The following is a 288,358-nucleotide window of genomic DNA, read 5'->3' as shown; positions in this document are numbered from 1 at the left end:
GTCCTTTTTTCCTCTGTTAAACTCTCTGAAATAATTTTATAGTTCCTTGCTTCGTGTGTGTGTTTTTTAATTGGATAAACCCTAAGCAGCAAGAAGCAATAACCTGATGATGGTCATATAAAATAGAACTGAAATTGCTAAGGTGTTCTTTATATTTAAGTACACTACTTGAAGAACCCCTTCACACTAAACAAATTCATGTTGCCTATCCTTTTTATAAAAACAAATGGACATTTTTGTTGGGTGTAAGTAGGGGTGGGCGATATAAACGATATACGATAGAAACGATATAAATTTGGCCAACGATAGAGATTTTGACTGTATCGCTCTATCGCGATAGCGCATGTTGATGATGTCATCATGCTGCGCTTGTTTTGGTCTGAAGCATCGCAGCGGCTAAAACCATTATCATCTGCAAATTATGCCGGGCGACAGTCATAGCAAAGAGATGAAGCACTTTTGAAATATGGGGAAAGCCAAAAACTGTGCTTCCTCCACTTCCGTAACATTGATTCATTAATGTTGAATTCTCTCGCAGCTGCTCTATTCCCATGTTGTTGCAGTATATTAATGACTAACCTTGTATTGTGGATGGATTATCTCAGTTGTTCTCCTGACTGAAGTTTGGCCCGTGTATAGCATCCTGCTATGCGATTGCATTTGTCCCTAACCACCAGAATCCCTCACGTTAACTTTTATCGAGTGGAAAAAAGTTGGCATTCATCCTCCAGCTTCACTGTGCTAATGTTATGCTAACATAGCTGTGTTGCTAGCAATCACGTAGCACAACATTATATACCAGGTAGTCCAACTTCAGTAACCCTGCAAACGCCACTGCTGTTTAGTTTTCTGTCTTCATTTATGTTGGAAGTGATAGCAGAGCTGTACGTTTTAATTCGTTTCAAAACTCTCTGAGTCAGAACATGGTATGAAATGTTTAGTTGTAAACTAGCGAGCTAACTTCCTGTTACCTTCTAACTCCGTTAAATTTAATAAATTCTGTTTTCATGGATGCATGGATGTAAAACTTAATTGTTACACCCGATAAAGCAGAAACACTGATGATTTAATTAAAGATGAAAGAATTTAGACCGTTTTTAACTCTCAGTGTTTGTTTGACTTTGGGACCTGAAGTGGACGGAGTTTTGGACCCAGATTACTCCACGAAGCTCCTCACTACGGCAGCCGTTATGCTCTGACAATCCATTAAGCAGTGCGGCTTACCAAAGTTGTACTAAAACATTTTTTAACAGATTTCTGCACACCCAAATTGGTTCGAGGTCAGTAAGCACAACCAGAATTCATACTCTCGATTTTTGAGAAAATTAAAGGATTGATTTTAAGTGTGCCTTATAGTGCGGAAAATACGTTATACAGAACAAAGGAATATATCGCGATCTATATCGTTACCGCACGTGCTTCAAATTATATCGCGATATGAAATTTAGGCCATATCGCCCAGCCCTAGGTGTAAGGATCTGAATGAAGTGTGTGTACAGTAACACTTTACACTGTAAAGAAGAAAAGGAAACGATCAGCATTATCACTTGAGTGTCAGGGGAGGATTGTCTGGGAACTGAAGGCAGAAATGACAGAACAGTTACATGCCACAGCCAGTGGAGCTGCCAAACTGCAAGACTTAACACAGTAGGATTTAACTGTTGGCAACCTCAGCTCTCCTTCAAGGCAAAGGATTTCCTTGTTGTAAATGTTAAATCCAAAGGTTTGCAATGAGAAGTTATTCATGCATAAAACAGTGTCACACTGTTGGAATAATCTCATGTGCAGATTGTGTATATTTAAAATATGTATAAAGAGAGGTATGGAGAAATTCTTCATGTACAATGTATTTTTAAAAGTGTACTATAGGGGATGTTTGTTTATACATCACTTGGCATTTAATTATCAGTTATTATTAATCTCTGACTCTCCTCCCACCTCCCCTTCCCAACCTGTAGCGGCAGATGGCTGCCCCTCCCTGAGCCTTCAGGTTTCTTCCTGTTAAAAGGGGTTGTTTGATTGTTGGGGTTTTCTCTGTAATATTTTAGGGTCTTTACTAGGGATGGGTGCCGGTGGCACCGGTTCTGACATAAATGGTAGTAACCAGACCGAAAAGCAGCGCACATTTCGGTGCTTTATTTCGGTGCTTTTTTTTTCCCTGATGTGTCATAAACTTTGGATTCTAGCCAATAATTTTAACTTTGCAAGGATAGTAGGCGGGCCCAGGTACATTCGTTCTTTTAGAGCAGAGCTACAGATTACAAATGCCCAAGGCGAAGCGGTCAAAAGTCTGGCTGTACTTAACAGCAAAAGATGCAAACTCAGCAGCCTGCAACAAGTGCTTTAAGGTGATACTGTGCAAAGGAGGAAACACCTCGAATCTGATGAAACACCTGGCGACGCATAGTGTTTTTTTAAAAGCCCAGAAATGCACCGTATTTGATAGCTTGCTGCAAGACTGAGCACCGAGCACATCTACTGCGGGTGTGGTACCTGTTATCAGACCCGGAGTTAGCAACATCCCCCAAGAACCCGAAGAGGAGAGTCCTGGCCCCTAGCCCTGCCAGTGTAGCTGAAATGATGATGGATGGATGATGATAGTAGCAGCAGCCGTTCTTCTCTGCGTGAGTAGCTTAATGTTGTTCTTGTGTAATTTACGTTGAGTACGCTAACCACGTTATTAAATTAATGCATGTAAGGTGAACTCGCACACAGTCATAGTTACATGCGGCTGTCTTAGTAAGTAAGTAAGTAAGTAAACTTTATTTATTAAGCGCTTTTCACAAACAGACAATCACAAAGCGCTGTACACAAATATTAAAATAAACAAAATCAGTAGACATTATATGCAGTGTAAAAGATCAAATATAAATAATGTAAAAAAATAAAATAAAATATGTAGATCAACAGAAGGCTTGTTTGAACAGAGGAGTTTTTAACTGTTTTTTAAAAGAATCCACAGAGTCAAGCAAATGTAATTGTAGTGGTAAACTGTTCCACAGCCTTGGTGCAACAGACTGAAAGGCTCTGTCCCCTTTTGTCTTCAGTCGTGTACGGGGAACAACTAAGAGATTCTGAGTCTGCGAGCGGAGATGACGAGCAGCAGTGTATTTTATAAGAAGCTTGGATAAGTAATCTGGAGCCTGGCCATTTAGTGCTCTGTATGTTAAAACAAGAATTTTAAAGCGAATTCTAAACTCTATTGGGAGCCAATGTAAAGAATATAAGATGGGAGTGATGTGAACACACTTGGTAGAGCGAGTTAGTAGTCTGACTGCTGCGTTTTGTATTGTCTGAAGGCGAGAGAGAGATGATTTATCCAAGCTAGTAAAAAGGGAATTACAGTAATCTAAGCGTGATGACCCAAATGCATGAATGAGTTTTTCCAGTTCAGCTGAGGAAACCATATGTTGCAGTTTAGATATGTTTCTTAAATGATAGAAACAGGAACGAGACAAAGATTTTACATGAGAGTCAAGGCCCAAGGTCTTCTTGTTTGACGGCAGACACTACCTTCACCCTGGCCAAAAAAGCTAAAATGACCAAAGAAAAAGTGGAAAACAGCTAAACATGAGAAGTTTTTGGACAAAGTTTGTGTTCTCCTTTCTTTAAGCACCGGTTTGAGCACCGTTTAAGCACCGGCACCGTTTCAAAAGTACCGGTTTGGTACTGGTTTTCGGATAAAACCTAAATGATACCCATCCCTAGTCTTTACCTTAAAACATAAAGCACTGTGTTTAATTGAACTCACAAGGAATTGCTATCTTTAGCTTATATAGCAAAAAAAAAGGCTTTAGTTTTTTCAAAAACATAAACATGAAATGTTGGTTTTCAAGACCAACAGGTATTCCAGCTGAAATAAGTGGAGATTAAAAGAGAGCGGCAAATTTCTTCATCAAAAAGTCTTTATTCTGGATACTTTTTTGAATGCTTCTCTTCTGAAAGTAAGGCACATTAACCTCATGCCCAGTAGCTCCACGACAGAGCCTTTTTTTCTTTTTTCTTTTTTTTCTTTTTTTTTTTTTTTTTTGGCCTGTCCCGTTTGGCTCTTTTGCCATCAGAATTGTTGTCTAAAGGCAAAGAAAGATGCCCAATGGATTTACTTTACCAAACTGACCATCCCAGCCTTGCCGTAATGGTCCATTTGATTCACCTTTTATTGTTTATTTTATTTTCACTTAATGAATACGGGACAGACTTGACTGGGGGAAAGAAGGGGAGAAAGAAAGAGGGAAAGAGAAACAGCTGAGAAGAGGGACGGGGGAGAAGGGCAAAAGACAAAAACCAACAGAACGGGCAGAGAAAAAAAATGCATATATCAATCACCTGGATCACCTGCTGAGAAAGAAAAAAGAAAGCAAGCAGAAGAGAACAAGAGTAATAGAATAAACAACATCACAATGATATATGGGAATATGACAGTAAATACTAAATGTTAAACATTATTGTGCAGCACATAAGATCAACAGAACACAGTGTGCTTTGAGGTAGGAGCCAAAAAGGGTGTAGTTTGTGGGTGTGATCACCCGTGTGTACACCTGTGAGCATGGACGCGCTTGTTTTTTGTTTTTTTAAAAGGTTCCTTCATGTAATAATCTGCTAGAGGGTGTGGGGGGGGGCCACAGCCCCATCCTCCAGGGCGTGAAGCAGGTGTGGAGGAGATCAAAACTCCAGACATCCAGAGGCCCCCAGAACACAAGAGACCAAGGAAGACCAACAGAGGGGCAGCTGCGCCACTGTCCCGGAAAGAGCTGAGGAGAGTCCCAGATGAGGGCTCACTCAGCAGCCGCGGAGCAGAAGCCAGGGGGAGTTGCAGTGACGCGCCCGTGAGCTCCGCCGGCAGCCAGCTGCGCCTGAGTGACCGAAGCTCAGGCCGAGAGGCCGGGGGCACCCCACCTCCGAAGTGGCCCGAGCGAGCCCCAGGCTCCAGGCCCCGATAAGCAGCCGCCAATGAGTGAGCCGGTGTGAACCTGGACGCCCATCCCCAGACACAAAGAACCACCAACGCACCGATGTCTGAGGGGGTCCGCCACTGGCAGGGGAAGTGGTGGTAGGGGGAGATAGGCCTCCAAACCTTGGAGGGCCTGAGATGTCCCCAGAGAGGTGGCGCCTGACACCCAACCTGACATATAGACACAGACATACAGGCACACACAGATACAAACATCCATTCCCACCCTCATGCTCTCATATGCACTTACTCCACACTCAACCAACGTGGAGACAGACATAAAGAGACGTTGTACACACGATCACACTCCCCAAGCGTACTCTACAAACCGGGTCTAGGTGCCCCCGCCCCTGGAGGGGGGAACTGCACCCAGACCCAGGTGGTGTTTCCCTTTTCCCTGCGGTGGGGGGAGGCAGACCGCCCCGACTCCGCAGCAGCAGGAAGGCTCCACACTCCAGACCGCAGTCGGACGGCCAACTCCTCCTCCTAGTCCTAGCCCCCCTGCTCCAGCAGGTTGCAGAGAACGGGGGTGAGAGAAGACTCCGAACCTCCCTCCACCCGCTCATTGTAATGTTGATGCATGTGTGTTCTAAGGTGCATTTAAAACCCAGGAGGGCTTGGAGCTACCTGCCAGAGAGCAGCAGGTAAGCGCATGGTCCCTCCTGCTAGCCCTCAATGTCTACGTGTATTTAAAATTGAGAGGTGGGCAACGATGCCAGGGGTGGGGTGTACACCCTGATGGTACTTTGGACTCCGTGTATCGTGCCCACCCCCAAGATCCTATATGTATGTGTAATGAGAGTGTGAGTAATGTGAATGTCTAAGTTGTGGGATAAAATTGAGGCAGAGGCAGCCAGAAGGGGACGGGGGGGGGGGGGGGGGGGGGGGGGGTAGCCTCCTCTGCACCCTGGTGACATACCCCTACTCCAAGGCCCTGCATGTGTGGGTGGTTGTGGTGGAGCGGGAAGAGGGAGGCAGCTGGAGATGGGGAGGGAAGGAAGGGAGGGGCAAGTGACCCCTCCCTGGGGCCAGCTCCCCCGCTGACCCCAGTAGGCACCCCCATACTCCGCGACCCGCCAGGGAAAGGGGGCCCAGGCCCATCCAGACCGGGCCCAGTGCAGCAGCGCCGCCCGGCCCCACAGAGCCCGGGACAGTCCACCCAACCCCACCACAGAGAAAACTGCACCCACCCCACCATCCATTCATCTTCCAGACTACATAAGACAATAAACACCCAGGCTGAGATCTTCCTCCACCTCTCCTGTATCTCCCCCTCCTGCAGAGGGAGCTCCTGAGGAGAGGAAAGCTCCTGCAAGATGTGACAATCTTCCCCACCAGTTGAAGAGCTCCCCAGGTGGCTCGACGCACCGGCGGCACCCTGCTCCAGGGCTGGGCCCCCATGCACCCACCCGCCCACAACCCCGGCAACACACCAACCAGGACCCAAGCCCCCGAGGCCCGGTCCGGGTCCCAGCCCAGAGACGGAGCGCCCCCAGAACCTCACGCCCATCCCGGACCCACCCAGGGGCAGCCAGGCTACAGAGCCTTTTTTTCAAGGCCACTGAGCTGCTTCATAGTTAGGCAGGACAGTAAGAGCTTCTCTCAGAGCAATCTGAGCTGTTCTTTAGTGTTTCATCTTTCAAAATCCTGCAGCCTTTCTACTTTACAAAACAGTGTTTTTTTTACCCTTTCACCCTTGATTTTAACCCAGATTGCAGGCCAACCTGAGCTAGCAGGATGTTTTCTGTGGCATCAACCTACTGTAAGAGGATTTCACACCACCTCCTCCCACCACAACTCTTCATATTCATGAAGCTGATGTGAGGAAGCAGTTTAAGAGTCTGAATGCTCGAAAAGCTCCCGGCCCAGACGGTGTGTCTCCTGCCACCCTCAGACACTGTGCAAACGAGCTGGCCCCAGTGTTTTCTGGCATTTTCAACTCCTCACTGCAGGCATGTCATGTGCCTGCCTGCTTCAAGTCCTCTACCATAATCCCTGTCCCCAAGAAACCTAGGATCACTGGACTAAATGACTACAGACCCGTGGCTCTGACATCTGTGGTCATGAAGTCATTTGAGCGGCTGGTTCTCTCCCATCTCAAGACCCTCACGGCCCCCCTCCTGGACCCCCTGCAGTTTGCATACAGAGCCAACAGGTCTGTAGATGACGCCATCAACATGGCCCTACACTTCATCCTGCAGCATCTGGACTCCCCAGGAACCTACGCCAGGATCCTGTTTGTGGACTTCAGCTCTGCCTTCAACACCATCCTTCCAGACCATCTCCAAGGCAAGCTTTCCCAGATGAATGTGCCTGATCCCATCTGCCGGTGGATCACTGACTTCCTGACGGACAGGAAGCAGCATGTGAGGCTGGGAAAGAATGTCTCGGACTCCCGGACCATCAGCACCGGCTCCCCTCAGGGCTGTGTTCTTTCTCCTCTGCTCTTCTCCCTGTACACCAACTGCTGCACCTCCACCCACCAGTCTGTCAAGCTAATAAAGTTTGCAGATGACACCACCGTTATTGGGCTCATCTCGGACGGGGATGAGTCTGCCTACAGGAGGGAGGTTGAACGTCTGGTGTCTTGGTGCAGCCACAACAACCTGGTGCTGAATGCCCAGAAGACAGTGGAGATTATTGTGGACTTCAGGAAGCACACAGCCCCACTCCCCCCCATCATCCTGACTGACACCCCCATCACCTCTGTGGACTCATTCCGCTTCCTGGGTACCACCATCACCCAGGACCTGAAGTGGGAGCCCACCATCACCTCCGTCATCAAGAAAGCCCAGCAGAGGATGTACTTCCTGAGGCAGCTGAAGAAATTCAACCTGCCAACATGGACGATGATGCAATTCTACACTGCAATCATCGAGTCCATCCTCACCTCCTCCATCACCGTGTGGTACGCTGGAGCCACTATCAGGGACAAACAGAGACTGCAGCGTGTTGTGCGCTCTGCTGAGAAGGTGATTGGCTGCAGACTCCCATCTTTGCAGGACCTGTACACCTCCAGGACACTGCGGCGTGCAGCTCGGATCTCAGCTGACCCTTCTCACCCTGGACACAGTCTGTTTGACCTGCTCCCCTCAGGCAGGAGGCTCCGGTCCATTCGCACCAGAACCTCTCGCCACAAGAACAGTTTCTTCCCCTCTGCTGTCGGACTCATGAACAATAACCGTATGACTGTTCCCACCACTAACACATGACCCTACGCTGTGTTCACTGCATCATTCCATGTTTGGCACTGATCACCACCTGCACTCATGTATATATCTTTCTACGTAGCACTTTTAATTCTTATTCTCATGTATATATCTCATGTATATCTCATGCATATATCTTTCTACGTAGCACTTTTAATTCTTATTCTTACTTTTATTTTTTCATGTCTACTTAATCGCAATTTATGACAGTATGTTTGCACTGAAGCACCGCAGCAATTTCCTAATGTTGTAAACCTGCTCAACATTTGGCAAATAAAACCCTTTCTGATTCTGATTCTGATTCTGTACTAGATTATTCACATTAAAATTGCAAAGGAAAAAAGGGCATTTCTATTGTACTGACAAGATATCCATTGGTTTTATGTGAAAACTTGAAACTGAGGCTTAAATTAGCTTTAACCTGTGTAGGTTTAAACAGAATCCACAATGTGTTTGGGCTGGCTTTTTATAACCAATCAAAACTCTCCATCATCTATGCCTGCTTACACCCCCAAATAGTATGAGTCAACTGCAGCACCTAACACACAGCTGCTCTCCTAAATCTGCATTAAGAGCACTAGCAACCGCATCTCTATGTGACTTCCTAGTGGTCTGTTTGAGTCTGCTGACTCACAGCTGCAGAGCTAGTAGAGCTGCAGGAATGTGGAGGACAAATAAAAAGTACGGCAGACTTTTATTCTATTTTTAATGAAAGAAAAACGTCTATGACTGATTAGGATCTTCAGCAGCTGTTTTCAGCGCTTTGTGCTACAGAATTGCAAACAAAGAAAAGATGGAAAAATGATCTCCTACTATTCTTCAGCACGACAGGAGAGCATGTGTATTAATATGTTAACAGGAAAAGTAAAGGTTCCTACTTTAGATGGATCAAGAAGCACCTGAAGGACTAAATGGCCACACTATAACAATGTAAAATCATAAACACTAATCTACGTTATAGTCATGGAGGGCTGGAGCCTTATACAGATCACACTAGGAAAGATGTGCAGAGCACCCTGATCAGGACTCCAGTCCATCTCAAATTTACCAGAAAGACAGACACTCACATTGAGACCTTCTGCAATTTTTTTCCCTTTATTAGACTCAACTGAACTAATATGCGTGTGTTTGCACTGTGGGAGGAAACCAGAGCACCACAGACTAAGAACAAATCAGGTCAACACAGAAAGACCTCAGATGGACCAAGCTGCAGCATCTGGGACTCAGCTCATCTATGTGTCACTGGATCTCCAACTTCCTACCTGGCAGACCACAGGCAGTAAGGATGGGCGGACATGTCTAAGCCTCCACCACTCTCAGCACTGGAGCCCCCCAGGGATGTGTTCTGAGCCCCCTGCTGTACTCTCTGTACACATATGACTGCGTGGCCACTACCAGCTCCACCACCATCATCAAGTTTGCTGACGACACCGTCGTGGTGGGCCTGATCTCTGATAACAACGAGACGGCCTGAAGGAGATTAGGAATCTGGAGAACTGGTGCCAGAGGAACAACCTCCTTCTAAACGTCAGTAAGACAAAGGAGCTGATAGTGGACTTCAGCACTAAGCAGGAGAGGAACTATCAGACCCCTGTCATCCACGAGTGCCCAGTGGAGAGAGTGGACAGCTTCAAATACCTCGGAGTTCACATCACGCAGGACCTGTCATGGTCCTGTCACATCAACACCGTGGTGAAAAAGGCCCGTCAGAGTCTCTACCACCTCAGACGCTTGAGAAACTTCCAACTGCCCTCCAAGGTGCTCAGGAACTTTTTCTCGTGCACCATAGAGAGCATCCTGACGGGAAACATCTTAACCTGGTTCGGGAACAGCACCATGCAGGACAGACGAGCTCTACAGAGGGTTGTGCGGTCAGCTGAGCGCACCATCTGCTCCGAGCTCCCTGACCTGCACTCAGTCTACAGCAGGCGGTGCTGGACCAAGGCCAGGAAGATCGTGAAGGACCTCAGCCATCCCAACAACGGACTGTTCTCTCTGCTGAGGTCAGGAAAGCGATTCCGCTCCCTGAAGACCAACACAGAGAGACTGAGGAGGAGCTTCTTCCCGCAGGCGATACGGTCTCTCAATCACACCACCACACAGTACTGACCCACACATACAGTTCTTACACACACACCGGACATTCTGGACATTGTTTTCACTTCATCACTTAAATCACTTTAAGCATATTTGCACTGCACAAGACATAATGTGGATTGCACAACACTGGACATTATATTCTTCATTTCCAGTTAATACTTGTACAGCTGCTGTTATTGTGTATATATATATTTATATTTCTTCATACATTCTTATATAGTTCTATACTGTGTATTGTGTATTTTGTTGTACAGTTATCTTATTTTAAACTTTAATTTATATATTTTATCTTATTCTTTCCCAGTTAAATTTACCCTTCATTCTAAATTGTGTTGTACAGTTATTTCATTTTTAACCTTAATTTATATTTTATTCCTTCCTAGTTAAATTGACCCTTTTTAATTTTTCACATTTATTTCCTATCTTATTCATAGCCTTTTTTTTTAGGTCACGAGCAGTTGTCTAAGCAATTCACTGCATATCGTACTGTGTATGACTGTGTACGTGACAAATAAAATTTGAATTTGAATTTGATGACTAGAAGGTTTAAACCCAAAAGCTTCTAGCTGTGAGATGACACTTCAAGCCACTCTATCAACTTTCCATAGAATTTTAAATATAATTTTCCTTAAAATTAACCGTGTAATGACTCATTGAAAAACTGGCAATTCCTGAAAGATAATTCACAAGGTGTTAGTGGCCCCAGTGAAGTAAAGGCAAGAATAAACAACTTTTAGAATTATACTTCACACTTAGATTTTTTTTTTTTAAATTATGCAATTGTTATCCACCCATCCACTTTCTTATGCTTTTCCAGTTCAGAAGTACACCCTGGCCAGTCTGTCATAGAGACAGACAAAAATTCACACCAACAGCCAGTTCACTAGTTATTCTAGCAAGTGTGTCTTTGGACTGTGAGAGGAAGCCAGAGTACCAGGAGGGAACCTACACAAGCCACATGGACACCATTCAAACTCCACAGAGAAAGGCTCCAGCTGGTCAGTGGATTCTTGCAGCAACGGTGCTAACCACTACACCCATGTAATTGCTAGTTCATTATATTTTGCAAAAGTACTAATTTCCACGGTGGTGTTTTGTTTGAACCCACCAGGTTCAAACAATCAATTTCTATCCAAATCTGGTGCCTGTGAGTTCAAAACTGGTCAGTATTTTTTTACTAATATTCATAACTAAGAAAAGATATTCAGAAATCTGCTCTCCCTGCTCTACCTAAAAGTGCCTGAAGAGCCTTTTATTATGGTTACCTTTTAATCCTCAAGTACACCTCAAGGCTTCCTGGATTCAAAGCAAGTTTAAGAGAGCATGCATCAAGTCTCTATCTTTTCTGTTGAAAACTAAAAAGAACTAAGACTTAATACCCAGGCCTATTCATTCTGCATAAAAAAAAAGGTCATTTGAAACTAATTTAACCTCATAGGACCTCTTGTCCACATATATGGACATCACATTTTGGGTTATTTAGACTAAAATACTTAATTTTGCTCTACATGAATATCCTCATATGTGGCTCTTATTTTTCTTAAAAACAAAAATAAGGTAAAAAAAAAAAAACAAAAAAAAAAACACAAATCTGGTAATTCTTTGTTTTTACATTCATCGGGCCCCAATATGCCCAAATATCAAAGAGAAATTAAAAATGCATGTCGTGGAAGAGTTCAGGTCTTAGGAGGTTAAGAGAAATAGAAACAGTGTTTACATGGTGCACTTCCAATTAAGAAATTGCAATCTATTGCTAGTGTAATCTGCAGAGCTGTTTAGCTGATAAACACTTTATTGGCGAAATATGTAGTTTAGTCAGACAACTTGTATTTGAAATGGCTGATTTTGAGTTTTACAGCAGCAGAATAGTTAGGACTTGGCATCTAGGCTCCCTACCTGCACACATGATACACATAGAAATTGGGAAGTGATAAGTTAACGTTCCCCTGGAGTCTACAGGTGAATGCTGGGATGGTGAAGGGTTTGAAACAGCAGGCAGGGATGTAGGGCAGCAGCACAGACATATCAGAGGAAGAGATGGGAAATTATGCAGCTTAAAGAAAAACTACCGTAGTAGGTTTGTGTCTATGACATGGGAAGATGTGGGGAATTAGCTTTGCTTAGACATGTGCAAACAGCAGTCATCAGGAAAGCTTATATGGAATTTAAATTTTTCAAATAAAAATGATAATAATAATAATAATAATAACATGATAGAACTGGCAGAGCTAAACCAACTGATCTTTCTTTTTGAAAATATACCCACAGGTCGTGTCCAAATTCATGGGCTGGATCCTCCTGAGGCCGTATTTGTAGACCGATTACGTCACAGCGACGCGCCAAAGGCTGTCCAAATTCGTAGACTCCTCTGAATGCAGCCGACAAATACGTCCTCCTTTTCCCCGAATTTGAAGGATGGGTCGGGTGTGGCCTTCGTGGCCCACCATATCCCAGAATTCATAGCGCGGCCCAGCCAAACTCCAGTTTCCAACAATGGAGGCCGCTACTAAGTTTTAAAATTACTCATACTAATCTTTCTGGGTCACAAAATAAACTTTTAACATATTTTCAGGGGAGAAAGTAGCTGTGCAAACATCAAATATCTGCTCGGTTTATCAAGATATCGCATATTTGCAAAAGTGCTTCGACATTTTCGGAGACGTCTGCTACCCACCAGCTCGATAGCTAGCCGGGAGCTCGAGGGTTACTGATGCGGCCGAGGACGGCACAACTCCCGGCACATCATTTTCAGATCACCGCAGACTTTCGCTGCTCAGGTTAAACGTAATATATAAGTCACTTAGACAACCTAAAAATGTTATTGTTGGGCTTTTTTCAGTGTTTTATTTGTTCGTGAGTAAATCGGTTTGGCTGAGATTAAAGTTATTAGATTAGATAAAATAAAACTTTATTAATCCCCCGGGTGGGTTCCTCCTTGGTTTTTACACAGCTGACTAAACGTCAAACAGAAAACTGATTAAACAGAAGTATGAGACAGTCGAGAATTTACGCCAGTGTCCTGTTATATTTTAGATAGCAAGGAGCAGACGGCTGAGTTTAATAAACTCCACCGAGACAGCGGTGACGCTAATCAGAAGGCTAGACCGTCCAATTTCACGGCCTACCCGACCTTCTGAGGACCCGGCCCACGTAGACCGCAAAGGCCAGGTCCTCAGGAGGATGCAGCCCATGAATTTGGACACGACCACAGTATCGAAATCCAACAGTGATGTCACCATAGCCTGATCACTGTTTATGCTGGTGCTAAGATACACTAAACTGGTGTTACATCAGTGCAGATTTGATAGTAGAACAAGTCAAAACAGGAAGCACGTGGATTACTGCGTTTGTTTGTTTTTTCAGCATTTTGTTCAATCTTTATTTATAAAGCATTTTTTCATACAAAAAAAAAAATCTAATCTTTCAACTTGTTACAAAGTCACCATCTCTCCATAATCTGAGAATCTTTGAGCTCTGTTACTGATGTAATATGGTCATACCTTCTAGAGGTGACCATACGCTGGTGGATGTACCTTATATGTCTGAGAAGTGAAGTCACTGTGGAACCTGCATTCTTGCCAATAACCTGCAGCAGGTCACCTCTGTGTTGACAGAAAGAAGCCCAGGCTGTCTATAAGCTACAAATGATCCTCGACTCTTCTAATCTGATCTCATTCCTTTAGTTTATAGTCTCAGTGACTACTGATGCCCGTGAGAAAACAAAAAGGATGGTATTTTAGAGTATGCTATAACGTGTGACCATCATTTTCCTTTCCCTGCATCCTCCAAAAATTCACATTTTTTCCAGCTTATCTTCCTGCCTGTTTTGCCACTAAGTTATAATGACAAATGTCCGGTGGAGTTATGCACAATACACCAAAACACTCATTAGCCCACATAGGGCTGGGCGATATATCGAGTTTTTTAAAAATATCGATATATTTTCATACAAGATATAAGATGTGACAATATCGTTTATATCGATATAGTCTATGTTACGTTATAATTATACGTGTGGAGCCGCAGGTTTGCCTCTCTTTCGTCCACTTTTGTCTCTACGCAACGTTACTCGGCCTCGCCTCTCCTTCACTGAACACAACTCCCCCTCCCCCATAGCTTCACCTGCAGGCAATGACAAGATGAAAGAGGAAAATCTCCGTTAGTGAGTTACCGCGGATCGCCCCGTGCATGGGGCTGGACAGTGTCAACGTGTTAGCGAGCTAACCGCGCTAACGAGCTAACCGCGCTAACGACATGCAGCCCGGAGGGGCTGCACGGCCTAAAATCCTTTCATTTTCTCAAAAATCGACAGCGCGCCTTATGTATGAATTCTGGTTGTGCTTACTGACCGCGAACCGATTTTATGTGGTACACAGCGCTCAGCAATCTGTCAAAAAATGTTTTAATATGACTTTGCTAAGCTACGGAGCTGCACCGCTTGATGGATTGTCGGAGGATTACGGCTACCGAGGAGGAGCCTCGCGGAGTGATACGTACTGTGCTTCAATGTAATATTACCATACTGTGTGTGTATAAGGACCACAAATGGCACCTGTTCAGAGACGTGGTGCAGCTGTGAAATCTGTCTCTTTGTTATTACGCTCAGCGTCTATTAGTTTACATTTTGACTGCACAATTATGAGCTTTTTGTTATGCACAAAAACAACATTGTTTTCTTTTATTTCTGGACCATGATTATTTAATAAATGCTGATAATTTATTTTTGAGTAATTTCTTCATGTACATCTACGCTGTATGTAAATAAAAGTGCCCGTGTGACATCTGGGACACAGTGTGACTAAGAACTCTCTTTTTGTTCTTAACTTAAAACTTTAAAAAAAATATCGAGATATATATCTTATATCGCCATCCAGCTAAAAAATATCGAGATATGAATTTTGGGTCATATTACCCAGCCCTAAGCCCACAGAATGTTTGCTTTTGATGGGTTTGAAAATCATACCTCTTTGGATTTCTAAATGCCATAGTTTACCTTACCAGTGTGATGCAAACCAAACCCAAAGGCGATTCAACAATCTTCAGACACACACACACACACACACATATATATATATATATATATATATTTACACACATGCTACAGGCTTCTTTTCCTGGCAAGGGAGTGCTCACTTAGCATAGCGACACAGTGCAAAGATTGGAAAGTCAGCAAGTGGGAAACTTGTGCTATGGAATGAGAGGACGTTTGATGTTAACAGAAAACTCTGTTCAGGCACTTTGCTGTTAAGACTGATTGGCACTCGAGAGATTGCATCGAATTAGATTCTATTTTAGGACAGATGGTTTCCACATAGTATTTATCTGAAGTGTGTATTTTGGCACTGTGTGTGTGTGTGTGTGTGTGTGTGTGTGTGTGTGTGTGTGCGGGCGGGCGGGCTGAGGGTGAATTTGTTTGTGTTGCACATGAGGGAGCATGCTCTCTTTCTCAAAAGACCTCACAGTTTAATGGAATTGTGTGCGGTGAATGTGAGACAAGACCAAGAAATGAGCCATAAGCAACCCCACGGGTGTCACTTTTCTTTTCACTGAGCTGTGTGTGGAGATGAGACCGAATATAAATGCGAAGTAGTGCTTTTGTGAAATGGCATTGAAGCGGGAGCCTGCTCATTTTCTATCAAAAGAAAGGAGGAGAAAAAAATCTATAGATATGTTCACAGTAAATAGGGTGTCACAATTGTGATATTCAAAAAAACCAACACAAATACATCAGATGCAGCATTGCACCTCCCGTCTCACAATGGGCACTGCTTTTTAATATAAAATATGGATAATGGAATTATTCTTCTGGGTAACACATGCAAGTTTGCAACCTTTCTGTGGTGTTCACAAGACCCGTGTTTATGGGTCTGATGGACACATCACAATTCTTGTGTTTTTAAATCAGTACAGCCATAGTAATATCTGTGAAAATATTTAACAGATGTTTACTTTATCCAAGTTTCAAGCAAACCAGCCCATGTTTGGTATTTACCTCTGCTAGAGCCATTTTATGAATAAAACTGTCTTTTTTGTGATAAAATGTAATAAAAAAAGAAAAGAAAAATCAATCACAACAAAGAGTGGAAAAAAGACTTGTTTATCTTGAACAAGTACGAATGAAGCGTTTTTGATCACTACTGGTGTTTACTTTGTTGAACTTAATTTAATATTGAACACGAATTCTCGTCTGTCGCAACTTCAGCTTCACTGAACAAATAGCAAATTCATGCCAGCCTATAAAACCCACGAGGGGAAGACGTCTTCTATACTTCTTGCGCTTCACGGGAGTATAGCCTTCTGTGTCTTCCTGTCTATCTTGGACACACACATTGCAGTACTTCTTTTTGTTGCTATTATATCAAGAACAAAGTTTAGATCAGAGAACATCTCGTGATGAGGACTGTTCTAGGTGATGTCTAGGATAAAAAAATAAAAAATCAGATCCAATCATGTCCAGTAAATACCTTTTTGTTTTGGCCCTGGTAGCACCACGTTGGCAGCGATGTGTACTAGCTCATTTTTTGGGCACGAAGCCCATTCACTTTCACCATTTTTTGTCATCCATATTTATACCCTTGCTAGTTGCTGACTGGCTTGTTTTGCTGACTAATGGTCAGTCTCAGTCTCTTCATCTTCAAACTCACTGCAAAATTCTGAAGTGATGGAGCTGCTATAGCTCCTGGTTGAGAAGGTGACCCATGTCCTGTCCAGTAAAGACAGTTGACTCAACTTCTGAAAACGCTGTGCAGGACCTTTTTGTCATCAGTGTAGAACCACACAGGTGATGCTATTTGTTATTTTTTTACTGCATAGAATACATAATGATAAAATGTATAGTGGTTCCTGTAAGACAGGAAAAAAAAAACCATACACGTGTAGCATGGTGGTCAGCACTGTTGCCTCAGAGCAAGAAAGTCCAGGGTTTGAATCAATGACTATCTACCCAGGACCTGTCTGCATGGAGGTTGCATGTTCTCCATGTGTCTGTATGGGATATCTCCGGGTATTCCAGCTTTCACCCACAGTCTAAAGATGCAGAGTTGTCAGGAGGTAGAATAGGTCATCTACTAATCAGAAGGTTGGTGGTTTGATTCTGGGTTGGCCCAGTCTGCATGCCTAAGTGCCCTTGGGCAAACTACTAAACCCAGAGTTTCTTTCTGGTGTATGAATATGTGTGAATATTAGATAGAACGCACTTAGGTGTATGTGAATGGGTGGGAAAATGGCGGATATTTTATAAAGTCATTTGAGTGTAGAGTAAGAGAAGTAGAGTTAATATAAGTAAAAAACAATTATACATTCTTCACAAAAAATAAGCCAGCGGCAGTCAATCTGAGTTTAACATGATCAAAAATGTATATTTTCTCTCTTGGAAAATATTGAAAACACCACTCAAAGATTAACAGAGTGGTCATATATGAAATTTCATCAAATTTTAAAAATGTGGGAAAAAATTCTAACTTTGTCACAAGTAAGTTTTGGAGTCAGCTGTAGCCACCAATCAAAGTACAAGGACCTAGAATAGAAAAAGCAGAGAGACACATTTTCCATTGACACTAGCTTTAATAGTAATACTTAATTATATTAATACAGTATATCTTCTAGTAGGGGGCTCAGCCACACTCATAGACTTGCTCCAGTGTTCAAGAACCTGTCAGTGAGACAATTATTCCTACACACCTACCTTTGATTGAAAGTAATGTGTTCATGCCCCCTTCTTTCCAGGTCATCTTTGGTGACAAAGAAAATCACAAACTGAAGTAGAAATATATCAGACAGGTCAAGGGGAGCATTGCTCACCACAAAATTAAATTACAAAATTGATTCAGACACCATCACAGAATATAACTCCCAAACTGGTGTGAATATCTCAAAGAAATATCTGTTGGAGTCTATGAGGGCTGATTTCTCATTTCAGAGGCAAATAACTGCAGGGACAATAGGTAATTGCAGCTTTGCTAATGGATTAATCAACACCTCTTTTGGGAGGCATTACTGTAAGGGAAGTGATGATGACTTGTTGTGAAATTAAACAGTCAACAACTGATTTCATCTCCAAGTGTTAAAAAAATCTCAGGAAGCTACAGTACACTGAATATGAACACCATTTTATAATGGTAAAGAATTAAATTATAATAATGATCCTGGCATTTCCCATAATGAAGTTGGTGAAGAGTCTGAAGCAAAACAAATCTGATGATAGAAAAAAAATACAACGCCTACACCATTATGAAAAGCCTTTTTTTATCATTGCTGTTTTCTATATCATAAAACAATGTTGAACTATGACATTACACAGGGAATTATGTGGAAAATAAAAGGCATACCATCTGTTTCTTAAATCTACCTACTGATTCAGCGGATAATAGCTTTCGAAATATTTTAACTATTGGAGGTTATCACTCTTAAAGCATTTGTGACTCACTGAATTGTGGAAATCTAATATTATTACAGAGTAAATACTCCTCATAATCCGCATAACAGTGAGAACCACAAAACTAAAAGGCTGTCACGACATTTAAGACAGGTCAGTCTTTCCTGAAATTTGGGAAAAGGATTAAAGAAAAAGAAGAAAAAAAGTTTTTGAAAGTTTCTTAAAGAGGAGTGTCAGAAACCATGAAAAGCAATGATAAAACACAGCTGTCATGATGACTGCCCAAGGAAAGAAAGACCAGGAGGTACCTCTGCTGCAGAGGTTAAGTTCTTTAGAGTTACCAGTCACAGAAATTGCCAATTAACGGCACCTCAGATAGAGCCCACATCAATGCTTCCCAGAGTTCAAATAACACTGAGTGTTAGGAGGAGACGGCGTGAATCCCACTTTCATGTTTGAACTGCTGCAGAGTAACCACTGCAGAAGGAGCCCCATAATAAGAAGAGAAGTGCTTGCACGAAGAAACAAATCAAATCAAATCAAATCACTTTTTATTGTCACATCACATGTGCAGGCACACTGGCACAGCACATGCGAGTGAAATTCTTGTGTGCGAGCCCCACAAGCAACAGAGATGTGCAAACACAACAACACAAACGAGCAAAATACAAGAATGGCCAACCTGAAACTAATAAATATATGTACAATATATAATAGTGTATGCATTTCTGGATGTGTATACTAAATATTTTCCTACGTGTGTGTGTGTGTGTGTGTGTGTGTGTGTGTGTGTGTGTGTGTGTGTGTGTGTGTGTATACACATTTTTACAAATTAAATAGTAAAAAAATAAAATAAAATAATAATAATAATAATAATAATAATAATAAAATATATAAAATATACAGAGTTGAATATGTGCAAAACAAGTGGCATTTATATACAGTGTGGAGTGCATAATGTTGAAGTTCCAGTAGTGAAGCTGAGGTGTCTATGACGTGTTCAGCAGTCTGATGGCCTGGTGGAAGAAGCTGTCTCTCAGTCTGCTGGTACGGGACCGGATGCTGCAGAACCTCCTTCCTGATGGAAGCAGTCTGAACAGTTTATGGCTGGGGTGACTGGAGTCCTTGATGATCCTCCCCGCTTTCCTCAGGCACCGCTTCCTGTAGATGTCTTGGAGGGAGGGAAGCTCACCTCCAATTATCCGTTCAGAGCACCGCACTACTCGCTGGAGAGCTTTGCAGTTGTAGGCGGTGCTGTTGCCATACCAGGTGGTGATGCATCCAGTGAGGATGCTCTCAATGGCACAGTGATAGAAGGTCCTGAGGATGCGGGGGCTCATGCCGAATCTTTTCAGTCTCCTGAGAAAGAAGAGGCGCTGCTGGGCCTTCTTCACTGTTTTGTTTGTGTGTACTGACCACGTAAGATCCTCAGCCAGGTGTACGCCAAGGAACCGGAAGCTGCTCACTCTCTCCACAGCAGCGCCGTTGATGGTGATGGGGGTGTGTACTTCTCTGCACCTCCGGAAGTCCACTATCAACTCCTTTGTCTTTGCGACGTTGAGGGTGAGATGGTTGTCTTGACACCAGTGGGTCAGGGCGCTGACCTCCTCCCTGTAAGCCGTCTCATCACCGTTGGTGATAAGACCCACCACTGTAGTGTCGTCCGCAAACTTCACAATGATGTTGGAGCTGTTAGTGGCTGTGCAGTCGTAGGTGTAGAGTGAGTACAGGAGAGGGCTCAGTACACACCCCTGTGGAGCACCAGTGTTCAGTGTGATGGGGGATGAGGTGATGCTGCCCAGTCTGACCACCTGGCGTCTGTCAGACAGGAAGCTAAGGATCCAGCTGCAGAGGGTGCTGCTCAGTCCTAGATCCTGCAGTTTCCTGTCCAGCTTCGAGGGAACGATGGTATTGAATGCTGAGCTGTAATCTACAAACAGCATCCTCACATACGTGTCTCTCTTCTCCAGGTGTGACAGGGCAGTGTGTAGTGTCAGGGCTATGGCATCATCAGTGGACCTGTTGTGGCGGTATGCAAACTGTAGAGGGTCCAGTGAGTCGGGTAGTGCAGAGCAGATGAAGTCCCTGACCAGCTTCTCGAAGCATTTGCTTACGATGGGGGTCAGGGCTACAGGTCGCCAGTCGTTCAATGAGGAGATGGTGGAGGATTTGGGTACAGGGACGATGGTGGCCATTTTGAAGCAGGCTGGGACTACAGACAGAGAGAGGGAAAGGTTGAAGATGTGTGTGAACACTCCAGCCAGCTGAGCCGCGCATGACCTGAGGACGCGGCCGGGAATCCCATCCGGACCAGTAGCTTTGCGTGCGTTCACCTTCCTGAAGCACTTCCGCACATCCTCCTCAGACACAGTGTGCGCACTGACGTCATCCGCGGTGCGCACACTGTCCGGTCTCATGGTGTTCGCTGTGTCGAATCTAGCGTAGAATACGTTTAGATCCTCACACAGAGAGGCCGTGGTCTGCGGTGTGCTGGTTTTCCCTCTAAAGTCTGTGATCGTGTTTAGTCCCTGCCACATACTCCGAGGGTTGTCAAACTGTTGCTCCACCCTGTCCCTGTACTCACGTTTGGCTGCTTTGATCGTCTTCCGGAGTTGGTAATGTGCGTGTTTGTAGTCCGATGTGTTCGCGGAGGCAAAGGCGGTGTTCCGTGCCGCCAGTGCCGCGCGAACATCTCCGTTAATCCAGGGTTTTTGATTTGGGAAGGATTTGACTGTTCTGGATGGGACGACATCTTCCACGCATTTCCTGATAAATCCACAGACTGAGTCTGTGTATTCATCACAAGGAATAGATATTAGACCAGTGGAAAGCTGGACTTTGATCTGATCTGTCCAAATTGGAGATGTTTGGTCTCACCCACTGTGTCTTTCTGAGATACAGAAAAGGTCAACAACAATATTTTTTTTTTCTTTTGAAGCATAGGGAAGGTGTCGGGATGGGCTTCCCAGATAGCAGACATATTATTGGCTGCTTTTCACCCTCACAATTGCAAATGCTGTGTAGGCCAGACTTGGCTTTAAAGTAATGAAGCTTGACACAAGTATTGTGTTTGCCAGGTGTGCCCTAAATGTCACGGCACGCTTGACATCTGGCCCATATAAAATGGACTGATGTAACCAGACTGCCTATGAGTCAACACTGTGTGTCACATCTAAATTGGCCCCATAGAAACCAGAATATTTGGGCCACGACTTTGCAAGTGACACTGCTGACAGTTAATTTAGAATTCAAGACGGCACTGCTTGATTTATACTTTCTGTCCTTGAATCCACTTTGGCGTGTATCATGGGTTAGTTAAGAACATTCTTCGCAATAACATTTCTTCACTTTTATATTTTGCAGTAATAACCCTCCAAAAATCTCCAAACATGCACTTGCTCCATTCAGTATGCAAAGTCACATTTATTCAGTGTGTCATTGTCTAGTAAATACTGCACATCTAGCAAAACCCGGATGATCACACATGAATAACAAATAGCGGTGTAATTGCACCCAACAACACTAGGTATCCATGGCATATCATCACTGAATGAAAATACGTACTAGGAACAAATTCTGGGCTCCTTCTGAAACATCTTTCCTCACTAAAATCTCTTGCTTTCTCACACAGGCGTGTACTGTGCGTTTAATCATCTGTTATATGACAATGTTTTTGCACTAATGTCTACAAATACAATACAGTGTTATTCCTGTGGATAAGGAGTGCCTGATGCTGTTTGCTCTTGCTTCAACAGAGGAAATTAAAGTATACAATCTAATAAAGAATCTAGTCAAACGAAGAAAGTCTGCCATCCAGTGCATCTGTCTCATTCTACCTTTGTGCTATCTAATAAAGACAAGGAGCAATGGCTTGGGAGCACAATTAAATGCACCATAATATTCTTCTAGAGGGAAAAGCAGAAAATAAAGTTTGCTGTGTGAATGACAGCACCTCTAATTTGTTATGAGCTATAGGCATAGAATACTTGGATATTTAGTTTTCATTGGCAGTGAACATTATTATGAATCAATTTGGTTGATTTGCTAGACTTGATGGCTTTATGTATTTTTACTTTTTATTATTCATGAAACAATTTGAAAGCCTCATAATGGGGATGAGTATAATGATGATGTTTAAAAGGGTATGTGATGTTTTCTCATACGTGGGACATTTTGGACTTAATTACACGTCTCAAAATGTCTCCTGTTTATATAATATTTTGACCTCAAAGACAATTACAGTTTGGTTAATGATTAAGACTGTCAACAAAACAGCAAAATGACTGCTAATAGCTTATTTAAAATTTGTATTATTTAATATCATGCTTCCAGCCATCCGTCCAGTTTTTTAACCCTCTGGGGTCCAGGGTATAATTGGCCGTTTTTGACTACTTTTGATTTTACCTCTATATTTCACCTTGTTTGGTATCATTATTTTCAGCACAACCTCAAATATCTGAAATTTGAGTTATTTTTTCATTTTGGTATACTATATTAGCACAGTTGATCTAAATTCAGACAAAAAATTCAAAACCCGAATAGAAAAAAGTTATATTTTCTACTGTAAAACCCACAAACATGTTTAACAAATCATTTTCATAACTTGAAATGCAAATAGAAATGGTACATTTCTAAAAATTATGCACAAGTTTTGCAAACAACAAAGTTATATGGTACTATTTACCTAAAAATGCAGCCAAGGCCTCAGGCGTTTTTTATATAACCATTTAAATCTATTTACAGAACAATCAGGTGTGCTGCATCAAATAAGAAGGCACACAAATTATTTGTGCCAGTCCAAAAAATGTAGTTTGTGTTCAGTATAAGACAGAGGAGAATGCATCAGGAATGCAGCAGGAGGTGCATCAGTCCAGTTTTCCATGTGGGAACAGCGTTTACACTGGAATCTGCCTTTGACGGCTTTTTTTGGAGAAAATGTGAGATTCAACTGAACTGAACTGAACTGAACTACTATCTGAGCAAGATGGCGCCGGTGTACGTGGCTTGCCGTCCTCAGCTATATCTGCTTCGCTGCTGCTTACCCTCTCTACGCTCTTTATGGACCTTGGCATTGTATTTTTTTATCCTTTTAGTTGTATGCGCATCTAATGGCTGTGCACTGATTACATACGACAGGCAAACACTTTTAAATCTAAGACTCTCTCATTCCTCTCGGCCTGATCCTTGCTGGAACCTGAGTGACGCCACCGCGCCCCGACCGGACCCTCCGACCGGCTTCCTCCATCGACCTATTCCGAATCTACACAAGAAACGCTATAGGAAACGCGGTAGAAGGAGCGGCCGTCGCGTTCGCTTCAGGCTCTACTTTAAAGCCAGAGCCACTGGCTACCCACATGCCAGCCTGGATATTTTATCTTCTTTCCCTCCTTCCCAGGAGCGCTCTGATGCTAAGTTGCTCACCCACTGTTGGATCTGCTTGGCCGACCACGAAGTCTACCCTGCGATTCCTGTGGCATGTTCTCCTGCTCGGGTTTGGATAACATCGCTCCGACGCGGCGTTTGCCGAAACAACCTAAGTGTCCTACGACGCACCACCCGTGGCGACTTAGCCCCTAGGATACGGATGGCATTGCTTAATGTCAGGTCGCTGGTCAATAAGACCTTTCTTCTAAATGACTTCATCTCCACTAATGGGATTGATGCCTTATTCCTGACTGAAACCTGGATTCGTCCTGGTGAGTTCATCCCTTTTACTGAACTTCTTCCGTCGGACTGTGTTGCTTTTAGCTCACCAAGGCTTACTGGTAGGGGTGGCGGCGTAGCCTCGGTTTTTAAGAATTCGTATGCAGTTCGGCAGCTACCCTCACCTACCTACTCTAGCTTTGAAGTCCAATTATTGGAGATGACTGCATCCACGACCACACTCTGCGTGGTGGTTTATCGACCGCCTAAATATAGCAAATATTTTATCATGGACTTTGCTGATCTCCTAGGCTCCGTTCTTTTTAAGTATGGTTGTGTCCTCATTGTCGGTGATTTTAACATACACACTTGCTGTAAGGATGACTCATTTGCTAAAGACTTCCTTGCCTTAACGGACTCTTTTAACCTGGCTCAGTGGGTTAATGACCCAACGCATGTTAAAGGACATACTTTGGACTTGGTTTTCTCATATGGTCTGGACATTTGTATCAAGGATATAAGTGACGCTGGGATCTCGGATCATTTCCCAGTTATATTTGATACTGGCTTATGCACTAATGAACTACATCCTGCGGCTCCCTTTCGCCCGCTACGTGTAATTAATGCTGAAGCGATGTCAAACTTCTCTATGTCTTTCTTGGATTCTGCATCTGTCACTCTCGACTGTTGTTCTTTTCACTCGGTTGATGACTGTGCTAATTCCTTCCTATCGCTGATTTCTTCAATCCTTGATACTGTTGCCCCCATTAAGATGAAGCGCCCTAGAACCTACTCTCAGTGTTGGCTTAATGACACTACGCGCGCCTTACGTCGCGTGTGTCGGCGCGCTGAGAGAAGGTGGAAAAAAGATAAACTTCAGGTTTCCCATGACATGCTACGGACTAGCCGCTTAAAATTCCAAAGTGCTGCTAAAACGGCCAAAGCGTCCTTCTTGTCCAAAATCATCCTGGACAATGACCATAACCCCCGTACCTTATTTAAAATTTTTAACTCTGTGGTTAACCCTTCTCCGGACATGCCTTTAATTCATTCTCAGGGTCTTTGTGAGCGATTTCAAACTCACTTTTTAAAAAAGGTCTCATCTCTTAAGTCCTCCCTTCCCCCTGCTTTATATCCTCTCCCCATTCCTGAGTGGATTTCAACTTTCCACCAGTTTGAGCCTGTGTCACTTTTGACTCTTAAGCGGCTAGTTGCTCAAATGAATAACACCAATACTGTGCTTGACATTCTTCCATCTTGTTTAGCTAAGGACTGTTTTGATGTAATCGGACCTAGTATCCTATTTCTTATGAACTTTTCCTTGCTCTCAGGCTGTGTTCCTTTGTCCTTTAAGCATGCTGTAGTCCACCCGATTCTTAAAAAAAGAAATTCTGACTGTTATGACCTTTCAAACTATAGACCGATCTCTAAGCTTTCGTTCTTGTCCAAGATCCTGGAGAGACTAGTTCTCTCCCAGCTCCAGGCGTACTTGGACACGAACAATATTGCTGAGAAATTTCAATCTGCCTTTAAGCCATTGCATAGCACTGAAACAGCATTGGTTAGAGTTCTTAATGATATTCTTGTAATCACTGATACTGGACGCTCTATGGTCCTAGTTTTACTGGACCTCTCTTCGGCCTTTGATATGGTAGACCATAACATTTTATTACTAAGACTTGAGCACACTGTGGGTATTAGAGGCACTGCCCTCGACTGGTTTAAATCATACCTCGCTGATAGATCCTTATCAGTTCACTTAGGCACCTTCTCCTCTTCCTCCGCTCCGGTCTGTTGTGGTGTGCCTCAAGGATCAGCTTTAGGCCCTATTCTCTTCTCATTGTATTTGCTCCCTCTAGGTGCAATCTTTGAAAAATACAATATCGCCTTCCACTGTTATGCCGATGACATACAGATTTATTTTGAACTTACTGACGACCTTGCTGTGTCCCTGCACTACTTTCAAGAATGCATGCGGGAGGTCAAAGAATGGTTCCCGAGTAATTCCCTTGTTTTAAATGATAAGAAGACTGAGATTGTGGTGTTCAACAGTAAAATCCCTCGTGCCCAACTCTGTGCTGCCCTGGGTTCCTTTGCTAGTTTTTCTTGTGACTATGTCAGTAACTCGGGTGTACTGCTGGATAGCTCGCTCAAACTCGATAAGCAAGTGTCTGCTGTAGTGAGATCTAGCTTCCACCAACTGCGCCTTATCTCTAAGGCTAGGCATTATATTCCGCATGAGGACCTGGAGAAGCTTATTCACGCTTTTGTGACCTCCAGGTTGGATTATTGTAACTCCTTGTACTATGGTCTTCCCTCTTCTCTTCTTCTTAGACTGCAAACAGTCCGGTAGCTTTACTTTGCGGTCAATCGCTACTGTCACGGTCCGCTGTGACGGACCGAGTGGAGAATGCGTGTAATGGACCCAGGTGCGTACATGAGTGAGCAGACGGGAGTGAGCTTTAACAGAAGGCGAACCTTTAATATGGCTGAAAACAAGGTGTACAAATACAGCAGGGATAACATGGCTAAACAGAAACCTGAACTGGGAACAAACGATGGTGAGGCTATGGCTTGGAAGACAACAGACCAGGCATGGAAACACGGAGGGTGGGAACACAGATGACGCGACGCAGACTGTATGAAACACAGAGACTAAATACACATGAGGGATGATCAGGGGAAGTGACCACACATGAGAACGCAGCTGACACACATGAACTTAACGACAGGACAGGAGGAGTAAAACTGAATACACTGACAGTGAATGCAGGCCTTCAAAGTAAAACAGGAAACATGAGACATGAACCGGGGAGACGTAGTACAGGGGGAGGTGACATAACTGACAGCATGAACTTGACGGTACAAGACACACAGACATAAACACACGAAGGGCAAGGGAGACGTAATGCAGGGGTGATATATACAAATGGCTGGACTACCTTAGAGAACCTAAACAAATAATAAACATCAAAATAGGCTAAGCATAACACACTGGGTCACACGACCCAGGACCATGACAGCTACTGCGAAAATATCCTCCAAAATCATGTCCAAAACTCGAAAACGGAAAGATCGCGTTAAGTTACAAAGAGCAGAAGGTGGGAACACTCACCACTGTTGTGTCATAAAAAATCTAATGATCAATTTTGACGTTTAAAGAGTTTAGATCGATCAGTTGTTTACATCACTCAACACAAGCAGAACTGCATTACTGCAGCAGAAGACACATCATCCACATTCAGAAGCACATCTCTGTATACTGACTGGTCTTATGATTTAAACAGGCAAATGTTCAGCATTCAAACTACAGGTGAAGAATAGTCAAACCAGATGTTTCCCGTTATGTCGATATCAGCTAGTCAAGTACACACCTACACAGCATGTTAACAAACCGTGAAAAAAGCCACACAAAAAATGAATGATTGTTGGTAAGGGTTTCTATACATTAGTATTTACAAAGGGTATGTTGTGACTTACCTTCAAAATTACAGTGGTCCCTCGCTAATAACGCGGTTCACCTTTCACCTCGCTGTTTCGCAGATTTTTTTAGTGCAAGTTTGCACGTTTTTTTTACATCACATTGTGTCCTGCGTCCTGATCGCTGCAGACGATCTCCTCCGTGACGTCTCTCCTGTACAGTACAGAATCGCTGCATCGATCGCTAGCAGTGTGACTCTGAAGTGCAGTACTGTATGTCCACGATGTCCATGAAACGTTTTGCATCGTCAAAAAATAAAATTGGCTACTTGATTTCACCTATTGCTGGTTATTTTTAGAACATAACACCCGCGATAAACGAGGGACAGCTGAGAAATATAACATTTGAATCCCTTTTCTCTTTTGCTCTGAGGCACGGGGAAAAAATATCGACAAGTCGATGAACATCATTTACAGATATATTGGGTAAATGCCCAAGACATCTATAGAAATGTAAATCGCCGCTTGATTCATTCATTTGCTTAACTTGTTTTGGACTGTAAACAGGGCGTGAATAGGACACCGGAAAAAAAGCTCCCCACAGGAGTTTCCGCACCGGAAGTAGCATATGCTAACGTGCACATAGTCAATTCAAAAACTGGTATATAGTTTGAAGTCCGCACTTTCAACCCAAGTTGAAATGGAGACTCTGACTTACTGCATCTTGTAGCTGTGTCGTCTTAAATTGGTCATGTGATTTTGACGCACCGGCGCGTCCGGCGACCCCAGAGGGTTAATGAGTTATTTAGGGTTGTTTGTGGGGGTGGAGTTTCATTTCAGCCACCATAGAGCAGGAACCAGGATTCACCCAGGACAGGTAAGAAGAAAAAAGTGTACAATTTAAGTATCACAGGTCCAACAACTGAAGAAACCATAATCTATTTCATGCTTCAGTTCAATTCAATTTTGTTTATATAGCACCAAACTACGATAACAGCTGCCTCAAGCTGCTTTACATTGTAAATTAAAGACCCTACAATAATACAGAGAAAACAGAGAAACCCCAACAATCAGATGATCCTGTATGAACAAATGCTTTAGTGACAGTGGGAAGGAAAAACTTCCATTTAACAGGAAGAAACCTTCAGCAGAACCAGAAGCAAGGTGTGGCAGCCATCTGATGAAGTGTTGGGAGTGTTACTTTTAAAATGTATTCCACTACAGATTACAGAATACATATTTAAATCTTAATATAAAATGAGTAACAGTAGGGTGGACATTAGGTAAGACTGCACGTTTTGCAGCAATCTTGTATTGAAAACTGTTCTGCGTGTATATAAAACAGGTCCGCGGCGCCGAACCGTAAAGGCGTAAAACCATAAAGGGACCTCTGGCTAATACGGGTGATCGTGGCTCAAAAGTTGGGAGTTCGCTTGTAATCGTAACGTTGCCGGTTCGAGCCCCGGCTTGGACAGTCTCGGTCGTTGGTGACTGTGGCTACAATGTAGCTTGCCATCCCCAGTGTGTGAATGTGTTTGTGAATGGGTGGATGACAGGTTGTGTAAAGCGCTTTGGGGTCCTTAGGGACTAGAAAAGCGCTATACAAATACAGGCCATTTACCATACGTCGGGTTTCGTGTTGGGCTCATAGCCGAAAACTAACTTTACTTTGTTGTCTGGGTCAACTTTACTAGCAAGAGACAGAGAGTTGAAAGGCTGCTCCAACAGAACTCATTGTTTTGGAGGAAAACACAAACACAGTGTACAGTTGAGTCTTGATAGCTTACTTACTAGTAACAATGGTGTTCTTGGTTTCAACGTAACTTTATTCTTTCATGAGTTATTTACAAGTTTCTGACCACTTATAAAATATGTTCAATGTGCTGCCCATCGTGTTGGATTGTCAATGCAACCCTCCTCTCCCACTCTTCACACACTGATAGCAACACCGCAGGAGAAATGCCAGCACAGGCATCCAGTATCCGTAGTTTCAGGTGCTGCACATCTCTAATCTTCACACCATAGACGATTGCCTCCAGATGACCCCAAAGATAAAAGTCTAAGGGGTCAGATCAGGAGACCTTGGGGGCCATTCAACTGGCCCATGACGACCAATCCACTTTCCAGGAAACTGTTCATCTAGGAATGCTTGGACCTGGCACCCATAATGTGGTGGTGCACCATCTTGCTGGAAAAACTCAGGAAACTCATGCTGCAGTAGCTGGAGTTTGTAAGGGTGCCATTCGTGAGTAGCTAATATCCGCCGAAGGGATGTTCGACTAATGCCACTCTCCAGTGACATGCGGCGAGTGCTACACTGTGGGCTCGTGCTGAATGAAGCTAGGACAGCCACTGATGTTTCTTCATTAGTGACAGTTTTCTTGCGTCCACATTTTGGCAAATTCAACACTGAACCAGTTTCACGAAACTTAGCAAGCAGTTTGCTAACTGTAGCATGGGAGATGGGTCGTCTCGTCAAGTGTTATCCAATCTGCTGCAATGACCCGGTTACTGTGTTAGATATCAACACAATTTCGATCCGTTCCTCACGTGTTAACCTCTTTGACATGTCAATGGCTGTGAACAAAGAGAAACTTGTAAATAACTCATGAAAGATTAACGTTACGTCGAAACCAAGCACACAATTGTTTTTCTTGTGACATAACCAATAAGTTTGATGTGTCACATGGCCCTCTTCCTAGGGCTGCTCGATTATGGCAAAAATGATAATCACGATTATTTTCACTGAAATTGAGATCTCGATTATTTGACGATATTTATTTAACCCTTTAAGACCTACTATAGAACCAAGTCCGCCAGAGCTTATATTATTTTTTTTACATGTTGTAGTGCCATTTGTGGGAGCATTTCAAGTTGCTATACAACTGTTATAGCCCAAATTTTAATAATATGTATGCATTAAGTCCATAGTAACTACATTAATTGCAAAAAAGTGCAATAAACTACAAAAAAATTGAAAATCGTTTTTGTTTTGTTTTTTTACATATATTTCTACTTGGAGAAATTTAAGAGGTTTATCCCTCAAAACTTTAAATACAAAAAAGTTGCAAAAAATAGTTTACAACAACAGGAAATTTATTTTGAGTGTCTTCATAGTTTTATTTATTTTTATATACTGCAGGAAAAACAAAAAAACTATCCTATGATGCAAATTTTCAAAGAAAACAGCAGGTGCATCAAAATAAACTATTTCCAGCAGTGCAATTCGAGTTCTAAGCATCCCAGAAACTATTCAGAAAAGTCAAACATGACCAGTATAGGCTTTTAAGGCCTACAAGTAAAAAACTACATTTTCCGCGAAAATGACGTCACTTCCGGTTTCGGCCAGGAAATGGCGGACATGTGATAGTTCGCGCTGACGTCTGTTTCACTGTGGGAAGTGTTACGAAAAGCTGATCGGATCGGCGAAGCGTGTTTCTGGAATATTATGTTTTTGTTCCTGCAAGCGCTTTTTATGCAATTTTTGCAAAGCTATATGTGGAAGGAAACCGTGACCGAGGACAAGCTGATGGCATAAGATGTAAGTACAACTCCTCTGGTTTCATATGCAGAACAAATTATTGCGCTAGCTTACGCGGTTCAGGTTCTACAGGGATTTAAAAATAGTTACACAAAACGGAGCGTGCTGCTCTGACCGGCTTTAAAGGGTTAACAATGACTTTAAAAAATAATATAAAATAGTGTGCAACACCACTGAAGTTTTTTTTTTACCTCTCTTTTCAGCCAACGGCAGTCACTCTCCTCTCCAAATAACTTCTGCTTAGCTTTCCGAGCTTCCCTCGGGTCCTCTTAATCAGCGGTCTCCATCCTTTTTTGCGCCACGGACCGGTTTATGCCCGACAATATTTTCACGGACCGGCCTTTAAGGTGTCGCGGATAAATGAGGGAGGGGCTAATAATCGGCTCAGTCATTTTTAATGATCGTTGAAAGCCCAGATCGTAATCGTGATTAAAATTCGATTAATTGAGCAGCCCTACCTCTTCCTATTGAAAAAAACAAAAGTTGTATCCAAGATGGTGGACTTCTAAATGGCCACCATGGTCACCACCCATCTTGAGGAGTTTGCCCCCTCACATATACTAATGTGCCACAAACAGGACTTTAATATCACCAACCATTCGGATTTTATTACGGTGTATCCATATAAATGGCCCACCCTGTACATGCTTTATCAAAAAGGAAAATTTTAGTCCTAATCTTAAAGATAAAGATAGTGTCTCTCTCCCAAATCCAAACTAGGAGCTGGTTCCATAGAAGAAGGGCCTGGAAGCTAAAGGCTCTGCCTTTACTCATAAATACTGTTGGAACCACGTGTAAGCCAATAATCTGAGAGCAAAGTGCATTTTTGGGGTGATACAGAACTATTTGATCTTTAAAACAAAATGCGACCTGATTATTCAAGACCCGGTACACTGTATGTGATGAGAAGGATTATAAATTTGATTCTGGATTTAACAGGGAGCCATCAAAAGAAGTCAGTATGGGCAAAATATGCTCTCTCTTTCTAGTCAGAACACAGACAGTGGAAAAATGTCAGTCCTAGTTTTACTGGATCTCAGTGCAGCATTTGATACAGTTGACCACAACATATTACTCAAACGACTGGAGAACTGGGCAGGTCTTTCAGGAACTGTACTAAACTGGTTCAAAACATACTTAGAAAACAGGAAATACTTTGTATCAATAGGTAACTTCACATCCGAGCAGACAAGTATCACATGTGGAGTTCCCCAAGGTTCCATCTTGGGACCCCCTCTGTTTAACATTTACATGCTCCCACTGGCACAGATTATAAAGAACAACAAAATAAACTACCACAGCTATGCAGATGACACACAAATATATATCACAATGTCACCAGGAGACCGAGGCCCTGTACAGGCTCTTGGTAAATGCATTAAGGAAATTAATGACTGGTTGTGCCACAATTTTCTCCAACTAAACAAAAACAAAACTGAAGTAATAGTCTTTGGCGCCAAAGAAAAACGATTACAGGTCACCAGAGAACTTCAATCTATACATCTAAAAACCACAAACCAAGCGAGAAATTTGGGTGTAGTGGTGGATGCAGACCTAAACTTAGAAAAACACATTAAGACAATAACAAAATCAGCTTACTATCACCTCAAGAATATTTCAAGGATAAAAGATCTGATGTCTCAACAGGACCTGGAAAAACTAGTCCATGCATTCATTTTTAGTAGGCTTGATTACTGTAACAGCATCTTTACAGGTCTACCTAAAAAATCAGTCAGACAACTACAGCTCATTCAGAACTCTGCTGCTCGAGTCCTCACTAAGACCAAAAAAGTGGACCACATCAGTCCAGCTCTGAGGTCTTTACACTGGCTGCCTGTCCGTCAGAGGATAGACTTTAAAGTTCTGATGCTGGCCTATAAAGCTCTGAATGGTTTAGGACCAAAATACATCAGTGACCTCCTGACCCAGTATGAACCTTCCAGATCCCTCAGGTCATCTGGATCCGGTTTTTTATCAGTTCCCAGAGTCAGAACCAGACACGGAGAAGCTGCATTCAGCTTTTATGCTCCTTATATCTGGAACAAACTCCCAGAAAGCCTCAGATCAGCTGAAACACTCAGTTTATTTAAATCCAGGTTGAAGACTCACCTGTTCTCAGCTGCATTTGAATAAAACACCAAATCCACACTTTTAAGCTTAAATTTCAAAACTTACACTAACTACTGATCTTATCTATTTCTGATTTTATCTGTTTTGATTTTATATACTGTTTTGTTTGTTTGTTTGTTTGTTTGTTAAGTGGGTTTAGAGCTCTGGGTAGCTCCCCAGCTGGGCCTAGACTGGGTCTAGAGAGTATTTTAAATTCAGGGAATTTAAAATAGAAAGTAGCTCGTCCACAGAAGGACTGGTAGCTCCCCTTACGATAAGGGTTCAGATCGCGCGAACAGGTGTGAAATGTGTGTGTTTAGTTAGTTTGTTTGTTTGCTTGTTTTAATCAATTTTAAATCATGCTTTTTATTTGTTTTTGTTTCTAATGTCTCTGTAAAGCACTTTGAATCACCTTGTTGTTGAATTGTGCTATACAAATAAATTTGCCTTGCCTTGCCTTGCCTTGCCTAGTCCCTGTCAGTACTCTTGCTGTAACATTTTAGATCAACTGAACTGGCTTTTCAGGACGTTTTTAGGAAATGAATTACAATGGTCCAGCGCAGAAGTAATAAATGCATGAACCAGGTTTTTAGCATTACTGTAAGACAGAAATAATAACAGAAAATGATCCATACACAAAAATACTAAATCATACATTTATCGTGTAAATTACACTTGCGCTGTGACAAAATCTAATCTTGTATTTTACTTATGAGCACCCCAAATAATATATATTTTTCTTCTTCTTCTTCTTGATAACTAAATTACATAGCAAATATAATAGGTAAAACAAGTTATAAATCCATATTCATACAGAAACACAGCATTATTGTGGAGTTTTTAAAGCTGAAATTGAGCTGCAGGGTTTAATGGGTAAATTTAATTAGGATTATGCTCCACTTGTCTTAATGAACTTTTTCTTTATTTATTTTATCCTTGAAAGTAAACTTAGCTCATCTATTTTCTTATTGACAGCATGCAGTGTTTGAGTGTCTTAACTGTAGGTATTATGGCCAATTAGGCACTTTTTGAATACTGTCGACCATTATACCCACAGATACCAAATGCATCAGTTAGCTAATTATTTCTATGTCAACATTTGAGTGAGTTTTGTGCAATAAAGCAAGCCATTTCCTATTTTGCTTCATTAATATCTTTATGGATGAATGAAGAAATGGGAGATTAAATAGCTAACCCCATAATAAGCCCATTAAAAATAAAGTTTGTTAGGATTTATACATGTATACTTATACATTAATCAAGAAAATTTCACACAGAATATAGAACTGTGTTAAATTCTTAAGACAGTTGTTACACAAGAAAATATAAACACCTTGCGTATTTTTTATGCAGTCATTTTCTTTGCTTTTATTGCATAAATTTTGTGTTAGTATTTCAGGGGATGGCAGCTCAGACAACACAGAGGCCTTGACAATTTAGCCACAATGGTTTTTCAAGGTCACTGCCGTGAGTGGTTGAAATGATTCATGTAAAAACATGGGACACATGCCAGGTTAAAATTAACTGGAATTATCCTTTAACCACTGTAATTTGTGAGAGCAAGTATCAATTTGTGTGGAGTGAGGGAGGGCTGTTTTTTAGCCAAACTAAACATTATTAAAATATGTGAAAAAAAACTCTGTTCTGCTATTGCTATAAGGCATTTTCCACTTGAGATGCATTTGGCAGCGAGAAAAGTCAAGAGGCATTCAGAGTCTTCAAATGAAGTGAAGTACTGCAACAAATATTTGGCCGGTACTGTTACAAGTAATTTCATTTAGTCATACTACAGAGTATTTTCTTTTGTTAGAAAAAAAATAGCACAAAGATTAAATTTGTGGGAGGAAGCCAGAGTAAACAGTAAACCCACAAAAATTGACCATAGGTGTAACTGTGAGTTTTAATGGTTGTCTTTCTGTGTTAGCCATTTGATACTCTAGTGACCCTGGATGAGTCCCTAGACTATTTCGCCCAGTGACAGCTGGGATAAGCTACAGACTATGGAATCTGTCCTGTTGCTATAAGTGCTGGCTCTAGAACTAATTTAGTCAAATCTATACCTGCTCTATAGACCTTCATATCAAGTTTCAGCTCATCCTTTTTTTAAATTGGTTTTGACAGCTGTACAGCTAAAAACGTTTAAATAGTGAGTAAATACACAATACAGGACACGCACACCCCTCATGGTGGATCATTTAGCAGCTAAAGTGGCAGTAGCAGTTGTTTCCATGATAAGCTGGTGCAAACCTAAAACACAATAGATGGAATATTAGAGTTTAAAACTCAGGGTGAACAATGGTGTAACCTTCTTGACTGTTGGGTATGTAATTAAGCAAGTTTCAAATTTGATAGTTGGTTGATTTTGGCTCACAACGTTTGGCACCAAGGAGACAGTATAAGCAGTGTGATCAGCCAGCTTTATTTTACATGACCAGCTTGCACTCTTAAAAAACAAACAAAAACCTTTAGTATCCAACAAAATGAATCCAGCAGCTTCTTCTGCCAGCAAAATACTTCCTGCTTTCCTTCTCCATGTAACTGCATGTTTATAGGAGTGACATCTTTCCTCACACCATCAGAGAAAAAGACAAGCATCACTGAGGTGGAACAGGTTATACTTGAGTAAAGACAAAAACAGTCTTTCTCCCACCAAGCAAGAAAAACCAAATCTCACACTAAGATACATGATTTGGATTGCACCAACGGACAAGAGCGTGATGGCCCAACCTTCGTCCAGGACAGAAACAACCGCATTACATTAAGAAAACTTTGGCTCCTTGCAAGCATCTGCATAGACAGCATGCAACACTAAGCTAGCCAAGAACCGGGAGTGATGTTAGCTGAGTGAATGCTAACCCCAGCCCAGCAGCCAGACCCTGAGCTTCAACAGGTAACAAAGGCAATGATGAGCAGTCAGGCTTAAAGTCTCCGTTTCTACTTGTTCATGTTTTTAAAGCAGAATTGCCATGATGATGACTTTAAAGTCTCGTCGTTGTTTTCAACTTTACTTTGTCAGGGGATAGGGATTTGTATTAGTGTGAGGGACTGTAGCCTATATTTTATATAGTTAGCTGGCAATTATGAGACAATACGTTTCACGTCATTTTACAGAGAAACGGCGCGAAAGCAATGTTACAAGTAGTGTGACAAATTACTTTCCCTGGTGAGTAATTACTTTAAAGAAAAGTGTTCTGTGTAACATGTGACTTTTTTTCTGGGTAATGACACAAACACTAATCACAAAAAAGAGGGGAAATACTTCCATCGTGCACAAACATTTGACCTCACAGCATGCAATTAATTTGTACAAATGCAATGTCTTTGATTTGCTGCTTAAAGATCACGTGGCTCAAAGCAGAGCTATGATAAGATCAGAGATAAGAGAATCAATAAGGAGCTGATATTGACATTTTATCAATTCCCATCCTGATCAATTACTTTTCAGAATGAAAGGCTATGCATAAAATGACTGTAATTCCTCAATCAGTCAACAGTTAATGCATTAATCCTTTTATTAAACAGTTTGAATACAAGTACAAGTGCAATGCCTATATTTCTGTCACATTTTGACAATTTCCACTGTGGAGATGTACAAAACCTATTGTAGTGACACATGGTGAAATGAAGCATTTCCATAGAAAATGAAGGTGGATAATAAAACTATTAATATCTTATATGTAAAAAATATATATATATCCCCAGTTCCTTTCTTCACGTGAGGAATGCAAATTATTAATTTGATATTTTAATGAATCATAAATGATCCCTCGCCAATACAAAGAGATAAACTATCCTTGTACTGAGAGCAAAAATGTTAGACTGGTTCTACCCTAGTTACAAGAATAGGCTTCAGTGTAGTTGGATATTTTTAATGTTTTATCGTATGCATGTGAACACAGTACAGCCTGACATTCCCTTTTTCAGCCAGACTTTGCACTGAATGTTGTTCCCCTTAATCTCTCTCTCCATGTGATTTAATAAATAAAAAAAAATTATCCTGCAAAACCTGATAAAAACCTTTTGATGTTTGACTAAACTAATCATTTGTCAGGAGTAGTGTCGTGGATGAGAGAAGGAGGACCCAAATGCTGGACTCACAGGTAGGTAGGTGAAGGTGGGTGTTTATTGCCGATCGAGTGAACAAACAGAACAGAGGTAGGAAATGGCTGGCTGGACGGCTGACTGAATGAACAAAGGACTGACTGAATGGCTGGCTGACTGACTGACTGAACGCAGGCGGAAACGACAACATAACATCACACGAACATCAATGACACGACAAGGGCTGAAGGGAAGAGAGGGCTCTAAGTGTTTTAAATGCATAGACTGATGAGGATGATAGTGAGAGACCGGTGAGAACACAGCTGAACATAATCTGGCCAATGACACGAGACGAGCTGACACAGGAAAAGCAGGAAGTGAGAACATGGAAGTGGCAAAATAAACTGAACATGAACAAAACTGAAAACACTGGGTCACCGACCCAGGAACCCTGACATCATTTTCCTATAGAGTTTCAATCACATCTCCGTTGCCCCTATTACAACACAAAATTACTTTTTTTTTTGCCAGGTCTTAGGTCATGGTGATTTCTTTAAAGGCATTTTTTAACACAGTAAATCTACTTCTGTTGCTGAATGCTCTGGCCCTGTGGTGCTGATGCGTAAAATTATCAATGCTGAACCTGCTCTTTCCATTTATCTTTCAACTCACCCACATTCCTTTAGATATTATTCACACTAAAGTTCTCAAAGAGGTTAAAAGAACTATGGGCTCTTGCACGCTCTCTATTGTGAATGGATTACTCCACAGCAATGGCATTCCAGATTATTTAAAGAAGGCAAGTCTTTCTCTTCGAAAAAGGAACCTCACTTGATCCATGGCTTCTTACTAACTACATACATCTTAAAAAGCTACCTGTTTTATCTTAAAGGCTGTGGAGCATGTATTACAAAGCGATGCCAGGAGGTAATGGAATGAAGTAAGAATTCGAGTGTCCCACTGGTTCGCTTTTTTCCCTGTCAAGAAGATAAATTGGAAAATTATTTATTCTCTATCGTCAGTTATGAGCTGCCTCCAAGAAATGTCCCAGATTTCCTTTATAAAGTGCAAGTAACCTTTTGACCACAGCATTCAAATTGGATCTGTAACCCTTGAAATAGCGGATGCTCATAATAAACCTTGTGAAAGCTTAAATAACAAGGTCAGGAGGAGACACAAATCCCTCGGGGATTACATCAAGGAAGGACATTACGCATAAAAATCTGCCAAATGAAACATGCAGAGCTACCCACTTGGCCCTTGTGAATAAAGGAGTGGCTGAAGGCAGCTTTAAGTTCCTGTATTTGCAAGTAAATCTTTTGAGCCAATAGATAAGTGTTTTTTTTTTTTTATCTTGGATCTGTATAATGAGCAAACAGTTGATTTCCTGAATTTGGTCATCTCAAGCAAACAGCTTTCGATGTGAGAACAGAGGCCCCACTCACCTGCTGTTCAAATCTTCTGTTTGACAGAGGGAGCCAATCAGAAGAAAGCTGTTGACTGAGAAGCGACAAGTTGGTAAACGTTCTCAGTTCAAACTGACAAGCTGGGAAAAGGTCTAGTTTAAGACAACTAAAGAATCTTTTGGCATCTGCATCACATAAAGATAAATTAGTAGAGTCTTAGGACCAAAGAGAGGCCTGCAAAACTGTTACAATATGTGCTCTTTAATCATAGCTTCCATTTAAAAAGACATTAAAATCACTAATCTAACAGCGTCTGGCTTAAACACAGCAGATGCAACTTCTGCTTTACAACTTATTACTCAAGGATGAAAAAAGTTGCTATGTCACTTTTTCATAAAAATCTTTTTAAATGAGAATATAAAGCTTATTGAAAATATTCTATTTTATAATGACATTTTCTCTGAAAAGTTCCAGCCACTCATTTCTGCATTTCTGTGCTCTGAATTTTAAAGAGTTTGCATGTACACTCTGTACTCGGTTAAAAAGGACGAGCCCACTCAAGCCTAAAAAGTCTGCTCTTATAATGAGACGGCAACTATAAAGCTGCCCATTGACTTTTCTTGCTCAGTACACTGATTGCTTAGTCAAGGAGACTTTCTAGAGACTTGCTCATCAACTTCTGTACAACTGTTGTCTAGCTGATGTGATACTCACCCGCTCTATTTTGTGTCCTTAGCACTAACGATCAAGTTTCAGAATGTTCCATATTTATGTATTCATGTGTATCTATCACACTTTAAGGAGTGATAGATATGAGGAGAGATGGACAGCCTGCTCAACCAATCGAAATGCACAAGTCCCAGTATGCTTTGGCCAATCGGAAAGCATCCTGCCGCTGTGTGTCCCACCCACCTGCTCTGTGTTCGCTGCTATGTGTGGAAGTAGTCGCGTGCCGGTGTTCTGGGAATCCATCCTACCTGACAAACCATCCTACCCGTTGTTTCTACGCATGCGCACAACAAGAAATTCAGTGGCGAACCGGCCTACCTTTGTGAATATAAGCTACAAACATACTCTGATGGGTAGGATTAAGTGCCAAACCGTCCTACCTTTGTAAATGTGACGTACAAGCATACTTTAACAGCTATAATTAAGTGGCAAATCGTCCTACCTTTGTGAATATGAGCTAGAAGCATAATTTTACAGCTAGAATTCAGTGGCAAATCATCTTACATTTGATAATAAGAGCTAGAAACATACTCTGATGGGTAAAATTACATGCCAAACCATGCTACCTTTCTGAATGTGACCTACAAGCATACTTTAACGGGTAAAATGAAGTGGCAAACCTCCCTGGCTTTATGAATTTTAGCTACAAGCATACTCTGATGGGCAAAGTTAAGTGGCAAACCATCATACCTACTTACATTTGTGCTGGAATTACTCTGTGACAGCAGAAATGTACATAAACTACTTACTGTAGGACGTTTTGTCAAAGTAGGACGTTTAGTCAGAACACCGGCAGGAGAAAAAGAGAGCTGCGCTGCAAAACTTTGATCCCTGAGAAACTGGAAAAAGTATTCGATATAAGTTGCAGCTAACTGTGCTGCACATAAGTTCGCTGGTTATCAGCTACCTTCCATGTTAAAAGTAGCCAAAGTGAGTAAACAGGCGAATGCTGCAGTTTTCTGGCGACTTTGGAAAGTACCGCGTGGAGCTAAACTGTTAGCCTTTGTTAGCTCTGGTTGCTATCAACTGCCTGAAAGTTCATCTCAATCTGCTTCCAGAAGTAAGGTAACACTTGAATCGCAACTTATGTTTATTTTCCTTCATGTCGTATTACTGTTATTAAAGAGAAAAACAACATGTCCTGTTACGTTATTTAGAGCCCTGCATGTTCCGACCGAGAGACACCATACCATTGTCTTCGGCCGTGATGCACTGAGATCGGTGAACACATATTGTGTGTCTCAGTTAAGTCTGCTTTGCATTTTATCGTTGAGAAACTGAATTAATCTCAATTGTTTGATTAATAATTGTTGCATATGCACTGACTTTACTTGGTTTAATGCATAGTTTGTGTAAGAGAGATGTTTTATTTTTGCAAATTTGAGTATTTTAATTGCAAATTGATGTCGAGTATGATGTCAGCAAAATCCTAAATGGTGAATTATAGCTAGAACAGCATAATTAATAATTGAATTGCTCTTCTGACCCTGTCTGTTGACAGGTAAGGTTTTTTTTTTTGTATGCTGAATTGTTCCTGAGGTGGATTCCTCCAGTGAAATAGATGGCGAGCCTTCCCACCTGGACTTAGAGAGACTGAGATTTGCTTCTTTTCCACTTGATGATGATCTGCACCTTGCGGTGTGGTAGGACTGTATCACTCACACTTTCACACACAGCTGGTTGTACATGAGACCACTGACTGACATTCTCTCACCCCTATTTTCTTTCACCCCTTGGACATTTTTTATTTGGGACTCTGAATAATAAGCTGTTGTGTAGAACATTCTCCACATGTGAAAAGAGTGTGAGATTTTCATTTGAATGTACATTGGATTTGTCTAATCTGTTTCTATAAGAGTTAAGGAGTCAGGTTACTAGGGTGCACCCGAGCATTGAAACCCAAACATTGAAAACCAAAAGTAACACTTGACCAAGTCATTGTCTTAGTAGTTTATGTGTTTTAGTTTTCTTTCATTTTTTGTAAGTTTCATTTTTACCATTGTAAAGTGTCTTTAACTTGTGCTTGTCAACCTTAAGGTTTATTTCACTAAAGTTGGCTGGTTCTTTTGAGTTACATTCTTGTCTCTGTGTCTCATTTAAACACACCCCTGTGCTCCTATAGGGCTTTGGAGTTGACGTCACGCCGCAATGCATTGTGGGAGCGTGGCACCATTTTCGGGGTCTACGAATCAAAACAAACACACTGTGTTGGAACGACGACTACAAGAAAGATGCTTAAAAGCAGCTTAAAAGAGAATGGACTGTATAGAGACCAATTGCGTTCAGAGGCGAAGCGGCGGTACTTGCAGAAAATAGCGTGCATTGGAAATGTGGACCCGTATGAAATACGGCCGTGGAGTAGAAACCCTGAAGACAGACTGACGTAGCCTGATATTTTTTCGTACCTTGTCTGTGGAGTCAGCGCATACAAGTCGTCATTCAAACAAAGGTAAGTCAGCTTGACTACTGCGAGTAAAATGCGTTTGATTTTCCCCCAAACATTCAGATTAGTGCAAGCATAAATTCATTCATGAGGGGGAAATTACAGTGAGAACATGTGGAGGCTGTTAGAGGGATAACATAGTGAGTTCAGTGCATTGATGAGACATTGTCCTGAAGGATTTAGTTATTCTTTATGGTTAAAGAAGTTGCAATAATTTATTCATATTTATTATAAATAATCCTAATTATACATCTTGCTTCCATGTTTGTATCCTGTGTCACTAAAAATACATTTTATTTTAGTTTTATACATTGATTAATGACCTGCAGAATCTCCTTATCATATTTAAGTGATTCATAATTGTCACTTTATTCTTTCTCCATCTTGAAAGTGATTACATCCTTGCATTACATACATTAGGTTCATTTTCTGCAGGCAGGTTTCTGAGAGAGAACAGGCAGATTTAGAATATAACATGCAGCGTTCTATAGATGGATACATAAAAATATGAAAAATGACATGTATGTGCTAACTTTCTAAACACTTTGTTACATTTATGATAAAGTAGATAAAACACATTTATGTCGGCCTTGGCTCATAGACTATGTGCACGTTAGCATATGCTACTTCCGGTGCGGAAACTCCTGTGGGGAGCTTTGTTTCCGGTGTCCTATTCGCGCCCTGTTTACGGTCCAAAACAAGTTAAGCAAATGAATGAATCAAGCAGTGATTTACATTTCTATAGCTGTCTTGGGCATTTACCCAATATATCTGTAAATGATGTTCATCGACTTGTCGATATCTTTACCCCGCGCCTCAGAGCAAAAGAGAAAAGGGATTCAAACGTTATATTTCTCAGTATCTGTAAACAGCGGCCCCTCGTTTATCGCGGGTGTTATGTTCTAAAAATAACCAGCGATAGGTGAAATCAAGGAGCCAATTTAATTTTTTGACGGTGCAAAACATTTCGTGGACATCGTGGACATACAGTACTGCACTTCAGAGTCACACTGCTAGCGATCGATGCAGCGATTCTGTACTGTACAGGAGAGACGTCACGGAGGAGATCGTCTGCAGCAATCAGGACGCAGGACACAATGTGATGTAAAAAAAAAAAAAGCATGCAAATAGGGGTGGGCGATATAAACGATATACGATATAAACGATATACGATAGAAACTATATAAATTTGGCCAACGATAGAGATTTTGACTATATCGCGATAGCGCATGTTGATGATTTCATCATGCTGCGCCTGTTTTGGTCGGAAGCATCGCAGCGGCTAAAACCATTATCATCTGCAAATTAAGGCGGGCGACAGTCATAGCAAAGAGATGAAGCACTTTTGAAATATGGGGAAAGCCAAAAACTGTGCTTCCTCCACATCCGTAACATTGATTCATTAATGTTGAATTCTCTCGCAGCTGCTCTATTCCCATGTTGTTGCAGTATATTAATGACTAACCTTGTATTGTGGATGGATTATCTCAGTTGTTCTCCTGACTGAAGTTTGGCCCGTGTATAGCATCCTGCTATGCGATTGCATTTGTCCCTAACCACCAGAATCCCTCACGTTAACTTTTATCGAGTGGAAAAAAGTTGGCATTCATCCTCCAGCTTCTTCAACATCTGTTTTATCATCTCTAACACCCTGGAGGACAACGAGGAGAGTTTAGACGCTCTCCAAGATTACATCGACCGCTGTTTTCAAGATTTAGTAATGCATAAGGCCCAGAGTGCATCTTCCCCGGCCAAAATCAAGACGCCGTCATCGAAGAGAAGTCGCCAGGCAGACTCCCCCGGTACAACATCGCCTGCCGGCAAAGACATCGCAGAAATCCTGGAGTCAATCGACAAGCGATTGTCCAGTTTCGATGCGAGGCTGTCCCTGGTGGAGATTTTACACCGGGCATTTAAATCTCTGAGAGAATCCCTGGAATTCAGCCAGCGGCAGGTGGAAACGCTTGCCGCTGAAAATGCCACGCTACGGGAGTCGGTTAAATCTCTCACCGATAACGTGACCCAGCTAAACATTGAAAATAAAAAAATAAAAGAGTCCGTTATCGATCTACAAGCCCGTAGCATGAGAGATAATCTTGTGTTTTCTGGTATTCCAGAAACTGCCGGAGAGGACGCAGAGGCAACGGTGAAAAACTTCATTAAAATCCACCTGAAGCTGCCGGAGGACACCGTAAAGAACATCGACTTCGATAGAGTACATCGCTTGGGGGGCGCGCGGTCGCGGACCGGGAGACCACGGCCTATTGTGGCCAAATTCAGTCAATTCAAACAGAAGGAACAGGTGAAGAGTCGCGGCAGAGAGCTGAAAGGAACGGACTTCAGCGTGAACGACCAGTTCCCCAAAGAGATCCTGGAACGACGCAAGGTCCTGTTCCCAGTTCGACGTAGCTTCATCCAGAAAGGCTCCCGTGCTGTCATCGCTGTGGACCGGCTCTACGTGGGCGGACAGCTCTACCGCGACCTCGGCACCACACCGTGGTTATATTAACTGCACTCCAGATAAGAACCCGCTACACTCTTTTCTTATTCATTCACACTCTCTCCTTTAACATGAGTTTAAGCTAGTAATATCAATATGATGTCATAGCAGATATAACACCGTCACCCTCCGTCATTGCTTTAATTGGAATGTTTCCGTTTCGTTTCTTTTTTTTTTGTTGTCGCTCACAGTTCATGTGGTTTCTTTCTTTCTCTTGTCTTTCACTGCTGTGGTCACCTACTTCCCCACTCACCTACAAACAACACCCTCTATTTCTCCATATTTTCACAACACGATCACGCAAACACATCAGCTCAACGGCAGCACATTCACAACAGCCTCACAGCACGCACAGACTTGCAGGACACATAAGCAAGCCACGCTTGTTCATATTAGTGAATATTCACACACATAGTCAGACTTATGGAGTCTCTCACCACACTTCTTTTTCTCTTTCTATTTACAAACAAGGGATGTTTCCACACTCTCTCCACCTGTCTAAACGAAACACCCAGCATACATCATTAGACATACACGCACAATTAAGGGCATGCTGAGGTTTGTCACATGGAATGTAAATGGAGCTGGCACCAGAGGAAAGAGGTTAAAAATATTTAACCAGCTTAAAAAACTACAGGCAGATGTTGTTTTATTACAAGAAACTCACAAACCTGTCACAGGTTTAAATGAACTTAAAACACCTGAGTTTCCTAACATGTTTGCAGCCGGTTATAATTCTAGACAACGGGGAGTAGCAATTTTAATACATAAAAATGTTAACTTTACAGTACTCGATACAGTTATAGATCCAGAGGGTAGATTTCTAATTATTAAACTATCAATATTGAACAAAAAACTATGTATTGTTAGTATATATGGTCCAAATGTTGATGAACCCTCATTCTTCCACGGTTTTTTTAGTGCACTCTCTGAACACCTTGATTGCACACTCATTCTTGGCGGTGACCTCAACCTTGGACTAAATGAAGAACTGGATAGGCTCAACACAACAGGAACTCAGCGTAATTGGCAGTCCACAAATATAATCAAACAGTATATGAACGACTTTGGTCTTTGCGATGCATGGCGCTCTCTTCACCCCACCAGTAAGGAATATACTTTTTTTTCGCATGTTCATCACTCTTACTCTCGTCTGGATTATTTTTTGGTCAGCAGCTCACTGCTGTGTGACATTTCAGACACTGAGATTCATCCTATAGCTGTCAGCGATCATGCTCCTGTATCTTTAACACTAATGCACAAGAATAATACTACGCCAAGTAAAAACTGGAGATTTAATATATCACTACTTAAAGATGAAGACTTTATTAAATACTTTAAAAAGGAATGGACTTCATATTTAGACTTTAATGACACTCCCGGAATATCTGCTTCTGTTCTATGGGAAGCAGGGAAAGCTGTGATGAGAGGTAAAATAATTTCTTTCTCATCACACAAAAAGAAAGAAGAAAACAAAAATATTCAGGAATTAGAAAAAAACATCAAATCACTAGAAGAAGCCTACGCGTCCCACCAAGATCAGGAAACATTGAACAAAATATGCAAAACAAAACTAGAATTAAATGAAACTATTAATAAAAAAACACAATTCCTTATACAAAGACTTCGCTTGCAGAATTTTGAACACAGTAACAAATCAGGTCGATTTCTAGCTAACCAGCTAAAAATAAATAAATAAAAAACAACTATATGTGCTGCTAAAGATTTATCGGGGAACACAACATATGATCCTGGAAGAATAAATAACATTTTTAGGGATTTCTATGAAACTTTATACTCACCACAAATAAACCCATCTAAAAATGAAATTGATCTGTTTCTTGACAACGTAACTCTTCCAAAATTACTAGACAGTCAAGCAATGGAACTGGATTCGCCACTGACGCCAAGTGAACTCCAGGAAGCCCTGATTAGTATGCCCAATAATAAGGCTCCAGGTCCAGACGGCTTCCCTGCAGAATTCTACAAAGAATTCTGGATAATTTTGGCACCAGTATTCCACGGCATGTTGCAGGAAATCGAGGAAAAGGGCAGACTACCACCAAATATGAATTCTGCCAACATTAGTCTCCTGCTAAAACCAGGCAAAGACCCTTTATTTCCCTCAAGCTATCGTCCAATTTCTCTTTTAAATGTAGACCTTAAAATAATCTGCAAAGCTCTCTCAAAGAGATTAGAGAAAATGACCCCCCTCTTAATTCATCCTGACCAAACTGGTTTCATAAAAGGTCGGCACTCCTCAACAAACACTCGTAGATTACTTAATTTAATAGACTACTCATACGATAAAAACATCGAAACCATAATATTATCTCTAGATGCAGAAAAAGCATTTGACAGAGTTAACTGGAAATTTTTATTCGCAACTTTACACAAATTTGGTTTTGGAAACTCTTTCATAAACTGGATAAGAATATTATACAATTACCCAACGGCTCGTATCAGAACAAATGACCAGACATCCTCCAGCTTCTGTCTCCTGAGGGGCACCAGACAGGGATGCCCACTCTCCCCTTCACTTTTTGCAATTTTTATCGAACCTCTAGCAGCAGCATTTAGACAGGCTACAACAATTAAGGGCATAAAATGTAAGAACATAGAACATAAAATCAGTCTCTATGCGGATGATGTGTTGCTTTTTCTGCAAAACACACAAACCAACCTCTCTGAGGTAATTACTTTAATAAACTGGTTTTCAAGAGTTTCAGATTATTCAATTAACTGGCCAAAATCTACAGTTCTCCCCATTAACTGCTCCTTCCATAATTCTTCCTCTGCCCCACTGCAATCCGGAAATATTAAATATTTAGGTATTAATGTCTCTCCTAAGCTTTCAGACTTAACTAAACTAAACCACATCCCACTTCTAAAGAAAGTAGAAGGCGATCTGACTAGATGGAAATCTTTACCCATATCACTCATGGGAAGGGTCGCCACTATAAAAATGATGATCTTGCCAAAAATAAATTACTTATTTTTGATGATCCCTAACAAACCATCACAAGATTGGTTCAGATCTCTGGATTCATATATTTCCAAATTCCTTTGGAAAGATAAACCCCCGCGTATTAGCTTAAAAACGCTACAAAGAACCAAGGATAGAGGAGGATTAGATCTGCCTAATTTTCACCAATACTTCTTAGCCAACAGGCTTCAGTTCATCTCAGAATGGTTAAAACATACCTTCTTAGTTGAGCCCTGGCTAGATGTTGAACAGGCACTATGCAAGGATCTAGAGATTTCAGACCTACCATTTATTAGCTCAAACATCAAAAGACATGAATGCTTTAAAAGTATCAACATCAGCTTTTCTCTAACAGCATGGTGGGAGTTTCTAAAAAATAACGGAGTCTTCATTAATCCCATGCAAACGTACACCTATCTGGAATAACCCTGACATATTACAAAACAATAATATGATTAATTTCCCAGAATGGAGTTGTAAAGGAATTAAATACTTAGAACATATATTAGAGGGAACAGAATTTATTCCATTTGACAGACTAGTTGAACAATATGGGATCAACAAGACAAGGTTTTTAGAATATCAACAAATTAAATCCATAGTAAAAAAGAAATTTAACCTCAGTCAAGTTGAATTACAAACACCACTAAGTGCGGCACATTTTCTTACTCTTAAATCCCCCAAATTATTATCTAAAATATACAGAACACTTTCTAAATTAGATGAATCAATATCCCTTCCTACTGCAAAGTGGGAAGCAGATTTATCAGTCAACCTAGACCAAAACTTCTGGTCTCAGATTTGCTTAAAAACTTTTAAATTAATTAAAAATCCCAGTCTGCAATTAATACAATACAAAATACTTCATAGAGTGCACTATACAGGTCATCGGATGTTCAAGATGGGCTTTACATCTTCCAACAACTGCTCACACTGTCAAGGCAATACACCAGACAATTACATCCACGCTCTTTGGTTCTGTCCACCAGTGCAAAAGTTTTGGCGCGAGATATGTGAAGACTTATCAAAGTGTCTGAAATGTAACATTCCAACTTCCCCCTTAGTGTGTCTACTGGGCAGCTTAGATAATGTCACTTCAGAAAAGAATATAGCCCATATGATCTTCACTGCCCTATGCATAGCCAAGAAAACAGTCCTCATGAACTGGAAAAATAAAAATAATCTTAATTCTAACCAATATAGAAATTATCTATTAGATTACATTAGTCTTGACACAGCCTCTGCCACCACATTAGATCAATTGCTCTGGGCCCCTTTTATCAGCTCCATCACCTAGTGGGGGTGGGGGGTCATAGTTTGGTCCCGCCTTCACTGTTGTGATTGGTGAGGGGGTAGGGACAGGCTTAGGGCGTCGGGGGGTTCCCCGGAGGCATCTTCCTTGGGGGGCTCAACCCGGGGTAGCGGTCACGTCCGGTTGGGGGCTCTGTTGGCTCTCAGGTGACTGTTTCCTCGCGGCTGCGTGCAGCGGGGCTAGGGGAGGGTCTGTGCTGACGGACGTGGGTTACTGACCTGGCAACCTGGCTGCCCCTGGGTGGGTCCGGGATGGGCGTGAGGTTCTGGGGGCGCTCCGTCTCTGGGTTGGGGCCCGGGCCGGGCCTCGGGGGCTTGGGTCCTGGTTGGTGTGTTGCCGGGGTTGTGGGCGGGTGGGTGCATGGGGGCCCGGCCCTGGAGCAGGGTGCCGCCGGTGCGTCGAGCCGCCTGGGGGGCTCTTCAACTGGTGGGGGGGATGGTCACATCTTGCAGGAGCTTTCTTCTCTTCAGGAACTCTCTGCGGGAGGGGGAGATACAGGAGAGGTGGAGGAAGATCTCAGCCTGGGCGTTTACCGTCTTATGTAGTCTGGAAGATGTGTGGATGGTGGGGTGGGTGCAGTTTTCTCTGTGGTGGGGTTGGGTGGACTGTCCAGGGCTCTGTGGAGCCGGAGGGCGCTACTGCACTGGGCCCCGGTCTGATGGGCCTGGGCCCCCCTTCCCTGGCGGGTCACGAAGGGTGGGAGTGCCTACTGGGGTCAGCGGGGGAGCTGGCCCCAGGGAGGGGTTACCTGCCTCTCCCCACCGCAGGGAAAAGGGTAACACCACCTGGGTCTGGGTGCAATTCCCCCCTCCAGGGGCAAGGGTACCTAGACCCGGTTTGTAGAGTACGCTTGGGGAGTGTGATTGTGTGTACAGCGTCTCTTTATGTCTGTCTCCACGTTGGTTGAGTGTGGAGTGAGTGCATATGAGAGCATGAGGGTGGGAATGGATGTTTGTGTCTGTGTGTGCCTGTATGTCTGTGTCTATATGTCAGGTTGGGTATCAGACGCCACCTCTCTGGGGACACCTCAGGCCCTCCAAGGTTTGGAGGCCTATCTCCACCCACCACCACTTCCCCTGCCGGTGGCGGACTCCCTCAGGTGTCGGTGTGTTGGTGGTTCTTTGTGTCTGGGGGTGGGCGTCCGGGTACACACCGGCTCACTCCTTGGCGGCCGCTTGTCGGGGCCTGGGGCCTGGGGCTCGCTCGGGCCCCTTTGGAGGTGGGGTGCCCCCGGCCTCTCGGCCTGGGGCTCGGTCACTCAGGCACAGCTGGGGGCCGGCGGAGCTCACGGGCGCGTCACTGCAACTCCCCCTGACTTCTGCTCCGCGGCTGCTGGGCGAGCCCTCATCTGGGACTCTCCTCAGCTCTTACTGGAACAGTGGCGCGGCTGCCCCTCTGTTGGTCTTCCATGGTCTCTTGTGTTCTGGGGGCCTCTGGATGTCTGGAGTTTTGATCTCCTCCATACCCGCTTCACACCCTGGAGGACGGGGCTGTGGCCCCCCCACACTCCCTAGCAGATCATTACATGGAGAAACCTCCCATACGGTAAAAAAATATATTTTGAAATATATTTTGAAATATATTTCAAAATATACAAAAATTGGCCAAAAAATATATGCGCTAAAATACATTTCAAAATATATAAATATATTTTGAAATGTATTTTAGCGCATATATTTTTTGGCCAATTTTTGTATATTTTGAAATATATTTCAAAATATAATTGAAAATTAATTAAAAATCTTTCAAAAATATATTTTACCCTTCATATATTTCAGTCGAAGAAAACACATTCACATGTAACAACTGAAAATCTTTATTTGATATCTAAAACAAACACAGCATATAAATCAAGCTAGGAACATACATTATACAACTTTATTTTCATAACATTCTTAAAAATTGTAAAATTTTTAAAAAATAAAAATTATATATATATATATATATATATATATATATATATATATATATATACACACACACACACACACACACACACACATATATATATATACATACATTTTACTATACAAAATGCAACTGCAACAAACACTTATAAGTAACGATACTGTGAATTTGATGTGAACTGCTATTAACACAATAAAAATGTGATCACTCAAAGATGTTTACTGATCAATAACAAGCAGAGGAATACACACACACATATATATATATATATATATAGATATAGATATATATATGTGGGTGTGTACGAACATAAAACATATTTAAAATGTAACTTTTTTTTTCTTTTCCAACAGTCTGAGTTCCCCCAGCTTTGAATTGACTGCAATCCCCAAAGCCCCTCTGGATACATTGGGGAACCTCTTCCTTACCGCCACTGTAACAAACAAAAGTCACAGTTCTAGTACTTTTATCAGAGTTAAAATAAAAACATGATTTAAATTAGCTAGCTTCATTTAGCAAACAGATATTTCCGTTTATAGAGATACAGATATATTTTCCACATAATTTTACCTTTTTTTCCCCCCTCGATGGAAAGTCTATCCAGTTCACATTACAGTAATACTAACACCCCTTTTGGTCATCTATCCTTACTCTCCATCATTCAATCTGTTGACCTTCTTTGTCTGAGTCCAACCACTTCAATGCTTCATCACCTATCTGTGCAATTTTTATTGTTGCAAAGTGAGTTACTTGTGCAGTATGCAATTTTAGATACACAGTCTTCACTTACTATATATGGCTGTCATGGTTTCTTTATCAAGGGCAATTCTTCGCTCTGCGCCGATGTCTGTTTTGCTGTGTCCTCCTATAAAAAGCATTAACATTTGAGTGTCTGGCTAGTTAAATTTCCAAAAATCTGATCTTTGTTCATCTAAACATTTGAACTACAATATTATGCTTTTTGGTAAAGAAACTGGTGACAGAGAAGTAGGCTTTTTAAAGTACTATTAGCTAACCATTTGAACTGACTTTCAAAGCTGATTACCTTTTAAATTGCTGTGGATCAAAACCTCCAGTGGGAAGGCGGCCATTAGAAGAACACGCACCATTGAACCTGAAAATAACAAAAACAAACAAAAAACAGAACAATATATAGATACTGTTTATATAGGGTAATAAATCTCTTCTGAAGCAATATAGTTCATTTTGGGTGAAAAACAAAACATTCCTCTAAAATATATATACTGACATCAGCAATCAACATCATGATTGTAATTATTTCCTTTTTAGTACATCTACTGCTGTTTGCATGTGTCAAGCACTACGACTGTATCTATGCATATAAATTCACCATATATATCCAGCAAAAATGTTTTGTTATAGTCAAAAGGAAAACAAACAAAGGCATTCAATCAGAGGTGAGAAATTAATTGGGAATATGAATTATAGGTGAACTATTCTTTACCTACTAGCAATCAAGCTTCTTTAACCAAGAAGCTTGAAATATTTGAATGTAAAATAAAATAAATAAATAAATAATAATAAAAATAACATGATGTAATTAAAATGCACAACTTACATTAAGGAAATCTGCATTTGTATCCACAGGCTAAAAGTAAAACAGTAAATGTGTTAGTGATAGTACAGGTATTTAAAAAAAAAAAAAAAAAAAGAGGCAGTAACTGTGACGCTTCTAGTGGGATGCTAAATGCAGAGATTTATATTTACAGTATAATACTGCATGTACGGGTAACTGTGTTGTGAACTGTAACTGAATATTAGAGAATCTCAGAGAAATTAAATGTATTTATTTTTTGAATTTATCAATCATAAAACCGTCTGTTTTGAAGGCCTGTTACGATAGCGACTTTTTGTTGGTCGGTATATTGCCCCATAAACAATTGCGACAAGTTATGTCATTGTCATTTTAAGACCATTTTATGTCTTTGAATGTATAATCATAATATAACACCATAATAATGCAAGATCTACACACTTTCAATTGACAAACCAACATCTAATTCTTAAAGTATTTAGATCATTGAAATTAGGAATCAAAATATTAGATACCTTAAAAACTTGAATAAATAGTAAATTTTCTAACAAATAGAAAACAATGTTATTTAATGTTATTGTTATGTTATCATTATATTTTATTTTTGTAAATATAATGGCGGATAAATTACATCATCAACAATTATTGAGGTCATGTACATGTATTGTGTGTTAAGTCGATATATCGATTATTGTGATAGGCCTACTGTTTTGGTATCATAACGAGCTTGTCAAACATGCATGACCACTAAACAATGTCTAAGCAGTAGTATTGGTCTGAATGACAACAAACATAACTAGTGTTTTGGAAAATCTGTTAGAAAACAGTTATTTCAATAATTATGATTAGCATGTGACACAGACACCGCATAAAAAACTACAACAACAAATACTTACTTTAGGAGGATGGGGGAGGGCAGCATGAGGTTGAGACTTTGACATCTGTAAAAAACAAATTCATGTATTACAAACAAGTCACTTAAAAATACATTAATGTGGCAGACTGTTCCCTGTTCAGATGCAGTGTATAAGTACAATCAGGGCTGTCACAACAATGGGGTGGGGCCAAGTGGCTGCAACCCTAGGTACAATGTGCAGGTATATATAATTACATATAATATATGTGAATAAAGCAAGAATCTGTTTAGGTTAGTCACTGTGCTGACTGATGCTTGCTAGGTTTATATGATTGCAAACTGCACAAAAACAACAACAGCAACAACATTAATGACAATGACAAACAAAATTACTTACATTTATGTAAATCTCACATTAGGAAGATCTGCATTCGATTTCATGGGCTGAAATAAATAGGCAGAAACATTACTGCTAAAAAAATAAAAAAACAAAAACTCTAAAAAGCCTAAAAATGACTTAAAAAGCAAGGAAATGTGGAACATTGTAATTAGCGAACATTAATAAAGCATAACTGTTCTTTGTTTCTAACCTTGGTAAGTACTCTGTAGCCAGAAGGAGAGGTAGGATTTCTGTGAAAGCCAAATTAAATGTGAATAGGCTTTGATAGTTATTGAGAAGGCAGAATAATAAGAAAAGGCAAAAGTACGTCACAATATAATTAATTAAGTTACATATTTTGATTACCAAATTATGGAAGCGTGGAGCTGCCACCCAGGCAAAAGAAAAATAGAGCTGTATCACGTTATGACGTGAAATGTTTATTGTTCTAACATTATGCTTTTCATGTTTGTATAATATAATATCACGTTATTATAATATACATAATTGTCACGTTCGCACAATATTGTACGGACGTGATAATTATGTACATTTTTCGTACAATGTTGTTCAAACATGTTGTTCAAACATGATAGTATATTGTTAGAACGATAAACTTTTCACGTTATAACGTGATATACTTATATTTCTCTTTTGCCTGGGTGGCAGCTCTACGCTTCCGTTCCAAATACACGAGAATAAAGTAATATTATATGGGAAAAGGCACCTGCTAGCTTGATGATGGAGGCTTCTTAGACTGGCCACCCGCCTTGGCTTCTTGTCGCCACTCCACGAAATAAAGGTCCGTTTCCTCCATGCCGGCTAATTATTCATCCTCATTAAAATCTCGTATATGTTCAGTTGGCAGAATTGAGAATTTTACATCTTCCAACCACTTAATTAACGCGAACATAATCGGCTTGTTTCTTCCCGTCTCCTGTATCCGGCCGTTCCTCTCGCTGTCAGATTTCGCGCCTCAGAGACGTCGTTATTTTTCAAAAAAAAAAAAGAAGAAAGAAAGAAAGAAAGAAAGAAACAGCAACAACTACTAAAGAGAGTTTTTGCACGTTCATTGCACATTTGTGGGAATGTTTAAATATTTAATTTTTATTAATTACTTTTCATTATATCTTTATTTTTTAAACCACCGTGGCAATGCGCATGCGCATACACTCCTGCACGCAAAGGGCTTTGGAGTTGACGTAATGTCGCAATGCATTGTGGGAGCGCAGCACCATCTTGGCAGGTCACGAATCAAAACAAGATTGCTACGAACCATTCTGAAACGTAGCTCAAAAGAAAATGACGGTATAGAGACAGATTCTGTCCAGATGCAAAGAGACGGTACTTGATTGTTGAAATGTGGACCCGTATGAAATATAGCCGTGGAGTAGAAACCCTGAAGACCAAACCGCTATTGACTTAGCATGATCTACTCTCATACCTTGTCTGTGGAGTCAGAGCATACACGGCGCACCAATTTCGCAATTATAAATCTCTGGAGGCGCACATCCAATTCACCAAGGACTGGGTACAAGATTTGGCTATTTTTAAGCCTCCACGTTGTGAGTACGCCGTCATTCAAGCAAAGGTAAGTCAGCTTGAGTACTGCGAGTAAAATGCGTTTGATTCCCCCCAGCATTCAAATTAGTGCTAGCAAAAATTCATTCGTGAGGGGGAAATTACAGTGAGAACATGTAGAGGCTCTGTTAGAGGGATAACATAGTGAGTTCAGTGCATTGATGTGACATTGTCCTGAAGGATTTAGTTATTCTTTATGGTTAAAGAAATTGCCCTAATTAATTCATATTTATTATAAATAATCCTAATTACACATCTTGCTTCCTTGTTTGTGTCCTGTGTCACTAAAAATACATTCTGTTTTAGTTTTATACATTGATTAATGACCTGCAGAATCTGCTTGTCATATTAGGTGTCCATAGTTGTCACTTAAAGTCGAACTTTATGTTTTCTCCCTCTTGAAAGTGATTACATCCTTGCATTACATACTTTAGATTCATTTTTTGCTGATAGGTTTCTAAAAAGAAACATGCAGATTTAGAATATAACATAGAGCGTTCTATAGATGGATACATAAAAACACTTTATTTGTTACATTTATGATAAATGGATTTGAAAGTAAATAAAACACATTTGTGTCGGACTTGGCTTATTAAAGTTCTTGTCTTTAAATGAACTTTGTCTGTGTGTGTTTTAGGTCCTGCACTCTTAAAGACTGAATTGCAGCATTGCAGCCACAGGTCATTGTGAGCATCACAGGGAAGGTTGAAGCCGCCCACTGCAGCTGTATGGCTAGAGTCGTGGAGACTTGCAGCCATGTCACTGCTCTTCTGTTTAATGTAGAAGCAACAGTGAGGATCTGTGGCACAAGGACTGTTACAGATGAACCTGCATACTGGGTTTTGCTGGGTAATATGACCAAGATACAGCCAGAGGTTGGCCATAAGATAGACTTCTCCTCTTCAGCTGCCCAAAAAAAAGGTTCTTGATCAAAACATAAACAGACCATTCGTTGTGACAGGTAAAAGAAGCCATCCTCAAAAAAGAAAGGTTCCACCTGCTACTGTGGAGGAGTTGGATCAACTGATGGGACAATATTTTTCCAAGCATAGTTCTGTTCTGAATAACCCATAATGTTTTAATTTAGGGGGCCATGTAAATACTTTGCATTTACTGAATATGTACTTACTAAATACCACTGTTCAAAAGTTGAATAAAGAAACAAAGAAATGTTTGCCTATTTTTAATTAAAAGCACTTTGTCGAACATCACATCAGTTACAATGTAGAAAAAATGTTATGTATAGTTTACAAATGACAAAATGTTCACATAAAATCATGACAGCATTTGTATAATATCACCCACTACTAGCATTCTGTAATTTACTGTCTCTTTTGAAAACTTATCACTACATAAACAGCACAAGACTTAAAAGTATTTAACAAGAGCATTTTTCCCTGGTTTTACTACCACACTGGGGCACATGTTCACCAAAACGCAGCAAACCTTTGCCATCTTATCCAGGAAGGTCACCTTTTTACCCTCACATGGAAGAAGTAATCTGATTGGCATGGTGGTATGTAGCATGTAGTTTGAAGCAGGGATTTCGTAGTGCCCCATGTGTAGTGTTGGAACCCAGTCAGGATTTGTTTCATTCATTTCATAGGCTGGTTTGTTGCAATAATGCCAAATAATTAGCAACTCTATAAATAGAAGGTAGTTCTGCATGTTTGTTCTAAGTTTGTGCTATTGAAAATAAAATTAACAGGCTATAAATAATAATATGAACTTATTTAGAACTTACCTGAATGAAAATACTGGAGCACACCAACAGATATCTGTGGCTGGTAGAGAACTGAATATCAGCTCGTCTCGCAGCTGCTATCCAGGCTAGACGCCTTCTTTTGGTAACATCCAACACATAAGCTCCCTCATGATGTTTCCAGGTGAGGAAACAATGAAAAGAGAGCCTGTTTTCAAGCTTATTCCTTTGTCGGTAGTGCAATCTAACATTACAACCGACCACACAGCAAGCATTTGTTTGGCCTGCTAATATGGCGCCTTGACCAAAAATCCTGGCTACGCCCCATCCCGTAAGATCACGCTCCAGAGCCCTATTAACGTACGGATCTAGAAAGAAGACGCTGCATTTTTAACTCCGAGGGAGGTGGAGAATGAGCCTATTTCCAAAACAGTGGAGTGTGTTCCTTTAAGTACTAAATTGTATATATTGTCAAAAACTAAAGTGTACATAGCAGTTGTTGTATCTTGTTTACTGTATCACTGACAGATAATTTCAAAGTCAATGAACGCTACATTATAGTGAGATATTGTGTAATGTGAAATACTGTAAGCAAATGAATAAACAACCTAATTCGTGATAGACCTTTGACTCTGTTTTGTTTGAATCCAACTGTTTTTTGCAGATGTGCATAAAACATGTTACTTTTAGTATTGTTATCATTATCATCATTATTGCACTAAATATATTTTAAATAAAGGATACTTTGATATACATTCTACTGTAAGGTTGGAAATGTATTTTCTTCACCCTAAAATATGTTTTGAAATGTATTTTGGTTTGAAAGAAATATATTTTCAATTTCAAAAATATATTTTTTTGGAGCATCACAAATACAAAATATATTTACCATATATTTGAAATATATTTTGGCCAGGAAAAATGTATTTTTTTACCGTATGGGCTTTGGAATGCAAGCATGCTGATCCACACAGGTATGCACACATGGGTATTCACAGACGCGGACTAAAGCTTTCTTGGCTGCTGCCTCAAAGCACACTGTGCGCTGTCTATCTTGCGTGCTGCACAATATCGTTTATTATTTAGTAAATATTGATATCTATGACTAGCTAGTTTATTGTGATGGTGCTTTGTTTTCTCTATTATTATGTTGCTCTTTGTTGTTTGCTGTCTCCTCTGTTTGTTTTTTTTGTTTGTTTGTTTTTTTTCTCCATACAGGTGACCCAGGAGTTCTTTTTTTTTTTCTCTCTCTTCCCCCCCCCCTTCTCACCGTCTCTTCTCCCCTTTGGTTTTCTTTCTTTCTCTCCCCCTCTTTCTCTCATTCATTCCCCCTGTCCTATTTATTAAAAGAAAAAAAAAAAAAATGACAAAGGATGAACTGAAGCTCTGCCATCACGTAATGTCGCATACTGCTGTTTCTGATGTCATTTTAAAAAAAAAAAGAAAAAAAAAAATGTTGAATTCTCTCACAGCTGCTCTATTCCCATGTTGTTCCTGCTGCTATGCGATTGCATTTGTCCCTAACCACCAGAATCCCTCACGTTAACTTTTATTGAGTGGAAAAAAAGTTTGTGTTCATCCTCCAGCGTCACTGTGCTAATGTTATGCTAACATAGCTGTGTTGCTAGCAATCACATAGCACAACATTACCAGGTAGTCCAACTTCAGTAACCCTGCAAACATCACTGCTGTTTAGTTTTCTGTCTTCATTTATGTTGGAAGTGGTAGCAGAGCTGTACGTTTTAGTTTCAAAAATCTCTCAGTCAGAACATGGTATGAAATGTTTAGGTGTAAACTAGCAAGCTAACTTCCTGTTAACTTCTAACTCCGTTAAATTTAATAAATTCTGTTTTCATGGATGCATGGATGTAAAACTCAATTGTTACACCCGATAAAGCAGCAATGCTGATGTAATTAAAGGTGAAAGAATTTAGACCGTGTTCGTTTGACTTTGGGACCTGAAGTGGACGGAGTTTTGGACTCAGATTACTCCGCGAAGCTCCTCACTACGGCAGCCGTAATGCTCTGACAATCCATTAAGCCGTGCGGCTTACCAAAGTTGTACTAAAACATTTTTTAACAGATTTCTGCACGCCCAAATCGGTTCGAGGTCAGTAAGCACAGAATTCATACACAAGGCACACTCTCGATTTTTGAGAAAATTTTAAGTGTGCCTTATAGTGTGGAAAATACGTTATACAGAGTGCAGGGCAAGCTAGCGAGACAGAAGTTAAGCTCTTCTTCAACATGGCAAATTGAACCTCCCCTCCCCTCATTCAGATGTGGTGTTTGGAACTATTTTGGTTTTCATGTGAAGTATGACCCTGAAGGTAAGCGCGTCATGGACTAAAGTAAAACAGTATGTTGGATGTGCCACGCAATGCTCAATTACATGGGTGGGAGCTAGTGTGTTAGCGCAGTTAGCTCGTTAATGTGTTGGCCGTCCAGCTCCATGCACGGGCGATCCGCGGTAGCTCGTTAACGGAGATTTGCCGTGTTGTGGCGTTAACGTCATTTCAACGAGATTTATGCTGACAGCACTAGTGGGAACACAACGAATATGACTGCACATTTACGCCGACATCATCCTAGTGCAAAGACAAGTGGAAGCAGACAAAAACAACAAGTACGCATGCTACAAACTTTACCCGAGTCATTTAGACAGCCGTTAGCACATGATTCTCCTTATGGGGACCTGATATGTTTAATATGCTGCTGAGAATATAGCCCAGAAGAAGCGTATAGTATAGCTTTTATTTTGGAAAGAGCCATTTCTCTGATCGCCAAAACGGTCGCATGACTCAAAAATCGGATCAAAATGGGCCAAAAATCACATAGTGTAAGCTCAGCATGACAGTGAAGAAAATGTCTCTTTAGTTTACGAGTGTCCTTTCAGTCGCATGCTGGCTGACTATCATCTAAAGAAAATCGAGTTTAATTTAATGTGAGTATTCAGACAGTGGGTTGTTAATAGCTTGTGGCTTTTTCACCTTATTGGCAACTATTCATTTTTTTAGTAATGAAGAAAATCAGAATCTGATCTGTTCATTGCCAGACCTGCAGTCGATTAAAATACAGCCTTCCTTCAGCTTTGCCCACTGCCCAGCTTGTGTTTGAGCACAAACACAGAGACGGTACATAGAGAGAAGATAAAGCAGATCATCTGTTGGCAGCAGACAGAATGTTTTTAAAAGGGTTCCTAATCAAATACATTCAATTGATCATCAGCGTGTAAGCACCTCTATAAAAAACAGACGTTGTGGGAGTTTGCTGGTCTGGAGCATTCAGCTGTGTTAACACAATATTCCCAGGAATAGATATCCAAGCCCTTTTCTCTCAAGGTCAGAGAAGCTGAAAAAAAAAAACCAAGAGCTGCATCTCACACTCTACAGGCCTCAGTTAGGATGCTAAATGCTACAGTTCATGACAGCATGAATTAGAACAAGACACATTGCCATGAGAAAGATTCTTCTCTCTAAAATGAACGTGGTAGCACAGCTTAGGTTTGCAAAATTGCATCTGACAAGACTTTTGTCATGTAAACAGAGGAGACCAATTAAAAAGTATATGTCTATAACACACAGTGCTAGATCTGGTGAAAACCAAACACAGCGCACCAGGAAAAATGCCTCATACCATCTGGCACGGTGGTGGAGAGGTGATGATTTGGGATTGATTTGCACCCAGAGGACCTGGACATTTTACACTCATTGAATCAAACACAAACCCCTTTGTACACCAAAGTATTCCTGAGTCAAATGTGAGGCCACCTGTTCAACAGATAAAGCTGAAAGTGGGTCATCCATCAGGACAATGATCCCAGGCATACCATTAAATCTACAACGGAGTGGCTGAAAAAGGAAAGAATCAAGGTCCAGACTACAGGACTGCATTGAGTCCTGTTAAAACTGTCATGGTCCTGGGCCATGTTGGCCCAGTATTCTTGGTTCCTTGTATTTTCACTCCTTATTTAGGCCATGTTTTCTGAGGTGTCCTGTTGTGGTGTTCCCTAAGTGTTTTCCCTTTGTGACTCTTACCCCCTTTGTGCCCCTCTGTGTATTTATGAGCTCTCGTCTCTCTTTGTGTTTAGTCCATGTTTCCCCCAGCCTGTTATGTCTGTGTTCTCCCCGTGCTCTCTCTCCTCCTGTCTGAACCTCTGTGTACTTCCTGTTTTACTTTGACAGTCTCTCGTCAGTATGCGTCATGTTGTGTTCACTCCTGCCCTGTCTCGTTATGTTTATCAGTGTCACCTGTGTTCCCCACCTGTGTGTAATCTCCCTGTGTTCTCTGAGTGTATTTAAGTTGTGTCTTCTGTCATGGTAGTTGCTGGTTCGTCTGTGTTGTTTCCCCTCGGTCTCCCTGCATCTTCCCGTATGTATTTCCCCGGACCTCCCTGCATCCTCGTTTCTGGTTTGTGTTATTAGTTCTACCCAGTTTAGGTTTTCCTGTTTCATGGTACCCACACCGTTGCTGTTTGTATTTTCGGTTGTCAAATAAACACTCATCTGCACCAGAGCTGCCGCATTTTGGGTCCTATTTCAACTCCACACGGCTTGCCCCGCAAACCGTGACAAAAACCTTCTTTCACAGACCTGTAGAATTGCCATCGCAGCAAATCTCAGGTCAGAAGAAAGGTGGGAGTTGCAGAGAATACTGTTGCAACATTTGCAAATTATAGAAATACCCAATGAAGCCAATATTATACCACGGTTGTCCTCTGACCTCTTTTTCAAGATTATTAGATTGGTCTAAAGTGATAATAATGCTATAAATATATATTGTGTCATAGGGATGATGACAGACCCGACCACATTACACTTTTCATTTGGTTGCTGGTTCTATCCAGCTTTTCAGCTGCGTCCCAAACACACACACAACAACCCCAAGCTCAGATCCCGGCAAGTCTTATGCAGGGGAGGCATGATAAACTGATGGAACGCCAGTGTGTCAGCCTCCCCTGCGGCTGTGCCACAAACCACGCCCCACCACATAAATATAAATTCCCCTCTCGCCCCTGCGGGTGGTCTGTCTACCAGAGGCCTGGGAGCTTGAGGGTACTGCACATCTCAGCTCTTCCTAGGACTGCGCTCTTCTGGACAGAGATCTCCAATGTTGATCCTGGGATCTGCTGGAGCCACTTGCCTAGCTTGGGAGTCACCGCACCTAGTGCTCCGATTACCACTGAGACCACTGTTACCTTCACCCTCCACATCTTCTCCAGCTCTTCTCTGAGCCCTTCGTACTTCTCAAGCTTCTCGTGTGTTCCTTCTTTTAAACTATGTAAAGGTATATTTCTTACTCCAATTGTTTGTATTGACAACATACAGCCATATAGGGAATATGTAGCACTATGACAGGGTTTGTTTGTTTTTTGTTGTTGTTGTTTTACCTCTGACCTCTTCTAGAAGATCTAGAAAGTCAAACTTTGATAGAACAAATTATACTTAAAACTCTAATGTCTTTGTTTTCATTGGTATATGAGGGTTAGAAATATCACATATAGTTTGTATCCAAATGTCATATCACATTTGATCTCCAAGCTCACTTTTATATTTCACATCTCCCTTTCTTTCACATTTACCTCTTCAAGTTACTCTTACTGCACTACAAACTTCCTAAAGTATGTTTAAAAAGAATAAAGGAAACAAAATGAGCATATACGAAATACAATACTGTTCCCATAAAAGTAAATACTGCCCAGAGAATGAGCTGCCTTGGCGGAGGTTTGCGCTTTCACTGTGCTTCTTCTTCATTATGTTTGTTTTTATTTTTAGGCTGGTGAATCGCTTTTGTTCCTCCAGTAAAGCTAATCCTGCATGAATAGGACAGTACTCTTTCACAGGGATGCATTAGTATGCCCCCCTAAAAGGTAGTCAACTGGCTAATATGACAAGAGCATCAATACAAATACAGATAAGTATAAAAGCTATGGGGCAGGTCAGATAATGATGAGATGATGATCGCTAAAATATTCCAAAGGGAGGAGGGAGTTGCCCTCTGAGTCTATTTTCTAAAGGTTCCCTTCAAAATTGCCCAGTCATGGTTTAAAATGTTTTATTACAGTGTGAAAAATATATTGATGTTGAAAGATGATCTAAAAAACAATAAGAACAAAATCCAGTGGCAATTCATCTGCACGTTATATCATGGCATCAATGTGTTGTCATGCTCCTGCAGCATGCCCTCATAGTTGCTGGCATTATACAGCCATACAGAGAGAAATTATTATGCATGATGATAATGAGCCAAGCCAAATGGCTGTTCATATAAAAACTATTACATATCCGACGGCATGTTTAATGAGACACAAGGACTAAATGCATTCTGGTGGTGAAACTCAATTTCGGTCCAAATATCAAAGTATTTGTACGCAGGTAGCACACAAATGTTTATATGTAATGTGCCATCTTTGCTCCAACATATGAGAAGAGCATGAAAAAATGTGCTGCAATTCATAATTTAATGTCATAAGCAAAGGACCACCTCTCAACCACACACACAAAACACAAAATGTATGGACTGTAGCTGTCACAGGCCATATGCAGTTTGTCTGGACACAAAAAAACAGCTGATCAGCTAAACATTGATGAGAAACGCTGGAAAACACTCTGAGGAAATGCAGCACACATTATTAAACAGGACTCGGACACAAAATGAAGCACTAATAATTAATTAAGAAACCAACATGATTAAAAGGGACAGTAGAATCCAAATGACAAAAGACCGCAGCATATTTAAGGTTAGTATGATGACAACAAATTACATAAAATGTCATGTGAGGTTAGACAAATTTGAAAGTCTCTGATGCAGAAAATGAAATCATCGCTTTTGTGACAGTGTGTGAGTGTTGGTGAATGTGTATTGAGGGTATGGGTGGCTGAGTGTATTAATTGTAACTTAATCCTTTATCAAATTCATTTGCATTTTTTGTTTATCTGGAAGTCTTTTTGTGTCTTTCCACATTTGTTTCAACGTGCTAGGTTTTTATAAGCCCTTTAGGATTTTGCATATGCTGCGTACCACTGCGACAAAAGACACTTCCTTTGATTTCACACCAAACAAGGTGAACAGCAACAGATGTGAGAATGGGCTTCATAAAAGATATTATCATGTTCAAGGGTGTCAGGAGGGTAGCTATGAACACTGTTGAGATATTGGTGGTGTTTGGTTTGGAAAGCAGCAGTCTCCGAGGTGTTCAATCAAAAGACCTGAACAAAAACAAATATTTGCTTTGTGACAGAATGTGTTAGTACAAGAATGTGAGCGATAGCAGATGAATGAACTTATCAGGATGTTTGGCTGGAGCCCTTAGAGTTGATCTCCTTGGAGAGGAAGACGGTGCATTGCAGAAGCAGTTGGCTGAGGGAATCTCGAAGTTCATCATACCCAGGATGTCTTTCCCAACGCTGACCATCCCACAAGGAAAGTCAACCATTCACATGAAACCTGTCGATATGACTGTGATTGGTCATATCGACAGGTTTCATGTGAATGAAACCTGTCTACTGGCAGTGTAGCAACTGATTTTATGAATTAAGATAAAAATTATAATATCAGAAAAATATGGAGAGGTCAAAGCAATGCATTCACTACAGACAACACAGCTGTGTCAGTGTGTGAGAGGAAAAGTATGATAGGCTATTAAAAGTGCTGTGTGATTTTGTGTGTGCTTTAAGCACTTTGGTAAGTACTATATTAATAAAGTCTAGCCTATTTGAAGCCGGAAAGGAAAGCCAGCAAAACTGCCGACTGCAAGTTAATAGACTTATCAGTATTACAGCTTTATCATTAAGACACGGGAGAATCTGACATGTTACAATTGCATATTCCATTAAATTAAGGTTTAAATGTGTGTAGGACTATTTTAGCCTTATTCTTTCAGCTGCAGCCACTGTGGCGTTTAACAGTCTGAGAGCAACTAAAGAATAAATATTAAAAACAGAATTGAAATGTAAGCTTGGCCCTTGCAAATTTGATAAGGTCAAGAAGTGCAAATAGCTTTTCTGTTTTACGATCATATATTAAAGCTTATCGAACATTAAATTGTTTAAAATTGCTTGCAGCCAACAGAAATGCAAGAATAAAGCTGCTTCTAATAATCTATATTACTCACAGATTCTCATTAGGGAAATAAAAAGAGTTTAGACTCTGTTAAAATTTTTAGACACTGTGTGTCTTTGCGAGGTCGAGAGATCTTGCACAAGCTTGATTGCATGATTGCAAAAGCATTTCGTATCTGTGGTTCTCTAATCTTGAACAGGTGGGCAGCATAAGTCACCCTGCTAAAATGTGAACCACTTTTATTAACTTAGAAACTTTGGTTAAATCTAAAATTACCCAACTTATGCCTTCATAATACAGGCCTGTGGATATTGCTTTGGAAAGCATTCAAGCACTTCACTTGTTCTACATTCTCTCTTATTACAGCCTTATTTCAAAATGGATTAAAGTAGGGCAGCACGGTGGCACGGTGGTTAGCACTGTTGCCGCACAGCAAGAAGGTCCTGAGTTCAATTCCACCATCAGGCCGGGGTCTTTCTGTGTGGAGTTTGCATGTTCTCCCCGTGTCTGCGTGGGTTCCCTCCGGGTACTCCGGCTTCCTCCCACCGTCCAAAGACATGCAGTTTGTGGGGATAGTTTAATTGGATAATCCAAATTGCCATTAGGTGTGAATGTGCGAGTGAATGTGAGTGCGAATGGTTGTCTGTCCCTGTGTGTTAGCCCTGCGACAGACTGGCGACCTGTCCAGGGTGTACCCCGCCTCTCGCCCTATGACAGCTGGGATAGGCTCCAGCGCCCCCCGTGACCCTGAAAAGGATAAGCGGTAGCGAATGGATGGATGGATTAAAGTAATTTTTAACCTACAAATTCTGCATGCCATATACATATATATAGTGCATTAAAAGCCTTTGTTATGACACTCAAAATGAAGCTCAGGTGGATCCTTTGTCCACTGATCATCTGTTACATATTTCTACAACTTGATTCGAGTCCACCTGTGGTAAATACATTTGTTGGACATCATTTGGAAAGGCACATAGATGTCTACATAAGGTCCCATAGTTGAATGTCAGAAGACTCCCAAAAACTCAGTGGCCTCCATCATCTGTAAATGACTCAAGAGTAGAACTTTTCCTTAAACTGGCTTCCTTTGCCAATCTGAGCAGTCAGAGTAGAAGGGTCTTAGTAAGGGAGGTGACGAAGAGCGCAAAGGTCACTCTGACAGAGCTCCAGCATTGCTCTGTGGAGAGAGAGGAACTTTCTACAAGGATAAGCATTTCTGCAGCACTCCATTTCTACAGTTTACAAAAAAAAAGCACCTGAATTACTCTCAGACCATGAAAAACAAAATTCTCCTGTCTGATAACCCAAAGATTGCACTCTGTGGCCTGAATGCCAAGCATCATGTTTGGAGGAAAAAAGGACACCTCATCACCTGGCCAGAAAAAAAAAAAAAACACCAGTGGTGCTGTGCTCAGTTACACCACAGAATACAAGCAGCACCAATTAGTTGACTACACCCACCTTCAAGCTCATCCTTAATATTGATCTTAAAAGTGAAGCAGTCAAACATTTTATAACTGCATTTTGCATGGTTGCAACGCTGTGCTGCTGTCAAAGTCAAAGTCAAAGCTGCCTTTGTGCTAGCTCCTTCTACAATAGGAGTCTCCAAGACTGCATATTGCCATGATGACACACACTACCATACACACACGATGAAAACAATGGCAGGCTTTCTGTCGCAGCTGGTAATCATGGTTGCATGACTTTAGTGGCAATTCATGAAATTAGGAAGATTAACCATGATAATTGTGTTTTTGGAAGGTTCTGCACACATTTCTCAAAATACTAGAGTGAATTAGTCACATTTGTCATGGCCTATGAGAAACATAATTTTCTTTAATTATTCTCTCTTGCACAGTGACAAACAAATTCTTCTTGGTCAAGTCTCATCAGCTTTAACAGTCTGTGTGCCAGTTAGCCAATCTAGTGTGAAAATCTAAAAATTAGGGCTGAAACTAATCTGCTGATTATTTTCTTGATTAATTGTGTAATCGTATAAAACAGTGAAAACTGTTATTAGAATTTCCTTCAAACTCTTCAAATCATTGCTTATTCAATTTACTATCAAGACAAGCAGAAAGCCATCAGCGTTGAAGAGATGGAATCAGTGGATGTTTGGCATGAAAATGGCTGAGCTACTCAGTTTGTTTATGAAAAGAATTAATTATAATTTTATTACATTTATAGAAATTCTGCCAATAAATAGCTACCAAAATTCTGTGCTTAGCGCACTGTGTTTAGTGTTCTAGTCAACAACTGAAACAGACGAGTCAACTTCTGAAATCTTTCAAGACTAAAATCATTTATGGAAGGTGTTGTCAAGTCCTGGCACCAAGCTAACATATCCTAAACCATCCAATTCTAATCTATGTATATGTTCCTAGGCTTTCTATTCTAGCACTCTATGATACAGATGCTTAGTTAAGATTAGAACAGCCAACAGGATTATTTTGATCTTTTGGCATCTGTTTTAAAGTAGAACCAAATCATCTCATCTTTCATGACTTTAAGTAAAATGGGCTTATTCATCAAATACTGGATTTCGGTGTGTGTGTGTAGGGGGTGGGGGGGTGAACAATCAAAAAGCCACTCTTACCTACCCATATGGAAAAGAAATAGTAAAAACTTATATGTGATTACTCATGAAAGTGGCCACTTTCATGAGTAAATCATATAAGGCTTACATGATTTACTCATGAAAGTGGCCACTTTCTCATTACTTTCATACATTGTTTTAGTAAGTATCCAAAACATACAAGTTTCATTATATAATTTTTCAAGGGATCTTATATCTGTTTTCACTCTTATATGCTTTTCATACAAGACAGATACAAACTTTATAAGATTTATATACCGTATATCTTTTCCATATGGGTAGAACCACCAAGTACATAAAACTAATATAAAACAACGACTGCGGCATGCTGGGATGCCTAGCAACATAATTGTTTACACAAATTTTAACCTGCTCTAACATGAGTCAGAGCTAGCTGGTTGTGATTGATAAATAAATATATAGGATTGTATAGACTGTAGTTAGATGAAAACAAAAGTCATTACTGCAGGGCTGAGAATGGGATATTGAGTCAGTGCAGAGCAGGTCAGAGTGGGGGAGTTTGAAATCCTGACCTCCACAGTCACCAGATCTCAATCCACCTTTGGGATGTGGTGGGAAAAGAGGATTTGCATCATGGTGCTATCATATCAGTATGATCCAAAATGTCTGATATATAAGCTGCATAGGAATAGGTCAGAACCTATAAAATGTCAAGACTCAGATAACATTTTGCAATATGATAACAATGTAAATGGCCATTTGATACATGGCCTCTTGGACATGACAGAGTTTAAATCTGATTAAGACAAAGCATTTTTGGGAAAGGTCATTAGAGCAACTGTTTATATCACATGGTTTTTGTTATGATATGCTATATAGGAATATCATCAATTTTAATTTCAGTATTGTGCATTCATATTAATAAGTGATACGGGATTTTATAAGCAATCAACTATATAGTTCCTTAATTCCAATAATTCCATACATTCTAATCCCTCTGAAAAAAGCAAAAGCTGAACACACGGGCAGAGTTAACTGGAGAGCTAACGCTGCCTCTGTCTCTTCATCTGTCATAATCCATCCACCACATGTTAGAGGTTTGAGTGGATTTAAACTCAAATAACATTTGCTGCCATTCTCTCCATCCCTACGTGCATCACCATTACGGTAATGGCGTTCAGCTCATATGCACGCTAAAAAATGGATTTAGGATCCATTAGCTTATTAGGCACAAAATGACATTATCTTCCACAATGCGAACTCCGTAGCAGCCATTCAGAGATAAATTATGCCACTGCAACACCCTCCTGGTCTGTCAATCAATCCTATCAGTTTGTCTCCCCCAGGGAGAATGTAAGTGCACTGTGGTTGATCCATGCATGCAGCATGTTTGTAGAAGGATTAATTCAAATGAGAGCGATATTCTGAACTAAATGCTTGACTAGAGATAAAAGTGAAGAAGCAGTAAGAGTTTAAAACTGCCCTTTCCTTTACCAGACAGTTACAGTGATATAAACAACGAAGCCTTCAGTTCAGTATGTCATTTCTTTTGTCTTGTTTTTGTAATGTTTTGATATAAATAGAATTTAGGCTTACCCTATTTTCCAACAATAACAGTCCCATGAAAGTGAACTAGATTCTCAAATATGCTTTGACGTAGTAGCAACATGGCTACAGTATAAGACAGAATAAAGATAAAGGCCACAGTTGGAAAGAGAAGACAATTGTAGTGCCATATGCCAGACTGTGGATTTTCACCCACGAGAATAAGATTTAGGCCCAGTTTTTTAGGACTTTTTAAGACATTTTTTCAATCACTATTTGGTTAGGATTAGGAAAGGAAAATGCATCCTTTGACAATGGTGTTACCCTCATTTAAGTAGCTTACCAGGGTGATGACTCTTTCAACTTCTTTTGTAGGAAGAGAGGAAGATAATACGTCACTTAGAGTAATTTTAAAATGTCTCTCAATCATCATAGAAACTTAATCTGGGACAAAATAAGTTTTCTTGAAAATAACTGAGAAGGCAGATCAGGTACACACTCTTGGATTTTTGTCCATATTGACATGATAGCTTCACACATTTGCTGCAGATTTGCTAACTGCACATCCATGATACCAAGCTTACATTTCACCACATACCAGGCAGTGCTGGTCAAGTTACTTGAAAAAAGTAATTAATAACTAATTACTGATTACTTCTCCAAAAAAGTAATTCCGTTACTTTACTGATTACTTATTTTCAAAAGTAATTACTTAGTTACTTAGCTTAAAAACAATACACAACCTGAATAGGTAATAAAGCAATAGACCTTTCAGCCCAATTCTATTTTTTCTGCATAATCCATCATACAAAATGTAATCAAATGGAAAAGTCTCTTTTTAAAACTTGTTTTATTAGTTTTAATCTTTTAACTTTATGCATGAAGCAAAAAATTTAATTACATGCAACATTCTCTGACTGGAAGAAATTTGTTTAACATTTAAACCTATTTTCTGCATAATCCAGCACATAAAATAAAATATTTTTTTGCATTTACACTCACTCTTTCAAAGAGATGCAAGTAAAACAGCAAATAAATAAAATCAAAGACTCAGCGGCACGCAGTCCTGTCGCACGTAAATCTATTTTCACCTGTTTAGCAGGAGTACAGCAGGCGGATGTTTGCCCGGTACCGCAGCGGTCACGTCGGTGGGAGGGATCCGGGGGTTTCTCTGTGAATTTCACATTCCTGTGGCAGCGTGCTAGGTACTTGCTCAGAAGTTTAGGCTTTTTTTCGCTGGAAAAAGAAGTTTTCTTCCCACGCAGTGAACAGCAGATGCTAATGTTTTTGTCAATTTTTACTGAATCAAACTCAAAGTAAGGTCAGTACTTCCACGCTTTAAACACTGCACAGTCATACTCTCTCCCACACTCGATATATTATCTGTTGTTGATCTTCGCACTCCTGTTACCACGAACGTTGCACACGCTTAAGTCATTGTCATGATACTCTCACAAACAAAATCATGGTTTAGTAACGCAGTAACGCAGCGTGCTTATGGGAAAGTAACAGTAATCTAATTACTTTTTTGCAATAGTAATCGCTTACTTTACTCGTTACTTGAAAAAAGTAATCGGATTACAGCAACACGTAACGTATTACCGCCCATCTCTGATCTCAGGATGCTCAGCTGGATTGAAATCTGTTGACTACAGAGCCCACTTGAGTACAGTGAACTGATTGTCTTGTTCAAGGAGCCAGTTTGAGATTATTTGAGCTTCGTAACATGCTGCGTTATCCTGCTCGAAGCCAACAGAAGAGGGTGACATTAAGGTCATAAAGGGGTAGTCAGGCTTAGCAACTGATGTCACATGTAAACAATGAAAATATTCTCCAAACCATTACAACACTGCCACTTACCTGAACCACTGATACAAGGCAGGATGGATCCATGCGTTTATGTGGCTTACATCCAAATATTTCACTGCAGAAATCGAGACTCACTGGACCAGGCAACATTTTTCCAGTCCTCTATTGTCCAATTTTGGCAATTTCGTGTGAACTGCAGCCACAGATTCCTCTTCTTATCTTATAGGAGAAGCACCTGGTAAGGTCTTCTGCTGCTCTAGCCAATCTGCTTTAAGGTTGGACGTACTGTGCATACAGAGAAGCTATTCTGCATGTCTTGATTGTAACAAGTGGTTATTTGGGTTGTTTTTGTCTTCCCCTCCGCTCGAAGCACTAGGGTGGTTTTCCTCCTACCTCTTACTTTAACAAGTCAAGAGAACTGGATTTTTTTCTCGCTCTCTCTTTTTCACACTGGACCAGCGTCTGTAAACCCTAGAGATGGTTGTGCAGGAAAATCCCAGTAGATCAGCAGTTTCTGAAATACTCAGACCAGCCTGTCTGGCACATTCAGCGTCAATGAAATCACCTTTCTTCCCGATTCTGATGCTGAGTTTGAATTTGAGCATGTCATCTGAACCATGTCCACTTGCCTAAATACACTGATTATGTTACTGGCTGTTGAGATGTTTGCGTAAACGAGCAACTGAAGTGGTGTACCTAATGAAGTGATCTGTGCACTGTGTTTTTAGGGCTCCCAGTTAACTTTTCTATTTGTTGAGTTTTTTTTTAATTGTCAAGCTGTTAATGAAGTCAAGAGTTTACACCTTTATAATTGTATTGAATAAGTACCTTTTTTTTCCGTCTGTCCCTGATTTTTTTTTTTATTTACTTGGTTGCAGATTGGCTGTCCAATGTTATACTGTACACTGATGTTACACTGAAACTTCCAGTGTGGCCTTTAGAGGATGAATTAAGAATTAAATAGTGCATCTCTGAAGGGTTAGCTGTACTCCAAATTGGAATCTCTCTCCTCCTTGCTTCATTATCACATTCTGTGTGTGTGAGCGTGTGTGCGTGTGTGTGTGTGTGTGTGTGTGTGTGTGTCTGCATGGAGGCTAATTATTAAGAGGGGACAGAGAGAGAGAGAGAGAGAACAAGACCTCGTTGATGGAGATCAAATGAGAAGGACAGGAATGGGAGAATGCAGGAATAATCGGTCGTGTGATGAACGCTTACAGTGTCCTTGATGAATAGCGCCCATGCTTTGCTGAAAAGGATAAGGGGCGAGCTTGACAAGAGCCAGGGAAAAACTAGTCTTGTAAAAAAGAGGGGTTAGCCAAGTGTAGGAAGGAACCAAAGTAAGTAAAATCGGCTTAATTTGCTGGCTTGAGTCTTATTTGTGCCCCCATCCCTGACAGTCAGACCACATAGTGCAAATTAACTGGCCTGAATTCATTCTTTTGCCTTTCTTTTTGTTCACATTGGCTATATTTGTTCTCTTTTTGTTCCATGTTCTGTGGTACATGGGAAATGTAAGTGATGTAAGTAATGAATACATAATTGTAAGTAACAGATCCTGTTTTTTGGTTTGTTTTGTATTAATCTTATCAATATTTTCTTAATGACATAATAACGAAAAGCCAAATCTATAAATTCAAAGATAACCTCTCAGAACTCAACTTTTCATTATCGTTAAACAGCGAAAAACATGAAATTCAAAATGCGATATTTGATTTGAGCAGCAAAGTTACAATCGAGAGTTTACAGATTGGGCATGTTAATAAAAATGCCATCTTTGATTTGCTTAGTAAAGTAGCCAATGAGTCACTTTTGTTGAATGACAAATAACTATTAATTTATCAGCGACTCATTTACACACACAGCATAGTTTAACAGCACAGGCAGAGTGGGATATGTGCCTCTTTCTTTCCGTCTCCATACTCTGGGAGGTCAATCAATCACTTTGAGTTTCCTTTAAATCCTTTGTGACAAGTGACCTTGCAAAATGGCTTTTGTCAACATCTCTGCATTGTAATTCATGCTAAACGACAGACTGTGACTGTGCCAGCGCAGCATCATTCAAAATTGGCCGTCTAATCTAATACAAAAATCCACTTTATTAAATAAACCATGTCCCATGCCATGTCTGAATGGAATCAGTGCTCTAAAGAAAAAAGAAAGTCCGATCATAAGTAGAACTTTCGCGATAGTGCTTTTAGGGCACAGGTTTTTAGCCTCCTGTCAGGTCTGCATAAGACAGCTGGGGACTCACCTTCCCCTGCAGGCTTTAATATTTAAAGCATGTATGCTCTTGATTAAAATGTAGATGAATGGGTCTGTTTCCTTTCTTCCAAGAACTCAACATAACCAATCATGCCAAAAGCAGAGAAAGTGTCACTTTGCGCAGTCTGTATTTTAATAACGAAGAGGAAAGACATGGAAGCGTAGAGAGATGCGTGTATGTCAGGACTCACGGTGACTGACAACAGAGTGTGTTGACTGGGCTCGGAGTGTGCGGGGGTGCATGTCCTGGGTGAAGTGTGAGAAGCAGAAAAGGTTATTTGTCACCAAAGCATAAAGAGGAAGAGAGAGCTGGCAAAAGAGGGGAGAAACAGTAGTGGCTTTTGTCAGTCATCACAAATGTTCCCTCTTTAGAGACAAAACTAGCAAACCCGGGAGTGTGCTATTTGAATGGCATTACAGTTTGTTTACTGTACTTGTACAATCACACTATCAATAGACATTCTTTGTAGGTATTATTATAATCTCCTTGAAACAAAACTCAGCAGAAACACGCAACCTCTGATGAATAGGCTGCTGTCATGTAGACACAAAGAGCTCTGTAGGGTAACAGTGGGTTTTGATATTGAAGGCAAGACAATCCACACTGTCACATGATGCATAAAAGCACTGTGCTTTTTGACACGCACATGCACGCATATACACGCACATATGCATATCATTTAAAATGGTTATGTAATGCAGCTAATAAAAATAGCACCTCCAGTTTGGGATCGTTCTTTATAGATATATTTCAAACAAAGTTACAAAAGTAGCTGGAATCAGCGGAATATGTAGTTCAGACAAAAATAGAAAATTATCCCAAAGGGAATGTTTTTTGTTTTGTTTGGTTTTTTTTACGATAAAAGAAACAAAAACAATGCAGAGAGCGTGAAAAATGTGAATACAGTTTGCATCCCGTGAAAACAAAAGTAATTCTAAAGACAGCTTTAGCTAAGAAGGAGGGCATTTTCAAAGTCTTGACAAATTACTCTAAGCTTAAGTGTAACCTCCTGAAAAAACAGAAAAAAATAAAAAACAAAACATTTGTTTGTCTTCATTTACCATGGAAATATATTCAAATTATGCAGATTATCTTTGTCACCAAATAGGACGAAGAAAATAATAAAAAAACAAAACAGCTGCTGTGTAAATCCTTGCCAAATGTAGAGCTTGAGCATGTTGTGTGATTCATATCAGTTTGGCAGGTGGACAGTTTCTGCTCTGCACCATATCTTTATGTAACCTCTGCATCACAGAGAGTCATTGTATATATATATTTGACTGTATTGCAAAGTAAAAAAAAAAAAACAGTACAACAAAGTGTACATGTGGGATTATTGACATCGGCAGGATACATGGAGGAGGCAGCAGTAAATTCATTTACTGGCAGAATCAGCATTGCGTTGTGATCTTTTCCATCACAGTGTTTCACTTTACTTAATAAAGTAACAATTGTGCTTGGGAAATACATTGTATGAAGCTTGATAAACATACAGTCTTGCGTTACAGAGTAATGCGTTACTGTAATCATTTTACATTTTTCAGTAATGCAGCCACGTAACATGTTACTGTTCTAAATTCAGTAATCTCATTATAGTTACACTGGTACTTCAGTTATCTGCATGCCAGGTGGATCACAAGAAAACATTTTGTTTTACCTCCTGTGCACTTCAGTAACAATCTGCTAAGTTTAGTTAGTGTGCAAGGAGGAAAGTGGTGGAGCAGTGCAGTGAGAAGGCTTTTGACAAGTGGAGATATGGTCATTACTTTTATTTTTATTTCACAAAAGAACAACAGCGTGATGGTAAAGTCCAAAGTGGGCGCAGGACAGACACAACAGCATTATACTGCTAACACACAATTTTGGCTCTTCGCAAGCATCTGCACAGACAGCATGCTAACACAAAGCTAACCGAGAACCCAGAGTGATGTTAAAGCCCAGCCCAGCAGTCAGAACCTGAACTTCAACATGTAACAAACAGATGAGCGATCACAGAAACATGAACAGGTGCTGTTGAGCTCGTTCTCAGCCTTGCTTTGTGTTGTCAGCTTTGTGTTCACCCATAAACACTCATTAGGCTACACATTTTTGTTGGTGTGGGACTGTAGCATCAGGTTTATATTGTTTAATAATAGTTATGTGACATGTGGCGTTTGAGGTCATTTTACAGAGTAACGAGAAAGTAATGTAACAAGTAGTGTAATGAATTACTTGCTCTGGTGAGTAATTAAGTAACATACTACATTACTTTCAAGAAAAACAATGAGTAATGTCTAATACACACACACACACACACACACACACACACACACACACACACACACACACACACACACACACACACACACATATATCTTAATAATTTTGTTGGCTACAATAAGACCTAAAGCCAAAAGCCACTCATCTAATGATTTTGTTGCTAGCCACATTCCAGTCTCAGGTTCCACAAGTAAACTTCTGATATATTTACCATCCTGTTCTATGTCAGTCAGCAGTGTCCTTCACTTCCACTGGTTGATGCTTTAATCGCTTGCAGTGTAAACATTACAGATGAAGTGAAAGGTTCAGTCCTGCTCAAAAAGGTCACTTGCCCCCTCAGCAGATTTTTCCTAACATACGGTTAGACTTTTTTTTTTTTCAAAAAGTTTGGCTCCTGCATCGAAGTTTGGGGGTGGGGGGTATTTCATTGTATTTACATGTGTGTGGAGAGTGTATTCATATCCAAAATCCATTCGTGCATATTATATCCATATGTGCGTAATGTGATCCATGCCACACTTGCATGTTGAGATGCATGTGGGCATAATCTGATTCGAATGCTTCCACCAACATCATGAAAAACTTTTATTTCTCAGAATTTTTTTCAGAATTTTTAAAAATAAATAGCACATTGTTGTTTCTCATAGGTTGATATTATATCTACGTTTGGCCTAACTGAGCTACTCTCCTTAACAGTAAATTAATAGAGAGTTTGGAAAAGTGAATCATCTTCTGAAAGTCATTTTGGTAGGACTGCAGTGTTTACAAAGGACATTGAACAGTTTGGTAGAATTTCAGATCCAGAAATGGAACATCGTGAGTAAGACTCTGCTCTTCGTTCTCTGTGTTTCGCATTAATAACAATGTAAAACACTAAAAGTTTAAGTGTGAAGACTGGGTGTAGAGGATCTCTCTCACATGTATGCAGTATCCTTCACCATGCTCTGAAGTGCATTTGGAGAATCTGCTACAGTTTCAGCTGGACTGGCAGGTTATACCGAAGGAGTGTGAACGTGAATCTTCAAACTTCTTAGGGAGTGTAATCTTTTATTTTTAGAACTGTCCAGTTACAGGTGATTATGACTGTCTCGTTTACTGTGACAGTGGGTCTTTAGAAAGAAAGCTTTCCTGGTTTTCTCTTACCATTTGTGTTCATGTTTGCATAACATGGCTAAAAGCTGTTTTCACAGACTACTGCATATTTTAGCTTAACACAACGGGACACAGTAGGACACTTGATGAATATAGGAATGTGACCATCATCTGTGTTTATCATGTGTTCTGTGTTTGGTCCTTATCTATGTTTTGATCTTCCTGTACTTGCTTTTCCTTCTGAGTATTTAGTTCTTTGTTCCAGTTTCTGTTTGTGTTTATTTGTTCCCTCAGTGATCTCCATCTCACCTTCCTGTCATTCTGCCTATGTTAAAGTAATTCATGTTTTTGTGTTTCTGTTTAGTTATTGTTTCTCACTTTGTTTTATTTTGGTGGCCCTTTGCCTTTTCCGCTTTAATGTTTAGTTTTATTTTCTCTTTTGTCTCATTGTTTTAGATTATCTTCACCTGTGTCTTACTACCCTCCTGCATTCTGTTCCCTGATTTCCCTTATTTTGTATAAATAGTGATTCGTTGTCTCTGTGTTTGTTACCTGCCTGGATTGTGCTTAGATTTTTTTGTGTGTGCGTGGACTTTACGCAGTTTGTGTCAAGAATCTGCATTTGGGTCCTCAGTCATGCACTTTGTGACAGTGATGTGTACGGTGGACCTGTGAGGTAAAACCTACTGCAACCTAACCTCCTGGGGTCCACATCACATTTTGGGTTGTCTAGACCAAAATACTAACTTTTGCCTACAAGGGCCTGATATCGACTTACGAGGACATTATACTGTCACTGTTCTATTGAAATTTAAAGTGAATGTCCTCATATGTGGATCTAATTTTTCTCAGAAACAAAAATCAAGTAAAAAAAAAATCACGAAATTCTTCGTTTTTACATTCATCGGGTCCCAATCAGCCCAAATAGCAAAGATAAATTAAAAATGCATACCATGAAAGAGTTAAGAAAAGGTTACGAAAACACAAACGTGTCGAAAAATGCACACAAAACAAAAGAAGTACAAAAAAAAATAACAGTGAAAAAGTTGAATAAAACCCAGTGTCAATAGAAAAAAAAATCACAAACACATGTTACCTTTTATCTTTTGCTTCCTTGTCAAAGCCAGTGGTTCTTGCATGCTGTGCTGACATCAATGTACAGTCTTTTATGCTGTGGAAAAACTGCATTAGGATTTACATGTTTAATTATAGTGCTAGTTTGCATGAAACCCCACTGTAGCTGATCTGATCATGTTCAGCTGTTCACATCCTTTCAGTGTCACAATTGCAGTAGAAGGGAGAAAATAAAACTGAAGCTGGACTATCTGTGTGACAGACTTGATGGGTTAGATCGGATTATGCACACACAGATCACAGAAACACACACACAACTCTCCACACACATCTAAGCATGTGCATGCAGATTGTGAAACACAAATAGTTTTGCTGTAATAATAGCCCCATATATCTCCAGCAATCCTGGCAAGCATGGCTGAGGAGGATACTGATTTATGAGCATATGGGTCTATGTAAGTCAGATTTTGGGAAGTACCCCGTATGTCTCTGGGGCACTATCGGCCCCTGAAAACACAATTTCACTCACAAATTGCAAAACAAATAGAAATGTGCCGAGGACATTCTGCACTCACAGTCACTGACCCCAGTTGTCCCAGCGGACTAAGACTTCTGCACACAGAGAGGACCTCTCTCCTGGTTTGAGAAACACTTTCAGACAGATATTTTTATACTTTTAGCTACATAAAGCTGTACCATGCGTATATGATTTTTATTGTGCATATCAGGTTATGATGTAGTTCAGAATAGCTTGCTTATGATTGAATTTAGTGTTTTCATTTCTTTTTGCAGTACTGTTTCGAATTCCTTTGTTTGCTTTTTTTTTTTTTTTTACTGTGCATTACTTAATAATTATGTGACTGCAAGCACAACTGTGCACACTAGTGTCAGTATTAATGAACTCTCTATCTTTTGTTCTTTTAAAAATAGCACAATGAGTTGATAGACAACCTGGTAGGAGGGGCAGATATCCCTGGGTTGTACATCCAGCCAGTTCATATGCTCTGGTGCTGACCCAGGCCACTTGCCTCAAAGTAGAGAGAAGCTTAACTCAGGATCTGCCTAATTTACATCACTAACAGTTATTTTTCTTGTTGTCAATGTCTTTTTTGTGTAAAAGTCCCTTCCAACCATTTAAAAATAAGCATGGGAATTTTCATTTGCATAGCCAGTGAGCTGATCTGGCGTTGCCTTGGGTTGCTCAATCAGGTGGTTGTGATTGCACCAACAACGCTTTTAGGCTCAAAAAGACCCAAACTCGTGTATCAGGATCCAGTTGTGTTCGGTTGCAGACGCATTTTGAAATGAGCAACCAACCGATGACACTGGACATTACACTGGAGATTATACAAGCTGAAGTCAAAGTGTATAACTGCAGCGGTCACGATTTTTTCCTGTCACATAGCACATAATAACCATAATTTACCTGGGAGGATATGACAGATATGATCAACATTGATGACTCAACAGTTTCTGTGCAGAGGCTGATATTTCTGGCTTTTAAGCCTCCATTTTTACACCTGTTCTGCAAGATAAAACTGCTTATCTCTTGGGGGAAGTTCAGGCTGTTAAAGCTGGAGGAGAAAAAACCAGATCGAATTAGAGGCAATATGCATATAGTTTGAGGAAATGGGACTACTAATTTAAAGTAAAAAAACAATAGGTTAATGAACAATTACATTCCACAATACTCAGCATGTCAACATGACTAAAATAGGAAGAGGTAATTGACATTTGTGTTGCACTCAACACATTCTAAAAATAAATACATACAATTAACCCAAGCGAACAGAAACTGGTAGTGTTGTTCAAAGTCAAAAGTCAAAGTCAACTTTATTTGTCGATTCTGCCACATGTACAGGACATACGGAGAATAGAAATTGCGTTACTCTTCACTCCCTAGATAAATAGCAAATGAACATTTAAATATATTTAAATATAAAAGTGATTAAAAAATGCAAGTAAAATAATTAAAAAGTAAAAATTTAAATAAATACAATTTTACATATAACAAGAAAGCTATATAATATACAATATAATGGGTAAGTGACATTGAGTGTAAAATTGTTTATGCTGCTATGGAAAGGAAGATTAGTGGGGGTGAACTGCAGATGGTGTAAATGCATAAATTAATAGTCTTATCACTGCTCTGTCATTAAGGCACTGTGGCCATACTTTATATTGATACAGCACTATGTCATCACTCTAAAATGGTAAAGACGTTCTAATCACAAAGTTGGCTCTGTTTAGAGGTAATTGGAACGTTTGCAGTATATTGCTCCATTTTCTCTTGGGAATCCAGTGAATAAGTCTCAGCACACTCACTATGCACCTGCCTTTTTCATTCATTACTGGTAACTACACTCACCTAAAGAAAGTTACCTTCTATTCACTTTGACTTTCACTCATCTCTTTTATGGCTAAGATTCAGAAAACAGCTCGGGATGACTATAAAGATGCATGATGTAAGGCATCTTTCATTATAGAAAGCAAAGTGAGTGTACTCGTTTCTAAACGCTGCAGCGCTTCTCCTCATTTTCTCTTATTTCAAAGGATTGTTGCACCAGTCTGATTTTATTTCTTTGATTTTTTGGGGGGGAAGGAGGCAGGGGGGTTATATCAAAACTGAGATGTAGTGGTAAAGTAACATCAACAAGTTTAGGGGATCCTTGTGGGAACAGTGCATGTTTTTGTGGCTGATTTTACTGGAATTTGCACAAAGCCGTTTGCATTATAAGTTATCTTAGTGATGCACTCTGCTGATGTCTAAATATGCACTCACCAACCACTTTATAAGTTACACCTTTGCAAGAACTGGATTAAACCCCTGCCCCCTCTTTTTTTGCATTTTAATCTGCCTTTATTCTTTATGACATAGATTTAACAAGGTGCTAGAAACGTTTGTCAGAGATTCTGGTCCATATTAACATGAAAGCATCACTACATTGAAATAGACTGATGAGGCCACGTGAGTACAATGAACTCATTCTCATGTTCAAGAAACCAGTTTGAGATGATTTGATGTTTGTGACTTTGAGCTTTATGCTGCTGGAAGCAACCATCAGAAGATGGATACACTGTGGTCATGAAGGTGTGGTGTCGTGTATGCATGAAGATCAGTTGGAAGGGGCCCAAAGTGTGCCAAGAGATTATCTCCCACCACTGCTGCAACAACAACCTGCACCACTCAAACAAAGGAGGAACAGCAATCAAGACTTATCAGACCAGACCACATTTTTCCATTTTGGTGACCCTATATGAATTGAACCTGTTTCCCTGTTCAGTGTTGTCTCCTGCCACTGTAACTGCTTCACAGCTGACATATTGTGCATTCAGTGATGATCTTGCTTGTACTGAGTGGTTATTTAAGTTTTATACTGTATGGTGTGGTTGCAGGAAAATCCCAGTATATCAACAGCTTCTCAGTTTTGGCACCAATGCCCATTCCACTCACAAAATCACTTATTTCATCACTTATTTGACTAATTGAGCTGCTGCCAGAGAATTGCTTAAATAGATATCTGCATTAACAATCAGTTGGACAGGTGTACCTAAGAATGTCGGCAGTGAATATGTATATACAGGGAGTGCAGAATTATTAGGCAAGTTGTATTTTTGAGGAATAATTTTATTATTGAACAACAACCATGTTCTCAATGAACCCAAAAAACTCATTAATATCAAAGCTGAATGTTTTTGGAAGTAGTTTTTAGTTTGTTTTTAGTTTTAGCTATTTTAGGGGGACATCTGTGTGTGCAGGTGACTATTACTGTGCATAATTATTAGACAACTTAACAAAAAACAAATATATACCCATTCAATTATTTATTTTTACCAGTGAAACCAATATAACATCTCCACATTCACAAATATACATTTCTGACATTCAAAAACAAAACAAAAACAAATCAGCGACCAATATAGGCACCTTTCTTTGCAAGGACACTCAAAAGCCTGCCATCCATGGATTCTGTCAGTGTTTTGATCTGTTCACCATCAACATTGCGTGCAGCAGCAACCACAGCCTCCCAGACACTGTTCAGAGAGGTGTACTGTTTTCCCTCCTTGTAAATCTCACATTTGATGATGGACCACAGGCTCTCAATGGGGTTCAGATCAGGTGAACAAAGTGGCCATGTCATTAGTTTTTCTTCTTTTATACCCTTTCTTGCCAGCCACGCTGTGGAGTACTTGGACGTGTGTGATGGAGCATTGTCCTGCATGAAAATCATGTTTTTCTTGAAGGATGCAGACTTCTTCCTGTACCACTGCTTGAAGAAGGTGTCTTCCAGAAACTGGCAGTAGGACTGGGAGTTGAGCTTGACTCCATCCTCAACCCGAAAAGGCCCCACAAGCTAATCTTTGATGATACCAGCCCAAACCAGTACTCCACCTCCACCTTGCTGGCGTCTGAGTCAGACTGGAGCTCTCTGCCCTTTACCAATCCAGCCACGGGCCCATCCATCTGGCCCATCAAGACTCACTCTCATTTCATCAGTCCATAAAACCTTAGAAAAACCAGTCTTGAGATATTTCTTGGCCCAGTCTTGACGTTTCAGCTTGTGTGTCTTGTTCAGTGGTGGTCGTCTTTCAGCCTTTCTTACCTTGGCCATGTCTCTGAGTATTGCACACCTTGTGCTTTTGGGCACTCCAGTGATGTTGCAGCTCTGAAATATGGCCAAACTGGTGGCAAGTGGCATCTTGGCAGCTGCACGCTTGACTTTTCTCAGTTCATGGGCAGTTATTTTGCGCCTTGGTTTTTCCACACGCTTCTTGCGACCCTGTTGACTATTTTGAATGAAACACTTGATTGTTCGATGATCACGCTTCAGAAGCTTTGCAATTTTGAGACTGCTGCATCCCTCTGCAAGATATCTCACTATTTTTGACTTTTCTGAGCCTGTCAAGTCCTTCTTTTGACTCATTTTGCCATAGGAAAGGACGTTGCCTAATAATTATGCACACCTGATATAGGGTGTTGATGTCATTAGACCACACCCCTTCTCATTACAGAGATGCACATCACCTAATATGCTTAATTGGTAGTAGGCTTTCGAGCCTATACAGCTTGGAGTAAGACAACATGCATGAAGAGGATGATGTGGACAAAATACTCATTTGCCTAATAATTCAGCTTAGAAAATGATTTTTTGACTTAAATGTCGCGGCCTTTTACTTTCCAAACACCAAAAAAGTCCAAGCAAAGGCCGTGGGTGGCAACGGGAGGTTTGTTTTAGAACGCACTTCTGACTCCATTGTTTAAAAATCATATGTGGTTTATTTCGTGCAAAATTCTAAACAAAAATCAACCAAATAACTTCTTAAAACTTAAAATTAAACGAAAGTTAACTTAATTTGCTTTAACAACTTCAAAAGTGTTCAAAAAATCATTTTCTAACCCTCCCGTCTTCCCATCTGACATTTGGCAAACAAAAGTCGAAAAACCTCTTTACCACACCCATCCAGGGTGCTCTTAATCTCTTGATTAATGGGAGGGTCCATAAGCTAATAAACCAATCACTTTCCAAAAGCTTCTCCAATAAAATGAATTACAAATTTACATAACAAAACCAGGTCAGAATATTCTTACACCTTTAAAGAAAAAAAAATGAATACAAATTGCATTTTATAAACATTAAACAAAAATGGCCACAACACCCTGTATATATATGGGGAATTCTCCTCTCGCCCCTTGAAGCTTGGGTCCTCTACCTCAACCTTGAGGGTTCTGCGCATTATCTTAGCTGTTCCTAGGACTGCACTTTTCTGGACAGAGATCTCCAATGTTCATCCTGGGGTCTGCTGGAGCCAGTCGCCTAGCGTGGGAGTCACCACACCAAGTGCTCCAATTATCACTGGGACCACTGTTACCTTAACCCTCCACATCTTCTCGAGCTCTTCTCTGAGAGCATGGTATTTCTCAAGCTTCTCATGTTCCTTCTTCCTTATGTCGCTGTCATTCAGAACCACTACATCTATCACTAGGCCATCATCTTCTGTTTGTCTACCACCACTATGTATGGTTGGGGGGTGGCTGACAACTGCTCCGTTCCGTAGTTGGTATCCGTAGCCAGTCTTGGCAATGATCTCACTGAGGGGGTTCAGGCTTATGCAGAACAGCAGTGGGAACAGTGCATCTCTTTGGTAGATCCTGCACTTGATGGTGGTTTATTTCTACTGCCAAACACTCATGGAGGCAGTCAGCTTCTTCAGCCAGTAGGCATGAACCATGTCAGGGCCTGGTGCTATCCAACTCTTCATACTAGAGACCCTTTCTTGGATGTTTGCCACTGTGATGGTTACTGGGATGGACCCTGTTCAGGGAGGTTGCTGTGGTCTGCTCTCAAATCCACTAGCCACTGAGCATTGCTGTTATTGGTTGCGTCCTTCTCCCATATGCTCTTCCAGTATTGCTCTGTCTCCAGCCTTGGTGCTGCTGTTCTCATATTGTTCCCCTGCCACTGAGAGTACACCTTGGCTGGTTCCGTGGAGAACAGCTGGTTTATTGTCCTGCCTTTGATCTCTAGTGTACCTCTTCAAGCAGCTGCCCAAGGCTGTGACACAGCTTGTTAGTCTCAGTAATGGTGGGTTGGGAAGCACATCTGTAACCGGAAGGTCGCTGGTTCGATTCCCGGGCTCTCTGTCCTGGTCGTTGTATCCTTGGGCAAGACACTTTACCCTACTTGCCTACTGGTGTTGGCCAGAGGGGCCGATGGCGCGATATGGCAGCCTCGCTTCTGCCAGTCTGCCCCAGGGCAGCTGTTGCCTCCAGCAGTGTCTTAATGTGAATGAATAGTGGCATTGTAAAGCGCTTTGGGTGCCTTGAAAAGCGCTATATAAATCCAATCCATTATTATTACTTCACATAGTCTTGGTAACTGGCTACAGTGGATCCAGGTTTCAAGCTTCGTCAAGATTCTGTCTTTCAGGTCAGATCCTCTCACACTCAATGTGATCCTTCTTCATTCACACTTGGGGCTTGGTACCCAATCTCGGGTGGGGGTGATGACATCTCCCCCCTGACCTGTCGTCCTGGCTCCCCCTTGCCATAGCATGTGTGTTGTACCTCATCAATCTCTAGCTGTGAGAGCAGTCCCTTCTTCCAAATGTTGGAACACTGAGCTACAGTTGTTTAACCGTCAATGTGGATAGTTGGTATGAAAGATTTTAATAGGTCCCTCATCCTATTCATGTAACCCCTTCCACCAAGTTTACAATAGATAGATAGATACTCACAGTGGACAGGAATGCTCAAAATTCATCTTGCAGTTAATGAGGTCACTTTAAATAAACACCTCAAGCTAAGTTTATTTTGATCTATTCAGAGTCCCTGATACAAACAAAACAAATATCTAGCTGTGCAGTATTACCTTAAACTAACTTCAATTCAATGCAGACTTCAGTGTTGGCCTGCTGTGTGAATCTATCTAACTGACCGTGACGGATTGAACCATTTATCTTTATTTTATTCAGTTTTTCTCTTTTAACCCTTTAAAACCGGTCAGAGTGGGCACGCTCCGTTTTGCGCAACTACTTTTAAATCCTTGTAGAAATGCAACCACGTAAGCTAGCGCAATAATTTTTTTTGCATATGAAACCAGAGGAGTTGTACTTGCATCTTATGCCATCAGCTTGTCCTAAGTCACGGTTTCCTTCCACATAAAGCTTTGCAAAAACTGCATAAAAAGCGCTTGCAGCAACAAAAACATAATATTCCAGAAACAGGCTTTGCCGATTCGATCAGCTGTTCATAACACTTCCTACGGTAGAATAGACGTCAGCGTGAACTTTCGCATGTCCGCCATTACCTGCCCGAAACTGGAAGTGACGTCATTTTTGCGGAAATGTAGTTTTTTACCATCAGGGCCTCATGAGCCTATACTGGTGTTTTTAAAAGTTATGTTTGACTTTATGACTTTCTGTGTCGTTTCTGGGATGCTTAGAACTCAAATTGCACTGCTGGAAATAGTTTATTTTGATGCATATGCTGCTTTTTTGCAAATTTGCATTATAATATTTATTTTCGTTTTTCCTGCAGTATATAAAAATTGGTGTATGTCAAAAATAAAACTATGAAGACACTCAAAATAAATTTCCTGTGGTGGGAAACTATTTTGTGCAACTTTTTTGTATTTACAGTTTTGAGGGATAAGCCTCTTAAACTACTCTAACTAGAAATATATGTTAAAAAAACAAAAACGATTTTCAATTTTTTTGTAGTTTATTGCACTTTCTTACAATTTATGTAATTTCTATGCACTTAATGCATACATATTATTGAAATTTGGGCTATAACGGTTGTATTGATGTATAGAAACTTGAAATGCTCCCAAAAATGGCACTACAGCATGTAAAAATATAATATAAGCTCTGGCGGACTTGGTTCTATGGTAGGTCTTAAAGGGTTTATAATATCACCTGCTGAGCTGAATCACACAGAAAGACTGTAGAGTATCTCTACTATGAAATCCGCATTGAAAATGAAATTAACCAATCTTTATTGCAGCTGAAGCAGATATGTTGTTTGCGCCGCCTGTTTAAGCACTATTCAGCTCCTGTATTTTATTTTCAAGAAGCTCTAACTCTATTATGCATTGTTACAAAGGAAAACGTCACATGGGAGTGTTTCAAATGGGAAAGCAAAAAAAGAAAAAAAAACAGCATTGACTAGTAATATCTGGCTTCAAAGCCCTTTGTAGCAGTCTGGAACACGGTTAAAACTTCTGTTCCTTTAAAAATAAATCTCTTTTTTAGTTTTTGTTATGTTCCACTTACAAGCCTTATAGTCCTATTAGATTGCTCGCCTCTCTCTTCTCATCTAACAAAAAAGAATGGCTGATTGCTTTGGGGCGGGCAAAGTCCCACAGAGTAGCTCAATTATTGACTTTGCTAAGTCAACCTTTAACGTACAAATCTTGCTCAGACTCTTGTCCTTGTGGTGGCCAAGGGCCCACTGAAGGCACGCATTCGGCTCACAGTCCAGCAGACATTAATTCCTCTCAATCTTCACACTCAATTTAGTCTTGAATGTTCCTGCCAATATGGCTGAGCCTTGGAATTAGAAGTGGTAAATTATACAAATAACCCCTTAATAGCATGCCATGCCTGAAAGTGAACCCACCAACATGGCACCGATTTGCAGCATTGCAAGTGAAATGGAAGGGCAAGGCCAATCATGTACGTACATGCGCTCAGCCAGCAAACTACGCTTGGATAATGAGGATCGATGCCCATAACACACAAGTTTGTACAATGTCTATTTGTTTGTCGTTATTTTCAGCTCGTCATCCCCACAGCCAACACAATCGCATGCAGTTAGCGTGGGAGAATGGCACAAATTGTGCCTGTGGTGACAAAAATCAATTCTGCACTTCTATTTGACCCCATGATTCTGTCAAGACATAATTAATTGGAGATTTATAATAGTATGAGAAGGCAGGCTCTCAGAAGGATTGAATTCGTAGACTGGGTTTTGGGGAAGGATACAGGGGATGCATACCTCTCAATGTTTAGAGAACCACAGAAGACCTCTTGAAAAATTGCTATAATGCTGAATCAATGCCTCCGATATTCAGCTATAATACAACCACAGAACCTTTTGTTGGAAATGTAATTACTCGCACTACACACACAGACACGCACACACTCACACACAGTGCAGTGAGTAGCACTGTATCTATTCCCCTACTCAGCTTAGGTCTTCTGTGTACACAGGCAAACTGGAGCCAGGAAAGGAGGAAAAGGAGGTTTGATTTTTGGACATGGGATGGGAAGATGATAGGTATTGGTAAATATTTTGCTAATTATTCTTGAGGCAATATTCCCTTCTCTTTTTTGTTTCCAGTGAACTTCATTAATGTGGCACCTTATTAAACACAGGAATGTGTCTTTTAACTGGATGCTTATTAGGGGTAACCCTTGCTTCTCTCTCCTCAACTGAGCAGTTTCGACTGCCCAGTTTACTAGGAATACCTTTGGAAAAACCTGGAGCATATTCCAGCCCTCCGAGAGGTGCCAAAACTCAGGATTAAGAGGAGGTTGTCAAATGTCATATTTATGGGGGCAAGGGGTAAAGGGGCAGAAAGTTTTGATCATAATCAGAAACCATCAAGCCCTTTATGTACCTAACATGGGCAATTTAAGGTCTTTACACACCGGATGTGTGGTTTTTTTGTGCATTAAAAATATTTTTTGGACTCACCTATTTTTTAATGCAGCTATTCTAACTGAACGAATTTGTGGCTTTGGACCAAGCAGGATTTTTCGATTCTTTCAGATCCAAATAAACAGATCTGACCAATGAGCCCACTGCATTGGCATTATCTCAGACAGCAACTAGACGCTTCTCCGGGTTAGTCGGCTCTCTAAAGTTATTTCTTTGGCCCCTCAGATGTGGTCCCATCTCTGCCAACTAGCTAACCAGCTAACATTTGTTTGGGCTGTGGAGAGAAGTCTGAGTACCCTGGAGAAACCCAAACAGGCACAGGGAGAACTCCATGCAAGAAGGCCGTGAACCCTTGAGAGCTAAACTCTACACCACTGATCCACTAATTTACAGCAGGTGGTGTCCCAAGCGTTAACTTCGCCTGATGCTTAGCTTCTGAGATCAAATCACTCTTGTGGTGTGGCTATGAGCCGCAAAGTACAGAAGAGTAAATTGTGAATGTGTGTAAGTTGATTCAGTAGAGATGGTAATCTAAAGAAAATCTATTTACAATTTGGAAATATTAAAAAAAAATCTTGCCTTTATGTGCTACCTTAAATTGTGAGGAAAAAGCATTAGATAGAGCACTGTAGTGAAATGTTTGAGTGCTACTGACTTCCTTCACCATCATTTGTTGATTTTCCTCAACATTCAACCAAACTGTATGCTACTGGCCATTTAAAACAAGTGTTTCTGAGCGCTTAAAAAAATGGGCATCAGAACAGGATATCACCAAAATAGCCAGTGTAAAGTGGGATTTGTGAGCAGCTGTTGTGCAACTCTTCATCAAAACTGTGAAAGAAATAGAAAAAAGGTCATATTTATTCCCTCTCTAAGATGTATAATTTTTTTCAGGCAGCCAGCTCAAGTAGAAAAAAGAGAGCATGTTGAGAGTTGATATTTGGTGACTGAGCTTGTCATTCACTGCAAGCGAAAGCAAGTCTCAGCGTAGCAGCAACTGGGGAGTGACGATAATAAAATCCCCCTAGGGAAACTTAGACTTGGAGCCTACAGGTGGATGCTGAGGTGAAGGTGGGTTTATGTGGTGGTTTATGAAATGCAACAAGAGAGCAGCTGTGGCTGCTGCAATTTTTTTTTTTTTTTTTTTTTTTTGCAGCACAGTTAGAGAATTAGCCAGAGGCAACAACCGCCATTCCCTTTCTGGGTGTCTAAAACCACAAGGGAATATACTTTTTAGTGAAACAAGAAGGACAACTCTAAATCTAGCCTACCACCTGATATGTAGCAGGCAGGCTGAGACACATCAGTTATGCAGCTGATTATTATGAGCTTATACATATTAAAATCACAAAACCTCAGGCTTGGAGCTGGCAATCTCCTCATGAAATATAGCTATAAGCAGCTGATGACCACCAATAGACAGATACAAAGTTGACAATGACTGCAGTTGAATGAAGGAGCAGCGAAAAGGTCAAAGCAGCACACTGCAGCCAAGATGTAATTAAGATATGAAGAATAGTATAGAAATGCATCACATAAGCGAGTTTCACTGAGTTCAAGTAGTTTTACTGGTCAGTAAGTATGAGGAGTGCAGAGACATTAAAACCACATTACAGTACACTGTAAATAGGAAATGTGTATTCCCATAGATGTTACTGCTTATTTTACCAAGTCTTTCTGTCATTTTTAAATACATTAATCTTCAAAAGTCATGAGCTCTGCTCATTTCTTGGAAACATGGAAATACAATTCATTCACATTATCTTGAACTCTCTTAGACAATTGTCTTGTTATTTCTTTAAGTAGTCTTGAGATTCTGGGAAGGTCAATCCATGACTGATAGTCTTTCACACTGGCAGTTTGACTGTTGGGAATGTTTTTTTTTTTTATTGTACTATATATTTTTCTTGTTTCCAATCAAACAGAAGATGCTTTCCAGATGGTATTGCATGATTCATCAACATCTAATGGTATTTTTCTCCGTTGATAATTCCATCAGTTTTGACAAGATCCCCAACAATGCTTGTTAAAAATGAGCCCCAGGTCATTACAGAGCCTTCATCGTGTTTTACAGATGGCTGTAGACACTCACTGTACCTCTCTTCTGACCTGCTGTTTCGATATTGATATTTATTACATTATAGTACCTGGAATACTGACTTTGGCATGCCTCTTCCTGTTTGCCTTTCTTAAAAATGTCTTCTTAACAGCCACCCACTGAGACCATTTCTGATGACAATTTGGCAAATAGTAGATGGATCAAAGGAAGGTCCAGATCCACTCTTTAGATCTTGTATTTGATCCTTACTGGACCCCCCCCCCCCCCCCCCCCCACATACACACACACACACACACACACACACACATTTTCTGTAGAAGCAACTAAAGAGGGGGAACTGAATTATATGTGTTTGTGAAGAGTGGAAAGAAAGCAATTTTTTTTTTTTTTTTAAATTCAAGTATTGCTCAAGGTCTGTTTAAAGATGACAAAAACTCTGGCTCCTTTCCTGGCTTTTGCACAGTAGTATACATGATCATATAAATAAAATTTCAACATGAAAAACTATACAAATAAAGAGTCTTCCATAAAAAATAAAATCCAGTCATTCTTTCATCATTATACAAATGTTTATTTTCATTTAAGAGATTAAAAATTATTGACTCGATCGTCAAAGGACCTCACACATACGTTTTAACCAAAAAAGGGCTTTTCATAAATATTACTCATTTTTTGTAAATTTAAATGTCTTTTCTTCTTTCTTAGATCATATATTAGCTACTAAGAAAGAAAGAAAGAAAGAAAGAAAGAATAACCCATATAACTCACATACAATTACCTTTTAGTTGGTTTGTGCAAACTGTGATAATGATCAGAGTCCAAGACAGCAGTATGCCCACATCCCTAAAACCAATGTACAATATTAATCTCTACACAGCGTTCAAGTTTACAATGAGCAAAAAAGGAAATCCTCCTCAAACAACAGTAAGAAGCAGGTTAGGGGGAAAGCTGTGCAAAATCATTTCTACCCCCAACATAATTAGCCTATTTATGTATAATTACTAAGCTGAATCAGCAGTGCATTCTAATGCACATTACAAACAATTAGAGCTCTAATAACATTAAACTCGGCCACAAAAAAATCCTGCAAATAAAAAGAGTAAAAATAAAATGGCCTACTATTGCTATTGTAAACCTAGCCAAGGGGAGCTAAGGGCCAGTGCACTCATAGTTCTAGACGCAAGACCAGATAAAAAGAGAGGGTTGCATCAGGAAGGGCATCTGGCTTGAAATCTTGGCATAAAGAATGAGATTTCCATACCGGATCAGTTGAGGCCCGGGTTAACGACGACTGCTTCTGGTGCTGCTGGCTGACAGGGTGCCATGGAAACTGTGCTACTGCTGGCCAAAAACAAAGAAAGAAGAAAGGGGCAGCGAGAGAGAAGGAAAGGAGTTTGGAGGTAAGGGAAGAGACTTTAAATGTAAGAGCTATGGCTGGTAAAAGGAGAGAGCTGGATGATGTGATGGAAAGTAAGAAGGTAGATATGTAGTGTGTTCAGGAGACCATGTGGAAGAGAAGCAAGGCAGGGGTGGACTCCTATCTGTACCAATGTATAGATAGGAAGAGAAATAGAGTATAGGCTATCTTGAAGACTCTGTGAATAGTTTTTCTGAGGTGAAGAGAGTGTCAGAGAGGACTGTGAGTTTGAAACTGGGAATCAAAGGGGTAATGATGAATGTTGTCAGTGTGTATGCCCCACAGGTTGGATGTCAGATAAAAGCAAAGGGGAATTTTGGTGATTGGAGCAGACTTCAGTGGACATTTAGTTGAAGGGAGCAGAGGTGTTGGGTAGGTGTGGTGTTGAGAGAAATACAGCAAGACAGATGATGGTGGATTCTGTGAAAAGAGTGAAAATGGTTGCATGTAGGTTGCTGCACACAAGTGGGCTGCATCTTATGCAGAAGGTGCAGTCTGAAAGAGATAGGAGCTTGTAAGGTGTTGTGTCAGGGGAGAATATAGCTAAGCACCACTGGACAATAATTTGTTGGATGGCTGTGGAAACCAAGAAGAGGAAGCGAGTGAAGGTAGAACCAAGAAAGAATGTTGCAGAGAGCCCAGGGAGGAGTAGAGACAGGCTCTGGGTGGTAGGGAAACCTCACCGGATGACTGGGACAGTGCAGCTGTGGGAGACAAGAGAAACTACTAATAAGGAAAGAGGGCAAGGAGACTTGGTGGTGGAAAGAGGAAGCACAGGAAAGAAGAGGTTAGCCAAGAAAAAGTGATAGTCGGGAAGGTGAAAGTATGACAGGAGTAGTGGGTTGCTAGACATACAGCAAAGAGAAAGGTGGCAGAGACAAAGTAAAAAGGTTATAGTGAGTTTTATGTGAGGTAGGATACTAAACTAGGAGAAAAGGACTTGTTCTGTTTGGCTTTCCAAATCAAGCTGGAAAGGATGTACAGCAGGTTCAGGTGGTTAAGGATAGAGATGGAAATGTACCAGCAGATAGCAGCAAGAGTGAAAGGAGAAGGTTGTGAGACCTGCTATGATGTATATTTTGGAGACAGTGGCACTGATGAAAGACAGGAAGTAACTGGAGGTGGCAGAGTTGAAGATTTTCATTGGAAAAAAAAATAGAACAAACAAGATTAGAGATGAGTGTATCAGAGGGACAGCTCAGCACGAGTATTTTGGAGACAAAGTGAAGAGAGCCAAGGCTGAGATGGTTTGTCCACGTGCAGAGGAGGGATAGAGGATATATTGGACAAAGGATGTTGAAGATGGAGCTGCCAGTCAGGAGACAAAGATGAAGACCACAGAAAAGACATGGTTGGACTGGAGGACAAAAGGGGATGCTAGAGATAAGGAGAGATCCACTGTGATCCACTGTCACGACCCAAAAGAAAGCAGCTGAAAGAAGAAGAAAAGAAGAAACACAGGCTATTGTGCAGCTATAATAATGATGTTCAGTCGATATTAAGAGGTTCAAAGTGTGCCAAGAAAATATCCTCCACCACAAGTCTGCAACAGATTAGTGGTGGAATTGTAAAGCGCTTTGAGAGTCTCGAAAAGCACTATATAAATGCAATCCATTATTATTATTATTTCGATGCTTTCTTGATGTTTATGTGATCCACACAGAAATGTGGTCACAATTGTGAGTTAAGTGTTGTGATATATGGAGATTATTATGCATGTTTTATTTTGCTGGTTTATTGGTGTAATTTAAATCCACAATGTCATGTAAGTTCCCTGTTGCCAGGAGAGTGTATAACACTTTGGACAGTAGGGGGCAGCAGCGTGCTTTGGGAACTGAGTCGGGTGCATAAGTTTTCCATTCTGGCAAGACTGACCAGGCGAGCGGCAGCGTGTCTCCTGTGTTCACTTTCTCCCCTGTTTTACAGGTCAGTAATGTGGTCAAAAACATAAAGAAACACACAGCTGGACACTGTGATACTTAAACTTTCATGACATAAGACGGGTCTGTGATATGTGATGTATTATACTGTCGCTATGTGAGCTACTTTAGCTCTGTAGGATGTTATAGCTAGGCTGTATGCCTGGGTAACGCTAGCAAGCTGTTGCAACTGCGTATAATACTCCATATAATAATAAGAAGCACCAACCCAGTTGGGTTTACAGTTCCTGATAAACTTGTAGCTTTGTGTTCATGACAAATGTTTTGTATAACGTGTGTGTAAAGTGTTCTGAGCCCGCCTGAAGTCATGTGTAAACTTGCTGTTTCAGTGTTAGAATCTAACTGGTTTGAAAAAGACATATGAAGCGAGAGAGCTAATAAGAGTACGGCCAACAAAAATGCTGGCAAGGAAAGTAGTGCAGTAATGTTGAAAGTAGAGTTTCCTTTCTATGATAAGACACTACCATGATGATGTGAGTTATTTTGTTTATCTCATTTATGGGAAATGAGGTGTAGTTGTCATTTCTTTCAGTCATTTAAACCCTTTGTTGTTTTATGCCAGTAGTGTGGACTAATATTGAAATGTACTGGTGGAAAACAAGCCATGTGAGGGAATGAGCAGTTATTGTGAAATTGAGTTAACAAAAGAGTGGAGCAGATATGCTTGTGTTGTATGAATAAATTCTGGCAAGACTGACCAGGCGAACGGCAGCGTGTCTCCTGTGTTCACTTTCTCTCCTGTTTTACAGGATCGTAATCTGGCTACGTGCCCATCATAGTGGGGCCTGTAACATTTACCCTACCATTCAAATGCAGAAATCTCATTAGCCCCAGCAGCATTTTTCCAATCTTCCATTGTCCAATTATGGTTAGTAGCCTCAGTTTCCTGTTCTTAGCTGATACGAGTGGTCTTCTGCTTGCTTCAAGGTTTGACATGTTGTTCTTTCAGAGAGGCTCTTCTGCACGGACATTCTCCTCTGACCCAGATAATATCACTGGATATTTTCTGTTTTTTGAGCATTCTCTGTAAACCTCAGTCCAGCCCATCTTGCACCAACAACCACCATGCCACATTCAAACTCAGTAAAAAAAACCTTTCTTCCCGATTTTGATGCTCAGTTTAAACTTCGGCGGGTCATCTTGACTATGTCTACATGCTTAAATACACTGACTTGCTGCCATCTGATTGGCTGATTTGATATTTGTGTGTACAAGTAGTTGAATAAGCATACCTAATGAAGTGAGAGTATATGGGAAAAAGTAAAGAATGTAGCATGCACGAATGCTACAGAGCACAGTATTTATAGTCGAAGTCATTTATAGTGTCTACATGGATGCTTAAAATAATAAGAATAATAATTGATCAAACTTAACAATACAGCATAACACACACACACACAGACACACACACAATCTATGACTATAAATCAAACTATAAAAACTTTTTAAACTTAAGCTGCGGTGTTAGTTTAAGTTTCATTTGTGCTGTAGTGTGCTAAAACCAGATAAACTAGCCTTTGAAATGCATCCTATTAGAGTGGTCAATTACACATGACCTGGCATAACATGAACCCAGTGATGTTAAGAAAAATACAGACAATAATGTCACCATTAGTTTACTCTAAATGAACTCCATTAGTCACTCTATGCCAGAAAAACAGCAACAGTGGTAAAAAAATAAAAAATAAAATACCATATCTAAGTGCAACCGTAGAAATGTTGTATGCAACTAATTTAATAAATGCAAAATTGGGTTATTACAAAAAGTACAAATCTGTTCCATTTATCCTAATAATGTTTTTTTTCTCTTTATTTATTAAAAGGTCAAATAAGGTGAATTTAATTGTTTTTAATTCTTTAAACTCAAATGTTTAAACCTTTTTATTTTTCTAGTACACCTAATGTTTATACAGGTGTATCAGTGTGGTCATTTATTCCTACTGTGAACAAATTTCTTCATATATCAAGAATACCATTTATTACATTTACAAAATGGTACGCTGTTGGTACATTCTGTCCTAATTCCACTTTATAGTTAGAGGAAAACCCTAATCTAGCAGAGGACTTTGTAGTTTTCTTTCAGTACCCTAAACAAGGAAATTCCGCAGGGACAAATAGTTCTAAAAACCCTGCAGCTTGCACTGTGCTGTCGGTGAATGTTTTTCCAGCCATGACGTGTGATTGTGCAGTGTCCTTCTTGTCTCACAAGCTGAGCTTGGCTGTGGCAGGGTGTCTTGGGACACTGGACAAAAATATTTCAGAAATGCTTCAATAAACTCAATATTTGTCATGTCAGCTCTCAACAAGGAGGTCTGAATTTGAAGGAAGCTATCTGTGCAGCGTTTACATGTTCACCCTTTGTACTGCATGTGTGGGTTTCCTTCCTCAGAGGCACAACTGCATACAGGTCAGCAACTCCAAATTGCCTATAGATGTCAGGGTAAGTGTGGTTGTCTGTCTGTGTTAGCCTTATAACAGATTGGTGATTTGTCCTAAGGTGGACTCAGAAGTGCACAGAGGCTGAGCTCTTTTCCACATAATGTCAGTCTTTGTATATCTCTAAGCCTAGCAAAAAAAAGTGACCACTGGAACATTTTTCCAGAATTTTGCCCAAAATCTTCTTTACAGCATTGCTTCAGTTCATTGAGGTTTCATTTCATGTACTGCCCTTATAAGACCCCCTCATAGCATTTAAGTTCAGGTTGAGGCAACCTTTACTAGGCCATTGTAACACCATGATTCTTTTTCAGTCATTCTATTGGAGATCTAGATCGCTTGTTCCATGACCCATTTTCAGTCAAGTTGTATTTGTTGGACTGGTGATGTTACATTTGGCTCTAGAATACTTTGGTACACAGAGGAATTCATGGTCAACACGGTAATTTCAAGGTGACCAACAAGCCCAAAAAAAATCATCATCCCTCCACCACCGTGCTTAAAAGTTGGTATGAGTTTATTTGTGTTGTGATAGGCTTTTCTCAAAATATAGTGCTCTGGATTATGGTCATCTCCTGCAACTTTTCGAACTTAAACTGTTCTCTTCTCTTCCTTTTCACAGGACTCTATAGAATCACATGAAACCTTTCTTTTTCAGCCTGTGTATGTATATATAATTACCTCCATTGCTTTTTCAAATTACAATGACAGTCTAAGGGTTTATTGAGGGCATTCCTGCACATAGCTTTTAATGAATGAGTAATGGAAATATTCATTATTTTACTGTGAGTAATTCTTTTTTCTTAATATGAATGATTTAAAACCAAATATTTGCGGCCTTCAGTCTGGTGGCAAAAGTTTTGTTGGGAAGGAAGCGTCTGACTTGAACACCACTGCAGTGATCGCAACATTAAGTGACGGAGCAAAGGGAATTAAAAGAGTTGTTTTCCAGCATGCAGAAATCTGAAAAAGCTCCTCCACAATGAAATGATATTTACATAACAACCAAAAATTAAACAGGCTCCAGATGGCATACAGTATCTGTAATTGAATTCATTTATACAGCAGACATCTGCAGAGTGTTTTTCAAAAAAAAAAAAAAATTTTTTTTCTTCACTATTTTCTAAAAAATCACTGAGAAATGGAGAAACAGCAAGTGAACCCATGCGTGATTCAAACAACTGTTCATTCATTCATTCTGTGTAACAGCTCCTTTACTAAGGGTTTGTTTTTGCCTTTGAAACACTATCACATTTATGAGAGTGCAAAGATGAAGCAGAGCTGGAGCTTGATAGTGCAGAGAACCTTTTTGATAATCAAAGCGAGAAGAAATCAGTCACATGATGGGAAAAAAGAAGAGGTGAAAATCCTTCATCACCTTTTTTATGTGTGTGTTGCAGCAGTGTAGCTCTTTCTTCACAATTGCTTCTTTTGTTTATTTCTCAAAGATAAAGTTGAGTTATATCTGCAGTGACACGGATAATTTAAAGATTTCAGCTGTGAATATGGCGTTAAGCTGGGCTGTTGAGTAGGACAGTATACTCTGCGCTTTGTAGCTCAAAGAAAGTGTGTCAATAGTGCCACCGCCTGGTTAGCCCTGAAGAAAAAATCTAATAGCTTGTAAATCAACATTCCTCCTCAAAACACAGCTTCTACTATAAGGTATGAATAATTGTAGCATATTGATGTACTGAGCGTTTTTCTCAGCTTTAACTGGAAATTTTATATATTAATTACAGACAGGCAACAAAATAAAGGTTCAAACACAAAGTTTTTATATGAAATTCAAAATCTTAACAGCAGGCAGTATGAACACAAACAACAAGGAAGCTAATCGTGTTCATGACAAATAGCAGTGCGGCAGGGTGATGGTAAAGCTGTGCACATATTGAATACAATAAAGGTCATTTGTTCTGACAGTGTAGATAAAATATATGTATATGCCAGTACCTTTGAACTGGCTCTATGATAACAAAGAGTTCTCAATGTCTTCACTCAGTGCAGTCTCTGCTGCCAAGTTGGCATGTACTGTATGTTCTCCAACAATGATGGTGAAAAAACCACCACCCACAGAGGTTTCATGTCAGCACAGTCTGCATCCATAACACTGTAGACATCTGTTGGTCCAAACGGGTTGTAGGGAAGCCAAATAGGTCAAACATGTCACAGTCGTGCTAGAACTCCCTTTGGATCAGCTCATCTGGTACTCCTCCTCAGGCTCTCCACGGTCTGCAGGAACGAGCGCAGGGCCTGGTCCTCCTCTAGGGTGGAGCAGTCCTCCTCCTCCTCCTCGATGATGCCACACTGCACGCAGCGGAGGCGGGGCTCACGTTGTCCTGCCCTGCAGACACAAGCTGTGGCCAGAGACTGGGGAAACTCCTCCATCACCAAAGGCAGCAGATGGGCAGGGAGCGTGTCCATGCTGGTCGCCATGGTGAACAGTGGCCCAAATGTGAGGATGATGAGCTGTAGACAGTGAAGCTCTTAAGGGAGACGGAAGCGTAGCATGTACGACTTTAAAGGTTTTGTTTTAAAAATTCTTGAGTGTCAAATCAGCCTGGACTGTTTTGGGACAGAAAATACAAAAATAAATTAAAACAAAAAAGAGTAAAATTTATAACAATATGAAGTAGTCAATCAGCAAAAGCTGGCTGACATCTCTCTGAAGGTTCTGCTTGATAAGATGATGTGAGAGATCCTGTTTTGCTCCTTTTCCAATCTGCTCGTCGTTCTTAAAACTCTGCAGTGAAATTACAAAGTGCGAGTAAGCAGTGGAGTCTGATCGCCACTGAGATCTTCTTTATATACATCTCCGCAGCCCACTCGCTTCTTCCTTTGGGCATCCCTCCACACAGAGCTCCTCTCCCCTCCTACATTCTCTGTGATGACACATTTCCGCAGCTTCCATACCAGTGCACCGGAATAATCTCCCAGAAACTGTTGGCATGGGAACCGGACAGTGATGTTTGGGAGGGAAGAGGCAGAACAGTGAAAAAGCAGCACATTGGTATGGACTGTGAAAATGACAAAAATGGTAAAAAGCCACATTAGGAAGCTATGTGAGCTGGTAATTAGCACGCACAGTGTTAAATATAGGTATGTAAGACAAATTCATTACACAGTAGAGTTTACAGAGTTTTTACACTTAGCATTTAGGTGTGATGGTATGTGATAGACACACACGTTAACCACAGGCTGTACATAAAACGTAGTGACATTACCAACTGATTTGTGGTTGGCTTTTTGGAGCCAGAAGTGACCACATTTAGACAAGATGATGGATTTGAAAATTATCAGATTAATACTAGTAAGCCTTGTAGGCAGGGTACATCCTTAGGCTGTGTGCACAAACGCCTGCTAATTCATGCACAGATACCACACTAATAAGATAGTAGAATTCCACCGAGGCACCTCAGACTTATTGGACAGTGAAATAAACCACACAGCAAGGAAATACACGATAACCACAGCTGAAAGGTCCACTTGTGCGAACATGATGCAGAGTTAAAGCTTTAATAAAAATGTAGCAATTTATCTTCTTCTTCTGTTCCATTTAGGGGTTGCCACGGTTGCCATACTTTGTTCACTATATCCTTCCTCTGCATATGTACAAAACATCTTAGACTTTCCTCTCTTTAAAAAATATATATATAACTAAATAAATCACTATCTGCACAAGTGTGCAGGTGTTCAGTTATAGAGACCAAACTTGTTTTACGTTCCAGGGTCTGAACATGATGTAAAGTTTGGCATTTTAACATAGGAATCAGTGCGGTCGACTCTCTTTTCAAGGCAGCCTTAAGTGGGCATTTCAGGAACTGCAATTTTTTGGTAACTGATGACTGTCTACAAAGCTAATTTATATTTTAACCAACTATAAATCCTAAAGAATAAAATTTTTAAAACTACAAAGACCTAACTGACACATTTGATTAATATAGTTTAAAATACATGAAGCATACTGTAGTCGGCTGTCGCTTCACAGCAAGGAGGTCCCGAGTTTGAGTCTGCAATCTGGCCAGGGCCTATCTGTGTGGAGTTTTCATGTTCTCCTGGTATTTCCGTGGGAGCTCCGGCTTCCTCCCACAGTCCAAACACATGCAATTAGTGGGGTTAGGTTAACTGGTGAGCCTTAATTGCCCCTAGGTGTAAATGTGAACGCGAATGGTTGTCTGTCTTGCTGTGTTAAGCCCTGCATCAGATTGGCAACCTGTTCAGGGTTTAATCCGCCTCTCGCCCTTTGGTGGCTAGGATAGGCTCCTGCCTCCCTACGACCATGATAAGAATAAGTGGAAGAGAATGGCTAGTTGGCTAAAATACACAATTCAAAATGCCAGTTACGAAAAATACTGGTGGCTACCATTGCTACCCCTCAGCTTCCTACTAGATACACCGATGGCTATAAATGTGAAAATCCTAGGTGATTTTCAGAAACATGACATCCAGGTCACTGAGATTCAAATGCACCCAAGATTTTTAGTAAATACACCTATGGTATCAATTTGAAAATCCTACATCATCTTCTTCTTGATTTATCATATTCACAAACTTGCGTGTCCACGTTGCCTGCCCAGCGGGATGACAACAATGCCCTATGAGCCTTTTATGGCTGAGGGGTAAAAAAGGTGACTGAACACAGGACATGTGGACAAACGACTGGATGAAGTTAGTTGAAAAGCATTTTTATTGATGTCTGCAACGACAGTACACCTTAACAACATTTAGATTACTCCAAACAAAGCAAGTAATGTGTGAGACCACTACTGCCATACTGGATGAAGTCAAAAGTCACAAAAGAATGTCAAACAAATGTCAGATTAGAATTTGTTTTCTGCTTCACTTCATCTGTACATGGGGTACAACATTTCAGCGAATCCAAGACTTGAGAAAAAATAAAAATAAAACGTCTGTAAAGATGGAGATAAATGTTGATGTGACCCACTTACTGCATAGAAAAAAAAAACAAGCCACCCACTCATTTATCGTGGAATAAAATACATTTTTGGAATGTCAAGTGTGCTGTGAGAATGACACGGAAACTCAATCATGACTGTAAACAAAACACATTTTTAGTATTCTAACCATCACAAACTCTCCCTCTATGCTCTTCATGTTTATACACGCAATGTATAGTTGGGTTAAATGACACAAGCAGCACCTTCGCTAACCCATCAACAGTAGAGGAAGTTTAAAAAAAAAAGGATGTTTTTGAATAAGCATGTGGTACTTTTCAACAGAAAGTTGTGCGTTTGCAGACGACAACAATGATGGAATTAAGGAAGTTTTTAACATCACAGTAGAAATGGTTGAAAAAATAAACTTTTCATAAGTCTTGATAACTCACTAAGTGCTTTCAAAACAGTAAGCGCCTCCAGTTTTTATTAAGCAGCTTGAAGCTAGTCCACAAACTCACAGGAGGTCTGAAACAACAGACACGTCCAAATCTTTTAAATCTTCTCCCGCGGGGTTCATTTTTTGATTACGCTTTGCAGACAGATGGTTATTTTTTTGTTGTTGTTGTTGGTTTTAGTTTTAACATTAGTGTCCCATTCATTAAAGCTGTTCACTTAGTAAAGAGCAACGCTTTAATCAATATTGTTTGCACAACTGTTTGGATTGAATGCTTTTAATGTGGCCAGATACTGCCTCACATCATCTATGAGCTAGCAAATATCAGAGGGAGACAAAACTGAGATGTTTGCCCAGAAACTGTCACGTTCATCTGCTCGGGTCCGTGATGATGATGATGGTAGTCGGACGAGTCGTTAATCCCTCTGTCTTGGCCTCCACCGATCCGTCTACCCCTGCTTCTGCTTCTTGAGGTAACGAGCGCGCTGGGACAAACCCATCCCCATCACGTGGCTGTTGAGGATCTTGGCTGGGAGCAGAGCTGTAGTCACCCAACCCTACAGAGGGAAATTACATGGTCAGCTGGTGGCATTTACAAATAACAGATTAGCATTCATTATTAATTTCCAACCCACAGGAGCAACAAATGTGGCGAGCACGTTTGCGCGCAGGAAAATTCCGGCAATTGTGCCGTTTTAATGCCTGTGCCCTTTTCAAATTATGCTTGAACTACACGCCTTTTAGTACAAGTCCCTGCAATAACTGTGTATTTTGCATAAAGATCATAAAACCATTTCAGCATTATGCAAATCTTTTCTCACTGATGTCATCAAACGCTACACAGACAATCCCATGGTTCCTTTATAGCCAGTTGTAAAATTCTATCTCTCTCCCCTTTGACTCTATGGGTAAATTCATCTAATTTGCATGCTATACATCATATACTAACAGGCAGCTCAAATTAAACGTTTCCGCTTTAGCCAAAAAGTCTGCTACCTTACCTTTAAAGACAACAGTATCACACTGATTTCAATTATGATTACAGTAAACTTATTTTACAATCAAGGAACAGTTTAAGTAATAGAGCATTTCAGAGACTTAGAAACACATCCAGATAATTACTAGTAATTTCCTTTTTTCCCCTTTTCATTTTTCATGCTTTATTTACTTTAAAGCTGAAATTCATTTCTTATCTAAAATAACATATTATTAAAACCGAGGGGGTTGTAATCGTGGAAAGCCAGTGTGACTTTTTGTGTCAGCTTTAGGACAAAGAAAATCACACTACGGCCATCTGTATGTGCCAGTGAGCAGCGTGTACTGGACCTCCTCCACTGTGTGACAAAGACAAACCCTCAACTTGTGTGAGGAGGATGAATGAGTTGCAGAGAGACCGATCTGGCAAATACGTCGGGTGAAAACGACTGCGTTGATGTCCCTTTTAAGCGGGCATACACAACAGTTCAGTCACCGCCGCTGCCACAAAACATCATGCTTACATTCTGATCCCGAGGGAAGGATTCACACTTCACAGTAGGGATGGGAATCATTCAAGTACAGCCGGGCGATATGACCAAAAATATTTATCACTATATCCATTTGAAAATTTGCGATAACGATATAACTGACGATATAATTGACACTAGACAAAATACTTTACAACTCCACAACTTTATTAGTGCAAAAAAAACCCACATCAATGTATTTTCACTTAAACGAGCAGCTGTTTTTTATGTGCATTAAAGTTATCTAAAAATCTAACAGTGCAAATACAAATTCCTTGCTGACAGTTTAACCAAAAGGCATTTCCAGTGAATATTGGCCAACAAATCCTCAGCATAACCATGTATAATATCCACAAAACTTAATTACACACAATATGGTAATATTATGTTGAAGCACAGTACGTATCACTCCGCAGAGGCTCCTGCCTACGACAGCCGTAATGCTCCGACAATCCATCAAGCAGTGCGGGTTCCTAGCTTAGCAAAGTCGTACTAAAACATTTGACAGATTTTCGAGCGCCGTGTACATAAAATCGTTTTGAGGTCAGTAAACACAACCAGAATTCATACATGAGGCGCACGGGATTATAAGGGGCACTGTCGATTTTCAGAAACATCAAAGGATTGATTTTAAGTGTGCCGTATTTTCCAAAAAACACGGTAATAACGACGGCCCGCTAGCACGCTCTACCAAAAATAGTGCTTTGTTGTTTATCTGACGGATGAAAGCTAAACCAGTCCCACACCACTGAAGTTGCAGCATTTTTACAAACCAATTCTGGTTCATCTGTTTCATTCAACGATCCACTTTCGCCCTTCTCATTCGCCGTCGTCGTCATGCTTTTTCCGCCATGTGCGTATGAAAACAAAGGCACCGCGCATGCGTGTTTTACCCATATTCTATTGCGAGATTTCATTTTCTTATCGTTGCCCAACATTATACTGGTATTACCGTGAACGGTATGATATGGCCCAGCCCTACTTCCAAGTGCTTATCATTACGATACATTGCCTTTGATTAACATGTTGATGCACTGCTGCAAGACAATCACCCAGGTGACGTCACTATAAGTAGGATTACACGAGTGTGTCCAAACTTCTGACTGGGACTGCATTTACTGTATTATGCACTGCTTTGTTATGTCAGTATCTCTAATAGTTTTCAGTTTCAGCTTTTCCTTGCTGCCCAGTCCAACTTTTGTTCACTCTCCCTCATTTACTAGTTAAGTGAAGAGTCACACAGTCATAACACGGGTAAGTGTAAATGACTGGGTTTGATGTATTATCAAAAACACTGTTATTTGGCACCAGCGTATCAATAACTGTGCTACAAGAGGAAGCACTATGATACACTGTAATACTCGCAAGCCCTGGTAACTTCAGTTACAGTTTCTGGTAGAGATGGACCGATCCGATACTGACCTAAATTACTGGATCGGATATCGGAGAGAAATAAAAAATGTAATCCAATCCATTAAATATCACGAAAGCACCTCACAAAACTTGCGACACGCCGTAACTCGCCTCAGAACCGTAGCACGTTGGAGCAGTATGCATCACGTGATAGAGTGGCTGTGGTGTGCGAGACCTGTTGGTGGTATGGTTGAGCATTTGGAGCTTCGCTACCAACCCGGCATTTCATCTCCGACAAAGTTATCCCAGAGAGAAGTAAAGCAAGTGTGTAAGTCCATCTCTGAATGTTTGTAAAGCATTCCCACGTTAAGCTTAACAACCGATTTATGGAGCGACTGCCTCTTCTCTCTCTCTCCTGCTGCTACTTCAATCATGAAACTGCTTAATGATCAGCTGATCGGCTTTTCTGTCGCGACTCCGTCTCTCTTGTTTGTTTTTGGCCCACTTTGCACCAGAAAGAGGGAACCAGCGGCTGAACAACAGCAGCACGTTTAAGCTTGATAATCTGTTGTTAGAATTTATTTAATATTACACCAGGATCCTTTTCTACGTAGCTGACGGCTGGTAACTGTGCAGGGGCGGATCTAGCAAAGTTTAGCCAGGGGGGCCGATAGGGCATTAACAGGGAAAAGGGGGCACAAAGACATACTTTTCTTTCTTATTCTCATTTAAAATGTCTAGCTTTTAATAAATAATTATCTGAATCTCACACCCGAAGTTTTAATTTGATGTAAAATGAATAGAAGTCCATAACTGTATATAGTAACTATTAAGTCTAATATATATACCCTAGTAAGCTTTTACTTTTTCCTTTGGGAAGGCACCATCTGTGCAGTCTGCAATTCTGTTAAAGAAAGATGTTGAATCTATTTAATATTTCTTGAAAAATAATTGATTTCTGTGCATTTTTTTCACACTGCATCAAATTAAAGTTGATTACATCGATTAAGCATCATGAGGTGGAGGGTGAGGGGTGGTTCCCTATTTTTTATTTTTTTGCTGTTGTTGTTGCTGGGAGTTGGAACCCTATTAGTTAGGTTGCTTAATATTTACGCTAAGTACTCTTTAAAATACCAGAATAGGGAGGATGGTGTAGGTTTAAGTTTATTAGATTGATCAGTATTGCTGAACTATGAAATATTTTTTTTGCATACAGGTATAACAGAATAGCTTTAGTGTTGTTGTTTTTTTAAACTTGAGTATGAACTTATACAAAATGCAGCAAGATATTAAAAAAACAGTTTTATTGATTAAAAAAACACACTATATCGGATTCATATCAGTATCGGCAGATATCCAAATTTATGATATCGGTATCGGACATAAAAAAGTGGTATCGTGCCATCTCTAGTTTCTGGAATGTGGGCTCTTCGCCCTCGATTGTAGCCGGAGACCTGGCTCACCAAGAGTGATGACACTAGATGTGAAAGTTGGGCGAGCCGATACAATTTAAGTTCAAGGCTCACGGTGAAATAACAACTGCAAACCTGCAAATGGTCAGAACAGGGCTACCAAGAGGGAGCTGTAATGAGACAACATTGAAGCGAGTATAACTCGGGTACAGGCTTTGATTCTGCACACGCAAACCTTTTCTCTGCACCTCATACAGAGGCTGGAGGCAGGAAAGAGTGCTGACTTTATCTTATCCACAAAAAAGAAAAAAGAATTCTTTTTTTATTCTCGAATAAAGCTTACTTATGCTGATTAGAATGTATTGACCACCTGTATGCTCTTAATAGACCCTATTCTTATTTATATGCACATCAATAAACAAGATCATTGATATTCATGTCACACAGTTCACTGGTGTACAGCACAGCATGAAGGAACTGTAAAGAGAAAATGACTGCTGCTCTCAGTGACCTCTGCTAAAAACGAAGACGCCTCCGAAAAAAAAGAAAAGCAAAACTATGTTTGTGTTTCCATCTCATTTCTGATGCTCATTTCTCTGCAGAGTAATTGCAGTGTTAGGATGCAGACAATACTGAAAAGATAGCTGAGCATCCCACTCCATTATTTCAGAGGATGTTTACCTTTTGACAGATGCTTTAGCAACTGTTGACACAACATTAATTCAGTGAATGGAGATGAGCCTGTAGGAGGCTATTTTGTATAAAGTGAAACTGCCGCCTGATGGGGTTTCAGTCCTGTTGCCATCACATACCTTGACTACCTGCAGTACGATTCTCGCTCGTTATCGTGAGTGTTACGCTGCAGCAGATCCATTACTACTACAGAGAAACCAGTTGTGTTAAAATAGCATTGCTTTTATGTGCTCCCCTATCTTTTATTGTCATTAAGACTACCATTTGCCGAGTAAGAACTGGCCTGTCGAGTCATTTTAAGTTCCAACTAACTGAAGCACTTTCAGCGGAGCTCGAGTCACTGTCAGCAGCAGGTTTATTGTACACACAAATGTCAAAGCAGCTATAGCATCCCAATATTGTTAGTCATGGTTAGTTACTGCCAGCCGTTAAAAGCTTATCCATCTGCAGATACAGTCAGGATTATGTACTGTGCAAATGAAATGTATTTGATTTTGTTGTTAAATTGGTTACACAAATCTTGGCTCCTACACCAACTAAAGGTGTTTTCAAAACACATTATACTCCCAAAATATTCGCTCATCTGCCTTCACCCATATATGACCTTGACTGACATCTCATTCCTAGTCTATATGGTTTAATATGATGTGGGCCAACCTATCACAGCTTTAACAGCTTCAAATGGTCTGGGAAGGCTTTCCACAAGGTTTAAGGATTGTTTATGGGAATTTTTTGCCATTCTTCCAGACGCATATTTGTGAGGTCTCACACTGATTGGACGAGAAGGCCTGGCTCGCAGTCTCCGCTCTAATTCATCCCAAAGGTTTTATATGAGGTTGAAGTCAGGACTCTGTGCAAGACAGTCAAATTCTTCCACACTAAACTCTCTCATCCCCACACCATAATCCCCTCTCCACCAAACTTTACACTTGGCACAATGCAGGCAGACAAGTACCGTTCTCCTAGCAACCGCCAAACCCAGACTCATCCATCGCATTGCCCGACAGAGAAGCATGATATGTCACATGATACGTCAAAGTCAAACTTGTCCTGGATTTTTAGTAAATGAATCTATGAAATATATTTGAAAATCCTACAACGCCTTGTTAATGTCTGTGCAAACTTTGGTGTCCACGCTGCAAAAAGATGATACCAAGGCTGAATAAATGATGCTCCAATTTACACATGAGAACCTACCATTATGGCATGAGGCAGATAGCCATTGGTCTGGGTCTGTAGCCCCACAGTGTTGAGCTGAGATGCAACATAGCGCTCTGGGCTGGGCTTGTCCAGTGTAGCCCGTCGGATTTTACTCAGCTTAGTCGCAACAAAAAATGGCAAAACACTCTGGAAGAAGAGAACAATGAGATTATAAGTTACAATGTGTCAAATTGTGTAACTCTAATGTATCTTTACATAGTACTGAATCTGCCCTTTTACGAGTTTTTAATGATGTGTTTTTGGCAAATGACTCAGGTGACTGTGTTATTATTGTGCTGTTAGATTTAACTGCTGCTTTTGATACAGTGGATCATAATATTTTAATTTCCCGTTTAGAGCAGTTGGTGGGTATGCGGAGTACCGCACTGCAGTGGCTCAGATCCTATTTGGCAGAGCGAACTTTCTCTGTGAAACTAGGGGAGTTTGTATCCTCTACTGCTTCTCTTCAATGTGGGGTTCCACAGGGTTCAGTTTTAGGCCCGCTTCTTTTCTCTCTATATCTCCTACCCCTTGGGTCTATTTTCAGGAAACATGGGATTTCTTTCCACTGCTACGCCGATGACTCCCAGATTTATTTCCCACTTAAAAAGATAAATGGCTTCTCAGTAGACCCGCTGCTCAGATGCCTTGATGAAATAAGGACTTGGATGGCTTTGAACTTTTTACATTTTAATGAACAGAAAACAGAAGTGATGGTTTTTGGTGGCGCTTCTGAGGCCACTATTATAGATCTTGGTTCACTGGCACAGTATGTTAAACCAGTCATCACTAATCTGGGAGTTAAAATAGAGGCAAATCTTAAACTTGAAAGCCAGGTCAGAGCTGTTGTAAGATCTAGCTTTTTTCATTTGAGGGAATTAGCCAAAATAAAGCCTATCTTATCGAAACAGCATTTTCAGACAGTAATCCATGCCTTTGTTACTTCTAGGCTGGATTATTGTAACGCACTTTATTTTGGGGTTAGTGATGCGTCCATTAGGCGCCTGCAGGTTGTGCAAAATGCTGCAGCACGTCTTTTAACTGGAACAAAAAAGTTTGAGCACATTACCCCTATTTTAATTTCACTCCACTGGCTACCTGTACATTTTAGGATTGTTTTTAAAATTCTCTTATTTGCTTTTAAATCTCTTAATGGCCTGGCCCCCCCCTACCTCTCGGAGCTACTACAACCATATACACCTGCCCGTTCCCTTAGGTCCGCCAATCAGCAGCTCCTTAAGGTACCGAAAACTAAGTATAAATTTAAAGGTGATCGTGCTTTTGCTGTAGCTGCTCCAAAGTTGTGGAATGATCTGCCCTTGCATGTTAGGCAGGCCTCTTCTCTCTCTGAATTTAAAAGTCTTCTTAAAACATATTTATTCGCTGAAGCCTTTGGCATTGATTAGAGGGGTTGACTCAATTTGTTTTAACATGTTTCAATTTATTGTATCTATTTATTTTATCGTATCTCATTTTAATTTTCTTTACGTATGCTATTAACATGTACAGCACTTTGTGAAACTCTGGTTTTATGTTAAAGTGCTTTAGAAATAAAGTTGGTATGGTATGGTATGGTATCAATACAGTATTCAGAAACGTGTTTTTTTGGCCTGAAGTCCTATGAAATTTGCATTAATAACTACAGTTATGTCTATATTAAATATGTGGGTCTTTCGCAGTGGTATAAACTTTACCTGAATAATGATCCCCTTATTCTTGTATTCAGCCTGCAGTCCTCGTGAAAAGAAGTCCACAAATGCCTACATGAAATAAATGTAGCTCATTAAATCACAAAGATCTAGAAAGGTGGCAAAAAGGTGACACTGAAAAGATCCTTTAAACTGTCAAAATTTATTAAAAACATATTAAAAACGAAATCAATGAGTGACTGTATCAATGGTACCAGCAGACGAAATTATCAGCAAACTGGACGACAAACTCAAGATGTTGCAAAGGCTAATTTTAGCTGCTTATTTAAAAACAGCAGCCAGGACGGGACCCAGGATTAAGACAGCAGTAAATTAACCAGGAAAACTGTGAACAGCAGGCTGTATTTAAGATAACAAATGCACATGAGACCGTGATAAAACATTATGATGCCACATGTTCCTATAAACATTTAATTGGTACACTACCTCAGGACCCGAGTTACTCACCGGCTCATTTATTTTGAATAAAAACAGCAAAATTAAAAAACAAAACAACAAAAAAAAAACACTTCATCCCTTCTTCTAAATAAATATTGGACAAACTTCAATCACCATCGTCAATAAATTATCAGTACGCTGTTCAATTAGAATAATTCATAAGATGAGATGGATTCCTCTTCAGTACATGGTAAGCTGAGTCCAACTTCAGTTAACACTTTATGAAAAGGTCATAAACCATGTAGCGCAATTACCTTGGAGGCAGAATAGACAGTAAGAAGAGGAACAGGGTACATGCCGCTGGCAGACGAGATGTTGAGGATGGCTCCCTTCTTCCTAAAAACAGCAAGACAAGCCGGTGCTTTTTTTTTAAAGAAGCAAATTACGAGTGAAAAGAAAGATGTGCAACAAACACTTTCAATCCCCAGGTAACAAAAAGAAGACGGTAGTATGTGTACTTGCATGCTGAGCCAAAACTGCTCTTGCTGTACATCAAAGTGGAACTGGTAGATACAGATAGGATCAAAGATTTCATCAAGATACCTAAATGTTTACAATGTGGGGAATAGTTCAACTCTAGCCTGCGGTGCTTGCATACATTTCATTTAACAAAAAAAGAAAAAGACCAATGAAGGAATCATCTTTCTATTATAATATCTGGCAGTTTGCGTGACCCATCCCTTGTGGAATTATTCAGCCACATTAGTCAACAACAGCCTACGATCAAGCATGCGGCCCACCGGCTTATAACTGCACGACACATTAGCATACACCAAGTGTGCCAGGACTTATTTGAAAACAGAAAACAAACCAATATGCCTCAACACAGAGCCACATTTATTAGGATACATCTATCATGACTTCTATTTCCAAAGAACGAAAGAGGAAATCCAAGTTGTCATATACTTCTGTGAACTGATCTTTTTCCTGGAGCTGACACACAGAAGGGGAAATCATTTGATCGCCTGCTGAATTTTTAGCTATGGTCACTTCCAAAGAAATCAAAACTCTCTTTTAATGGTAGTTTCATTTAGAAATTAAAAACCCCACATTGCATAAAAATTATGAATTGTTCTGCATGTCACTGAGTGAAAAGTATTTGATCAGCAAGCCAAACATGATGTTGTAATTGATGGATTTTGATCCACTCCTCATTACAGAACCTGTCTGTAATGAGGAGTTCACTGGCTGTTCACTGTTCACTGGCTTTTTAGCTACCGGTATGTTCACTTGAGGAGACAGAAAATATGTTCAAGGTTTAAACTGAGGCATTTTCCTGCTTCATGAAAATTATCAGCTCATTCTAATGTTAATGCTGTTTACAGTTGGTATATATGTATGTATATGTATACATATGTATATTTAGTGTGTACATGTGGGTGTGTGTACATGTCTATAAATAGGAATAGTAGTGGTACAATAGTTATGTCAAGCTATATAGTTTATGTCTTCCATATTTCCAACCATATCCATAATCACATACTGTGTATGCTACCATTGTATATAGTGTATTATCTTACTTTTTTTTCACTGATTGTACTTATTTGTATTTTTGTATTTCCTTCTGATATCTGTACCTGAGCTGAGGTGATGCAAAAATTTCCCCGTTGTGGGATCAATAAGGTCTTATCTTATCTTAAAATGAATGCAGCACATCTCAAAAAAGTTGAGCTCGGGCTATGTTTACGATTATTAGACATCCCCTCATATTTTAACATAATGTAAACATCTGGAAACAGAGGAGATCATCTGCTGGATCTTTAGAGAAGAATGTTGTCCCACTCTCATTTAATACTGGATTCCAGCTGCTCAACAGTCCCGAGTCTTCTTTGTCACATTTTGGTTTTCATGATTCCAAATTCTTTTTGTTATGGTGAAAGTCGTGGACTGCAGACAAACCATCACAGCACCTGAACTCGTCTACTATGAGGCCATGATGCTGTTATGGATGCAAGAGGTGATTTGACTTTGTCTTGATGAAATATACCAGCATTGTCTGGATGGAAGCAAATGTGTATATATCGTTCAGCTTCAATGGTGAAAGCTGCTAATTCAATAGGCACTAATGCACACCCGTACCATCAGAGAGAGAAAGGCTTTTGAACTGAGCACTGATGACACGCCGGATGGTCCCTCTCTTCCTAGATCCAGAGGATACAGCTTCCGTGATTTCAAAACAGAACTTCTGTGTTTTCCACTTTGCCTCTGTCCATGTTAAATAAGCTTTGGCCCAGAGAAGACAGAAGTGTTTCTGGATCATGTTCATATATGGCTTCTTGATAGAGCTTTAACCTGCATTTGTGGATGGCACGGTGACCTGTGCTCACACATTGATTTCTGGAAGTGTTCCTGAGCCCATGCAGGGATTTCCATGACAGAATCATGTCTGTTTTTATTCCCGTGATGCCCGAGGGCCCGAAGATCACGGGAATCCAATATTAATTTTCAGCCTTGTACCTTGCACAGATATTTCTCCAGCTTCTCAGAATCTTTTGATGTTATGTGGTACAGATGATGAGATATTCAAAGTCTGTACAATTTTACACTGGGAAACATTATTCTTATTCCTCTGTCCAGCTTCACTTCAGAGAAACTCTGAGTAATATGCTCTGTTTTTTTAAATATACAATCAATCATGTTACTGACCTGTTGCCTGTTAACCCCATCAATTCCTCCAGCTGTTTCTTTACAGTGTCACTTACTTTTTCAGTATTTTGCTGCCCCACCACAACTTTTTTGAGGTCTGTTGGCATCAAAAGCCTGTTTTTGTTTCAATATTACATTTTCCTTGCTTAAACATTCAAATATTTTCCATGTTCTATTGTGAACAGTAAGTAACAGAAGTAAATATATGAATTCACTGGTGCTAAAGTTTCCAAAAATGTCTTAACATGAAAAGCCCAAGATCTCTTCAGTTCCTGTTTTACTGCAGCTGGTAGCTTCTCTTTACCAAGATAAAAATACTGGCGGCTGCCAGTGGCACCCCTCGCCCTCCTAGTAGATACACTATGGTATCAATTTCAAAATCCTACTATGCCCTTTTTTTTGTTTCCATGTTATCACATCCACCTCCGACCTCTAACTTTGATGTCAAAGTCAGGTTTGAATTCATCAAAGTGTTTTAGTAGACACACCCATGGTGTCTATTTGAATTGTATATTTTCAAGGTATCGCATTCACAAACTTGGTTTTCCACATCTCCCTGGAGGGTGACTGCAATACCCCATCAGCCTCTTACAGCTGAGACGTATAAAGAAAAGAAGAGGTTTACTTGACTACACCCACTGGACTGTCCAAAACACAGTAAAACAGAAAAATAAAAGGAGCTCAGTGCAGATATGAGAAAGAGGATCACAGAGTTACAAAAGTTAGGAACTTCTCTTGAAAAACTGAAAAGTCCAAGATCATGAGTTCAATCAGTTCTACACATACAAGTCAGCAGGAAGTGACACCTCTTTGCCGTCACACTCAGCTAAGACAAAATTAGGTGAGATGGTCAGACGTAACTCAGACACAGGCACTGACTCGGTGGTTTCTGGAATCTGCTGGAACAGCATTGTGTTTTAAATCACTATGGACTAAGAGGCTAGAGTCTAACTACAGGTTGCAGCTGACCACATAGACAAGAAAACGCCTGCTGGAGGAACATTTAATGGTCCGATGAGACTAAAAGATTGAGCTGTTTTGCCACAATTATAAAAATATGTTTTGGAGCAATGCTGAGATACTCAAGCTAAAGAAAACAGCATAAACTGTCAAGCATTGTGGTCGGGGTAGAAAGTTGCTGTGCGGCTGTTTTGCTGCTAGTTGAACTGGTACAGAGTGGATGCAATAATGAAGGAAACAGACTACCTCAGAATTTTTTTTGCATTACCTCAAACCATTAGGACACTCAAATGGGTGTTTTAGGAATATAACTTTAACAAAAAATCTTTTCTTCCATGCACGAATGTGTATGTTACATGATCTCACAGCCCCAGAAAAAGAACAATTCACTTATCGAAAACCTAATATTCCCGTGTCATTTGACGACACGTTTGACCCACTGCGTAGTCAAATAATAATAAAGTTCAACATCTTTTCAGAAAATTCCAGCATTCTGCCACATTTCTTCTGTCTATGATTGTATACTAATGATGTTGACTGGGATTTGCTTCAATATCTTCTTTTGCTGCAAGGAAGAAGTTTCCCAAAAATCCTGAATCTTCCAGATCTAATATTTTAAATATCCATTCACCACTACCACAGAAATCCCAGTTTAATCTTTCACTGACCACACTGCTGGTTGGCAAACACAGCGCCCTGTTACACAATCCCACCGTACCGGCCTCCCACGTATCTCGCAGCGGGTTCCAAAACAGGTGCATATGAATGATCAGGATTCACTGCGTTGAACCTTTTATAGATTCGCAGACAACGGTGATGTATAAACACAACTTACCTCTCCACCATTTGTGGTAAAACAAGACGTGTCATCTGGAAACAGAAAACAATGATAATGGGGGAAAAAGACAGAAAGAGAAAAGGTTAGAAGTGGGTGATGCAGAATAAAAGCATGAGACAGACAAAAACGGCTATTGTTTGTGGGTTGTACGTGGAGGAGTTCATCCACATTCGTAAATGTGTGTGTGCGTGTGGGTGTTGTGTGAAGAGCTGGTCGGAGAGACAAGAGAAAAGAAATGATAATGATAGCAGAGGGAGCCGTTTAAAGAAATATTGAACAATATAAATTAAGTGTTAAGAGAGAGGGTCGACTGTAGCTGTTGCTCTGGGAACTGCTGAACATGGAGAACTGGGACAGAAGTGACTTCTTATGGTATAAGTCACTGTGTTGTGCCAGTGTGTGTGTGTGTGTGTGTGTGTGTATGTGTGGAGGTCTTCGGTGGTCTGTGGGACTTCCTGACTGTGGATCTATCTTACCAACCATCCTAAACACCTGAATCCACCTTGACGGCTTTAATTACTCATTCCACAGAGAGCGCACCACGGGGAAACGGATGACAAACATTTATGCATCACGAGTCCTCAGTGTGCAGTTTGGGACTGAGCCAGACATTTAAGATGAGCGGTCTGCAGCAGGCATTCATGCTGACTATCAAAAAGCACCCTGAAATTCTGTGAACATGCCTGAATGCTATTTTTCATTTGTTTGAACACATGTGCCTTTCAGTAAAAACTGGAGGAGAAAAAAAATCTGAGCTATGTCCCAAGTAGCTGTATTGATCCACACAAATTCAATGCTGTAATTACCGCTAAAGGTGGCTTTACTAAGTATTAGCTTGCAGGTGGAAATACCTGCAGTGCAATCAGGAATTTCTTTAGTAGATTTAATTTGTTTTCACACTGACATTTTAAGGTTCTTTTCTCTCTCTGATAACCTGTTAAGGGGAAAAAAACGTAATTACTTGAATATAGCAACACTCACCTGGCACACTGATGTTATGTTAATGTTGACCAGGGTGTCAATGAACTGAAACAAGAAGAACACGTGGATTAGTACAGATGGTTACATTTTGCACTGGTGCACGTACTTGTAAGTAGAATTGTAAACATTGGCAAATGAGGTTTGTTTTGTCATTTTTAAGCCTTTTTAAGTAAAAAAGAAAAAGTCTCTGTGTGTGCGTTTACATCTAGTGTAACTGACTCGCCTCTGTCAGCTCATCAGACACATTCACACAATCCAACAATCGTGTTGCTTTTGGGTCACATCCAGCAATCTTTTGAAACAAGCCAAGTTTCTTTCAGAAGGGCCGTGTAGTTTCCAAACGGGCCCTGCACTCGCTTGGCACAGTGTTAACACTAGCAAACTTTTCCTGACAGATGACACACTCGGGCTGAAGGCTGTTGATATCCCTGATCTGAATAAATCCAAAAGATAGCTAGCTTACGTGATATTTTCTAGTAAAAGGTTTTTATTTATTTAAATTGGATCTCTTTTTATAGATGTAAGGTTACCTGTTAGCTAACTGTTTTGTTTTGTTTTCCTCCTTACTGTCAATCACGGCCTTTGATGCATCATGCTATAAGAAATGTGACCATTAACCCTTTAAGACCTACCATAGAACCAAGTCCGCCAGAGCTTATCATTATATTTTTACATGCTGTGGAGCCATTTTTGGGAGCATTTCAAGTTTCTATACATCAATACAACCGTTATAGCCCAAATTTTAATAATATGTATTCATTAAGTGCATAGTAAATACATAAATGGCAAAAAAGTGCAATAAACTACAAAAAAATTGAAAATCGTTTTTGTTTTTTTAACATATATTTCTAGTTAGAGTAATTTAAGAGGCTTATCCCTCAAAACTGTAAATACAAAAAAGTTGCACAAAATAGTTTCCCACCACAGGAAATTTATTTTGAGTGTCTTCATAGTTTTATTTTTTTAAATACACCAATTTTTATACACTGCAGGAAAAATGAAAATAAATATTATAATGCAAATTTGCAAAAAAACAGCATGTGCATCAAAATTTCCAGCAACTATCAACTATTTCCAGCAGTGCAATATGAGTCCTAAGCATCCCAGAAACGACACAGAAAGTCATAAAGTCAAACATAACCTTTAAAAACACCAGTATAGGCTCATGAGGCCCTGAAGGTAAAAAACAAAATTTTCGCGAAAATGACGTCACTTCCAGTTTCGGGCAGGTAATGGCGGACATGCGATAGTTCGCGCTGACGTCTATTCCAATGTAGGAAGTGTTATGAACAGCTGATCAGATCGGCAAAGCCTGTTTCTGGAATATTATGTTTTTGTTGCTGCAAGCGCTTTTTATGCAGTTTTTGCAAAGCTATATGTGGAAGGAAACCGTGACCGAGGACAAGCTGATGGCATAAGATGTAAGTACAACTCCTCTGGTTTCATATGCAAAAAAAATTATTGCGCTAGCTTACGTGGTTGCAGTGCTACCGGGATTTAAAAATAGTTACACAAAACGGAGCGTGCCCGCTCCGACCGGCTTTAAACGGTTAATGGAACTGCATACCTGGGATCCCTCTCATTTTTTGTTAGGCTATAGAATTTGCCTGAGTGGCTAAGATAGCAGTGATGTAATCGATTCGTTTTACAAAAAGCACTGCATGGCTGACACAAAATCCCAAGTTGTGCAGCAAATCACTTAGGAGCCACTGCTGTAAATGATAACATGATAGGGTGGAATCGTAAAAAATGTATTCTGTAACAGTAAAAGGACTATTCACATGGAAGAAATACCACGCGCATTCTTCTACAAATTCTTTTACACCTGCTTTCAGCTAGAAATTCCTGAGCAACAGCCATTACTGACTTTATGACTTACAAAGCTTAAAGACTTCATGAATAACAAATTTCCTTTCTTCTACTTAACACTTTTAAGAGGCAGAATACTGCTCTGAGTGTAAAACTGTCCCACCTATACCGATCTCCATTTAAGGAGAGTGAGACTGACGGAAACTGGACTGCTGTCTAATGCAGGTGAAGCGACCTAATCTACTTAACTTTAAATAGTAATAAAAAATTTAGATTTCCTTCAACGCTACAGCAGTTTACAGAAATAGAGCAGAGGGCCGATATATGCTGTGGAATATGCAGTCGCTGGAGAAACATCAAGGGCAAACATTCATGTATTTTCATACTAACTATAATTTGAATGTGAAATACAATAATCAGAAAACTTGGAACTTACAGTGTCGAGATTGGGGACGCTGAGGAAGAACTCAGGGTAAGGGTAGGAGATCCCAACATTGTTCACTGTTAACAAGACAAAAAAAATTCAGAATTGCCAAATTATTCAAAGAGATTAAGTATTTTATGAATACAGGATTGACTCTGTTATTCCTCATTTCAGTCTTCAGGGGGCAGTAAAAGGCTTATAAATTAACCCTTCCGAATACATGAAAAACACAGTGGATTTCACAGCACTCATTGTTTGTCAGATGTGGTTGAGATAAGATTTGACATATCGTGTGACAGGCTGATTAACACTCGTGAAAAGGGAACTGGCCTCAGCACCTCCTGCAGTCTTACCCAGTACTCCAATCTCCAGTCCTGTGAGTCCTCCTTCAATCTTAGAGTAGATGTCAACAGCACTGAAGTCTGCTTGAATTGTTTTTGTCTCCACACCACATTTACTGGCTGAGGACAGAAGTATGCATTTTAATTTACTATATCTGAGTCACAATGAAAGATACCAGAAAACAATACTCACAAATAGCATTCAGGAATGGCAAAAATGACTATTAAATAGTGATTTAGAAAGGGAAGGAAGGGGAACAAAGTATTAAACCCTAAATTAATCATCAGTGAGGTTATCCCTCCCTTAAGAGGACACTTTCATTTAACTGGACATATTCACTTTCAGCTCCAGTAAAAGATTTTACTACCTCATAACCAAAAGCATAAGAGTCCAGCAAAGGGCTACTCAGTAAGAGATCACTTGTGCTAAAACACTAAATTCAGTGCAGTATAATTTATTCTTTTGTTACTGAGCCCTAGTGTATTATTATGCAAGCTGTAAGATTTCAGATTCGGGACAAATGAGGCTCTAAAAGTCGCGGTCATACACATGAACTAAATTAGTCTGGTGCCTCTGGAACACAGGTAGGTTTTAATCTGACTCTAAAGATGTTTTCACACATAAACTGAAGATAATTTCAGCTGAATCCGTGTGAGATGTTGTCCTTAGCTGCGTTTTTGTTTACTTCAAATCATTCTGATAAGCAGGGTGCAGACTGACTGGCTGCAATACGCTGAACTACTTCCTGCAGCGATTCTCACAAATCACCAAGGCACACAGACATTGCACCAATCAGGGTGACCGATGCAATAAGGAGAGGAATATTTAACCATGTCCAAAATTTTACAGGGGTGAAACAATTTTGAAATAATATAAACATGTGCATATCTCACCAATAGCCTTGGATACATCATCCAGCTTCTCCTGAGAGCGGCTGATCAGCACAATGGCAAATCCTTTGCGGGCGAGCTGCAAATACAAAAATGAAATATGTCAACAAAGTAAAACACATGCGCACTGCACTTACATCCATACTGATGATCAACATTTAACTGGTTCTTTGATCGACTTTTACATTTTGGCACTAGGCTATCCTGCAATATTATGACGACGTCAAAGTTATTACTTTGAATTAATACCAAATTAATATTGAAAACTGAAAATGCAACTTTGTGAACCAAATGCAGATGAAAAAGCTTTTAAAAAGCAAAGTTTGTAGATTTTATTTTTGTCATTTGGTTTCTAAAAATGGAAACTCAAGTAAATAAATTTAATGGGAAATATAAGAGATTCTTGTTGAAAATGATTCTATACCACATGTCTCTGAGGTGAGGTAGTATCTCAAAAACTCATAAACTTGATGCAAAACAGACAATAAGTGTTTGGACTCCATTGATTCACTTTGAACCAGACTTCAAATCAAGAACACTGCTCTTGTTCACAGCAGTGGTCTGCCTGCCAACAAATAGACCCAGTGTGTGCCTTAACACTAAGCAACAATGGCATGGATGGCAGGGTCACAAGAGGAAAGTCACTGCACTCCAAAAACCAACGCTGCTGCCCAGAGCCAGTTTGCTAAAGATCACACTAGCAAGCCAGAAGGCTGTTTGAACAGAGCTCTGTGGGCAGCTAAGAGCAAAGAAAAACTTCATTGTGTATACGAGAGGCGTTTGGTTTAGAAGAAGGGAAAATCGCTGCATTCGAGCGTCAGGACCTTATTCCATCTCTGAAACATCACAGATTAGGCCTGTTTTGCTGCATGTGGGCCACGACAGCTTGCCGTCATTAATGGAACAGTAAATTTTTAAATACAGCAGCAAATTCGAAAGTGCAATTCAAGGACATCCGTGAATGGAATCTCAAGAGAAACTGGGTCACACAGTGCATCAAGATAAAAGATGTCCTGAAAACTAGTCATTCTACAAAAAAACAAAAAACGAACAAGAGGAATAAATATGTTTTGAATGGCCGAGGTCTCACTCATCAAAAGATATTGTGGAATGGCCTGAAGCGAGCGCTTCATGTGAGGATACCTGTCATCGAGTTAAATATGTTTTGAACATTTAATTCAACTCACTCATCCAAAGTGATGTGAAGGACTGATCAGCAGTTACTCTAAACTCATATTACACCGTGGGCCACGTACAACCCACCTTGATCTTAAGTGGCCTGTTAGTCTAATGAAGTTTAACTACTCATTGTAAAAAAACAAAAAAACACTTCTATAGTAGATACTGAAAAAAAAGGAACTTTTCTGTAATCTAATTGTTTTATTTATTACTGAATTACTCTGGTGTAATATGATTAAGGATGGAGGAGGTCTTTATCAGAAGGAAAAGCTGTAGAACTTGAAAATACAGAATCCTAAAGTTTCTTTCTTCCCATTTTCCAAAGCCATATAGTCGATCAGATTGGGATCTTTGCCAGGCCGATTCTGGCCCCCCAGCCTGGTGTTTCACACCCCGGCTCTCAACATTTAGTTGCAGTTATTGCTGTGCAAGATGTTCACACCAGTTACAGATCAATCTTTGCAACTCACATGCATCATATTGGGTCATTTTCCTAAATAAATAAATTTCAGTGACCATGCTTTTGTCTCATTTGTGTGGCTCTCCATGTGTTACTTTCTGTATAAAAATGAAAAAAAAAATTAAAAATATTTTTTTTAACCGTACTCACCATCAGGTGTTACATGTTTATAGATCTACTATTACAGGCACATACTATTTTCAAGTACAAGTTCATAACTCAACACCTCTGGGAGACCCTTACCTCTTCTGCATATGCTTTCCCAATCCCATCTGTGGCTCCTGTCACAACTACAAACAGAGAGAGACTTAATTAGCAAGGAAACTATATTACCATTACTCGCACCTTAATAAGATCCTTTGTACACATGTAAAAATATACAGCCTTTCCCTTATGCTCAATTACACTGGATAAACATATGAAAAACATATTGAAAATATATCACAGACTGACCCATTATTGTAGCAGTAATGTTTCATTTATTGGTACTAAGGAGCTGAAATTATAACACTACGTAAAAAAGGAATTTACACATTTTTCAGAATTGAACTCTCGTTCAAAAGTACTAGAGGACTGTCCTGTTGTGAAGGATTCCAGTGAGTGACCACTTCACAATCAGAGATACTTTAGATGCACACTGTCAGTTTGAGGACCTGAAGCCTTTCTGCCTCTTCCACTTTAGACTTGTTTTGTCTTTGTTTGTCAAAACGTAGAAGCAAAAAAACATACTGCAGAAAACCCGAGCGGTGCTAGCCACCACAGATGAACAGCTAAAGAGTGCCACCTACAGGAACTTTATCAGCACAGAGATCTACTTCGAAGCATGACACAATACTTAACTGACAAGTGATGTCAAGAAATTGCTGTGTAGAAAGGCTAATTATGACCCAGCGCAAAAAGCTTGAGCACAATAAAAGGGATTTACTTTTAGATGCAGTGAAGGACACGGTTGACAGGGAGCAGCTGAGGTGACTAAGGAGGACAAAAAGAGAGTGAGGGAGGGTGAGGGGAAAGAGGTCCTCTCTGTCATCAGTGGCAGTCGAGCGAGCAGATGCCCTGGAACTGCCTGGCACAAACAGCAGCGGCAGCAGGATCCTATTTTTAGCAATTCCCATCTTTCAGAAGGAACCATTCATCACACCTCTGGCTAAATATAACAAAAAAGCGGATGGGGAGTTGCGTGGTGAGTCGAAATGTTACAATATGTCCCTGAATGACCTGCCAGGCCCTACTTAGAGAGGAATACTTGCCTCATCTTTGAGTACAATATCATTCTTGTGTTTTCAGAAACTGTCCATTATATTTTATATTCCTATTGTTTTGTCATTTAGTCCCTTCTTACTTTTGTTTTTTTTTGCATTAGACTTCTGAAAGTAAAGTGCACTTAAGATGGGAATGCTGCTGTGTGGGTTAGGTCAAACCACATCAGTGTGGTTGGGTGCACTGAGCAGTTCAGCCTCTAGGGTCTGCTACTAGGGCTTTTAGGACGCTTAGGCTCATTAAATACTACATGCAAGGTGCACCGACATAAGTGCAGTCTGTTCAGAACAAACTTCACTACCTGGGACCATTCATAGTCAACAAAAGATATGCACGGTACCATCAAAAAACAATAGTCAACAAAGGTTTGTGGAAAGGAAATGTTTAAAACTAAAGAATGAGTCATGTTCTGTTCCTCATTGCAATTCCAGTACTCAAACTACTCTCACTATTCACGAGAATGCACACTGATGATTTAGCTTACGAGTTAAAGATTAAAAAAGGGGGGTTGAGCATTTTAAGCCTAAGTACTGCTCCACTGGGAACTGTCTGACTGTCCCTCCAGTGTGTTCCACCAGTGTTCATTTTGATGGCAAATTTTGATTTCGTTTTAGTCACAGTCTTTTGACTAAAACATCATTTAGTTTTAGACATAATTTAGGCATCTAAGTTCTTTCAGTTTTAGTTATTTAAATATCATATCAAGTGTAAAAGTTTGGTATGTTTTTACTGGTTGCTCCACACGGTTTACAAAGCGTTTTATTTCCCTTGACATCAAATGCAAAATATGTCCAATCTTCTTCTCCCAGAAGCATAGGACCCACTCCCTGTTTGTTGGGGGCAGATCAAATGTGGGCATCTAACTCGCCGCACAGCTAATTTCTTCTCACTGGATCACTTCCAAACTTTTTCGGCCTTACTACACAACTTAATTAGTTCTAAGTCTCATCTCTCTAGAATATTTTCATCCTGTTTTCATTTGATGAAAGTGTCAATAGATTTCATCAGAGTTTCTGATCCTCGTGCATAGGGCTGCTCGATTATGGCAAAAATGATAATCACGATTATTTTCACTGAAATTGAGATCTCGATTATTTGACGATATTTATTTAACCCTTTAAGACCTACTATAGAACCAAGTCCGCCAGAGCTTATATTATTTTTTTACATGTTGTAGTGCCATTTATGGGAGCATTTCAAGTTGCTATACAACTGTTATAGCCCATATTTTAATAATATGTATGAATTAAGTCCATAGTAACTACATTAATTGCAAAAAAGTGCAATAAACTACAAAAAAAAAATTGAAAATCATTTTTGTTTGTTTTTTTACATATATTTCTACTTGGAGAAATTTAAGAGGTTTATCCCTCAAAACTTTAAATACAAAAAAGTTGCAAAAAATAGTTTACAACAACAGGAAACTTATTTTGAGTGTGTTCATAGTTTTATTTTGGAGATACACCAATTTTTATATACTGCAGGAAAAACAAAAAAACAATCCTATGATGCAAATTTTCAAAGAAAACAGCATGTGCATCAAAATAAACTATTTCCAGCAGTGCAATTCGAGTTCTAAGCATCCCAGAAACTATTCAGAAAAGTCAAACATGACCAGTATAGGCCTTTAAGGCCTACAAGTAAAAAAAACTACATTTCCGCGAAAATGACGTCACTTCCGGTTTCGGCCAGGAAATGGCGGACATGTGATAGTTCGCGCTGACGCCTGTTTCACTGCGGGAAGTGTTACGAACAGCTGATCGGATCAGCGAAGCCTGTTTCTGGAATATTATGTTTTTGTTCCTGCAAGCACTTTTTATGCAATTTTTGCAAAGCTTTATGTGGAAGGAAACCGTGACCGAGGACAAGCTGATGGTATGAGATGTAAGTACAACTCCTCTGGTTTCATATGCAAAACAAATTATTGCGCTAGCTTACATGGTCCAGGTTCTACAGGGATTTAAAAATAGTTACACAAAACGGAGCGTGCTGCTCTGACGGCTTTAAAGGGTTAACAATGACTTTAAAAAATAATATAAAATAGTGTTCAACACCACTGAAGTTTTTTTTTTTTTTTACCTCTCTTTTCAACCAACGGCAGTCACTCTCCTCTCCAAATAACTTCTGCTTAGCTTTCCGAGCTTCCCTCGGGTCCTCTTAATCAGCGGTCTCCAACCTTTTTTGCACCACGGACCGGTTTATGCCCGACAATATTTTCACGGACCGGCCTTTAAGGTGTCGCGGATAAACGAGGGAGGGGCTAATAATCGGCTCAGTCATTTTTAATGATCGTTGAAAGCCCAGATCGTAATCGTGATTAAAATTCGATTAATTGAGCAGCCCTACTCGTGCATTAGTTTTTATTTAGTTATTGACTTGTTTTTGTCAGACAAAAGATAAAGGTCGTTGACAAAAACTGAGACAAAAATTATAGGTCGACAAAACTAACCATCTTCCACCCAACTGCACTTTCAACAGTCCACAGTTAAAGAGGGATCTGAGGTGCATAATCCCCTTTTGTATAATTTTCACATCTAGCAATCCTGGTTACAACACCTGTTAGTAACCATGCGCTGCATAAAAATGGATGTATGTAGCTAATGTTACATCATAATGGTGCCCATTGGTTTTGAACACTATATGTTAAAGTCTCAATTTAAAACATTTCAGCCCCATAGCATGGGAATCTATTTAGTTCGGCTTGCCTTAAAAACAGCTGTAAGTGGCCATCAGCAAAACTGTGGAGTCTTTTTTGCTCAAACTGATATCATCATGTTGGTATAGTTCCTGGATCACCAAAACTAATGTTGGTCCAGGTTCAAGAACACAAGTGACCAATTACATTGTAGTAAAGTTATAGTTTTGCAACATGGACGCACCCTACCTATAGCCCTGTAACCCTAACCGCGATCACATCCCAACCCCCAATCCTAACGGCCCCTTTTTTGGATTTCTTCCTGAGTGGACATCAGCAGGTGTTTTCCCACGTTGCAAAGCTATGACATCATAACAGCGTGATTGGTCTGATGCAATGTTGATCCTCGATGAATAGTTGATTGATTAAAATGTTGATCCAAGAACAACGCACAACACAGGGATATCCGACCTGATTTTTCGATCATGTTGGACTGGTGGTCCAACAGGTCATGGTGGTCTGGAAGATATTCTATGGTCTTTACTGCCTCCTTCTGGTGGTACAGGTGGCACAAGGTAAAATAAACAGTGCAGAAAGAATTTAAATATTTTAAACTTTAATGTCCCCAGTATGTATACTCTTACTCTAAGGACATCTTATATGTCGGACAACATCATGGAATGCACCAACGCAAGACTCTGTGATACAACCATTTAGTGCAATTGCTTTTTAAAAGCAAGTCATCAGTTAATTTTTTGAAATTCTCTCCATATATTACCTTTATTACAATGTCCTAATAATAAGCTATGCTCAGTGTACCTTAAGATTTAAGAAGAGTCGCTGACATCACCCTGTGAGACACAAGTTACAGATTTTGGATTTTCTATTTACTGTTTTACCAGAAGCAAGGACCATTGAAATTCAACCCATTTTTAAAACAGGATGAATTCTTGATTTTAACACAACGACTTATGCACAACGGCTGCAGCAATTTTCAATTTGTACATGTTCAAATGCTCTCTGTGCTCTTTCTGGAATGTCTAATACAAATACCACCTTAAAAGAGTTTATTTTAAGCAAATGTTTTTGCTATTTTAACACTACTCTTCATTTGTTCTTGTGCTCATCCATCTATCTGCCCTTTGCTGTGCCCATTTTCCTCTTTGTGTGATTGTCTTGAGTACAGATGATGCCGGGATGCCAAGCATCCTCTAGGGCTGCAGCAGAGCCAAACAGAAGGGAGGAGTGGAGGAGCAAAAGAGAAGAGAAAATGACAAACACGAGCACAGGGGATCCTGAGGGCAACTAAAAATAGTACAGGGAAAAGGAGAGGAGAGTGCAGGGGGAGTCTGGAGGCACAATGATGAGGAAAACGTAGGCTGGGTTATTTTTAGTTGTTTTAAGAATGAAGTGATTTGCAGTCAGAACAGGGAAAAAAAGGAAAAACATTTTACAGCTGAGTGCATGTTCCCTTCACTCAAATAAAACAAGATCTATTTTAGGAACTGCAGTCTCTGGCAAATCTAGGTTAGACTGGCTAGGTGTTCCAATGATAGTGCTACTATGTGAACAACATTGGGGCGCAGGATTTCATGACACCTTACAAGATATAAGGACAATAACTGATTTTTGTTTTTTGTTTTTTTAACAAAACTGTTTTCACAGAAAAGTTAAACAAAATGAGAATTTTACCAACCACTCTTATTTTAACGCCTCAACTTCAGCATTTTGAAAGTCAACCATCTTGTGCCGAAATTGGGACAAGAGGATAAAAAGTTATCAGACAGAAAGCAGGGTTAAAATGACGCATGAACTCATGGACTCGACTGTCCAGGATGCTGCTAGAGGTGAAACAGCGTTTTCTTGGCACCTTTTGTGGCCAGAAAACCAGTCAATTAAAGTATGAATCACACAATCAAGTTCAGAATAGTTACTGACCATGTATATCCCCTTTCAATTAATTCAATTCAATTTTATTTATATAGTGCAAAAGCAGTCACATCAGGGCAATTTATATTGGGGCGATCGTGGCTCAAGAGTTGGGAGTTCGCCTTGTAATCGGAAGGTTGAATGTTGTGTTGTTGTGTCCTTGGGCAAGACACTTCACCCGTTGCCTACTGGTGGTGGTCAGAGGGTCCGGTGGCGCCAGTGTCCAGTGCCTCGCCTCTGTCAGTGCGCCCCAGGGTGGCTGTGGCTACAATGTAGCTTGCCATCACCAGTGTGTGAATGTGTGCGTGAATGAATGGATGACTGGATGTGTAAAACGCTTTGGGGTCCTTAGGGACTAGTAAAGCGCTATATAAATACAGGCCATTTACCATTAGTAAAGACCCTACAACAACACAGAGAAAACCCCAACAATCAAATGACTGCCTATGAGCAAGCACTTGGCAACAATGGGAAGGAAAAGCTCCCTTTTAACAGGAAGAAACCTCCAGCAGAACCAGGCACAGGGAGGGACGGCCATCTGCCGCAACCAATTGGGGGTTATGGGAGAGAGACAAGACAGTAAACACTGCCGAAGTGAGGCAAAGATAATTAACTATTGATTAAATGTGGAGTAGTGACCCCTTATTGTCATGATTTCCCCATGTTTTTATGGCTATTTCCAGCAGGGTAACGCACCATAATGCAAAACAAAAGTCTAAATGTTTTTCATACAGCTGAGAATTAGTTCAGCAGACTTCAGGAACCTCCCCAGTTGGCATTCTGCTGGATTCACCAAGCAAGACAGGTGGCTTGAAGTGCAAATGTGCAAGTTGCAAATCTGCACAAATTGTGAATTGAATCGCACTGATGTGGAGCAGAATCTGATGCCGGCAGATCGGAGTGAGGTAAACCTATAAGCAGTTTGCCAATCACCATTAAGCAACAAAACTGTGCCGTCTGTGAAATCAGACGGCACTGTATAAAAGTCTGCAACCATCAAAAGTTTAGGGTGGAAACAAAACTGTATCCAGTATTGGTATGTCACACGTGTCACAACTATGTCATTTGAAGCAATGTTTGAGAAATAGCTTACCTTCCTAATAAAATGCTCAGCAAGTGTCACACAATGCATTAAGGCAGCTGTATTTTTTATAAGTCATTGTCTCAGATAACGTATGATTAGAATGTGTAATACCATCACAGCTTCCCTTTTCTCTCTCCCTCACAGTCTCCTGCTCTCTCTCTCACACACCAGTGAAATGCAGGCACCGCTGAACCAGAATCACGAGGATCCTGCGTCTCATGTAAAGCTAACTTATGAATGGCTGTAGTCCCGTTATATAATCGGGCCATCCTCTCAATCAAGTCCACTTCAGTGAGACAAAGTTTGTGAATGAAAGTAGTAGCCGAGGCTAACGGGCTCCCTTTGCCTCATTGCATATTCTGAATCATTTTGCATCTGGAATCCAAAAATATCCTCCCTCCCCTTCTGCGTTTCCATTTTTAGCCGTGCACAAAAAAAAAGATCAAAGGCGTCGTCGGTTCACATCCCCCGAACATTTGGCTCCTCTCTAACACACTGATGTGACTGGAGCTGCAAAGGCTGAGAAAGATGTAGAGTCCTCTGATTTTAGCCTTGAATCTTGAATTGTTGGAAATGGTAAAGGAGTCAGGAGAACGTGTCCAAGACAAAAAGAGAAATATACAATATAAATATGCAATCAAAAGATTGTGGAATCAGCAAATAGAGATTGGAAAGGCATTGATAATACTTCTATGATGCCTTATAAGCATTTTAATTTCAGGTTTGGATTTTCATTGACTATGTAGTTTTTTTACTGACAGGCCCTACAGGTCCTGGGCTCTTCTGGGGTGCCTAAATGAATCATTATGTAAAAAACTTCTGAGATTTGTGAGCTACCAACTCTGATGTTGGTGTGAACTTTGTACACCAGACTTGCCAACACCAAAGCAATCCCGGCAGGCCAGTCTGTTCAAATTTCAAGGTTCAATCAGTAAGCAGGTAGGACAGATGGACAGCATTCAATCTAACTTGATAATCCCCTCGAGCCATAATCCAACGATAAGACTTGCAACTGTTTTACAAGTGATGACAAAAGGGCTGATCATCCCTTCAACACTATGTATTCCTTTTAAACAAAAAAGGCATCAAAGGATTTTCTGCTGCTTTACTAAAGAAGTCTTAGTGTGTAACAAGTATATGCTGAAGCAATATGGGACGACTGGATACGTCACAATCACCCCACCAGAGTGAAACATTAAACAGAGCAGCCACAGCTGTGACACACCGCAACAACCCCAGCATGAGTCGTTCCCAGTGGTTTCAAGAATAGGAGAGTCCATTAGAGAGCACCGTGTGTGCTTGTAGTCCACTGTACATTCTGTATTATGTTAGGTGCACCATCACAGCCCAGTGCAATCCAGTTCACCCTAAGAAACAAATAAACTACAGAGACACGAGGTGTGATTAGAAATGTTAAACTATTGCATCTATAAAATGCAAAAACCTGCACCTGCTTTGAATTTGGATTGTATCTTACAGTGAAAGGCACCAGCTACATTTTATTAAAAGGCCAAAGTTGCACAGCACCAAATCTGGTGAGAAAAATGTTCATTTTTCATGGACATCAGGCAATGGTACGTGCCATACTTTAGGTCATTTGTGCTAAATATTCTCCCTAAGACGCCGAAGGATTTTACAAGAGAAAAAACAAACAAAAAAAGTGGTCAGACTCTCAGACTAACAAACAAAGACCTGACCTGACTCGGGATAGTGGCACTGGCAAATATAAATTGCTTTTATAAGGGCAGTAGCAGGGCTTTTGCATAGGACCTCATCTAATACAAGCCATGTGTTCTGCCTCAGTGGAGTTACTCTCACTGTTCATCGGTTTGTTAGCTGTAGCTGGTGTTCTGATAATCTCAGTCAAATAAGATTTTTTTAGCACATGTGAGACCTTAAAGAAATTCAACCCTGGAACTAGAGATACACAGAAACCACATATGGATCAGATATAATTTCAATCCAAAATCAAAAAGATAGACCAGGTATCATGACATCAGACCAATCAATAAAATGTGTGTGGGGGGGAGGGGGTGTTTTTTCGTCTTTCCTCTATGATTTCAAACGATGGTCAAATAAGCTGACGCATAAGCTGTAATAATGATTACAATACTTTCCCTGCAATGTTACCAACTAATGTGTCAAACAGTACTGAGTTATAAAAGAATTTATTATGGAAGTGACTTATAATACTTATACTACAGAATAACACTGTAACAAAGTTAAACAGAAAAAAGATTAATGCTCCACTGTTTAATTCTGTTTACATATCAGAAAAACTATCATTTTGCACATTTCAATTATATATATATATATATATATATATATATATATATATATATATATATATATATATATATATATAGTGGGGTGGGGTGTTATGTTCAGACAAAGAATAGCTACTTAATACTTAATACAACCGACAGGACAACAGGACAGGTCCCTTTATATTGTACCATTACTACTTGAATAAATAAAACTGGCTGGTAGTCTCCCCAATTAGTTTCTCACCTGCCCACTTTCCTAGTTTGGCGGGTGACAGGAGCCGTCCGTTGCCCAGCACCCACACCCTGAACCCGGACAGCAATCGGTACACGGTGCACAGAGACAACCAGGCCGCGGTCAGAGCACCGAGCCAGAACAGCGGTGCCTCCACGGCCCGAAACACGGCTTCTCCGCTGAACGACATAGCTGCACTACACACTTCTGTGTCTGAACTGCGTATCTATACTAGTGCCTGAATTTATTGTATCTATATTAACGTGATGACAAAGTGCTCAAAGTGCACATACATGCGTCAGCCAGAACCCTTCCTCTGTTGGACACTTCCGCATCAGTGTTTGACTGCCTGTGATTGGCCCGTTCTCTTCTTCTTCTTTTAATGCTTTTAAAACCCCCATCGCAACAAATCTACTCGTTACTACCACCTACTGTTCCAGCACAGGCTGGACCCAAAACGACCGTCATGCGGCTACAATGTTTTGCAAAATATACGCGTTAAATTCTTCTATATAACATCTCAACTTCCTACCTGTTATGTTGGTGTAAAGTAACAACTTTAATTTAAAAAAAAAATCACATTTCAAAAGGGACCGTTTTCACTCGATGAAGCATTACGGTTTAAGGATTTACTAACTTGGTAACATCATATCAGTTTCTACTTTTACGTCCTTCTAATGTTTATAATCTTACTTTTTTATTTTACGTTTCATCCCTTAATATTGTAAGCGTTATAGTGCCCTAACTCTACCTCTCATTTGCCCTTAGTGTGCTTTGCCTTCTTTGGTTAAAAATACTGAATATTTTTTTTCTTCCCACAAATAATAACACTAATACTACACCTTCAGTATTCCAAGCCATACCATGCTTGTGTTATTTCACGTGTTTTCTCTGTTTGTTTAATAGCTGTATATGCGCTTGCACATACCTTTTCTCCAAGTGTCACTTTAAACAAACATTTCTTTTTTCAGGCTGAAGCTGAACCTGCTTGCATTGTTCTATTAATTGCTCAAATTTGCCCATCTTTTCTTTTTCTTGTTTTCATATTCTTTTCTGTATTTCATGTATTTTCTCGTAGTACATTAAATGTGCCAGTTGTGTTTCTAATCTCTTGTGTGGGGAAAATGCTTGTATTGTAGATGTTAATGTTTAATGTTCTCCCATCTTAAGACTACATATATACATGTACTGTATATACTGTTATGTCCACTGGCAGCAATTTCAAAAGTGCTCAACACGGTGTCTTGATTACACCGTAGAAAGCTTTAATGAGGACAGTGATTTGATCAGTTTTCAGTAGTCAATGAAAACACACATTCTTTTTACCTGTGTTTTCATATTGTTTGAAATACTGTAGACTGAAAATGCAATATGAAACACCCATTTCAATTTTACACCCGAAGTGTGTGTATTTTTTTTCTCCCTGTTTTCTTTTATAAAAATACTTACATTTTATCATTATGCTTGCTTTTGTCTACACCTTACTGTTTTTAAAGGCAATTTAATGGCAATAGTAGAACTTACATTTTTTTTTTGGAGTTTTCTGGGTTTAGCAAATATACGTGTCATGTTTTTGAAATATAGTAAGAAATCTTGTAAAAAAAAAACAAAACTCTTTTACAACATTTCCACCCAAAACATTTTGAAAAACAATTGTTTTGAATTTGTGGGAAATTATTTTTTAGCATCCCAGATGGAGGTGTAAATAATAAATTGACACCATGCAGAATCCTGTGTTTTAATTTCAAAGATGTGTGTCCACAAATCCACTTGTGATAGATATTTAGTCTTAACTCTGCTTTCTTTAAAAAAAAAAACAAATGGTTTGATTATTTGTTTTATTGCCGTGATTATTCTGATTGTAACTCCTCTTTGTTTCATAGACACGATGTGTGTAATTGAATCAAACTTAATATACAGACACACACATACGGAGTACACAGTTCAGCCAAGTGGAGCAGACATGAGTGGTCCATAATGTGAGTGTGAGCGTTATATAAGCGCATGACATCTAAAAATAGAAATGCAGCAACTGTAAACATGGATCTGAACTGTTGGCTTTAAGCTTTCAAAGGAGTCTGAATGAAAGTTAGATTAACCCAGCATCCCGCATGTAAAGTGCCTAAAGTGGTGACCGTGAGTCTGATGGTGAGTACGGCTGGCATGATAGTGAGTGGGTAAAAAGTGAAACTCAAACCTACAGCGCTGATAAATAATCGAGAAATATATCTGACTTTTTTCTTTCATTATTTTTTTTAAGCTCCTGATGAGTAAAATATGTTTATAAGAAGCACACAGACTTCTTTTAATAACGCAATGTGCTGGACCGTAGTAATTTAACACCACATGTTTAGAGACATGTCATTGTGTTTGTTATTTTTGATACAGAAAAGTGTGACAAGATGATGAGATTTGTGTCCGTGCACTCTAAGACACTGACTAGTTTTTGTACAACACACAAACATCGCATTCTTTCATCAACTTTTATATTTTCCTTTTTTTCTTTACAAGGATTTTACAGGAGATCAGTATAGATTTTATTCTGAATCTTTACGTCTGTCAGATTCAGCTTACACATGCACACACACACACACACACACACACACACACACACACACACACACACTGCAATACGTCATATCTACCGGCTTTTATTATTGTGTAGTTCCATGTGCGTCTTTACAGCAAAGAATCACATTGATGTGTGAATACCTAATTCTTTACAACACGTATCTCCTCAAATCAAACATGCAAACTTAATGAAGACACACGATGCAGGATTTTTCAAGGCTTTTATTAATCATCCATGTTGTTGCATAGAGACTTGAAATAACTTTATTTAAAGACAATAATAATGATAATAATACACACAGTTAATGATGTACCACAAAATTGAAATTCGGTGTATATTAAGGGGAAAGGAGAAAATGAAATCACAGTTGGGAAATCTGTTTAAGTTTTACATATCATTGACTTTTTAAACACCTGAAAGAGAAAACAAGAAAGAAAGAGACTGAGCTGAAATGTAATATTAATTTTAAAAGAAATGAATTACATAGCAAAGCAAAGAATCTTGAAGAAGAAAACAGGATTGTATAGCAAAACACACACACGCACACACCTCAGTAATAACTGGATACAGTTTGTTCACATGCTATGTGTGTCTTATCTTACCTGTTGTTACATTAAGGGAAACAGAAGTCTGTTATCATGGAGAAAATCTACACCTGAGTTAAATGTTATATGTTCAAGGTAACTCGTATTTGAATGCATTTATTAGGGCACCCTTTACAAGGGAGTGTATCTATTTATTGACATATTTTTTGGAAAAGTTCACTTCTCTTATTTTTATTTTAACTTACTCCATGCTAAGTGAGTTTCTCTGCAAACTGTAAAATTGTATAGTTTCTATGTAATTCTTGTTGTGCTTATCTGAAGACTTTCTGCCTGATACACAAACGTAGGTGCAGAACACGTGCGTGTAGCTTTCAAGTATTTAGTGACATTTGCATAACAGTGTATATGCAAAATCTCAACAAAGTAATCATATAAATCTCAGGATGCTGTGGGAAACTTTGCACGTTTTCTTCACTGCACGTTTGCACATAATGGCAGTGTCTCGAATCCAGGCATGCAGACATCCACTCTTACGTCTGAAAAGCCAGCACTACAGCACAGACGCACATTAACTCGTAACGAAAATTTCATTCTGCCCGCTGTCGTGAATTAACAGTGATTTTACGTCTAAGCAGGAAAAGCACTGCAAAACAAAAAAGCTGGCATCACTTAATACGTTTACAAACATTATTTCCATGGGATATCTCCTGTGGAGCTTGACGCAGACGTGTTTAACACATTTAAAACTACAAATCAGCTTCTCATTTGCGGTCCCATATGTCAGCAATGACGCATGCAGTACAGCCCTGTAGAAAAAGAGAGGAACACACATATACCACATCATTAATCTACATTTTTGTATATTTTCCAGTATAAAATTTCAGAATCCCTCTGTTTTCCTTAAATTATTTATTTGGTTTGTGAAAGGCTTTTTTTTTTTAGTATAGTGTCCTTCACTGTTGAAAAGACCCTTTTAAGTATTTCTACCTTGTCCCTGTCCTTTCCCCAAACCTCCATCAACACACAATGACAAAAGACTGCCTTCTAATCAGTGTGTGTATATTTCGGAGCTATGATGATTTAAGAGATGTCCTGGAGAGGAGGTGCTGATAGGGAGAGTTGGACATATTCTTCTAAACCAGGAGCTCATGACTTCATGAGATGCTGGAGCTAAGGGAGAGGGGTTTAGGGCATGGTGGTGGGGGGCGTGGGGGGTCACTTCCTGCTTCTTTCAGCCTGTGTGTGACCTCAGAATTCGATCCTGATTAAGGCAGATTTAAAAAGTTTACACAATCATCATAACATTGTGCAATAATCTGAACACTCATATGTGTGGAGATCTGACTGTGTATGCACGGCAGTGTGGGTTGGAAAAAACAGGCACCCTACACAGGACTGTGTATTGGCATGTCATAAACACATTATGAATATTTGATTGTCAACACGTTAAATGTGCCCCTTGTGCCTTTGTTAAATAGTCCAGTATTTAACAAAAAAGAGTAAAAGAAAATTTGCTTAAGCCGAATCAGTTTCCTTCTTGGAATGATCGTAATGCGTTTTGATCCACAATAACAGACGGAGAACAAAAGAAGAAGATGAATGAAAAAGAAGGGCATGCAAGATAAACGCAGCGAGTGTGTCTGTGTACGTGTCGAAGGTGAGGATTACATCCTCACACCATGAGAACATTACCAGCTGATTTTGCAAAAATAAAAAATAAAAAATAAATAAAATGAAAGACTTTACTCTTTACTTCCCTTTTACAGATTCCCTCACGTGCTTCCACCTTCTGACCTCATTGTGCTTTGGTCACTGCTGCTGTGTCTCATTGTCCAATGTGTGATGTGACAAACCTGCGAGTACAAAAGGCAAAAAAAAAAACCCAAGAACAATGACAAAAAGCGAATTAATGATAATAATAATAATAATAATAATAATAATAATAATAATAATAATAATAGTATGCCGAGGCAACATTATTGCCATAATAAAGACATTTTCTTTCATTCTTTGTGCCAGAATTGACACAATGGCGTACAGGTGCTTGTGAAGAGTAACGGGGTAAATGTACAGATATATACAGATATAAAGGAGTAGAAGCACACAGGGTGATACTAGTATGAATATCCACGCCCAGTAAGCTGTAATTTTAACAATGAAAATGCATCAGAAGTCAAAACAGGGGAGTGGAAAAAGAAATGGTCAGGAAGTGCCCTGTGATGCAGTTTACAGCAGCCAGTTTATTTCACAGAACCATAAGCAAGGAATAGAGAAAAGATGTTTTAAACAAGCAAACTATTCAACAAAGAAATAAAATGAGAAACGAAGCACACACTGGACATCTTCGCTTTGACATCTATGCGCACACCTCACAACCCTAGACACTTTATTTAAGTTGGCAGATTTACGTGTCTTTTTCCAGCTGCAGAAATGTTGAAAATTTTCTTTCATATATTCATTACTCACAGAATTTTGAGCTCATTTTTACCTCCTTCATCTGGACATGTGTCTGTCCAGTTTTCAGTTTATATACCAGATGCTTATTTGTGGGGGGTTTCTCTTTATGTCTTTATGGAACCCACCGAGTAATACCTCACAGCGCAGGCTGCAATTTTTGAATTTGAATTTAATTTAGTAACTCATATAAGGTTGGATGAGGTTTTACTGCTTTGTGTGCTGTGACCTTTTTTCCCCTCCTGTACATTCATGTCGTGGAACATCCAAACTTAAGGTGCAGGTGTTTTAATGACACTGAGGGTTCATTTGAGGTCCTACAGAGAGCAGCACCAATACTGAATGTGCTTGATCTTATCTTATTTTCTGTAGTCTTTAGAACTGCTTTTCTAGCCTTCGTGTTTATTTACAATTCTATTTCTAATGACATGTGAATGTATTTCACACCAGCACGTTCTTTTTGAGAAGATAGTTCTTTTATAAATAAGCAGAATGCATGTGTTCTTAATAGGAAGGGGTGCCTCTGTAACTCACACTGTAAATCTCATCTTGCTATCTTAAACACAGGACTCCAAGTAAGTTTTGGCAAAGCTGCACACGTTAACCAAAACTCAGAGTGTTTAAAGGAGACACAAAAATGTGTGTGTCTGTGTGTTGTTAGATTAGACCACTTTTGTTTGTCTGGAACTGTCTTTTAAACGAGCGTCAGACATGGCTTTGGAAAACATCAAGATAGAGATTTTGAGCTCACTGGAATTGCTCCAAACTTTTCCAAATATAAGAAGAAAGAAAGAAAGAAAGAAAGAAAGAAAGAAAGAAAGAAAGAAAGAAAGAAAGAAAGAAATGCATTCAGATGGAGATGTAATGTTTATGGAGAATAACTAAATCATTAATTTAAAAAAAAATATTAGTAGAGGATAAATTGTTTATTTATAGCACAACAGAAAAAAAACTGCATAATTATGCTGTGTGAGAGTTTAGATAGGGGTTCTGAGGTGCAAGACAGCACTCCTGATTGTTTTGTTTTCCTTCCCTCTGTTCACTCAGTGCTGCATCAAAGCAAGAGGTGCAAGAGATTCGTGTGTTTAAAAATTAAATCTAAATGAAATGTGTAAAGACACCTTGTTACAACTGATCACTGTGTGTGTGTGTGTGTGTGTGTGTGTGTGTGTGTGTGTGTGTGTGTGTGTGTGTGTGTATTGAAAGCATGGGTCACACTTGTACACTTTGTGATCCCAAATCTCATTCTTCCAACACACCACAGAGCCTGACAGCAGCAATGTGACTTCTCAGTCTCAACAACACGAACGATGTTTGGATCCTCCACAAATGCTTTTTGGGGTAAGGGCTTCCCAGGTTCATGTATGCACAGCAAGCCCAGACCGCAAAAAGATTCGTGACGGACAACTGCAACAGCTTCAGAAAAAAGAAGAAAGAAAGAAAAAGAAAAAAAAAAACTCCAGTCATCGATTCCTCGGGGTCTTCATCCTCAAAGTGTTTTCAGATTTTAGAAAGAAAGAAAAAAATGGAGAAGAAAAGAAACGTTGCTCATTAGGGCGATTTTTGCACATGATCACGAGCTTAGATGACTTCCCAGCGAAGACGTATCTAGCAAAATTGAGCTCGAATCCGCTGGATCGGCATAGCTTCGCAACAGCGCGAATCCTTGTTATTAAAAAAGAGCGGCGACGAAGAGAGGCGGCATCTCATTGCCGTTATAGACTTTAACACGCAGCAGAGGATGGCAGCGAGCTGATTGGACAGGACGAGTCGCCATCGACCAATAGCGACGTAAAGGAAAGGAGCACCTAAGCAGGAGGCCGAAGCACCTGACAGTTTTTCATGACCACCCCCCACCCCACCGCCTCCGAAACACCCCCTCCCAAACAACGTTCACTACGGACATTAGTGTGACACCCAGTCCAAAAAATTATATATATATATATATATATATATATATATATATATATATTTTTTAATCCATCACATCAGCTGAAAGCGCGCGAGAAAACGTCGTGATGTGATTGCACCACTTGTGGATCCCTTTCAGTGATGCTGCAAAAGAAAAAAAAAAACACTATCATACCCCCTCCCATTCAGTCCCATTAATAATAAAGTTTTCTTTATTTGCAAACGCTTAATTTGGCTCCAGACCTCCAGCTGCCGAACCAAGGGGCCCTACCCTCGCTTCGTTTTCATTGGGCCGTCCAGCCGTTCATTCGTGGACGCCTCTCCCAGCCGGTCACGATTCCCCCCATCTGTCTCGAGCGCACCGAAGCCAGACGCCACTGACGCAGCACGCGCCTTACTCACTTTCAGCAGTCACGACTCGAGACTCATCGTGCACGGAAGAGGGGGGGAATCTGCAAAGAAGGATCAAATTGTAAAGGTTGCGCTATATTTGAGTATCTGAGGCGGATTGCTGCTTGAGCTGCTCACCCTGCAGCGTAAGCAATGGGAATGGGGGGTTGGAGAAAGAATAGCGAAAATATAATAGAGCTTTCCACTACCAATTAAAGACAAAAAAGAGGAAAAAGCAAGCAGAGAGAAGTAATCACCCTAAAAGCCCACTGTGAAAAACGTAGTGCACCAAGCTACAACTAGAGTGTAAAAAGAAGCAAAAGCCAGTCTTAAAACACTCCAGCACCACCAACACGGGGACAGCTCCCCACTCGCTCTAACAGCCTTCGTCTACCGCGAAAGGCTTGAGATTAACGTCACGAAGTGCCGCTAATAAGAGCAACAATGGCAACATTATTTCGAGCAGACCGACAAAAAGACACATCCACCCCCTTTTTTAAGCATAGCTGAGGGTGATCCCCGCGTAGCTGCAAACGCGGACTGCTTTGATATCCCTTCAAGCATGCGGCAAAAATAGCAGAAATCCACACAAAACACTCGTGACACGGCGTTTTTTGTTTGTTTGTTTTTTCAAACATTTGTGGTTCCCTCGTCTTTTACAGCACTGTGAATAGAAACATTGTAGCAAACGGCTTTCTTTTTTTTGCAAAGCATTTAAAACAGAGAAAAAAAAGATCAGGCAGGTACAGAAAGGTATATAGCCTACAACTCACCATTGTAGCAGCGGAGCCTCCTTTAAAAATACGAAAAGTGGCGTAAAAAGAGGCCCCCCAAATAAAACGCCTCTTTTCTTCTTCTTCTTCTTTTTATTAACCATAAAATGTGCTCCGGCTTTCCGCTTCTTCACTGTACTCTTGAATGGTGTGCCTTTTATAGGAGTGATGCCCCCTATCTATTTCTGGATCACGATCCAACCCCGTTTCTATTTTTAACTCGCGCGTGATGAAAAAAGAAAAGCTCGCAGAGGTTCCTTGGAGGAATTTCGAGCGCGTGCGGGCTGTTTGAGAACTGGCGCGAGCTCCCGCTTCTCCCTCCTTGTTGCACTGCCACGCGCGCGAGCACGCCCGCATGTCTTCCCTAATATACACTGTGGAGAAAAAAGGAAAGAAAAGAAAAAGAAGACACTGGGGGGATGCGATTTGATTTAAACCGAATGGCGAAAGAAGGCAGAAATAGGCTTTTGATTTTATTTTTTATTAATTCATGGTGTTGCCGCTGGAAGCACGGTTCCTGTAACCCCCCGCGCGCCCCGCCATCCACAACACACACGCGCGGACGCCCCACAGCCTATCAAATGTGACTATAAAATAATGTGGTTAAAAACGCGCTAACCAGGCTTTAGCTTTAGCACAAGAGGTCATTTTTTTATGCAGCCCGCTTTATGTTTAACGCCAATAACAAATTTAGTTATAAAGCAGACTTCCTTCTCCTGTGGGCTGCGTCAGTCACTCGGCATTGACGTCAGGTGGAGAATCTCCTACTTTGAAGGTGGAAGCAGGAGCCTCCATTGCCTACGTTGAGCCTAAAGACCAGCGAAGCTCTGCAAATGTAAAATACCAGCGGGTGATACGGAAAGGCCACGGTCTAATGTAATGTCAGAGCTCTGTGTAGTGTCACTGGGAGTAAAAGCCTGCTGCACGACAATAAAAACGGTGAGTTGCCTAAAACATGAGCTCGGTTGGTCAACTTGAGACAACACCAGCCGTCAGATGTGTCTTGTCGGCTCTTATTTTACAGCACAAGGCCCGTGAAGGTGGTAAAGGTCCTTAAAACGACTGTGGGTTGGTTTTACCCTTTCAGCACAACTACAAGTGGCCCTCGGTGTGATCATGCGGAGCTGGACTACACACACACACACACACACACACACACGGTGCAAGCCTGCTGCCGCGGTCTGAGTCCTGCAGATTCTCACTGCACAGGGCAGAATGCTGAAACGCGTAGTAACGGAGCGGCGCTTGGCCGACCGATGATGCTATTTTTAACTCCCATACTCAACATGCCTGGCGCTGCGGGTTTCTCTGCTCAAGGTAGCTTACTATACTGTATGAGAGGCAAAATATAAACACGGGAAAGAAAAGCGGGCGAGATCTGGTTTCTCTAGTTTGGAGGGGGGGGGGGGGGGGGGGGGGGGGGGGGCACTCCTAAGCAAATTATAGGGGTTTTTTTGGATTATCAATTTATCCCTTTATGAATGAAGCACCTTGTTATTCATTAAAGCTGCAACCTGTAGGATTTTATTATATGCAAACTTGATGCATCAGAACAAAAATGCTTTTCTTTTTTGCATAACTAAGGCATCTACAGTTATGTCCATAAATATTTGGACAGAGACAACTTTTTTTTCTAATTTTGGTTCTGTACATTACCACATTGAATTTTAAATGCAACAACTCAGATGCAGTTGACATACAGACTTTCAGCTTTAATTCAGTGGCTTGAACAAAAAGACTGTATAAAAATGTGAGGAATTGAAGCATTTTTTAAACACTATCTTCATTTCAGAGGCTCAAAAGTAATTGGACAAATTAAATAAGTGAAAATGTTAATTTCTAATACTTAGTTGAAAACCCTTTGCTGCCAATGACAGCCTGAAGTCCTTAAGTCATGGACATCACCAGATACTGGGTTTCCTTCTTTTCAATGCTCTGTCAGACCTTTACTGCAGCGACTTTCAGTTGCTGTTTGTTTGTGGGCCTTTCTGTCCGAAGTTTAGTCTTCACCAAGTAAAATGCAAACTCAGCTGCTAAGACCAGGTGGCCAGTAAAGAATATTCCACTTCTTTGCTTTAATAAACTCCTGGGTTACTTTGGCTGTATGTTCTGGATCATTGTCCAGCTGTATTATGAAACACCACCCAATCAATTTGACTGCGTTTAGCTGGATTTGAGCAGACAGTATGTCTCTGAACACCTCAGAATTCATTCAGCTGCTTCCATCCTGTGTCACATCATTTTTTTAAGTAAAGTCTAGACTAGACTTTCTATTCTTGAGGCTTATGAGTGGTTTGTACCTTGCATTGAACTCAACCAGTCTTCTCTTTATGGTACACTTGGATATTTATGGGCCTACCTCCGTGAGAGTGTTGTTCACTTGGTTGGCTGTTGTGAAAGGGGTTCTCTTCACCATGGAAATGATTCTACAATTATCCACCACTGTTGTCTTCCATGGACATTCAGGTCTTTTTGCATTGATGAGTTCACCACACCTCAGATAAACTCCACGCCTTTAACTGCTTAACTGATAATGACATAACGAAGGAATTGCTCACATCTGCCCATAAAATAGCCTTTGAGTCAACTGTCCAATTACTTTGGCTCCCTTTAAAAAGAGGGTGGCACACGTTAAGAAGCAGGAACTCCTAAACACTTCATCAAATTTGAATGTGGATACCTTCAAATGATAGCTGATCTTACACATTCTGTCCATGTTCACTATATAACTATAATTGGAATATGTTTCAGTAAACAGGTAAAAAAAAAAAAAAAAAAAAAAAAAAAAAATCTTATACCTTTCCAGATAGTTGCCCAACCTAGATATAGTTTTGTTAAAAAAAATGTAACACAATAAAGTTGCTTAACACAGTCCAAATTCAGTTATATTCAGTTCTCACATCACAAAATACACAGAGCTAGCTCTGGCACAGTGGCAATGGGACTAAGCTATTAGTGTAACAGAACAGACAAAAAGTTCAGGATGTTAAATCCAAAACCTAAAGTATAATCTGAAAAACAGTTGCAGAAATCTCTTCTGAGAGAGAAGACAGAAAATAGCTCAGTGTAAATTATTTTGCGTTAATTGTGATTTAAATAAAACACTTGTTTTCTGCTCCTTTTTTGACTACCTCGACGAATAGATCTGTAGGGGAACAGCATGCCAAGGAAAGACTGTGACAAGGTTTCTCAGGAGCTGTCCATGGTATCAAAACAAACAGGGGTGGGAGGTTCAGCTTACAGTCTCTGGTGATGTCAGGTAGTTTTTTTAGGAGTTGGGCTCGGCCTCTTAGGTCCAGTCAAATAATGTCTTTTTTAAAAACATTTTTATCATTTTTTATTAAAAACATTATCCTTTTTCATCTTTATTCGATAGTCACAGTGGAGAGAGGACAGCAAAGTGGGGACAGAGAGGGAGGGAAAACATGAGGCAAAGGGCCGCGGGTGCGACTCAAACCCGGGCGGGCTGCTCTCAGCCGTATGGCATGTGGTCGCCCACTCAACGCACTGAGCTTAACCAGCGCCCATGAAGGATGTCTTGGTATTTGTAATGCTTCAACATGCCAGGACATTTTGTCAATTTTATGCTCCAAACTTTGTGGTAACAATTTTGGGATGGCAAAACAAGGTCCATAAAGACATGGATGAGCGAGTTTCATGCCGAAGAACTTCACTGGCCTGACTTCAACCCGATCAGAGACTAGCAGAGACTCTGACCCATGCCTTTTCCATCCAACATCTGTGTGTGACTTCACAAATACATTTCTGAAGTAATGGTGTTACGGACCTAGCAGGGCCTTCTCCTGAAGTTGCCTATGTGGGCGTGTCCTACCATCTCTCCTGCCCTAGGTGCCACCTTTTTCTTTTGGACAGCTGACTCCCATCAGCAAGCCATGTTGGTGGGTGCAGCTAGTGAGCTGTGTTCGGTGATTGTTTACTCCCACTCTGTGGAGAGGAGTGATTGGTGACTAAACTTTTTTTTACTTACTTTTCAGTTTACTGACCGATGCCTGAGTTTTTGTTTGTTTCTTTAAATGGTGATAGCGGCTTGTCCGTCTCTATTAGTTGAGTTATTAATAAAAACGTTAATAAAACTCCTTAATTTAACCCTTTTGCTTCCCTGTCTCCTTTTTCCGACCCGGACACTTTTTGTTACTTTCCCTCATCGCCTGCCCGCTCATATTAAACCTTATAGACTAAGAATGGGATGTCACTGAAGTTCATATTCATGTGAGGGCAGATGAGTAAATACTTTTGGTTATATTATGTAAACAAATGGAGAAGATCTGCTCAATTCATCATGGAAAGTGCCCTATGATGCAATTTAATTCAATTCAGATTTATTTGTATGGCACTAGAACAGTTGCCTCAAGGTGCTTTATTTTGTAAAGTAAAGACCATACAACTATACAAAGAAAGCAAGGAAAGCCCCAACTATCATATGACAACCCTTCCCAAAGTGCTCTGGCAACAATGGGGAAAAAACTCCCTTTTAACAAGAAGAAATCTCCAGAAGAACCAGGTTCATGGAGGGGCAGCCATCTGCTGCGATCAATTGAGGGTGCACACAGGATTACCTGATCTGGCCCTAATTATAACCTTTATTAAGAAGGAAAATTTTAAGCTCAATCTAAAAATAGCGGAGGTTTTCTCATCTTGAAACCAAACTGAGAGTTGGTTGCACAAGAGAGGGGCCTGATAGATGGATGGATGGTTGTCCCCCTATTCTACTTTCAAAATCTCTGAAAACCTCGAGTAAGCTTGCAGTCTGAGAATAAAGTGCTCTACTGGGATAATATGATTCTATGAAGTTTTTATATATGATGTGGCCTGATATTTCAGGAATTGTATGTGGGAAGAAGGATTTTACAATCAATTAGGATTTTACAGAAAGCTCGTGAAGAGAAGCTAATACAGGAAATATGAGCTCTTTTTCTGGTCTTTGTCAGGACTCTTGCTGCTGCATTTTAGATGAATGCTTTTCAGGGAATTATCTGACAATAGCAAAGACGTACAGTTAGTGGGGATAGGTTAACTGGAAACACTAAATTGCCTGTGGATGTGAGTGCGATTGGTTGTCTCTGTCTATGTGTTAACCCTGCGAGAGACTGGCGACCTGTCCAGGGTCATCTGGTTCATGGATAAATATAGCTGTTTGTCATCTGCATAGCAAAGGAAATGTATGCATCCATCCATGCATTTTATTAACCACTTATTCACATCAGGTTCATGGCGAGGGCTTGAACCAGGTATCATTCAGCAAAGGGCATGGTACACCCTGGAATAATGGCCATTCCAATAAAAGGGATAATGGAAATGTATGCATATCGAATGAGGGAAGCAGTTGACAGCGTTTTAGTAGATACAGGTGAATGGCTTAGAAATGAATTGAGCTGCGGTTTGGGGAAGGCCTCGAAGGGGACTGAAAGCAGCTCCTGGGCCTGGCAGATCCCCATGTACTAAATAGAAGTGAAGAAGTGAAAGAATTGAAAAGGGGAGGGAGGGTGGGGGACGTAAACGAGAATGAACAGCTTGTAGAACTGAGGGAACATATATAGATAAGAACCGGAAGTAACGTGTTTAGAGGCGGGGTCCCGCTCCTGAAATTCAGATACTTTATCTCCAATTGTGTTAGAGACATTCCTCATTTTCAAGGACAAATTGAAATATATAAGATAAATACAACTCAAACCAATGAAGGACATTTTAATACATTTTAATAGTCTTTGCAGTCTCTGGAGAAAAATTCTGCTATTCCCTGTATTAAATCCTGCACTGAGGTCTAGAAGGAGAAGCACAAAGATGAGTCCATCATCAAGAGGCCATAAGAAGTGTCATGATGCACTCTAAATCCTGGCTGAAACTCTTCAAATAAACCATTCCTCTGTCTGTAAGCAGACTCACAACTGATGTTTGGAGTTTTTTGTGAAATAAAAGGTCAATGGTGTGTACTATGATGTGTGGACTCTATGTGCATAGTGTACCAAAGCAAACATTGCCCATTCACTTTTATGTGAATGTAATGTACGTATTTATTGGTATTTTTATAATCCAGTTGTGTGGTTCTATTATATTTTTTAAAAACAATTTTAAATGTTGAATATATGAAATAAAAATGACCGTATCTACAGACTCTGTTGGAAATCAGTTCACACACTGGACAACAGCTACAGAGAAGACGTTCAAATAAAACAGCATTCTTCCTCACGTGTTGAAATCTCCTTCCTCTCGTTATCACTGTGCCTTTAAAACAGTCATCTCCTTTCATGTCCATGTAGGAAACTCACTATTATTATGTAATATCTTACAGCAACATCCATTCACTGTTACTATATTCAGCAGTAGCGAGCTAAATATAACTACATACCATCAGCTGTGATAACAAATTTCAGCGTGGCATCAAAAAGTTTTGCATGAGAACAAATTAGAATCTTAGAACATTGGCCATTTGTTCCACTGTTTCTCAACCTCAAGTGCCTTTTTACATCTATATAGCAGACAATTTTGGCAGAATATAAACAGAGAGTTGCAAAAATTATTCTGAATGTTAATTTTCAAATTTGCATCAGTAGAAATGCAACACAGTGTTGCACAAAATATATATCTCCGTCCCCACTATTAAAAAAAACAACAGCAGCTGCATGTTATTACACTTACAAGGTCAGTGTCGATACTGTGAAAAGGCCAAATCAATACCTAACATGGATAAGTGAGCTACAGCTGATTTATAATGCATAAACGTATGCATCAAACAAAGTGCATTATTTAAAGGCCATGGTGCATGCAAGTTCATGTTTACCAATCGCAGTAACAAAATTAGCTGCCTCAGCTGCAGCAAACTTGACAAAGGACTCCCAGTGAGTATACTATCACTCTGAAAACACTCAATGGGAACAGAGCATCACACACACCCATTCAATGCAGCGTCTCTGTGGTGTGCCAACTCACATGCCTATTACATAACAGGGCTCCTACTCCCAGGCCTGACGCCCCTGATAAATACACGCACGCTTTGCTGCACATGAACTATTTATATACAGCACCCAAGACAGGGATGGTCAAAAATACCACTCCAGTCAATTATTCATTGAGAAACATTCCAAAACACAGAGGAGAATGAGTTCGTCTGCACAGGCTGGGGGGTGGGTGAGGGGGCTAACAATAAACAACATCCATTAGCAATGCAGCAGCTCATTTGTCCTCAGTGGTGCTGAATCCAAAGGGCAGCAAATGTGCAGCTGCAAATCCCCCCATGTGTTGTGCTTGTATTTATAGGAGTCTGTGCATACACTTCAGCTTCTCTGCAACCATCTTGTTCCTTTCCAGGGTTCTAAAAATAGCAGGCTGCATTGTGTGTGTGTGTGTGTGTTTGTGTGTGTGTGTGCCATTTTTAGATCCTGGAAATGAAATGGAAAAAAAAAAGAACAAGGCGGCAGAAAAAGATACTGTTGTTTATGTGAATGAACACACCGTTCCATATTTGTTCTAAGGCACTCCATGCTGCACTGGCAACATTGTGTACAAGTAAACAATGCTTAACACAGCCAAGTTTCAATTCATGAGGCCTATATGAATTGTTTCACACGTGTAAAGCTTTAGAAATCCAGTTATTTTCTAGCGTTTCTCACAGTGCATCATCTGTTTCTTCTTTCACTGGAGAAGAAGAAAACTGCATCCAGTGTCACATCTGTGCCCAGAGCGTTCTAGCGCCACCATGGGTCAAGCTAGAGCTGCGTTTTTGCACAAAAAACTTTTGAACCACATACATGACATTTGGCTTCTTGGATTAAGACACATTCAAAGTGAACTGTATTGTTTTACAAAAAAGCAGAAAATAATATTCAAACACTTTATTTTGATTAAGGTGAGAGAAAAGTTATTTGCTCTGCAGAAAAATCAGTTTATATATCCTATGCTTGATTCATTGCCGACTTCTCAGAAAAGTCCAGATGAATTTATTTATGGACAGATTTCTGTCCAGACTATTTCCGTTTTCATGACATGTGGTCTAATGAATTTGCTAAGCACCGTACACCAGCAATCCTTGATTGTATTTGCACCAAATGTGGCGTATGGACTCCACTGGGTCAGGCTGAAAATCTGTTGCTTGACCACAGGGGTGCTGTAAGCAGAAGCAGGGTTTTCCTGTCGGTGCATAGAGTACATACAACCACGCTTCTAATGTGACAGCTGTGCTCTGCTGACCTGCTTGGCGTCCTTATCACTGCTGGCAGCTTTAGTCATTTAAGTACTGTTAAAGCCCATATTCACAATCACATCACATAAACAATTGGTGCTTTTCAGTGGGAGCAAACTCAGTTTTGTTTTTGCACTTGTTATACACACACAAAATAATTAAAACACATATATTATTTAAAAAATAACTTATGGTAATATTGATGTGATGTTGTGGCAATCTTAGTTTTGCTATAACACACTCATTGTACAGCTCTGCTGTCCTAATGTGTGAAAATCTGTTATTATCTTCAACTCACACAATGCCAATACAACATCCTTTGAAAGAGGTTCATTCTTCATAGTAGTAGTAAAACAGGTGAATGCTGCATAAAAACCACATTATCTGAACAAGCTGAGGGTGGGTGGGAAGTCTTTGTCAGTCTCTGCTGATAACAGCCTTTGGAATACAAGAGGCATTTAACTTTAACTTATCATTTTTCATGTATTTTCATGTTTTGGTACGATAACCAAGGAACAGGTTTGGGTATTTGAGTAGCAGATCTGGCAATATAGAATAAATGACTGCTAATACAACTTCTTTTTGACTGCAAAATACACTTTTAACTTTGTCTCTCTCTTTGCGAATCCCATTAGGACAATGTTGGGAAATAAAGTTGGTTAAAAAAAAATTCAAACAGCGCCACCACTTGGCAATTTTTTAAGATTACATGAGTGGAAAAAAAAAAAGAATGCTGAGCTTGTCTTTATGATCATAGTTTTCAATCGTGAAATCTCCCCTATGCTTTTATTTTCCAGTGAAACAAAGAAATGACACAGAAACAAAGTGAAATCCACACACTGCCTTTAATACTGTACATTTAATACAGATTCCAGTTTTTTTAATCATTATTTTTTCTTTTTATAGATGGGCAATGAGATATCATTTTTCTGCCAGATGATTTCCATAAGTTAAGAAGCAAATGTAATAGCATAGTTTATTTTCTGTCTTTTGTAGCTTGGCGCAAAAATCTAATCGTTTAGGTCCCATATAAATAGGAATGCTTTAAGAAAAAAAAAAAAAGTGCAAAAGAACTGAATGTCCCCATCCATTTTAAGAAGGAGGGAATATATTAATCGAGTCAACCTCATTTAAACTCGAGTTGAAAAGCACATTCCATACCGTGTCAGCAAAAGCAAATACTGTATCATCCCCAATTACTTTAGATTAAAATGTACCATTTTCAGGCGGTAGTATCTCATTATCCTTCAGCGTAATAGAGCAATATACTTTTTTTTGTTTTTGTTATAGATCCCACTTCCTCATATTAAACAGCAGTAAAATGTCTTCAAGAAAGACAGTTTAAGCTTTTCTTCAATTTAAATAAAATAATGTAAGAGAATTAGGTGGGTTCTGTGGTCATTAGTTTTGTCCAACTTTTATTGCAAATCATGCAAAAATTGATTTGCAAAAATGAGTCTGAGCCTTTTGATTTTGAGACATAACAAAAATCCTGCAAGTAGTGGGCCAAGATTATCTACAGTTTTACTGTATGACAGTTCAAACTTAATTCTTGGTATTGGTTAGACCTTTAAAAAAAAAAAAATTAAATAAAAACAATCCCCACCCCCACAAAAAACAAACAAACCAAAAAACAAAAACAAACAAGGACTCAAGATTCAGCCGATTATAAAGCTCGACACCTCATGTTTGACTTAGTTCATTTTTCCTACACTTTTACTTTGTGCAAGTTTGTTGCAATCTTCTGATGTGTATTCTGTCTGCATGTATGTGTGTGAGTGTTTATCTGATGTGTGCATGGCCAGTGGGTACTACTGGGATTAAACTGGCTGAGTGGTTTAGGGCTGACGACGTTCCCTCTTGGTGAGCAGGTAACACTGAATGGTTCTCAGTCGATCTTTGGCAGGAGCGAACTCTGGCTGCAGCTTCAAAGTAGACTCGTACCAGCGCATGGCTTTCTCAAACTCCTCCTGGTGACGAGGAAAACAAAGACACTTGATGTGGTATGATGCACCTATGATGCTGGTGAGCAGCTCTCAGTAAATATTGATGGATTATTAGAAAAAAGTGTGACTGTGGCTGTTACCATTGCTATATAGACATTGGCAAGGGTAAAGTGGTTCACGACGAAGTGCGGAGCAATTTCTACTGCCATGCGAGCCACTGTAAGCGCGTCCTCCCATAGCCGGGCGTTCTGGAAGATGTTGGCCAGGCTGATAAGTGGCACATCCTGGTTTAAAAGTCACGAGAGGGAGAAAAAAACAAAAAAAACAAAACAACATATAAAGAGATTTATTTTTCATTTTCACAAGAAAACCACTGTTGGGAACAACTTTTGCCTAACTTGCCTTCATATGATGGGGAGCGTAGTTGAGTGCTTGTCGTAGACAGTCGATGGCTCTCTTGCCTTGACCTTTCACTCTCCAGTATAGTGCAGCCATGCTGGATAAAACCCAGGAAGTCTGATTCTGCCGTTTTAGGGATTAGAGAAGAGAAAAACTCAATGAACCGTGTTAGTCGCACTGGAGTTGCATGGTACAGCTATCAAAAGAAGTACAATAATATTCAGAGAAAAACTTTGGAGAGTTTAATCATAAAGCCCGACTGGACAAACAAACCACCAGAAGTGAATAAACCACAGTACCGACTTTCACAGTGGGGTGTTTATATTTGCTAGATTCAGTTTTGACTTAAAGCGAAGGATATTCTGAATAACATGCTGTAGCGCCAAGGAGACGACCAGTGATCAGATGTTTATACAGCTGAATATATTTTTAGACATCTTTCCTTTATTAAAATACTAGTCTAATGGTAATCACAGTAAAACAGTATTCTCCTGATATATGAACATGACTTGCTGTACATTCAAGTCATAACAGGTGGAAAAATCTATTATTCTAAAGCAAAAACTTCTTTTTAAATTGCCTTGGACCATCAGAGAGCCCTTACCTTCTCCAGGACTTTAGCAATGCGGGTGCCCACCTGCTCAAAGGACTGTGGGGAAAACTTATCTTTGCCGAGGTTCTGCAGGACCTTTGGGTTTGGAAAAGAAGAGACATAAATCACACTATGAGCTACTGTAAGAAAGATGGGTTTAAAAAAATCCTGTCAATCAAGTTAATCACAACAAAATTGTGTTTTTATTTCTTAAGAAGGTTCTGAGATTGTTTTTAAATGTTGTGTGTTTTCCCCCACTTAAGGGTAATTTGAAACTTTTAAGTTTAAAAAGAGTGATATACAAGCTTGTCAACAATTTGGATGAGAAGACTAGAATGTAGTGACATTAGTTTTGATGTGATTAAGTTCATCTTATTTGCTCTTAGAAAAATCCTTCTGTAAAGGAAACCTTAACATGGAACTTTTTTCCAGTCTTGTGCTGTTTGCATTTATTTTATATGTTGCCTCTTGTTATCTCCGGCTTCTGCCTCAGCATACCTCACGCAGTTGGCTCTCCCCAGTGTAATGGATGGCGGCACGATTGGCTACCCCTGCCAGGTGGTCGAGGGTGTGCATACTAGCAGCTAGGTTGGCGTTGCATAAAGGTTCAACAGCTGGCTCCTGGAGTGGAGTGGCAAAGTCTATGTGCTCTGTGATGCTGATGGGAGGGAGTGGAGAGAAAATAAAAAGAAATTATCCAGCTGTCTATTTCTTATAAATACATTTCTAAGTTCTGTTAAAAATGAAATTGCCACCTGCTTTCACAGTGATATGGTAATAAAACAAATCCTCTTTGAATCTGTTTAGAACTTCATAAATACAGGATAAAAACATATTCAGGACAGTGAGAGCCTTACTCAATGTTCTTGGCAGAAACAGCCAACCAAGTGCTAGCTACAGTGGTGAGGTCCACCCTCCGTATCCGCTGGCACTCCTCTGGCCCTGGCCAGCCAAGACTTGTGTAGTCTCTCCAACGGCCTGTCCAAAGAATAAAGAAAAAGAAAAATACAGTGACACCTCTCTGAGAGGCTTTTTCTCTGTGCGTGATGTTGTCAGTTAATACTAAAGGTTTATGTGTTACCTGAAGGACCGGGCGATGGGATAGTTGGACCGCTGATCTCCAAAACAGAGTGACCCCCAGGCAGTGAGTCCCCATTCTGGCTGTCATCAGAGGTGGAAACACTTTCTGACCCATCCACTTTAGCCTTTCTGACCCGCTTTACTTGGAAAGTGATCTGAAGTAGTAGTAATACTCAATTAAGGTACTCACAAATATCTGACAGATGTTGGCAAGGATTACTCAAACTCAGTTCTGCCATTTAAAAACCAGTGAACTTCCACACTTACCCACTCTGCTCCCTCGTCATCCTCACAGTTTCCAAAACAGGGCCCACTACCAGGACGAGCACCCATGACGCGGTCGTTCTTTAGCACCCGGATACCTCGCAGGTCACCTCGCTTCCCACCGACATCCAGTGCACCCTCAAAGGCTCCCATCAGATCCTCCTTCAGCTGCCAGTCCTCCTCCTCCTTTTCTCCATCATCTCCAAAAGAAGCGCTCATTTTTGCCGCTGCCGATGCAGAAGGAGAAGCCTGCTGCTGTCCGGCTGCCTCATCTGAGCCGTTACTGTCCACGATGACCTCTGCATGGTGCGGAGAAAGGAATGAATAGGATTACGAAACATTAGCTCAACAGGAAAGAAAGAGCATGTAAACCCCAAAACAAACAAACAAGAAAAAACGATAGGACACCCCAAAGTAGACCATGGGAACCTGAAAGCCAGTAAAATGTAGTAAAGTATTCCACTGCTGTTAAATCTCGCTTGTCTGTGACACTTACACTACACATTTTTGCCACATGCCAAACTGCATAAGACGGAATCTCAAGTTCTGAATTATTTAGACCAAATACATCCTTGCTGAAGTGCCACAGACATAATATCTTGACTGCTTCATTGTGCCAGTGAAGACGCCACATATCAAATTCTTACTCTCAAAGAGCAGAGTGTCTTCCATGGCTGAAATGGCCGGTGCGTCCTGCTTCTCTTCACTGCCCTCCCAGTCTTCCAGTTGCAGGCCGAGGTCCTCCTCAGCCATGCAGGCAGTGCCCTCCGGATCAACTATAAATTACCACAAAAAGCATGCAATTAAAATGAAACTACAAAATGTTTGACAAAAATGGACACAAATGCACAAAAACAAAAAAAGACTAATTAAACAATGATGAATGGATTATTATGTAAGGGTTTTGCATATTTGCAACTATTTTTTTATCAATTTAGACATTATACTTTAGTAATTTTAGCTAATACAACTTTTTAAAAAGTATTTTCCCCCACTTGAGTGGAGAACTATGAAATAATTTTGGTTATTTTTTGCTATTCTTTTAACATTTATCCAGAATATCATGTGATAATTGTTCAACCTTAGCTCACAGCCTTACAGATTTTACACTGCAGCTCACTGGAAACAATTTCCTCTTGTACTTACTTCAAACGGTGAAAACACAGCTACTGTGTTTGTTTTTGGGTTTAAAAAAATAAAAATAAAAAATAAAAATCAGTCAGTTCAAAATCTACGTATCGACTCCATGTACTGTCTCACTGTCCCCTGAAGAAGCCTACATGTTTCCCCCCACGTTATATGGTTCTCTTTCTTGTACTAGTAGGTCTTTGGCAGCCGTTCGGTAACTACTGTAAACTGACTGATATAATGTTTGGCTATGACTTTTACCTCAAATCTTTCACATAATTCAAATGTTATTTTTTCATTGGGTGCTTAAGTGCATACATGTACACATTGTGCTGGCCTTGCATGGACAACAGCCAGAACAGGGAGCCAGAAGAACCGATGGATCTTATCTATCAGGGACACCAGTTTGAGACCTCAGCTGTTTCTGCACCACTATTTTCTAGCTCACTGTAGTTCTTCCCCTGACAAGATCTAAAACACAAGGACAGCAGTCATCACCAAACTTTTACTATAAGTCTATTTTTTTTAGTACATTTGATTTTTATTGAAAAATCTAAATGGTAGATATGAACAGAGACTTTGCCTCCTCCTGTGTCTTATGTTTTATGGAGTCGTGGCTCAGTGAGGACATCCCGGACTGCGCGCTCAAGCTGGAGGGCTTTCATCTGCTGCGCGCGGACCGGCAGGCCGCTCTCTCCGGTAAAACCAAAGGTGGAGGTGTCTGCTTCTACATCAATAGTGGCTGGTGCACAGATGTAACAGTGATTGCTCAGCACTGCTCTCCCTCTCTGGAATATCTTTTTATTCACTGCAAACCGTTTTATTCTCCGCGGGAGTTTGCTTCATTCATCCTGGCCGCTGTTTACATCCCGCCAGACGCGGATGCGCTAGCAGCTCAGTGCGCACTCGCAGAGCAGATTCTCCACACGGAGCGGACATACCCGGACTCTCTCATCATTGCTCTTGGGGACTTTAACAAAGCCAATCTGAGCCATGAGCTTCCGAAATACAAGCAGTATATTAAATGCCCGACCAGAGAGGAGAGGACACTGGACCACTGCTACAGCACGATCAGCGGGGCCTATCGCGCGGTGCCGCGCGCTTCACTCGGACTTTCTGATCACGTCATGATCCACCTAATCCCCGCGTACAGACAGAGGCTGAAGCTCTCCAAACCTGTCGTGAGGACCAAAAAACTGTGGAGCAACGAGGCTGTGGAGGAGCTTCGCACGTGTTTGGAGACCACAGACTGGGACACAATGAAGGCTGCTTCTAACAGCTTGGACGAGTTTACGGACACTGTCACCTCCTATATCCACTTCTGTGAGGACAGCATTGTGCCATCACGCACCAGGGTGAGTTATAACAATGACAAACCCTGGTTTACCCCTAAACTCAAAAAGCTGTGGCTGGAAAAGAGTAAGGCGCTCAGAAGCGGAGACAGGGACTGCTACAGAGAGGCCAAGTACAGGTTCACTAAGGAAGTGGACATTGCCAAACATCAGCACTCTGAGAAGATGCAGCAGCAGATCTCAGAGAATGACTCGGCCTCTGTGTGGAAAGGTTTTAGGAATATTACAAACTACAAGCCTAAAACCCCCCACTCCACTGACGACTTGCTCTTGGCCAACACCCTTAACGACTTCTACTGTCGTTTTGACGAGCCATCAGGCAGCCTTCACACCTCCAACGACCCCAACAATAGAGGCACTTTGGACACTCAATCCCCCACCTCTCCCCCCTCCATAGAGCCATCACCACCTTCAAACTGTTCACCTGCAACACCCGCCCCCTCACCCCACACAAAAGAGGATTTCACACCACCTCCTCCCACCACAACTCTTCATATTCATGAGCAGATGTGAGGAAGCAGTTTAGGAGTCTGAATGCTCGGAAAGCTCCCGGCCCAGACGGTGTGTCCCCTGCCACCCTCAGACACTGTGCAAACGAGCTGGCCCCAGTGTTTTCTGGCATCTTCAACTCCTCACTGCAGGCATGTCATGTGCCTGCCTGCTTCAAGTCCTCTACCATAATCCCTGTCCCCAAGAAACCTAGGATCACTGGACTAAATGACTACAGACCCGTGGCTCTGACATCTGTGGTCATGAAGTCATTTGAGCGCCTAGTTCTCTCCCATCTCAAGACCCTCACGGCCCCCCTCCTGGACCCCCTGCAGTTTGCATATAGAGCCAACAGGTCTGTAGACGACGCCATCAACATGGCCCTACACTTCATCCTGCAGCATCTGGACTCCCCAGGAACCTACGCCAGGATCCTGTTTGTGGACTTCAGCTCTGCCTTCAACACCATCCTTCCAGACCATCTCCGAGGCAAGCTTTCCCAGATGAATGTGCCTGATCCCATCTGCCGGTGGATCACTGACTTCCTGACGGACAGGAAGCAGCACGTGAGGCTGGGTAAGAATGTCTCGGACTCCCGGACCATCAGCACCGGCTCCCCTCAGGGCTGTGTTCTTTCTCCTCTGCTCTTCTCCCTGTACACCAACTGCTGCACCTCCACCCACCAGTCTGTCAAGCTAATCAAGTTCGCAGATGACACCACCGTCATTGGGCTCATCTCTGACGGGGATGAGTCTGCCTACAGGAGGGAGGTTGAACGTCTGGTGTCCTGGTGCAGCCACAACAACCTGGTGCTGAATGCCCAGAAGACAGTGGAGATTATTGTGGACTTCAGGAAGCACACAGCCCCACTCCCCCCCATCATCCTGACTGACACCCCCATCACCTCTGTGGACTCATTCCGCTTCCTGGGTACCACCATCACCCAGGACCTGAAGTGGGAGCCCACCACCACCTCCGTCATCAAGAAAGCCCAGCAGAGGATGTACTTCCTGAGGCAGCTGAAGAAATTCAACCTGCCAACACGGACGATGATGCAATTCTACACTGCAATCATCGAGTCCATCCTCACCTCCTCCATCACCGTGTGGTACGCTGGAGCCACTATCAGGGACAAACAGAGACTGCAGCGTGTTGTGCGCTCTGCTGAGAAGGTGATTGGCTGCAGACTCCCATCTCTGCAGGACCTGTACACCTCCAGGACACTGCGGCGTGCAGCCCGGATCTCAGCTGACCCTTCTCACCCTGGACACAGTCTGTTTGACCTGCTCCCCTCAGGCAGGAGGCTCCGGTCCATTCGCACCAGAACCTCTCGCCACAAGAACAGTTTCTTCCCCTCTGCTGTTGGACACATGAACAATAACCATATGACTGTTCCCACCACTAACACATGACCCTACGCTGTGTCACTGCATCATTTCATGTCTGGCACTGATCACCACCTGCACTCATGTATATATCTTTCTACGTAGCACTCATAATTCTTATTCTCATGTATATATCATGCACATATCTTTCTTTCTACATAGCACTTTAATTCTTATTGTTTGCACTGAAGCACCGCAGCAATTTCCTAATGTTGTAAACCTCAACATCTGGCAATAAACCCATTCTGATTCTGATTCTGATTCTGATGTGCTTTGTAAGGGCTCAAGCAACCTCAGACATTTGGTGTGCGCTTTATGGACGCAACCTTCAACTTTAGAGCGCAAAATATAGTCCCTTCTAAATTTGGCATCAGCTATTTTCTGCAGCTTAAATTATTGAGTGGAAAAATTTCTTCACTTCAAAGCACTGTTCTCTCCACTCCCACTGATATGAATACAGGAAAGAAACCCAACATACAAGCAGTTTTTCACAGCAACTCTTGCAGCTTCAGGCAGAGCAACACGAGGTGGTTTGTGAGTGTAAGGCCCAAAGCAGATGAGTCCGAGGCTAAATTTCACTTCAGCTCATAGAGATAGAAAAATAAATATTTGTAAAGCTCTAATAAATGCATTTAGACTCACCAACTCTTAATAAATGCTATTACATTTGCTGATTAATTCAAACATTCCCACATTAAACATTACTGGGAATGTTTAATCCTGTATTCAACCGAATAAAACTAAAACCCTTAAATTAGATGTGACAGATTCTGCTCAAGTGGCTGTTACAGCATTTCAGCGTGCTGTGAACCAACACAGGAAAAAAACAAAAAAAACAAAACAAAAACACAGCCAGTGGGCAGAGAATGAGTTTCTCTGGTCGCCCAATAAAGCTCTGCTTTTAAAAGAGATTACCCAACAGTTCTTCATTTTATAAAACTTCAGATATTTCAGGGTTTCAGCAACTTAAGAACATTATCATTTTGCAACTATTAGTTTCGAATAAATATTTATCTTGTTTTTAGTATGCAAAGATTTCTTTAAAATACTCCCACTTGAATTTTGTCATGCAAAACTTTCAACTAGGTCACTGCTGATCATCTGAATCTGTACTGTAATCCATCATTTTAGACACACTCCGTAACTAAATAGCAAAACAGAAAATTATACTAAAAAACAAACAAAAAAAAAAACGACCCACAAATAAACAACAAAAACAAGGTATTTTTTCCCCACCCCCCAAGTTACTCACTTGAGCAGGACTGTCGGTTTGATAGATTGTAAAGGGAGGGGTAGAACTGAAGACAACGCAGCAGAGGTAGACTGTTGCGGCACTGCTCACAGCCAGAAAAGGACGTGAAGGAAGAGGAGGAAAGGGCCGTGACCAGGATGTGGCGGAACAGGGCCAGGGCACCTGTCACATTGCCCTGGGCCAAGTGTACGCTCACCAGGCTGAGCAGGGTATGAGGCTGAGGGAGGAAAAAAAACAAAAACAAGACAAGACGGGTGAAATTAGATGGTGGATGATGTGCATGATAATGAACATTGTTCCTGTCATCTGTGGAGGATCTGCTTTTCTTATTTTTATTTTTTAAATCATGCATGTAAAACAGCACTTCTGCAGTTTCCAGCTTACATATAACACAATTGACCTGCGGTTCCTGAATTATTATAACATGAGAATTCTCTACACGCATAAACCAGCTTTTACCCGCAAAGCTTGATTTAGAATGATATTGGAAATTTTCCCTATCAAATTTAGTCTGTGGTTTCTCTATGGCATTTTCTTGATTGGGTGTGTCAAAACATAACGCCCAAGGGCCAAAATCAGCTCTGCCAAAGACAAAGACTCCATTCTGGCCCACTGGCAGTTTTGGAAAATACGAATAAGGGCACAAAATATCTGACTTTTAACTGTATTTTCACATTTTTACAGCTTTTCCTTCTAATAAACACCTCCACTGTAACCATTCATACTACACTAAAACAACTAATAGATAAACCATTAAATTACACAAAATTTGTTTTTTCACCATGTGCTAAAAATGCAAGATTTTTGTATTCTTTACTATAAAACCCATCAATTAACAAAAAACTTCAGTTTTTAATTAAATAAGTCTGCGCAATGACCTAACTGAGCTTCTTCTGTTTTTTCATACTGATTTCTTGCAATTTAAGAAATTTAAAGCAGCATTTATTTATCATATATAAAACTCGAGATATATTTTTGAAACTGCATTTTCTTCTTATATATTAAAATATTTTAAGGATTAAATGTGTGATTAAACTTCTTTAGACTATCAGAAAGGAGAGTTTTGCTGGTCCGGCCCACTTAACATCAAAGCGTGCTATATGTGGCCCAGAATGTAAAATGAGTCTAACATCTAGATGCTGCGCATTTTTAGGCAAACACTCAGGTTTTAAATTTTCCTAGGTTCCTCTGCCATGTTGAAATGTGTTGTCCAGTGGTTGGGACATTTGTTCCTGGAACCACCTTGATGAGTGCTCAGACATGGCACAATGACACTACTGATCCCAGTAATTGAAAAGTGGTGCTCTGTGAAGCCATCAAAAATGCAGTTCATCAGAAGTTTGTTGGCTAAGTCGCATTCAGCACAGGCAATAAAAAACAAAAAAACAAAACCAAAAAAACCACTACTGCTGATTTGGGATTTTCAGTCCAGTACAACGCAGCGTGCTGCAAAGACGATAACAGGCGTGTTTTTGTTTCCTTTGACGCAAGGCGATGTGATGAATACTGTTTGTGTTAGCAAATACGTTTCTCCAACACGAAACAAAATATAAAGCACACCTAAACAAACTACTTGTACAGCATACTGAAATAGCATAACCCAGCAGGTTATTTACCTCTGACGCATTAAGTGCCAATGCATACTCCAGCAGTGTTTGTGCGTGGGTGCTTAGGCCGTGGTGTAGCAGCAGGTTTGCAGCATTGGCGAGAGGGAGGTGGCGATGGGAAGGCGAAGTTGAGCTCAAGGCTTGGCGCAGGCACTGCAGGGCACGGCTACCATTGCCTTTGGCTCGCCAAAATAGAGCTGCCTCATTGTGGACCTGCCAGTGGGGTATAGTGGCCTATACATACAAAACAACTTAGGTTAGCTTAAGGTGGCCTCAAACAATTTGAGCTGGGAGCTATTTGGAGTGACTAGAGTTATTCATAATCAGACTTCAGATATAATGGAAACGTCTTGTGAACTCAACTTAAGTTGGACTGCAGGAACACTGAGTCAGAAAAGGGTTCATCTAAACTATATTTAAAGAAAAATAAACATACTCTGTAGCACTCTATACAGATTTAGGCTTATACACCAGATGGTAAGATACATAGCAACGATCAGAACCTGTGTGGGTGTGAGGAGCTCCCTTACTTGTTTCATGGCTTGAGCAATTCTATGGCCAATTTGGTCCAGCATCAATCCTCCACTACGTAACTGCAGTATCTATATACACAGACAGAAATATGTGTATATGGATAGTCTTTGCCACAAAAAAAAAAAGAATACAAACACACACACAAGGGGACTGTAGTGGTTGTTTTCATATGCAAATGTCCCACACGTGTACAAATAGACAGACAGATACCTCAGAGGCAAAAGGATCTGGCAGCTCCTTTTCTTCCAGGGGCCACTCTAGTGAGGCAGGCAGAAGGGCTGGGTATGGTTGGGGGACAGGACCACAGTCTGGCAGACCTACTGTCCCAGAAAGACTGCTGGTCCCATAAAGAAGAGTTGCCACTGGGCTGAATAAACATAAGCAGACATATTTCACTCATTATTCTTTTTTTTGCAAAGCTCTTTGAACACATGTGTTTCTTTTGCATTCCTGTAGATCCGTCTGAGAAATGTGAAACTAATACATCTATGCTGCTACCACTAGAAATGTGTCCATCCAGGAATCTGTACTGACCTGATGCCCTGTGATTCAGGTGAAAGGTAGTAGGTTGGCAGCAGGTGAGCTGGGGGGACACTTGGATACTCATGGGCACAGTCAGACCTCTGAGGCCACAACATCCTCTGCAAGTCCTACATCACAAACACACTTCCTGTAACTCTAATTATTCAAAACATGATCACGCTCTAGTTATCCAGTTTATCCAGGCTATATGTGACTATTTTACAAGTCTAACATTTTCTCTTCAGTATTTAAATTTGTCTGCCAAATGTAAACCACCAGTTCCCACACAGTGCTGTAAGTACTATGGTGAGTTTAAGTTCATTTCGAGCAATTTGTTTAAAGTTTGTTTAAGCACTGCAAGAGTTTTATTTAGTTTTATTTATTTATTTTGTTTTTATTTACAGTCACAGATTTCACCTGTGAAAAACAAGAAAATTAAAAGAAAACAAAAAACAAAAACAAAAAACATGTAATTGGTTTAGCCTGCCTTTGTGTAATCCTGATGGCTGCCCCAGAGGGCGGCAGCGGGATCCTGGCCCCCAGACACGGTGGGGTGGAGCTGGAGGCTGGCTTCCGTCTGGTTTGAGTTGCGCTCTGACACAAGTGCCACACTGGATGCCACTGACACCTCTTCTCCAAACTACGAACAAAGACAGAAACACAAAGCAAAACAAGGTTCTTCATAAATAATGACTCAATAAATAAATGTTTGTTTTATTCTTGTAGAAAGAACACAGCAGTGTCGTTGCATTTAAATTGTTTGTCTATAAAAACACAAACAAAAACCCTGGGCTAAGAAACACTGTCCTTCTGTTTGAACACACATGCTCATTCGTGGATTGTTCATTGGTTTTGATATGCTCTACACTGTAGAAAAATACTGATGACATTCAAACTGTGACATATTTTATGTAGTAAGTGAAAAAATGTTTTAAATGCAAATTATGTTTTGAGTTTTACATGCATTTGCCAGTGTTAGAGTGTTCACATCTACCTGTACGCAAGAGCTCTCTACAGAGTGACTGAAGTAAATTTATCATCGGGGGATGTAGTCGTGTGCAGCTATTACAGTGTGCCGTTAATTTCTGAGACTGAGAACATCTCCTGTACAGCAGAGGTAATTCTTAGTCTTTCCTTTCAGGGGAAATGAGAACCTGAGAGCCAGTTTCATTACTGTTTGATGGTTTTTGTGCCTTAACTTGAAAGAAAAGAAAAACTTTAAAAAAAGGCAGACTGACTGATCCACCAGTTCTTAACATATTAACAGACCATCTTCTCTCTTTGTCACATCTAACAGTCACTTTGGCAAGGACACCAACTACAACTGAATAGAACAATTTTTGTACACTAGAACTGATTTTTCATAGCAAAAAAGCGATATCCCTAAAGTCATTCAGAAAAGAAGAGATTATGCCATTGCTTTTAGACTAGAATAACCTCTCGTGATGAACTTGTTAAACATACTTTCAATAGTGTGCGCATCTGCCAAGAAGGCGGTCAGCGTTTATCATTTTGATGTCTACATTTTCTTATAAACAGTTTTTCCAAAGACTCACTTGGACATACTGAACATGTTCAAACAGATCACCCCGGTGGTAGCGGACAGGCAGGTCAAACGGGCAGTAGAGGCTGTGCTGCTGCTGACCCAGCCGACACATCTGATGGTTCCCTGAAACACACATGATGGAAAAGTCTCAGATGCTATTCTAAACACTCGGAGACTATAAAAGAGGGACTGAGCCACTGGGAAGTGAGTTAGCGTAGTCCCATCTTAGAACCTAAAGCTAAGCATTTTAGTGTGTTGAAGCCAACAATGTCAATAACTGACTCGTAACTAGCAATTTAGAAAATGAACTTATCAGAAAACTATTTATTTGAAGTCACTGTTCAGAGGAGCCTAAGGACTGTTTTAGGGCTGGATGACTATGACCAAAATGCTGTTAAAAATTGAGATCACAATTATTTGTCATGATTATTCATTGATTTTAGAGACAGAAATCTTTTTTGCTGTCAGGTAAACAAAATCCTATTTTCATATTCGTATTGTGTGACACTCTTGCTAATGTACAGACTAAAATAAAACCGGTCTTTCTAATTTGCCAGAATTAAGCGCATCTCTTTGAAGAAAAATAAACATAAAAATTAAACAAACATGGCACTGCTTTCACTTTATACACTGCGTTATATTCCTGTTAATTAGAATATCTGGCTTTTATTCACCTGACCTAACACCTAACCTAGCAAAATCTTTCACTCCATTCATTGTATCTGCATGGTGGGTGTGAATAACACGCAAAATAACTCTAGTAAAACTCGAGTAAAATACTCGACAGCTGTGAGATTCCTCTGTGACATTCTACATAGAACACAGGTTTTGTCACTGTAGAAAGACAACTGTCTGCCTTTATTAATCACCGTGTTTATTGGAAATATACTTTTTGACCAAATGTCTTTATGATCTGGTTGGATACGCTGATGCGCTGCAAGGCTCGCTTTTATTGACATCGGAGTTGATTTTGGAAGATTCACAATTACACAATTTTTTTTGGTCTACATGCATTAATTATACTGCAGGTGGCCGGATAACTCAACATACAGCAAATGACTATGTTGCTTTGTGGTTCACAGACAACTCTAGTGCTCTCTTGGCAAATCGTTTGTTCAGACTGGCACCAATTCCAAAGTATTTCCGAGCAGTGGGATGATGATCAGCTTTAAGGCACAAGCTCTTCAGCTTCTGCAGTGTCAGACATTTTCATGGTGCTTTAAATCTATATTTTAATGTTGTTTAATCTTCTCCTGAATAATCCAGGAAACTTCAAGCCGTCAGCTGCAGTAAACAGCTGTGGCACATGCAGGTAAATGGCAAGACACTGATTTAGCAAGTGTCCAAAGGTTGATTCTGTTCATCTGGACGTAGCGTTTTCAGTGGGAGAAACATTTTGTCACTCATCCAAGTGACTTCTTCAGTCTCAGCTGACTGCAGGTTTTCCCAATCTTATAAACAGTACCTTTGAATAATAGCTGAAACCAGCCCACTGAAAGAACAATGGGCTGGGAGGTCAGTTCCTTCATCATGATTATGCAAATTCTCATGACCATTTATCAAAGACCACTGATCAATGGCCATGAGTACCCTTCACAGAGAGTTGGGGAATGGCTGCAATCACAGCATTGTAGGATGGTGAAAGATGTACCCTTAGGCCCCCTCCTCGATTCAAAGATGGTCTTTCCCTTTTCACGTAAATGGCCTCCTTGACTCCAGTCTCAGCTGACCTGCAGGCAGCTGAGACTGAAGTAGTCACTTGGATGAGTGACGAAACGTTTCTCCCACTGAAAACGCTACGTCCAGATGAACAGAATCAACCTTTGGAGATTTACTTACCTGGATGATGGAGAATGCATCAAGACAATTTAGCAAGTGCTTAATTTACTTTTTCTTGGTGTTGTACTGACAGAGAACACACTTTTAATATCGTTCGATCGCATTCAAATGATTGTGTGGAGCCAAAATTGTGATCGAGATAAAGTTTTGTTTAATTTGTTTTCTCGTAGTCTACGTTACAGCCAAACCTGTTTTTGCACCTAACCCCAACTAAACCCTACTTTTGTTTTTTTTAAAGGGACCATGTGTAAACCTAGATTAATGTGACTTGACATCTTGCTGAGTTGCTCATATTGTGAATTTGCTTATTCATGCTTGAGTTCATTTATGAGTTTCACAACTTTACAATCATCTCTACTGCACCTTGACAGCTTTACCACTTCTGCTATGTGAAACCAAGTAATAAACTTTGCCCTCCTCAGAACTGATACACATCAGTTTGCAGTAAAACAACTGGCTGAACAAGTCGCTTCTTTTTCACAATTATAAAAAATGCACATTAATTTAGTATGTAACAAGCTAAACCACAGCCAGCCCAGGGTCCTCATATTATCTTTTGACCTGGTAAAGCAATTAGCTTTCTCCAAAGTAGAACGTAATTTGCTGCAAAACTCATTAACTGAACTGTGCGATTACACTACTTTGCAATAATCTCATGACTATCCTAAATGTTCTCTTTCCTGTTCTGTTCTCGTTTAATTCCTGTATGTGGCATCTCACCAAGTTGGGCTTCTTTGGCCATCTGGGTTTCATGGATAATGTTGCGCAGGATTTGTTCTTCCTGCAGCAGCTTGTGTTTGTCCAGCGCCTCCTGCTGGCGAAGGTAGTGATCATGCTGCTTTTGGTACTCCTTCAGCTCATTCAGTGTCCGCTGTAGGGACCTACAAATATGGAAAACAAAGAGGGGAAAAACAGGACAGTTGGTAGACATGGATAAGTGTAAAAATAGTCCATTGGCTGCCAGCTCTGCACTTATTTTAATCACATATTTTGACTTCCCTACAGGTACGTCTATGTGTATTTCTTGTAATCACTGAACAACCTCGACATACAGCAAATGACAATATATTTTCATTGCAAGGCTTTTCTTTGACATTATCAGTAACAGAAATGTACAGTAAAAACAAAAACACAACCAAAATCACTTAGAGAGTGTGTTAAAATGCTTGTGTACCTGTGCTGGGCTTCCAGGCGTTGCTCCAGTTTTTGCTGACACAACACAGCATGCTTCCTCCTTAGGGCCTGTTCATAGCCTGGCTGGGCCTGCAGTGCCTGCTCGTAACACAGCACCGAGTGGTTGTATTCCCCAAGCATCTAGTCAGACAGCAACATAAAGCACGACAGATACAGCAGAGGTCAGACTTACCTGTTTCATGTAGCGACGCTTTGCGAGCACAACAGAACGATAAACAGACTAAAAATATGTACAGACTAGTACACTGATAGAAAGCCTGGTGGACACAAAGAGAAGTGTTATATAAAAATACATTTTGTAAAATACTGGTACTCCCCGTAAATATGAAAACTGTTTTACAGGCCTTGCTTGTAAATCCACTGATAGTCAGAAATTTTCTAAAATACTAGTCCGTAAGAAAACAGGATTTTGATAGCTGGATTTTGATTCTCTCTGAAACCTAACTACAGTGAAATTCAGGAAATGCTGTGATAAAACATTCACTGTGGCTTGAAGGTTTCCCTTTAACTTACAGCATAAATGTTGCCTAAAGTGTAGTGACTGGTGAAGAGGTCTGAGGTAAGGTCGAGGGCAGCGTGGGCGAGGATAGCAGCATCTGCTGAAAAATGGGCACGATGTAGGATGTTGGCCATGTTAACCAGGGCTATATCCTTGTGCTGCCTACAGGAACAACAAACACACAGATACACCTGTAACCACTCGCACGCAATAAACTAAATATTACCGCAAAACTCGTCTGACGAGCCTCACAGTACCTTGGGGAGAAATGCAGAGCGCGCACAACACAGTCCACGGCCTTCTGAGGCTCATTCTTCATACGCCAATAAAATGACGCCATGTTGTACAGCACCCAGGACGACGAATTCTGAAACACACAATCCTAAAGTTATGTGTCTTTTTATGCCTTATGAAATACACAAACTGCCAACTTTTAAGGTTCTACAGAATTTTAGCTTTTCCTCCTCCTTCATATTGTTGCGTTGGACAGTAGAGCTCAGTAACCTTAAGACTCACTGATAATCTGTGCTTCAGAACGTGTCTGACCTTGCACTCAGAATGACTATTGCTTCAATATTTGGGTGTCATAAACCAATCATCTGAACAGAACAAATTTAGATAAGCAGACATGCAAAAATTATATTTGGACCATTTGCCAGTACTTATATCATACTCCTACACCAACTCCAAAGGAAAAAAACAAAAACAGTCACTTTTTTTGTTTTTAAGTATACTGAGTAAATGTTTCACAGAGACCCTTACCCTCAGTAAGCCTTCATGGATGCGATGACCCACCTCATCAGCACTCCGACCCAGCTTAGGAGACAATGAACTAAAAATAGGATCCTCCTTAGAAAGAAGTGGGGAGGTCAGGTTTGCCCTCTCCTGTACACCCTAGAGGAGAGAGAAGGGGAAGACAATTAGATCATATTTTAGCAGGTGATCAAACAAGCAAAAAGGCTGAAGTCTCCTTGGTGCTGTACACCTAGGACTGGGCGATATATCGATTTTTTTTAAAATATTGATATATTTTTATACGAGATATGAGATGTGACTAGGGCTGCACGATTTTGCATAAAATGAGAATCACGATTTTTTTGCTTAGAATTGAGATCACGATTCTCTCACGATTTTCTTTTCCAGTATAAATATTTATTGCACTTATTAGCTGCACATCAACTTCGTAACAGTTGAGACTGAACATAAAAACAATAAATAAACATAAAAACAACAAATGTCTTACATTTTGTCATTGCCGCAAAATGTTGTACTGCTTGAAATTCCGTCTCCACCGTTGCTCGACGCTGCGTGTATAGAGCAGGTAGTGCAACAATAGAAAAATAGTTGCGGGACGGCACTGTGTAGCGTTTGTCTAGGGTGTTCATCATTTTCCTAAATCCCTCGTTTTGCACAGTGTTGATGGGAGCCATATCTTTGGTCAGGTGATAAGTGATAGCCTCCGTAATTTCTTTGTGCCTGCGGGAGTTCGACGTGTATAGGGAAGCGCTGTATAAGGTTCCCGTTATTGATGTTTGGGTGGTTGACCGGGACGGATTTTCTCCTGTCACTTTCTCCTCATCCCTGACGTGCTCTCGGTTGTTTTTTCCCTGCCAATTTTAGCAGCCAGCTTCTGTATCACGTGGTATAAGGCTCCGCACTCGTCATTTGTTGAGCAGGAAGAGTGAGCGCTTGTTTTCATGCAGATTACGTCCCGGATCAAAATGCGGTACAATCGTCGTCGTCTTTTCTCTCTCTCTTTTTTTAAAAAATCGTTGTCATTTGGAAATGAGATCGCACATAAGTATGAATTGAGATTGCGATTTTCTAACGATTAATCGTGCAGCCCTAGATGTGACAATATCGTTTATATCGATATAGTCTATGTTACGCTATAATTTTACTTGTGGAGCCGCAAGTTTGCCTCTCTTTCGTCCACTTTTGTCTCTACGCAACGTTACTCGGCCTCTCCTTCACTGAACAAAACTCCCCCTCCCCCATCGCTTCACCTGCAGGCAAAGACAGGATGGACACGGCAGCTATCAAAGAGGAGCTGGTCGGTAAAAAGAAAACATTTGGAGATCACTATTTCAGTGCTGGCACGGTGGTTAGCACTGTTGCCGCACAGCAAGAAGGTCCTGAGTTCAATTCCAACACCAGGCCGAGGTCTTTCTGTGTGGAGTTTGCATGTTCTCCCCGTGTTTGCGTGGGTTCTCTCCGGGTACTCCGGCTTCCTCCCACCGTCCAAAGACATGCAGCTTGTGGGGATAGGTTAATTGGATAATCCAAATTGTCACTAGGTGTGAATGTGCGAATGAATGTGAGTGTGAATGGTTGTTTGTCCCTGTGTGTTGGCCCTGCGACAGACTGGCGACCTGTCCAGGGTGTACCCTGCCTCTCGCCCTATGACAGCTGGGATAGGCTCCAGCGCCCCCCGCGACCCTGAAAAGGATAAACGGAAGCGAATGGATGGATGGGATGGATATTTCAGTGCTGTCAGCGTAATGTTAACGCCATAACTGCAGTAACGTTAACATAAATCTCTGTTAACGAGTTACCGCGGATCGCCCTGTGGGTGGGGCGGGATGGCATTAACGAGCTAACTGGGCTAACGCGTTGACGCCTAAAATCCTTTCATTTTCTCAAAAATTGACAGTGCGCCTTATGTATGAATTCTGGTTGTGCTTACTGACCGCGAACCGATTTTATGTGGTACACAGTGCTCAGAAACCTTTCAAAAAAATGTTTTGGTACGACTTCGGTAAGCTACAAAAGCTGCACTGCTAAGGCTATCGAGGAGCCTCGCAGAGTAGTACGTACTCTGCTTCAACGTAATATTACCGTACTGTGTGTGTATAAGGACCACAAATGGCACCTGTTAAGAGACACGGTTACAAAGAGGATTTCAAACTCAAGGCTGTCAGTCAGTAGAACTTGGGAACAGAGCAGCTGTAAAATCTGTCTTTGTTATTTACATTTTGACTGCACAATTGTGAGCTTTTTGTTATGCACAAAAACAACATTGTTTTATTTTATTTATGGAGCATTATTATTTAATAAATGCTGATAATTTATTTCTGAGTAATTTTTTCTTGTACATAAGATTAGATAAAACTTTATTAATCCCTTGGGTGGGTTCCTCTGGGAAATCCGGTTTCCAGTACAGAGAAATATATAAATAAAATATACGAAAGGGATAAATGTCCTCCTGTTTCCCCTCCACAGAGGAGTTAAACAGTTTGATGGGAGTTTTTAAGTCTGTTCGTTGTCGTCTTTGGGAGAAGCAACCTGTCACTGAACAGACTCCTCTGGTTGTTTATGGCCATGTGCAGAGGATGCCCAGCATTGCCCATAATGTCCAGCAATTTTTTCTACACAGTATGTTAATAAAAGTGCCCATGTGAGATTTGGGACAAGCTTTGACTAAGAACTCTCTTTTTGTTCTTACTTTATGGCTTTAAAAAAAATATCGAGATATATATCGTATATCGCCATCCAGCTAAAGAATATCGAGATATGAATTTTGGGTCATATCGCCCAGTCCTACGTACACCAAACATCAGAGCAGATGAAGTAGAAAATATTGCGTAGGGGTGGGCGGTATAAACGGTATACGGTACAAACTATATAAATTTGGCCAACGGTAGAGATTTTGACTATACCGCTCTACCGCGATAGCGCATGTTGATGGTGTCATCAAGCGGCGCCGGTTTTGGTCGAAAGCATTGCAGCGGCTGCAAACAATATCATCTGCAAATGATGCCGGGTGACAGTAATAGCAAAGAGACGAAGCACTTTTGGAATATGGGGTGTCACTACCCGATCGTACCAGAAACCCGATCGGTACCACGCATGCGCAAATCTTACGTCACTTCCCCTATTTGCCAACATTGCGATAGTTAATGTATTTTTTTTTTCATTCAAACCTTTGTTTAAACCTCAGTGCAATACAAAATAGAATTAAACAGTACCATATTAATGGTGTTGTACTTGCAAAAAAAATTGCATACCATAGACAAACAAAAGAACAATTTTCAGAACCTACAATATAAATATGCAAGGGGGAAAGTACCTGATCAAGCCAAAGAATAAAGTGATTGAAAGATCTTGATTTTTTTTTCACAAACACCAATAGTTTTTATAGCTTTTGGGTTAGTGGAGTTCTTAATTGAATTAAGATACTGTACAAGTTCAAAGGAGAATACATAAAAAGAGGGATGTCTTCCTAAACATTTGGACTTGTGAATATGAAATTTAGCCATTAAAATTAACAAGTTAATCATATATCTGTTATCAAAGTTGAATTGTCTTTGTTTTTTGTGTAGACCAAATAAAACACATTTCCAAAACAGTACAAATCCTTTAAATAACCGTGGTTATGCTACTGTGAAATAAAGATCTGACAGATTTATTGTTGTTCTTAAAATTGCTTAGAAAAGCAAATCTTGCCAACAAAAGTTTGTATAGGAGATGCCAACAGCCTGTGGAATGAAGTGATATTAGGTTGATTCTTAAACAGCATACAAACCCCTGATGGTATTGAGCCAAATACTTTTGTATAATCATGACGATTTATAGCTAAATTGAAATGTAAACAAAATTCTTCACAGGAGAAAAGCATACCATTTGAATCAAATAATTGGTTGACTAAAACAATGTTATTCCTAAACCAACTATCTAAGAAGAGAGATTTTCTTTTAAATAAAACATCCTTGTTATTCCAGATAATAACTGTGTGGACTAAAGTTATGCTAGTAAATAAGTGTCCATGCTAAAAAGCTTGACAATGAAAAGCAGAGATTTTTATAGGTATTTTATCAATATCAAAATTACAGGTAAGGAAAAATTCAGTGCCACCTAACTTAGAAAACATGCACACAGGTATAGTATTCCAAATGGAAGTAGGATTAGTAATTAGATTCTTTAATCAATTTATTTTGAATGTGTTATTTAAAGTGTTAAAACCTAACACATTAAGTCCTCCATTGACATATGAGTTCATAAGAACTGTTTTTTTAAATGTAGCGTGTCCTATTTTTCCAGATAAAGTTGAAAAGTAACTTATCAACCTCTTTTATGAGTTTATTATCAAGGTGCAATGCCAATGCAGCGTATGTAAGACGAGAGATACCTTCTGCTTTAGTTATTAATACTCTGCCTTTTAACGACAAATCTCTTAAGAGCCACTGATTAAATCTGTGTTTGAGTTTCTCTAGAATAGGATAGAAATTTAGAGTGATTCTATTTTCCTGGTTTTTGGTTATTATGATACCTAAATAACGAACTTATTGTTTTATTGGAATGTTACACAAAGCTGTTTTCGAACATTCTTTTATCGCCATAAGTTCACATTTAGGAATATTCAAGTACAATCCAGAAGCTTTGGAAAATATGGAGATTGTTTCAATAGCAAGAGAGATTTGATATTCATCTTTTAGGAATAATGTAGTGTCATCCGCTAACTGTGTTATGAGTAAATCTTTGCCAATTAGCAATATACCTTTTACATTGCTTGATTTTATATGGTTAGACAATAGTTGGGCAATTAATAAAAACAGGTATGGAGAAATGGGACAGCCTTGTCTTATCCCTCTTTGTATGTTAAATCTGGGTGAAGTGCTGTTTGTTAATTTAATACTGCTGTTACTGTTATGGTATAATGTTTTAATCGCTGTAGAGAAGTACCAAAACCATACTTATCTAGAGCTTGAAATAAAAATTCATGCGCCACCGTATCGAAGGCCTTGTGGAAGTCTAAAAATAATATGAAACCATTGCAATTTATGAGGTCAGAATAATCAAGAATATCTGAAACCAATCTAATATTGTTAGTTATATGTCTTTTGGGCATAAAGCCAGATTGTGTTTCATCAATAACAGAGTCAAGAACCATCTTAAGTCTGTTAGCTACAATTAGAGCAAATACTTTATAATCATTATTTAGTAAGCTAATTGGTCTCCAATTATCAATCATTAATAGGTCCTTATTAGGCTTCGGAATCAACGTGGTCAAACCTTGATTCATCATAGTGGGAAGTTGTTGGTTTCCTATGCTTTCTGCAAATACCTCAAGAAGAAAGGGAGACAACTCTTCAGAAAAAGTTTTATATAATTCTGCAGTAAGACCATCCGTACCTGGAGATTTATTATTTTTTAATAGCCCAATTGCATTTTTGACTTCTTCTAATGAAATGGGTTGATCACATAATATAGAATCTTCTTGGCTGATAGATTTAACATTCAGCGATTCTAAGAGGTGATCTACAGCTTCCTGAGAAAATGTAGAGCTATAAAGTTCATTATAGAAATGACTACAATGTTTAGAGATTAATCTGTAATCCTCTGTTATTATCCCATTTATCATTAATTTGCTAATATTATTTATGCTTGAGTGTTTCTTTTCTAAACTGAAGAAATAATGGAAATTACGCTCACCTTCTTCAAGCCATTTAGATCTTGATCTGATAAAGGCTCCTTTTGCTTTGGCTGAGTATAAACAATCTAATTTATCTTGTAATTTAGCAAGGTTCAATTTATCCTCTTCAGTTAAAGTGTCAATTTGTTTATTAGATAACTGTAATTTGAGAGATTATATTTTCTTCCTCTAACCTTTTGGATTTCACATTAAGGCTGCCAACCTTCCTTAAATATTTGCCAATTACAAATTTTAATAATTCCCTAAATTTTCTTGAGCTATAGACCAAAAGTTTGAGATCAGATCTTTAAGATCCTTTTTCACATTGTCTTTCTGTAATAATGAGCTGTTGAGTTTCCAATATGTAAATTTAATAACAGAAGAATTAGAAGGGAAGTTAAACAGAGGGAAGGGCATTAGGGAAGTTAAATTTATTTTATTATATATGGCTTTATGATCTGTTTCTGGAGAAGGCCATGCACCTACATCTATGCTATTGATGTCAAAATTCTCTGAAACTAACCAACAGTCTATCCTTGAATGTCTCGAGTTAGAATTGTTGCACCAAGTAAACATTTTGGACTGAGAATATTTGAATCTCCAAATGTCTGTGTGTTTTAGGTGTACCATAACAGTTTTCAATGTAGTATTAATTCTGTTCGAATGTCCTGGAAGAAATTTATCTAATTCAGCATCCATAATACAGTTAAAGTCTCCACCTAGTAATAATTTTGCATTTGGAAATTTATTTAACCAGCTAGATTTTTTTTTTTCCAATCGTCAAAAATAAATGATCATTTTCTAGCTTCGTGTTAAACCCATATATGTTAGTTACAATTAAAACTAAATCATTATATTTTATGACTTGACATATGTAATGACCTGCAGAAGAAATGAGGGTCAGGGAATATTGAAGAGTTTGTGTGAATTTCAGCACCATTTACAAAGCCTCGACCTCCAACAAAGTAAGCAGATTTCCCTTCTTCACATGCTTTCTTTATAATGGGCCACAGCTTCAGTCTGTTTTCTTTGTCCTCTCTCGTCAGGTCTTCAGTGAACCGCAGATGATTATATTGAAGGAAAGTATTGTTCTTGGCAGCTTTCCACACAGCATCACGAATTCTCCTTGAGATGAACTGGATGATGATCCCTCTGGGTCTTGGGTCATTTTGTTTTGGTTTCCCCACTCGATGAGCGATGTCTAAGACCTCTGGAAGCTTTTCCTTTTCTGCTGGCAGAACCGTTTGGCATATCTCAATCACTTTTGCGCACACATCTTCTTTCTCCAACTCCGGTACCCAATACAGTCTCAGGTTCCAACGGCGGTTGTAGCGTTCAATTTCAGAGATGCATTCGTCACATTTCTGTGTAAGCCACTCGTTTTTCTCAATGACCATAATCTTATCACTTGTGTCCTTTCATTCCGTACGAACTGTTCCTACCATTTCTTCAATGGCGTCACTTCTGGTGTTGATCAGATTGATCAAAGTGTTGACTGCATCAGCTTTCAGGGAGTCGCCATCAGAGTGACTGGTAGACAATGTTGGTTTTTTTAGCCACTGGAGGCTTGGAAGGCGTAACTGGTAGTGGTGGAAATTCTTCTTCAACCATCTGCTGACAATCCATTTCTTTCATGTAGCTATGGTCGCTAGCTAGCATGCTAGTTGCATGTGGTTTGCCCGAGTTACTCAGCCTTTTCTGAACAGATTTCGACATGTTGTTGTTATTAAATTTGGATTCAGATTTAGCAGGTTTTATTGCGCTGATCTTCAAAAAAGTCTTGGAAGCTAGAAAGACGTCAAATAGGTGCTATAAAACTGCTTTATAACATTCTAGTGCTGAGAGCTCGAAAAAAATACTCCTCTTCACGTCGCCATCTTGCTCAGCCCCCCAGTTAATGTGTTTGAGTGACACGGTTAGCGCCCAGTTAGCTCCTAGCATTTCTCAACAGCTCTGCCTCCTTTTCAACTGCCCGAGACATTTAAACAATGGATAATCCGTTTACAAACAAATTCATGCTTTTCTCCTCAACAGAGAGCGTCCCCCATTTTAACAACAGCGCCGTAAAATAAGAAGAATGGCGCAGAATGTGTCACGTGAAGATTCATCAGCCAGATTAAGTGTTTACTGACAATTGACATCATCATGACTATTCCAACAATCCTCTCCGCACAGAGAAGCATAAACACACTTGACTATCACTAAATCAAATTAAACATGCATTTGTAATGGCGCTACTTCAGTTTACAATACAGTTCATTCACTTAGTCAGCAGGTGGCGGTATCCTCGTACACTGGGGAGTAAACTGCCATTAAATGAAACAGAAGAAGAAGAAAAATCTGCACATGCGCAGTACAGATCGGGTAGACTTTGCACATGTGCAGTAAGGATCGGGGAGTACTGATCCGTAACTATCTTTTTATTTTTCATTTTTGTCTACATTATATTGAAATGTTTCATTATTGCAACCATTTTAAGAGATAATTATTATTGTTAACATCTTAACAGATACTCTGACCCGTAACGGCCGGAAGTAGACACCTTTCGCATATGCGTGGTACCGATCGGGTTTCCGGTACAGATCGGGTAGTGACATGGGGAAAGCCCAAAACTGCACTACCTCCACTTCCGTACCATTGATTCATTAATGCTGAATTCTCTCGCAGCTGCTCTTCCCACGTTGTTGCAGTATATTAATGACTAACCTCATATTATGGATGGATTATCTCAGTTGTTCTCCTGAGTGAAGTTTGGTCCGTTTACAGCATCCTGCCATGCAATTGCATTTGTCTCTAACCACCAGAAACCCTCACGTTAACTTTTATCGAGTGGAAAAAAGTTAGCGTTCGTCCTTTAGCTTCACTGTGCTAATGTTATGCTAACTTTTGCTAGCAATCACGTAGCACATCATTATATACCAGCTAGTCCGACTTCAGTAACCCTACAAAACGTCACTGCTGTTTAGTTTTCTGTCTTCATTTATGTTGGAAGTGATAGCAGAGCTGTACGTTTTAATTTTTTGAGAAGTCTCTCAGTCAGAACATGCTATATCAACACTGATCATTTTATTAAAGATAAAATAATTTAGACAGTTTTTAACGCTCAGTGATGCCGCAGTGTTTGTTTGACTTTGGGACCTGAAGAAGAGGGAGTTTTGGACCCAGATTACTCCGCAGGGCTCCTGACTATGGCAGCTGTAATGCTCCGGCAATCCATCAAGCAGTGCGCCTTCATAGTCTACCAAAGTCATACTAAAACATTTTTGAACAGATTTCTGCGCGCCGTGTACCACATAAAATTGATTCGAGGTGAGTAAGCACAACCAGAATTCATACATAAGTAGGGATGGGTATCGTTTAGGTTTTATCCGATACCGGTGCCAAATCGGTACTTTTGAAACGGTGCCAGTGCTCAAACGGTGCTCAAACCGGTGCTTAAAGAATGGAGAACACAAACTTTGTCCAAAAACCTCTCATGTTCAGCTGTTTTTTTTTGTAAAAAGATAACAATGTTAGCCTTTTCTGCAGCTATGGGGCATATATGGTATCACTCATGGCTGGAAGCAGTGCTTAATCAATGGAAAAAACACAAACTTTGTCCAAAAACCTCTCATGTTTAACTGTTTTCCACTTCTTCTTTGGTCATTTTAGCCTTTTTGGCCAGGGTGAAGAGAGTATCTGCCATCAAACAAGAAGACAGCCGCATGTAGCTATGATGATGTTTGCTAGTTCACCTTACATGCATTAATGTAATAACGTGGTTAGCCTACTCAACGTAAATTACACACGAACAACATTAAGCTACTCACGCAGAGAAGAACGGCTGCTGCTGCCATCAAATACGGCGCATTTCTCGGCTTTTAAAAAAAACGCTATGCGTCGCCAGGTGTTTCATGAGATTCGAGGTGTTACCTCCTTTGACAGTATCACAGTATCAGCTTAAAGCACTTGTTGCTTCTGAGTTTGCATATTTTGCTGTGAAGTACAGCCAGACTTTTAACCGCTTCGCCTTGGACATTTTTAATCTGTAGCTCTGCGCTAACAGAACGTACGTACCTGGCCCCACCTACTATCCTCGGAAACGTAAAACAATTGGCTAAAAGTGTATCACAGCTCAGGAAAAAAAAGCACCGAAATAAAGCACCGAAATGTGCGCTGCTTTTCGGTCTGGTTACTACCGTTTATGTCAGAACGACACCGGTACCCATCCCTATACATAAGGCACACTGTCGATTTTTGAGAAAATTAAAGGATTTTATGTGTGCCTTATAGTGTGTAAAATACATGATACAGAAGAAAAGAATTTATCGCGATATATATCGTTACTGCACATGCTTCAAATTATACCGTGATATGGATTTTAGGCCATATCGCCCAGCCCTACTATTGTGACCCCATTTGACAGCAGTCTGCAGTAAAGACTCTCACAATTACCTAAAATGAGACTTGTAAAAACAAATAAAGTGAATAACATAAATACAAGCTTGACACAGTGCAGTGGTTATGACCTTCACATTACAGCAAGAGGGCCCGAATCCGCCAGCCGGATGAGGCCTTTCTGTGTGAAGTTTTCATATTCGGGTACAGGACAGTGGTGATTAACGTGATGTGAATGATTATCAGTCTCCCTGTGATGGACTGGCCAAGCTGTACCCCGTCTTTTGCTCTCTCACAAATGGGATAACCTACATCCACTCCACGACAATGAATTGGAAAAGTAGTTAAGAAAATAGACAGATTGAATATAAATACATGTTTTCCATGTCATTTAAATTGGTCCTGTTGTTTCTTATTCATTTACTACCGTCTCCTTACGCATAAAAAAGGACTCCTAGTCTACTCTTTGCAGTGTGGAATACAGCTTATTAATTTAACACTGGTATCAGTACAAATCCTCTTTTCCAATGTATGGGAATAGTATTGGAACTAGAAAAACGTGGATCGGTGTGTACCTAATTAATGATAAATTTCTTGACATTGGATTCAAGGAGAAATTTAAATTCAAACATCATACAAGTAAGTTTGTAGATAAACTGCAACAAGGGGTTGGTTTAAAACAAACAAACAACAGTGGCATCAACATCCACTTATACCTGGCAAGCTTGACCTACCCAAACAAAAGCAGCTGCAATAAATATATATAACAAATCTAATGCCATTTAGTTACATTGTTTTCTACTGTGCTTAGAAAATCACCAGGACCTTGAACCTTTTTACTCATCAGCATAGTTTCCCTCATAGCTCCTATGATCTTTTGCTCATACTGAGGCTGCTGCCTTGTGGCTGGCTGGCTCTGAGCTCTCGATGGCTTTAACTTTAGCCTCTTTGCCTTTGTTAGCTTCTTTAAAATGTTTAAGTACAGCTGGGCGAGGGTGTTTTAAGTGTCTAATAAGGTCTGTTGTTTATTTTAGCAAACTCTGCGTCTTCACTCACAGTAAATAAATTCTAGTTAAAGACATGTTAGCACAAGGCTGCAAGTGTGGGCATGACTACCTGCTCACGTTACCCATCTGTGTAACAGACCGGCTCATAATCAGACCCACATGAGACAGACTGGCTGATCTGGGATGAGCATGTCGGAAAACAGCAGATTCCAGTCCCTGGCTGGTCAGATGGTCCATTTCTAGTAATTAAGTGTAAAATTGGCTTAAAGCCTAATTAAACAAGAACTGCCATGTAATTCCATGCAACTCTGCAATTCAGTTCCAGAGGTTAGGTTCAGGATAACATTTCAAAATATTTGTTGGGAAATAAAAAAGCCATGCAGATAATACTTGTCATCAAGCGGCCCTATATCCTCACAACAGATGATGAGCCTGGTGTCTACTCACCCTGAGGTGCTGGAAAGCATGGATACTATAAGGTAGTTCAAACACTTTTCCACAGTCTGGCTTCTCTAGATCTGGGGGTAGAGCAGACCTGGAATCAATGTAGTCTTCAGGGCTAGAAAGAAAAGAGGAGAAGAAAAGATGACAATTTCATCATAATCACACAGAGGCCGTGAAGTTATTTAGGAGCAGAAACCATAAATGCATATTTAAAAGCAAAATAATGGCACAGACCTGATGTCTTTGCTTTCCAATGAGACATAAGTGCCATCATACAGATCCAGGTCTCCCAGGGGTACCTTAGCCATTACACAGTCTGCATCCTCCTTGTAATGCCTCTGCTCCAAACCCGTATCTCGGTCCTCATTCTCCTCAATATGAATCTTCTGTGCCACTAGCTGCTTCTGCTCAACAATCAGAAAAGAAGGCAGCAGTGAGGCATGACAAACTGGAATTGGATCTTAAATTAAACGACTGAATTTAATTTAATAATGTAGTGACACAAACTACGGCGAATGACCAGCATGAATGAAAGAATAAATGGGTAAACCCACCTCCAGCTTCTTGAGGTAGTTAACGCGGGTTTCTTGCCTCATGAAGATTACAACATCGTGCGGGTGTTTCAGATTTAAAGGGGAGTCCACCTGAAAAGCAAACAGCGCGATCGTGACCGACGTGCTTAGCTTCGCTTACTTAGGCCGAAAAAGACTTGGGCAGTTGATTAATCTCTGATATGACAACATTCAGATAGTGTGGAGTCATTGATTTAACTAGTGCGCCCGATTGTTAATTTCACACACGCACACTCGTCTTGTCAGACGCTCCTAATACACATAAATACGTAATGTCCCTGTCTATAGTCGGCACCAAACACCACTGACGTTCTGGCATATCTGCAAGCGCCTTCCAATGGAGGCATACACACTGTCATAAAAATATAAGTGTTTATCTTGACCCGGTTAACCAAAAGATAAAGGAACTAGTCTGATAAAGCTAAACCACTTGGTCAAACAAGCGGGATTTTAATATCCACGGAACTTTCTTTCTAAATCCACAGTTGCTCAAGCTGACAAATGAGTCGCACCGAGTTAAATTATTATAAGTACTACAGTTACGTTACAGTCGGTGCTATGAAAAATAGTTAGCTTCATAAGCTAGCAGCCAAACGTAAGCGTTAGCAGGTCAATGAGCTGTCATACTTGCTGCTGAATTTTTCCGTCCTCTGTGACAACCCAGTGGGTCGTAGCCCCTCCGGAGTCCACTGCAAGTATACACAGGAGGATGAAAAGCTTTCCATGTAGCGACGTTTTCCGCGAATAGTTGACACGGCAGGGCAAAGACTCCGGGCAGATTTTCCTGAGGTCCGCCATTTTTCTATCTCCCTTTTTCTTTTTCTATTTTTTTCCTGCGGCAACAATAGACTCCCACCAGGAGATGGCGCTCGCGTCTGCAAAGCGCGAAAAAAAATGTAATGACGTTTGGAAAAAGAAAAAAACAGGAAATTCTGTAGATACCAAAAGTTCGAGACGTTTTCAAGGCAAAGGTGGGTGTGCTACGAGAATAAAAACCTGCGTTCACGGACACATTCGGAGCTTATAACGCTTTTGTCACCGATGTGAGGGACGTGATTTCGCTGCCCGTTGTTTTGGTCAGTGGTTTTCTTTTAATACTTTACTTTTGACTGCAACCAGATTCGCATTTGTAGTTCCGTATCCAGGGGCATGGCTGGTTCGTCAAGTGCCAACACTTCCAGTCGTTGTATGCAGACTGTTAGCTAGCTGTAACGTGTTTTATGTAAAAAAGATTTGATACCGAATGTTGGAGTTTAGGCAGAACCTTATCGACTGACTGATGCTGACTAATGAAAAGTAAAAGTTACGCCCCATGTAGAGGAATAGTAGATTCAAGGAGGAGGTTTACGACGCCCATAGCTTGTACATGACTCACTGTACAGGTTGACAGTCTGGTTGGCATGTTTTTATGTACAAAGCTGCATATAGTCAAGGATGATTAGCTTATTTGGTTTGTTAAGCTAGGTGGGATATAAGGAGTAACGATAAATGGTACTAATCTTACAATCTAAATTCAAGACTGAGTCTTTAAGATTAATTCCAGTTGTCACAAAATGTGTTGTTCAGTATTATAGTTTAATAACCAACCAAAGACTACACTGCATATTTCATTAGTTCATACTCGGGTTTGTGAAGATTTCTCTATTTATTTTGGTTTGTTGCAAGAATCCAAGAATCTTCTCTGAAGTGAATTCCCACGTGTGTGTGTGTGTGTGTGTGTGTGTGTGTGTGTGTGTGTGTGTGTGTGTGTTAACTCTTCTGGTATAGGATTTGCTTACAAACCCACAGATTAGATGTGGAAGAGTAAGGGAAGGCCAAATAATGAATTGGTAATGCGATTATGTGAAAAATAAATTGTCTGATTGCTCATTAAGGAAAAAGATCATTAGAAATAACCCTAAAACCTTCCCATAGGGATCCTGTTTTCATGATAAATGAGCTGATTTGCTTTAGGTTTTTTCTAAAAGAAGGGAGGAAGTTGATTGGAGGAAATTATAAAGATGGTTGTAGGAGGATATTTCTTGAACATCATATCATTGTGTAACTCTACAAAACCTTTTTAGCAGCTTCATACAAAAAGAAAATCTCTTTTGTGCGGCTGAAGTAAAAATATCCCCATTTTAAAAGCAGAAAAATGCACATGTCTATTTTAAAGTTAATAGAGTTAGAATTTATTTCATGCTTCCTTACCTCTTTCAGACTTTGCCACCTGCTACAAATGGCCTGCTGTGAAAGCAATAAGGGGGGTTTAGAGGAGGACAGCTATGATGGAGCTGTTGGTGGAGTGCTGTCTGACTGTGCTCTGGCTATGCTGGAAAAAGAACAGGAGTCCATTCTTAGCCCTTCAGAGAACCCTAGTGCCTTCATGAGCAGCAGCAGCTTTCAGGCTGCCCCCCTGCAGGGCTACGATGTGGAGTTTGATCCACCGCTGGAGAGTAAATACGAGTGCCCCATTTGTCTCATGGCTTTGAGGAACGCCATTCAAACACGCTGTGGTCACCGCTTCTGCAAGAGCTGCATTGAGAAATCCATCCGGTATGCTATTGTGCATCTTTTTAATCAGCAATGAGCACTTAGGTTTCTATTTCATTTATCATCACAAGTTTCACAGGCCAGTTTTGAATCCTTGTTAGTTCTTTATTAGCATCAGGGCAATCTGGCAAATTACAGAGTAATGATTTAGAAATGAAAGGCTTCCGAATGATCCAAAAATTCACTGGTACTTGTTTTAATAGTGAAGTAGACAAAAGGGACCAACGATTTCTGTTCTTCTTCTTGCAAATCAGTGATACGGGACAGAGGTGCCCAGTGGACAACGAAATGTTGTCAGAAGACCAACTGTTCCCTGATAACTTTGCCAAAAGGGAAATTCTGTCGCTAACTGTTCGCTGTCCAAACTTGGGCTGTGCCGACAAGATGGAGCTCCGGCATTTGGAGGTAAAAAAAACTGTGACAGACATGTTTGATCCAAACACAGAACACGAAGTCAGGGATGTTAACAGGCTGGTGTTTGAAGATGCAGTTGCTTTGCACGTGAACATTTCAAAGACATATTTATGATTGTGATCACTTTGTTTTGGGTTTTTTTTTTTTTTAAAGCTTTTTGCTTGTCAGTGTGATTATAAACCTCTCACTACTGCTGACTGCCAACTTCATAAAATGGACAGGTGTCAGCGGCTTGTAGACATTTTTGAGATTGCTGTAGAACACGTTTGTCAACACAATAAAATGACTTCAGAGAACACCACCACAACTACACTTTTTTTTTTTCTTGGCACATAAATAACAGTTCATCCCCCAGTTTGTGTCTTTCTCTGGTGTGGACAGAGGACTTGTTACAGCTTTCCTGACACCACTTTTATTCTGTTTTAGCTATTCTGGTCTTTTATCTCATTGGATGATGTTTGCATGTGTATACGTATACATGTATTTTATGTTCATGTATGTGTGCTGAATGTACATTTTTGTATATGTATGTGCATATTTGCATGTACACATATCTTTACAAACATATGGATGTCTCACAATGTTTTCTGTTTTCATCTTATCTATTTTAATTCTTTTTATTTGATTATATTATCCCTTTGTTCAGCACTTTGGCCGACACTTGATGTCTTTTAAATGTGCTATATGATTAAAGATGAAGACTTTCCTGCTACAGAAGCAAATTAAATGTTTTTTGTATTTATTTTTTCATTTTATTGTTTTAACTTCCAGGATCATTTGGTGCATTGTGAGTTTGCCACTGTGCCTTGTCCACAGTGCCAGCAGTCTGTGAAAAAGAGCCACCTAGAAGAGCACATAACTGTTCAGTGCCAAAAAAGACCCATGTCATGTCCAGACTGTGTGGCATGCTTTCTTTATGAGGAGAGAGAGGTACCATTGAATCACTTTTCAAGAACAGATCTCATGGCAGAGTTACAGTGATGTTTTGTGTGTCTGTGAGGAAATTTTCCTAATAGTCTCCTTTCATTTGCTCCTTCAGCTTCATCAGCAACAGTGTCCCTTTGCCAGTGTGAAGTGTCAGTACTGTGAGCTGGAGCTCGTCAGAGACCAGGTGAGTCTCTTAAGAGTCTGCCATGAAGAAGAGGCCTCAGGTGAATGAAGGGTTAGGAAGTGGTGATCAAAACAGGAACTACTCTCTTGTTTAAGCAATGGGGAACCATTCCAAACTCGGTCACATCACATGTTACAGTGCAGAAGGACAGTCACCATTTCAGCAGTAGAAAGTGGAACCACTTCTGTTTTAATTGTTGTCTGTTATTCCTGTTCCCTTGTTCCCTTTGTCTGTCATTTTCAGCAATAAGCAATCTCTTTGAAATGCTTAAAAAAACCCAATCTGAATATGACTGAAGCTAATTTACTAATGAATTTTTTTTTCTTTTTCTTTTTTCCCCCCCAGATGGAGTCTCACTGTGACACAGATTGCCCAAAAGCACCTATTGCCTGTAACTTTAGCATCTTTGGATGTAAAGAAAGGGTAGGTGATCAATTTCTAGATTTCCATTCTTTCAGCTCTCATACAGCACATTCTTAATAGGTTAATACAGTGGTTCCCAAACTTTTTTTGCTGGCCCCCCCTTTGTTTTACAAGAAAAATGCCCCCCGCGCGCGCGCACAGGGAGGCATAAACACATCCTCCAACCACACACACCCATATTTTGCTCCGTTGCGGTTTATTTCACACCTCAAACATTTAGTAAACAATTAAGCAAATACAAGTAATCTGCAATAAATTACAGGTAGTAAGGAAATAAACTACTAACTCTTTTACGCTATGCCGCACCTACACCGGTATTTTTTTAAAAAACGCAGCTGTTTGGTCCACACGTAAACGGCGTTTCGAATCACCGAAAACTGAGATTTTTAAAACTCCTTTTTTGCGTTTACGTGTGGACAAGGAATACAGAGTTCATCACGTCAAAGGTATGTGCCTTTTTTCACGTCAGCTGTGCGCCACGTTATTGTTTACATGTGATGAATTTTTTTGTCTTTTTTGTCTCTATCTTCAGGTTTTACACGCTTACATATAAACACACAGTTACTGTCCCTCTATTTAGAAAGGCAGAGGCGTCACAGTGTACAGGGAGTGCAGAATTATTAGGCAAGTTGTATTTTTGAGGAATAATTTTATTATTGAACAACAACCATGTTCTCAATGAACCCAAAAAACTCATTAATATCAAAGCTGAATGTTTTTGGAAGTAGTTTTTAGTTTGTTTTTAGTTTTAGCTATTTTAGGGGGATATCTGTGTGTGCAGGTGACTATTGCTGTGCATAATTATTAGGCAACTTAACAAAATACAAATATATACCCATTTCAATTATTTATTTTTACCAGTGAAACCAATATAACATCTCCACATTCACAAATATACATTTCTGACGTTCAAAAACAAAACAAAAACAAATCGGCGACCAATATAGCCACCTTTCTTTGCAAGGACACTCAAAAGCCTGCCATCCATGGATTCTGTCAGTGTTTTGATCTGTTCACCATCAACATTGCGTGCAGCAGCAACCACAGCCTCCCAGACACTGTACAGAGAGGTGTACTGTTTTCCCTCCTTGTAAATCTCACATTTGATGATGGAAACTGTGGCAGGATCAGCCTGATATTATTTGTATCCCACTGTAACTTTACTGTATAAAGAGCTAACATCTCCAAAATGTCAGGAGTAGTTAGTCATTACAAGAAGTGTTTGTGAACTAAAAATCAAAAATGTGGGATACTGTTTGTCCGTGATTTAAACAGCCCAGCGCTGCTCCCAACAAGGGAAAACCAATTCTGCAGGGGAGACCTACCTTGGCACTTGTGCAGGTGAAGCCAAAGGGATATTTTCTAGTCTCTGGCTTAGAATGAAGTTGGTTTGGAAACATATTCAGCGATGCTTCATCTCCTGCTTTGCGTTTGTGTGGGTGCCCCGTGCTAGCAGTGTACAAGCGTTTTGTTTTTTTTCCCCCCTTTTCATACCGCGCCCCCCCTGCAATGGCACACTTTGGGAAGGTCTGGGTTAATAGGTTTTGTAGTTTGCGACACAAGTTTTAAAGCTGGTTTGACTCTGCAGATGCAGCGCCACAACCTGGCTCAGCACATGCAGGAGTTCACACAGATGCATATGCGCTACATGGCTGAATTTCTGCGTGGCCTTAGCCTCAATGGTACTACACCCAAACCCCTGAGGACTTTAGGACCTTCACTTTCCTCTGAGGATCAAGGAGCTGCACCATCAGTACCGGCCTGTAGTGGGCCCAGAGGGGCTGCAGCTCTGAGCTGCAGTAGCAGTTGTGCTCCAGGTCCGTCTAGTGAAGAGATGCAGCAGAGGCTCCGTGAGATGGATGGACGATTGGTGAAGCAGGATCACCAGCTCCGTGAACTCATCATCTTAAAAGACACCCAAGTAAGTGATATCCAAGTGTATTTTGACCTTTTGGGGTTTTGGTTTGTTTTTGTTCTTTTAGATTAGTTTCTTTTAGATTAGTCTCAAAGCCTCTATTCTTTCATTTTCTCTCAAATATTTTCCCATTTCATTTTCACAGGCAGGCCAGCTAGCAGAGCTCAGGCGTAGAGTGTCCATGCTGGAGGATACAGTAAAAGAGCTGGAGGCCCAACATTGCAATGGTATCTTCATCTGGCGCCTCAAAGGTTTTTCAGTCCACCTGCGGAACCAAGAAGCGGGCCAGCCAGTGGTTGAGCACAGCCCCGGCTTTTACACAGGCCGCCCAGGCTACAAGCTGTGCCTGCGCTTACACCTGCAGACCCCCAATGCCCCTCGCTGCTCCAACTACATCTCCCTATTTGTGCACACCATGCAAGGAGCTTTTGATGGGCAGCTTACCTGGCCATTTCAAGGAACCATCCGGCTCGCCATCCTAGACCAGGGCCCTGAGGGTCAGCATCACATGGAGGCAATGGAGACTAAACCAGATCTACAGGCCTTCCAGAAGCCGACAATTCAGCGGAATCCCAAAGGATTTGGCTATGTCACCTTCATGCACCTGTCTCAGCTGAGTCAGAGAGCTTATGTTAAAGACGACACTCTGCTCATCCGCTGCGAGGTGACGCCGCGTTTTGACAATATCCTTCACCGTGAGGGACCAGCTGTACAGCCAAGAGGACCTGAGGCATTTGCTTCAAGAGACTAAAGTCGCACTCCTTCGTGTGGGATCTTCCACAAGCTGACATTTATGGTACCTCTACCAGTGTTTTAGTAATTCAGTAAAGTTCATTTTTAATTGATGGTGATCAAGTGGAAGAAAAATTGACATTAACAACCTTTTAAAATAGCTAGTATTTATTTTTTTTCAAGATCTCAATGTTTGTTGTAATACATGTACAGCAGAATTCATTTAGATCATTATGAGAGATATGTACTTTAAATCTATGCTGTTAAGACCATGTGAACTGTATCTAATCAGCTCAGCACCACAGGCTCTCTTGCTATTGTTGTAGAACACAGCATGAGGACTTTTTGGTTTTGGGTTTTTATTTTTTACCTCTAGTGTCATTTTTCAATCATTGTTTAAAGAGCAGATGCCTTTTTTGGGTTTTTTTTCCCTTGTCATCTGCAAGTGTGTACAGGATATGTGGATAATGTATTACATATTCTTAACAGCAGAGGATGAAAATGACAGGTTTTTATAAAATGCTCAATTAAGTGAACAGGCTTAAATCCCTAGAATCAGTTGTGGGAATTTGTTGTAACCACAGTCGATCATATGTTATCTAATATTGAATCATGAACCAAAAAAAAGGGTCGCTAGGTAACAATGGAAAGTTAAACGCTTATAATTATTAGCATAGACACAATCTTATTTTCATTCCCCTTATGTGTGCTTAGTCTACTGACTCACCTTGGCAAGCCAAACCAATGGAAGCCTAGAGGCCCCCCCCCCCTCCCCCTCCCTCTCCTCCTCCATCCTTGTATATTCTGGGTAAACAGCATATATTGGAAACACTGGAGGTGCTATTTATCTTAGAATAGATGCAAATGAACCTGAACAGGTGAAACTGAATTCCAAGCAGTGAACTAACCCTGGCCATTTTTCCTTTTAATCAGGAACAATCTCTCTGTTCCACTGTAGGACAAAGGGCATTTGGGGGTGGTAACGTTCAAAATTCCCTTTCAGATGTTTTACAAAGAAAGTGATGCATTTGCCACATTTGGGCACGCCAGGATCTCACACAGAGAATTTTGATGAGAAACACAGCAGTAACACAAAAGCTCCACGGGGGTATCTTGTGAGAAAGGTCATTGTGTGGAACAGAATCAGCAAAAACTTATTGTCCATTCCAAATGCCGCATTTCAAGCGTCACTGCTTCTGCCCATCCTGATTTTTGAGGCATCACTGTGGCACAAACAGCAGAAATGATGGACGGATTACTCAAAGTGCCTTTTACTCAAGCTCCTAACTAATGTAACCTTAAATAATTGAAGTGTAAATGTGAATGCAACTTTGTCACGCTCCATGAAATGCTAATAATTGATTGGATTAATGTTTTAGCTAATGAAAGCTGTCCTCCTAAACACAGTTACCACAGTGGAACATTTAATGTTTTCCTCTAAAGGACCCAATATTTTTATAAATAAAACACCATTTCACTCATTTAAAGTCCATTTTCCCCTTATTGGATTTAAAAAAATATTTTTCATCTCTCTCAATATTCTTCAGCTGTCTGTATGCAGCCATTATCACTTTTATTCATCAATGTAAGGAAATTTTTTGTTGGCCCCATATCCTGGATGTCCCGGTTTTGTTTTTTCTTCTTGCTTCGCTTCATTCGCTGTTTGACTTTGAGATGCATCTGCAGCGGCGCCATCTGTCTTGTCGCCTGCAAGAGACGCTAGAGAATGACATATTATTGCTTGGACTACATCGAAAAGGCACAAAGCACTGTGTTTGAATCTTTTTGCATAATTACTGTCATTCTTCTCGCTGATTTTTGACTCACTCGGAACTCTCGGCGCGTCCTTCCCACATTTGAGTGTGCTCTGAGCAAAGCACTCAGCCATCCAGGACAGCACCTCTCCGCAATATCTGACCTGGAGAAAAAAAAGGTCAGAGGTCACTATTTTTAACTTATAAACTACTTCTGCACTAGACTTTAAACTTGAAATAGATTTGGGAAAATGCATCCCTGGATGGTGCTATTGAGCTCAGTATACCGTTTACCTGACTTTCCATGGATGCCAGTCGTCTCTCTTGGTCCTTAAATCCACCGACAGTCTTCAGCAAGCTTTGAACCCTTGATCCCAAACAAAGTCATTTAGAACATTTTAACCTTAAGAGACACAGATTGGTGCTGTGCAGGTACTACAAGAGTTTCTAACTTAATTGCTTTGAGAATAGCATGCAAACTTTTGCAAAAGAATTATGAAGTGACCGTTACTTTGAGGAGGTGCTCTTGAGTCTCTCCTCGCTGCTTTCCCAGTGCTGACGCTCTACTTTGGCCAGGTAATTCTCTTTCTGCACAGTCTCCCATGTTATCAGCCTCTGGTCCAGCCCCGCCGGCAACTCCCTCTCTGGCAACACACAAAAGCAAGGAAGTGAGTAACCAATTAACCTAAAAAAGTTCCACTTGGTGGGTGAGAGACAAAGATAAGCCCGCCATGTGTTTGCCTGTGTTTGATTTGGTTTTTGTTTAGCCACCTAAGCCGCAGAGGACTCTTTCAATGTCTGTTTCAAATAACGGCTTAATAGCCCCTAATGGAAAAGTGTATATAGAGCCTTCATACCAAGACGTTCCTGCTTGGACTCAGGCTGCTTAATTAGGCTGAGGAAGAGCTGAGAGAGGTGGCTGATGATGATGAAGGGTGGGGCCAGTGCTGGACGGCTGTGGTATTCCACGATCAGGTTATATCTTTGGAACTTCCAGAAGATATCTGTGTTGCCTTGCACTACCTGGAATGTGTAGCTGCAAATGGGGGAAGAAGCAAGTAAACCAGTTTGTGTATGTGTGTTTTTCTTTTTAATTTTATAATTTCAATAAGCCACTGGCTCATCTCATGTGATCAGACGGGCAAATGTATGCACGTTTTCCTGGATTCTCATCCCCTGACCTGAACATGGCAATGAGGAGGTTCATCAGCAGGACATTGGTGACGAGGAGGTAGATAACCAGCAGCAGGATGACCAGCCAGTTGGCATAGACGTTGGGACATGGTGGCCGCAGGCCCTCGATAATCTCGTCTGAGTCATCGGTGCAGTTCATTTCAGGCATGCGAGCAGCTGCGCTCCATTAGATGTAAGAACAAGATACGATAAGATTAGAAGGGGGGGAACAAAAAAATCTAGGGCAAACAGATTACAACCCCAATGGCAAGCATAAGCAAAACATTAATTACACATCTTGGCAAAGTATTTTGCATTTTTTCACAAACAGATAAACAGTTAAAGGATGTATCGTACTGTCTATCTCCTCCAAAGGGATCTGGCCAAAAATGTGCAGGTAGGGACGATACAGCGCTCTGCGAAACACCCAGTCAATCCTTTGGTCATTGGGGTGGAGGAGAGCCTGGGTGGCAACTCCGTATGCAATGAGCCAGACACACAAGAAAAACAGGAAGAAGAAGACATCCTTCATCTGTTTAAAAAAAAAAGAGAGAGAGAGCAAAAGATCTCCGTCTTAATCTTCTTTTTAGGCGTCTTCTTCTATTAGCAAGAGCACAACTTAAAGTCATGATTTTGTTTTGGTCACCATTCTTTCCACAATGATGATCTTGGGTCCCAGCTGCTTGTGAATGGCAAAGATATGGATGAGACGCAGAGTAAACACCATGAAATCAATGGCCAGAACTGTCCTTCCCGCCTCGTAGGTGTCATTCACCATCCTGAGAGAAAAAAAATAAATCACACCCTGTAGCAACACTTTTCTTTTTTTGCATTCAGCCATTCATTCATTTAACCACTTGCTTACTTATTTTGATGCTTTAGCCACAATCATCACCACGACACATACTAAAGCCTAAGTGCTCACATTAGATTTAGATTTACCTGCAGGAGACCCCAACAACAAAGAGTGAGATGGCAACCATGTCACACTTGTTCCAGTTGTCCTCCACGTAGAGTTTAAACTTCTTTAAGATGCTCATCTCTTCATCAGTGAAGAAGCTCTGTTGTCATAAAGATTAATAAAGAGATATATCTTTTTTTTTTACATGTGAATATTTTTGTAAAACTGTTCATCAGAAAATCTGAGCCTGTCTTGACTTCTTTCAGATCAAATACTAGAACGACATTCAAACACACCTCCAGGGCCCACAGCTAAAGGTCGATCCCAAAATCAATAGCACTGATACCAACGCTGGTATTGGTATCAGATCGATATTTCACTCTGAAAAGCTGAAAGGTGTGTTTTGTTGTGTTAGCTAATTATTGTGGAAAATACTAATCACAGTGATTTAGTGCTCATTAAAATGTGTTCAGAATTTTCAAATTGATGATGATTCATGTCATAAATCATGATAGACTGCTGTCCCCTACACAGGCTGCCTTTGTAGTTTAAAAGCATTGGTATTTGTATCATTAATAGTGGTCTTTTACCTGGCATCAGCTTGATGCCTAAATGTGTGGCATTGCACAGCAGTCCCCACAGCTCTGCTGCTTTAGAGGGGACCTTCAGTGCAACCAAATGGTGAGTCCTGTCAAATGTCTTTTATACTTAGAGTGTGAGGTTGACTTTTCTCCTGTGACTTGAACAGGTTACCTGAACGTGCCTTAAGAACCACTGCTTGGTCCCTTGATGGCGCAGTTGGTTTGTCAATAAGCTGAGGGCAGCATGTGTGCTTTCACAAAGTCACAGTCTGCTGTGCGAAAGCTTTGAGTGCCATTCGACAGATGTCTACATGACATCCAAATACTTTCAACTGTCCCCAGGTACAAGCTGTAGATTTAAACACTTAAGGTAAACCTAGCTTACACTCAGCAATTAATTATTTTAATAAATCTGCAGTAAAAGATGGTAAAATGAGCAAAATGCACTACTGGCATAACTCTATGAGAGGGAGCAGACTGGGACTACTCGTTTATTAAAAAGCTGGTAGAACTAGGCTGTTGAAGTTTTTTTTTTTTTTTTTGTAAAAAAGTATGATAACAAGGCCCCTGTGGCGTTATCTTCATTTAGGAAAAGGCATGCACCTTAGAGCCATCCTTTTGAATGCACAGGGGCCCTGCTGGGCATGGTAGCATGCCAGAGTTGCCTGCAGCAGTGTGGTTCTTATTTTGGAAATCTCTACCATAATTCTGTCTGAATTACACATTGAAAAATAGAGTGGTGAAGGACTTTGTCATCTGGGCATTTTTGTGCCCAAGGGAAGAGAGCTCAGTGGGATCGGTGCAATAAGGGATCATGCTTGTCTGACCTGGCTCACTAAAGAGGCGAAAGGCTTAAAACCCCTGAGACAATGAGCTCACTGTAGCGATTCACATCACCTCCTACTCAGATGTGTCAGAGCCTAACACGTCTAATAGAAATGCCACTGCTTCGAAAAATGTGTCACGCTGCCTAGAGAGAAAGATGCTGATTCTTGGCATTATATAGGTGCCAGCATGATTAGATGATCACCTGTCGAAGTTCCTCCAGCACCATTGTGAAGACCCAGAAGTAGAGCATTATCTCTGGCGCTCCAGGGCCAAGAGGCGGCGGCGGGCGGAAGTCTAGCAGCAGCACGTAAGTGAAGAGGCAGAGGAAAGCAAAATACATGATGACATTGCCGAGGAACACCGTTACAGGAGCGCTCCAAAAGCGACGCCAGCGACGCAGTAAGAAACGCCACCAAACAGAGGCGCAGCTCTGATCTGCTTGACCTCCAGGTGAAGAGTCCCTGGAAAAAAAAGACACCACATTAATATGTAAAGACAAATCTATATCTAACTATAGATATAATCATGTAAATGGAGATTAACAGCCAGGATTCTAAAATTCAAACATGTTTACTGATGTTATAAGTCTGAGATGGTATGACGGGCATCAGGAAGTGTTTTATTCGCATTATTATTCACACTGCAGCTCATTTGTGTTTATAGGGTTTTAGCACCAAGGTTATTATAGATAACTAAAACTAAACTAAAAACAAAACCACAATTAGATGTGAAAAAACAAACAAACATTGTGAAGCATTGATGGATCTGTGTATCGACACTCTGGATGTCTACAAGTCTGTAAGTCAACAGCATTCAAATAGTTAAGTGCTTTTAATGCAATACCTGTACTGACTTTCCTTAAATTTTGCCTCTGACAAATTACCCTTCATATATTAAAAATTAAAAAGTGTAGACCTAACGCTTGAAGTAATAAAGATTTTTAAAACAGTAAAAACCAACTGAAACAAGAAAATCCACTCTGGAAACGAACTCAAAGTAAATCGAATTAAAAGCAAATAATCAAAAATGGAAAGAAAACATTAAGTAGCTAATTTGTTGTCACAAAAAACAGTCTTGCTGAATAGAAAATATAAACAACAACTGAAATTACATTTTTAGCTTAATCATTTTGGCAAAAAGCAGATCAGTGTGCACTCACGCTGAAGTCTATGAACTCTAAATTAAACAAGAGAGCAAACTCACAGAGGGTCATCATCATCATCGCTTAGAAGTAAAGCCTTTTCTGTGTCCAGACTGTCCAGCTCCACAAACTGCTTGCCAGCATTACGATTGTCAAGTTCTTCATCACTGAAAAGAAAACCCCAAAACCCAGATAATGCACACAACCGAGTGACACAGAGCTCATCAGCATGGCAAAGACAAAAGGTGGAGTTCATCAACAGACTGATCACCTGAACTTTATGAGGTTGGTCCATATGAGCGGTGCACAGAAGAAAGACGCCACGAGTTTGGAGATGGCTGTGTCTGTTTTCATAGACCCCCACCAAATCTTTGTGAGCAGAGCCTGCAGAACAGAATCAGTTTCTCATACAACATTGGCAAACTAGCAGAGTGTGTAAATTCAGGTTACCACAAGGGGGCACCAGAGGCCTTACAAAATTTCTACTTTGCAGCTTGGAGCCCATATTCACAGAAGAAACATATGTGGAGTTATCTCAGATAGACAGACAGAAAAAAAAAATCAAAATCAAAATGCTTCTCCCCCAGTCGAACCATTTCATTAACCAGCAGCTACTTTGCCTGAGACCAGGGAAACCCACTTTCTCTTGAAACATTACACATGTACTGGATTGTAATTAACGGCATCCCATTAAAAAGGTAATTCCGACTGTGTGCTATGAATAAAATATATCATTCCCATGTGCTAACCTTCCCTACTGACACTGAATACCAATTAACTCTCACTGATGACTTTCTAATAGCAAGGGCATCTGTTGGAGGCATATTTAGACAAAACTGTGCATAAAGTGGCTTCTAAGTATCTAATGGCATACAGTGCAGAGGGAAATGTTTAATAACTGCTATGGAAACCCAGTATATCAGCAGAGATGGTGGCAAAGAACCAGACTTATCTGTCGTCTTCCCAATACTTAATCTGTAGGATGAAACGTATAAATTTTAAAACGGAGCACCGCATGTGTCTTCTTGTCACCTGAACTCCGTCGTGGGCAAAGAAGGATTTGGCATCTGCCTCAGTTGCCAAGTTAAGGACTGTAGATTTGCTCCAGCAGTGTGTTCTCCTCACTAACAAAGCATAAGCCCTGTCTTCACTGTTGGAGTAACACTCTCCAAAGACATCTGCCACAATAAGAACAGTAGTTACACAGTGTCAACCGCTCAGTTAGATTACATCCAGATTTATATTTTAGTCCCTCAAGTGGAATCTGTTTGTGCTTGTGGATAACAAAAAAAAAGCAAAGCAAAACACTGCTGGCTTGAAGTTAGAGGTTTTACCTCTTGCTATGTTTGACCATTGCATTATCAGCTCCTGTCATTAAACAGTTTATGTACTCACCAAGGGCAAACTGCTCATACTTGGCCTCCTTCATGCTACGTGCGGACTCAGCCTCAGATTCCAGTCGTGCCATCTCTTTCAGAATCTTACAACCCGCCAGGGCTGCCGCAACCGCCTCAGGGCCCTGAAAGATTACAAGAGAGCTGTATCCAAGAAATGGGTCTGAAAGGGGGATTTGAATTTTTGAGAGCTGCATCTTTTGCATCTAAATGCTTCTATTGTGTGCATGGGGCTACTACAGATACAACTTGTAGGTTTTTTCCCCCATGTGATTTCTAAAGCCTGCATTCAAAGGCACTTCCTTACATGTCGTGCGACACCGTTGTTATCGGCCAAAATAACTAGTCAGCCAGTTTGGGTATGATAGCAGGCTCTTGAAGGGCTTTAACCATCTGACCTTGAATGTAAGGCATATTTGAATGGTTGTTTTATTTTCAGTCTCTGTAGTTTGATCTATTGAATAACCCAGAAGGAAGCTGCTTGCTTTAGGTTGTATATGAACTGCATGGATTGTGTAAAGTATAAATAAAGAATGACTGTTTTCACAGTGTGGCTAGATAGTTCCCCTGAATGTTTCATGAACTGAAAGATTCTTTACAACATATCTATATATAGCTGACATTATAAACCTGTCTGTTGTACATATAAAAATGGACATTTTCTAACTTCTTACAGGTCTTGGGAAGACAAGGAAAGCAAGTATTACATATAGATAACAGCCAGATTCACTCTTTTCTTAACCACTTATCCAACTAGGGCTCTGATAGCTTGGAGTATAATGGTTGGAAGGCTGGGTAGATGCTGGATGGAACATCAGTCCAGGGTTAACGAAAAGACATATTTATGAGATGTTCAAGAGATATTCATGCTTACAAGCAGATCTATGGTCCGTTTAAAGTCACCAGTAATGCTAATACTCATGCACTGGACTGTGAGGAAGAGCAGCATATTGCAGCAGAGGGCTCTTCCCATTTTTGTTTAAAGGATCAATGATTTGTGTTGATTATGCTGCATTTTCTTCACGCTCCTGGGTCGACATACTGTATATGCACATAATAAATATGTGAGATTTTGCTAGCCTGCAAGAATAATTGTCGCCTTCAACGTGGGAAATACTTCAAACAATCAAATTACGAATGCCAGAGTCCAGGCCAGAGCCTGAGTGCTGAGGCGCTAGAGGTGGGGGATGGGCACACACTGAACGCAATTACCATAATTTCAGATAATGTTTGAAATATAAGACGTTGGAAAAGAGCACATAATGATGACCGCGTGTGAGATTACAACAATTGGTTGCCTCAGTTCAGGGAATGGCAATAAAGAAATGAAAGGTGCTTTGAAAAGACGTTGAAAACAAAGAGCAATTATCATTGATGAGTGTCATTTAAACTATTCATGGGACATCAATCCCTTGTCGGCCTATATGTCTCATTACCTTCATCAGGACGTTAGACACGCATGCGCTGGCTCACCGCTGGTTGGCTGCCTCAGCAAGCAGCCTGACCTTCATTTGAATAATGTTCTTGGAGATAAGATAGCTTTTTAGTTCACCTCAGTTCTTGATAAATACGCCGTTTGCCGGGCTCTTTTTTTTTTTTTTTTTTAATCTCGAGTGACATTTTCATATGGCAGGACTGACCTACACCTGCACTGGGCTGGCCCGCATCGCTCATCACACCCAAAGCAGAACGCAAACTATCACAGCATAATTCTGCTCACTTCACTTTGCTTTGAGTAGAATTTTCCAAAGCCAGGCACATTTAGTTATTTATCGAGCCGCACAGTGCTGAGATAGTACGAGCTGTAGCTCAACCGACTAAAGAAGCTGACAAGACTGACCATGGCCCAAAAGTAGTTAGCCATCTGCTGCCGGTTCTGAAGGGCCGCCCAGAGGAAGAGATCTCGCCAAGGATGCTCGCAGCGCTCCTCTAACTCAGCCAGATTCTTCTGGGTGTGGAACAGTCGACCCTTTGCTGGCTTCTCCTGGAGCACACAGAGAGAACGCTTAATGTATTTAATATGTATAGTAGATGAGGCAGCCGCACACAGTTTACAGAACAGGCAGTGCTTACATAAGTCAATCTACGACAGTCCTTTTACCGCAAAACCAATTTCCCTCGCTCCGCTGTAAAGAAGTCATAGCTGCTTGGTTGTCAACTGGAATATGTAATGAATTTAGCCAAGCAGACCTTCAGCCAAGAAAACATTTGACTGTGGCTGTGTTTTTCTTTGAGACAACCAGCCTTACAACAGTGAGTAGCACAAAACCTGACAGCATAATTAGAGAAAATATAGGGATTTTTAGAGTGCAGCAGCAGGTGTGATTTTCCACGATGATCCATCTCTTTTTTGCTGCAGTTAGAGAGAAAAAAATGATGATGTGATAGGAGTAACAAAAGGGCTGGCTGCCCTGAAAAGAGCACTTTGGCTTTATTGGGTAGATTTGATGTTTTTTTCTGCTATTAGTGTAGGTAGGATGAGTTGCTATTAAAGTCGCCATTAAAGATTCACTGTCTTCCGGGAAGTCAGTTTACCACAAAGTCTATATATTTTCTGGTTCATTGCATCTTTCAGGCGCTTAAATGTTGCGAATATAGCTGCCTGGGTAGGTTAGAGGTAAACTCTCTCACTCGCTGCTCACATCTCATAGATGAATGCAAACCTTTATGTGGTTTCACAGAGACACTGCTTCATTTTAAGTTGGCAGACCAAAAGGGATGAGAAACCTAACACAGACAACATATTGCTTGTTTGGAACTTTCAAAGAAGAGTACATCACCTACCGTGGGAGTCTTCTGGTAAAAGCCTTTACAAGAGTCGTGGAGAAAGTCTTTCAGCACTTTGGCGACCTCATAGAGGGTGAAGCGGGGTTTTCGGTCTCCTTGCTCGGAAGGATGGTGCCCGGGTGGACCATGTGTCCTGGCAGCTCCGAGCAGAAGCTGCTTCTCCTCGTACTTTTTGAGGAGCAGGTTGTGAAGGAGGCTTTTCTCTGAGACAGACCAGTAAAGCTCCTGAAGACGGCCATAGGTAAGGAACTCTCCCAGGTTCACGCCATTGTCCACGAAAAGGCGTACAAAGTCTGGCTTGTCATTGATCAGTGCATCCATCATCACCTCTTCAAGATCGCAAGCCTGCAAAGATCAGTAGACTTATTACAGTGACTCACTCATGACCTCTCTTCTTCACAGCTGTAAAAATATTCTTTTCTGTTATTATGAAGAGCCTTACCAGTCTTGATTGGTACTCTTATTGTTATTACTATAATACTATTCAATAAATCCCTTTCTTGCAGATTTAATCCAAATGTGAATATTGCAAATTGCACATGCTAAACAGCTTTAAAAACATGCTCTGTAGAGGTCTAAGAGGGTAGCTATTAGGTGGTCTGCTGTGTAATTTTGCACACACATCCATGATCCTCTGAAGGTGAATCCTACTGGCACAGCTGGTGCTTTGAGGTTGGTGTTAATTGCTAACATCTATTAATTAGGCTATGTTAGCAGGCTAATATATCAAAATGATAACAGCCTCTACAAAAAAGGTGGACATAGCCTCTAGGTTTGAATTCCAGCATAGAAGTGTGTCAAAACTTTTTTCTTTGGTTCTTAAATTCTTTCAAATCCTGCCTTCTTCCTAACGGCCAGTAGAGGGCTGGTTGCAAAAAGAGGTCAGATTGTATAAAGATGTATAAAAAACAACCCAACTTTCCACTTTATTTATGATCTCAGTGAACACTATAATGATGATTTCATGGTGTCATTCACTACTTTTAAATCATATCTAGCAGAGAATGGTGCGCAGTTTGTACATTTTGCTTTTATTTAGACAAAAATAGATGACAAAGCAGGGTATAATTCGGACTGTTGCTGCCTGTCTATGTGCAGTTATCATGGGTTTCTCACTCAGTCTCCACTTTTCAGTCATGACATCTCATGTCAGCAAAACATGGCAACTGCCAAAATGTCAGGCTTCAGCCTTCAAAATAGAAGTCCACAAATCAGTGGGCAATGTCACGCTAGCTGCATCCATCTTTTATATACAGACTATGAAACCAGCACATTTGGCTATAATAGTGATAATGAAAAATATTATATCTGATGAAATATATTATTGATATCATTGTGAGCATATTAGAATACTAGCATATTCACAACTGGGCTAGCTTTTGTTTTAATTACCTTAAATAGCCCAGACTCTCACTGATTGTACTCGAAAAATTCCCACTCCCTTTTTATGTTGCTTTAGCAGGCACGCCAGGTTTAACCTCCTAAGACCCGAACTCTTCCACGACATGCATTTTTAATTTCTCTTTGATATTTGGGCATATTGGGGCCCGATGAATGTAAAAACAAAGAATTACCAGATTTTTATTTTTTTTTACCTCATTTTTGTTTTTAAGAAAAGTGAGAGCCACAAATGAGGATATTCATTTTAAATTTTGATAGAACAGTAGCAGTATAATGTCCTCATAAGTGGATATCAGGCCCATGTAGAGCAGAATTGAGTATTTTGGTCTAAATAACCCAAAATGTGATGTCCACATATGTGGACGGCCGGTCCTAGGAGGTTAATTACCAAAATTTGTCAAACCTTGATCAGATCCTTTTGTCTCACCTTCCACTCCACATCTCCATTAAAAATGTCACTCTTTGCAATGTCCACTCTGTTCCAGGCCACTGCCAGCTTCAGCTCATCCAGAAAGTCTTGGGCTTCTTGACTTTGGCTCTTGCAAGCTGATAAACACACACACACACACACACACACACGCGCACACACACACACACACACGCGCGCACACACACACACACGCGCACACACACACACACACGTGCACGCACACACACACACACACACACACACACACAAAATGTCAACAGATTTACAATCTATCAAGCGCTCAAAATGTCAAAGCTCTTTCTTATTGCAACTGTCATGTCAGGAAACCTGTAATTGTGCAGCCTTAGGAAATTGCAAGTTTCTTAAACATATCTCTCACAAGAAAAATATTTTACCTTTGACTAGAGCTTTGAGAATGACTGTATCCAGCTCAGAGCTTTCTTGTTCCGGGTCATGGACAGTGAGGAGATGCTCGTGATCAAGTATCTTCTGAATCTGATTGTCAGGGCGACAGTCAGTAATTATGGAAATATCATTTGAGTGACGCAATTTATTAAAGAGAATTTAATGTGTTGTATACAAAGTACCTTTATTATGTGTATCAGCTCGGAAAAAAATATGTTACGAAATTGTTGTCTTGCCTTCCCTCCTTGTGTTCTTAATTAGGTCATCACATACAAATGTTGACGATAATGATGAAAATCCTACATTAGCTTCCTTCACAATCTTCCCCAGTGTGCCCTATTTTTCTGCCAATGTTCAAGTCTTGTGATGTGCATATCTGTATATGTGCCTGCTCCACGCTGTGCACATCGCTCTTACCAGCTTGACCCAGTTACTGATGTCTGTGCTGTGGTGGGCATTTGGAAAGGTGTCCAGCAGCAGCTCATGAACACTGTCCGTATCCCAGCAGCCCCTATTCATCAGTGTGACAAGGATGTCAGCCACACCTCCAGAGCCTGCCAGGATCAGCCATGGTGTCGAATTGCCAATGCCTTTATACATTCTCTGCAAGAAGGGACACAGTGTTCTGATGAATTTTCAGTTGATATGATTTTTTTTTTAAAGATGATAACTTCCCAACTAAACATCAACAAGAATTATATTTCTCAGTGTAAGCTGTAGTCTATAATCTCCTCAGTAATGGCTCTATTTATGCAAATGCATTGGTGACTTTGATGGGCTTTTTGGTTGAAGAGATTAGTTTTGTGAAAACAGAAAGAATTTGTTTCTCAGTCTGGCTTTGGTCTGCTGCCTCAGGAGATGGCACCACCAAAATTTGACTCAGAGCCTAATTTTCAAGCCTTAGCCAGCGTTCAAACTGAGAATGTGCACATTTGAATGACAAAACAAATCTGCCTTTCAGAGGGTCTCTTCATGGTTTCGCCTTTAAAGTTCTTGAGAAGCTAATGTAGCACAATGAAAAAAAAAAGCTTACTTTTAGGATCCTGGGTTCTCCGTGGACCAAGAGACACAGAACAGGGATCTCAAAACTTCCTGCACCTAGAAGAATATTCACAGAATGAAATGCAGAAAAAGGAGAAGCTGGGGTGATGGTGGGTTGCAAAGAAGCTTACAGGGGTAGCATTAGTAGCTCTGGGCAGGCTAAAGCAAGTTAAATATAAGAGGTTCACTAACAGGAAGTGTTACCTACATTGGTTGTGCATGCTCTATATGTAAAAATATCTCTGTGATGTGTTCCCTTTGTCTCTAAGTTGTGGATAGTTGAACCAAATGTTGTTTTTATTTTTGCTCTGATATTAAATGTGAACAGCTTTGGAAACCCGAAAAGGAAAATGACTGAAACACTATTTATGGAAACAGGCTACTTTTGAATATGCAGTAAAAGTAGTAAGTAAGCAATTAAGTAAGGCTTATTTATATCGTTCTTTTCAAGAACAAAAGTCACAAAATGCTTTACAATTTACAATTACAATGGAAATTTTAATTTACAATTAAAATGGTAAAAATAGACTCCATTAGATTCACTGCTATTGTGCTTGTGAAGTAATTCAAGAATTCATAAACATCATAAAATATGAATATGCTTTTTTTTTCCTTTTTTGTTTTTTAAAAAAAAGAAGCTATTTATATATGAAGCAGCCACATGTACTATGTGCAACACCACAATGAAACAATGCCAAAATGCATCCATAATTGAAATCCATAAAAGCTACCATTTGTCACAATGAATTCTCGTAAGTACATTCCAGTGTCATTTTTACATAGGTACATGTAAAGGAATGATATAAACTTTTAATGAAGCAACGTTAACATACGGCATACTGCTTAAGTCAAAGATTGGTTCCCAGCAATGACCTAAAAGATTTTTACCTCCGTAACCTGTGCGCTGAAGAGAGATATGCTTGAGCAGCTTCACCCTCATTTCACTGGTGGCTCCAGGTCTGTTGGGATCTTCCTCAACCAGAACAAAGTGAGAGTGGTGACTGTCCAGGGAATACACTGATCCATGGGGCAGGTCTTGAGGCTTGTATGCTGCGGGTTCATCAACCTTAAGAAAATATGAAGGGATACTCAGCAGGAAAGAGGACAGCGACAACACATTAACACGAGAGATGTAAATATTAGTTCATGGAGGATACTAATATTGGCCTTGTGCTCCCTTTGTGTGAACAGGAACCTTGGCTGTGAGTAGTGCCTCTCGGTTGTGGATCATGTTCCAGGGAGCAATGCCAATGGCCACAACACGAACTTTAGAAGAGGTGCTGGCCAAGGAGTGATCTCGTACCGCCTGGCCTAAGTGCTTGGTGATGCCAAAGCGAAGGCCATTAGTCAAAATCCATGCCCCTAGAGAACAGCAATGCAGTTGTATATGTACATATGAGGTTTTGAACGTTTGATGTCTAATTTTACATGATCTCTCTGCAAAGTTGTAATTCTGATGAGTATCAAACTGGAAAGTTGGATCCAAGATTGCATATTAAACTATTGTAGCTGCCAATATAATCATAAAGCTAGTTATTCTGAAATTAATCATATCATTTATTAATGAAAACCACATAATATCACAGAAAAAAACAACACTTTATATATCAAATAAAAGGCACTCTCTTGCCAGTATAGCAGCCTAAAAAGATTCCATTTCTGTGATTTCAAAAGCCAGGGCCAGTTTGTACCCTTGATTATAACCTGTGCTTTGTGCAGCCTTCACAAGTCCCTTTCTCAGTGTGTCCCTAAGCCAGGGCCTCATCTGAGCCACCTCATCGCCTCCCACTACTGCAACCACCAGGTGTGGAGGAGCAAGACCCCACTCTTCTGTCAGCATCTGGTAGATCAGCACTGGGTCTGTGTTGCTGCGCACCCTCACAAACTGATTGAAGGCAAGGGGGAAAGTGATGCGTCAGTATACCGGTTGAACTGCACACTCTTGTTATGTTACTTTCCTTACTCGTTATGACATCCAGTCTCACCTTTCCTCTCGTTTTAGTCGGACCGAGAAAGTCAATGTCACCAACTCTGCCAGCTGCCCAGTGGCTCTTCTCTTTCTTCATTCTGCTGCCGAGTCTTCTGGCTACATTCTCTAGAGTCTCATCTACTGTAGAGCAGCAGGAACAGCCCAGCAGGACACTGACAGCAAAAAAGTGTGAAATTGTTATATGCATCAGTCTTCTGCAGCACAGAAAAGGTATGAAAAAGAATCAGATTCAATTTTTATCTAGACTATCCTGCCCACAAAGCTCCTCATAAACATGCAGCAACACTTTTCTGTGCTGTTGCAATTACAAAAGGACAGTTAATTTCACCTGCCAAGGCTGTTACACTGTTCTCTTTGCTGATTTGGTTTGCTTCTTATTACCGTGTGTGTTTATGTATTTTTTTAATATAAAAAAAAGCTTGTCAAAGTTCAACAAAAACACCTTAACGTTGACATTAAAGCACTATTAAAATTCATATCTAAGATTCATCCAGGTTGCACTGTGTTCAGCCTATTTATATTTATCATTGCTGCCCATTTGTAGTTTGCTGCATTTTGTATAGTTTCTAAAGGCTTTCTGCAACTTGTGTTTTTCTTGTGTATATTTGCATATTTATATATATTGCCTATTTCTTTCTTTCTTTTTGTATGCATTCCATGTTTGTATGCACAAACTTTGCCAAATAACAATGATTCCGATTCTGATCAGACATAATATTATATTATGGAAATTCTCCATATGTACCACACTCATTTCTATTTTTTTGTACATTGAATTGATTATTAACGATATTTTAAATATCCCTAACATACACTCTTTTTGTTTTCTTTCCCATATGGTAAATGGACTGGTTCTTATATAGTGCTTTTCTACTCTTCTGAGCACTCAAAGCGCTTTATACAACTTGTGCATTCACCCATTTACACAAGCACATTTGTCTAAGTGCTTTTTTTTTTTCTTTAGCTAACATTCACACTAGAGATGGCACGATACCACTTTTTTATGTCCGATACCGATACCGATATCATAAATTTGAATATCTGCCGATACCGATATGAATCCGATATAGTGTTTTTTAATCAACAAAACTGTTTTTTAAATATCTTGCTGCATTTTGTATAAGTTCATACTCAAGTTTAAAACAACAACTACACTAAAGCTATTCTGTTATACCTGTATGCAAAAAAAAAATATTTCATAGTTCAGCAATACTGATCAATCTAATAAACTTAAACCTACACCATCCTCCCTATTCTGGTATTTTAAAGAGTACTTAGCATAAATATTAAGCAACCTAACTAATAGGGCTCCAACTCCCAGCAACAACAAAAATAAAAAAATAAAAAAATAGGGAACCACCCCTCACGCGCCACCTCATGATGCTTAATCAACGTAATCAACCTTAATTTGATGCAGTGTGAAAAAAAATGCACAGAAATCAATTATTTTTCAAGAAATATTAAATAGATTCAACATCTTTCTTCAACAAAATTGCAGACTGCACAGATGGTACCTTCCCAAAGGAAAAAGTACTATAGCTTACTAGGGTATATTAGACTTAATAGTTACTATATACAGTAATTGACTTCTATTCATTTTACATCAAATTAAAACTTTGGGTGTCAGATAATTATTTATTAAAAGCTAGACATTTTAAATGAGAATAAGAAAGAAAAGTATGTCTTTGTGCCCCCTTTTCCCTGTTAATGCCCTATCGGCCCCCCTGGCTAAACTTTGCTAGATCCGCCCCTGCACAGTTACCAGCGTAGATAAAGATCCTGGAGTAGAAAGTAATATTAAATACATTCTAACAACAGCTGATCAAGCTTAAACGTGCTGCTGTTGTTCAGCCGCTGGTTTCCTCTTTCTGGTGCAAAGTGGACCAAAAACAAACAAGAGACACGGACTCGCGACAGAAAAGCCGATCAGCTGATCGTTAAGCAGTTTCATGATTGAAGTAGCAGCAAGAAGAGGCAGTCGCTCCATATATCGTTTGTTAAGCTTAACGCAGGAATGCTTTACAAACATTCAGAGATGGACTTACACACTTGCTTTACTTCTCTCGGGGATAACTTTGTCGGAGATGAAATGCCGGGTTGCTAGCGAAGCTCCAAATGCTATCCAGACCATGGACAGGTCCCGCATGCCACAGCCGCTCTATCACGTGATGCATACTGCTCCGACGTGCTAACGTTCTGAGGTGAGTTACAGCGTGTTGCAAGTTTTGTGAGGTGCTTTCGTGATATTTAATGGATCGGATTACATTTTTTATTTTTCTCCGATATCCGATCCAGTAATTTAGGTCAGTATCGGACCGATACCGATACCTAATATCGGATCGGTCCATCTCTAATTCACACACATTCATACTCCGATGGATGCATCGGAGAGCAATTTGGGGTTAGTATCTTGCCCAAGGATATTTGGCATGCAGACTAGGGGAAGCCAGGAATCGAACCACCAACCTTCCGAGGTGACCTGCTCTACCACCTGAGCTACAGCCACCCCATAGCATTTTTCCTTTTTTTTTTTTTTTAACATAAGTGGACTGAAATCAGTAATTAATGCTATTCCATTAACTCTCACTTTAATTTTCACTTGAGTAGAAGCCTAATATTTCCAGACAGGGTTGAAGCTTCCTGCAGTACCATTTTTTTAAAATTTGATCAAGATGCATAGATGGAATAAAAAATTGGGAGGTTATTTCATTAATTGAACTCATTTAGATGATTTAAATGCTTTATGGTTTATCTGCTTCGTCCAGTATTAGCTAAATGAAAAATGTAGCTCTGTGCTTTTCTTCTTATTTAATATCGGAGAAAGCATTCATTTCTCCACAGCCAGGAATGGACCGGCTCTCATGAATAATTTAAAAAGAAAACTGTACTTGGATTTAGTTAATGTTTGTTAGTCCAGTGCAAATGGTTTCATCCTGTGGCACTCTTGCCCGTGAGGCCTCTTAAGCGTTGGCCTTTTCAGCTGCTCTGATGATGACGTCCTCATCACGAATGCTTCTGAACACTCGTTTGAGAAAAAAGCTTATGTCAGAGCCGATAATTCTACTGTAGAAGAAAAAAAAAGTTTCTCTTGTTTCAGAGTGCTGCACACACAAACACACACACCCATGTTCCTCTGACCACTCCAGCGTGTCCCCACATTGCAGGCATCGCGTCTGTGGTTGCAGCGTCCCCTGTAAACAAATGAATACCCAGATATTAGGTCGCTTTAACGATAAATCCATTATGACTCACTCACCGCTGGCTCTACAGACGGAAAGCTTCTTAGAAGTACATGTGGTCAATGCAAAGCTGGCAGAATTTTCATTCTCGCTTCATATGCAAAGTGCTTCGTGCCCCATGTTTGAACTACAAATGCACAAAACCCTCTTTTTTGCTGGTATGCACGAAGCAGGGAAACAGACATGCATCTGAACCTCTAAATGTAAGCCCCCTTATAAGTTGTGAAATGAGGACATTTGCTAGACCTGTGCAAAATTTTAGGTGCTTTAGATATTTAGGACTGTGTACATCAGTCAATGCATCAGATCAGACCAGCATTTATTGTGCAGCATTACAACAGCACCAAACGTACTTAAAGCCTCATAACAGACTGTTTTGAGCTAGAAGAACAAGGAGTCTTGCGACAGATGGCATGGTAGACACAGAGCCCTGATCTTAGCATCATGGAGTCAGTCTGGGATTATATGAAGAGGAATATGCAACTAAGACAGCATAAATCAGCAGAAAAAATTGTGGCAAATTCTTTAAGGCACCTGGAACAACCTAACCTGGAAAGAACCTTGAGAAAAATGGGGAGGGGATCTGCTTTTGACATCGTGACCTTCTTTATACGGAGCTATTGTTTTACAGTTCAGTTTATCTCGGGATGAGTCTTTTCATAGGAACCAAAATACACTGAGCTCAGAAAGAAGGCTCATTTAATATTGATAAGATTACCCATTTGCCTCAGTAAACAGACACTTTTATCAGCCAGCCTTATTTGCATGGGCGCTTGAGCAGCTTTGTGAAAGACGATTAAAACAAACAAAAAAATAATAGTAGTGCAAATTCCTGTGACCGACAGCAGTAGCCTCCCCATTTACTTTGAGTAAAGAACATGCGTTTTAAAGCAACTGTGGTTCAATGGTTAATATACAGGCGGCGAGTCAATTTGTGTTCAGCCATCTGTTTTAATGGGAGAGAGCAGCTTGTTGTGGAGGCTTTTATTTGACTACAGGTCTGGGTCTGGGAGGGAGAAGACTACTGGGCATGCAAACAGGACGATTTACATGCAAAGGTAGAGGAAAGGACAAGCAGCTGTGTGTATGTGTGCTGGAGTGGGTATCTCAAGGACACACACACTCTTCCATGCACACACACACACACACACACACACACACACACACACACGCACTTCTAGCTTGAAGTCTAGTATTTAAATGAACTTTGTTAGGGCTCATATGTGGGGCCTCTTTTAAATGCTTATGCATTTGTTGTCATTTAAACTAACAATAATGTTCCATAAGCAATATTTTTAGCACCTTTTTTCCTCACACTTTGCCATTTCACCAAGTTTAGTGATTTGGTGAATGGCTAATAAATATATTCTGTTTTTAAAAAAACCCCTAAAATGTAAAATCTGAAGATTCAAATTTGAGCTATTTTAACTTTTTGTTCTCTGATCTGTTGTTTGACTTTAAAACCTTAATTATCTACTTTATTATTAACTAGTGTATCTTAATGTAGCTTGAGACACACACACAGACACACAATGGTGATCCAGTGGTCATCATTACATGTCTTAACGTGTGTGAGATGATGCTTTTCAGACAAAAAAAGACAACAAAAGGAAGAAGAAGAGAAAAGAAATGAGCTGCAATTTAGATACTCACCAGAGGTGTGTCTTGTCCCTCCTGCATGGCTGAAATAGATGTTCCCCTCTTGTTCCCCTGCAGAACCACACCTGTGAGAGCTCAGCGGGTGTCCTTCCACAAGCCTCAGGTGAACCTCCTGGGCTATTAGGAAGTAGCGCAAAGGTGGGGCCCTCCCTCCAGCCAATCCCAGACACTGGCGTGCACCATCACTTTGCATGTTGGTCAGCCGTTGCACATCACCCTCATCTGGACCACACCTTTACTTGCAAAATGGAACAGCCTTGTGTCTAGTTTCTCTACACTGCAGGGCAATGTTCTTGGACAGCTTAAGAATTATAGGCTTAACATTTCCATATGGAAACTTTCCACATGTTTGACATGGTCAGTGAATGGTGTGTGTTGTATATAAAACGAATGGACACGAAGGTTCAGTGTATTTCCTTCATTTTGGTGCTCTGTATTGTGCTCACTTGCTTCAGTTTATCAGAGGTGTAACTCAAAATGCCTACCGGTCAGTGGCAGACTCAAGTTTAGAGAAGAGGGGCTCAAAGGTCACCAGACTGATCGGGAAAAGTCATATGAGGAGTGCGAATCGTTCCTTCTTTATCATTACTATTCTGATCTTGCAGTGCAAGGTCCATTACCCACAGTTTCTCTAGCAGAGTTCCTGAGTGAACAGGAAATTACATGTGTGGTCCTCTCTTACTGGTCCACTTGAAGTGTATTTGTGAAGATTTCTCACCAAAATACAACTAATGCAATACAACTAACTCAAGTACAGGTTTTATATTAAAAATGAGCATGGGCTCCATTTTCTGAAAAGTAAAGCCAAAACAGAAGTGCCTCCTCAGGCTTCTGAAAGAGGTTCAATGAGGAGAGATCATTTGGAAGAACTGGACATGATTTATTGAGAAAAAGAAATAAATTAACACATTTAGTGATCAGACTCTGATGATCCATCATGGAAGAACAGAATCCCAGTGGTGATAGGATTTAGGACAGGACTCTTCCGAGTCTAGACACTGGTGGTGGTGAAGATGAAGCTGGAAGCTGAAGATTGATGTAGCTCTGACCAACTCGGATGAGGCGGAGACGGGGAGGAGGCAGGCAGTGATGTCAGTACTGGGAAAGTGAAAGTGATGTAAAGAACAGACTAGCTGAACACCCAGGAAACCAGAATAGATAATGTCCATGAGAAAAGCAGAGCCCCAGGCAGGGGGGTCAAATACAAGGCCTGGGAGCCAGAATGCTGCCCCCAGTTTAGCAAAGACTCTAATCCAGTCCCCTGGACAGCTTCAGAAAATGTGAAGGAGTGCATAGTTTTCAGAAATGTAACTGTATTTGTATAAGTTTTCCAACGTTTCCAATTGATAAAGACTGCCCCTCACTACCCCCCCCCCCCCCCCCCCCCCCCACACACACACAGCCATTCATACTACACTAAAGTAATTAACTATTAGATAAACAATTACATGAGAGAAAAGTTCCTGTTTTTCCAATGTCAGCTAAAGAAATAACAAGATAATGTTCTCTTTTTTGACGAAGGATGGCAGGGTGTAATTCACGGTAGGCCAAGCTTGTTACTAACATGAGGTTTCACTGTCAGATCAACCCCCAACTCATCAGTTCTGCTTTCAAGACATCAAGATACCGACAATAAAACACTCAGCTTGAGGCTGAGTGTTTTATTGTTTTATTGTGTGCTCCTTGTCACCAAACATGTGGCTACCGCCATCTTTTTACATTCAGTCTTAGAATAGGCCTGCAAAAAAGCAAAACCGTACCTGATTTAAATTTAAAATCTCCTTCAAGCTAGTCTCCCAACTTAGCTTCACAGACCACTTAATCACAGCTCGTGGGGACTGAACTGCATTTTGCCATCTGGTGTGACAAACAAAAACATTTTATAAACAGAAATAATTGCAAACAATTTAGTGTTGGTTTGTACTTCTTGACAGTTTGCAGCCATGCATGGGTTATAAATGTGCTTGTGTGCATTCATGCTGGGGCATCCTAGGGTATTTAAAAGTAGAACTTGAGGCAGAGACTTCAGCTTGCCCCCCCTCATTGGAGCCAGCTCCCAGTTTGGATTTGGGAGACAGACACCCTCTCTACTTTTAAGATTAAGCTCTAAGCTTTTCTTCTTTTAATTTTTAATATTTTTTATTTATAAAGCTTATAGATCAGACTGGCTAAGGTGATCCTCAATGTCTTAGTTACACTAAAATAGGTGTAGGCTGCTGGAGACTTCCTGTGATTCACTGAGTGTTTTTCTTCAGTCTCTATGTGTTTATACACCAGTTTGCATTTAATCACTAGTTATTATTAATTTTAAAAAATGTTATTTCACATGTATAAAGGTAGGTAAATCTCACTGAGGCAAGAGGTCTCATATTTTAATAAATTTATTGTTGTTCTCTTCCACAGTATGATCGGTTTCCTGAGCCTGGATCTGCTGCAGGTTTCTTGCTGTTAAAAGGGAGTTTTTCCTGTCACCAAGTGCTTTTTCATAGGGGGTCATCTGATGGTTAGGCTTTTCTCTGTTTTATTGTGAGGTCTTTACCTTAAAATTTAAAGTGCGTTGAGGTAACTTTTGTTGTGATTCAAAATAAATAAAACATAACTGAACTGGATTATGCTGAGTAAGAAGAAATTCTTCTGTGACCACTAGACAGGACAGACTAACAAACACAATCAGGAGCTTTTATCCAGTGTTTCAGCTGAGTTCGTCACACAATGATTGGATCACCACCAGCAACCCCCACACCACAGCTGTCCCTCTCCAACAGCCAATCAGAAGTCTTGTCATTGTGTACAAACAAAAAAGTTTTGCGCCCTGCAGCCTTTAAATCAACCTGCAGTCAAGTATCGAGCAGAGCAGAGTGCACCACCACTATCTCCACCAAAAACTTAACCATTTGAAGGATGGAGCCCACCAGGCGCAGGGAGTCTGTTTGCAGGAGCTTGTTTGGCCCGGTGGACCACAGCCAGCTGCGCCGGGACTTGAAGCTGAAGCTTAAGGAGATCATTGAGCAGGACAGGCGGCGCTGGAATTTTAACTTCGAGTGTGAAACCCCGCTGCCCGGCCGGTTTCAGTGGGAGGAAGCCGCACGGCCGAAGGACGCTGCCCACCGTTCAGGTGGGGACAGGCCGAGCGACGGCGAAGACGGCGCAGGGACCGACCAGGAGAACTGCTCCAACATCACCAACAAGCGCAAGAGTCCCACTGAAGAGATGCTCCACAGGCTCTCCAAACCGGCAGCCAGTCTCAAAGACAATGCACGGATCACAGGTACAGGAAAATGAGTCCCGTTGGCTTTTGTTTGTTGGCTTATCGACAAATGTAATGCCAAGATATTGACCAATCTCGCGCTCCGATTTTCAGATTATTTCGCAAAGAGAAGGAGGACAACAACAAGAGCCAAGAGCATCCCGAATCATTTTCACGTCGGTTCTAATGAAGCAGCTCAGCGCAAGACTTTAAGATGAACATGCAGCTGAAAATGACTATTTGTTTTCATGGACTTGATCCCCACAACAAATTATTTTATTTTATTTTATTGTATGTTGGTGGATTTTATTTATTCTTTTTTTTTTCTTTAGCAGTTTTTTTTTTTTTTTTTTAGATTGCATCTCTTATTAGAATATTTATTCTATTTATGGATGTTATGAATGTTCTTCACTGGCATTTAAAAAAATCTGTTATACACTCGTGCTGCTAATCTAACTTGTTCTAAAAAAAGCACTATTTTGTTAGGTCATTATTGTTATATAAAATGAATATGTAGCACATTTCTGTGCATATTACAGTTTTAATAAACTGTGATTATTGATCATTACATTTTATGCCTGTTGACTTTTTTTTAACACCAGGAAACTTTTCGTGTAAAGTAACAAATTTGTGATAGTTTCATTTTCATCTCCTATATCAAACCTTTTTAATGTGAATTTTATCTCTAAAAACTCTTTCTTTGATAAAATCAGACATAGCCATTCAGAAGCTCATGCATGATTGCCAGTCAATACTTTACAGATCTATACTTGTCTAAGACATACATTGAGAACTGCAGCACATCAATAATACACAATGTAAAAACTACAGATTGGTAATATCCAAAACAATGTCCACCACATTTTGCACTGTGACAGTTTGCTGACACTGAATAGAGCTTAATCTTTTTATCCTCCGGCTGTCAAACGTGTTGTCAGTCTTGTCTTTATATGCAAGACACCGAGACTGCTTTTTCTTACACTAAAATGTTCATCTATTTATAGCCGTGCCCTTTGGTGAACAGATTTCTAAATTATTGGTTTTTCAATATGACTGCAGTCTTATGAGAGAGTACATCTTTAGTGTTTTTTTGCTGTCTTTGCAGCAGACACAGATGAGTAGGTTAATAAGTCTCTCTCTTTCGCTCTCTCTCTGAAGTCATAGAAGAAAAAAAAACTATTCGGGTTGTAAGTTTAGCAATTCAAAGAAGAAAATTGTTTCAGAGTAATTGCATTTTCTGGGTTCTATTATGAGATATTTCATAATCACAATTGTAAGAAATGTGCCGTCAGGCTTTAAATTATATCCATTAATATAAACTGTAATTGCCAAATTAGCCCATTAGAAAAGCCAAATCCCGCATAAGTATGTGCACTCCTGCAGTGTTGGGGTTTCAGCTCTAAAGAACTTCAAGAGGCCATCTGGCCTGAGAGCAGGATAATAGCAACAAAGCAGAGCGTGCCATCTATTTCACCTGCAAATCAGCCTTTGGCACTCCTCGACCCCCCCACCCCCAGGTCTTCCCTCGGCTTTTCTATTTTCACTTAGTCCCTGTTCATAGTCAAAGTTGCTATCATCCTTGACAAGTGCCTGAAGCAATACCACTTACGCTTATTCTTACTTTGCCTTACGATTGCTCAAATGTCACTTTCCCAAAGGCCACCTGTTCATACTTGCTACACAAGCAAGAAAAAAGAAAGACAATAACACTTTTAAAAGGCTCGGTGACGTTGCTAACTGTGTTATTTCTGAATGGGAGACAAATGATCATTCACTTTGTTCCAGTGGATTTATTTTTCAAATAAACGTGTCAAAAATAAATAGCAAACTGTCCCATGGGTCCATAGGTTCCCATAGGATAGAGGATTCCCAGGTTTCCAACTCCAGCAGTAATTACATTCCTGAAAGAGAAGCATTACAAGCATCAGTACATTATCTGTGAATTTAACTGTCACTAACAAGCCTGCAATGATTGTTTCATGCAATTCTAGAGTGATTTTGCTGAGAGAATAAGAACTGTTCCTTCATAATGACCCATAGGTTGATTAAAAAACAAACAAACAAAAAACAAAAAGCATCCTGCAAAGAGTACTGCTTTGTTTTTGGCTGATTGGGATTTCATTAAATTGTCCAAAGTAGAAGAAATTGCAGAAAAGACACGCATTAGGACTTCCACTTGTGTTTGATCACTCAACAAATACAATCTGAGGAAATTGTATCCTTTGATGCGAAGCAAACTGCTGGCAAAATTAGCATGTTAGTGTTTTATTTCTTTTTTCTTTCTGTATGAAATGTGCCTTACAAATTGCCTCACCTAAGCAGATGCTAAAGAAACATGAAAAAAAAATCAGTTCATTGTAGCTTTAGGACATAATGACTTTCTGTATTGTTTGATTGTTTATAACGCAGATTACTCCAATATCCCAAACAATCCACGCCCTCCCTGTAATGAAACTCTCCCCTCACCCTCTTCCTGATCGCCACAAAGGCCAAGCCCCCTCAGCACACTTTAGGAGGGTGCAGCCCATTGTTGTCCACACCAGAGGCAGATGGTCATTTGGGCCCTTTCTCCACATGGGTACTTGTATGAAGGAATGCCTGGACACCCCACGGATGGTCAGCAGGGAAAAGGTCACCATCTGCCGCTCAAAGGTCAGCTGTCTAAAGAGCATGGTATTAGCCATGCTTTTGACTGTTTCAATAAGCTGGCGAGGACACGACACACAGCTCCACCTCATTGTGTTAAAACATGAGTGATGCAAAATACTTGTGGAAGCAGTGACTTGAACGGTGCTCCAGACATTCAAGACAAGGACTCTTAGTTGGATTATTTGCTTTCATTTTTAGTGTGAAATACTGACTTTTTTTGTTTGCTTTTCCTTCAAAATACCTATTACAAAAGAAAAATGTCTTTCTGTAACTCAAATATTTATCTCACTGGTTTTAGTGAGAGATTGCTCGAGGCCAGCAGACTCAATACATAGACACTCAGTAATAATTAGTTCAATCTTTTATTGCTACGTAAAAGTTGTGCTAAACAACAAATAGTAACTGAAACTGTATAGTAAATAATGGCATATATTTAAGTAAAACCTATTAATGTATAAGAACAATCTCAAAGATGAATGCAGTTTAATGTATTATTTCAAAGAAGGCTTGGTAGTGATGACTTTAAGATATTTTATTTATTCCAGATTTGGGAAGTTTATTTGCATTTTTCTTTCTCAATAATTCGATCTTGCTTTGAAATTTCAGTAATCAATATAGTAATTAAAATAATATAATAATTGATTCTAAAGCAATATATGCACCTTAAGCTTTTACGGATTAAAAAACTAATGCAGATTAAAAAGTCTGTAAAAAGGTCAGCTACAATGTAAATCAGCACTTCCTAAATTTAAGACTCCCATGATCAGTTCAGAAACCTGGATGTTTTCTGTGGCTCACCCAAACCTCTCATTAGAGCTTTGGTCATAATATAAGCCAAAGGTCATGTTTTTCCTTAGTTGCAATTTAACTCATTGCTTATGACACGTCATAGCCCCTTTCTTTCTACATACTTTCCCCCATTATTATGGATATATAAGGCAAATTCAGGATCAGAAATCAGCCAGAAAAGTAATCATATCATATCATAGCATACAAATTCACTTTCAACAACAGCCCACCTGAAGTACCATTACCATCCACTGGGGGGAAGAGAGACTACTGACATAGTCTAAAGAGCTTGGAAAGAAAAGCGTCTGGACTTCTTCAAGTTGCTTGAAGATGTTTGACCTCTCATTCAAGAAGCTTCTTCAGTTATAAGGTCAAAGGGTGGAGAGCCCCATATTTAAGTCCTAGGGGTGTGTCCCCCAAGGGGGTGAGAACCCCCTGTTGATCCTCTACCTAATCAAATGATTTACTGAAATAAATCATATGCTATTGCAGGATAATGCTTGAGAAAAAAAGTAACTCAGACTGTAACAGGATTGGCTCATAAAAACATGAACCATTGAAAGTTTTTTGCTTCACATCACACAGGCATGATTATGATTACTGCATTATTTTATTGTCAAAAGAGAAAGGAAATCTTCACATTAACAAAAAAGTGAAAAAGTGGAAAACAGTGAAAACAGCCTTTCATTTGGGATTTTCAAGTGATATATAGAAATGTAAGGCCCCTAAGAGTAATAAAGTTACTGCAAATTATTATAATTTCTACATATGCATATGCTAAACAGGAAGAATGGAGGTTGAAGTTGCAGGGTTTTTGGCATTAACCTGAATAAATGTTAAGTACAATACTCAAACCTGGCAATTACAAAGATCTAATAGCAATCTTTAAGAGATATTGCAGTGTTGAATTATTGTTTTTCTCTCACAGATGTCCATATTCCCCATGGTCTGCTGGGACATTCATCATAAATATCTTATATTATACTAAAAGAAGAAAAACTTGGTGTTTGCTTATTGGTTTCATCAGCTCTCATCCTGACTGCCAGTGGTGCTCGGGGGCGGGTTGGGGCAGACCACTGTGCTGGCGGTGTTGGAGGAGGCATACAAAGAGGGTGAAGATAGCTGGTCATAGCTTGGCAGGCTGTCCTGGCTGGGGAGGACTTTACAGGTCGGTCCGAGCCTTGACCCGCCCCCACCGTCGCCACCAGCATCCTTCTGTTCCAGCAGATATGCGAGGGACTCCACAATGCGATTCAAAGTCTGGTCCATGTGTGTTATCTGTAAGAGTTCAATCAAATATTCATTTAAGTGACAGCTATGACACCAACAGTGCCTCTTAGTAATTAAAATTAAATTAGGTTTGTTTACTTGTTAAACAAAGGAGCTACGGTTACGTTGTTCATAAAGTTTTAATTAACCCGTGTAGCACAAACAGCATCTTTAGTTTGGGCCAATTATTTTAATGATTGTAGTTTTCATGGTCAGTTATGAAACACAAACTAAAGTGATGTTTATTACAGGATTATGAGATGAAAATTCTTTAAAAGCTTTAGACGCAGTTTGATCTTTTTTTCATCCAATCACAAATAACAAAGAGAAAAAAATCACAGATGTATATAAAAACTCAGGGAGGGAATTGCACATTGTGTTCCTTTTTCTTTTCTTTTTTTTGATGCATCTTTGAAATACATGAAAGCAAACAGTTCCTCTTTTTATGCCACAGAACTGGAACAGGCTCTTAAAGTTTTATATTTGAATCAACAAAAACGAGGCCACATGTGCACACATACATAGTGGCTCATGTTACATTACAGTAAACAAAGACAGCTCTTGTTGCATTACCCAGAAAATTCCCAAATGCAGTTTATTTTCAAGGGTTCACTGAATTGTAAATTGTCATTGTAAACATCCTCTTGGGATAACCCTTGTGAATGGCTATAAAAGCTCAAATTATAGTGCAAGATAAATGGAGACGGAATTAAATATTTGACTTTTCTCTTGTACAAAGAAAAGAAAGAATCTCAAACTCTACAAGGCTTGTGAGTGTTACTGTATTTTTCCACTGAGGTTGCACAAATCCCACCTTGTCCTCCATCCTGTTGAGTCTGGATCCGATAGAGTTGTTGCCTTTGTCTTTGGCTCGGTCTTCAGAGGCAGACAACAGTCAAGTAAATAACAAGACAGAAGGATTAGGTCTGTGGTTTGTACCATAGCTGCTGTAATGTATTTCGAGAAGTCAGTGGAGTGATTCATTACCTGAACCTGTCTGGAACAAAGTTATCTTCCCTAAAGACTGGTCCAGTCTGGGGGAAACAATGGGAGCCTTAAGTTAGAGGAATATTTACACACTCTCTCTACTTCCCCTTTCATCTTCCTAGATCTTCTCCATTCTTTTTTTTTTAAAAATTTATCTCTTTGCCTTTGACAGTATTGTACACATATATCCATGCTGTACTCAGGGGATATAATTCACATGAAGCTCATCTTATTTAAACCATTTACCGTCTCTGAAGCTCCTTGATGCGCACCATGAGATTGAGGTGACCCTGGGAGTACTGTTCAATCACATCTCGCACATCATACGGTTTACGAGCTTGCTACAACAGAGAGTTTCAGATTGTTTAATCAAAACGTCATCTCTTTTATTACAAATGTCTTGTCAGGATCAAACCCGTACGAATGTCTTTACATGCCAGAAACTGGATATTCTTTAGAAAATTATTCTGTCAAAGAAACTTATGTAAAAAAAGAAAGGTTTTACTCATGGCATAGAAATAATAAATTAGTTAAGTCAAGTCTCGGGTGAACAACAACACATGACATGACATGTTTGTTATTATTTCTTTAACAAAAACTAAGCCAAAATTCAGGAGACAGTGTGTGAAAATCTAAGTACACACTTACTGCTTTCATAGAAACTAAAAGGGTAACATTAGTGCACTAGTCTTATTGCTCATCAGCAAGTTTGATGACTGCCCTGGAGCATTCAGCAGTGTGTTAATACGAAGCCAGCGAGGAAAGACCATTGCAACGATCTTATCTTAGATAAGTAATTGTTGCTGCTCATTAATCTGGGAAGTGTTACAAGGCCACTTTAAAACAATTTTAAGTCCATCGTTCCACAGGGAGAAAGATTATTCACACATGGACAACATACAAAATAATTTCTAGAGTTACTATGAATGGACATGTCAGCAAATTCACTCCAAGGTCAGGCTGTGCAATGCTCAGAGAAATTGCAGAGAAAAAAAGGGGCCTTAAGAGAGCTGTGCATGAATGAATGCCTGCAAATGTTGTAAAGACGTAAAAAATGCTGTAAAGTTCCCCCACAATGACATGAGAGACTGATAAGTCATGTAGAAAACAATTACTTCAAGTTATTGCTGCTGAAGGTGGTTCTACAGCGTACTGAATCATGAGGTATACTTAGTTTCTCATCCACGGCTTCTTCTTTGGCTTGGTTCTTTGTTAAATAAATAATCATAAAGTTTGGTATGTCACACTTTTCCCCCCTTTTCGAATCTTTAAATGATTCGAATATAAATTCGAATCATTTAAAGATCTGGTAAGGCCCAGACGATTTTTTTTAAAATTATGCCCCAAAATGTAAAAGTTTAGAACAGAAAGAGAGTGCTCCTTCTCTTCCACAGATGTTTGGTGAGGTTTAGAAACCAGATATAAAGTAAATCCTGTATACACAGTAATTTTTATTAATTTAATATCATGGAAATGTTATTGTGACTGACTGATAAAGAACAAAGCCTGTACAAAAACAAAAAACAAACAAACCACTGAACAGAGGTTAGCTGGACATAAAGTGAAGTGGAATTAATTTTTTTTATACTTGAAAGCAAAGCAAAAATGCCATAGCTGCCACATTAACTTACAACCGAAACAGAATAAAAAAAATCCTGAGATTGTCTCTTCAGTTTTTGTTCATTAGAAACAATCCAATACAAGCTTTTTCTTGTGGCACAGCTAGCGTTTCATGGCTTGAGCTTTTGATTAGAATTAGAGAAGTCATAAAAGCGTTACTAACATCATCTAAAAGAAAAAAAAACATACAGTATAGGACTCATATCCAGATGTACTCATCTTTTTTCCACATCCAATTCAAAAACCTATTACTATAATGATGCTGCTGATCTGCAAACTCAGCTGAACCACTGCTCATTTGCAAACTCAGCTGAACCACTGCTTGCTGTGACCCTGGAGCAAAGTGTATTATTGTTGCTCCCCAATCTCTTTTGTTGTGTTTGATGTTTGCACAGTGACAGTGTGACAGTAAATAACAGTACAGTACTTAGTTAATAACTACTGAAATGTTAGAAATGAATAAATACTGCTTAGTGAAACCAAGCTGTTAGCAGGTGTTCAGAGTATGCAGATAGGTTACGCAATTTTAAGTAGAGCACATAAACATCAATTATTTCCCAATGTGTGAATATTATTCTTTTTTGCTATTAAAAAAAATTGTAATAATTACCTGGAAATTTCTCTTGGCCACAAAATAACGCATTCTCTGGATCACCCGGATGGCTTTTCGGTGAGACTCTGTGAGTCTGTGAAAAACACATTTGCATCAAGGTTGGTCGACTTCAACCTGTTACACTTGTTTACACCCCTTCTTTCACTGAATTGAATGAACGTGGCAGACATTAACCTTCATACCTGAACTCTTATCAGTATAGGCAAAAATATTAAGTTTCATTATTACTGCTCCATCTACATCAAAAGCCTCTCCTCTATTACTTGTCTTCCTTTGAATGTGATGAAGGTGAGTTACAGAAAGAACAAAGGCGGGTAATTTTCAAGGTCTGCACATTTCTCGAAAAATCATTAGCACAAAGCTTAGAGTGATTGTCGGGCATTTAGCCTCCATTATTATGTTGTGGGAATTATTAAATAGGTATTACTTAACAGGCTCATTACCCTGGAAAAGCAGTGAGCGAGTATGTGAGGTGGGAGCGCAGCGAGTTCTTTGTTAAGTCCGGTGTATAACAAGGTAGGTGAGAGTCTCATAATGGACTTTTCAGAGGCAATGCAATGGGCTGATTTTCACATACAGCTTTCATAACATTTTGTCAAATTAGCACTATGAAACGTCAATAATGTGTTCCTGAACTATTATAGAATCCATTTTACATCATAAAAGGATTATGTGGTAGTGATATAAGCAGAAGCCAGGCAGTGAGACAAATTTCTTTTAGCTCTAATGGCAAATTGTGACTTCTTCAGAAAAAAAGGAAGCATTTGAATATCAAAGATGTTTCTTTAATATTTTCATCTACCATCAATGAACACTGTGATGTGAACATCCTAGGGATCTGTAAGGTTATAATCCTTAAAGAAATTGTTAAATATTTTGGAAATGGAGCTTATTAAACTTAAAAAGAGGAGATCTAAGACTGGAATTAAGAGACAGTTTGTTTTACGTAGCACAAAGAATAAAAAGAGGAGCTTAGCCTTGCTCTATCTAAAGCATCCAAGTCTACCTATTAGCAAGCTTAGTAATTAACTCTGTACAGATTTAAAGGGGATTATGTGCTGGACTACGTATTCTAGGCTTCCTCAGTAGAAACCAAAGTCACTATGATCATTTTATGTTCAACAGAGATCTTAACGAATAGTCAGCTACATTAGTGGTTCGAGACAAACATGACGCTTAACGCACCCAAAGGAAAAAGATTTTTTAAATCCTGTTTGGGGAAAGTCAGCAAACATTTTTTTCATTTCTTTTATCAGATTTAATGGGTGATTTTATAAATGCAGTTTTTAATGTCCTGGTGACATTAGATATTCAGTGCTTCAAAATAAGTACCTGATGTGTTGAGAAGTGAGATTCTACAGGGCTTGAAGGAAGTGAGTAAGCATATTTTTCACTCTCATTTTTTTGTAGTAACAGCCATCAGTGAACTTTATTAATGTTGATCATTATCATGGTCTGAGTACATCAATCATTTAGTCTGCATATATATATGTGTGTTGCAGATGCAAAAGTTTTGATCTTTACTCCACTGGAGTCACCAGGCAACATGTTGGGCAGTTTTTTAAGTCAACATCAGAATTCAAATCCACCAGCTGACTGGAGTGTTTCTGTGTGGCGTTTGCATGTTCTCCTCATGCATGTGTAGGTTCTTTCTGAGTACATCACATCTCTCAAAGACGTGTGGTTTAGGTTGATTGGAATTTCTAAATTCCCTATTAGCCATGATTGTGAGAATGAATGATTGTCTGTCTCTCTCTGCGGCAGCCCTGTAGATGGACTGGTGACCTGTCCAGAGTGTACTCTGCCTTTTGCCCTATGATAGCTGGGATAGGCTCCAATCCCACCTGCAACCCTAAATTTGATAAGTGGAATGAAATCCCACGGATTAAAGCCTTAGCAAGATTAGAAGGATGTCTTTGGAGCCGTTAGGGGATACTTGATTGTGCTATTTAATATATACAGTGCTATTTAAATAGCACCTAAATGTGCTATTTAATGCAGTAAAGGCATTTTGATTACTATTAGTGCCATATATTCTTTTAGAATGGTCTACTGAGCAGTGTTTTGTCTTCCATCGGATGCCTCTGAGGAATCAAAAGAACTCGGTAAAGTGTTGATATGAATAATTCATTATTATTAGCTGTCATGCTTTGACAGTTCAAAAAGTTACTCTTACGATCAGTATTGTACCAATGGTTTTATTATCACTATGAGTTATGAGGAGACTTTTCAAATAGGGGCAAACATCCATAAAAATTTTTAAGGTGACATGGATTCTGACTGACTGTGTCTCTACATTGAGAATAATTGATAATATAACATATAAGTAAATACAGGTGGGTTACATGCAATAATACATGCAATTCTTTAACTTTGGAAAAACTCATTTTGCTGCTGTCTGCTTCTGCGAGGTATGTAATGAACTCAGAGAGAAGACTTCCAAAAACAGCTGAAATCTACACTTTGTGTATCTTCAAACCCCTGCCTTATATTTATTAGTAGTAGTGATCAATAATGTAGCCCACAGAGTCTGTCTTCATCATAGAAATTTGTGCTTTAAAAAATATGAAACCCAAGCAAATAATGGTTGTTGAACATTCCTCGAGTGCTTTTTGTGGCTTTTTTGAAAGGTCTAAAGGCACATGAACTCCGCTTTTTGTACTGTCGACATTTTTATGCTGAAATGTCGAAAATGACTGATATTAAAACGTTGTTTTTTTTTTTTATTCCAATCCATTCTTTATTTGCAGCATTTAAATAACCTTTATCTGATTTGATGGTTTTGTTACAGACTTTAAAAAAGTGGTTTTTCTTTTCTTTTACAAATGTGGGGATTCAATTGTGTTAAAATATACAAAACAGTGATGTCATGTTTTGTGACGAGGACCCAGGCACAGAGAGACTTGATGAATTTAAGAATCTTATGATTTAATAAAGAAATTTGCAGACTTGCACAGAGATGGTAAAATTATGATGACTGATAACGGAAACAAAGACAACAGAGGACGAGGACAGGGAGGAACAGGGGTTAAATGCACCAAGGAGACAGTCAGAGAGGACTCAGGACAACTGGAGACATTTAAGGATGCAGGGACTGACAGAGACAGGGAAGAAGTCTCATCGTGACGAGTACAGTTTATCTTGCTTGGCTGGGCAGCTCTCTGGGTGCTCAGCACCCCCAAAGCTCTGATCCTAGAATCGCCCCTGTTCCAAATGCTTCATGTGATTGGTATAAACAAAAATGCAATGTGAAAAAGATTTTCAAAAAAGTTTCTATTGAGCTTTACATTTTTGCCTCACACACTTTTTTTCTTTTATTATGACTTTAAAAGCTCCGTCTTCTGGGTAACTGGGTGTGTAATTTTCGTTTGTTTGGGACAAATGTTTGGCAGTTTTGTTGAAAGTCTCAGTACCTCGATTATTATCAATTTGCCAAAACATAGCACTGCAAAGTCAGAACTGGCAGCTGCAGAAATATGACTCCTGGGAAGTATTCCATAGCGAGAATCTATACACCACGATTTGTACCAATGACTAAACTGAGCTATTCTCCGGTCTTATAAATAAAATAAAACTGACAAATTGGTGTTAAATATGTAACAAAGCGTGTAATCAAAGACAAACCTGGTGAAGAGAAACACATTCTTCAAGGGTTTTTTTTCTCTCATATTTTTGGTGTTGTCTCGTCATGGATAACACAAAGAGTAGTATCTTATAATGGCACAATGCAGCATGGGATTTGATGTGGCGCTGCTCTATGAGAACAGCTGGTTACGTATTTTGAAGTCAGCAGAGCACAGAGTGATCTTTGCCAACAACGCTGCTGCATGCATTTCCCACTCTGCATCATTACTCCTCCGTTTAGAAAGAAGTCCCACGGGTCAAAACTGTCGCTCCATTTGTTTCACTTACTGTGCACTCACATTGCACTGCAGTTACTTAACACTCATTTCCTCATATCACTCTCAGTCTCTAGCTGTGCAAGTGCCTCGGCAAATGCAAGTGATTTTTTTTTCCTGATACACACTCATTACACAGTAGAGACACGAGCCCTCTGGGGTTTGGCATATTTCAAAGGTTAATTACAAATAGCGGGAAAAAAACAACAACCCTAAAACAAAATGCATAAAAACCTTCCCTGTCATGGTCATTAAAACGAACGTACACATAAACACAGAATCCTATGGTGGTAAACTCACTGTGACACTGAGGAGGCTGGGGCCAGTTCATTCTCTCTCTCTGGCTCCAGCTCCATGTCGTCTGCAAAGCTGCAGTTCCTCTGGAGCGCGCTGGGCGAGTGGACTTCTAAAAGGCCAGGGCTTCTTTTCACTGCACGTTCACCCACAGACACCCAGAAACACACTCATTAGACTTTAGCTATTAATATGTGTCTGCAGTGACACTGCAGATAAAGTTTCGCTGTGTACATCCTGTTCAAACAGGTTTTGCGATTTACACTTACTTACACATTTAAATGTATTCTAATTTCTCTTAATGCACTAATGTTGTGTATGCTGATATAACCAACAACAAAAATATGCCCATATGTTGCATTAAAAGTAACATTATCTGAAGACAGTGGAAAGGGGGGAAAAAGACATTCCTATGGTAGCTTTCAGAATCGCTAGTGATTTAGTGAGGGCTTGTGAACTGTGGGAAAATTAGGCCTCATGTGACCTGGGATCTTGACTCTCCAGAGCTCTGTTTAGGATTATAAAAGTGCTGTATTTAGATGGGAAAAGAGATCTGAATTTACAGCTACAGTCATCTTGCAAAAACAGGGAAGAGAGGAAACAACTCCGTTTGGATAGACACAGATGGGTTTTTTTTTTTTTATGTAGATGTTCTCAAATGCAACATGCCAGCAGGGTGGCACTTTCTGTTCTTTGCCACATAAACTTGGATAAAGAGACTTTTTTGTGTCTTTTAAAATGGTAAAATTTAATTTAAAAAAAATGAAAGACAAAATGTAACCCCTCAATTATCCAAATCTGCCGCTGGAGTGTTTTGAAACTGCACCATTAAGAGACGTATGACACAACAGGTTCATGATTTTGATGTGTGAAATAAAAAAAAAAATAAAAAAAAGGTGTTAAATGGCACTGCTTGAAATGCACTGGTGACAAGACTTGCCCTGACCAGCACACTGATATTTCTCAATAACAGAATGCAGGAAAATGTTTTAACTCCCTGCTGGGCAGCTTTTTAGATGAAATGCCAAACATTACACTGAAAAAAAGGGACTGGCCATCTCTTGGATTTATGTAAGCATCTTGCATGTATTTAACACAATTGCCTCATGTTTTAAAGATAAATGTAACTATATAGTGTAAAAACTACATGATATGCAGAAAGGGTGTATTAAATTGTTCATATCATGTTCAGGTGAAGTAAGTCAATAAGATAGCAACGTTAAATCTCGTGAAACCACGCGTGATTTCATCTCGCGGGCTTTGGATCGTGGTTTAAAAAATGCATCCATCTCAGTCAAGTCGAGCAGCCAACTCTACGTTTTTGGTATGTCTTGATTTTTTGAATTAATATTTACCATATTTCAGCCAAATGTAGTTAAACGTCTAGAGTGTCACCATGTAACATGCTAAAAAAGAGCCGTTAGCTTATTTGCTGTTTTATCTGTTGTCAAAGAATTGGCGCTTTTTCATTTGAATTTGTCTTTGGCACAAGAGCCATAATATCACATTAAACCTAATTACGAGGCACTCATAACATAATTTGGTTTTCTGTGTGAATACATTTGTCAACTGACTCTTCAGTTACATTGTGTATTTACTGCACCGTGGTGTTAGTGAGATTTTGGACATTGAACAGCTTTAGCTAATATCATCAGTGGCATTATGCTAGCTTACATCCCTACCCCTCCTGCTGTCCTTTTGTTTTTGTTTTTGTTGATGCACATTGAGAGACCACATCTATTCTGCATTTCACCAGGAGTCAGCTGATGGATTGTGGGTTCAAGGTGTTATGGTAAGAAAGTATATTCTATTTTCGCTTAAGGTTTCTGTAACTTAATTATAATAGGTTTTTTTTATAATTATTAGGTGCATGCATACTCAAATAGACCACCCTATTAATACAACTGAGAAATCCAAAATCTGCCATAGGTTTAACTTATACCTGTATGTATTGTCAGAAAGGTGATTACTGGACTCACATTAATGCACACTTGAACTAAAATGAGGTTGTAACTTGTGGGTTCTTGGGTTGCAAATCAGAAATAAACATCTTTGGATTTTTTTAATCCCATAAGATCTGGAAACACAGTTTTTATTCAACAAAACATTACTGATTATTAACCAAGCACAGTGCCTGCTGTTATTTCAAAATAATTTTATGTCATTTCAGATAAAATGCAGCATTCCAGTGCATCCCAACCATGCCTTTACAGTCAAGGTTTCTGACGGAGCTGAGTTTCTCTCTGACAGTCTGCTGAAAGTGTTTGCAAAGTGATCGGGGGAACAGGGCACAAAGCTAAAGGATGTAGCTGCCATAATGACAGTAAGAACTTTAAAATTCTTTAACTACAAAGTGTATATGTATTGCATTAGGTCAGTAAAAGATTTTTATGCTGCATCCATTGAAACAGTCAACTATTACCTGTGAGTACTGATTCCACCGAAAGGATGCCATAATTTTCGTCATGCATTTACTGGCCCACTGAGAAAAATTGATCTTTTAAAAAAAATAAATGTTCTGGAAACTATATATCCATAAAGTTGATGTCAAACAGGAACTTTTGATATTGCTTTGTAGATGCTGGTGTTGCATGTTGACTGGTTTAAGTTTTTGTCTGGGATCATTTTCTTCTGTGCTACTGAAAAGTTCACAAATCTCTGTTTTCTTTGTTATAATACTTTAGGATGACATTAATGCTCGAAGGGAGTCCCTCATCAAAGTGCTCCGCATCTGTGTGAAAGACAATTGCAACATCTTGGTGCAGGAGTTCATGGTGAGTGTTTTATGAGTAGATTGTGGCTTTGCAACATTTAAAAATGCATTTAGTTATCCACTTGATCCTCATTGGAACAGTTAGGACCAGTAGTCCTCTTTAATAATTTGAAGTTCACATGAGGCCTGGTAGTGAACTCAGCCGCCGGCCCTTGAGGCCCCACCCCTGTATTAGGGGTCACATCAGTGTGAAAAAACTTTAAATTTGTCATTCTAGTGAACAAAGGAAAATCCCACCAATATTTACATTAGCTTTTGTTTGAAAAAAAAAAGACCAACAGCTAACCAAATTGTGGGGCTGAAAGTCTAAATTCTAACATCTTCTGAGTGACAAAACCTGGATTTCTGATGGGCCGGTGTCTTTCTAAGAAAAACTAATGTAAAGCATTTGAAATTATTATGTTTTTCACCCTCTCTTAGAAACTCTGTTAGACCATGAATGGCAGCATGGCAGGCCACTCTTTGGCTATAGCTATTTACTATGTTGCTTGCATTGGTTTAAATTACTCTAACATTAGAACTGGTAGATTCAAAAGAGATGAGTTTAAAAAGGAATCTTAAAGAAATGTTTTGTGTTTAACCAGGACTTGACTGAGGCCACTGCACAGATTGAGAAAACCACAATGAACATCTGTCTCCAGAGGATGCACCAGGCAATGACTTTTCTGACGTTGGCATCATCATCGAGGGTATAGTAGTTCTTCAAGATCTGGATAACGTGACCTTTGCAGTAGCCATGCTGTTTGGACCATTTTTATTCCTTCAACATGAGTTACCCATCACAACTCTGCTACACTTTTGAGGTGATTCAAAGGGTGGTAATGGAGTTGGAAGCAACTCAGCTCTCAAGAAAAACTCACAACTAAGACAAAACTGCTCCTGCAAGGAAAGCTCACTGTTATGCATGCAAGCTGATCAGCTCTAGGTGAGAGGACATTTAAATCTCACACTTGTTCTGCTGCATTTTTGAAGCTCAATTCCAGGAACAGATCGCAGGGTTCATTTTTATATACTCTGCAACTGCCATGAGGACGAGCCGTTTTTTGTTGTTGTTTGTTTTTCCTTTTGCTCTGTACAGCATTTTGGCAGCATTTTTAAATTTCTCTTTGTATTTTTTCTTTCTTTTACTAGTGAAGAGATGTAGCATGAACAGTTATGCAGTCTAAATATCCCATATGGGCCGTGTGAAATGGTATTTTCAGTTTCATTCAGTTGAAGTAAGGAATGTTGAATATTTCTAAGTGTGCTGTTTTGAACCAAGATGTCACAGTATGATCAGTGCCGTAACTTTTGACAGTCACTGTATCAATGTTATTTTTGCATCTCTTGAATAAAGGTTTTGACCTGCAAGTGCTAATTTCTTTAGTTATTGGGGTAAAATGGGTAATGTTAATAGGAAGGTGTTTGCCAATTCAGTAACCTAATTTAATGTTAATGGAAACTAACATTACCTCAAATTGTTTAGTCATAATTGTTGTTTAACTGAATCTTGACGTCAGAGGCCTTAAATAGAATGTTTTGATTTGTTCTTTCCCAACATTTTTCAAAAGAAACAGTCCAATTTCTTTGCTGTGATTGATTCCAGAGAACACGGAAGAACTGACATTATTTAACTGTTGATTTATATAGATTCCGTAGTGGAGTAATGTCAGTTTAATTCTTTACCTACTGTCAATGCAGTGAAATTAGACATTTTGTTTTGAAAGGTTACTGGTGGATGCCAGCAACCATCTTGGAAGAGAACAATATAATCTGTTATAAGGCCTCCATTTGAAAATTGTGTATTTGATACTAGAATATAATAGCAAAATGTAATTTGAAGATAACATGTAGTATTTAAGTGACCAAGTAGTATTGGGTAAAAGTTATTGAATCGTGTTGGGATAAAGTGAGAAAATTGTGAAGGATTAAAATATTTCAAGAGCTCAAATTACTTCATCAAAACATGTTTAAGTCACATTTTATCAACACAAATTGCACAGGTTTATTGAACATGAATAAATTGTGTTAATTTAACTCAATTGTTTAAGTTGCTGCCAAAGCAAAACATCTGTGTGCAACAAATGTCCACCATTGAATTAAGTAAATCCAACAACATATTTTTTTCAGTGTACTTTGCATATCATCTAAACACATCAGACCTTTAGTCCTCTTGGCAACAACACTTCAAACTGTATGTAACATCACACATGATGAAACCAAAACTTGTTGCAACTAAAACTGAAAAATGAAGCCAGCACCCCAGTGCCAAAAATCTGCAGTTCCTGGAATGACCACTTGAAGTCGATTTCAAAAGTTCTTAATAGACATCCATGTTCAAATTTCTAACTTTACAACAGAAATATGCATTTTTTTCTTCTGGGAAAAGGCTTCAATCTCTACAGAGGATTCTCAAATGACATCATATGCACACCGTTGGCCTCCTCCATCATAAGGGAACCACAAGGGAAAAATGTGTAATCCAGTTGATGAGTGGTTCCTGGAAGCTGCTTTCATGCCACTGGGTGAAGTTGGTCATAAAGAAGGTGCTGCACCAAAAACCTCCTTGGTGTGGTTGAAGATTGCTGCAGCTTTTACATCAAAGATACTAATTTTTTCTATAAACCTTCGCTTTTATAAGAAAACTTATAAAAGTGCAACACAAACTCGACACAAACTGGAAATTGAGGGCATTTCCCTTCAAAGTAAGAGTTGTGCCTCACTTGTGTCACACTTTTATAGTTTCATCCCCATTTGAAGAGTAGTTGGCAAATGTTTGCAGTCTCAGACAACTTGCCATGTTTCCTACGAACTGTGGGCAACTGGAGTTAGGAACCAAAGCAATCACATACAGGCATCTTCTTTGCGACCTAGCAACAGCTAGGAACCTCCAAGATCTATTTGGTAATACATATTTTTCCCTTGCCAGATTATTGTGCACCGTCTCTAGGGCATCGTGACTGAGGTCTTGCTGAATTGATTATACATAGTCACACATCAAAAATGGTGGACCACTTAACATCACGTGGTTAGCAGTTGTAGGACCACAAAACCTCACTAGCTAATTTTCCTTCTTATGACATTTGTAGAGGGGTTTAAATTGTTAAGGCATTAGCATTATTTGCATTATTAGGGGCCTGGACACTTTGAGAGACAGGAAGGTGCCATGAATCGACTATTCTGTAGGCTGTGTATTTTCTCAGGTGTCCATTTTGTGCACAACCTTTTTTTTTGGTGGTCATAATTAACATCAATCTAACAAGAAAGCAGCAGTAAAGATGGCGAAGGTCAGAATACTAAACTCAAGGCTCCAAAACAATAATCCACAACCTCATGAGTGCCATCTCTTTGGCCATGTGCACTTTTTATATGAACGCCAGACTGTATCTTCAAGGCAAACAAAGTAACATAAAAACAACATTAAGCTCTGAAGTTACCTGGAGGTGGTGAGCTGAACTGAAGAGAGGACAAAGATGTCCAGGACTGCTGGCGATCTGAAGAATACATGATGGAAAACACAAGCATAAATTATTAACTTTAATTATCCTGAAAAATGAATGTGGCACTTGGAATCCTTTTTCATAGTCATTAGTCATTAAGAAAACAACACAACATTTCATTACCTCATGGGTGCCTGACTAAGAAAGCATGCTGTTATAAAACTTGACAATGACAAAAAGTGACTTGATGGGCTGTTAAAAACAAGCATTAGGAGAGGATAGCGAGTGCGCAGAGGACGTGACCAGGATGTGGACACTAACATGCAGCTCACCACATCCTCCCAGAGTGTAGAGTCCTGCTAAATCAGGCATAAACACAAAGAGAAAAAAGACACAAGCAAGGAAGTAGGCAGTTAAGTTGAATGGAAGAAGCACAATGAGAATTAAAAAGAGGCAGAAAGACTTAAAATGTAAAAAGAAATACCACATCTGCAATACACCTGATAGTTCCGTTTATTATGAACTGAAAAACACTGATGGAAAATTACTTTCCTTCAGTTTTTCCACTCTTGCAATCAAAATTATAATGACTTGTATCTATTTTATGTAACCACATACCCAGTGAACAGAATTATGAGGAATAAATGCCCACACAGCAGAGATAACCAACAAGGTTAACGCAGGGATGAAATTGTTCAATGCAGAAGACAGGATACGCTTTTAGTGTAAGCTGACAACTCTGTAAGGAGCTAAGCACTTGAGCCAGCATCAGTGCCTGCATCCCCTCACCCCAAGCATACAACAGATGGCAATGTAGCAACTTAGTAAAAAATGGACGTGTTAAAAGCACCATGCTGTAAATGTAAGATGTGCAGTAGACCTGTAGCATCAGAGATCGTGAAGTGCACAGACATGCATAGAACCGTACAATGGTGCAAATTAAATTCTCCCCTTGTACTGAGAAGTGAGTGCAAAGCAAAACCATTGGCACTGTTGTGTTGGTGGTGCTGCAGTCACCCATGTAAGCAGCTTTTCACATTACCAGATTGTGTTAAAGAAAGAGGTTATATAATGAGGGCCTGAAAAGAGTAGCATCCAATTAGATGTTTATATATTATGGATGTGCTAAAACTATCCATATTTATCTTCTTGAAAAAGTAAACAGATGATCCTCTCCTGTGTCTTGGTTGGTCAGTCTACTAGATCAGGCTATCCATTAATGTCCTTCATACAGCAGTGAGAGGAGTAATAATGATGATCTTTTGAAAAGGTATAAAATAGGCTACTCGGTGAGCAGAACAACATTAGGGAATACACTCTGAGAGAAATGAATGAACATGGAAAATGAACTGACAGGGGGAAAAAAATGAAAGAGGCATTTTCAAGGATGATATTGAATTAGTCAGTATATGTTACTTCAGCAAAAGTTCCACAGCTTGTTTTTTGATGAGAACAGCTCAAATATTCTCAGCCCCAAAAGGCTGCAGCCCCCACTCTCCATGACAGGATGTTGTAAACCAGGAAGTTAGAAAGTGGGGCATATGATATTTTGGAAAAGTAACTCACATTCTGATTTGTTTGTATGTAGGCTTTAAAAGGCCACATAGTCCCTTGAATGAGAAAATCTGTGACTACACTGACCACAAGAATGGGAGCGTTAACATTAAAGGGTTTAAGGTGACTGCTGATTGCTAAAGTTGGCCACAATCTAATTGCATATTAAATTGTGTCTGTGCAATGCTATGCAGTGTGCATGCTCCACATGCTCCACAATACATTTAGTTCAATTTGACTAATGTTAGATGTGTTGAGTAGTTTCAAATGGCTCTTAAATACTAATGCAAGGACAGTGTTTCATTGTACTGTCTAGCTCGTGATTCAGGCTGTTTTCAGGAACATTTCTATCATTTATACATTAAAGTAAAATAATGTAAAAAAGTCATTCAGTGTCAGTGAAAAGGAAAAGGGAAAACTTTGACCTGCTGGTGGCACTACTCCTGAGCTATTAGAAAAGGTTTGATTTGAAGTATTTAAAGTGAACTCATCAAAGTAGTTGGAGTACACAACATAATCTTAAGTGACACTGACAGGATGCAGTATTGATTTGAATACCTTCTTTATTTGACTCCTAGTTCTTCATCATTGAATCAGCAGCACTGTTTGTTGTGCAGATTTTTACAAGTTCAGCAGAGGACCCTTGCAGTTCATACTCATCAATGCAACCTCACGTTATATTCCTGCAATGCGCTCATCTATTTTTAATGTTTGGACTTTGTCCTCTTCACCTGCTGTGGACAGCCTTATATCTGCAGTTTAAATTCAACATTCTCTATTTTCTGTATCATGAAAGAATTTTTGGTTTGACACCTGAGCAGCGCTAATGAAATCTTTACTCATTAAGTGATGCTGTGAGTATTGATTCTGATTTGAAGGAAAGAACAGGCACCACTCCATATATCTACACACTTGCAACAAACATCAGTCTGTTTTCTTCTAGAAACTGTTCTTCACTCTTTCAATAGGTTTTAGTACCTGTGCCAACAGTGCTGTAAACATCTGAACTCATCTCCCTCCCGCTGTCAAACACAGAGTCGAAGGTGATGCTCGGAACTGTGGGGGAAGTTGGACCATTATCCTTGTCACTGCTCTTCAACTTCTTCCTCAACTTCACCTGTTCGAGAAAATGCAAACAGCTCAATGAAGTGTTTGGCTGCAACTTGAGTGACACAAAAAGGTAACCGTGTTCACCATGTGGGAAAAACATTTGGAGTTACATTTTGATTTTGCAGCCAAAGTCTCAACTGTCAAACGGAATTAGATTTAGCAGCCAACAAACCTTCGTAAACATAAAGGCATATCAGTCGCCAAATTACGTGATGTAATGATCTTCATAATCTGCCTACCTTTCTCTACCGCCACTCTCTGTTTTAAAAAGTGTGGAGCTGTCAAGCATTTAAATAATTTATCATTTCTGTTGATGATAATTACATGGAAATACAGTAGGAGGATCAGAGTCTAAAAAGAGGGCCAAAATAAACACTGTTACTGACTGCACATAAGCAACATTTAAAAACAGATGCATTAGTAGATGTATGGTTGGTTGCAAAGATGCTGAATAATCAATATCATTATTAAATTGCCTCTGGCTGTCTTACTTGCTGACTTTTTTCCCCTTGTCAGGCGTTTCTTGTTTGTTTTTATGTGTATCTTTTCAAAATCTGATATCCAGTCTTGTGATTCTGTTATGCTACAGTAATGGATGATTTTCTTAAATCTAACTAGTTGATTAAGCCTGTCTGATAGTAGAGAGTGAGTGAGGGGGTTGAAACCCAATCTGACATTAATTTATGAAATTATTTACAATAATTCTGTTTATTTGTTTCTATTATTTTTTTCTATTATTACTATTATTTGTTAGCCATTACTAGTCGGAAAAGACTGACCTCTCTCATAAGAACTATGGTGTTTCCAGTATTTTTGCATCGATATCAGATATCAGATTTGCATCATTGAGTGCAGTCTAAACATCAGAAACAAGTTGCAGTATAAAGCAACACAATGCAGCACAGCAGACTACAGCCTTGACAGTGAGCACATAATAACTGAAAAACAAAAACAGCCTACATAAACCTTCATGGAAACCTTTGTAAATTTAGGATTTACAGTATTGCAGGGGTGTTGCTTCAGACTACATTAGTTGCACTTTGCCTGTGTCTAATAAACGGGAAACCGGGTGTATGAAGCAGTTACAGAGAAATCTATAAAATGATTACTAACCGATTTCTTGGGCTTGGGGGTGGATAGAGAAGAGGCAGGGATGTTTGATCTTTTTCTCAAAAACATCTTGAATGTGGCAGAATCAAAGTTCTCCACCGCAAAACATCTCCACGATGTCTGGAGGGGCATAAAAATAGCAATACGTTGGTTGAACAGGACAAATTTCATGCCAACATGTCTGCCATATAAGAAAAGAAAGAAAAGGTTACATGAAAGGATGGTCTCCATAATAAGACTGTAGCTCTGAGACAGCATAATCCCCCGGCTGTACTGAGCTACTGTTGGGAGTATTTTCTTGGTCAAATACCTGAATGAGACAGGCAGCTGCAGGGATCTGTCGGTTGAAGTGTTTTTGTCTTTGCTTCTGCTGCACCTTCAGGGCGAAGCCTGAGCCCAAGATTCCCTGTGAAGAACAGCATAGCAGAGTTTTTTCTCATTATTCAGTTTTAACCACACACTTTCAGGCAGCTGCACGATCTGAAAGATAGAGAAAGAAGGAAGAAACAAAGAGAGATCCTTCATGATTCTATTCGGTTGAGAATAATTTATTTTTTCCCATTAACCTTCATAAACACGGAATTAGCAGATTTAAATGGGGAGATTAAGCGTTTTTATTTCTTGAACTAAACGTAAATAATTGGGGCTCTAAGTATTTGAGACATTTCATAAACCTTATTATGAATATTGAACCAAGGGTAATATAAAAAGTGATGAGGAAAACTATACTTGTCTAATCCAATTTTTCACCCAGTTTTACTGGGTTCACTGACTTACTATGTTTCTCAGCAAAGTCACTGCTGTTCTGTAATCCTCACGGCACAACTCAATGATATGGTTAGATGGAAATTTCTCACTGCACTTACTGCAGGCAGGGCAAAGAATGAAATGGCAAAGACTGAGAAACAGGAAGCAATAGTCTTTCCAATCCAGGTTTGTGGCACTTTGTCTCCATAGCCAATAGTTGTCACTGTGACCTAAAGGGAAAAAAAACACAGACAAGATAATGACGACAGTAGCATTTTATAATTAGCGTTCATCAAAATATACAGCTAGGGTATGTGTTTTTAATAAACCAAAGTATAGGACAGCTTAAATAATTACCTGAGGCACTAGATGAAAAGTTAAATGGGAACTACACACCTTCGGAGCGGGAGTCACAAGTTCGATTCCCACCCGGTATCCAGTAAAGGTCCTGGCTAGACCCCCCATGCTAAAAACCAAGTCCTGGAATGGCGCGACTATGTCTGCAGACTGTCTGCAGCTCGGACACAAGAATTTCACTACATGTTGTACTCTGTATAATTGTGTATGTGACAAATAAAGGTTGTTTGTTTGTTTTTGTTTGTTTGTATCACAAACTGCTTTGTGCTATGTTCTGTATTTATATTGGACACACAGCTGGATTTTGGGGTTCATATATTTTGCTTAAGGACACCACTGGTCCCCTGAGACATGGCCGCCATTACTACATATCATCATCACTGATTGAAAAATCTGGGGATCATCAAAGTCAGTAGTACATCCGTGGTCCCTGCAGATAGGCTAGAGCAGTTGCTGATACCACACTCTTGAGTATCTGCTGACTCAAATACCAATTTGATACCGTCTTTTCCTCGCTCTTCAGTAACTAGGCTGCTAATAATACTTTTTTTGGAAACACAGCTGAGCTCCAGATGTCTCTTGTGAAACTGCAATGCTCATATTCCAGTCATTTCAGTGGATAGTATTATAACTTGTATGCACTTTCTGGAGACTTATTATCACTGCATCCCTAATTCTAACCACTACCCTATCATTAAAGGGGACCTATTATGCTTTTCCTTATTTTCTATCACATATATACATAGTGTTATCAAGGCTGGAGTGCTAATATTTAACACTGCTAAAGTTTTAAAGAACAATGTGTAAAGTAACCCTAAAAAGCTTAGGCTACAAACTGCTATAAACACTCTAAACACTACCAATTAGAGTGGATAGCTCAGGCACACAGGCACCAGGGCAACACTTTCTAATCTAATCTAATAAATTCTAATCTTTCTAATCGACCGAGTTACTCATTGCACATCTATTTCCATGCATGTGCTCAGAGCTTACTTTAGCATTAGCATTAGCATTAACTTGATAGTTTGGGCTAATGATTTGGTACTGACAGGGGTTATTAGATTTGTACAGAAAATCATTAAAGTATCCAACACTGACTTGATCCAAAAACAGTAGTAGTCGTTTTAGAGTACAGACATTTTGCTAGTGTGGTTGCAAAAAAACAGTGAAAGTACTGCTAGCAAACAGTTTAAAAACTGTATCATCACATCCACAGCTGAACCCACAATTATCTATTGACTTTACTTGACCAAATACTTTCTCTGCTTTGAGTCTTTAGTGCATTAGACCCTTGATTTCCCAATCCTCCAACTACAACTCTGATCTTTTCACCTCTTGGACTCTTAATAACATCTTCATGTGCTGAAATACCTCAAACTGACTCTCAGCGTGTGTGACAGCAGACCCAAATCAGATTTAAAAAAAAATAAATCATGGGATCTAATGTGTACAACAACAACTTTCATTTCATACTGAGACAAGTTATTGACTTTGCTGTGTATGTGTGAGAATGTGTGTGTGCGTGCATTTTTTAATATCAGAGTCCCTGAAGTTTCCATGAGGCCGAGTGGGTGGTGACTTATTGTCTGAAAATAAATTTTCATCCCGTGTTTTCTGCACTATTTGTTTTGCTGTTTGTATTAGCAGCCCACTGGATTTGCCCAAGGGGCTTCACACAACTCCTACTGTAACATCAGTAGTACAGATAAAACAGTCTATATTTGACCTTTCACTTGGTAAAAAGCAGCTTACAACAAGTCATGGTTTTCTGCAAAATCTTATTTGTGCCGGGATAGAAATGTCAAATCTCAGAATTCAGAAGACAATCATAATTGAATTGTTTCGGATCATTTCACTTTGACAGTTATTTCTAAGGATAATTTCACTAACATTTTACACGGGTTTCTGTTCTAGTTAAAGGGCGCTGGGCAGTTGCCCAGGACCCCAGGACACCTCAGGTAAGGACAAAATATTTTGTAATTAATTTTAAACATCTAAAGCACACCTTACTTTGAACAAATACTGGTCACTGTGCTCTCAACACCAGCTAGACAGACTGTTGAAAGGCTCTCTACTGGGGCCTGACTCTTGCTGATATAACCTGCCGGCTGCTGCTTTTGCAACCGTGCAGATTATTTGCTCACACGGCTTTGTGTATCAGACATGAGTAAACACGTTCTTTACGTTCTATGCAAACATTACAATTTCATCCTCATTGGGAAAAATCATAATCCGGACAGATAATACTACATGCCCAGATATGTCCTACAGCAGGCCTTTTATGTATCTTTCAGTGACATTGTGGAGTCGAACAAATGTTCTAAAGTGCTGCTGTATTTTAGCTAATTCACAGTTTTATGAGTGTCTATCTAAGTCTTTGGCAGATCTTCTTGTATTTGGGAAATATTATGACATTATATATAATATATATTACATTATAAGGAATACTTTATGTCCTTAATCCTATTCAGTTGTAAAACAGCTAAACTGCATCACTAAATTTGACATAGGGTTGAATATTGAACTGTACGGCATATAATGGGGCAAAGTGAACCATAAAGCAAAGCAGTGACATTCTCATATTAATGACTTCTGTTATAGTTTCTCAGTATAGAACTCATAGAGATAATGTTAGAATCATATAGGGATGTGAACACTCTGGTTATGTTTTATACCACAATCCCAAACATGATTAAAACTGGGATAACTCATAACACAGATCAGCGAAAAGATACTTATTCACAGGTGAATCTGGTAGGTCTCCCCCCCCCCCACACACACACATGCACACACAGAGCTGGCTTGAATCAGGTCACAAGCACACTGAGTGTTTGCTTAGGGCTCCATGGACAGCAGAGGGCCCCCAAGAGCGCTTGAAATATTCCATAACATAGCTTCTCCAGTTTTTCTCCAAAAAGAAAGAAAGAAAGAAAAATGTCAGCAAATAACCTTAACATTAAGTTGATGTGCTTGCTTGTAGTGCAAATCCCTCTAGCCTGTCTGTCTTACTAACATAGCTGGACAGAGCATCTCTTGGTATGTCTGTGTGTTGCTTGTTAACCATTTCCATGGCTGGGTTCTTTGTCTTTGTGGCTGACTAAAGTGACAAGGCTTAGAAACTGCAATTCACACTTCACATGTGTTCATATGTGACCATATGGCTTCGTATGCACATTCGTGAAATGAAACATATGCTTTACAGCAGCAGCCTCTGCAAGGGCCAGTCCAGAAAATACAATGTAGGAGTATGATTGCACTCCACAAAAGCACCCTGAACTCGACAGTGATCATGTAAAAAAGGAAACTCTTTGCAAAGCCAGTGACTGACAACTACAATTGATTCAGTATTAGAATATAAATTCTCCTTAGCTGTGCATATGAAATGATAACAAAAACAACAAAACAAAAAGTCATTCGTGCAGCATTTCATTCTCATGTGTCATCTTGAGATTGTAAAGAATATACTGTGTGAAAAAAATCGTGTTTGTTTATCTCATACTTTTCTGTATAAGTATACTCAATTGTAGATGAACAGATTGAGCAAATTGTTTGCACTGTGCTGACAGGTGGGACTGTGTGGCAATCTCACACAGCGTGCATGGCTTATGGGTAAATTAGGAGGGCCCCCTTAGCAGAATTTTCCTCAGAGCCCCAGGCAAACTCTGCTCATGTTTCTGTCATTTTAGAGAACATTTCAATAACTTACTTTCATTTTCTGGAGACTTTCTTCAACCATCATAACTGCTTGCCAAATCCCAAGACTCAACAAAGAGACTATTATAATTTTCCTTTTTTTGTGTGTCATACACTATATTGCCAAAAGTATTCACTCACCCATCTAAATTATTGAATCTAGGTGTTCCAATCACTTGCACGGCCACAGGTGTATAAAATCAAGCAGCAAGACATACAGACTTCTTTTACAAACATTTGTGAGCGAGTGGGTCGCACTCAGGAGCTCAGTGATTTTCAGGATGGTACTGTAATAGTCATAGTCATGAAAATTCCTTGCTACTACAGTCAACAACAACAGCAACTGAGCCACAAAGTGGTAGGCCACGTAAAATCACAGAGCGAGGTCAGTGAACGTGCATAGTGCATAGAGGTCACCAACTTTCTGCAGGCAGTTACTACAGACCTTCTAAACTTCATGTGGACTTCGTTTAGCTCAAGAACGGAGCGTAGAGGGAGCTTCATGGAATGGGTTTCCATGGCTGAGCAGCTGCATCCATGCCTTAGTCTGAGCCTTAGCTTCTAAGTGTCGGATGCAGCGATGTAAAGCACACCACCACTGGAACCTAGAGCAGTGCAGATGTGTTCTCTGGAGTGATGAGTCTGTGCACTTGGCTCAAGTAGGTTTTGTTTTTTAAGAGTTGGGCTCAGCCCCTTAGCTCCAACTGTTAACAAATTTGTGGGAACGGGATGGCCCCTTCCTGTTTCAACATGACTGCTCGCCAGTCTCTCTCTCTCTCCATATATATGCTTTCACAGTTCATTTTTTCAATTGACATTATCATTTCCCTTTTTGTCCCAGGAGTCCCAAAAATGTGTGTACAATGATTTATGGCCATACACTATAAGTAATACAAATGCTTACCACTCCCCACCACAGGGCATCAGCATAGTTCCCAAAACCAGTGGTGCCACTGCTGTCAACAGCATCTTTCTCTGCCAGGTAGACAAAGTACGACGAGAAGATCAGGCTCAAAAAGCCAATGTATAAGGTTGTGATCAGCTCCTGAAATACACATGCACAAAGACATTACATATTTCAAACTCGGACATGTGACCATGTTAGAGAAAATATTAAGTAATATGAGGTGTGAATTTATGTATACTTTCTGGCAAAATGCATCAGCTAGCTTACCAGTCAGCTGCCTGTAGCTCGATGTGGCTGTGTTTGCTAATAACATGACATATGGATGTGAATATTCATGTAAGAGTGCTGGGTAAATATGATGATTAAATTTTTCCATTGGAGCATTTTGCTGCCTGTGCGGGCTTATGTCATTCAATAACCAAAAGTGAATGCAAAGCTGTTCTTAATCATGCAACCTGTCATTTTGCCGCTAATTTTCGGCACCAGTTCTTTCAATCGAACATCTATTGGATGGGATCTTATTTGAAAACTGCCATCTGAAATTTGATTATGACGCTCTATCTCAACCAAAACTGTGCGACTCTATTCAGAATAAGTGGTTTTTTTTGTTTTTTTTTGATCAAGTGAAAAGCCATTAAAATGCTCATGGTATTCTTGGCCGGAGCAAACACTAAAATGTCTTGAGTTTTAAAGGGGCCATAAGTGCTAATGAGTTTAAACTGAAAGTAAATTCAGTAATAATCAGTAATCACCGCAGGGGTGTTGATTGAATTCAGATGTGCGGTAAATCATCATAAATTACTTTGAAACCCAGACGTCTGATGTCTTCCAGTGTATTTATCATATATATAAAGCATCGTGTTGCAGATTCAATAAGCAACTGTCTACACTTTGCTCAGGAGGTCTACTTGGGTTTGGGGCTCTCATCCTGTCTGAGTGTAATTAGACTACTGCTTTGTGAAAAAGCTCTCTAAGTGCACTCACCTACTACGTGATTTTAAACTGGGTTTAACTACTCAAAGTGCCAGAGCGCTACCTGATAAGTGAAAATTTTATTCGTGTCTCAGCCCAAAACTGTCACTCTGAGATTGCGACACAGAGAAGCAGCAGCAGATGTAAGCATCCTAGCCTTACATTGCTCTAAACAAACGGTGCTTACAATCTCCCAGTAGTCCACATTTGCACCTGCATTTCCTCATTTCATCACACATTGTTTTTGGGAATGTTTCTGGGCATCAGACCTTTGCTAGTGAACACCTGACAGAGCCTCTATAACACCTTCAAGTCATCCGTACTGCTAGCAACTTGATTCTTGGAAATAACAGCTTTTAACGCATTCAGGTACATTTTCCTTGAGCTGCTACCTGAGGTTTAGTAGATGTGTTGCTGTCACTGTGACCTGGCAAACACATTCACGAGATGTGTGCCTCCCATCTGCCAGTATCAGCCAGGAGCAACTGTGCAAATTGTGTTTAGAGCCACAGGCACTAGAATGCCACTGTGTGTGTATGTAAATGCCGTTATAACACAAGGATTGGATACTGATTGGAGTGAATGAAACTCCATTGACTTTAAAAACTCCAGCTGTTAACACAGAGGGGGCTGCACTTTCATGCGTTTATGCGAGAGTCTAGCGGAGCAAAATATTCCTGCTCTGTATAACACCAAGAAACTCACAAAGGAACATATATTATATACAATACACCAGAGACCAGCTGGTTGATGGCAACTTGAACCCTACTGCACTGGCTGTTGTGAGAGTACACAATGTATTTCCCTCACGGCTGTTGGAGTTGTGTAGAGCCTTAGCAGAAGATATGAGAACTATACCAACAGTGGCTGCAGTGCGAGGTGAAACAAAAATAAAGCATGGATGTGATGAGTGTGGTTCTCATGGAACAGCTCCCTCTATGTTACACATGATGACTTCTGATGCCTGCAATCAGGACTGAATTTAGCCAGGCCTCTCCTAGAGTCAGTCTCACACTCATCCTCTCCTTTCAGAGTCTATTTAGGAACAGCCCAGCCAGTGTGTGAGTGGAATTGGGCAGTGAAACCCTTAAATGGTCTACATCAGTGAAGGCTTGTCACTCTCAGCTAGCAGGGTTTGGAAAATTGAGAAAACCTGAAATAAGTCCCACATGGTTTTGCGTGCTGTAGGTGTATTCTATGCAAATTTGGGGGGTGGGGGAGTTACAAGATGATTAAAAGGATTAAGAAAGACAAAGAAAGCCACGATTTATAGTTAGGTCCACAGTGACACATTTTTTTGTAGTTTTCCCTCTGAACACCATCACACTGGACTTTAAATCAAACAATCAAGATGGGATTCAAGTGCAGTCTTTCAGCTTTAGTTCAGGGGGCATAACAAAACATTTGCATTAACTGTTTAGAAATTACTGTCATTTTTATACACAGTTTTCTATTTTCAGGGCTCAAAACTAATTGGTCAAATGAACATGGGTAATTTTAAATCTCGTGATTGTTTTCAGTACACGGATGAAAATCCTTTGAATGACGGCTTGAAGTCTAAAACCCATGAACATCACTAAATGCTGTTTCCTCCCTTGAGATGCCCTGTCGGGCCTTTACTGCAGCAGTCTTCAGTTCCTATTTGTTTGTGGATCTCTCTGCTTTCAGTTTTGCCTTCAGTAAGTGAAAAGCATGCTGTGTTCGGTCGAGATCAGGTGACTCACCTGTCAGTTGAATTTCTTTGTCTTGAGAAAGTTTTGCAGCTTTCTTTGGGTTGTTGTCTATTTGTAGTCTCACATGCCATACAATCAATTTGCAGGATTTAGCTGAGTAGAGAACATTTGCAAGCGCTTCTTTCACCAGTTACATCATTGATAAACACTGACTTGGTTCCACTGACAGCCACACATGCCTGTGCAATATTACCTTCACCCATGTTTGACAGATGATGTGATATCTTTCAGATTTGTAATAAGCTTCTGAGCTGTTCACTTATTTCTCAATTTGTTTCTCTTGCCATCATTCTGATACCAGTTAATCTTAGTTTCATCTGTCCAAGGATTTATTTTTCCCCAGATCTTGTCAATTTCCTTTAGAAGTCTAATTTGACTTTCCTTTTTTGGATTGCAACCAGCGGTTTGCACTTTGTTAGAAACTTTTGATATAAAAATGTGCAGTCATGAAGGCATTTTGGCCAGATGTTGTGAAGGTGGAAAGAATACTGTGATCGTCTACTTTAGTCGTCTTCCGTTGTCGTCCTGGCACTTTGTTATTGCTGAGCTGGCCGATGCATTCATTCTTTTAAAGAATGCACCACTTTTGATCCTTGGATCTCTGAATGTTCCTTTTTTATTACTCCTGCACAAAGTAAACATTATTCTAATCACTCTAGCTGCTGGAGAAACTGTGGGGCCCAAGAAATAAAACACTTCCTTGTTTTGGTCTTGCCCATTGATCAACACTTTTTGGGTATCGATTCATTCTGAGTTACAGATTATTTTTAGTATGCAACTTCCTTTTAATTGGGATGAACTTTTGTTTGGATATTTATACTCAGTGAATGTAGATAAAATGTCCAAGCTGTTGTATGGTATTCTGAGTCTGGCTGCCCGTAAGACTATTACCAAGAAATGGCTTAGTGTGAAAATTCCATCACTAAATGACTGGTATGAGATTGTTTATGGGATGTTTAAAATGGAAAGAATTACCTTCATTAATAGACTCCAATATGACATATTTAGTGATATTTGGGATAAATGGAAACATTACATTTTGTCAAGGAGACCCGATTTTGTTTGAATCTCTGTAATTATGTATGCCATATTTTTGAACTGTTATGTGTATATATGTATATGTCAGTATGTATGTGTATAGGCAAATACATATGTATGTAGGTATGTGTATGTACGTGTGTGTGTGGTTATTTATATATATATATATTTATATACACACTAGATGGTTCACCCGTTTGTTTATTTTTGATTATTTGTTTATTTTGGTTTATTTGTGTTCATATAGGTTGTTTATTAAAAAATAAAATAGCAAAAGCCTCCAAAAAAAAAAAAAAAAAAAAATAGGATCTCTGAATGTTCCAGTGGACAGCTGATTTCATCACTTGAAATCAAGTCCAGATCTTTCATCTGCATAATTTGCCATAGAATAATCAGGAAAATATCCTGACTTGACCATGAAACTGCTTGTCTGTTAGGAACTGTTTAGAAATATATATAATTCTGTATACTTGACTTTAATTGCTAGAAGGTTAATGCAACACTTTTGTTAAACCCTTGAAATAAACCAAAAACAATAACATCTTGATTGCATACATTTGAAAACAAACAAACAAACTATCCCATTGTCTCAGTCCCCCTAAGTAACTGTAGATGGACTGCATAAACTATGTTCATTATCTCTGTTAACCTTTTCTTGCTTTGTAAGAAATGTTACTTCCTCAAAATTAGTCAGATGCAGCACAACACTCTTGGGTTGAAGTTTTCACTGCAGATGGTATATTTGTGTGTATATTTGTTTTTATTCAATAGTAATTTAGCTGAGCTAACCATGAGAAGGTGAATATGACCTTTTAAAACAATCGGTTAATTAGGAGCACAGCATGCAACACAAAGGAGGTTTCTAAGGAAACAGAACTTAGCAGATTAACAAGAACTCATCCCCTAGCCATATCAGCTGTGATAGATACTGCAATCTCCTTCAATAACAAGTACATTCCAAACTTCACCATTTTTTTTTTTTTACCTTCAAGCTAAAGTGCTTTCTACAGCCAGTCAGAAATCAGATTTGAAAATGCCCCAATATGTCCCTGTGCTGACATTCATAGCAGAGGTCAGTGGCTGATGATAACCAGCTTCAGCTGCAAGCAAAATCAGCCAAGGCCAATACAAGAAAGCATGGTAGGTGGTACTGGATGAGTAACATCCTTGATCCCCTGCTCATCACTCTCTCTTTTTATACTGACACTAAGGACAACTACTGTGACCACTGGGGCTAATCATGTCCACCTCTGTGTCTCAGCTGAATGATACCCTAGAGAAAGACATGGCCCTCTCCAGCAGATGAGCCTATATCCCAAAAACCCAAGCTATTACGCAGTGGCGCTTTTGTTGTGGTTCTCGGCTGAATACTCATTTAACTGTATGAGGTATTCCCATGTGAGGACCTTCTCTTTATACCGCATAGAAAGGAAAAATAAAACATGAAGAGGACAGACTATCCTTGGCATAATCCCCTGACAGAAAGCTGGCAGATAACTAATAATGCTCCGAAGCTCTGGTGGTGGTAATAGTTCTGGACGTAAAATCTAATTTGAAGCCTTTAAAGGAGTGATTGTGTACCTGCCGATGGATGAAGACAACTGAGCCCAGGAGACGCCACGTTCCTCCCTGTCGGTCAACGTGGAGCATACGCAGGATTTGCAGAAAGCGAATCCCTCTGGTCAATTAAAAAAAGGAAAAGGAAAAGAGAAAGTGTTTATATGCAGATATTATTCTGCACAGCAATTGAATGTTAATATTCATGTACACACAATAAGGCTAGAAATATTTGGATACCTAAAGCATGTGTGCATCTTTATCACATATATCATAAATGGTCTCCATTCCTATGTAAAGACTTTCGACGTTTACAAATGTTAGAGCAAACTCGTCTAATTTTCTCCCTTGCAGAGCAGTGAGCAATAGGCCTGGCTTGCAGTTCAGCGATTAATCCCAGAGGTGTAGTGCGTTCTTACAGTCATGGCTACAAACTTTCACCCCAAACTGATGAAATCATTCATTATGGATCTGGCTTTGTGCAGGGGCACATAGTTATGTTATCAAGGCCAGAGGTACAGAAAGCATCTTCATACTTATGGCCACAAAGTTTCTGCTTGTACATACTAGACACAGTCTCTTACCTTACAGCAGAGGTTGCAAAGACCTGGCCTTTGGAGCCCACTGACAGCACAATTATCGAAGCAACAACTACAATCAGATCTGCATTAATAGAGAATGAGGGGTCTTAAGCCTACATATGCCATAACCAATAACGTATATAATGTGAATAATTTTACACTCATGATTATGATGTTAATACAACAAGAAATGAAGAAGTGTTGTTCTCCATATGGGGGTGGGGTGGGACGGTGGGGGTCAAAGAAGAAAGTACAGAAAGTGTTATTTTAGGAAATTATCATCAGTTTTCATTTCAGAATGATTCTATTAATCAATTTAGCTTAGACGGGTTACAAACATTATTAATACTAATTTTCGTTGCAACATATTAAAAAAAAACACCTGGAGGCATCAAATTTAAGAATAACAAGCTGAAGGTGGAAGAAATATTGCAGTGACAGTTTTAATTTCATGCTGAATTTGTCTTAAATATCTCATTTTGGGATAAAGCTCAGGGTATATTACAGATATTGTTTAAATTTTGTGCGTGGGTGGGGAGTGATACGTCTGTCAGCATGCATGTGTAAAGATATGTGTGTGTGTGTGTGTGTGTGTGTGTGTGTGTGTGTGTGTGTGTGTGTGCACACGGGGGTTGTGTTGCTACCTATAACAGATATTGGCTTCCTGGCAAAGCGTAGTCGGCCCCAGATGCCAACATATTTACTGCGGCAGCCTGCTGACCAAAGGCGGACAAAATATTCCACACCGAAGAACACCACAAGGACAATCTCCTGTCAGACAAATGAGGGAGAGGGAGGGAGGCAGAAAAAAACAAACATCAGATGCTGCTGCAGGATGTTCGGTCCAAAAACGGCTGAACAGCTGCTTTGACTAAAACAATGTTTGTGTTACAAATAATATGGATAAAATTTTATTAATGACCAAGATAAACCTGATAACACTTCCAATTTGTCAAATATTCATTTTCATTCTGTGCATACTCCATTTGCTACTTCCTATTTGTATCACATCATTGATTTGAGTCAGCTGTTAAAATAATTTAATGTACCCGATAAAATAAGGTATGTGTGCTTTCTGACAGGTGGTTCAATAATCTTTATCTCTATTTAGTTGATTTTGAAACTGGATTTTGATTATTTTACGCATCCAAGTTATTAAATCTTGAAGAATATATATGTGAGCAATGTTACATAAAGTCTTTCTATCTCTGGAGAGAGTCGTATAAGATCTGATATATTTCAGAGTGACTTGAGTACTTGAGTCAGCATCAGCTGGGATTTGATGAAAATCTGGAGGTGTACAGTGAGAAAAAAAGTAGGTTATAAGACCTCTGTAGCCCACCCATTACTGCTGATTGTGGCAGCTTGAAGCTACATTAGCTGCTCACATGCAAATGTTACCCAAGGATTAAGGTGGTTTTAAAGAGGAAGGCAAACTATCCATTTTGATATTTTTCTTTTAATAGAACAAAAACTTAAACATTCTAGAAAAGATACTTGATTTTATCTGAAGTTCCACTCATTTTTCTGTACAGTGAAGCTACAGCCAGCAGCTTGTTAGCCTAGCTTAGTTGTCTACAATGACAGTGTAGAGGAGAGAAAACTCATAGCAGCTGGTAGCCCAGTGACAGTTTCTTAGGTTATACTGACTAATTAGCCAATGTGAAAGTTTCGTGAATATAATTTGCAGCTTGCCCCAAATAATTAAATCCAAGCATTGACACAGTTTCAGAGCTAGAAAAATAGCCAATGTGAAAATGCCTTAAAGTCATACTGTATCTGAACACTAACTGAAAACAGCTTTCTGACCGCACTACTGTATACACTTTCCTGTTGAGCTGATGTTCTCAGTCAGTGATTATGGGTGTTACAGAATAACAGATTCAGTCTGTTTTGTAACTCTCAGTCATACTATGTTTTAAAATGGTGATTAGCTATAGTATGACACTGGCTCACTGGCTAAGGAATTTTCAGTTAGAAGTCCTATCCCACAGTCAGACCTGCGCCTCTTGTCACATTGTGTCAGAAAAATGTTTACTATTGCGTTCTCTTAAGCTAAGTTCCCTCTTTGTGATAATAGCAAAGCAGTTATAGTTTAATAACCCATTTAAAATGTATTATGGCTTAAAGTTATGCTTGTTTAGTGTCCTAGTACCTTTATGTGATAGGTAAGTCCAAATTTCTTTAAGATCTTTGAGTATTAGCCTGTCAATGCACCTTGCTAACCAAATTAGCAGCCAGTGCTACTCTTAGCCACATTTCCTTGTCAAATGTGGTTCACCCAGTTTAAAAAAATCAAGATGCTAAAACGGAAGTTGCAAACTTAAAGGCTTCAAAATGGTGGCGCAAAAAGCAGTGGGGCGTATAACAATGGTAACTTTTTACCATCTATTGTAGGAACTAATCTGGTCTAAAGCTAGCAAAGCCTAAAAGCAGCCTATCAACATATTTAAGATATACTTATCATTAAAAGCTACATTGCTTGTGTAACCCAGCGGTTCTCGGACTATGTGGACGGGACTGATGGGGCAACAATAAACTCCACGTCTCAGGATAGCAGCTGTCTGACAGTAAATCACTAACCTTTCCTTAGTTTTTTTTTTCCTTTTCTTTTTTTTTGGATGAGCAAATTGTGTTTTAAGGGCGAAATCTCAGAGCTTTTGGAGCTGTTTTCATTATTTGAGCTAAAAATGTAAACCTTGTAAAATGAAAATTGGATTATTAATATGCTAAAGTGTGTTCCTGGAAGCTAATATGTAAAATGTTAAAGTATTTAATTTTGCAGCAAGGATTTCTACATCAAAAGCTCTGGTGTGAATCGTGGAGCTTGAGTTAAAAGTTTTCTTTACCTCGGGTACTGCAGAGCAATTTTTTTTAGTGTTTGTGTCTTGTGTCTGCACGTGACAACAGTGTTATAGACAGCTGATAGATGCACTGAAAAAAATAATCAGTGGGATAAACGTAAAAAAATTATTGTAATCGGTTGCACGAAATTAAGCTATGTTTGGTTAACCTTAGTTTTTTATGTTATACCTGCACACATTTTTCTGGTAACATGAACATGACTTTTTTATGTTGTTGTTATGTTTTTCATTCCGGTCAAATATTTATACAGTAGAAACCACTTGTTTATCAGACATGAACTTTTTGTGTTAATTGTACTGGACTACTATATGTTATATTGACAAGATTATTTTATGGTAAGCTTATTTTATTTTATAACAAATTTCTAATATATAATATATAATCTAATATATAATTGAGTGTTCAATAAATAAAACTAAATTAAGGCTGATCTTACTGTATGTACTGTACACTTTGTCTTCAATCAAAGAAATAAGCAAAACATTTTTGAACAATGACCTGTATTTTTGAAAATACTACACAGTTGTAACAACGGACTTTCAATTCAGGCTTCCAAAATATACATGAGTCATATTTGTACAATGCATCTCTTGAAAAACATTCCACAACATTCCTCAAAGTTATCTTCTGTAAGTTGAATTCAACATTGTGGGGCCTTATGACATCGCGCTTATGTAAAAAATAGTTTTTTAAATGTAAGAGCCATAAGGTAATATGGCAACAGGGGTGTAATTATTAAAATGACACAAAGAAGAGACTTAAAATAACATTATAACCCACAGGCACACAACCAAGAGACCTAAACTGATTAGTATTGGCTTGCTTCTATCACTAAACATCACAATCACTAATACTAGACGATGCAATCTGTTTGTAGTGGTGCACCTTGGGAAAAAAATTGCAAACTGGTGAAATTGGTGCAAGGCACCATTTCCATTGAGAAAAATGGACATTCAAAGTTTTAATTCTTTTTTAAAAGAGCCATGGCTTGAAAAGTGAAAACTGCAGTAATAAAGGCCCCGAGTTGAAAAGTGCCAGAAAAATAAGTTTCACTATGTACTGCAACTTTACTAGTGCTGGCTTAAAAGAAAGGATGGTACATATTCGAAGAGGTAAACATGTTGTTCCCACATCATAACTGGAAAACTGTTCAATCGTACAGTCTGGTCCTGAAAACCTGGGCCTTCTTTGAAAGGCTGTTCCTTTTGAGCTCCATAACCAGTTTCTATAATACCTCGAAGGTATACTTTTCCAGTGGGTAGGTGAGGTTCAAAGTGTACATTAGTCCAAACAGCATTGCAGCTGCTAGGGTATAGTTATCCAAATCCTGCCAGACTCTCTGGCCTTCAAGGACTATCCGGATGTCCTCAGGGCTGCTATTGACATCTCTTGACTTTATGATGTAAATTCCCATGGTTGTTTCCTTATTAGATCGTTGGATAATGGCTTCATCTGTGGCCTAGAAAATGCAGAATTCCAAAATTTAATTAAACAGAACACTGGTCAAAGAACATTATACCAAATCTTATTTTAATCTGTGTCACTATTCCAAAAAATGTTAACATTAACACATTAGGTGAACAAAAATGGATTCATTACAGCATGTGATTTGAGTCCTCAGAATGCTCAAAAAGGTAATGCATTTCTGAAGTGAAATCTCCATGCAAAGAAGCAGAATACTGTCAGAGCATAGAGAGGTGTTCAACTATGAACTCCACACATCGTTCTAATGCAGGTAAAAGAAGAAAAAAAAAAAACGCACCCATGGTAAATTGTGAAAATCCCAGGTGATTTTCAACATACTCCTGGCATAGAGTGACAAGCAGCATTTTGTTAAAATTATTATTTTCCCTAAAGTGTATACACAAATTAATTTTTTTCTTACCTGGGCCGTGGGCTCCAGAATGTTCTGAAGTCTTCTTCCTATTTGTCCTCCTCGCCTTTTGAAGACCTTTATTAGTTTGTCAGATAGCACATCTATCTGCGAGAGTAATCTGGACTGCAGTGGCATGGTGGTAATGCGCTTAAACTCTGCATTTATCTAAAAAGAGAAGTTGTCACATAAAAATGCAGTCAAAATCTCAAATCTCACAAGGTTACATCCACACAAAGTTGTTATTTTTTGTCATATTACTATTTATTAGCTATGGGTCCCATGTTGCTGAGCAGTTCCATAGTTGCCCTTACTTCCATACCACCCAAAGCCTGTTTGCAACCACAGCAGTTGCCTCCTTCTGGCCATTTTGCAGTTCTGCCAAATGACCCAGAAACTACATCTATTATTGTCATATACACATCAAGGTCTTTCATTAATACTTAGTTAAATTAGTTAATTTGACTTCTCCAGAAAATTTACCTTACAGAATGTGAGATAACATATGCAAATCTTCACTAGTAAATAAAATAATGTTATTAAAACCTTAACTGTAACACCTCTACGTAACAGCGCTAGAGAATTGTTCTGAAGCAACACCAATCTGCCCTTCAGCAGGGATAAGCACCATATATCGATACAGAAAAAATAAATTTAACATATTTCTATCGTCATTATTTTTATCTCTTTAAGCCCTCCTCTCAGTTTCTCTATAAATCAGTTAAAACAATTTGTTGGGTTTTTGTGTGTCTTTAACATGTTATCAGTACATTACATTCACTGCCCCAGAACATGAAATAAAGCCCCACGTCATGCACTTCCTCTCCTAATGAGTACTGCATAGGTGTCATGCCCTAAATAAACCGACTTTAGTGAAGACCCCCCCCCCCAACACAGCCCACCCCATGGCAAACTAGCTTATTTAACTGTTTAACTAAAACATTTTAGGTACAACCAGTTAACTAAATGGACACGAGTTTGTTAGTCTGTATTCACTGAGAAAAAACAAGCGAATGTGACTGGGCACACACTGAAAAAAAGCTAATGCACATAATATTGTCCCGCAGCTTAAGCTAGCATTATCGTTAGTTAACTTAAGGAATGACTTGTTTTTTACATTATGTTGCTCAACAGCAATTCATGAGAAAAACTTCCCCATCTAATGGATGTTCTCTTCGTTTCCTCTCAAACATGTAGTTTTCAGTTTACCGCGACAAAGTAAAGCTCAGCACCAAACGTAAACTAAGCGAAGACAAAAAATGGCGGACCGCCACAGTGAATTTTCCCTCGCAGAACACACCCTGGGGGGTGGAGTTTCAACAGAAAACATAACTATTTTCTGTTATTTTGATATGACTGGTTTTAAAAGACTGAACATCCTTCTAAAACAAGTGAAAGGCGTGAGACTTAATTATGTTTAGACCAAAAAGATAAATGATTTATGTTGGATATATTTACTGTATTTTTACTAATTTAACAACGTCATCATTGCATTAGTCGCTTTATGCTATAGCATTACGCTTACATTAGCTTGAAGCTCAAGGTCGTCATTTTATTTACTTTCTTTTTCTGGGCTTACAAACAGGACACACAACATTTAGATAACCGTTACACTGAATCTTGGGTCTGTGTTGAGTCTTCCAGCTGCTGACTACAGAAGCTAGATTGACCTTTCAGCATGTTTATAGCGGCTGTGGCTATGTGCTGGTAATGTTACCGTGTGTGAGCAGTCACATTGGCAGCAGACATGTTTCAACAAACTAGTCATATCCCAGCCCTACATTAGCTTGTTTAATGGTTAAGACACTGCAGGTACCACCACTTACTACAGACACCGATGCAAGTTTGTAATAGTCTGTTAATTTAGACTGAAAGAATATACAAACAATATTAACTCACATTATATATGTTAATTACTAATTTGCTTATCGCATAATTTCGGTTACCATTAGCTAACTGGAGCCTAACATTAGCCTTTCATGGTTTTCGATAAACAGCCCACATACCTGTAAAATAACAACACCCCAGTAAACGTCCACATATATAAAGGGTCTACACTCTTTCTCACTGGTGTGTTAGCTTTAAAATCTTATTTACCTTCAAGTGTAAAACTCCAGATGGTAGTAGATTTTCCAAAGCGAGAGACAAAAATGGCGGACAGTGCAGCCGATTTTTCCTTTCCAGGGGGCGGAGCTTGAGGATAAAACACGACTAACTTGTTTCTTTTCAACATGATTTGTTCTAAAAGAATGAATATTCTTAAAGAATATGTGAAAATTAAAAGACAAAAATATGTTTAGATGTGAAATTTAAATTAGTCATGCTGGATATATGAAGTAATTCTATGCAAATTCAACAACCACCCTATTGCATTTTTTTCAGTGTGCACAGAATACTGACAGTGGTTTTACTCTATTTCACTGACAGGTGACAACATGCCATCAGTCACAGAGTAGATAAGACGTGAGCTAAGACGATGTGGTTTTCGGAATTTAGAGAGAAAAATGATTTTGCAAACAATTATTAGTTAAGATTAGGAATTTATCGTTTTTTGTTTACAAGACCTTAAGGATGCGTCCTTTGGTCAGAAATCAAACCTAAACACAGCTGTCTGTTTTTTATTTAGAAGAAAACAATGCAGCACATTTTGACAAGGAAGCTATTTACAGAAGGGAAAATGGGGAAATGGGGGGGGTGAACAAGCGAAAAAAAGGTGGCAAAGATCAATCCTCATTCTCATCCAGCTTCTCGTGCCTAGCCCCGCTGCTACGCTAGATCTCACTCCTCTCAAATCCCTCACCCCTACAAACCCACCCAACTCTGCTTCTTCCATCCTTTTTGTCTTATTATGAGAACCACAAGGGGGGGTGACAACAAATCGAAAACACCTCCTGAAATCATTGTCTCCACGCTGAGGGTCCTTCCCTGAAGTCCTCAATGCAAGATTTCTTTTGACCGAGACAAATCACTGATTCTCATTCCTGCCTCGTTCCCTTATGTTAGACTCTCACTATATCAATCAATCAATCAATCAATCAATCAATCAATCAATCAATCAATCTTTATTTATAAAGCACTTTTCATACAGAAAAAATGTAGCACAAAGTGCTTTACATAGTTAAAAGCAGCCCACCCCACCCTCCAACTCACTCCCCACACTCTCAATACACATATATCCCCCCACCCCCACCCACACACACATACACACACGCGCACACTTAAAGAGTAAAAATTGGGCTGGGCTCGCATGAGCCAAGTGAGGAAACATTATAACAGAGAGCCGTCTGCACCGGGAGCCGGTCACAGACCGCAGCCTCCGGGCTGGGCACACAGCAGGAGGGAGGCCAAGGAGCCCCCCAACCAGGCTGAGATCCCACCCTTTGGTGTCCACCCCCCCCCCCCCCCCAAAATCTATTTAATAGTAATCTACACTGAAGGATGAGTTACTGGTCTCCATTAGTGAAATTCCAGGTCAGCCAGCTTAGATTGCCTGAATTCCTTTGCACTTTGACACACTCAAAAACAATGCAGCTATACTTTAAATAGGTCACGGTGCTCTGGATCCAAAAAGAAATAAACAAATTCTTTTGAGAATGTGAATCATTTGGGCAAACCGCCAAGCATCTGGCCAAAAACACTACTACACAGTGCCAGCCAAAGCTCCATCTCCAACTAAAGAACAGAGAGGTTTCTGTTAACCTTGAGCATACAGGAAGAAAGAAACAAGACAAAGGAGAGGCTTCAGTGGTGGGGGAGGAAAGAATGAAAGAGTAGCAGGGTCAGAGCAAATCTCTAAACTAGAAAGCACAAAGTACAAAACAGTCCCTCGGGGATGCAGGATGGAAGAGATGAATGTTTGAGATTTTAGCAGCAAATATTAATTATTCATTATCTGTGTAGAAGAGAAGAATAAGAAGATTAAATATCTCCAGAGGGTGAACCTAAGGCAGAAAAACAGGTTGCAATAAAATGCATGTATATTTGATGATACCATAGTATTTATTAATAAAAGACTTTCAGACTTTTTTGGTTTCTTTTTTAAATTACAAGTCTGACTTTTAAACAGAAGAACACACAGCAGCCCTGTATATGAAGCAGAAAATAAACCTGTAGGATTTGAGATGTGCCGACTCATGACCCACCATGACTATTTTATCCCATTATCCTCAGGCCAAGGTGAACTTGTCACATGTGGCACGCTCCAGTCCTCCTCAAAATCCTTTTTATCCTTTCTTTAGGTTTTCTTTTATCCAAGCTTGAGTGACTCACTCATCACCCAGACAGCTCCTCTGTGCTCAGCTGCTGGTGTCTCAGGGTTAAGTTGATCTCATTTACTATTGATTTTAGAGGAGGCGCTTTTGCCCTCTTAGGCCAGCGGGACACACTGAAATTGTTTGTAGAAAAGTCACTTATATAGTATGAGCAAAACTGTCCCTAAAATGTTTTTTGTTGTTGTTTTTTTTGTAATGCAGCGGTCAGGGCCATCAATAAATGAAATAGATTGTTTTTTTTTTTAAACAGCACACACTGACATTTGGGGTTTCAAAACAAAAAAATGGTCAAAATGAAACATCTGTTTACTCTGACTGTCACGGTGTACAAGGTGGACTCACGCACTGGACTCCAGGGATTGATGCACACAAGAGAATTTATTAATGAGCAATGTCCAATGAGTGTATATACAAAAGGTGTGAGGCAGTGCTATCTACAAAAGGTGAGAGGGGCAGGGCTCCGGGGGAAATCCAGGTGAATACTCTTGTCTCTCTCCAAACATGAATCCACTCGGACACTCGTCACTCAGGGGACACCAGGGAAAACACTCCAGAGGGTCTGCACACAAAGAAATGCTCGTTAGATCCCAAACACACAACTACATGGAAAAACACTTGCTAGATGCTCGACTTTCACTGACGCGATTCTCACAACGATCCAGCGAAGAACAGCCGTTGCTTCCTGGCTTAAATGCCATCCACACTGATGAGGCACAGGTGTTTCCTCCTCCGAGGGGGTGAACCCATAACGAGTTCCGCCCTGGGGGGGAGAGAATCAGCGACCAGCTGAACCTCCAGGCCGTGACAGTACCCCCCTCCCCCCCAACGGGAGCCTCCCCGCGACCCCCAGGCTTCTCAGGATGAGCGTCATGGAACGCCCGCACCATGTTCCTGTCCAGAAGGGCCGCACGTGGGATCCAAGACCGCTCCTCCATTCCGTAGCCCTCCCAATCCACAAGGTACTGCAAACCACGCCCCCTGCGCTTGACATCTATGATGCGCGAGATGGTGAAGGCCAGATGGCCATCGATGACCCGGGCGGGCCTGGAAGGAGGGCACAGGGGGCTGGAAAGACAGGGCTTCACTTGAGAGACGTGAAAAACATTGTGGATCCGCATGTTTCAGGGCAGCTTAAGATGGACCGACACCGGGTTCACCAGAGAGTCAATCACAAAGGGACCAATAAAGATAGGAGACAGTTTCTTAGACTCAGCTCTAAGCGGAATGAATCTGGTCGACAGCCAAACCTTTTGTCTGGGTGCATAAACTGGTGCCGGGGTCCCATGGCGGTCCGCCAGGCACTTGTTCTGCTAAGCCGTGCGGAGAAGGGCAGCCCGTGTGGTCCTCCAAGCGCGCCAACACCTTTGGATGTGCTGCTGGACAGAAGGTACGAAATGCTCACCCTCTACAGCGGCAAACAGAGGTGGTGGAAACCCAGAGACGCCTCAAAAGGGGACACTCTGGTGGCCGAGGAGGTGAGGCTATTGTGGGCGTACTCAATCCAAAGGAGCTGCTTGCTCCAGGTGGTCTGATGGGTGGAGGCCACGCATCGGAGGGCCGCCTCAAGCTCCTGATTGGCTCGCTCTGTTTGACCCTTAGTCTGCGGGTGAAAGCCAGAGGAAAGACTGACCTGAGCTCCCAGGGAGGAACAGAACTCCTTCCACACACGAGACGTGAATTGCGGACCCCTGTCTGAGATTATATCCACCGGAATTCCATGGAGACGGAAGACGTGGTTCATCAGGAGCTGGGCGGTTTCCAGGGCCGTGGGAAGCTTGGGAAGGGCAACAAAGTGAGCTGCTTTAGAAAAACGATCAATGATAGAATGACAGAGTTACCTGACGAAGGTGGCAATCCCGTGACGAAATCGACAGCGATGTGGGACCAGGGGCGGCTTGGCGTAGGCAGGGGCTGAAGGAGACCAGAGGTTGGCTGATTAACATCTCTCCAGGCTTCTTGAAGGGCACAAAGAGTAGTCCAGGAGGACCAGTTCCTGGGTCTGGTTCTGTTCGTTGGGCCCCCCTAATGGCTGGTTCAACCTCCTACGTCAGGGCCCCAATGACACACGAGGGGGGAATGATGGGAGAGTCTCGAGCAGTCTCCTCAGAGGCAGTGAATTGACGAGAGAGAGCGTCGGGTTTGGTGTTGCGGGAACCTGGCCTGTAGGTTATAGTAAACTGAAATCTTGTGAAATGCTTAATGCCTGGTGGGCATTAAGCCGCTTCGCTGAACGGATATATTCCAAATTTTTATGGTCTGTCCAAACTACAAACGGCTGGGCAGCGCCCTCCAGCCAGGGACGCCATTCCTCTAGAGCGAGCTTAATGGCTAACAGTTCCCTGTCCCCAACGTCATAATTTTGTTCAGTAGATGAGAGACGGCGAGAGTAGAAGGCACAGGGATGGAGCTTACCCTTCTGTTGCTGGGATAGAATGGCCCCCACCCCTGTGTCCGAGGCATCCACCTCCACGACAAACTGCAGGCCGAGGTCAGGTTGAACCAGGATGGGTGTGGAGGAGAAACGAGCCTTCAGGAGGCTGAAATCCCTTTGTGCTGACTCCTTCCAGCAGAAGGGAACCTTGGGAGATGTGAGACGAGTTAGTGGGAGAGCAAGCTTACTGTAGTCACGGATGAATCGTCTGTAGAAATGAGCAAAACCCAGGAAACTTTGGATTTGCTTGCGGTTTGTCGGGACGGGCCAATTATTGACAGCTTGGACCTTAGCTGGGTCGGGCCTGAGATTACCCTGTTCAATGATGTAGCCCAGGAATGAAACGGTGGTCACATGAAATTCACACTTCTCACCTTTCATGAAGAGACAGTTCTTGAGAAGACGTTGCAAAACCAGCCGGACGTTCATGTTCAGAGACGGAGCGTGAAAAGATGAGAATGTCGTCAAGTTAGATGAACACAAAGTGGTTAAGGACGTCTCGGAGCACGTCGTTGACAAAAGCCTGGAACACAGCTGGGGCATTGGTTAGACCAAACGGCATAACGAGGTACTCAAAATGGCCCAAGTGTGTGTTACAAGCCATCTTCCATTCATCCCCCTCTTGTATCCTAACCAGATGGTACGCGTTACGCAGATCCAGCTTTGTAAAAACTGTGGCCCCTTGGAGCAGTTCATAGGGTGATATCAGTAGTGGTAGTGGGTATTTGTTTTTGGTGGTGATATTGTTGAGGCCTCGATAATCTATGCACAGCCGTAAGCTCTTGTCCTTCTTAGCAACAAAAAAGAACCCCGCCACAACAGGGGATGATGACGGGCGAATCAGACCTGCGGCGAGCGACTCGTTAATGTACTTTTCCATGCTGTTCCGTTCAGGCTGTGAAAGACTGTATAATCGGCTGGTAGGAAATGGGGCGTCTGGGAGAAGATCAATTCCGCAGTCGTACGGCCGGTGAGGGGAATGAGAACGTGCTCTATCTTTACAAAAAACCTGCTTAAGATCGTGATAGACTGAGGGCACAGATGAGAGATCGGGTGACTCTGATGGTGGGGGGTTACTCTGAGGGTTCGCGGGTGGAGTTGCGGCTTTTAGACAAGACATATGACATTCCTCTCCCCACCCTAGAATGCTTTACTTCCTCCAATCCAGGACTGGGTTGTGTTGACATAACCAGGGGAACCCTAAGACTAGTGGTGACTAGCCTTAAACACAAATAACTGCAACATCTCAGAATGATTACCAGAGAGGGTTAATGATATTGGCTCAGTAATACGGGTGATATCCGGGAGACGCTGCCCACTGAGGGCGGTAACTTGGAGTGAGTGTGGCAGTGGTTTAGTGTTTAGTTTTAATTCTTGAGCGAGGGACTCATCAATGAAATTCTGCTCTGCACCTGAATCAATTAGTGCGTGGAGTGGGTGAGAAACAGAACGAACCGTTAGTTTAGCCGCAAGCATCAAGCGAGGAGGAGATTGTGAACAGGAAACTTCGCCCACCCGTACTCTCCCCTCTACTGGCGGGCGCGGTCTTTTGGCTGGTCAGGACAGTAAACGGCCATATGGCCCTTACGGCCGCAGTAGAAGCATTCACCAGCTCTCCAACGCCGTTGTCGCTCTTCCGGCGTTAATCTGGAGCGTCCTATTTGCATGGGTTGCTCACTCTCGTCTTCATAATTCCTGTTCCGTTTTCCCATTCCACTTGCCATACCTCCGCCGGAGGCCAAGGGTGTGAACCCATAATGAGTTCCGCCCTGGCGAGAGAGAGAGAGAGAGAGAGAGAGAGAGAGAGAGAGAGAGAGAGAGAGAAAGAGAACTAGAGGGAGAGCGAAACAGCTGATCAGCGACCAGCTGAACCGTGACACTGACATTTAGACAGTGCTTTATCCACGTATCACATCGCACAGACAAAATCAAAATATACATCGTAACTCGGTCACTGTTAATTGCACCATCATCATTTTTAAAAACTGATTTAAAGACAGCTGTTTAGCAAAGAACAGAAGCCTTCTGCATCCCAATTGGGCTTGTTTGTGTTACGTAGGCCAACACAAAGAGACAAAACAAAGGTGCCGAGCAGATGATAGAAGTCATATAAAAGATCGGATGAGGAGACTCAAAAGGGAGGACAGGCTGTGAGAAAAAGAGGTGAATCTTGCTTTTGATTTGTATTCTTTTAAACCTCGGTCACACTTCTTCCGTCTTTCAGAAACAAGTGGGTCACAGACTGCTGATCAGGATAATTAAAAATACACAAAACCAGTTTAGATTCAGCATTTCTTGGCAAACGCACCCTGCATATCTTTACAGCCTAACAAGTAAGTCTACAACCTTAAAAAATATATCCATACATTTTTTTAGAACTGTCTTCTTTTCCTTATCTTGTACTCGCACATTGCTACCTTTCGTGGATCACTGCAACCATCAAGCATGAAGATCCCGATACTGTCAGTAATTGCTTGAAAGTGTTGTTGTGACGTGTATTTGGTAGTTTGTCTGGTCATACGGCACAGCAGATTTGACACGAGGACCTTGGAAACTGTCAGTGAATTCAATACAGCAAACAATATATTCATAAAATAATTGCAAACCTGTTTCGTAGCCCCCTGCTTATGAGCCCCATGACTCATTTCTGTTGTCAAATAAAATGTGAATTGTGGCCGTGACTGTACCTGTGGATGTGTGTGGTTATTATAGCACAACATGAGGTACGGTAGCAGGACCTCCTGTTCCACAGTGACTCCTTTTTTATTCCTTGTATGCCTACTTGAAGCTTACAGCAGACCATCAGGAACAAAATCAGATTGTTTTTATGTCATAAACTTTGGTACCTCTAGAGAGAGTAGTCCCTCTAGTACTCGCTGGGTCACTGAGCATCTAGCAAACACCTTCTTTATGATTATGTGCAAACAGATCTTTTTTTGGAATCCATAGTATTAATTCTTTCTTCCCCCGTGGTATCTTCAGTCACTGTGTCCTGGTTGGTTTGATTATGTATTAAAAGGTGGTAACTGAGCCTTCAGCACTTCAGAGGAGATTACAGCATGAGAATGCTGCATTATTTATAGGCCTCACTCTAAGCTAAGGTCATGGAATGGCCATGGTTAGATGAAATAAACATTAACTGATAAAAGGGAAAAGAACAGCAAACAACTAATCACCTGCAGAATACAGTATCTGACTCAGTCTGTCTCTATTGTCATAATCACAATGGCTACTAAAGGACCTTTTTTGCTTTTACATAAACAGACACAATATAAAAAAATGTCACGTAATTATGAAAATTTCTTGTCAGTATCACTAAAATTTTATATAATGACAAGGTATATTTAAAGATGTTAATGTCTACACAGTCTACACAGAGATACTTTAACTCATCTACTTGGTAACATTCCTATCCTTGCCTATGGGCATAAGCTGTGAGCTATGACCAAAAAAATAATATCTGAGATACAAGAATCGGATGTCTTGACCATTGCTTGGAGATAGGGTGAGACGCTTGGTCATTTTGGAGGAGCTCAGAGTAAAGCCACTGTTTGTCTAAACAGTTGAGGCAGTTCCAGCATCGGACAGGGGTACCTTCTGGATGAAATATTAAAGCTATTGTAAAATTTGTTGTCCACGCTATGTAAAGCTCTATACACAAGAAAAAACCCAAATAACAACAAACCAGGCACAAACCAATGTTCTTTAAGAAAATCTCAGTTGTTCCTTTTCTTAATTTTAAAATTGAACACTCACCACCCAGAAGAGTGTTGTATGCGCCAGGGCCTGGTACTGCTGAATGGTAGAGAGAACACTGAGGATCAAACAGGCCAAAACTATCAGAAATCTGCAGAGAATGAAAGAGAACATACATTAATCTTGATTAAAAGGTTTTATGAAGTTTTACAATACAGTTCATACATAGCACCATAATTTTTTATAACATCCAATTGCATACTACTAGCCAAATGGATATTCACTATCAATCAGTTTTATTTTCCCTAAGTCAAAAGTTTGCATAAATTGTCAGTCAAGACATGTAACTGCAAAATCCTCACTCCATTTTTCAATACCTCACCTCATATTTATGTCAGCAGTTCACACTTTGATTTAAGCTGCAAAAATTCAGTCAGCTTTGGTGTCTGCTTTGGGTTTAAGCTTCTGAACAACCTTACAAAAAAAAAGAAGGTTCCAGACAGCATGGCATTATGTTGTATTTTTACCATGAAAAGTATTTGATTGAATCTGAGAAAACATTCAAGGACAGCCCTCTGGAGGAAATAGTAGGAACCTTTTGAACTCAACCATATGAATGCAAAGCACATGATAAACTTGTCAAATAATAGGAACACTGGTTTGCACACAACCCACAAGCAGTATCAACAAACATGAAATTGCTCTTTAACATTCTCCTTATCCCTCTCAAGGTCACAAGCATTTCAAATGCAGAAACAATGAGATGTCTGAAACTCCTCATACTACTTGAGTAATATATATTGTTGATATAAAGCTTTAAACTGCTGTGACACTAAACCAAAAACCTACTACCCATGTGACCTTGAGATTAAATTCTAACAATGTTTTTGTTATTTGAAAGAAAAGAGCAGACTTTATTTAAAAAGTCTACACAGTACCTTGTAACATAACATCAATTTTATTGATTTTTTCCCTCTGCTGTTCATAAAAGTCAAAGGGAAAGGTTTTGTTTAATTTGACGACATTAAAGGAAGGTGGAAAAGCAGGACTAACTGTAATATAAGTGATAAACCATTTTCAAACCCATAACCTTCTCACATGTGCTTCAGTCCAACAAGACAGACGTTCGTGTTTTAAATTTTTATCATTGCAGTACTGCAGTAACCTCAGCTTACAGAGCTCAAGTAATGCTAGTGTTAAGCATTGCAATTCTTTAGCCAATAATTCAACAGCTGCTCATCACATATGATCTACTTTTAAATCACAGGGTGCATTGCTGAGAACCAGAGTTAAACACAGTTTCTAGTCATATCTCTGATCCCATATGACACCACAGTTAAGATAGTATTTTACTGTCCTCTTTCACTTCATTATGATGTCACCAGTGATGCCACGGCCGTGTTACCGAGCAGTGTACTCGCACTTTGGCAGCTTAACAGAACTGTCATGCGATACTTCGCCGAAAAGTTGCCAGGAGGGCCAAGGTTAAAATGATTGGCTTTTCATTTCCGTTACCTTGGGAATGGAATGTTGCTGATAAAGGGCAAAACTTCTGAATGGATTCTTGTTTCAATGTCAGTGTTTTTGCCTGCCGTCAGACAGAAGAAAACTTTGACGACTAACTCAGACACAAATGTATTGCTGTGTCTCTGCAAACATACATGGGAAAAACAGAGTTTGTACAATTCTAACAAGCCTGGAAGTCAACAGAGTTATGATTACCTTTAATCTTAAACACAGCCTGAACTCTCTTAAGCAAGTTTTTTTTGCAATTTCTTAGTGTTCAGGAATACCTCTCCAGGCTTCTTGAAGGACATTCAAAGCTATTCTTTGGACGTTGGGTGCCTTTTGTTCCATTCTCTCTCAAGACAACCCAACACTGCTTCAAGTATTGTTTAGCTCTGGGCTCTGAGGAAGCCTATCCATGACTGATAGTGTTCATCCCTCCTTAAGCCCTATTGCCACTGATTTTCAGTCCAGTTTTCGTGTACCTCAGCCTTTTCTCCCTGTTTTCTTTCTTTAAGAATAGCTTCTTGACAGCTGCTTTTCCAATGAGACTATTTCTGATGAGGCTTCAGTAAACAGTAGCTGGATCAAATGAAGGGCCAGATACATCTCTCAGGTCTTGTGTCAGGTCATTGCTAGATTTTTTTTTTCTCAATTTTTCCAAGTACACGACTTTCTTATAATGTTCATCTGTTGCAGATGGTTTCTTTGAGGGCTGCCTCTTCTTTTGTCCTCCACTTGTCCAGTTTCCTTTGATTTTTTGAAGGACACTCTGTACACAATGCTGAGATGTGCCAAGATTTTGGCCAATAGCTCTTTGGGAATCACCCTGTTGGTACAAAAATGCTATTTTATGCCTGTCAAACTGTGCTGTTCTTGGCATTTTATTTATTTATTTATTTATTTTAGATTCAAGGAAAGAATTATATGTGCTTTTGTGACAGGCTGCAAGTAAGAGAGTGCCTAAAGATACATTTTAAAATGGGCTGTCTGCTAACGTGTGTGTAAACTCAAAACTGCTTGATCCAGTGAGTTAGGTTATACCTGAATGAATCATAGGTCAGTGTTAAGTGGCTCACTGATCAAAAAACCCCAATAAAACAAAAAAGCTTTGCACATATCTTTAACATATCTACATTGTACACATGTTAAAGAACACCAGATTATGTGTGATTTTTGTTTCTTTTGGGAAAAGCAGATTTACAAGTGGATATGTGTATGTTACTTAACCAAACAGCTACAGAATTATAGTGAATAATTACCCGTTTTTCACACGGAAAGCAACATGAATACAAACAACATCACTTAAAAAATTTACTTTTTATATAACTAAACAGGTGAAATAAAAATCTTTCAAAGATAAAAAGAAAAAGTTTAATTTAATTATTTATTTAAGGCAAACTGCAAATGTAGTAAGTGTTTCTTTCTTTCGGAGGAGGGCTAAGAGTAATGCTGTTTGAAGTTACCACTTGGATGAAAGTGACATATGAGCTACCTAATCTACAAATTAAACCAAAACCGAGACAACCTGCAAACATGCAGCTAGTCCTGTGACATTTAGAGAGATAACATTATCAGGTTATTTGGATGACGTTACTTTCAGCTGATTAACCTTCACATAGCTCCAAGTTCCAGGATTAATTGCAGGACCCCACTGAAATTTCTCTTGTTTACTAAGGAAATATCACTGTATAATGTTACCAACGCTGACCTCGGTGACAACATCTGTGAATAAGTGAGTCTTCTTCTAAATGAGTTGCTGCTCTTCGACATAGAGAACCTTCAGCAGCTATAATGCTGTAGAGTTTGGAAATTACAATGCTAACTACATTTACTGCAGAGAGTCCATCTGTTGTATCACTGCAGTGCACACATAGACACTATGTATGTGTGTGTACGTATGTGCGAGAAAAACAACACCTCAGTTGTTTCTATACTCCCGGCTATATAAGAATGACAGCTGTAACTAATTTAACTGTACACAAATATGGTGACAGCTGGAGCTGTAAAATGCTTAGATGATTGAAAAATGTAAAATAAAACGACCAACAAAAAAAGAAAGAAAAGGAAAAGAAAAAAAACCCAATTTTATTAGTCTAATCTACTTTAGGTGCCAAAGTTGGCACTAAGTACAATCCAGACTCATATCAGGGACACTGCAGCTTTAGTGGCGAGTGAAACCTGAAGCTACATGAACTCACCCCATCACCTCCAAAGCCACCACAGCCCTAAATATTCATTGTCTTGTTCCAATGTGAAAACACTCCTGTATGGAAACTTTACATGTGGAGAGTTACAGTTTCCAGTCAGTGTTTGCACCACGAAAACCCTTATCGCCACACGCTACAGCTTCAGTTCATTGAAGACTGGCCAGGAATCGAAATAACCCCCTCTGTGTGTGTCTGTGTTTAGCTTAAACACAGACACACACGCACACACAGGCATGAATGTGCACGCCACACATCAACACAGATAAAAGACTGAGGAGAAACCTGCTCAGGGCTGGTGCATAACACAGCTAAAGCAGCTTGTCTTGTCTGAAAGGACCGAACAAGTAGATAATGCAGCACAGTAAGCTGACTCTTCAAAACGACATCTTCAGACTGCTGCCTGTAAAAATGGAAGTAAATACATCGAGGAAGAGCGAGCCACATTACACAAAAAAGGTCAAAATGTTCACCGGTAAGAACATAGTGTAATTTGTCAGACTTTATGCTAATCTGTGACAGAGGCAGTTAAAGAGAAGATCAAAAGAAACACAGCTGAACATCAAACTTTCCAAACCATACACTCTGTTATGCTAATGGTTGTAATTTGTCAGTGAAGCGCCGCTTAAATTATTTCAGAGCGTTTGAAATCCCTGTAAACATACACACTCGGTATGCTGAGCATACACTTCTGCTTTCTTTATATTCATCGGAGACTATCTAACTTGTCAGTCCCTCTCCACTATAACTGCACCATCATATTTCACTTCCTTGACCTCCAGGCCTATAGATAATACAGGCTCTGTGTTGCTGTCTGGCACCCGTGGGCTTGGTGTAGCAACGGACAAAATAATACATCGGCTAAGCTACATAGGCACCACTGAACTCTAAACAAAAGCTCAAAGCTTTGCTCCTATCTATTATTGATGGACACATTCACTTGCAGTCTGTTGTGCAGCGAGTGTAGAGACAAAGTGGGGGAAAGGATAAGAGTAGCAATGCTGCTGACCATATAACTAGCTCTTTCATTCAGCTGTCACGTACCATGAAACCCCCCGCAATAAAACAGAGATAAATCAATCAAAAGAAAAAGAAAACTATAAAGAAAACTCAGCCAAAACTTTGGCCGATATCGGGTTAGGGTTAATAGTTCAGAGATACCAGCTCCTAGATGATGAGTAGTCTTGTGTATGTGCTTCACTGGGTAACTTAGATCTTAGCTCCATCTAAACTGGAGGGAAAAAAAGTTGCTTAATTGAAAAGAATAACTTGATGTCTCTTCTTATTAAATCTTCTTATTAAAGTTGTCTTTGACTGAACATCCTCTGCTAGTTAGTCTGAAAAAACAAACACTTTTCATTTGATTTTTCTCTTCATTTCCCAGTTGATTGATCCATCACCAGCATGTGGAATGGCTTCATAACACAATGCTGAGTTTACTGTGGCACTCAAGACTCGTTTTAAATGTGGTGCTACAAGAAAAGCAATATGTGGAGCGAGGCTTTCTTTCCAATAGCTAAGTATATTTTATGATCATTTCAAAGGAAATGCATGGGCCCTTTCTTTTTAAGCATAATGAAACATTCCTCAGAACCTTAAAGCATGCTATATCACTAAACTGACTTACATATGCATTCACCTGCGCGCACGCGCACACACACACACGCGCTTCTGATAAGGCTTTGGGTCACTCTGGTGTTTGAGTTCTGGGTCAGTGATAAGGCGGTACTTGTTCCTAACTGCCTTTCTCCCACTCAAACATTTGCAAAACAAGGTACTAAGCTGACACTAAAAACCTGCTGCATGGTTATACACTATACTTACAGCAAGCACCTGCTGCTCTCATAGTAGCAATAAAGCTCTGTCTTAAATGCACAACAATACGCCACCATATTAAACCTAATGATCTAATCTAATCTAATCTAATCTAATCTAATCGTTTTGAATATCTTCAAATGTACTCCATTTTTCAAAAAGCTGAATCTGTATGTGCGGCACTAAGAATATTTTTGCCATTAAAGGGTGCCATCGAATTGCCTTTATGTCCTGAAAAAAAGACTCCCTCCATCTCCCAATCGTGGCAGTTTCTCCTTTGTTTACCTTTGACCATGTACACTGCTAACAGGGACACAGTTAGAAAGGTGAAAGTGATTATTCTGCTTGCACATCACTATATTTAGTACAAATTTCAGAATACAAAGTACAGTGTGACTCTCGCAGTGATCCCCAGAGTATTATGATGCCCTGCATTTACTTTTACATCTTTTCTTTTACATGCAAAAAGAAAACCCAGACAACAACAACAAAAAAACCCAACAAATAAGAATTTCTCAATTTAAAAAAAAATGTCAGGAGAGCGGAAACCTCGTAACCCAGTTTTCCAAAATGATCACCTGCACATGTAACCTAATCTCATCAAACCCCTGTGATTTTGCCTTCTTGAGACACCATTGCAAGATTTTCCTATAATTGTACAGTACTAACTTTACAGTGTCAACTCATTCTCAGTAATGTTTTAACATGTTTGAGTTGCACTGTGTTTGCCTTTGCTCCCTTTGAGCCACTGAGAGTAAGCCGCTCTGACAGGCCGAGTTCCCCTGCATCACCTCCGACACCACAGGGTCACCGGGTGGCACTGCCAGACAGGGCCACTACCTCCTCTAAAGCACACATGCTGCCAAGTTTAGCTGCCTGCTATCAGTGCCAGCAAGTGGGGACAGACAGCACACGGTGGGGTTGTGCTCGGAGATCATATCCCACATTCCTAAACCTGGGCCTGAAATCTCCATCTTGGATATATCAGACTGTGAGTTTACTGGACATGGGTTACACTTAGAAAAATAACGAAAGAAACACAAAGATAGCATGATATCAGTGGTGTACAGTATTTATCCTCAGTAACAACATTTCATTTGCCAAGAAAGACAAAGTATCAGTTTTCTAATTTTCATGACAGTGGTACTTTATCCCATATAACCTGAGCCACACTTGATAAACCCCACTTTTATGTTTTTATAAAAGGTAGTCCTTCATACCGATCATGCTGTCAGGAAGGGAAAACACTGAAACATTTCCTGCTGGGCTGAATTGGTTTTTAAAGTTCTCTTGTCAGAGGCTTGCTGAATACAAAACACCTCTTTGCTGCACACAAACTGTTCTGCAAAATTAAATGCCCACTGGTGCTGAGGAAAATAGTCTCCCAAATGAAAGATCTGTATAATATTCCTATACTCCTCATGTGAAGGCTTGTTTTGTCCAAGACTCTCTTGTCTGTGATGAATTACATGCATTTTTTAAAAATCTGCCACGGTAAGACTAAAATATCCATATAATGTTCCTAAAGGGACCTCCGGTTGTGCTGCGATATCTGTGTAGCATCTTTATAAAATTCATAGGATTAACAGTTCTTTGTAGTGAGGACTTCCAAGGCTCTACATGAGCAATTAACTCCCTGTTTAATTAGGATCTTAGAGTTGCAATTATGCCCTTGAATACCCAGTGGATCTGGGTGATTAGGAAAATAAAAACACTCACACTGTGAAGTGATACACGAAGCATTTCCAGCCAGACGGCCTTTCCAGAAAATTATACACGCGCCCTTGGATGTAGGTTCGGGTGAGGACTGGACGAACCCCGGTGCTGTACACCGACATCCGCACAGACATCCGGGGATGAGAAAAATAAGGGTGGAGGTGAACGGGAGGTATATCGTTGGGGGTACACCCGTCCTCTGGCATTTTGTCCCTTTCACAAAACGTGTTGTTGCCCACAGGTGTCCCTGTTTCGGGCTCACTAAAAGTAATTTCTGACAGCTCCAGATCCGGTGGTCTTTTTCCACGTGCCAAACCAGAACCCCTCCGTGTGTTCTCCTGACGAGGGTCGGAAGAATTAGACATTATAGCCTCCCGTTAGTCTTCTGTCGCTGGCTTAACTTTTTTTTTCACAGTTATTTTTTTCGGTCACTGACTCAAACGGACAAATGTTCGCCCATGTGCGCTCACCTTCTGTTGCGCGCCCGATCGCACCAAGGCACATAAAACTGTAACATAAACTAAGTTATTAATGCTCCAGATCACCAGCGGGGTTTCTTTAATTTAACTTTACAGCTCTCCGGGTTGTCGAGGATATGGCGAGTCCCAGCCTTCAATGGAACCCCTCCCTTGCTACTTTCAGGGCACTTATCAGCTTGGAGAGCTGTCGCCAGGCGGTGCGCTGCGAGCCGCCAGCTGTTCAGACTATTTACTGTAATGCAGAACTGCTTAAAACAATCTGAACCTGGCGAACTCCATCACAGTCGCGCGACGAGCTTTGGATTAAACCATCTCTGCAAAACAGTGACACGCATTTCTATTAAAAGTAGAGTTGGCTTTATAACGACGTTAATGAAACTGCCACTGTTCATTTATGCGCGCGTGTCCAGCTGGGCCAGAACTTCTTAACAAAGCACATCAGGACACCTCGCACCTTAAGTTTACATGTTAATGGAGTTTCACTTCTGCATAATAAATCACTTTAAGTAGCAGAGACTGAACAAATGTGTAAACAAAAGGGTGACCACACAATATAAATTAAAAGGAACCCGTTTCATTCAAAGGTCTTTTCATATCGATATTAAATTACTAGACAGCAACTAAAGTTGTTGTTTATATTTCGTTCAATTCAACAGTCGCTTCAAGGCACTTTATATTGTAAGGTAAATACCCTACAATAATACTAAGAAAACCCCAGCAATCATAGAATCATCTGTGAGCATGCACTTGGTGACACTGGGAAGGAAAAATTCCCTTTTGACATAAGAGAACTTCCAGCAAAACCAGGGGAGGGGAGGGGCAGTGATTTGTGACCAGTTGGGGTTGAGGGTAGGAAGCTAGGGCAGGTTAGCACTGTTGCCTCACAGCGAGAAGTTCCTGGGTTTGAATCCATCATCTGGCCGGAGTTCGCATGTTCTCCGCCATATTTACGTGGGTTCTCTCTGCCTTCTTTCCATAGTCCAAAGACATGCACTGAGTGGGGTTAGGTTGGTGATCCTAAACTCTAAACTGGCCATAGGTGTTAGTGTGAATGCAAATGGTTGTCTGTCTCTTTGAGTTAGCTCTGTGACCTGTCCAGGGTGTACCTTGTTTTTTTTGCCTGGGATAGCTTCCAGCCGCCCAACGACCTTGAATTGGATAAGCCGCAGAATAGATAGATGGGTATGTGATGGCTTCTTCTTTTTTGCAGATTCCCTAAATGTCTCTATCGACAGCGGGTGAGCATTCAGTATCATATAAAGGCCAGAGGTCTCATTCAGCGCTAATCATTTCATATTGTCAGTATATGATGCGACTGCTATATTGGCAGGTTAGGACGTGACCTCAGTAACCTGTTTTATTACACATACACACAGACGCCTACTGGAACAAATGTGTAATGAGCAGTGTGTGCGAAACGTGTCTCCAACCCCTTTTCTGCAAAGAAACCACTTGATTGGCTGAATTAATGTGTTAAGAAGTGCGTAGAATTTCCTTCCATTGTTTGAAGAGGCATTCAGCCTCAGTCATTTTCCATCATTAAACTGCCAGTTTGAAGTTTAACATTAGCAGTCATTGTGTGAAAGTCATTGGTGTTTGGGAGCTATACAGAGCTCTCCTCTGCACACCTGTTCCCCACACCACCATTGAAACTACTAAACATCGCTGCACTGTGTGCACCAGTGTGTGTTTTTATTAGGTTTTTCACCTTTTGATATCCTCTTCTTATCTCTTTCTTTCATCCACTCAGACCAGAGTGCACAAAATATGAAATAGCTTTTAACAACTGACAAGAGAGACCGTATTACTATTATCACCTTCTTAAACTGGAATAATACGATCTACTGCAGCTTAAAATTTCTATGAACATGTGGATGTTACTTGCTTTACATGAGCTAAAATAACACTGGTGTTAGGCTAATTGAAAACTCTTATACATGGAGCTTAGTTTGACAAAGTTAGCCTGTTACTCATTCATTTTTAGCTGTGACCTTGACTAAGAAAGTGCAAGGAGGAAGAAACAAGTCCCCCACTGCAGATTTTAATAGGAGTCCAGTGGCATCCACGTGATGACAGGATCTGTTGACAGGTAGATATTAAAACAATTCTAACTGGGTCTTGCTGTTAGATGCCACTGCTACATTTGAGATTTTGTTCATAATAAAAAAGGGCAATTATTCTAAATGTCATCATTCCAATGTGCATTTTATTGTGCGGAGGAAATAAAATATTGAATTTCTATTTAAAAGCAAAAATGGCAACACTTAGAGATGCTTAGTCATTGCAAAAGTAATGAGATCTGGATTATCAATTAGTCAGCAAAATCATTTTTTAAGCGAAAAAGACAAAAGATTTTGCTGCATTAAAAAAATATAACACCTACTTGCATTTTTGAATGTAAATAACAACCTGAATTCAACATGATCAACGGAGGACACTCCAACTCCACATCACCTAATGCAGTCATGTTGCATAATTTCTTTTAATTTTTATTTCTTTTTTGTACTCTTGTGAGCAAATAATATTAAAATTTTGGTTATTGTTACTCATGTTCAACAACCAATTTGGAAGACTGAATCCCCTCAAAGAAAAGACACCCTCCTCCTACTGAAGTTGACACCAGAGGGCAGTCAGAAAGCTATTGTTATTCACTCAGGCATATCCAGATTAGAAAAGGGGATTCTTTTTTTGTTGTTGTCCCAGGCACCCAGCTGAGAAAACAGCAACTCGTAATTTAGTTTGCAGTGAGAAGACAAGAAATAATATTGCACTGTAACCAACTAATGTGTTGGGGGGGGGGGGGGGGGGGGAGCGAGAACAGAGAGAACATTTAAAAAGATTACCAGTGGAATACAAACAGTTTCCAGTAGACTCATCTTCCTGGTCATAAATATGTTGAACTTAGAAGTAGTTACATAAGGTTGAAATGTCTCCGCAGGGTACTCCACAGATAGTCTTTCCAAACAGTCTGTCCAAGCGTTCAGCCCAGTCAGTTGAAATTAGTCATGGGATCTCAGACTTTATTGTCCTCCATATTTATGAGTAATATAAACACATAAAGAAAATGGGCTCCATCCCTCGATGGCTTTATAAACAAATGATCAGTGACAAAGCCCATTCATGTAAAGACCTTAGTAATGAAGCCACAACATATAATGCGTGAAGACGTGTTCGTGTTGTACGTTTTATGATGTAACCCAATTAATAATGTCTACACCGCGTGCGTCACTGTGCACTGATGCTCTCGTACACATGCTGTCTGTGGCCCCATTCAGGGCTGCATCCTTTGAAGTCTGTGTTTCTTTACCAGATATGACAAGGCTGTCCCCTTCCAAAGGCTCTCCTGAATGCAGCCTGAGAAATGCTTGTCGCTTTTGCCTGCAATTGAAGAACAAAAGTTGGTGTATCCCTCGCAGTGTGCATACGCCAGTGAGGGAACAGCACTGGAACACATAAAAAAAATTAAACTATTATGTATGTAAGACCCACCAACCGGAAGTTATCACATTTGTACAGACTGCCACCCCCACCACACAAGAGGAAGTGGGTTGCGTGTGATTTGCATGCAGGCACTAATAATGATGAGATCAAGGACTCTGGCAAACAACAATGGGGTGACAAGATCAAACAGTCAAAGCACTAAAGGGTACGGGAATGACTCGAAACATTACCTGATTAGCTTTAGTTACTGTCGTCACATGCGGTAAAATTATAACAAGAGAAGCTACATTGCTCTTCCTCGAGTGCATCTATGAACATTATTCCGGTGTTTGCTGTATAATTAGAACTCATGTTTAAAATACTTGATTTAAGCACACATATGAAGGCAGATGGAGCGACTGCGGGGTAATTTGCATGGCTGTGATCTTTTCTGTTGTTTTTTCCTCGCACTGTTTGCGTTTGTTGTTCCTGGTTTAGTTTTGCGTTTAGTCACTGTTTGGATAGGTTTAATCTCACTATTGCTGTGACACAGGCAAAGCAGGACCAATGCCAAAGAGCACTGAGGTGTCCAAGTGGCCAAAGAGGCAGCCTGGCAAAAAAAAAAAGAGAGAAAAGAAAAAACAAATCAATGTTATAATTTTCTTAGTTGCAGACATTCTACATTTAGTAAAGTACCATACCAAGCTACAACAACAAAAGTAAAAACAGCTCCATTTAACCAACTTTCTGCAGGAATGGTCTAAATTTGATGTTCAATCTTTAACAATAAAAGTGACAAACTGATTGTAACCGATCTGCCATCGTTTCAGAGGGCTGTTATTATTTAAGATTGCAGAGGACCCGCAGATCATGAAGGGTCTGCGCTTCGATCTCAAGATCAAAAAAAGACAAAGAAAGAGAGAGAAAAGAAAGTAACAGGGGTTAATCAGACTTAACTGTGAGCAGAGCCAGACACGGCATCACGGTCACAAATATAATTCTTCCATTGTTATTCCCACAGTTCATCAGAACACCATGTTTTAGTTCTGCCTCATCTTCTCTCATTCTTACACACAGACACAAAACTTCCCACATATACAGACCCATACATCTCCCCATTATCAGGCTCTCTAGGCTCTCTGCGACGTGATGAACTGCATCCCAGCTCTGGAGATACTGTATCTCCCCATGTTCCCCATGTCTCTGTCGTAAATCTGTGTGCATGCCAGGAAGTGAACAAAATTCTGCTGTGCAAAACATCTCAGTACAGCTTACTTTCAACATGGGTGTAAATGATCTTTATCCGAGATAATTTAGACATGTAGTTTATTATAAATTATTCAGTTTTCATTCATTGTAGATTTATTACCATGTCCAAGAATTTTGCAATACATCCATCCATTCATTTTCTTAACTACTTATCCAATTCAGGGGATGTTGGCACCTATAAATTCAAAACAGAAAACCCTGTTTTTCTGTGTGTGAGGTCTCACTCTTTGTTGGCACTTTGTTTTACTTTGGTTTATTATTTTTGCTTCTTTTTGCTCAAATTTTGTTCTGTCGTTAACCTTTTTATCTGTGGTTAACCTTTTTATCCGTCGTTAACCTTTTTATCTGTGTATATACTCTAAACTTTATCCTTTTTCATTTGTCAGCTCATCTCGACATGCTATTGCGTCTCATAGTCTCTTTACTCTCTGCTGGAGTGTTTGGTTAACCTTTCGGACTTATGCTCTTTATTCATCAGATTACTACTTCTTTCTTTCTTTTGGACTTATAGTTGTTTTTCCTGCCATCTCCTTTTATAACTTCCCAAGTAAGTTTTTATTAAAGTTTACTTTTGTTTATTCATTCTGGCTGTCTGCCTGCTGTTCTTTATTTTGGATCCTATTTTCAACCCCATCCACTCATAACAACATAGAGAAATGCAGCTTTTACAGATAGAATGCAATACAGTATTGCAAATGTGACAGTAAAAGGATGTACTGTAAACACCTTTACCAAAATGTTGATAGCAAACGTTGGTGTTGTGCCATTCTGTGCCATTTGCCATTGCCCATGGAGGCATTTGAATACTTGTATGAGGTGGCTTTATCATCTTCATAGCTAGCTTGTTGGTAAGTAGCTACAGTCTCGTCCATAAGTTTCTGAATATTTACACATTTTTAGTGATTTTGCCTCTGTACACCACCACAGTGGTTATTAAAGAAAACACTCAACATGTGACTGAAGTGCAGAATTTTAGCTTTATTTAAGGGTTTTGGCAAGAGCATTGTATAAGGTGATTAGGAATTACAGAAATTCAATACTTAATACCCCATTTTCAGAGGCTCAGACAAAATTGGACAGTTGACTGGCAGGCAGTTTTATGGCCAGATGAGGCTTGTCCCTCCTTATTTCATACCAAACAAGAACCACTTTGAGAGTGCAAACCTCTGCCAAGCTCACTCTTCCACCAATATTCACTTTTAATAGTAGGGCTGCACGATTAATCTTTAGAAAATCACGATCTCGATTCATACTTATGTGCGATCTCATTTCCAAATGACAACGATTAAAAAAAAAAAAAAAGATGACGACGATTGTACCGCATTTTGATCCGGGACGTAATCTGCATGAAAACAAGCGCTCACGCTTCCTGCTCAACAAATGACAAGGGCGGAGCCTTATACCACGTGATACAGAAGCTGTGCCGTGTGATGCTAAAATTAGCAGGGAAAAAACAACGGAGAGCACGTCAGGGATGACGAGAAAGTGACAGGAGAAAATCCATCCCGGTCAACCACCCAAACATCAATAACGGGAACCTTATACAGCGCTTCCCTATACCCGTCGAACTCCCGCAGGCACAAAGAAATTACGGAGGCTATCACTTATCACCTGACCAAATATATGGCTCCCATCAACACTGTGCAAAACGAGGGATTTAGGAAAATGATCAACACCCTAGACAAACGCTACACAGTGCCGTCCCGCAACTATTTTTCTATTGTTGCACTACCTGCTCTATACACGCAGTGTCGAGCAACGGTGGAGACGGAATTTCAAGCAGTACAACATTTTGCGGCAACGACAAAACGTGAGACATTTGTTGTTTTTATGTTTATTTATTGTTTTTATGTTCAGTCTCAACTGTTACGAAGTTGATGTGCAGTTAATAAGTGCAATAAATATTTATACTGGAAAAGAGAATCGTGATCTCAATTCTAAGCCAAAAAATCGTGATTCTCATTTTATGCAAAATCGTGCAGCCCTATTTAATAGTATTGTTTTGTTTGTTCTTTTTGTATATACTTTAAATAATTTACTGTAAAAATCCAGTAGCATGACAGGATGTTTATGAATAATAAGTATTTACTATAAGTACCTGAACATGAACAACTTGAGCTCATTAAACAACACTACAGTATATTTAGAATAAACTTAGCAGCTCGTTGAATTTCTCTTGGGAATACTTTCTTTGAAGATAGAATGCATTTTGAGGTTAACTTGAAAGAAAGGCAGATGTGAAACATTGGATGCAAATGAAATGACTTAATGAAAGGTTATTTGACGTTGAAGAGGTCAGGGGTCCAAAGTAACGTGAACCTTAGAATCCCCATATAACATTCCCTTGATGCCCTAAATGTTGTCATTACAAACATAAATGTCAATAGAAACATAGATTGAAATAGTTCTATATTGCACTATAATCACTTTGACCTTCATATCAACATGCTATTTCAAATTTTTAGAAGGGAATTTCTATATATTGGTAATATTTATAATTGTAAGAATCATAGTTTAAAAGTTTTTTTGTTACTTGTCAACCAAGTAATCATGTTAAGGTCACCTTGAAGACCGTGGCGGACGTAACCCAGATTATGGATTGTTAACATGACCCCCCAGAATGACAGATACGCTTGCAAGCATTACCTAAAATATCACCTTCTGGACAGAGGTACAGGAAACCAGAAAGTAGCAACATATTTGCTGTATATGACTCTGATGCAAGAGGTTGTTACAAGAAAATTCATATGAACGAGTCTATTAAACTGACAGCCTAAATTGTTTAAAAAAAAACTAACAAAACATTAACTGCTTCGAGCAGCTTGATAACATTACAACTTAATGGCAGACCGGCTACATTACCCACCAAACATTATCTTCTAACAGTAAATGAAAGAGTGAAAACAAATATTGAATATTTGCATTTTGCCATAACTGAACAATCACCCACCATGTAAACATGAAACATTCTTCTTGATGATGCTATCACATATTTCCTGCAAATGTTTTAACCTATTGTAACTCAGGTTCTCTGCTGGCTTTGAATGCAGTCACTGTGGCGGCTATTGGAGTAAATGTAAGTCAATGTCATGTTATATTTTCTTCAAGGAAGCATTCATTTGGAAAAGGGCAAAAAATGTGACCATGAGCGGATGCTTCTGTATTGCAACAATGCTGAGCGATGCTGTGGTATTCAGGATATGCAATACAGATTTTTACTATCATGAGTCAAGATTCCTTTGATGATTATTGTTTTGAGCACTTTGATATTGTAGCCTTGCTCTGTTGCTCGCTTTTATTTATGAAACACCATACACCTGAGCCTCCTCTGAATCAAAAATAAAATTCGGGAATATAAACAAATGACAGATTTTTATGCAATAAAAAAAAGAAAGATAAGAACTCTTACTCCATTTCTTAATTGTACTACTAAACGCAACATGGTCACAAATACACACTCGTTACTCTTTGGCAGAGAGCTTAACATCCTTCTGTTTTTCCACCATTTTATCCCATGCTAACCACTACCTAATCTAAACACATTTAGGATTAGCATATAATAAGTGATTGAGACACAGCAGAGGAGAGGGGTACCAGCTGTGCGGGAAGTCAGGCACAAGAGAAAACACAATGGGGGTGGCTGGTGGACAGGTGGGAAATGTCAGCATCTGAAAAAGAGACATACACACACAAAGGGAAGCAGGGAATAAAACTGACACCAGAACAGCTGGGACAAACAAAAAATGTGTAACTGTGTTGTGGAAACACAATGGCTTATTGTGACTTCAGGCCAAATTATGTATACTAGCATGTCTGCGTGTATGTATGTTGACTTTTGTGTAAATACTGTAGTGCTTAGAGTACCAGTTCACATAATTATGATATTAAACATGTTTTAAAAACTTTCAAAAGACAAGGAAATTATAATTTTGCGTGTTGATTGTGATTGTTGCCTGTCCAGTATGTTAACAAGTCTTTACCTTCAAGTACTGAGTGCAATAATACAAAGCAAACTTTGTATACTTGTATACTTTGGTATTTTTAGAGTTGTTTTTATTGTTATTCATAATTTAAAGTTTTTACTGTATTTGTTTCTGTGTGCTGCCACCAGAGAAGGGGGCTGCTTCTAATTTTGTTTGATATCGGATAGCTCAGTGCAGTAATGTCAAGATAAAACTGTGATACAGTACAGTGGCAACAACAGCGAGAAGTTCTGAAATAATGTGCCAACCCTGGAAGAAGAGCGCAGTGGAACTGAATTACACAATGCCCAACTACCTGCAATGACAAATGCAGATTGTGGTCAGACTCAAGGTAGCCACCCAAACAAGTGCAGGACTCTGCACTCACTGACAGTCCCTTCAGAAGCGATGCACAATCCCCAATACCAGTATCACTGAAACCAGTGAGCTCATAAATACCACTCTAACAGTAATCCCAGAAGCCCTTGAGTATAAGATTAAGGATTCAGGCAGAGGAAGCCCCCTGTGAAGAAGAAGGCCTGAAGCCAAAATCAGTAAAACTCGGAAGGACGTTAGTCAGTTAAGTGAGATGCAGAAGAGTAGCATGAGAGATAGAGATCCTGGATGAAAAACAAATACACTCAGATGTCTACTACTGAGGCTTTAGAAACTGCCAAACAAAGACTCATACGTCTGGTCACTAGACTAGATGTACAAGAGAAGCAGAGGCCAAGAGGATAAATGTCCCGGTACTTTCAGATCCATCCAGGGTATACTCTCAGCTACAAAGGGATGCACAGCAAAAGGACAGACACACCAAGAACTGAAACTAAGCAATACTGAAAGATGGCAGAAATAATCCATTATTACTGGGTGAAGAAGCTGACAGCGCTCCATGATCCATGGTAGCACAAATAACCCTTAAACACAAATAAACAACCCTTCTAAGCCAGTCCAACACTAATAGTGGATAACGATACCGATACAGGAGTGACCATCAGCCACCCCTGGTACATGGATGCCATCAACCTGTATTTCTGGATTGAGCAAAACATTGACTCACAGCTCCACCTCACCAGGATCAGAAAATTGGGATGTCACTTCAACTGGATAAGTGTAGCTGAATGATTGTAAAGAGAGGTATGGTGAGAATGAATGAATGGGTGGTGCTACCAGAAGGCAGAATAGCAGATATAAGGAACAACTAGTACTGCCTGGGTATCCTGCAAATCAACAGGAACACAAAAATTTGTGAAGGTCTGCCACAGTCAAATACCCCCAGAAATTAAAGCAGGTGCTGAGAAGCTGGCTGAACAGTAGGAAGATCCAAGGTATCAATACGTATGCCCTAGCTGTCAGCAGACAGACAGCTGGAATAAGAAGCTGGCTGCAGGAGGAGATAGATGCCACTGATGTTATGACACAAAAACTCCTCATGGTGTACAAAGATCTTCACCCAGAGTCCAACACCCTGAGGTTCTATGATCAGCAGAAAGAAAGGGAATGAAAATTAGCGATTGTCCAAAAATCCAAAATCCCAGATCTGGAGCTTCTGTAAATACATTATGATAAAAGATATCCTCCTGGGATAAGCTGCCTCAAAGATGCCTCAGGCAGCTGAAGACAGATGGTGATTTTGAACAGGAAGATGAGAGACTAATCATGGACAACCAACCCTTACATGGGGCCCCATCAACAGATAGAGGAAGTAGCTAATATCAAGAAATCCTATCAGTGGCTAGAAAAGGCAAGCTTAAAGGACAGCACAGAGACTCTGGGGCAGCACAAGAACAGCCCCTAAGTACCAGATCACCACAGCTGACAGGACCCAAGTTTCAGACTGTGCAGAGGTTCCCTGGAGATTATCCAACACACAGCAGGATGTAAAATGCAAGCAGGGACTGCATACACTGAGACACACAACATAGTTGTAGGGGTAATGTACAGAAATATCTGTGCTGCATATGGACCAGAAGTCCCCAAGTCCCAATGGGAGACGAGACCAAAGGTGGTTGAGAACAACAGCAATAAGATCCTGTCGGACTTCAAGTTCTAGACAGTAGTAGCTGATCCAACCAGACATAGCGCTGGTTGGCAAGGAGAAGATGACCACTGACACAGTTTTGATAGATGTGGAAGAAGGAGCACAAGAAAAAAGAGAAATAACAGGGGCTGAAGGAACAACTGGAGCACATGTAGAAGGTAAAGTCCAAAGTGATCCCAGTGGTAATAGGAGTATTAGGAGGTGAAATCCAGAAACCTGAAGAGTGGCTTCAGCTAAGATACTGTACAGAACACTCAAACTCCCAGGCCTCTGGTAAAGAACCAGAGCTTGAGGAACATGCGCATACCAGCCTCTGCAGCAGGGGTGAGAGCGAGATTATATATAATCCATTTTTCAAATCCATTGTTTACAATACGGTCTCATCAGCAGAACATGCAATGAAAAGTTGGTACAATATTAAAGCAGAACTGTCTGATCTTATCCAGTTAGCATGCTGTGTTGGTCTTAGAAAGCAGACTGTTGTATTGAAGCCCACTGAAATTCTTTAACAAGAAGAGTTTCTGTGTAAAATAGTAACTCAACATGCTTGTTGTTTTGGCTCAGCTACCTTAAAACTGCCTTTAAGCAAAGATATTTGTACTTCACAGCGCTCTGTGCTACGAGTTATTTCTGAATCAGTTTCCTTGTCACTCAAATGCCAAGAGTTAAGTGTAATTGCTCCTGTTGTGTCCTCCGGGTGCTGGTGCTCTGCATGACACATGTGCTGTGTCGCCTACAGAGAGGTAGCAAAAGCAACTTCCATTTAAGATGGTTTCAAGATAGACGGCAGCTGTAGAGACATATTGAAAGAAAATGATTTGATCTTGTGTATGACTGTGTGTAGTTAGAGCATCAGAAATGGCTTCAACTGCTGGAAAATGATTAAACATTGACATGTTAACAGTATATACAACACACATGCAGGGATAATTTTGGTCAGATTAAAGGACAAAACCAGATATATTCCACAATGTATTTTCCTTAGTGTCAGCACACGTCATAAGAAGTCTCCTTGAAATTTATTTTCACTTAGTTAGTACAGCCTGCTGCTGTAAATATACCAAGCACTTTTGTAATCCATGGCTGAAAATGCACCATATTATATGCATTATTTACTTTGGTGTGACTAATATTTGAACAGAACTGCAGTGCACAGCAGGAAATGATCTGGGCTTTATAAAATATACAACTATAGATGCTTAGTTACAGTTGAAACAAAAGGGCCTGAGATCATTGTCATCCCCTATGTAGCTGGTGTCTCAGAAAAACTCAGGAGGGTTTTCTCCAAGCATGACATCCCGGTGTATTTCAGACCCAGCAACACGCTCAGACAAAAACTGGTTCACCCGAAAGACAAAACGCCAAAACACAGACTTAACAACGGAGACATGGCTGACCCCCACCGTGCCGGACCAGGCCGTATGTATGCTGTACAGTGCAGCGAGGAATGCCCAGACCTCTACATTGGAGAAACCAAACAGCCACTTCACAAGCGCATGGCACAACACAGAAGAGCCACCTCCACAGGATAAGACTCAGCTGTTCATCTGCATCTTAAGGATAAAGGACACTCTTTCGAGGATGCCAACGTTCACATTTTGGACAGAGATGGCGTGGCCACGTCCAGACGCCTTCCTGACCACTCCGCTCCGACTATCTACTTTTCTTGTTTTTTACCTATTTTTTGCTCTGGTTTTCATCCCAAAATCCTCTAGTCTTATAGTTTATGACAGCGGATCACTTGTAAACATCGGTGCCAAGGTTGCACATCTAATCTTGGACACTTTTAAACCTGACCCTTCCTGGCCGTCAGAGATTCTACGCGGCGCGGAGAACAACAAAGGACGGGCCGCTCATCCGAGGCGCAGAACAAAGAAGCGCCGGGGGAAACGCGTTGGTATTAGGAACAGACTGAGACAGCAGGCGCATCGCGCACCACTGCCCAGTATCCTACTGGCCAATGTACAATCCATGGAGAACAAGCTCGACGACCTAAGAGCAAGGGTCACCTTCCAACGTGACATGAGGGACTGCAACATTCTGTGCTTCACGGAGACATGGCTGACCCCCACCGTGCCGGACCAGGCCGTAACTCCGTCGGATTCATTCTTTGTGCTCCGCGCTGACAGAACGGCAGAGTCGAACAAAACCAAAGGTGGGGGAGTGTGTTTCATGGTAAACAGAAAGTGGTGTGATGCCAGGAGCATTTCTACTCTCTCCAGCGGCTGCTCGCCACATCTGGAGTTCCTGAGCATTAAGTGCCGCCCTTTCTATCTGCCCCGTGAGTTCACCTCGGTCATCGCCACGGCGGTCTACATCCCACCCCAAGCGGACACAGGTATGGCTTTGTCCGAATTACATGATGTGCTGAGCTCGCTTCAAAACAAGGACCCGGGCGCAGCCCTCATTGTAGCAGGAGACTTTAACAAAGCGAACCTCAGACAAGCCATGCCAAACTTTTACCAGCATGTCTCGTGTCCAACGAGAGGGGATCGAATTTTGGATCACTGCTACACGCCATACAAGCAGGGCTACAAAGCTGTCTCACACCCAGCTTTTGGGAAGTCTGACCACAACGCCATCTTCCTCATCCCCCAGTATAAACAAAGCATACGGAGGGAGGACGTGACCACGAGGGAGGTAAAACGGTGGACTGCCCAATCAGAAGCTACGCTACAGGACGCACTCAACGACGTCGACTGGGACATGTTCAGAGCATGCGCAGTCGACATCAACGAGTTTACGGAAGTAGCAGTATGCTTCGTCAATATGCTAGCGGAGGAGATTATCCCCACTGCGAGAGTCACCACATTCCCAAACCAGAAACCGTGGATGGACAGATCAATCCGCACTGCAGTAAACGCCAGGACCGCCTCCTACAACGCGGGTCTCACCACTGGCGATATGAGCGCCTACAAAGCGGCCTCATACGGCGTGCGGTGAGAGATGCCAAACGCCGGTACCGGGAACGTGTGGAGTCCCACTTCCACCAGGGCGACACACGGAGTATGTGGCACGGACTACGCACCATTACGGACTACAAAGCCAGGGACACTGCGCTGATCAACGCTGACTCTGCATTCACCAACGAGCTGAATCAGTTCTACGCCCGTTTCGAGGTTAGCCAGGCGGCTAATGCTATCTACCGCCTGACTACCGAGGACGGTGACGTCATCAGCGAGAGACCGGTGACCAGCATCGCGGAGCATGACGTCCGAGCGGCACTGAGGAGAGTGAACACAAGGAAAGCGGCGGGGCCAGACGGCATCACCGGCCGTCTGCTGTGCTGCTGTGCTGACCAGCTAGCAGGTGTGTTCACTTACATCTTCAACGAGTCCCTGGCGAAGTCTGTGGTCCCCACATGCTTCAAAAGATCCACCATCATCCCTGTGCCCAAGAACAGCAAACCCTCATCCCTGAACGATTACCGGCCAGTTGCACTGACCTCGGTAGTAATGAAGGTGTTTGAGAGGCTGCTGAAGAACATCATCTCCTCCTCCATCCCAGACACCACAGATCCGCTGCAGTTCGCCTACAGATCCAACAGATCCACAGAGGATGCCATCGCCCACGTCCTACACACCACTCTCAGCCACGTGGACAAGAAACAGGGTAACTATGTGCGAATGCTGTTTGTTGATTACAGTTCAGCGTTTAACACAATAGTGCCCTACAGACTGTTCACAAAGCTCAGGGATCTGGGACTTAACAACCGTCTGTGTGCATGGGTGTTGGACTTCCTCACTGGCAGAACTCAGGTGGTGAGGGTGGGCAGGTGCTTCTCCAACAGCATCACCATCAACACAGGAGCACCTCAGGGATGTGTCCTCTCGCCACTGCTCTACTCCCTCTACACTTCAGACTGTGTGGCCACCCATGGCTCCAACACCATTGTGAAGTTTGCTGACGACACAGTGGTGTTGGGTGCCATCTCCAACAACGATGAGGCGGCCTACATGGATGAAGTGAAGAATCTGGCATCGTGGTGCCAGGACAACCACCTCCAGCTGAACGTCGGCAAGACCAAGGAGCTGGTGGTGGACTTCAGAAGGAGTCAGCACAGAGACTACAAGCCCATTATCATCAATGGAGCTCCAGTGGAGAGGGTGCAGTCCTTCAAGTATCTTGGTGTCCACATCTCCTCAGACCTGACATGGGCTGCCCACATTCAGGTCCCGACCAAAAAGGCTAGGCAGCGCCTGTATCACCTACGACAACTGAGGAAGTTCAGGGTCTCTCCAAAGATCCTCAGGATTTTCTATACAGGCGCTGTGGAGAGCATCCTCACACAGAACATGACATCGTGGTTTGGGAACAGCTGTGTGAAGGACCAAAAAGCTCTCCAGAGAGTGATCCGTACAGCAGAACGCTGCTGCAGGATTGCTCTCCCACCGCTTCAGGACACCTACACCAGGAGATGCCGGACTAGAGCAGCGCAGATACTGAAGGACCCGTCCCATCCTGGCAACAAACTGTTCCAACTTCTGCAATCTGGTAGAAGGTTCCGCATCTTCCGGGCAAGGACAGAGAGACTCAAGAGGAGCTTCTATCCCCAAGCCATCCGTGCCCTAAACACACACACCCGCCCTCTCACATCATCTATAATTGACTGAGACAGGACTCTTCCAGACACGAAACCAAGGCACAATGTACATTTCAAATTCCTTTAATTTTAAATATGTTTATATTGTCTATCCTGTAAAATAGTCAGATGTCTATTCATATTAATGTACAGAATTCACCTGCTTGCTGCTACTACTGCACATTCACCCAATGTATATACTACATATATATATATATATATATATATATATATATATATGTTCTTCCTCTACACCCCCCCCCAATTTTTTTGCACATGTCGAGGAGCGTGTCAGGCTACATTTCACTGTGTGTTATACTTGTATAACTATGCATGTGACAAATAAAGAACCTTGAACCTTGAACCTTGAGGACAGATGGTTTGAAAGAGGACTGAAAGAAGCCATCTATGTCCACTGTGAGCAACCATCTTTGAACAGAGGCGGTGGTTTACGACACCAACTCTCTGCCATCGATAATCCAGTTTTGAGATCCCTTCCCAGACGCCTTAATGCCCACTCACATCCTGGGCCATCTGATCTCAGGAATTCGCATGATAAGGTGGGGCCAGGTTTCACAATGAACTCACCCAAACGCTGGCTGATTGGGACCCACACCCAGTTTCACACCTTGGCTCAGGCGATTAGAGGATCATCAGGGGGTCCTTTTGTCCCTCTGTGGGGGGAAACTCCCACTAGGTTTATATCTGGGATTCTCCACCATTTGACCTTAGAACTGAAGAAGCTTCTCGGATGAGAGGTGAAACATCTTCAAGTAACTTAAAGAAGTCCAGATGCTTTTCTTTGCAAGCTCCTTTGACTTCTCAAACAAACATTTATACTCTGTGACAATGAGCACAAATGTGTGCAAAATCACTATGTAATCAGTGTTGGGGAGTATTGGAGATTTTTGGTTCAGATAAAGCCAACTGGATGCAAAGCTTTAACAATTGTCCACTATCGTGATTGATTTATTGTAAAATTGGCACCCTGCAGTAGTGATCTTTGCATAGAGCAGCAATGGAGAATACTGTTATTGTAATAATAATAATAATAATAATAATAATAATAATAATACTGTTATTGTCTCCCTCTCTTGGCCATTGTGTTCTGAAATTCAGTATTATGCAATATGACATTTTCCAAAAATGTTCTATAAGAGAGGGAAAAAAAGTCAGGAGATGAAGAAATGTATGGGAGCAAATATTATTTAAACAATGTGTGCCCAATAATATAACAACTGATCTCAAGAATGGGTGTCACTTGTTCATGTCATGTTTTTGTAGATCAGGTCTGTCTGACTATCAAGCTGTCCGTCTACAATCTAGCTCCTGCCTTTGTTTAAATGTAATTTATCTAATGTATTCATTAAGACATGAATTTAAACATTTGTACAATAATTACACTGCATAATTATCCGATCAGCACTATTCTGATGCTTTACATTAGGTCTACAAGGGTTTGGACAATGACACTTTGTTTTGTGTTTTGCCTCTTTACACCACCAGGGTGGATCTTTAATAAAGCAGTCATGTGACTGCAGAAGATATTTAATTCAAGGTATTTAACTAAAAATTATTGCATTAATAGTTTAGATTCTACACTCAATAAATAACTGTAAACGCACAGGTGCAAAACGCTGAGACTGAAGAACAATAAGGTCAGATTAGATAATCAGAAGACATCTAAAAAAGAAGCAAAACGTATGAAGTCAGAAAGAAACAGCTTATTATCTGAAACATCTCTCATTATTTCTCAACATGGTGCAGGCAGTGACAGCCAATGAAACCAGGTCACTTGTATTTATTGATGATGGTACTGCTTATAGATGTAGAAAGATGAATTCTGGAGGGTACAGGGCTATACTCTCTGCTCAGATTCAGCCAGATGCTGCACAATTGATTGGATGGTGCTTTACAGTGCAAATGGATATTGGTCCAATGCATACTGCAAAAGCAACCCAGGGGTTTCACAAAACAGAAATGCAATACTCTTCAATGGCCAAGTCAGTCACCTGATCTCAATCATGCTTTTCAGTTACTCAAGGCAAAAAAGCAGCGAGATCCACAAAGAAGCCGCAGTAAAAGCCTTGAAGAGCATCTCAAAGGAAGAAACGTAGAATTTAGTGATTTCCAAGGGAAAAAGAAAAAGATGTGCAGCCACATCGGTAAACAGTAAACCTTTGTCCTGTTACTTTTGAGCCTCTGAAAAAGGAGAACTTTGTATAAAAATGGCTGTAATTCAAAAACAGTTAATGCAACATTTGTGTTAAATGCCTTGAATCAAAGCTGAAAGGTTGCACTTCAATCATCCTGATTATTTGATTTAGCATAATTATGTACAGAGAGGAGAAATGTCAAAAAAGCCTTTGGACCTAACTGTATTGCCAGGTACAGATTATGGTTGGACGATGCACATGATCATATTCAAAAGAGCACAAAAAATAAAGTGCTGTATGAAAGACATGGGAGCCACATTGGTTCAGTCACTGAAAGTAATCAGTCAAATATTAAAATGAAATCTAAGCCTAACAAGCAGTTATTAACAGTAATGTTATAAGTCTTATATTACTCTAAAGCATTCAGAGCAGTCAAGAATAATCCAATCTAAACGACATAAAACCTTTATACTCTGTCTTTAAAAGACACAACAAATCTAATTTCCACCAGGTCTCCAGCATGATTCTGGCTTGGAACAGGAGAATTGCCTGTCTGTGAATCTGTGCACAAATAATAGAATGTTTGCAGTGGTTCACTTGGGCATTTTTAGATGATCTAATAGAGTTACAAGCATTTTCAGCTTGTTAGACTCTGATTACCGGCTTGAATGTCATATCCAGTGTTAACAAAACGCATTTCAAGTCCCACGTACATGCAAATCAAAGCAGTTTCATTGAGTATATGTTGTGCATTGGGCTGTAATAGAAAGAAGTAGATAAGCCGAAAATGTAGTCAGTATTTACTTACTGTATCTTTAAATATTTTGATATTTTAGATCTGGTTCTGAAAAACCAAAAAAGGTGATGAAAGAATCCCGAAGTTAGGGCTTTAAACTGGTTGCTATGGCTACCTTTTATGTGGAGACTGTGGTTAACAGGTTTCTGTCCTGAGTTAATTAACTGAAACATCAGAGGATTGGAAAATGTCCTCCTGTCTTATGTGACCTGAGGTCGGTGTCTCTGTGTGGTCAGATGAGCAGAACTTAAACCAGCTAAGACTAAAAGTTGTTGTTCGAGGCTGACCCAAACACGCAACAGACTGCCTACTCTCTAATGGAGCATTGGTCTGCTGGGTTTTTTGAGGTGCAATCCAGTGATGAGGTTGATTCTGAAGACGTTATTGCCTGTGCAGCAGTTGTGACTGGCATTTCAATAACATGATTTTTCTTGCACTCTTGTGTCACTTCCTGGCAACGACGTACCGCATCTCTATTTATTTGACACTGACTTTTTATTTCCAGATGACTGATGTAAACAAGGATTTCAAATCAATATTCTCTAGATGCAAGGTGTGCAAGTTATGCCATAACATTTGAGATGTTTCTTTTCTAACTGTTTACATGCATTGTGTCCGTTCTCAGTCTGATACAGATTTCATTTCACTGTGCTGTTTGGAAGACTGAAACGAGGGAAACAATGCCTCAACTGCTTGGCAGATCAATTTGTAAGACTCTGGGCCTCAGCCCAGTGCTAGCCTAGTCAACATGCTCAGCACTCTGAAATGTGCATTGTGTGGGTTTTGGTCTTGTCTTGTGCTATGGAGCAGAAGTACTCCACTCCTACCCTGACATCATACAGCACTGTCCTGTCTGGGACGGAAGACGAGCAAAGGAAGAATGGAAAGTGAGAGCCGGAGAGAGGAAGAACAGGATGACAACAGAGAAATGGGAGAATGATGCATAGTGAATTGTGTAAAATAGAACAAAAAAAGTGAACCGAGAATTTTTTAAAGAGAGAAGACAAGGGGAAGGCAGGAGCAGCAATTGTTTGTGTGAGATAGCTACAGGGAGGAACTGCAGGAACAGAACAAGGGAGTGACTGAAGTGACTGTGACTCACTGTGTTTTCACTGAGATCCCTTTATTCCAAACTGTTAAACTAATTGGATCAAGTCTATAAGTGGATCACAGGCCAAACCTTGACGAAATCTCTGTTAATACGAGGTACTGCTGAAACCGTTTTGAATATTCTCAAGCCCCTGGGAATCTAACTGTTCAGTGCTTATACAATTCAGTATTTGTTTTCGATGCTGGCAATAAATGTAACCAACCAACTAAAAAATAAATTAGTATAACTTGAAAGGCCTAGGCACTAATTCCCCAAGAGAATTCTAAAAATGTTTGATGACGTGATCCAATTAGATAAAACGCAGCCATGGAGAAGGGATGGAATGTTGCTGAAACATTTGCTTTGGTTTTAATGGATGTTGGAAAGTTAGAGCTCCAAATTTATATTTTAAGAGAAGGTTTGTGTATCGCTTCCTTATTGTAACCAAGCGAATGGCATGTGGGGATAAGCAAAGCAAGATGGCTGAGAAGGTTCCAGTGAGGCTTAGAGTCAGCTTTTATCTGAGAATTACAGATGTTGCATAGGAGTCAGCAAAAATAACTGAACATCCTCAAAACAGTCAACAACAACAACAAAAAACAACCTAACTACAAGCAATTATTTCCAAATGCAGCACATCACATGAACTTTAGTGATTTCAAATCACTGAGGAGCCCAAGCTGACTAGTTGGAACAAAAAAAATCATGTGTGCGCATGGGCTGATAATTTTGGCTTTTGAATTAATAATTTCTATACACAATTTAGGAATGTGTGCTCTCACGTAGAGAGCGCACACAAGAATAAGGTCATTGTTCTAACAAGTCATATTACTGTGAAATTTCCCAAGTTGATTATTTATGTTAACAACGTATTTTTTTGGATTACAAGTCCCCAGAAATGTTTGAATATGTGTAGATAAGGAGGTATTATTTGTCTAATATACAATAGTCTGACTCACACCCAAGACAAGAAATGTGAATGCTGGGGTTTTTCTGTTGTTTTGTTTTTTTTGTTGACATGTTGGAGTCACAGCACTATTTTGTCACCCCTCCATAAATCAGAAAATACTACCAACAGCCAGAAAAGGTCCATTTTTAGGTCCATTAACCATATTTTTTAGGAATAAGACACAGTCATGTGTAGAAGAAAGTTTTTCAGAGGACTCTTTGCATTCCTGTGAAAAACTAAGTGTACCCCTGCTGCTTCCATAGAATTAAGAGGAAATTCTATGGCGTTATATTCAGCAAGTGTGAGTAAAAGTGATGTCCCAGAAAATCCATCCCTACACCAGACTATGCTATATCTCAGACCTTATAGGCCTCATTTAGTATGCTCCATGTTTATGTCATTATAATTAGAGAATAAATTAGAAAAACATGAAACAAGTATGACTTGTTCAGAAGGTCTGCCAGGTGAACATCTCTTGTCTCTAAAAAGAATGTGGCAGTACAGCTTAGGTTTACAAAGTTGACTTCTGAACAATGCCCTTTGAAGAGATGAGACAAAAGTTGAGATTTTTGACCATAATGCACTGCTCCACATTTGATACAAACGCCTTATACCTACTGTCAAGCATGGCGGTGGTGGGGTGATGATTTGGGCTTTTTTTTACAGACACCTTGCAGATAGACCATGTTGGCCACAGTTAAAACTTTCCTGAAACCAAATCATGCAACAGGACAAGCACAGCAACAAATCTACAACAAAAATGACTGAAAAAGAAAAAAATAAAGGTGATGCAATGTGCAGGCCAAAATCTAGATATCTGCTTTACTGAAATGCAGAACTGTAGGAAAACTTTGCAAAAATTAATGCTTGCAAACATCACTGAATTGATGAAATGTTCTAAAGCTAAGTGGGCAAAAATACATCCACAGCGATGTAAGAGACCGATAAAGGCTTACAGAAAATGACTACTTCAAGTTTTTGTTTTTGAAATGTGGTCCTACAAGCTATTATGCCATTTTTAAACACTGGCCTGTGAAGATGTATAAATGTATAATTACACATTTTTAAATTAATTTTGTAACTTTTTTTTTTTTTTACATTCATTTACATTTTATGTACGGTTTTTACTAAGCTAACTACCTTTAATTTAGTAAACTCCCACCGTAAGGGTGTGTTCTAACTGATGAAACTGTGTCGTACTCAGGCTCGGACATCTGGTTGCTGCCTTTTATAAGTTTTATTGCACAAGCATAAACTAACACCAGTACAGTAACTGTGCCTTTACAGAAGCCAGGTAATCAACAGCTCGGCTTCATCAGTCATAACAGCAATATCAATGAAAAGAAGATCCGGCAGGTAGGCTCTATGAGCGGCCGTTAACACGTACCATCCCAGACTTAGATAAATCACTCCGTCTTAAATAAATTTGTCATTTAAAGCAAATATGGGTCTGGCTGATAATAAATCACAACAAACAAATTGGCATGTTAGTAATATGGGAAAAAAACCACACATTTTATGTCCACATTGTATTTCCAACTGTCTGAAACAAGCCACGTACCATTTGTCAAGTTTGGTCTACAAACAATCATCTTATACAGTTTGCCTCTAATGGATGGCATAAAGCACCTACAAGTTATATATGAATAGCTGCTTTTTACACGGCCTCAAATCCTCACTGATGAATTTGTATTAAAAATTCCACACTGCTGACTACATATGATGTTCTCATATTTCCTCAGACTCACAGTGCCCTTAAAAATATGCCATTATGTCAACATAATTAGGGGTCACGAGTTAACATTTACATCACCCACTATGCAGAATTTTGCGAGGATTAAATGCAGTCGTGTTCTTTTGTCAGCTGTCACAGCCTGTTTAAGAAACTATTCACTGCTCCTTTTTGGAAATGGCTTGCTTTATAGTTGAAAAGGTCATTCAATGAAAATTAGATTTGTGCTTCACGTTGTGTGGGTAAAGGCATTGGTTACGTCGTCTCTGTGACAAAATGACTCGATGAAACAAACTTCATGTGGGATTGATGTGAAGTCGTTTTTCTTTAATGTGTACTCCTTTTGTCCTTGAGTTAGCACAGTAAATAATCAAATGTATCGCAACAAAAAGTGATGTAATCACCAGAGTGGTTAGCTTATGTCTTTTGTCATTAAAGTCACGTCCCTGCTCTTTAAAAATGTGTTCACATTACTTTGTCGGTTGGCTGTTTCTTAGAAGCTATTAGGAAATTCCACTGACACAGAAGTATTTTGTCAGTATGACTATCATACATTATGAACAATAGAGCTGAATCATTACTTACTTTTGATTTATATTATCAGGAGAGAATATTTATGATTTATTCAGTTAAATTGTATTTATAGAGTGCCAGTTATGTGAGTCTCATAAGACTTACAGGTCCCATACTCTGATTTACTTCTGAAAGTCTTATTTTTTCTCATCTAAGATACTTAAAAGAAATACATTTTAATCACAAAAATACTATTTTGCAATTAGAAAATGGAAAAGGGGTCTCTTTTATCATTACATCATGAGACATATGTCTCATGAGTATTATATATAAAATATTTACTATAAGAAGGAGTGGGACAGTCATTTCTTTTCCAAAATGTGTGACAAGAAATGTATCGTATCCAGGTGATGTGTATTTATCACACCTCTGTTCTAGGCTTTGTTCCAGGCTGTTGTCAGCTTGTTTAAAGGCAGCCAGTCGACCAACATTCTTTTTTTTTTTTTTTTAATTGAGACTGATTGTTTTGAAGGATGCTTGCTTTTCCCAGAGATTTTTCTTTGCAGCTCACTGAGATGAGCTTTGAGTTACACCACAGGCAGCTGTCGTTTTACTGTATATTATGAGTAGTTAGTGTGTCTGTGTGCTCACTCGTTTTGTTTTGTTTTTTGTTTTTCAGAAATGTCTTGAAGCAATTTTATGCATTGTTGCTGTCTCACGACTGACAGTGTAGACTGCTAATAACAGTCTTTGTGCCCGTTATTTATGTGCAGTCCTAAATTTTTTAAGAATAAGTTTTGATATGCATGTTTTGAAGCTTTCGATGTTTGGTTGCTGTGGTTTGAGGAATATTTCTATTATCAGCAACTTTTTTATTCAAAAACTAGACTTGCACAAGGTCTAGGTCCTTTTTAGAAAACTACAAAAGAGGAGCATCAGATTTATTTCTTCCATATTTTCTTCTCCGTGGCTCCCTGTAAAAACAAGAACAATATTTGGGATTCTTTTGCTCAGACACAAAAGCCTGAATGATCACACTCCATACTATACCATCCCAATGCTCTCAGAATGCAAGCTGACCTGTGGTTCCTAAAATTCTTAAAGTACAATGGGAGGCAGAGCCTTCAGCTGTCGGCCTCTTTGCCTGTGAAACCAGCTCCGAGCATGGGCTTGAGACAACTGCTATAGGCCCTAGCTGCTGTGGATACTTGATGCATCACATACTTCTCATCTTTTGTTCTCCTTGCATGTACAATGGCATGCAATAGTGGCATGCAATAATTTACTTTTCTTTTCCCTTCACCTCAACAATGAAGGCCATCTTCCTTAAGTCTGGTTGTGCTAAAGGTGTCTTAATTGTCCTCAAAGTAAAATAAAGTTCAGCTTCTCTTGAAAACATTAACATTATTATGTAATTGAACAGCATTTACTGGAGATGTGGAGGTAGTGTGAGAATCCTAAAGGACTCTTCTATGCATCTGAAGTAAATTATTTTTAATCATGCAGAAATATTACTTGGTTCCTTATTTGATTTAGTTTAATCACAAGTACTCTATATCATATGATGTTTCAGAAAAATAGTGGGCCGCATGTTAGCAGATGTTAGCACTTCACTGGCCCTGTTCATTTCCATCCATGGATGGTTGAATGATTGAGATAGAAAGAGGAAGAAATTCCAGGGAGGAAGGAGAGAAAAGGGCCGAGAGCAGGGGAAACAGAGCAAGGCAGAATAAAGGGGGTGATGTCGGCTGCAGAGAGAAATAAATAAACAAACAAACAAAACTTTGAAGAGACATCTGCTTAGCACTTGCTATAGTATTAGTAATTATGGAATTAATTGAACTTTGAAGTTATAAAACAAGATTCCTTTTCACAATAGGTATTTTTGTCACACGATGCATCCCTTCATGTTGAA

The 288,358-nt window shown here is 40.2% G+C and overlaps 7 protein-coding genes and 4 long non-coding RNA genes across 20 annotated transcripts; 5 read left to right on the top strand and 6 right to left on the bottom strand.

Moving 5' to 3' along the window:
• Positions 1–43,686: 43,686 nt before the first annotated feature.
• LOC309709563 (uncharacterized protein) lies at positions 43,687–44,475 on the top strand (the record flags this gene model as incomplete). Its single annotated transcript, XM_082538258.1, has 2 exons — positions 43,687–43,768; positions 44,084–44,475. The coding sequence occupies 2 exons, from the start codon at positions 43,687–43,689 to the stop codon at positions 44,473–44,475; spliced, it is 474 nt and encodes a 157-aa protein (XP_082394384.1).
• A 6,259-nt stretch (positions 44,476–50,734) lies between these two features.
• On the bottom strand, positions 50,735–54,276 carry LOC309708130. Its single transcript, XR_014277174.1, has 8 exons — positions 54,190–54,276; positions 53,674–53,713; positions 53,481–53,527; positions 53,124–53,168; positions 52,252–52,281; positions 51,718–51,786; positions 51,463–51,537; positions 50,735–51,105 (listed from the first exon to the last, which is right to left on the bottom strand). It is a non-coding gene; the product is annotated as an uncharacterized lncRNA (long non-coding RNA).
• A 669-nt stretch (positions 54,277–54,945) lies between these two features.
• On the top strand, positions 54,946–55,905 carry LOC309708142. The gene is made up of 2 exons (XR_014277183.1): positions 54,946–55,053; positions 55,681–55,905. It is a non-coding gene; the product is annotated as an uncharacterized lncRNA (long non-coding RNA).
• Positions 55,906–100,086: 44,181 nt separating this feature from the next.
• hsd17b12b (hydroxysteroid (17-beta) dehydrogenase 12b) lies at positions 100,087–129,382 on the bottom strand. Its single transcript, XM_082529453.1, has 11 exons — positions 129,033–129,382; positions 119,857–119,903; positions 117,978–118,053; positions 117,096–117,203; positions 116,755–116,819; positions 114,510–114,554; positions 113,526–113,560; positions 109,339–109,420; positions 108,632–108,697; positions 106,935–107,084; positions 100,087–101,331 (listed from the first exon to the last, which is right to left on the bottom strand). The coding sequence occupies exons 1-11, from the start codon at positions 129,208–129,210 to the stop codon at positions 101,224–101,226; spliced, it is 960 nt and encodes a 319-aa protein (XP_082385579.1). The 5' UTR covers positions 129,211–129,382; the 3' UTR covers positions 100,087–101,223.
• A 2,413-nt stretch (positions 129,383–131,795) lies between these two features.
• Positions 131,796–137,960, bottom strand: LOC309706647. The gene is made up of 2 exons (XR_014276768.1): positions 137,666–137,960; positions 131,796–133,990 (listed from the first exon to the last, which is right to left on the bottom strand). It is a non-coding gene; the product is annotated as an uncharacterized lncRNA (long non-coding RNA).
• An 8,728-nt stretch (positions 137,961–146,688) lies between these two features.
• ttc17 (tetratricopeptide repeat domain 17) lies at positions 146,689–177,175 on the bottom strand. 2 transcript variants are annotated; one of them, XM_082535298.1, is made up of 25 exons: positions 176,930–177,175; positions 176,285–176,374; positions 175,965–176,134; positions 175,734–175,845; positions 164,253–164,384; positions 163,748–163,857; positions 163,505–163,652; positions 162,972–163,111; positions 162,518–162,678; positions 159,969–160,081; positions 158,900–159,052; positions 158,425–158,540; positions 158,101–158,257; positions 157,887–157,958; positions 157,366–157,590; positions 155,750–155,966; positions 150,791–150,919; positions 150,147–150,442; positions 149,881–150,034; positions 149,657–149,777; positions 149,298–149,457; positions 148,812–148,895; positions 148,211–148,330; positions 147,949–148,092; positions 146,689–147,832 (listed from the first exon to the last, which is right to left on the bottom strand). In XM_082535298.1, the coding sequence occupies exons 1-25, from the start codon at positions 177,098–177,100 to the stop codon at positions 147,701–147,703; spliced, it is 3,627 nt and encodes a 1,208-aa protein (XP_082391424.1). In that variant the 5' UTR covers positions 177,101–177,175; the 3' UTR covers positions 146,689–147,700. The 2 variants fall into 2 exon arrangements, with proteins under 2 accessions (XP_082391424.1, XP_082391425.1); XM_082535299.1 differs by lacking the exons at positions 175,734–175,845; positions 175,965–176,134; positions 176,285–176,374; positions 176,930–177,175 and adding an exon at positions 174,411–175,485.
• A 27-nt stretch (positions 177,176–177,202) lies between these two features.
• On the top strand, positions 177,203–184,910 carry traf6 (TNF receptor-associated factor 6). 2 transcript variants are annotated; one of them, XM_082535532.1, is made up of 8 exons: positions 177,203–177,273; positions 178,502–178,837; positions 179,089–179,239; positions 180,020–180,178; positions 180,288–180,359; positions 180,705–180,782; positions 182,371–182,703; positions 182,843–184,910. In XM_082535532.1, the coding sequence occupies exons 2-8, from the start codon at positions 178,521–178,523 to the stop codon at positions 183,446–183,448; spliced, it is 1,716 nt and encodes a 571-aa protein (XP_082391658.1). In that variant the 5' UTR covers positions 177,203–177,273; positions 178,502–178,520; the 3' UTR covers positions 183,449–184,910. The 2 variants fall into 2 exon arrangements, with proteins under 2 accessions (XP_082391658.1, XP_082391657.1); XM_082535531.1 differs by having other exon boundaries at positions 177,231–177,378.
• trpm5 (transient receptor potential cation channel, subfamily M, member 5) lies at positions 183,580–204,237 on the bottom strand. Of its 2 annotated transcripts, XM_082535282.1 has the most exons (26): positions 204,148–204,237; positions 202,379–202,446; positions 199,251–199,407; positions 198,970–199,150; positions 198,461–198,627; positions 198,154–198,331; positions 197,258–197,322; positions 196,642–196,827; positions 196,215–196,314; positions 195,817–195,935; positions 193,986–194,333; positions 193,042–193,185; positions 191,203–191,326; positions 190,840–190,985; positions 190,079–190,191; positions 189,870–189,974; positions 188,869–189,127; positions 187,299–187,417; positions 187,003–187,135; positions 186,714–186,888; positions 186,365–186,533; positions 186,041–186,219; positions 185,695–185,827; positions 185,478–185,550; positions 185,257–185,347; positions 183,580–185,148 (listed from the first exon to the last, which is right to left on the bottom strand). In XM_082535282.1, exons 1-26 carry the CDS (start codon positions 204,172–204,174, stop codon positions 185,003–185,005), a joined length of 3,705 nt encoding a protein of 1,234 aa, XP_082391408.1. In that variant the 5' UTR covers positions 204,175–204,237; the 3' UTR covers positions 183,580–185,002. The 2 variants fall into 2 exon arrangements, with proteins under 2 accessions (XP_082391408.1, XP_082391407.1); XM_082535281.1 differs by lacking the exons at positions 202,379–202,446; positions 204,148–204,237 and adding an exon at positions 201,301–201,723.
• cdkn1ca (cyclin dependent kinase inhibitor 1Ca) lies at positions 204,221–207,916 on the top strand. Of its 2 annotated transcripts, XM_082535811.1 has the most exons (3): positions 204,221–204,291; positions 206,557–207,421; positions 207,515–207,916. In XM_082535811.1, exons 2-3 carry the CDS (start codon positions 207,055–207,057, stop codon positions 207,616–207,618), a joined length of 471 nt encoding a protein of 156 aa, XP_082391937.1. In that variant the 5' UTR covers positions 204,221–204,291; positions 206,557–207,054; the 3' UTR covers positions 207,619–207,916. The 2 variants fall into 2 exon arrangements, with proteins under 2 accessions (XP_082391937.1, XP_082391938.1); XM_082535812.1 differs by lacking the exon at positions 204,221–204,291 and having other exon boundaries at positions 206,311–207,421.
• A 3,306-nt stretch (positions 207,917–211,222) lies between these two features.
• kcnq1.1 (potassium voltage-gated channel, KQT-like subfamily, member 1.1) lies at positions 211,223–264,140 on the bottom strand. Of its 4 annotated transcripts, none has more exons than XM_082535471.1 (18): positions 246,927–247,806; positions 245,822–245,977; positions 245,171–245,395; positions 241,716–241,842; positions 241,075–241,153; positions 240,515–240,611; positions 235,188–235,328; positions 230,353–230,463; positions 229,797–229,892; positions 229,490–229,606; positions 228,245–228,383; positions 225,710–225,766; positions 219,527–219,656; positions 215,325–215,400; positions 213,341–213,435; positions 213,095–213,141; positions 212,922–212,983; positions 211,223–212,116 (listed from the first exon to the last, which is right to left on the bottom strand). In XM_082535471.1, exons 2-18 carry the CDS (start codon positions 245,945–245,947, stop codon positions 211,862–211,864), a joined length of 1,980 nt encoding a protein of 659 aa, XP_082391597.1. In that variant the 5' UTR covers positions 245,948–245,977; positions 246,927–247,806; the 3' UTR covers positions 211,223–211,861. The 4 variants fall into 4 exon arrangements, with proteins under 4 accessions (XP_082391597.1, XP_082391598.1, XP_082391596.1 ...); XM_082535472.1 differs by lacking the exon at positions 246,927–247,806 and adding an exon at positions 246,071–246,686; XM_082535470.1 differs by lacking the exon at positions 246,927–247,806 and adding an exon at positions 247,907–249,180 and having other exon boundaries at positions 211,224–212,116.
• Positions 220,557–223,905, top strand: LOC309708119. Of its 3 annotated transcripts, none has more exons than XR_014277170.1 (5): positions 220,557–220,591; positions 220,713–221,312; positions 221,691–221,843; positions 222,205–222,294; positions 222,878–223,905. It is a non-coding gene; the product is annotated as an uncharacterized lncRNA (long non-coding RNA). The 3 variants fall into 3 exon arrangements; XR_014277171.1 differs by having other exon boundaries at positions 220,563–220,844; positions 221,277–221,312; positions 222,878–223,904; XR_014277172.1 differs by having other exon boundaries at positions 220,563–221,312; positions 222,878–223,903.
• Positions 264,141–288,358: the final 24,218 nt, after the last annotated feature.

This window comes from Aulonocara stuartgranti (genome assembly GCF_965226115.1).
Source record: "Aulonocara stuartgranti genome assembly, chromosome: 1".
Taxonomy (NCBI): Eukaryota; Metazoa; Chordata; class Actinopteri; order Cichliformes; family Cichlidae; genus Aulonocara; species Aulonocara stuartgranti.
This window is presented reverse-complemented; position numbering and strand designations above follow the sequence as displayed.

Coding starts and splice junctions, on each gene's coding strand:
- trpm5 (XM_082535281.1), bottom strand. CDS start 201,401: ATGCGGGACCTGTCCATGGTCTGGATAGCATTTGGAGCTTCGCTAGCA. Junction 198,628..198,969: donor GAAGGCTGCACAAAGCACAG/GTTATAATCAAG, acceptor GCTGTTCTCTAG/GGGCATGGATTTTGACTAAT. Junction 185,828..186,040: donor GTCCAAGCAGGAACGTCTTG/GTATGAAGGCTC, acceptor GTGTGTTGCCAG/AGAGGGAGTTGCCGGCGGGG.
- kcnq1.1 (XM_082535469.1), bottom strand. CDS start 263,816: ATGTCTAATTCTTCCGACCCTCGTCAGGAGAACACACGGAGGGGTTCT. Junction 241,843..256,267: donor ATACAACACTCTTCTGGGTG/GTGAGTGTTCAA, acceptor TTTGTCTGACAG/GAGATTGTCCTTGTGGTGTT. Junction 229,893..230,352: donor CATTCTTTGCCCTGCCTGCA/GTAAGTGCAGTG, acceptor TGTTCTTCACAG/GGAATCTTGGGCTCAGGCTT.
- hsd17b12b (XM_082529453.1), bottom strand. CDS start 129,210: ATGTCGTTCAGCGGAGAAGCCGTGTTTCGGGCCGTGGAGGCACCGCTG. Junction 117,204..117,977: donor TGATGTATCCAAGGCTATTG/GTGAGATATGCA, acceptor TTCTGTCCTCAG/CCAGTAAATGTGGTGTGGAG. Junction 101,332..106,934: donor ATCTGCCTCATGCCATAATG/GTAGGTTCTCAT, acceptor TTCCCTCTGTAG/GGTTGGGTGACTACAGCTCT.
- ttc17 (XM_082535298.1), bottom strand. CDS start 177,100: ATGGCGGACCTCAGGAAAATCTGCCCGGAGTCTTTGCCCTGCCGTGTC. Junction 176,135..176,284: donor ACTACCTCAAGAAGCTGGAG/GTGGGTTTACCC, acceptor ATTGTTGAGCAG/AAGCAGCTAGTGGCACAGAA. Junction 150,443..150,790: donor AGACACTCTGCTCTTTGAGA/GTAAGAATTTGA, acceptor CGCACCATGCAG/AGGTCATCGTGGACAGTAAC.
- traf6 (XM_082535532.1), top strand. CDS start 178,521: ATGGCCTGCTGTGAAAGCAATAAGGGGGGTTTAGAGGAGGACAGCTAT. Junction 178,838..179,088: donor TGCATTGAGAAATCCATCCG/GTATGCTATTGT, acceptor CTTGCAAATCAG/TGATACGGGACAGAGGTGCC. Junction 180,179..180,287: donor TTCTTTATGAGGAGAGAGAG/GTACCATTGAAT, acceptor TTGCTCCTTCAG/CTTCATCAGCAACAGTGTCC.
- cdkn1ca (XM_082535811.1), top strand. CDS start 207,055: ATGGAGCCCACCAGGCGCAGGGAGTCTGTTTGCAGGAGCTTGTTTGGC. Junction 207,422..207,514: donor AGACAATGCACGGATCACAG/GTACAGGAAAAT, acceptor TCCGATTTTCAG/ATTATTTCGCAAAGAGAAGG.